Source organism: Camponotus vicinus, unplaced genomic scaffold (genome assembly GCF_025532165.1).
Source record: "Camponotus vicinus isolate PSW18456_S1 unplaced genomic scaffold, iyCamVici1.0 SCAF_6, whole genome shotgun sequence".
Taxonomy (NCBI): Eukaryota; Metazoa; Arthropoda; class Insecta; order Hymenoptera; family Formicidae; genus Camponotus; species Camponotus vicinus.
In genome coordinates, this window is record NW_028141978.1 from 993,512 (window position 1) to 1,210,400 (window position 216,889).

General features: G+C 35.2%; 25 protein-coding genes and 5 long non-coding RNA genes across 63 annotated transcripts; 19 read left to right on the forward strand and 11 right to left on the reverse strand.

The window, feature by feature from the left end:
* Positions 1-2,129: 2,129 nt before the first annotated feature.
* LOC145973001 (uncharacterized) lies at positions 2,130-2,935 on the reverse strand. The gene is made up of 3 exons (XR_014439329.1): positions 2,870-2,935; positions 2,499-2,588; positions 2,130-2,210 (listed from the first exon to the last, which is right to left on the reverse strand). It is a non-coding gene; the product is annotated as an uncharacterized LOC145973001 (long non-coding RNA).
* Positions 2,936-8,625: 5,690 nt separating this feature from the next.
* Positions 8,626-16,173, forward strand: Pi3k92e (phosphatidylinositol 3-kinase 92E). Its single transcript, XM_083101412.1, has 10 exons — positions 8,626-9,377; positions 9,823-10,281; positions 10,361-10,798; positions 10,885-11,315; positions 11,397-11,684; positions 11,758-12,036; positions 12,117-12,386; positions 12,472-12,786; positions 12,864-13,326; positions 13,415-16,173. Exons 1-10 carry the CDS (start codon positions 9,219-9,221, stop codon positions 13,544-13,546), a joined length of 3,234 nt encoding a protein of 1,077 aa, XP_082957538.1. The 5' UTR covers positions 8,626-9,218; the 3' UTR covers positions 13,547-16,173.
* A 143-nt stretch (positions 16,174-16,316) lies between these two features.
* On the forward strand, positions 16,317-27,773 carry LOC145973172 (ABC transporter G family member 16). Its single transcript, XM_083102410.1, has 25 exons — positions 16,317-16,445; positions 17,206-17,440; positions 18,165-18,475; positions 18,865-19,063; positions 19,139-19,277; positions 19,366-19,696; positions 20,098-20,229; positions 20,326-20,554; positions 20,916-21,021; positions 21,098-21,360; positions 22,011-22,111; positions 23,217-23,307; positions 23,377-23,425; positions 23,514-23,563; positions 23,714-23,889; positions 23,956-24,126; positions 24,188-24,426; positions 24,895-25,090; positions 25,181-25,212; positions 25,332-25,437; positions 26,047-26,274; positions 26,350-26,485; positions 26,558-26,663; positions 26,992-27,092; positions 27,180-27,773. The coding sequence occupies exons 1-25, from the start codon at positions 16,350-16,352 to the stop codon at positions 27,347-27,349; spliced, it is 3,993 nt and encodes a 1,330-aa protein (XP_082958536.1). The 5' UTR covers positions 16,317-16,349; the 3' UTR covers positions 27,350-27,773.
* A 787-nt stretch (positions 27,774-28,560) lies between these two features.
* Rhogap19d (Rho GTPase activating protein at 19D) lies at positions 28,561-61,344 on the forward strand. 6 transcript variants are annotated; one of them, XM_083102146.1, is made up of 22 exons: positions 28,561-29,070; positions 34,740-34,804; positions 43,937-44,128; positions 44,213-44,452; positions 44,697-46,380; positions 46,760-46,846; positions 47,582-47,782; positions 47,923-48,000; positions 48,473-48,590; positions 48,864-48,974; positions 50,399-50,510; positions 50,592-50,675; positions 50,788-51,003; positions 51,129-51,665; positions 51,739-52,119; positions 52,199-52,337; positions 52,550-52,674; positions 52,739-53,551; positions 53,769-53,907; positions 56,133-56,417; positions 57,724-57,965; positions 58,204-61,344. In XM_083102146.1, exons 2-22 carry the CDS (start codon positions 34,751-34,753, stop codon positions 59,185-59,187), a joined length of 6,822 nt encoding a protein of 2,273 aa, XP_082958272.1. In that variant the 5' UTR covers positions 28,561-29,070; positions 34,740-34,750; the 3' UTR covers positions 59,188-61,344. The 6 variants fall into 6 exon arrangements, with proteins under 6 accessions (XP_082958272.1, XP_082958276.1, XP_082958274.1 ...); XM_083102150.1 differs by lacking the exon at positions 56,133-56,417; XM_083102148.1 differs by lacking the exon at positions 48,864-48,974.
* A 188-nt stretch (positions 61,345-61,532) lies between these two features.
* LOC145973031 (mutS protein homolog 4) lies at positions 61,533-69,797 on the forward strand. The gene is given in 17 exon segments (XM_083102159.1): positions 61,533-61,644; positions 61,918-62,050; positions 62,333-62,397; positions 62,468-62,616; positions 63,174-63,367; positions 63,479-63,600; positions 63,804-64,021; positions 64,111-64,305; positions 64,525-64,711; positions 64,800-64,939; positions 65,045-65,148; positions 65,226-65,466; positions 65,468-65,617; positions 66,351-66,464; positions 66,716-66,924; positions 68,487-68,676; positions 68,742-69,797. Coding segments are annotated over 17 exon segments (3,456 nt in total). The 5' UTR covers positions 61,533-61,541; the 3' UTR covers positions 69,684-69,797.
* On the reverse strand, positions 63,602-92,465 carry LOC145973032 (uncharacterized). Of its 3 annotated transcripts, XR_014439334.1 has the most exons (5): positions 92,310-92,465; positions 91,923-92,098; positions 90,364-90,591; positions 65,497-65,581; positions 63,602-64,033 (listed from the first exon to the last, which is right to left on the reverse strand). It is a non-coding gene; the product is annotated as an uncharacterized LOC145973032 (long non-coding RNA). The 3 variants fall into 3 exon arrangements; XR_014439335.1 differs by lacking the exon at positions 91,923-92,098 and having other exon boundaries at positions 92,310-92,460; XR_014439333.1 differs by lacking the exons at positions 91,923-92,098; positions 92,310-92,465 and having other exon boundaries at positions 90,364-91,306.
* Positions 69,968-70,890, forward strand: LOC145973030 (uncharacterized). Its single transcript, XM_083102157.1, has 2 exons — positions 69,968-70,414; positions 70,706-70,890. The coding sequence occupies exons 1-2, from the start codon at positions 70,192-70,194 to the stop codon at positions 70,831-70,833; spliced, it is 351 nt and encodes a 116-aa protein (XP_082958283.1). The 5' UTR covers positions 69,968-70,191; the 3' UTR covers positions 70,834-70,890.
* Positions 92,466-93,468: 1,003 nt separating the features above from the next.
* LOC145973028 (MAP kinase-interacting serine/threonine-protein kinase 1) lies at positions 93,469-111,009 on the forward strand. The gene is made up of 5 exons (XM_083102155.1): positions 93,469-94,509; positions 103,439-103,573; positions 106,263-106,619; positions 106,716-107,283; positions 107,375-111,009. The coding sequence occupies exons 1-5, from the start codon at positions 94,455-94,457 to the stop codon at positions 107,826-107,828; spliced, it is 1,569 nt and encodes a 522-aa protein (XP_082958281.1). The 5' UTR covers positions 93,469-94,454; the 3' UTR covers positions 107,829-111,009.
* On the forward strand, positions 99,900-102,129 carry LOC145973034 (uncharacterized). Its single transcript, XR_014439337.1, has 2 exons — positions 99,900-100,371; positions 100,435-102,129. It is a non-coding gene; the product is annotated as an uncharacterized LOC145973034 (long non-coding RNA).
* On the reverse strand, positions 108,836-119,330 carry LOC145973033 (uncharacterized). Its single transcript, XR_014439336.1, has 5 exons — positions 119,199-119,330; positions 118,352-119,109; positions 117,492-117,686; positions 116,304-116,677; positions 108,836-114,069 (listed from the first exon to the last, which is right to left on the reverse strand). It is a non-coding gene; the product is annotated as an uncharacterized LOC145973033 (long non-coding RNA).
* On the forward strand, positions 113,269-117,782 carry LOC145973029 (uncharacterized). The gene is made up of 4 exons (XM_083102156.1): positions 113,269-116,108; positions 116,196-116,607; positions 117,336-117,480; positions 117,563-117,782. Exons 2-4 carry the CDS (start codon positions 116,475-116,477, stop codon positions 117,696-117,698), a joined length of 414 nt encoding a protein of 137 aa, XP_082958282.1. The 5' UTR covers positions 113,269-116,108; positions 116,196-116,474; the 3' UTR covers positions 117,699-117,782.
* Positions 118,543-122,168, forward strand: Skp2 (S-phase kinase-associated protein 2). 3 transcript variants are annotated; one of them, XM_083102154.1, is made up of 8 exons: positions 118,738-119,166; positions 119,269-119,371; positions 119,657-119,800; positions 119,883-120,185; positions 120,252-120,540; positions 120,619-121,055; positions 121,132-121,259; positions 121,348-122,168. In XM_083102154.1, exons 3-8 carry the CDS (start codon positions 119,745-119,747, stop codon positions 121,695-121,697), a joined length of 1,563 nt encoding a protein of 520 aa, XP_082958280.1. In that variant the 5' UTR covers positions 118,738-119,166; positions 119,269-119,371; positions 119,657-119,744; the 3' UTR covers positions 121,698-122,168. The 3 variants fall into 3 exon arrangements, with proteins under 3 accessions (XP_082958278.1, XP_082958280.1, XP_082958279.1); XM_083102153.1 differs by having other exon boundaries at positions 118,738-119,371; XM_083102152.1 differs by lacking the exons at positions 118,738-119,166; positions 119,269-119,371; positions 119,657-119,800 and adding an exon at positions 118,543-118,725.
* Positions 122,169-123,236: 1,068 nt separating this feature from the next.
* Positions 123,237-133,201, forward strand: LOC145972686 (GIGYF family protein Gyf). 4 transcript variants are annotated; one of them, XM_083101461.1, is made up of 16 exons: positions 123,237-123,345; positions 124,260-124,304; positions 124,395-124,611; positions 125,220-125,393; positions 125,621-125,822; positions 125,943-126,156; positions 126,233-127,220; positions 127,553-127,915; positions 127,997-128,308; positions 128,413-128,505; positions 128,571-129,004; positions 129,091-129,292; positions 129,362-129,568; positions 129,663-130,089; positions 130,154-130,383; positions 130,626-133,201. In XM_083101461.1, the coding sequence occupies exons 2-16, from the start codon at positions 124,273-124,275 to the stop codon at positions 130,749-130,751; spliced, it is 4,221 nt and encodes a 1,406-aa protein (XP_082957587.1). In that variant the 5' UTR covers positions 123,237-123,345; positions 124,260-124,272; the 3' UTR covers positions 130,752-133,201. The 4 variants fall into 4 exon arrangements, with proteins under 4 accessions (XP_082957587.1, XP_082957589.1, XP_082957590.1 ...); XM_083101463.1 differs by having other exon boundaries at positions 129,362-129,562; XM_083101464.1 differs by having other exon boundaries at positions 129,362-129,562; positions 129,669-130,089.
* Pig-a (phosphatidylinositol glycan anchor biosynthesis class A) lies at positions 133,106-136,012 on the reverse strand. Its single transcript, XM_083101465.1, has 7 exons — positions 135,516-136,012; positions 135,210-135,366; positions 134,950-135,129; positions 134,649-134,883; positions 134,266-134,563; positions 133,742-134,102; positions 133,106-133,544 (listed from the first exon to the last, which is right to left on the reverse strand). The coding sequence occupies exons 1-7, from the start codon at positions 135,629-135,631 to the stop codon at positions 133,473-133,475; spliced, it is 1,419 nt and encodes a 472-aa protein (XP_082957591.1). The 5' UTR covers positions 135,632-136,012; the 3' UTR covers positions 133,106-133,472.
* Positions 136,013-136,696: 684 nt separating this feature from the next.
* Positions 136,697-139,123, forward strand: LOC145972918 (U5 small nuclear ribonucleoprotein 40 kDa protein). Its single transcript, XM_083101962.1, has 6 exons — positions 136,697-136,901; positions 137,031-137,160; positions 137,245-137,558; positions 137,661-137,933; positions 138,016-138,181; positions 138,748-139,123. The coding sequence occupies exons 1-6, from the start codon at positions 136,788-136,790 to the stop codon at positions 138,798-138,800; spliced, it is 1,050 nt and encodes a 349-aa protein (XP_082958088.1). The 5' UTR covers positions 136,697-136,787; the 3' UTR covers positions 138,801-139,123.
* Positions 139,124-139,406: 283 nt separating this feature from the next.
* Positions 139,407-144,467, forward strand: Pat1 (Protein interacting with APP tail-1). The gene is made up of 9 exons (XM_083101961.1): positions 139,407-139,686; positions 140,069-140,182; positions 140,291-140,541; positions 140,753-140,932; positions 141,014-141,269; positions 141,343-141,467; positions 141,557-141,836; positions 141,935-142,100; positions 142,200-144,467. The coding sequence occupies exons 1-9, from the start codon at positions 139,543-139,545 to the stop codon at positions 142,427-142,429; spliced, it is 1,746 nt and encodes a 581-aa protein (XP_082958087.1). The 5' UTR covers positions 139,407-139,542; the 3' UTR covers positions 142,430-144,467.
* Positions 144,468-146,114: 1,647 nt separating this feature from the next.
* Rbpn-5 (Rab GTPase-binding effector protein rabaptin-5) lies at positions 146,115-149,719 on the reverse strand. 2 transcript variants are annotated; one of them, XM_083102178.1, is made up of 9 exons: positions 149,208-149,719; positions 148,849-148,956; positions 148,324-148,757; positions 147,658-148,154; positions 147,255-147,536; positions 146,930-147,149; positions 146,650-146,760; positions 146,356-146,580; positions 146,115-146,266 (listed from the first exon to the last, which is right to left on the reverse strand). In XM_083102178.1, exons 1-8 carry the CDS (start codon positions 149,251-149,253, stop codon positions 146,413-146,415), a joined length of 1,866 nt encoding a protein of 621 aa, XP_082958304.1. In that variant the 5' UTR covers positions 149,254-149,719; the 3' UTR covers positions 146,115-146,266; positions 146,356-146,412. The 2 variants fall into 2 exon arrangements, with proteins under 2 accessions (XP_082958304.1, XP_082958303.1); XM_083102177.1 differs by having other exon boundaries at positions 148,312-148,757.
* Positions 149,720-150,861: 1,142 nt separating this feature from the next.
* Positions 150,862-155,573, forward strand: LOC145972996 (zinc finger FYVE domain-containing protein 1). 4 transcript variants are annotated; one of them, XM_083102097.1, is made up of 8 exons: positions 150,864-151,016; positions 151,799-151,844; positions 151,964-152,445; positions 152,526-152,792; positions 152,901-153,273; positions 153,355-153,613; positions 153,685-154,135; positions 154,229-155,573. In XM_083102097.1, exons 3-8 carry the CDS (start codon positions 151,992-151,994, stop codon positions 154,441-154,443), a joined length of 2,019 nt encoding a protein of 672 aa, XP_082958223.1. In that variant the 5' UTR covers positions 150,864-151,016; positions 151,799-151,844; positions 151,964-151,991; the 3' UTR covers positions 154,444-155,573. The 4 variants fall into 4 exon arrangements, with proteins under 4 accessions (XP_082958225.1, XP_082958223.1, XP_082958224.1 ...); XM_083102098.1 differs by lacking the exon at positions 150,864-151,016 and having other exon boundaries at positions 151,276-151,844; positions 151,964-152,058; positions 152,125-152,445; XM_083102099.1 differs by lacking the exon at positions 151,799-151,844 and having other exon boundaries at positions 150,862-151,016; positions 152,125-152,445.
* Positions 155,574-155,911: 338 nt separating this feature from the next.
* On the forward strand, positions 155,912-165,397 carry LOC145972723 (uncharacterized). 5 transcript variants are annotated; one of them, XM_083101553.1, is made up of 6 exons: positions 155,912-156,033; positions 158,654-159,075; positions 159,188-159,621; positions 159,703-160,021; positions 160,208-160,313; positions 160,392-165,397. In XM_083101553.1, exons 2-6 carry the CDS (start codon positions 158,676-158,678, stop codon positions 160,681-160,683), a joined length of 1,551 nt encoding a protein of 516 aa, XP_082957679.1. In that variant the 5' UTR covers positions 155,912-156,033; positions 158,654-158,675; the 3' UTR covers positions 160,684-165,397. The 5 variants fall into 5 exon arrangements, with proteins under 5 accessions (XP_082957679.1, XP_082957680.1, XP_082957681.1 ...); XM_083101554.1 differs by lacking the exon at positions 155,912-156,033 and adding an exon at positions 156,040-156,219; XM_083101555.1 differs by lacking the exon at positions 155,912-156,033 and adding an exon at positions 156,239-156,577.
* A 209-nt stretch (positions 165,398-165,606) lies between these two features.
* On the reverse strand, positions 165,607-168,779 carry Bora (aurora kinase A activator-like protein bora). Its single transcript, XM_083101551.1, has 7 exons — positions 168,612-168,779; positions 168,093-168,537; positions 167,696-167,984; positions 167,539-167,624; positions 167,268-167,459; positions 166,917-167,124; positions 165,607-166,419 (listed from the first exon to the last, which is right to left on the reverse strand). The coding sequence occupies exons 2-7, from the start codon at positions 168,378-168,380 to the stop codon at positions 165,926-165,928; spliced, it is 1,557 nt and encodes a 518-aa protein (XP_082957677.1). The 5' UTR covers positions 168,381-168,537; positions 168,612-168,779; the 3' UTR covers positions 165,607-165,925.
* A 440-nt stretch (positions 168,780-169,219) lies between these two features.
* LOC145973326 (RCC1 and BTB domain-containing protein 1-like) lies at positions 169,220-173,275 on the reverse strand. Of its 2 annotated transcripts, XM_083102605.1 has the most exons (12): positions 173,105-173,275; positions 172,921-173,022; positions 172,314-172,453; positions 172,056-172,246; positions 171,326-171,478; positions 170,909-171,254; positions 170,743-170,831; positions 170,194-170,469; positions 169,947-170,068; positions 169,753-169,856; positions 169,553-169,683; positions 169,220-169,460 (listed from the first exon to the last, which is right to left on the reverse strand). In XM_083102605.1, the coding sequence occupies exons 2-12, from the start codon at positions 172,995-172,997 to the stop codon at positions 169,317-169,319; spliced, it is 1,773 nt and encodes a 590-aa protein (XP_082958731.1). In that variant the 5' UTR covers positions 172,998-173,022; positions 173,105-173,275; the 3' UTR covers positions 169,220-169,316. The 2 variants fall into 2 exon arrangements, with proteins under 2 accessions (XP_082958731.1, XP_082958732.1); XM_083102606.1 differs by lacking the exon at positions 173,105-173,275 and having other exon boundaries at positions 172,921-173,093.
* Positions 173,276-174,388: 1,113 nt separating this feature from the next.
* LOC145972966 (RCC1 and BTB domain-containing protein 1-like) lies at positions 174,389-178,532 on the reverse strand. Its single transcript, XM_083102019.1, has 12 exons — positions 178,286-178,532; positions 177,943-178,033; positions 177,580-177,737; positions 177,316-177,506; positions 176,476-176,652; positions 176,134-176,404; positions 175,912-176,045; positions 175,562-175,834; positions 175,068-175,216; positions 174,901-174,998; positions 174,680-174,810; positions 174,389-174,572 (listed from the first exon to the last, which is right to left on the reverse strand). The coding sequence occupies exons 2-12, from the start codon at positions 178,011-178,013 to the stop codon at positions 174,426-174,428; spliced, it is 1,800 nt and encodes a 599-aa protein (XP_082958145.1). The 5' UTR covers positions 178,014-178,033; positions 178,286-178,532; the 3' UTR covers positions 174,389-174,425.
* LOC145972964 (uncharacterized) lies at positions 178,487-183,671 on the forward strand. Of its 8 annotated transcripts, none has more exons than XR_014439324.1 (7): positions 178,655-179,030; positions 179,523-181,065; positions 181,177-181,621; positions 181,767-181,982; positions 182,069-182,295; positions 182,380-182,852; positions 182,935-183,671. XR_014439324.1 is itself a non-coding variant. In XM_083102015.1 (7 exons), exons 3-7 carry the CDS (start codon positions 179,534-179,536, stop codon positions 182,507-182,509), a joined length of 2,550 nt encoding a protein of 849 aa, XP_082958141.1. In that variant the 5' UTR covers positions 178,655-178,909; positions 178,998-179,162; positions 179,523-179,533; the 3' UTR covers positions 182,510-183,671. The 8 variants fall into 8 exon arrangements, 6 of the variants coding, with proteins under 6 accessions (XP_082958143.1, XP_082958141.1, XP_082958142.1 ...); XR_014439325.1 differs by having other exon boundaries at positions 182,380-182,820; XM_083102015.1 differs by having other exon boundaries at positions 178,655-178,909; positions 178,998-179,162; positions 182,380-183,671.
* Pole4 (DNA polymerase epsilon subunit 4) lies at positions 183,382-185,120 on the reverse strand. The gene is made up of 2 exons (XM_083102020.1): positions 184,625-185,120; positions 183,382-184,557 (listed from the first exon to the last, which is right to left on the reverse strand). Exons 1-2 carry the CDS (start codon positions 184,862-184,864, stop codon positions 184,417-184,419), a joined length of 381 nt encoding a protein of 126 aa, XP_082958146.1. The 5' UTR covers positions 184,865-185,120; the 3' UTR covers positions 183,382-184,416.
* A 342-nt stretch (positions 185,121-185,462) lies between these two features.
* On the forward strand, positions 185,463-186,338 carry Mrpl20 (mitochondrial ribosomal protein L20). The gene is made up of 3 exons (XM_083102032.1): positions 185,463-185,752; positions 185,886-185,996; positions 186,066-186,338. The coding sequence occupies exons 1-3, from the start codon at positions 185,666-185,668 to the stop codon at positions 186,312-186,314; spliced, it is 447 nt and encodes a 148-aa protein (XP_082958158.1). The 5' UTR covers positions 185,463-185,665; the 3' UTR covers positions 186,315-186,338.
* A 2-nt stretch (positions 186,339-186,340) lies between these two features.
* Tpi (triose phosphate isomerase) lies at positions 186,341-188,185 on the reverse strand. The gene is made up of 3 exons (XM_083102027.1): positions 187,912-188,185; positions 187,213-187,466; positions 186,341-187,120 (listed from the first exon to the last, which is right to left on the reverse strand). The coding sequence occupies exons 1-3, from the start codon at positions 188,018-188,020 to the stop codon at positions 186,740-186,742; spliced, it is 744 nt and encodes a 247-aa protein (XP_082958153.1). The 5' UTR covers positions 188,021-188,185; the 3' UTR covers positions 186,341-186,739.
* Positions 188,186-189,412: 1,227 nt separating this feature from the next.
* On the forward strand, positions 189,413-193,707 carry LOC145972974 (INO80 complex subunit C). Of its 3 annotated transcripts, none has more exons than XM_083102035.1 (4): positions 189,413-189,524; positions 192,799-192,989; positions 193,183-193,250; positions 193,343-193,707. In XM_083102035.1, the coding sequence occupies exons 2-4, from the start codon at positions 192,812-192,814 to the stop codon at positions 193,472-193,474; spliced, it is 378 nt and encodes a 125-aa protein (XP_082958161.1). In that variant the 5' UTR covers positions 189,413-189,524; positions 192,799-192,811; the 3' UTR covers positions 193,475-193,707. The 3 variants fall into 3 exon arrangements, with proteins under 3 accessions (XP_082958161.1, XP_082958160.1, XP_082958159.1); XM_083102034.1 differs by having other exon boundaries at positions 189,444-189,599; XM_083102033.1 differs by lacking the exon at positions 189,413-189,524 and adding an exon at positions 191,228-191,350.
* Positions 189,611-192,697, forward strand: LOC145972977 (uncharacterized). Its single transcript, XM_083102036.1, has 3 exons — positions 189,611-190,464; positions 192,125-192,331; positions 192,390-192,697. Exons 1-3 carry the CDS (start codon positions 190,003-190,005, stop codon positions 192,552-192,554), a joined length of 834 nt encoding a protein of 277 aa, XP_082958162.1. The 5' UTR covers positions 189,611-190,002; the 3' UTR covers positions 192,555-192,697.
* On the reverse strand, positions 193,605-196,604 carry P23 (cytosolic prostaglandin E synthase). Of its 4 annotated transcripts, none has more exons than XM_083102029.1 (3): positions 196,451-196,604; positions 195,037-195,406; positions 193,605-194,193 (listed from the first exon to the last, which is right to left on the reverse strand). In XM_083102029.1, exons 1-3 carry the CDS (start codon positions 196,465-196,467, stop codon positions 194,068-194,070), a joined length of 513 nt encoding a protein of 170 aa, XP_082958155.1. In that variant the 5' UTR covers positions 196,468-196,604; the 3' UTR covers positions 193,605-194,067. The 4 variants fall into 4 exon arrangements, with proteins under 4 accessions (XP_082958155.1, XP_082958157.1, XP_082958154.1 ...); XM_083102031.1 differs by lacking the exon at positions 196,451-196,604 and adding an exon at positions 196,261-196,422; XM_083102028.1 differs by lacking the exon at positions 196,451-196,604 and adding an exon at positions 195,773-195,985.
* LOC145972976 (uncharacterized) lies at positions 195,928-200,330 on the forward strand. Its single transcript, XR_014439327.1, has 5 exons — positions 195,928-196,529; positions 196,697-196,762; positions 197,277-197,374; positions 198,701-198,872; positions 199,415-200,330. It is a non-coding gene; the product is annotated as an uncharacterized LOC145972976 (long non-coding RNA).
* Positions 200,331-216,889: the final 16,559 nt, after the last annotated feature.

The window sequence follows — 216,889 nt, forward strand, 5'->3', positions numbered from 1 at the left end:
TAATAAAATACATGCATCATTGGAGTATGTGTTAAATGTGCGAACTCATAATTTGGGGTACCGTTTGCGCGCGCGAGACGAATCGAACCCGATAACAGCAAGATTTAAAAAATTTCAATTCGAATAGTGTGCAAAATAAAATAAATGAAATAGTTTTAAATATATAATTAATTCTAGATTAATTCTCTAGATTCTTATTCTTATAACGTTTAAATTAATAATTTTTTTTTCTTTTAATCAATGTCTTACTGATATAGGGGTACCCATTCGATTCGTCTCTAAATTTTTAAGTATTCGCACATTTTATGTAACATTCATATATAATTTCGCGTATATATAATATATCATATTAATAAAAATTATAAAAATATTTTGGATACGTTAATTTGTGCATGTATTTTATTATACATATATATAAAATGGTATATATCTAAAAACTAATATTCTAAAATGGCGATGGATGTCCAATACCTGCAAATAGTTTCTTAAAAGAAACTAAAAACTAATATTAATATCCCCAGTACCTAGAAATAATTTTTCAAATGATAATTAATTAATAATTAATAAAATATATTCGTTCGTAATCATTTTTATCCAAAAAGTTAATAAAAACTAATTATAATATGAAATTTCTTGAAAAATAGAAATTTATACACAACGCTATATCCATATTTAATCTACTATTAAATATTTCCAGCATTAGGCAATAATAATACCAATCCTAATAATGACAGAACATTTTTAACGAAGAAAAGAATAGATGCATTTCTCTCACACCTAAATATATATTATTTAAATTAATTCGACTTTAAAGAAGCGTATGGCGTTCGTCGTTGAATGACTACCGAAATCATTGCTGTCGGAAATTGCCAGGAAAACCTGGGATTAGTTCCATTCCTACAATAAAAATCCTCAATTTTCAACAGGGCACCGAACTAAACGTCGCGAATGGATCTTACAAAAACCGATGAGAAATAATTCTCCATAATGAAAATCGTTTCGACTCCTCGGCAGCACGAGTCACGCAACTTTCATTAACGTTTATCTAACGAAAGGAACAACGATAACTCTTTTACTAATCTCGTATAAGAACATGAAAAGAACGCGGGAAAAACATGGTGTTTTCGCAACCGTAATTCATTAATTTATTTATGAATATTTTCCGATACGAATTTCGTAAATACACAAATATAACCGAAGAAACAAATTATTAAATTGATAATAATTAACTCGCGATTCTATAATATCGAAAGTGATCGTTTAATTTCATAAAGCTAATATTTAATCGTTGACTTAACACATTGAATCTTCACACTCTTATTCCATATTTCTTTAAATTTAATTAGCGCAATATTCAGGAATATTATTTCACGAGAGGGACAGCGGTAGGATCCTTTATTACAATGGCAATTTCGTCTAAGAATAGGGGAAGAATGCGGAAATAAATATGATATGTTTCCGTAATTTATTAATTTTACGAATATTTATTTCGGATACGAAATTCGTAAATACATAAATCGAATTAAAAGTATCACTAAATCCGTTTAATAATTGACTCGCAACTTCATAACATCGAAGGCGATCGTTAAATTTTGTGAAGCTAATACTTAATCGCTAACTTAACATCGACTCTTTATACTCTTATTTGATATTTTTTTACTTTTAATTAGCAATATTTAAAAATATTATTTGAGAGGGACGGCAATAAGATCCTTTATTAAAACGGCAATCTTATCTAAGAACGCGAAAAAAACGCGGAAAGAGCACGATATTTTCGCAATCATAATTTATTTCATGAATATTTAGTTCCGCGCGATATAGAATTCATAAATAGATTGCGAATTTATTTTTTATTAATGACTCTTTGATATGATAATACAAACAATTATTTTTTTATGAAAATTTCAAAAATATATACTATAGAATTAAATATGTTAATTTAATGAATTATTATTATGTAATCATTATACGTATACTTCGGATAATTTTTCGTGTAATTTACATAAGAATGTATTCATGTAATTTACAATCGTAAAATACAATTTCATGTAATATAATTAGAATTAAATTAATTATAGTTTATAATTATATTGTATTTTACAATTATAATATCAATATTGTAATTAAAATATAATTATAAATATTTACAATGTAAATATGTTAAGATATTTCTTAAACATTAATAATTATGTACAATTTTCTTAATATTCCTGAAAAAATAATAAATAAAAATAATTTTAATAATTTAGAATTTATTTTTAATGTTCTTTTCAATAAATTAGGTAAAATTTACACAAAAATAATTTTTTCTCTATGTTCTTTCTTTATAATTAAAATACTGCAATATATTTTCGCGATGGATGCAATACATTTCGAACGAGAGAATTTATTAAAAGTTATTTAATTTAATCTATCCTAGCTCGTCCATTTTAAGTTAACGGATTTATCTACAATCTCTACAGTTACCTTAAAATTAAATAAAAGTTTTTGTCACTCACCGAGACATTGATGTGCAGCAGCAGAGTTGTCGTTATCGAAACTACGGAATTGTTGTTATCGAAACTACGTTGTCGTTATTAAAACTACGTCTGTAACATACAAATATAAAATTCATATATAACAAAGCTCAAAATACATTCAATATTTCAAAAAATTATTATTGGCATTTCATATCCAGTGTGCAAAAGTAATAAGCAGATATAAGCACGTATGGGAAGATTTTATGAATTTTGAAATTATTTTTAAATAGAAATTTTTATATTTATAAAAATCTTTCTCTCTAATTTTCTCTTTAATTCCTTTAAATTATAAGAACGAATTATTATGCGTACGATTTATAACAATTGATATATAAATAATAAATATTCACCATCAGGTTGCTTCGCCGATGCAAGATGCCTCTCCCAGGCCTCCTCCTCCTCTCACAATAGTTTTTATTGGTCTGTAACATACAAAGGAGATTCAAATTGTAGTCACGGTCAAAAAATTATTATTATATGCATTTAATTTTATATCCGACGCACATAAATAATAAGCAGATAAACAATTTTATAAATTTTGAAAAAAATTCTACTGATAAGTAATAATTTAATAATTCTATCAAAAGCTATTCGAACGTAGAAACTTTTAAATTACAGTTTTTATGTAAAAATTTCTCTCTTTTTCTCTTGTTTAAGTCATGTAAATAAAAAATCAAATTACGCGATTAATTACTCAATTTAAATCGCGCGTACGCAATTAATAAATAATTATATATAAGCAATAATTTATTTACCATAGAGTTGCTTCACAGGTGCCTGATGCCTCTCCCAGGCCTCCTTCTCCTCTCATGTTGTTGACGCGCGAACGACTTTCAACGGCACTCCCGCACTCACGAGCGATATTTTTATATCACTATTATCGCTATTTTACGCGCGAATACTTAACGATTTTCGCACTATTTCGATGCGATTAAAAATTTTATATTTGATCGCGCGATGTATATACTTAATATGTATATACTTTAAACGGCACTCCCGGTTTCGGTACGAGCGAAAATCCCATTTCACTTACAACAATCAGCTTCGAGTCAACATGTCGGGAATGCAACGATACAACGAGCAAGGATTAAGCTCAAACCGGAAAGAAGACGAAACGATTGACGGAAATAGAGGAAAATGAAATTCACCAGCTCTTTTTCGCGCATAATTATCTTATCTCGTATCGAACCTGGGCCCACTAAGCACGATTTCAGGTGCTCCGCCCGGACATATTATGCCTCTCGCGGTTGCTATATGCTACACCAGGCTAGTAGACGGCAAAAGAAGAGGATACCCACATTTTTTAAATGCTAACATTCAGCAATTTAGAAAATGGGGAGGCAACCCCTTTTACCGAGCGAAAATTGTGCCTAGGGGAATCCACTCGACTCCTCGACAGAGTTAACACACGCAGTGCGTGTGGCTGTAGACGAGCAAAGAGAAGGGACCCATTGACGACCATTCCGAGCAATCGATCGAGTTCTAACTAATTCGGGCCGAATCACTTGACGAAGCACGAAGCAAGAGTGTACGTTGCAGAGCAACGTGTGCAAACTCGAACATCCCAGTTAATTGGCATCGGAAGTAGAGACTCGTGACAATAAATGAAATTGGGATTTTATATGAAAAAGTCCAAAAGTTCCGCGAAAACGCGACGACGCGAGAATACTACAACGCGAAAACGCGGTAACGAAGCGCTTGCCGTCCACGGCACGTTGACGGCACCGACGACGCGAAAGGGTACTTAGCTTCCCATTCAAGCACCTTAAGATTTATCATAAATTGAAAAATTTAAGATAAACCTCAAGGCACCATCCAAGTACTAAGCCCTCCCACCGCGACAAGGTGTACCCCATGGGAGGGTTATATTATATATAATTTTATATAATATATAATTTATTTTGTAATATACTATATAAATTTGTAATATATTATATAATATAATATATAATTTATTTTGTAATATATTATATAAATTTTAATTCGCAAATATAAACGATAAATAAAAATATTAAAGATAAGAGAAAATCTATTATATAAAGCAATGTTCAAAATAATTGATTTTAAAACTAATTATTGCGCGGAATTAATTTTTACATTTTTACTTTTAAATGGATATATTTTAATGTTATAAATTGCGTAATTATAAAATAATTTATATTTCTTAAATATAAACTTTTAAAAATATGATAAATAAAAAATTTCTATTTTTTAATATATAAAGTATTTAATATAATAAATATATTAATATGAAATATTTTCTAAAATATAAGAAGTATCTGAAAATATTAATTAATAAACAATTTATAAATGTTTTAATTATTTTAAAATAAAATAGAATATTTTTTAGAAGTATATGTATTATATATGTTACACAATCAAAGAAATAAAACGAAACGAGAAATACGTATATTTTGAATATATTGTTACGTCCGCGGCGGCGACTTCGAGATATCGAAGCGCGTTCAACACAATGGGGCACTCGCGGACCGCGTAAAATAAGACACTCGTAACGGAAATTAAGAACTTTAATTAGAAACACAGAATACACAAACAACAAATAATAACAGGGGAAATCTCGCGATAACGATCCGTAATGTAAAACGCGTCCGAAAAGCTTGACAGCTATTCTTCGACTCAGCTGACCATCGTTGTTATACAACAATATATACTATTATATAATATATACTATTGATAAATAATTTATATATTGTTGCGTTCGCGGAACGATATATATCGAACGCGCGCGACACAATCGATCGGCACACGCTGACGTTCGCGCAGTAAATAATAACGCGGTTTAAGATATAAGAACTTTAATAAACCACGAGTAACATACAAGAATTCTGAATAATCGTAAAACGGATCACAGATAGACGCGCGTCCGCACAGCTTAACAGCTGTGCTCAGACTCTCTGACAGTTGTTGTTTATAACAACATCTTGACAACGCGCGCGGAAATGATCTTCTTCCGTCGACGTACTTCCCGCCGAAAGAATTCAACAAGGGGCGAATACATCCAGGGGGATGGGACGCGGGGACGTAACAATATAATAAATAATGAATGTGATAAATAATTAAAATTTTAATGACTTACATCATATCTTATTGATCCATCCATTTCCAAGACCTCCTTTTTTTCTTTTGTTTTCTTCATTTTTTCCTCGTGGCACTCCAATCCTCGTTGCACTCATTTGAATTCCTCGTTGCACTTACACTTGTTCACAAAAAGTTCCTCGTTGTACTTGCAATTGTGTTTAGAGAAAGAATTTGATAATATATGGAACGTCTCACATCACTACTTCACTGCTCAAGAGCCACTGAGCGAATGATCGTAAGTCAGAAACATTACCGTGGTACTGTTTGTATCGCCAAGGTTGACTATATAAAGAAAGAATTTGATAATATATGAAACGTCACTACTTTACTGCTTAAGGTTACTGTGCGAATGATCGTAAATCAAAACCTTTACCGCGATACTGTTTATATCGCCAAGGTTGACTATGTAAAGAAAGAATTTGATAATATATGAAACGTCACTACTTCACTGCTCAAGGTTACTGTGCGAATGATCGTAAATCAAAACCTTTACCGCGATACTGTTTATATCGCCAAGATCGACTTATACTATGTTATTGTTATAATTCGTCGTTGAAATATTCTACGAGTGATTGCCGATTAAGAAAATTTAAAGTATTGGTCGAAATTTATTTAATTCTAATAAGTATCGTTAGGGAAATTATTATAATAAGCATCAATAATCGAAAGATCATAATAAAATTAATTTCTTTATCCCCTTTTATGTATCCCCTTTTTTAATTTTTATTCGCAGTAATTAATGATTGCGATTTGATAAAGATTTATCGTTTGCGATACATTTTCATGACGTTTACCATAAGTTAATTTATTTTTAATTATTAGTAATTATATCAAATTGTTTCGATATTAATCGTAATCGTGTTTAGAAAAAAAATTCGACAATATGCGAAGCGTTTCGCACCACTACTTTATCGCTCGCGTGTCACCGTGCGAATGATAATAAAGCCGTAACATATTAACAATAGCGCGCTATTGTTTATATTGCCAAAATCGAACACCGTGTTATCGATAATTCGTTGTCGAAATATTTTACGTACTATAACATATACTGTTATACATGAAAATATTAAATTGTAGAAGTTTTTCAATTTATAGATTAATTAAACGATTATTTATTAAACAATTAATTAACATACGAAGCATTTCCCATCGTTACTTTACTACTCGAATGTCACCGAACAAATGAAAGCAAAACCGTAACGTACAAACAATAGCACGCTATTGTTAACGTCATCAAAGTCGAACATAATGTTATTGATAATTCGTTGTCGAAATATTTTATATATTATAAAACAATTTATTGATTAAAATTGATTATTTATTAAACAATTTATCACGGAGCCTTTCGTTATGCTAATTATTTGCATCTATAATTCGATTGTTTTACTTCGTGTTCTCTCACAATCCAAATTATATTTACATTGTCAAGTAGAACGATAAAGTAACACGGATGAAATATATTTGTAACTCTAAATATTAAAATAATAATTATTGTCCGTAAAAATCGCAACGATTAAAGCGATTATTTAATATTTTGGATTCCTATAATTTAATCGATTCTCGATTAAATTGTATATTGTTTAATTAACAAAGATTGAGAAAATTTAAAGCATTGTTCGAAATATATTTAATTTTAATATTGTTAAAGAAATATTGTAATTAACAGCAATGATCGAAAGATCATTACATAATTAATTCTCTTATCCCCTTTTATAATATATCCCCTGTTTCAATTTTTAATCGCGATAATGAAGCATTACGATTCGATAAAGATTTATGGTTGCGATACAGTTTTATATTGTTAATTATTTTTTAATTATTTAATTTTTATTAATATTTAAAGCAAATTATGTTTCGATACTAATCGTAATCGTGTTTAGTAAGAAAATTACAATATTTGAAGCGTTTCTCACTACTTTATTATTCAAGAGTCACCGTGCGAATGATGACAAAGCGGTAATGTATAGCGTGCTACTGTTTATATTTTATATTGCTAAAGTCGAACGCCGTGTTATCGATAATTTGTTGCCGAAATACTTTATATATTATAAAATATACATTAACGTGGAATATTAAATTATGAAAGTATTTTAATTTATTGATTAAAATTGATTATTTATTAAACAATTTATCACGGATCTAATTATTTGAATTTATTCGATTATTTTACCGCGCTTTTCCGAAGTCAAATTCTATAATATTTTGTTTTGCATTTTAAAAGACTGACTTATAGCAAACTAAATAAATCAATAAATAAATTATGTTGAAAAGAAAAAGAAGACACATAAATAAATAAATAAAAAGTAGCGCGGAAAGAGAGAACATACTAATATTTTTATATAATAAATTATTATTAATTAAATTATTTATATTTTTATTTATATTATTTATATTATCAGAGACACATATATGTTACCCTCTGAGAACATTCGTGGACATTGGCTTTGTAGTTCATGTTCACGTTTTTAATGTCCACAGAGGGAGTATCGCTTCCAAGGATCACATCATAAAAGCGGGCCATGACATCTCTCAGTCTTCTCTCTGGTTGCACTCACATGACAAACGAAGCGTTTGGCCTCCAATCGGGATAAGGAAACTTCGTCCTAAATATTCTGATTGGTGAAAAAAAATAAATAATGTAAAATATAATAAATATATAACAAATAAATGTAGATAAAAAATGAGGAAATAGATATATTAAAAAAAAAATGTATAAACAAATAATCAATATAAAAGATGTATTATATATTGATTATTTGTTTATACATTTTTTTTAAATATCTCCATTTCCTCATTTTTTATCTAAATTTATTTGTTATATATTTATTATATTTATTTTTTTATTACGTTACGAACGCTTCGATTGACCAATCAGAATATTTAGGACGATATATTTAATGTTAGAAGGATTCTCTTTTCTGGAATATATGAGAAATTATCCGACTGAGAGAGCCAATCGGAGCGCGGCTCGAGCTGCGCGAAGGATGTTTAAGCGCATCTCACAGGACATCCGCTCGCAGCAGCTGCTGCTGGTTGAACGCGAGGTAAATAATAGCGGAACCATGTTTTGTTATTACGTGTGGATAATGGTTATTTGTATCTTGGCACGCGTACGAGATATCGGTTCTGTTTGAAGAAAGCAAGAAAAAAAAAAGAAGAGGTCCGTTGCATCGCGGATGCGAAGCGAATCCGTCTGCGATTGCATCGCGAACAGACGCGAAGTATCTCGCAGCGAGAAGTAGATAGCGATACATGTATATATATAAATATATATACATATATATTTATATATATACATATATGCACACATATATATCTTTCCACTGTACCGCGAATTCTTGGACGTTACGAAACTATCTCGCGCCACAAGCAGCCAGCAGCTTTCCCACCGCAAATGGGAAAGATGAACCAGAGATTTATCAGACGGCACAGACGATAGTCGGGGAGTTATTTTTGATTGACGCCTCACCCGTCTCCTCGACGTCTTTCCGTGATGTGAAAGTGGATCGACGTATGTACGTGGTGCTCGCCCACCGTACGTGCGTGCGATTCGTTTAACTTGTGCCTGATAAAGAGTCGTTCCGAGTTTTCCTATTCATCATGGTGCACGGTGCCATACCGAGCTCATACAAATACAACTTTTGGGCGGAGAGGCCCGGGGATGAGCCCTTGGTGGTGGAACTCACGTGCCTCATGCCAAACGGTGTTGTCATACCGTTTGAGATCAATCGCAATATTACCTTGGATCAGATCAAGGAGGTAAGCGTCTTGTTGAGTGTACATACAATGCAGACATCTCTTCTGTCATTCTGTCATTGCGCGATTCGTCGTCTTTTCCCTTTAATTCGCCTCAAATGTATATATATTCTCGTACTCTGATTACATTGCATATCGCAAAAACACCTACAGTACCTAAAAATAAAGAATAAAACTAGATTCTAGCAGCTTGGAACATGTATGTATTTAGTCGAAAGGAAAAATTTATTTCAAGATGTAATTATAATAACATGTGTTATTATTAGTTTGAGAAAATATTAATATATATGAGAAGAATGTATACGCATGTTGTACTTATTTGAATGCAACTGCTGGGCAAGTACACATGTATACGAGGGAAAAATATATATGCGTGTTCAATGCGAGAGATTCAAAACATTAAAATGGTCAACATGATGCACAAAAATACGTTTCAAACATTTGACAGGATCTGTGGGATGAGGCTAGTAAGTACCCTCTTCATGGAACGTTGAAAGATGCACCATCCTATGTATTTTCGTGCATCAATTCAAATGCAGAGATAGAAGAGTTGCGAGATGAAACGAGACGTCTCTGTGATATAAAGCCGTTTTGTTCGGTGTTAAGAGTTATAGAACGCGAAGGTATAAAAAGCGATAGGAATTTAGATTCACAAATTGGTGTCTTAATCGGTAAAGGTCTGCATGAATTTGCTGCCCTGAAAAATTCCGAGGTCAATGACTTTAGATGGAAAATGCGTCTCTTGGGGGATGACGTAGCTTTAGGTAGACAAAAGAAAAGCTGGACGGAAAAGGTGTATTATCAGTTTCCATCGAGAGTAGCACCAGCGCCGACTGTACCTAAAAATATTGAAACTCGTTTGAAGGATGGAAATATCGTTTTAGTTACTAAGTTCGAAAACTCAGAGGTAAGATAAAATAATTTTCACATTTTCTTTTGCTCTTCTCCAACAAATCTTGCTAAAATGGCAAATTATATTATTCCAGACAGCATTTACCTTTCAAATAGCACATACCACTACGCCACCTGAATTGCTCGAGATAATCTTGAACAAGAGAGCAAACACTCTTAATACTCGGGGTGAACAACCAAACGACTTTACGCTTAAGATTTGTGGACAGGAGGAGTACTTGATCGGCGACAATATTCCGCTCATACAGTTTAACTATATTCAAGATTGCCTAGCGAAAGACATCATACCAACGCTGGTTACGCTCAGCAAACAGAGCGTACCTGTGGACCAAGATAACGCAATCGACAATCCGGAAGTGGACACGTTGCAGCGTACGAAACCATCGTCTTCCACGTTAACGTTGCGCAAAAAGGGCAAGCATATTTCGGCGTGGAAACTCGAGGAGCCATTCGTTTTCACTGTGAATAAAATTTCCCGACTTAATTGCGACGCCGCTCAACGTACTGTAGAGGTATATTACAATCTATTTAAAAATTTTTTAAGAAACAGATCCATCAAAAACTATCGTATGAATCTGATTCTTTTTTTAATACATAGATTGGACTGCAAGCTGGCCTTTTTCACGGTGGAAAATCGCTCTGCGAAAGTCAAAAAACCAAAGAAATTATTGTAAATCCCGATGGTAGTTGCGAATGGGAAGAAACTCTCAAGTTTGATATCAAAGTCAGAGATATACCGCGAATGGCACGGCTGTGTTTTGTATTGTATGAAATCAGCAAGACTGCAAAAGGTTTAAAGAGCAGAAAACTGGTCAGGGATTCGAAACAGGAGTTCTTTATAAATCCTTTATGTTGGGCAAATACAACGATATATGATTTTAAATCCCAGTTGAAAACTGGTGCTATGACATTGTATACATGGACTTATGCGGAAGATATACAAAACGACGATTTACTTCATCCTCTTGGAACAGTGGTCTCGAATCCTCATATAGACAGAGCAGCTGCTCTTATGTTAACGTTTCCAAAGTAATTACATATTTTGTAATTTACATAATGTGAGAAATAGTATTTGTGTTACGTATCTATTTTATCTAATTATTATTTCAGTTATGGAAAGGATCAATGTGTCCTTTATCCTACACCTGAAAAAATGGTCGAATATGCCCAAACATTGCGAGAACAATCAAATGAACGTTCAGTTAAGGACGAATTGAATCAAGAATCTGATGTTAGTCAACAATTGGAACAATTAAGATTATTAGCTGACCGGGATCCGTTGCACGAATTACACGAGCAAGAAAAGAAGACAATGTGGATGTTGAGGCATCATTGTCTTCGTGAAATTCCAACGCTTTTAGCTAAATTATTACAATGTGTAGAATGGAATGATCATAGGTTAGATATTGATTAATATTAATTGAATTCTTATAAACGATATAAATAAATCGAAAATTGCGAATATTTGCAGGGAAGTCGCGGAAGCTACGGCACTTATACAACAATGGCCGAAATTGCCGGCGGAAAAAGCTTTAGAATTATTAGATTATGCTTATGCCGATCAAAACGTTCGAAATTTTGCAGTCCATTGTTTAAAGGATGTCACCGATGATGATCTCAGTCTTTATTTGCTGCAGCTCGCTCAAGCTTTAAAACATGAAAATTATCTGGCGTGCCCGTTGACGGAATTTTTATTGAAACGGGCACTGAATAATCGAAGAATAGGACACTATTTATTTTGGCATCTCAGGTTAGTTGCAGTTTCATATGCACTATTCAGATTTATCTATTATATTCTCGTCTCTTGTTTGCTCAATTTATAAAAATTAGGTCAGAGATGCAAGTCGGTTCGGTGTCAGTTCGTTTCGGTCTCATATTAGAAGCATACTGTAGAGGAAGCCAACAGCATATGCGATCGCTATTCAAGCAGCTCAAGTGCTTGGATAAATTGAGAAGCGTCTCGGAACAAGTAAAACAGAAAAAAGATCGTAAAACGGCCCTCCAGGGCTTTCAGGATTTTATTCAGGAACCGCACTGCCAAGAGGCGATATCCAATGTTTTTAATCCTCTCGATCCACGTTTCAGGTGGAATCGCATCAAGTGAGCTATTTTTAAAACTTATGAAAATGCGGGTCCCATTTTAAATCTTCTAATCTTCTTGATTGCTTTTCTCTCTTTGTTCTAGAATTGAAAAGTGTCGGGTGATGGACAGTAAGATGCGACCACTCTGGCTAGTTTTCGAAAATAGCGATCCTTTCGGTGAAGATATTTACTTAATCCTCAAACATGGAGATGACTTGAGACAAGACATGTTGACACTTCAAATGCTACGTATTATGGATAAGCTCTGGAAAAAGGAAGGCTTGGATTTGCGTATGAATCCATATGGTTGCATATCCACAGAGAATAGAGTCGGAATGATAGAGGTAGTGTTGAATGCAGAAACGATCGCGAATATCCAGAAAGAAAAAGGCACGTTTTCTGCGACAGCAGCCTTCAGGTGAGTAAAACACCTGACACATCATGCGGCATCGGAAATACGAACGACAAAAATTCTTTTTTTGCTTTTTTTTATAGGAGAGGTTCTTTGCTAGCTTGGCTAAAGGACCACAATCATACGGAAACGGCATTGAACAAAGCGATCGAAGAATTTACCTTGAGTTGTGCAGGTTACTCCGTCGCGACTTACGTTCTTGGAATAGCCGATAGACATTCTGACAATATAATGGTCAAGAAGACTGGACAGTTGTTTCACGTCGATTTCGGTCATATCTTGGGTCACTTTAAAGAGAAGTTTGGATTCAGACGCGAACGCGTGCCCTTTGTTTTAACCAACGACTTTGTACACGTTATAAATAAGGGCCAAACGAAAAAGGGTCACGCCGCTGAATTTCAAAGATTTCAGAGTTATTGCGAGCAAGCTTTTTTGATATTGCGTCAACACGGGGGTCTTATATTGTCCCTATTCGCTATGATGATATCTACTGGATTGCCTGAACTCTCATCAGAGAAAGATCTGAATTATCTTAGAGATACTTTGGTATGTATGGTCGCCAAGATACAATCGTTAATATACTACAACAATAAAGACAATACATTTAAATGATATCATTTAAATATCTTTCTAGGTCCTAGAAATGTCCGAAAACGAAGCACAAAAGCACTTTAGGAGTAAATTCGATGAGGCTCTTTGCAATTCGTGGAAAACGTCGTTAAATTGGGCGTCGCATAATATGTCTAAGAATAATAAGACTACGTGAAGGACGACGATCGCACTTTGCGCGATAAGTCTTGAAAACTTAAGAATGCAATTACGACATCATTGAATAGTGCGCGTTATCAATGTTAAGATGTACGTTCTGACACATTTGTGTACGTCGCGATTGGTTGCCTGTTTGAGACACTTGTGAACTAGTAAAGACTGTCGTTTCCATAACTCCAATACTGTTGTTAGGATTAAAAAATTGGCGATCGTGACCAGTATACAATTGAGACTGTTTAAAATCGATTGTTGCTGCTGCTAGCGTCAGTGAACGTCGTACTATCCGAAAATTGTCTCTCCAGACTCGAAAATATGTTAGGCTCGTACATTTTTTCAGAGCCTTATTACTCTACGCAGCATGAACAGTCGGTGCCGTATATATATGCCTACGTTCGGTATAGTAAAATACGTTCTTCAATGACGGACGTACGGTACATATCACTGAACAGAATACTTTTTAAGTTTCGCTCAGCTAAAGTCTAGTTTAAGTTTCCGCCGAGCGATCTTAAATTTGAAGTCGTGTAAAATTAGAAACTGATTTTATTTCATTAAAAAATTGGGTATTGCATCCAAAATACTTATAGTGAAACGCCAAGAGGTCTATGTGATGGTTGATACACGAACTCTTTACTCGTAACGAAATAAATCATAAAAGTCTTACATTATTTTCGTCAACGATAAAGATATGCCGATTTTGATTATACAAAAATATGTGACAAAATAAAGACTTTCGTTTTGTCAAATGTGATACAGAAAAATGTAACACGCGTCGCAACGTTTTTTATAATTCGAAAAGAAGCTTGGTGATTGTTTCAATAATGGACGATACGGTTTCTTCCGCATCGTCCATTGGCAATGACAGTGTGTGATAACCCAAAGCAATATCTATTTTGCGAAACTGTGACCGGACGAAGCAGTATCGATGAAAATATCATGATTAATCTCGGGCAATCATAATCTTGATCCTGGGATAATCAAATATTTCTTCTTTGAATATCAATTAAGCGCGAAATTAACTGCAGTGATTTGCGTAACTGCCGACTGAAAATATTCTTTTCCGTGTCGAAGATTTATTTTTTATTTGAGAGCAAGAAGAAATGATATTTCATGTCGATGACAAGTGAAATCTTTCCTATTATTATATCATGCGTGTGATATCGTGTTTGAGATACATGCATATATAGATATATGAAAACACGAAACCACATTACATATACATATAAAATTTTGATAAATATACCGCAATTCACACATATAGCGATGTAATTGAATCAGTAAGGCCACATTCATACTTCAGCGCTGTCCTACATAATAGATTGCTACGCTTTCTTGAAAAATAGCTCTAAAACGACGACGCCACCGTACCGCGCGCTCTTCTCTCCCACAAACACATAATGTAAGATAAGATAATGATCTCTAATACACTCTAGGAAAGAAACAAATAATGTTGCAGACTGCGTCAAACAATGTCGCATATCCATATTATCATCATCATCATCATCATCATCATCCTCTTAATTAATACATTATTTAAATTGTTTAAAGTAATTCTTTATATACAGAGTGTCAGGGCAATCTATTCCCAAAAAAAAGCTTACCTCGAGAGCTTTTCAAAACACTATAATAAAGTATTTTTTTCATCGAGTACTTTTAGAATTATGAGGCTTAAAATAATTTCTTAATTTTTACATAAACCATAAAATATTTAGTAAAATATTCATTTTTCGATTTTTTTGCCTTAATACTTTTATGTACAAAATAATGAGAGGAATCAATTGGTGTAAAGAAAACACATAATTGTTTCGAAAAAAAAAAAAATATGTAATTAATTGCAAATTACATATTTTTTTCTTTGAAACAATTATGTGTTTTCTTTACACCAATTGATTCCTCTCATTATTTTGTACGTAAAAGTGTAAGGTAAGATCGAAAAATGAATATTTTACTAGATATATATATTTTATGGTTTATGTAAAATTAAGAGATTATGTCAAGCCTCATAACTGGAAAAGTACTCAATGAAAAAATACTTTATTATAGTGTTTTGAAAAGCTCTTGAGGTAAGCTACAAAAGCTTTTTTAGGGGGAAAAATTGCCCTGACACCCTGTTACACACACGCATAATATACATATAGCGTTAGATATATTTACGTGTGTACATCTTGAAATCCCTCGACCGAGTTTGATTTCGATACCGCGTGCTCTTAATTTTTACGGAAGGATTTGTCCGAAAATAAGCCCGACTAGAGGGACTGTAAAAAGAGAGATAGGGTGACTGTGCACGCGATGGGAACCGACGGAGAGGGGCGTTCCTCACGACCGATTCGCGCGCGATATATATCGTCGTTCTCGCCTAGTACACGCAGGTGGTGCGTACACGCATCCGCGATACCGCGAGAAAAAGAAGCCGGGCTCTCTCGTTCTTCTGGGGGCTCTACACCGGACTGTCTCGTGCGCGGTGTGTTTTCCAACACATACACGCGACCACATTTCACTCTCGCAATTTTTTTCTTTTTCATCGTCTCGCAACGATATTGGAATATTGTAATTTTGTACAACGTACGCATAGAGAGAGATCTGTATATATTGATCGGTGTCTACTGTAAATAAAACCGATTTCGAAACCGTTGCGTTCCTTCCATTACAAAAATTATCATCATAAGTTACATCATGCGAGTATAAACATGTTCTACTACTATCTGTAATTAATATCCCGTCGTACAATTTTTTTTCTTAATCGAGTGTACTTGTCAGTGGGAAAAGAGAAAAGAGCAAGATTAAACAAGCATAGTCACAGAAAAATGACTGCTACCGAGGAAACGGAGCCGTTGATATCCACAACACCGACAACTTCCGCCGGTAAAAGTCAAAGGGTCACTTATCATGCAATCTCCTTTGTAAGTACGATAAGCAGAATATGATCCAATTATTTATTTTACAAACGACGACAAATCAATTAAATCGAAATCATTTTCTCTTAGATTGTTTTCGGTTCTTCGAGCTTATCTTTTATCTTTACATATCTCATTCTCATGCATATGCATCGTGTAATGTCATTTTTAAACCCCAGCATCGACGACATTTACGTCTTAATATGGCTTCGTGCCAGTCTTCGATTCTACCAAGAGCGATTGCGTGTCAATCAAAGTTATAATTCAAGCAAAATCGGTCAATTTAATCGCAAATTAGCCGATTAAATATCAAATTTTTGTTTAAAATTGATTTATTAATTCTTTCTTTATTTCTACCAAATATATCATCGAAAGAATTCAAATTTGAGAGAGAGAGAGAATAATCAATGATAAATAATTACTCCAAAAATGATTTTGATAAGTGGAGAAAAAATAGTCATTCTTATGCAATTATGCGCAAAAATTTTAATACATAATTTAACATATTTATAATTTTTTATTCGAAGCTTTTTTATTACACTTAGAAAGATGTTAAGAATTTGAAAGACGCAGTAAAAAATTTGTTTCGAAAGTTTTTATCAGAAAAAAATCTCAAAATTAGTGAAAGAAATATTAAAAAAATATAGTAGATTGAAACAATTTATCTCAAGCAATGAAGAGTAATTAATAAAAGCATGCATTTTTACAATACGTTATTATTTACACTAAAATATGTAGAAAGAAAATAGAAGCTCTATTGTTACAGGAAATAAACGAAAGGGATAGATTGCACGACGGAAGCCCCGAGAATTCCTTTAGTCTAAAACCGATTTCGAATGCGCCGACAGGCGTGAATTTTAACAGCGAAATCTCCACCGACAGAATCACGTACACGTGGAGCGACGTGAATGTCTATTATAGCACGAAAACCGACAGGATCTGGGATCGATTGATGTTCAGACCTAGTAGGTCCATCGCCCAAAAGCACATATTAAAAGATGGTAAAAAGAAACGAGAAACAAAAAGAACGATTGTATTTCTTTTTTCTATATTCGCGACAGTTTCCCGATAAAAAAGTCCATATGTAATCATGTATAAATGTATGAATAAGTCCATATATGTTTTCTTTCTCTTATATTATACTCTATCTGTTTATAAAAAAAAAGAATAATTAAAAAATAATTTTTGCATTGTTTTTCTTAAGGTTTACAATTAAATGTTCTACATATAATTACATATAAAATATTATAATTTAGTCGCAAAATTTTAGTTGTTCTAAACAAATTAAGCGAAAATTATTCTTTTAATTATTTTTCAATTATTCTTATATATATATCATTATGTGTGTGTATAGAATTATACGTATACATATAATTTATACATATAGAATATTATATAATTTAATCGCAATTTTTATTTTTATTATTTATTTTATTATTAAATTTTATCTTTATTATTATTCTAATTATATTTTCTATAGAAACCGACAAAAAATATATAAAAGAGGAAATAATTATATATATTCTATAATTATATACATATATTTAATCAAATATATATTCTATAATTATATGTATTTAATTAGATATATATTCTATAATTAGATATATATATTTATGTATGATTATCCCATATGGACTGTTTTTAGGCTTGTAAAATGTATATGTGTGTGCATATATACGGAGTTCTTCCGTATTTCAGAAAATAAATCGACATTCTTTTTAGTGTGCGGAGTGGCCTATCCTGGCGAATTGCTCGTAATCATGGGCGCATCAGGTGCAGGTAAAACGACCTTACTAAACGCATTGACGTTTCGCACGACGCGCGGAGTTTCCGCGTCCGGTTTAATGGCCGCCAACGGTCGGAGGATATCGCCGGGCGTCCTCACCTCGAGGATGGCTTACGTACAGCAAGATGATTTGTTTATCGGCACATTGACAGTGACAGAACACCTAATGTTTCAGGCGGCGGTGCGGATGGATCGGCACGTACCTTGTCACCAGAGGATCAAGCGGGTCAATGAGGTCATCGACGAGGTAACGCGATGCAGGATGCTCATATACGTATATTCCATTTTTCCCTTCACGATTATACATTTTATACATTAAAAATTTATTTAAAAAATCAATTATATATATTATAATATATATTGTAGTATATTATTTATAGTATAATATAATATATATTATATTATATTTTGTTTAATATACCTTATATATTGTATTATACATACTATTATATTATAAAATTAATTATTATTAAAAATTATTAAATTTTATAAACATATTTAAACTTATTAAAAATTTAAAATATTTAAAACTTATTAAAAATTAACTTCATTATAAGATAAGTCTTTTAATTCATTCAGTATCAATTATTACAAATACTTAGAATAAGTACCGTCAATTGTTTCTTTCATAAGCAGCTCGCCCTTTCGAAATGTCGAAACACCACGATAGGGATACCCGGTAAAATAAAGGGTCTTTCGGGCGGTGAGATGAAGAGATTATCCTTCGCTTCCGAGGTACTGACCGATCCGCCGCTTATGTTCTGCGACGAGCCGACATCCGGCTTAGATTCCTTCATGGCTCATCAGGTTGTTTCTATCTTGAAGGCTTTGGCGGGTGAGTGAGCCGCGATAAGAGCTGCGAGCAAGTTATATCTCGCGGTATAAAGATATAATAAACAAATTCTAACAGCAAGTGGTAAAACGATTGTCGCCACTTTACATCAACCTTCGTCGGAGCTGTTCGCTCTATTTGATAAAATTCTGTTGATGGCCGAAGGAAGAGTCGCCTTCATGGGTACCACCGCGCAAGCTTGTTTCTTCTTCAAGACGTAAGCTTAAATGTAAAGTAAATAAAACTATCAGATTCGTATTTTTAAAAATGAAAGCTCATCCGTTACGATGTATAATATCTCCCAGGCTTGGCGCGGCTTGTCCCAACAATTACAACCCTGCCGATTACTTCGTGCAAATGTTGGCCGTGGTACCAGGACGCGAGTTAGCCTGCAGACACGCGATCAAAACGACGTGTGATACCTTCCGGAATAGCGAATACGGCAAAAAGATCGTCACAGAGGCAGAAACAGTCCATGGCGAATTCGAGAGTTCCCTCAAGTACTACGCCAAAGATCCCGGTCGCTCGCCTTACAAGGCGAGCTGGTGCGAGCAGTTTCGCGCAGTCCTATGGCGATCCTGGCTGTCAGTGATCAAGGAACCGATCCTCATCAAAGTTCGCCTCCTACAGACTGTCGTGCGTTTTCCTCCCATGCAAGCACAAATATTGACGGCATAACTATTTTCTTAAATGGAATCAATATATTGTCATTATAGTAGCAGAGGCTTTAATTATAATTATAATAGTAATGAAATCTTACTGAGAAGAATCAAATAATAATAATTGCCGATTTTTCGATGAAATTTTACTAACATAATCAGTCAAACATGGAAGAGGTTTTTCATTTAAGATCAGTCATTAATCAGTGATATTTTTATCGATTCATTTTAAGAGAGTATCACCTCGTCCTTCCAGTCTTTATGTGAAATGATGAAAGATACTTTTTCTTCGCTCTATTTATAAAATTAAAAATGACAAATTATATCAACAGATTTCACGAAAATTAGAAAGGAACAAATTTCAATTTTTTGCCACAGATGATCTCGCTATTGATCGGTGTCACTTACTTCGGCCAGCATATCGATCTGGATGGCGTGATGAACATTAACGGCGCTCTGTTCGTTTTCCTTAACTGCATGACTTTCCAGAATGTCTTTGCAGTTATTAATGTGAGATTTCGAGATATAAGTCAAGTTGCGTTTACAATTTTTATTTCAAGTCAGGGAAAATGCTTAATAAAGATCGAAACGAATCCATATCCACAGGTATTTTGCGCCGAATTACCGATATTTCTTCGCGAGCACAAAAATGGCATGTATCGCACCGACGTCTACTTCATCTGTAAAACACTGGCGGAAGCACCGATATTCTTAGCGATACCGCTGATGTTTACCATCGTCGTTTATCCCATGATCGGCCTCTATCCCGACGTGAGGCATTTCTTTATTACCGCTGCCGTATTAACTCTTGTAGCCAACGTGTCGACTTCGTTCGGTAAAAAAATTTACCCGGAAAAAAAGTCCATAAATAATCAAATATAACTATAATAAATATAAAATGTTTTCTTTTTCTTATATAAGCTCTCTGTACAGCTCTGTAAAAATAACAAGAATAATTTTTTACATTCTTTTTTTTTTAGAAAAAGTAAAATATTTTTAAACTTCTTCAAATATCAATATTTGTAAAAAAAAATATAAAAATTATTCTTCTATATAATTATTTTTAATTATTCTTATATTTATCTCATATATTTTATATATAATTATATTTATATTTGATTATATATAGACTTGTTTTCCTAAACAAGATAGCTTTAAACAGTCTCGCGTGCTCAATCTCTTCATTTCATTCCCAGGCTACCTGATATCCTGCATCAGCAACAACGTGACTACGGCTCTCTCCGTTGGTCCTCCGGTAATAATACCGTTCTTGCTGTTTGGTGGCTTCTTTCTAAATACGGCGTGAGTATCGGCGAGAATTATTTTCGACATTACACTAATATTTAAGATACAACTGATTGACATATTCGTGTGACAGATCCGTGCCGTCCTATTTTCTCTGGTTCTCGTATCTGTCCTGGTACCGTTACGGCAACGAGGCTCTTTTGGTCAACCAGTGGTCAGACATCGACTCTATAGCGTGCACCACAAACAACATCACGTGTCCGAAATCGGGACGCACCGTTCTCGAAACTTATAATTTCAGGGAGGAGGACTTCTCGATGGACATTCTCTGCTTGTTCGCGCTTATCGTGGCATTCCGTCTTCTGGCGTTTTTCGCCCTATTGTCAAAAACTCGTCGTTCGAAATAACGCATATCATCATCGTTGTTTTATGGAACGAACAGTTTTGCTCTTATTGCGCTTGTAACATACTTTTATAATAAGTATTTTTAACAAAATCCGAATGTTTATTGTCAGAATCCTCCCATTGTCAAAAAATATTCGAAATAAAAGAGAACGAGTCGGGCATGTAGATTTTTTAAATTTGCAAATATGAGAGCCATTAAACATACTTTTCACGAGTCTCATTCAGGCTATCGATGTTGACACACGCCGACCGCAAAAAGACGACGTAATAGGAACTGGAAGAAACGCACCTCCCTCGACTGCTACCATACGTGTCGGCGTTTCCTGTATCGGGATTGACCACTCTCTCGTTCGCGTCTAGATACTATTACAAACCGGTTGCTATGTATACCGTGCGACCGCATGTACGAAGGAGAGATATATAGGACGTAAGAGATAATATTAGGAGACCTTCGAGAGAGTGCATCGTAAAAAAATCTGATGCATTCATATGTTTGCCGATCCTGCGATATTGTTCGCGGTCTACTGATTACGCCGAGATTGTCATTCGGATGGAAATAGGCAACGCGATACGAAAAATACGCAGTTGTTGTCTCAACTATAACGCCAATCGTTGAAAACAATGCGTAACAATTCCAATAGAGGATTGGCTGCGTCTCGTTCAACTACGTGTAGGGTTTCGGTTTTTGATTACAGTAAAGCCTGAGTCACGAACGAAAGGGACAATTTCCGGAAGCCTCGGGGTAGGTGTCCTACGCGAATAAGCTATATTGATTTGCAAGAGTCGTCGGTGTCAGATTACACCGGTCATTAATCTGTCTCAATTTCGATATCGATTAGGAAAACATGATGTTATAATTTTGCGTTCTAAAAAAATTTAATAGAGAAAGGATATAGTTTGTTAAAACTCAATCTAATTGATACTTAAAGCGTTATATGTAAGAAAAAGCAAGATACGTTCTTTTTATAAATTCTAGACGAATTTTTGATATTGATAACCGTTGATCGCATCGATGATATTCAACAGGAAGAGAGTTAAAAAAGGGAAGCGAAGTGCATCAAGTGCATCGAGTGGTGGTAGCAAATATGACGCGAAACCTGCAAGTCTCGCTTGCTTTTAGTTGCCAATCTCCGTCTCGTGTCTCGTTGTCGGTTTCCCGTCCTTCGCATTACTCGTCAAAGTTTTCAAGATTAGTGCATCAAACAACTCTGTGTGTATTGCATAACTATTTCGTTCAATTTGTCTTTATAATTGTCTTTTAATTGTTTGTCGGGATATAATTGATGTGACCTGTACCATTCTCATATTGTAAAAATATTTAAGGAATAAGCAATAGAAGATAGAGAGAGAGAAAATGGTGAAGTAATCGATGAATTTTTTGATGTAAATAAACACGATAAATTTATTCATACATTTTATGGTATACCAATTTCTTTTAACGAATTAATTATAAAATCTTCAATTAATTTGGCCAGATAACATGTCAATTACAATATCTGTTTTAATCTTTTTAATAAAAAAAAAACAGTTAAAAATATTTGACATATCATCTGATCGATTTAATTAAACACTTATTCACTGAAAAAATCATCATACCAAATAAATTTGTCACTTATTTGGATCGGAAAAATTGTCATCATTTCTTCTTCACTACTTTTCTCGGTTAAAATGATTTTTTTTTTCTAAAAAAGACAGAGAAAAAAAGAAATGTTAATATTTCTCTCTCTTTCTTTGCGTGCAAGAGATACTTGGAAAATTATCTTTTTAAAAAAATTATTTATCATTTTCAAACTATGCTTTCTTCTAATATTTCTCTCTCTTTTTCCCTCATATCAAGGGCAACGTAGGAGAAGTGCAAAATGCTTTCTTGGCAAAATTTGTCCGTTTACGCGATGGATCGAAACCGACGCACCGTAAGCAAGCAGCTCATCAATAACGGTAATTCAACACACGTGTATTAGATCAAATAAACATGATGTGATATTTGATTATCATCCTCTTTTTCAGTCCGAGGTGTCGTACGACCCGGCGAGCTAACCGCGATTTTAGGAGGCAGGTAAATTATTTACACTCATCAACGTAATTGTGATCAACTGGCGTATCATTCCTAATTGAAATCCTCTCTCCTTCTCTTGATAACGCAGCGGTGCTGGAAAGAGCTCGTTGATGACGGCGCTGGCATTTCGCACAGGATGTAAGTATTTATTTAAATTATTTTCTCTCTTTAAAAGAATCTCATAGAATTTTATATTTTAATGATATATTGAAAGCATTCTTAGAATTCTTCAATTCAAATATCAAGTTAAAATTGTTTAAATATTCTCTGAATATTTTTAAACGAAAGATTTGAAGAACTCGTCTCTTGCTTGCAAATTGACAGCCGACATCGTCGTGCACGGCGATATTCGCGTCGACGGTGCATTGGCTACCTCGTCATACATGAGACGTCACAGTGGCTTTATGCATCAGGAAGACATGTTTATCGACACAATGACGGTGCTCGAGCACATTTGGTTTATGGTAAGCTTCAGTTTTTTCCTTTTCCCCTCAAGCGTCTCACATTTTCAACGTGTATCTCCTCATCAGGCTAGAATGAAACTAGACGGAAGAGTCCACGTGTCTAGCATTCGGCTGAAGATCGATCGTTTGCTGAGGGACCTGGGTCTAAAGGAGAGACGCGATGTTCGCATCGGCGGCGGTGATGATGGCAAAGTCCTCTCGGGTGGGGAAAGGAAGAGATTGGCCTTCGCTACTGAAGTACATACATATCTATTTTATCTCCATCTAATCGAATTTTGTACAAAATCTCTCCTCGCAGTTGTTGACAGACCCTGAAGTACTGTTCCTGGACGAACCGACGACGGGACAGGACGCGCATTCGGCCGGCGTCCTCGTCTCGCACATGGTGTCCTTCGCGTCGAGAAATCGCACGATCCTATGCACCATTCATCAACCAAGTTCCGTTATCTTTGACAGCTTTCATCGTATAATCCTTCTAGCCGGAGGTAGAGTGGCATTCGCTGGTACCGCCACGCAAGCGATACGATTTTTCTCCAGGTATGTCCTCTCTTGAATCAGTGAAAGTAGTCACTGATTGAAGCAGGAGCAAAAAGTACTCATACTTTGCTTCTCTGTCTCATGTTTCATTGATTAGCAGCAAGATTTCATTAAAAAATCAGCCAGTACTATCAACTGATTTTTCTCAATGAGATATATTTCATGGTTTAAAAAATATAAAATATAAAATTTATATAAAAATTAAAATTTATAAAATATAAAATTTAAATTAAAATTTATAAAATATGAAATTAAAATTAAAATTTATAAAATGTAAAATTAAAATTAAAATTTATAAAATATAAAATTTCAAATTTACATAAAAATTTAAAAATATAAAAATGTAAAAATATAAAATATAAAGAAATCATGATGACTATCTGTGCTTTCTTCTTTCTTTTTAATCTAAATTAGAGAGATGCTGTCTTAGAAAATGTTAAAATAAAACATTGTCATTGCTATTCGTAGCCAAGGCTACGAGTGTCCGTGCAATTATAACCCGGCCGATTTCCTGGTAGCAACTTTAGCGATCGCTTCCGGCGACGCGGACGGTAGCGGAAGAATCGCGCAGAAGATTTGCGACGCGTATCTCACGAGCGAAGCGTGCAACGAGATTGACGTTACGCTGCAACAGAAAATCGATAACATTCGATTGCAACGCGTTGTAAGTAAACTAATTAAGAAAATAATTAATAGTAATTTAAAAAAAGAAATAATTAAAAAGATTTTATTATACCTTATTTCTTTGTTTTAGGTCAAGGGAAATACTTGCGAATTACGCTCCTTGTAAGTACCTTTTTTTTGCAAAAAAAGTATGTCAAAAATTATATTGAAAATCTCAAGGATGATTTGGTGACTTAATTGCGTTCTTTTCATTTAATTCGTATAAACGCAATTTATCGCAGCAAAGAACCGCACTGCTGGCTTCGACTTTACTGGCTAATTCATCGCGGATTTCTGCAAGTTCTGCGGGATCCTTCGGTACAATTTATTAGGATACTGCAGAAGATCGTAAGTAATCGCAAAAATATTTTAGATTAGTATTTAATAATAAAATTATAATTTTTATAATTATTAAAACTATATGTATGTATGTGTGTGTGTAATTTTTTCTAAAATACTGCTCTATAAATATAAAGTGTCCAAGAACCACCGAAAGTCTTTTTAATATCAAATTCTCTGGCCAATTTCTCTTAAGCAAAAATGTCGATAATTTCTTAGTTATTAGCGATTAAAAAAAGAGCTATTTGCAAACTAAACTTTCTGCAACTAATAAAATGCATTCTTCAGTTAATTTCCGATTAAGTTTACCTAATAAAATTTTAATATAAGATTTAATTAGATTTACAAAAATATGATAGTAAAAATTAGAAGCTTATAAAAATAATGATCTTGCTCAATATTTTTTTTATTAGCTAAGGAAAAATCTAAATTGGCCAAAGAATCTATCATTACGAAAATATCCGATGATTTTGAAACACTTTATATATATCCATAATTCATTAAAAAATATATACATGTAATTAAAATCCATTATAAAATCCTAATCTAAGATACGTACAAAAGAAACTTTACTATGGCCCAAAAAAAATTAACGACGAGTCGCATAATTGATTGCAGAGCGTCGCGATGATCGCCGGTCTGTGCTTCATGGGTGCCATCAACCTCGATCAATTGGGCATCCAAGCTGTGGAGGGTGTCATATTTCTCCTGGTAAGCGAGAACACGTTCTTTCCCATGTACGCGACCTTGGCGTTGATTCCGCAGGATTTGCCGCTTCTGTTTCGCGAGTACAAGGCGGGCATGTATCCCGTTCATCTTTACTACGCGGCGCGAATGATATCACTGGTGAGATCATCATCATCATCATCATCCGTCATTTCCCCCGAAAATCGTGCGCATTACGCATTTTGAAATTTTCAGATACCGGGTCTGCTGGTGGAGCCGATGCTATTCGCCGCGATTATCTACTGGATCGCAGGATTACGTCCTACGATGGGCGCTTTCGGCTCGACTATCCTGATAGTTGTACTCACGATGAACGTATCCACCGCTTGCGGTAAGCAAAGGTGACATCAGCTGATCGTTCTAATCATCTAGATTTATTCATGGAACTTTTTGTTTTTCTCAGGATGCTTCTTCTCGGCCGTCTACAAAAGCGTGCCACTGGCAATGGCATATCTGGTACCTTTCGATTATATTTTCATGCTAACTATGGGTCCTTTTATCAAACTTAGGTATTTATCATCGTTAGATAAAATTATAACATATATATTTCCGTTATAATAAAATATTTAATATATTTCTGTCAATTTTTAAAGGAGTTATTAAAAAGAAGATGAACGTTTAGGGAAAGGATATGAAGATCTTCTTTTTCTAAACGAGAAATTTATTAATTAAATCGTGTGGCAACAATTTTATCACGATTTTAATTATAATTTTATTTTCAATTATTTTGAAAAATTTTTGCACAATCCTAATATAAGTAACTTCTCTCTTCTTATTCCGCGATTTTATATCATAGAATCTTTCCTTTAATCGTTCTCTTTATTCGATAATTGACAGCTCATTACCCGTATACATACGATGGGTAAGATATTTTTCCTGGTTGCTGCACTCAACGGAAACTCTCACTATTGTCCAATGGGAAGGCGTACATAACATATGTAAGTTACATCGGGCATTACACATGTATATACATGTATATGTATGTTTTCCCACGAGATGTATAATGATCTGTTTGCTGTAAACAGCTTGCGAAACGGTCGAACTACCCTGCCTCACCGAAGGAACCGAGGTGCTGGATCGCTACGATTTCGACGAGCACAACTTTTGGCCCGACATCATCCTTATGGCTGTCATTTACATCACCTTCCATCTGTTGGCTTACATCTTTCTATGGAAGCGGTGCAGGTCGAGATAAATGGACCGCGAGCAAACATTAGAAACAAAATGATTGAAAAGCAAAGGGTATTGACACTTTATAATTGATCTCTGGTTTCTTCCCTTGATCAAGATTTAAGAAGTGTGTCCTAATCAGGATATTTTTCGCGTGATTTTTCGATCCAAAATTATAAGAAAAAGTTGAGAAAAAGTACATCGAAATTTGTATCGAAAGTTAATTGCTCTATTATATAATCTCTATCAAAAGAACTATCATTATGTATTGCGAATGTATGATATGATTGTAAAACTATGTACTATATTTAGTGATTATTATTAGCTATAAACTGAGAATCCCACAATAATAAATTTTTGTTTTATTTTATTTTTATTTTCTTTTCATATAAGTTTTTCCAAAGAGTAATACAATTTTTAAATAAAGGCATCGCAAGATATAGTTTCAATGTTTCGACCTTTATTCAAAAAAAGATATTCCATCATGACATTCTAAATAATTTTTATAACTTTTATTAAAATTTTTATAATAAGTTCATAATAATTAGATATATGATATTCTAGAAAACTTGATGCATGATATTTTATTTTAGATTAAAGATATTTTCCTCGAAATAGAATACAATATATTAGTGTTAAAAAATATAAATATAATTATAAAATTAATATAATAGTAAATATAAATTAATATAATAGTACAATCAAATTGAAAAAATATATAATATATAATACATAATAATACATAATATGTATATGGTAATAAATAATACATAAAATTGTTTAGATCTACTATTCGATTGATTTACTGCGCATTCTCAATCTGAATTATATTTAAATGATCGAGAAAAAAAAAAAATAAAACGATCGAAAGTATCGCGATCGAATTATATATTTAACTTTATAAATATCATTAAAAACATTCTTTCAGTCGATGATCAAATTAAATTTCCTCAAATTAAATACAAAATAAATATCAGAGTTCGAGATCGTGCGCGTTTCGCGCGATTATATCGGCAGTGCACGAGAAATTTTACCGACGCGAAACGTTCTTGTAGAGAATAAATCATCTCGCGATTTCGCCGACAGATGGCGCGACCGACCCGTCCGTTTCCACGAATACAACCAGCGGTCGGGCATTCTCCATCTGGTGGAAAGCGGCGTTTTCGCGGCGAGAGCAGCGCCCTCTCGATTTCTCTCCGTCTCTCTCTCTCTCTCTCTCTCTTCCCCGGAGCGAGTCTGGCCATGTTACTGACACGGCACGAACGTCGTTCACCGTCATCGCGCGAGGTAGTAGCGTAGTAGGTACTCTTTGTAGTTCCGCGGCAACAACGACGAGGACGACGACGTAGCTTCCAAGTACTCGAATTCGCGAGAGCCGACGTATCACGCGTAGCGCGACCCTCGCTCCCAGTAGCCGCGTCATGTGCGTGTCCCTAGTGCCGCGGGATTGAGACCCCCTTCGTGTGTCAGAAGGAAGAGCCGGGAGGAGGGAAGAAAGGATCGAGAGGAGAGGCTCGACGGACCCTCGGCGAGTATAATGCATCCCGGGACGGCGGCCGCAGCTCGCCGCCGACGCGACCGCGGGCTCCGGAAGAGGCGCCAGGCCAGGTCGTGCCCCCGACCGCGCAGCAACGACTCCGACATCGCCGTCGGACGTGGATGAGAGGAGGCGTCTCGCGTCTTCGTGTGCCAGCGGAGGCGCTGCGAACGGCCGCGAACCGCGCGCGTAATATTTTTCTCTACGAGGTACGTATACGTTTTACTACACGTCGCGTATCGTACTCCGATACTCCGATTTTCCCGCCGACCTCTTTCCGACCCTCGCTTCCCCTCCCCCTCCCCCTCCCCTCCCCCCGCGATTAATAGGGATGCCAGTGAATCTCGCATTTTCGTTTCTCTTCTCTTTTTCCTTTGTTTTTCCTTCACGCTCGACGCTCGCGATACAGATGTGGGGCACAGACGTATATACACATGTGCGATATCTCCCCGCGACTCCGAAGGATCCTCTCGTGACATCGTTATCTTTCGGCGATCTCGCGACTTTACTCGTCTTTTACGTCTGTCAGTCGGGAAGAGATAAAGAAATCGTCGCTCAAACGTGCTTTCTCTGTCGAACAATTTTGTGTTTATTTTATTTTATTTCGCCGAGATTAATTTTAATAATAGAATAATATTAGGATATCGGAGAGTGAAAATTTTTTAATCAAGGTCTCATGGTCTATTTTATTTCGCCGAGATTAATTTTAATAATATTAGAATAATATTAGAATAATATTAGGATATCGGAGAGAGAAAATTTTTTAATCAAGATCTCAGGCTCTATTTTATTTCGCCGAGATTAATTTTAATAATATTAGAATAATATTAGAATAATATTAGGATATCGGAGAGAGAAAATTTTTTAATCAAGATCTCAGGTTCTATTTTATTTCGCCGAGATTAATTTTAATAATATTAGAATAATATTAGAATAATATTAGGATGTCGGAGAGAGAAAATTTTTTAATCAAGATCTCAGGTTCTATTTTATTTCGCCGAGATTAATTTTAATAATATTAGAATAATATTAGAATAATATTAGAATATCGGAGAGAGAAAATTTTTTAATCAAGGTCTCGTTTATACAAGATCTCGTTGATATAAAATGTTCCAAGATGCGGAACATGGCGTATAAAATGTATACATGTATGCATATTGTATAAGTATCGTGGAAAGGCATAATTTCCACTCGGCGCTCCCGGAAATGCAAACAATGTGAAGCGCGATTTTCGGCAGAAGACGAGAGCTGTTTATCGGAAGCGGATCACGATGACGGATGTCGCTCCATAATAATAAACGAATACGTGCATGCACGTATTACACGTACGTAAAAGCGCATCGAGGGTACGTGCGTGGCTCGTTGTTGCACAAGCTCGATTTCGCGAAATAATATCGCATATTCGAACGAAACAACGGTAACGAGACATAAAGATCGCTGATAATTTTATCACGTTTCAGCTGCTATTAAAATCGTGTAACATTGTATTCTAGTTATTAATATTTTTTTCTTTAAAAATGTAGTCGATAGATGATAGATAGAGCATGTATTTCTCACTTGAATGCCTTTGTTGCTTTCGACGATGCAGAAAATGAGAGCAAAAAAATTCGCGTTGTCAAAATTTTAATCATTTATTCATGGAATCATATGTGTAATTTTTCTGGAAATTCTGAAAATATCAAGACGCGAAAATTCGCGATAACTTGCGAGATAAATCACGTTTTCTATTTTTTTCTTTTTTTTCCGATATGTACATATTTGAATATAAAATATACAGAATATCTCGTAAAGAGTATCAAATTCGCAATCGAGTTAAATAAAACTTGGGTATACATCGGAGAGCGCAAATTTCATTTATATATTCGTTCCGTTCAACGGCAGTTTCCCCTCTGATCGCATCGATCGAAATTATCACTCGATGGGTGTGGCGTGTGTATGTGTGTATATATTTGTGCTTTTCCACATTCAAAATTAGAGATAACAGCTCGTTGACGCGATTAATTATCTATCCGATATGCCATTTTTATCGAAATGGCAACCTGGGGTACCTGTAGATAAATTCGTAATTATAAATTTTTTCGGGATCTCATTTTTATTTCATTCGGAAATTAAAGTAAAAGATTCCGAAAAAAAAAATTATAATAACGAAACGCTTTTTTGCGAGTTTCGCTCTCCAATCGGATGTAGCCGTAGCGCATTAAATGGCTTCGTCGATGGATATGCGTGTCTACACGCGACCATTGCGTTGCTCCATTGCGGTTTCCACATGTTTTTTTTCTTTTCTTTTTTTTTTTTCGTTCCCGTAAGAAACGCGACTACCCGACTATCTCGAGGAGAAAAGTCGACCGCAGTTTTACGGCAATTACGACCAGTCGAGTTATTCGTGCAACCGTATTTTTAATCGATATGCAAATTCAGCAGGGTGTACACTACCGGGAAAAACCTGGAAAACCTGGAATTCTCAGGGATTTTTGTTTTAACCTGAAAATCAGGAAATTCTCATGGAATTTTATTAAGACTCGGAGAATTTTTTAAAAATTACTTTGATCATTTTTTTATATTATAAATGTAAACATTCGCTCTGTGTAGAATATCTTGAGCGACATCGAGCATCTATTGCAGAGCAAGAAGCACTTAAAAAAGGGAAGAACACTTTAGAGGTGAAAAAATTAGAAAAAAGCATTAAAAAATAGATTATATTATAAAAATATATATATATATATATATATATATATATGTATTTGAATAAATTTTTGCGTTGTCCAAATTTTATTAAAATATATTTAAGTTTTTTTTTTTTTTTTACGTACGATAAATAAACTTATTTTACAATTATATTTATACAAATATTTTAATTATACCTGGAATTTCAACAAAAATACCTGAAAAAATCATGGAATTTTCAGGGAATTTATTTTCAAGATTCGAGTGTCCACCCTGTTCAAGAAATATACGGAGTCTCAATTTTAGGCGGAAAGGCAAAAACTTAGTCTAAACTCCACGAGCCAAGCTCTATTCCTGACGCTTCCCTCGAGGCTTCATCAATCTCGTTCCGGTGACAAATGCGCAAAATGAAAATATCATTACGCTGGTGGCACTATTGATAGATAAAGCGAAGTGAATAATGCACGCTCTCGTCTGTCCTTCGCTCGCTTTCTCGCTCCATGCACGACGACGTGGTAAATGTGAAGGGTAAGGGAGCGGCGCAAGGAAAAGATACAGAGGTTGATATAAAAGCGCTAAGAATAGGGATGTTAAGAGTACAGGGGATACTCGACTATATCTTCGCTTTTCAGCGATTTAATGCTGTACTTTATCGGAGCCGATATTACTCGGAGATCGATTTAGCCAACTTACTCATCGAGAGTTCGCGCGTTTACATGTTACTTCCACACTCGCGATCCCCGCAAAAGTTTCTCCCCCGTGATTTTCTTGGACGGTTTACGTAATGTAATTGTATAAATAGCGTAAGGAAAAAATGAATACTTTTCCCCGACTACGTCGTTGGGCGTTATTAAATTTGTTTCACTTTTCATTCGATTATTGCAGTTTCTTTCGCAGCGCGAGATTATCGTTATTGCTTTTCTCACGGCGCAATTACGTTCTGCTATTGTGCATATGCTCCGAAGTTATTAAATCCGTTTCACTTCGGTGTTTTCATCTTTATTACTTCTCTTTTACGCGCTGCGGTTGAAGGAAATTAGATTAAGATGCTGCCATAAACACGACATCTCGTGGTCTGTTGATATCGACATAGTTTAACATTTTGCTTCCAAGTGTCAATTCAACTTATATACACGTGAGTAAATAACTTGAGTTTACATTTTTATATAGATACTTTGCACGAAAATACCTCGCGTTAAATAGTTGAGTTTTATAATATAAGAATAGAGAGGGAGCGGAGAATATTCTAAACAATGTCTACACAGAAAAAAAATAAGTGTCAAATCAAAACTTATATACTTAAATTAACGCTTTCATTGTTTCGTATATATGCAATAATTTATAATCTTCTTGAAAGAATTTAATTATTTTAAATTTCAACAATATTTTAGTTTTATTTCGATATAATAATTGTCATCTCAAGAATATACAATTATATAATTATATAATATTTAATATATATTAAATATATATTTAATATATTATATTATTTAATTCTACTTTAAGAAAATTATAATCTTTGATTTAAAAATGTTATTTTCTATCTAACATTGTTTCCTTTCCATTCAAGAAAATTAAATCTTAAATGATAAGAATGTATTTTTCTTGATTGAATTACATAAAATGATTTCATTCAAGCAAGCAATTATTCAAGCAATTATATTTTTCTTTAATTAACGCGATATAATCTCAAGATATAATTTCAAGATTTCCATGTTAAAACTAAAGATATTTTCAAAACAAGAATGTCCTTTTTTTCTGTGTATTTTTATAAATAAATAAGAAAGAAATTAATCTCTTTACATTTTAAACTTGTATCAATATATAATTTCTAATTTTTCTTCCATATTTTCATATGATTTTTAACGCATGTGTTTTGAAAATCAATTTCTCAATTTGTAAGCGCTTTTAAAAAAAACATAAAAAAGTTATTATATAATCTAATAGAGTATTGTATTACAATCTAGCTGATTACGTTTTAATCAAGAAAACTATCTCGTCGAAGGAATATTGATAATTATTAATCAATTCTTTTGTGAGTTATTTAAAATTAAGAAGTCCAAAAAAAGAAATAATTTCACCTAATATTCAATTTTTACATTAAATTCTTGCTCGAAAAATTCGATTAAATCTGATAAAAGAATCGTGATTTTCATTTATAATTTAAGATTTTTTTAGAGGAAACTATCTGTGATAAATTTTTATTCTAAACTTTAATTTTTCAAGTAGGGACTCTAAAGTCGGTAAATAAAATGTCATGCCGGCTTGTATTTTGATTCTTTTACTTTTACGCTTATATTTACGTTGCGTGTTATATGCAATATCGAATAACATTTCACGTTATGTTCAGGCTGACTTGTCTTGCGATACATCGTCAGCAGATCGCCCTTAACGCGGTACTACGACTCGCGTAAATCGACTCAACAATATTCGACCTCTGTCTGTGATAAGCACGTTCTACGTGCGTGCGTGCGTATGTACGTGCGTGCGTGCGTGCGCGCGCGCGCGCAAGATGCCTTTCGTTTCTCGCGTGAAACCACGTCAATTCGCTTAATGACGTTAATTCTACGGATGCCAAGATGTCGTTCAAGAGAGAACTGCTAGCGTGGATTCTCGATCATACGAGGTCGAAGTAAATAGCCGGTCGCGATTCCATCGAGAAAATCGTCCAAAGAAATATCGCAATTATTAATCAATTTTTTGTGAGCGATCTAAAATTAGGAAGCCTAGAGGAGAGATGGATTTTACGCGATATTTCTATATTTTAGATTCTTGTTCGAGAAGCTCGATCAAATCAGATGAAAAGGATTTAATCATGATTTTCATTTATAATTATCAATATTTCCTTATCCGATATATTTTATCTGATACATTTATCTCCTCCCTCTTTTATATCTCTTATTTAATTTTCTTTTATCACATTATTGTACATAACATTCATAAAAATTATTCACCGATAAAGTAATTTACTCCTTGAGACACTATCTATATCTCAATATTTTTAAAATATGATATTTTCACTTTATTAAACACAATATGAAATAATTTATACAAATATATAAGAATATTTTCGAGTAAAGAACGCGAGACTTATCTCGTAATTTGTCAATCGAATCGAAAATCTCGATCGTAATTAAAAAGACAAGCATTTTATCAAACATTTTTTCCTCCCCGGCAATATTAGCGTTAAAAATTGCAATTTGGTCGGTTTCAGGACAAGGTGCAATGGCTGACGACCGAAATAACCACCGGGGCTTCGTCACACGGCAGTCACACGTGGTAAGTAACGTTCCGCCGCATTAATCGCCAATAGATAGAGTCGCCGATTAGCGGCCGCGTACTTTCCCGCTCGCTCTCCCTCGCTCTCGCGATCCTCGCAACGCGGAATTCGGTAATTTTAGAAGAGTCGCGAGAGGAGAGGAGCGTACCCAGGACGGGGAAAACGCGGTCTCGTCGTTCAATCGACCGCGTCTCTTCTGCGGAAAGCGCGAATTTTTGGATTCTTGTCGGGAATGTGTTCCAACGTCACTCATCTCGAGCTTGCAACGGTTCTCATTCTCGCGATATCTCGCGCGTGTGCGATAAGATTCGCGAGGTTCGGTCTTGGAGACGTTTTCGAAAACGCGTTTGAGAGAGGGAGACCCACCGATGATTTATCGCGAGCCCGTTGACGTAAGAGACGTCGTCGAGAGACATTCGAGGGACGAACCGGTTCGAAAATTGGATTCACCGAGAAGCGCGAATCCACTCGCGTGATCCGACATGCTCGCTTATTCCCCGCTCGAGGAAAATAAATCAACGGCGCGCCGAGAATCTCCCGAAAAGATTTTCGGTAAACCATCGGGCGCGGGAGAGCGAGTGCTCCGGGAGGCGGTGCGCGCGGAGGAAGTTTGCGTAAATAAGCAGCTTAAAAATAGTCCGCCGCCTGTTGTGCCGGAGAGCAAATAAAGCCTACTCTCGCGAATTTAAAGAGACTTCATAAGAGTAATGTTATACAAATTTCCTAATTTCCCTGTAAACCTTCCCACATTCATCGACATTAATTCTCGAGGGATTCTTTGAAGCGCGAAAAATTTTGCAAAGAGATCCTTATTTACTTGATTATTGGAAAGGATATTTATAGCAAAATTTATGTTTCGTCCGAGACTTTTGACATTCGACGTTTCATACGTAACGAGACTTTATAAGAGTAATGTTATATAAATTTCCCAATTTCCCTGTAAACCTTCCCACATTCATCGACATTAACTCTCGAGGGATTCTTTGAAGCGCGGAGAATTTTGCAAAGAGATCCTTATTTACTTGATTATTGGAATACTTGATTATTGGAAAGGATATTTATAGCAAAATTTATGTTTCGTCCGAGACTTTTGACATTCGACGTTTAAACGTAACGAAATTTTATAAGAGTAATGTTATATAAATTTCCCAATTTCCCTGTAAACCTTCCCACATTCATCGACATTAACTCTCGAGGGATTCTTTGAAGCGCGGAGAATTTTGCAAAGAGATCCTTATTTACTTGATTATTGAAAAGGATATTTATAGCAAGATTTATGTTTCGTCCGAGACTTTTGACATTCGACGTTTCATACGTAACGAAATTTTATAAGAGCAATGTTATACAAATTTCCCAATTTCCCTGTAAACCTTCTCACATTCATCGACATTAACTCTCGAGGGATCCTTTGAAGCGCGGAGAATTTTGCAAAGAGATCGCCTCGCTTTAATATTGATTGTAAACTTGATTATTGGAAAGGATATTTATAGCAAGATTTATGTTTCGTCCGAGACTTTTGACATTCGACGTTTCATACGTAACGAGACTTTATAAGAGAAATGTTATACAAATTTCCCTGTAAACCTTCCCACATTCATCGACATTAACTCTCGAAGAATCCTTTGAAGCGCGGAAAATTTTGCAAAAAATTCGCGTTGCTTTAATATTAATTGTAAACTTGATTATTGGAAAGGATGTTTATAACAAGATTTATGTTTCGTCCGAGACTTTTGACATTTGACGTTTCATACGTAACGAGACTTTATAAGAGCAATGTTATACAAATTTCCCAATTCCCTGTAAACCTTCCCACATTCATCGATATTAACTCTCGAGGGATCCTTTGAAGCGCGGAAAATTTTGCAAAAAATTCGCGTTGCTTTAATATTAATTGTAAACTTGATTATTGGAAAGGATGTTTATAACAAGATTTATGTTTCGTCCGAGACTTTTGACATTTGACGTTTCATACGTAACGAGACTTTATAAGAGCAATGTTATACAAATTTCCCAATTTCCCTGTAAACCTTCCCACATTCATCGATATTAACTCTCGAGGAATCCTTTGAAGCGCGGAGAATTTTGCAAAGTATTCGCGTCATTTTAATATAATTGCACACTTGATTATAAAACAAGGAGAAGGATATTTATAACAAAATTTATGTTTCGTCCGAGACTTTTGAAATTCGATGTTTCTTCTTCAGTACTGAGTTTAATTTCGTAGCCTACGTAGTAACGCGATTTGCATTTTATGGATAATCTCTTCGAAGCGCTTATTTAAGTTTGTGTCGCGTTGACCCATGGCATAATCACATACAACATACCATTACGCGCCATCTCTCTCTCTCTCTTTCTCTTTCACCACAATGCTTGCTCATCGATTACTCGTCCGATTAGTCCACCCACCGTGTGTGCCTGAATCTGCCTACGATGACGCAAATGCGGCCGAGGAGCGCCATGCGTGCGTGGTCTTATTGGATAAAAAAAAGCTGGGGTTTTGCCTTCCCCAAGAGGAGGGAGTATGTATTTCAAAGGGCGATCTCGATTAGCAAAATTGACGGGAATTAATCATCGTTTGTAGAATCGAACGGCGCATAAGGTTCGCGTCTATTAAATAAACTCGCGAGAATCGTGAGATATAGTACCTCGGCAAATATTATCCTACGTCTCTCCAGTACTTATCGGACTAGACTAATCGTCGTAATCGTGTCGTCGAGTGGAACGAGCGCGGTAAATTGCGAGCGCTCGGAAGTCACGATCTTTATTAATGGAAAAAGTGACATTCCCGTCGCGGACAAGAGCCACGCAACCGATCGCTCGTTTTCCGCTCTCCCGCGTCAATCCGGACAGCCTGCTCTCTTCTGACAATTAGCCGCGTTTCTCTCGCACGCTCTTCCTCCCATCCGTCTTTCTCCCGAGCACGAGTGCGTTACGTCTGTTTTATTTCGAAAATGTGGAAAAGCAACCGCGTGTGAAATGTCACACGCTCTGTCGCAACGTTTGCGCCGCGAAAGCGACCGCCCCTTCGATCGAGAAAAACGGAGCGAGAAACGCAAAGTCAAAGACTGCACTCGCGATTCCGTTTGTTTCTAGGTTCGCGTTTTAACGCGATCATTCACTCGATTTTTTAATTATTTATTTTTAATTTTAATTGATTTTAATTATTTATTTTTAATTTTAATTTATTTTAATTATTTATTTTTTATTTTATTTTATTTTAATTATTTATTTTTAATTTTAATTTACTTTAATTATTTATTTTTAATTTTAATTTATTTGATTATTTATTTTGAAATGTCTTCAAAATTTCTATATTAAAAATGAGTACGAGAAAATTTCTAATCGAAAACTTGTATTTTCTCTTTGCACGAGAATGCATTCCCGAGCGCATTCCTGCATAAGCAGACCTTGCGTCTCTACAAAATCGTATAGGAAAAGAAAGAGGAAGGAGCGATTAGAAAAGGTACGACGTTCTACAAGGGAGAGAGACGAAAGGCGGGAGCATCGTTGACGGAGACGTCATATCGAGATGTATCGAAACGTCAGGCTACAACGGATTGCGCGTGCCGCGACTATCGGCGATTGTTTTGCAGGAGGTGACGATAACGATGACGCGGGAGGAGGGGGACAAAATGCGCATTCGTGCTCTCGCGAATTCCCATGTCGGCCGACGCAATTGGTCGTCGTTGGTCGTGGTTGGCAGTATCGCCGTGACCATCGTGCCGGTTATGGCACCATCGCGCGCGTCATTCCTCTCCGCCCCCTGCGATTCTTTTTCCGTCTCGCCTCGGGGCCCGAACTGACGTTCCGATGAGCGATCGCGTCGCGAGCCGGATTTTCGGCCGTTGACATCCAGCTCGGCAATCGCGACCATCAATCGTCCATTAGTGCGTCATATTAAATAGGGAATCAATCCGCGAGTGTCGTCCTTTGTCGCCGAAACAATCTACGGTAAGTCAAGGTAGCGCACGGTGTCAAACCTGTCCGATTTATTTGTGAAAATCATCAGCAAAATGAACGTGTATCTGTCCTCGAGAATCTGTAATTTACTCGGATAAAATATCTAAATTTCCAGTTTAACGCTGTAAATGGATACAAAATTACATGGACAAGATCGCGCGATAAATGCTGAAAATATTGTACTACCTTTCTGTTATTTATTCCATGTAATTTTACCTACTTTTTACATGCTTTTTGCACGCGACAAAATAAATCTCTCTCGCGAGAGACGCGAGTTTTTCTTTTTTCTTCCACCCTTTTCCTTCGCCCCTCACGCTCTTCATTCATTCTGGGAGGACCTTGGCTACTCTTCCTTTATCGGCATACAATCCCCATTTTTTATTTTCTTTCGGCGACATATCGCGCGGCGAGGTCACATCATTGCGAGGAGAAGCATTGTGTTTTTTAAACGAGACGCATTTAAGGCTCGTGCTCGCCTCGATTCGAGGCACGTCCGCGTCGACGACGAAAAGGAAGCTAGCGGCGTGTCCAACATTTCTTTTTTTCATTTCAAGATCGCAGCAATTATTTATTCCATCTGGATCGACCGACAGTATATGTATCATTTATTTTATACACGTATATGTATAAAATAAATTAACTCAAATCATATTTCTGTCATGATGATATAACAGAAATAAATATTCTATGATTATTGTTGTTATGATGTATATGTCATAACATAAATAATAATCTACGATATTTGATAATTTATTTTGACATTTTGCAACATAAAATGCAATATCCTCCAAGCTACTGTTCACAATCATTTTAATTTAATATTATTACACGAAGAGTAATAAAATAAATTATTTGATGTAAAAAATACGTAATTGAATTTAAAAAAAGTATATAAAGGATCGATATGTATAAAGGATCCGTGTCGCGAATGACGGAGCGTCTTTATTATTGGATACATATTTTAAGAACATTTTGCCAAGGATATAATTAAATAAAAAACGTACAGAATGTCTGAATATTTTACAAATTTTCTACTGTGTCGTGTCTTCTCGGAGATCAATCCATTATTTAATAAGCTTTAAAAAATCAATTTGTTTGTTACATATTTGGATCTGGAAACCTTGCAACATGTGATCATTTGTCTCGCTGCAACACATGTTTGGATCCTTTTTCACGGTATTACTGCCTTCAATGTCCCGAGCGTTATTTTTCGAATCATCGATTTTTCGTTCTGCTTTAGCTGCCCTAGTGTCTGGAATTTGTTAGCATACTCCTTTCCTTTGAGATAAAAGCAATCCTCGAGAAGAAAGAGGTCTATAGAAGAAGACACTACCCTTCGTCAAATATCTTTTGCGATATATTGTGCGGAAATTTTCGTCGCGCGAGTTCTTTCATACAAGAATTAATTCGTTAGAAAGTCGTTTATATTAAAAAAAAAATTGTCACGATCACATCATTTTGCATTTTTTGAGATGCATATCGATTCGACACCGAATTTCTGCACACCTGTCAACACAAAGCAACGACAGAAGCCGTATACACAAGCCAAAATGGCGGCCTCTTGCAACGGCGTCTAGGTAATTTATTTTTCCGTCCTCTCTGTCTATAAACTTTCGTTATTGCTTTTACGCGATAGATTCACTCCCAGGTTACGCGCACCAGGAAGCGCACTCTCTGCAGCAAGAGTAAATAATCGTTTAAACGAGATTTCCCGGTCCTCCTCTCCGATAGGATCCGACTTTATTCGCAGCTTTAGCATTTTCAATGCCCCTGAAAAAGTTGGGAACCGACTATCGGTCGTCGATCGGAGTCGCTTCTTACGTAAGACTCGTCGGTAGAGTGAAATTATATAAGCTACTCGTAGACGGGAGAGGCGAGAGGGAGGTGGACGTGCTGAACCGCATTACCGCTGATACGAGAGAAACGCTCGCAAAACTGTTGGCGTAAAACGCGACGGCAGTTGTCGTGATATGAAAAGGAAGGAGGCTCATTTTGTCGCGCATATGTTAATACGTTCCGTTTATCCTTCCTCTTCTTCTTCTTTAAAGTATCTCTTGGATTTTACTTCATTTAACGTCTCATGTGTCTATTATTATTCCTTAAAATTATTGCAATTATTCCAAGTACATCGTCTCTGCATTTCTTTTATATATCTTGTCAAAAATATATTTCTTCCCTTGGCAGAATTTTCAAAATTGCATTGTTTTGCAAAAAAAAATAGACTTTTTTAACGTGCATTTATTGTTTTTTTTTTTTTTATTCTCGTATAAATGATTTTTCGGATTTTTAAAAACTTTAGCAATTTTGCTACAATTAAATCTAATATTTTTATAACGATATACATAGAAAAATTTTTTACTTGTATAGGAACATTCTGTCATAATCATCTATAATCAGTCGGAAGAAATCTTATCTTGAAGCATAATAAATTATCGCAAAGGCCAATTTGCAAAAAGATTACTTTTTTTTTCAACGAAGATGTCTATCAGCTTTATCGCGCGAATCTTTCCGCAATTTTTAACATTACGCATTTTTATTGGTAGGTTTTTTAAATTACAAAAAATAAATTACACGCGCGCTTTGTCAGTCATTCGATTTAAATGTAACTGCGGAGGGAGGGATCGTCGACGGTATTTCGCTCAAGTGGCGAACATTAACCGGAACTCGACGCTATCGACGTCGGAACTGCGCACCGCGTGTTCGTCGGCGACAAAAGGCGGAAACGCGGCGCGGTCAACGGAGAGGATAACGGACGTTAAATCGAAGATCGGAACACTTTGCACGAGCGTTGGCGTGAACCGGTTTCGCGATCGGTTAACGGCTGATTAAAACTTTAGACGAGATCGACGAGATCGAAGAAAGGATTATCTCCAAAGAATACAATGTCTCCTCCTTTTCCCCTCCCCTCCCCCTCATTATTTTATGCGTTTACGTAAAGTTTCATAAATACCTGAAATTGGAAAAGTATCTATTAATTATTATTTAATTAATAGATACTTTTCCAATTTCAGGTATTTAAACACTCTATTAATTATATAATTAATTATTATTGAAATATATTTAGGATTCATAATAATATTAATTATTTTCATTTAACAGATATTGTAATAAAATGATTAACGTTTAAAATTAATTCAATTAATGAATAATTACTATATTAATATATTACTATAATTGCTATATTAATTGAATTAATAATTAATTAATATATTAATTTTTAATATATTAATTTTGTTAATTAATATTAGTTTACATCTATTTATATAATGTTGATCGAATGTCAAGTTTGCTTGTCGGAATTGTATTTCTAATTTTACCCATAATTATAATAAGAGGTAAACGATGATTATATATTCATCAAGGAGAATCGCTTGTAAATTGACAGTTCTATCGCAGCGGCTAATTGAAGTGACGGTTAAAACGACATTCGCTGGTACAATGTCCATGAATAGCTAAATATTTGACGAGAGATTCTCAAGAGAGTATAGGATCGGAAATAACGTCCCGTCAACCGCAGACGGGCGCTAAACGTTAAATCGTTATAAAAACATCCGCGACAAAGATAAAGCCCTTATAATCCCGTAAACGTCGATTCGAGGGAATGGATTCATTAACGTCCTGGCGACCTTGCGTAGTTCTCTCTCTCTCTCTTCCCCTCTCTTTGTCTCTGTCCTCCTCGTCGCTCTTCCTGTCGAGGACCGAGATATCGCGTGTCGTTTTATTACAATACAGTGACACGCGCGTGTCCGAAGACGTCGTCGCGCGAATGTATAATTATCGAACGGAGCTGCCGCACGGTTTGGTGACCCACTTATCATTGACAACGCCTATTCTCTTTTGACCTACATCGTCAGAGCTCGCTCGTCCGCACGATCCCGTTTCCCCACGCACAGGAGCACATCCGATCTATCGGCCGATTTCGCCCACGCGCGGAATACATACCGGAAAATTCCGCGAAATAAGATCCCGAGGAGAGAGAGAGAGAGAGAGAGAGCACCTTGCTCGGAAAATCCAGATGTAATCGACCCCCTCTGCGTCCTACTCCCTAGATATTCGATTAAACTCGCGTTTTATCGAAAGTTTAAATTAGATAACGCGGAAAACCGCGAGATCGCCGCGTCTGGAGATCTGCGGTCCGGCTCCTGGTTTCACCTTATCCGCTCTCCTTCCGCAGACTTCGCATGGACGTTACACATATTTTATTCCCCCCGGTTTATTATATCGCTCGACGAATCGAGAAGAAATGGTCAGGGACATTTTCGTCCCGAAAAATTCTTTGGCTTAAATCCGGTTCCTTCCTCGATTTTTGCGCGACGAATATTCCCTCCGCGAGCGAGCGCACGCAAATTCCGCTCGCGATCTTAGGTTGCGCATTACGGCAAATTCGAGCCGCGTGTTCCCTGGCGGCTCGCCAAATTTTACTCAATTCGCTCCGCGAGAGAGAACGTCTCAGACGTCTCTCCAGCTACGCCGCCTCCGCCTCCGCCTCGGAATCGGCGCTTGGAATAATTCTTGGCGAGCATCCACGAGTCTGTCTGCCGCACCGCGTTGCACCGACTCTCTCTAGTATTAGCCAGCCTACCCAGACGGTACAAATCTAAAGAAAGAGAGGGAACTTGTGATCGACGTTCTGCAAATACTCCGAGTCCGCGAGCGTAAATTCGGGATTCTATTTCGGCAATTCGAACCTATTCCGGCCTTCGATATTTCACGATTATGTTATGTTCGACGCGAAAAGCTATTAACATACGCGTACATTGGACCCTCGCGAGACGCGTGTGTATTTTCGTGATTTGTTCAAGTGTGCTTATCATCGACTGATTGAATAATCGAGGACTAGATAATTATTAAATCTCATCTGCCGATTGGAAAAAGCGTAAACAGCAAACAAAATACATCTGCGTTTTGGAAGGGAAAAAAACAATCTCTCTCTCTCGTCACAAAATACGTGGACCAACGTGTGTGTTGGCTGATCGATCCTTTCAATTTCAAGACACTTAACCTTTCGAGAATCATCATCCGCATATCGGAAGTCTGCGTGAAAGAAAATTAAAAGAAACCTAAAAGAATTAACCTTTTTCTAAAGTTTCCAGATAAAAATAATTCTCCTCTTAGGAGATCATATCGAGTTAATGGAATCAATTGATTGGGATTCGTGTCGATTATCGTAGGTCGGGCACTCGTCCCCCCCGCCGCCTGCCCCCGCGTCGGTCCCTGGTCCAGGTGGTCCGGTATCCCCTCGATCCGTTCAGAAGGAGAATTCTCCGCCCCGTGGTCCACGAACCCTCCTGCTCAGGCGCAGCGAAAATGGATACGGATTCACGCTCCGGCACTTCATCGTCTACCCGCCCGAGTCCTGCTGCGTGAGTATCTCATCTCGGCGAGGCCGAGAAAAAACCCTGGGGAAATGCAATAATTTGACATCTCTGACGTGGGACCATCGCCAGATGCTGCCGGGACACGAGCGGACCAAGATCGACGAGCCCATGGACACGATCTTCGTGAAGCAAGTGCGGCCGAATTCGCCGGCAGCCGAGGCGGGGTTGCGCACCGGTGATCGCGTCGTCTCCGTCGACGGGACGCCTACCCGGGGCGAGCAGTACGCCAGCGTGGTGCAACGCATTCAGCAAGCGGGACCGTGGTTGCGTCTTCTCGTGGTCTCCAAGGAGGACGACATTCTGCAAAAGGTAAGACTTTCCGATCTCTCTTACAATCGGCTTGTGGAAATTGTATTTTCGTCAACATTATCGATTTTACTGATTTCATTTCATTTTTAATGCGATTTAATAACGTGACCGAGCAGAAGGCTACTGATACATGTAATCTTTAAATAGTTAGAGCAACGATTCCTGGTTTCCATCTGCGGTGTCATTTTTTCTTGTATAACTTGTAATAAAAATAATAATTCATCTCAGCTCGAACTCTTTCTAGTATTTCGGCGAGACGGCGCATAATCCCGAGACGAATCAACGACCACGGCTGCGTTCTCCGGAGAGGCTATCGCAGAAGCAACGCAGATCAATCAGCAGCATGATCCCAGGTTCATCGCCGGGAACGCGGCAGTCCTGGGTCTGTTCTTTACCGTCGTCCGAGAGTCCGAGTCATCTCGAGGAGGCAGTGTGCAGGAACCAGCGGGCTGCTTACGCGGACGGCAGGATGCCGCCAACAATATCTCAGATTCAACCGATCGCAGAATCTCAGATGACGAAGGTGTTGCAGCAACAACGGAGGGGTATGCCGGATGTAATGTACGATTCTTCGGAGGATTCCAGAATTCCGGGAAGGAAGCTGCAATTGCTACACGAGGATAACTCGCAGTCGAGCGGTCGCTCGTCTCAGGATTCAAAGTACGATCTGTACGACAGAACACGGTCCGAGTCAGTGTACTCGCGGCCGAGCAACGAGCAGCTCTACGACAGGATCAACGATCCAATTTACGAGCGTGTACGCGTCAGCGAGCATTATCCGCAGCATCATTACTATCAACAGCCGTCTCTACCACGTTATCCGATGTCGCAGGCGGAGCCGCAGGTGCCAATCTACCGACCAGTCAAGCGAATGGTGGCGCGACGCGCCAGCGAGGGCAGCGGGACCACTAATGATTCTGAAACGGCGAGCTACGGCAGCATCGACGCCTTGAGATCGAGCGAATCTAGTAGATTGAGCATCGAATCGAGACGGGACTCCTCGCCTGTTGCCAGCAAAGACAGCAGCACGTCACCCTACGATTCTAATTCGACTCTGACCGGGAACGAGTGCTCCGACGATTCCGTCATTATGAATAGACTACGTAAGAGCTTCGAGCAGAAGGCGGAATTTCTGCGGCGACCGAGTCATCCGATCGGCTGGTCTTCCGAGCCGCTGCCATCGCTGCAAAACTTCAACCAAGCCGCGGTGATTCAGAGAGAATTTTACGCGAGGCCGCAGAAACTGCAAAGACCGATCTGGCCACCCGGCCAGAACGAACAGAGACAGCAGTCCCCCACGAGAAGAGCCTCTATGGAGAGAAACGTTGCTGCCAAGTCCATTGTGAATCTAATGAATAAGCCGTCAAATCAGAGCGTGCAGAGAATAAAGGATGTAGACTCCAACTCCGAGTATTCCAAGTCGCGAAACGATCAACAGATCGGGGACAATCAATCCGTCGTTGAAGATCATTCTTATTCGCCTCTCTACGATAACGAGCTCACTATGAAGGAACAGCAATACCGAGGCACGGGCAAGGGTAATTTTGTCAGCATCCTATCTAGAATACACGAGAACGTTAGTACGAATCAGCAACAGACATCTCAAGAAGCGAGAAACGGTTCTTCTTCGCTACCATCTTCACCGGGGCCGGACAAGAAGCCCGGCAACGACACCAAGTTTCCGATACCGCCACAAGGTCTACAGATCGTATCGAGACGCGCCAAGCAATTCGAGTCCGGTCGTTTGTTGAGCGACGAGGACGAGCCTGCTGGCGATCGGACGAATCTTTACAAGAGCGAGTTGTCTCGATTATCCAACAAGAGAAGTGTACCGAATGTGGCTGTGCGGAAACGTGAATTTGAGTCCAAAGCTGAGAGTCAGGAAACAAGAAGAATACCGGCCAGAGAAACCAAGTCTCTCGATACTGGTAAGCGTCGATTAAGTATGATATAAATAATTATTCTCTTGTTTTTCTGTTAAAGTGGCGCACAAGATTTGTCATAATTGCTAAATAAAATTGAATTTACAGCGCAAAATCGAAATGTAAAATTGTCACCATTGATATATTCTTTGTTTACTTGAAAAACAATTTTATCTAGCTTTTTTTTTAAACAAATTCTTCAACTTGATTTCATATCAAACGGAAAAGCAAATTTTTTGCGCCAATCCAATATCACGTTGCAAATTATGATGGATCGATGCTGCGATGGTAATCGGATTGTGAATATATCTCGCGCGATTAATTATAAATCAATCAAATCACGTATTCTTAAATCAATGCTCAGTAAACAAGTGTCGTCGTTTAGGTCCAGTATTGACAGGCAACAGAATAATTCCTATAGGCAGCAAACATATCCATTGCGAGCCACCGGCCGACTATAGAGAGAGTAAAGGTAGATAGAATTAAGAGACTGTGTCGAGTTGTCTGTGCATTGTCGTCTTGTGCCGCTATTGTGTTGTCGATGATTCGTTATGCATTCTATGTGAGCGCAATGTCGCGACATAGCGTTTATAACTCGTCATACGCACTATATACACACACTAATATAATATACTATATTATATATAGTATAATAATTTTTACACGCAGACACGCATACACATATATGATAAATGATAAAATAATATTAATGTACGTTTCTTCCCATTTTCTCGCTGTTCGCGACCCAACTAAAACGTAGAAGCATAGATTTTTTTATCTTTAGTAAGTAAGAGAATTAGATGAATAATTTTGAAATTAATCTTGGAGTGGATATTCACTTTAAATCAATCACGTCTACAAGGGACGCGCGATTTGCTCGGCTTGCTTCCAAGCGAGAGTAACCGGATAAAGCTATGGTATACCGGAATTTGTCGACAGCACAAAGGGGATATTAACTGCCCTCATGCACCCGTTGTTTTTGTTCGTGAGCTTCTTACGACATGTCGCGGTAATTCAAAATAGCAACGACACATCTGCCGACGCTTTTTGTGTAACGACAACAACAGCATATACATGCTACATGTATATATTCTATTTTCGCTAATTATTTTAACAAGGCCGGATTAGTCGGTTCGTCAAATATAATAAATATAATAATATCCCGGCGAGAGAGAACTGTAATAATGTTGGTCGCGTGATCATCCAGACATGCCTTCCATGGAGGCAGAATCAGTGCGATTGAGGGCACGCAGCAACAGCGCGGAGTCTTGGGAAGCTACGAACGGTCCGGCACGAGGCAGCTGCGCCAGGCACACGTGGCAGACCGCCGATGAGGAAGGTAGCATCGAGGACGACGCCTATCGCAAGCAAGATAGTTATTTGCAGCCAGCCAAATTGCTGCAAGTCGGTTAGTTTGCTTTCTCCTCTACTGTTTGTATTTACAAATATTCACACACACACACATACACATACACATACACACATATTTACGTCGCATAAAGGTCGAGCATAAAGCGTTAATAATTGTCCCATTGATTTCTCTTTCAGCGCCGGTCAATGGTTCTTCGCCCAACGGCTCGACCAATAACGCCGTAGTGCTTAGGCGACAGAAGAATGCACAGATCAGTGAGTTTCAACGCGATGAAGATATTTTTAACATTACGTACACACAATTATTGCGACGCACGCGTCTCTAGTACGATGAAATTATAAGGGCATTTCTATAACAGAATCTTCTTTCGATATTTCTTTCTACGTGGGTTTTAATGCGCTTTATTACTAACTATAATGATATTGTACACAGCTAGTGTTATCTTTTTTTTTAAATTAATTTACAACTCCAATTTGAAAAGATAATCTTGATCCTAAAAGTATATAATATATTGTATATATAAATTTTTAAAATTAAAATATATAAAAACTTTCTTGCAAACAACTTTCTTCTAAAATATATAATAAAACTTGTATACACTGGTAGAATTTAACGAAGCAAAACAGGAGAGGAAAAAAGAAAATTAATTTTTTTCATTTATGATGTTTGTAACTAGCTGACGATAATTGAATTATGATCGGTGATAACAAATAAATTGTTCGACAGCTGACGAGGACCGTGCCACCAGACGAGTCTCGTATCTGAAGGCGACATGGGGCGAACGAATGCACGTTGACAGCGATCTGGAGCTCAGCGACTCGGAACCTGTTCACATTCACAGAAGGTACGTAATCCCTCGATACGTGCATCTCGAGTCTGACATGTTCGAGGTGTGACGTTAGAGCGTGCGGATGTCAAAGTCACCGATATTTATTTATCTCTTCTCGGGACGCATCAGCAAGATATTATCACGATGACACGTTTATTTCTCTTCGCATTTTATCTCTCGTTCGCTCGTGAAAATAACGAGCAGTCGCGGCAATTTCGTCGTTGAAGGTGTTTACACGCTGTAAGTATAACCACGAAACTGCACCCGTATTCGTGTACATGTTTCCAGCGCGCATAGACGATGGCGGCCGCCGTTATTTCCGAGCGACATTACGCCTCTGCGACGCATCTTTGAGGATATGACGCAGGCCGCGTCCTTACATCGAAACTCTCATCATCGGTGAGGGCGAAAGAGTTCCTTTTTGAGAAGCACGGGAAAGAATGCATTGTCTATACTTTCCGCGTCTCTTCCTCCAAGCTAATGTATATTCGCTCTTCGTTTCTGTATTTACGTTTGTGCTACTTATCTGCCTATAAACGACGACGTATAATCGCGATTGGAATGGTGATTAAGAAGCATGAGAGTTGTTACGCATTTTGTGTATCGCCTCTCGACGGTACGAAATTTTCAATTTAAAAATAAAACACGATTGCGCACTGTTTTCTATATAAATAAAAATCAAGAAATACAAAAACAATATTAAAAAGATTACGCGATGCAAAATAAAACAAAACTTGCAATAGAATATTTGCGTTTACAGCTAATATAATTATAAATATAAATATTAAGTGAAACGAGTTATTTGAGAGAAATATAAATATTCCCGACTATTCTCTAGCAAATTAAAAATAATAAAAATATTAAAAAATAAATGTTACTTGCAAAAGGATAAATTCAAACTAGATGTGCAATTAAATAAACAAAAAAGTTTAAACAGTTATATTAAATATATTTTAACAAAGAATTAAGAAAAATATATGGCGAAAAATATAGCGAGATAGGAGAATTGATAATTGTTTCCCCAATGATGATGCAAATCGAATATATCACAACTTTGTCAATCCCTACTGCGTTAGCTGCTCGAATGATATTAGATAAGGACATCCTTCTTTGTTTATTATTCCTATAGCGATAAGAGATGTACATCCGTGATGCCGAGGACACATAGAATGTAACACATCCCTGTTTGTGATTCCGATATTAAAACTAGTTACTGTGATCGTCTATGTTGTGCTACTCTAGACTCTTTCTGACGCTATAAATAGATATGTGTTAGTATATCTTAGTATCCTTTCGGGTATTTATTGGCTGATTGTTACTAACGGAATGAGACTAATACCAGCCGACGATCGATGTGACCGCTATTTTCAGTGTCATTCTTGATTTAGGAGGGGGCCGAGAATATAGAAATGTAGTTGTAAATAATATACGGTACAGTTTTTCGCTTACAGTTTTTCGTTATTCCTGAAATCATAGATGATATCGCTATTGTTCTGTATACAAGATTTATATATACAGGATGGAGTTTGAATGGAGTTATCATCTTATTACATCAATGTTATTTTCTGTAGAGGAAAATGAATTATTAAAATTGAATAGTTAATTTTAAGGGAATATAAAATGTATTAAATAATATATTTTTAAGTGAAGGCAGATTAATTAATTTATTTATTTACATATTATTTATTTTTTCTCAAATTTTGCAAATTTTTTCTGATATCAATAAATCAAGGTGATAATTTCAATTATTCTATTCTGTGTAGTTATATGTATGTAAAGTTTGCAAACAACACAGATTTGAACACAGTTCTATTTTTTTCCAGCAACAGTATCGTTGTACCACTTAATACATCAAACAGCTACGACGCAAAGGACGCCGAACAGGTGGAACGGGAGGGAACCCTTCACGTGAAATTTACAGTACTCGATGGCAAGGTCAGAACATGAATCAAATAATAAAGTTAAATGCACCTGGAGTTCGTCTTTCAATTTTTTTAACGTTTATCATAATTTCAGCGATCTACCGATCGTTCCTGGAAGCAGGTCTGGGGTGTCCTCCGTGGTCCTATAATATATTTTTACAAGGATCGTCATAGTCAGGTGAGAAGAGCACTTAAAGATTATTGTGTGTCACTTGCGATCAGTGACAATGTGATAATGTGATGTGAAAGACGAATATTTTATCTACATGATATATTAATCTTTGTTACAGAGTCCTTCGTTGAGCACCGAAAACGAGGGAAGTGCGGGACAAAGCGTCGACGTTAGATGTTCCGTCGTCGATGTTGCCGAGGACTACACGAAGCGGAAACATGTGTTGCGAGTGGCAAATCCTACAGCGGAGGTGCTTTTGCAAACCGAGGACGCAGCATCCATGGCGCTCTGGTTAAGGTCGCTTCATTCTCACGCCGCCGCGGAAAGATCATCGGTGAGTGTTAATTGTGGGATAATTTTTTATCGGAAAAGTGCTATTGTCTTCGTCACTCTTCTTTCACAAATTTTGTAATAGTTTTCTACGTGTATTTCTCATGAAAAATCCGTTTGTTAAAACAGGATGCCGTATCCTGCACGTCGAAACAACAGGCCGTACCACAGACACCAACAGGACCGACGACTCCAAGCGGTAGTGTTTCTCCGAGCAACGGCCAAAAATTGAGCCCTTTGCCGAATCACAAGGGCATCAAGAAGCTAACGTCGTTCAGGAACCGATCGCCAACGGGACAATCGCCCGTGAACAAAACGCGCAAGCCGAGTAATCAGATGTTGGAACCCTTACCGTCGCCCAAATCAAAGACTTGGAAGGGGAGGATGGCAAAACAATTCAAAAAGATGCATAGTCAAGCCGGAGGCGCGCCTTCCTCACCTACGGCGCAAATGCCGCCTGAAGGGGCTACCTTCAAGGTACCACTCGAACTCTGTCCGCAGTCGTCATTCTCCGAATACGTACCGCTGATTGTCGAGATGTGCACGAGTATTGTTGAAGCGAGAGGTCTCGAGGTCGTAGGGATCTACAGAGTGCCCGGAAACACGGCCGCGATCTCCCAGCTTACGGACAGCGTCAACAAAGGATTCGAGAATATCAACTTTCAGGTAATATTCCATTCGATAATATTGAGGCGCCTATTTTGCGAAGATTCTGTTCATAATTTGTTTTCTTTTGCAGGATCCAAGATGGAGCGACGTCAACGTAATATCATCATTGTTGAAGTCATTCTTCCGTCAACTTCCCGATTCTTTGCTTACCGCAGAATTGTATCCCATGTTTATCGATGCCGATAAGATAGAGGATCCGCAGAGACGAATGACCACGATACGGAAATTATTGCGAGATCTTCCAGAACATCATTTTGAGACGCTAAAGTATTTGATGCAACATCTGAAGAAAATAGTCGATCATAGCGAGATCAATAAAATGGAAGCCAAGAATCTAGCCATAGTTTTCGGACCAACGTTGGTGCGAGCGAGCGGTTCTAGAGACAATATGGTTACCATGGTTACCGATATGTCGCATCAATGTAGAATAGTCGAGAGTTTGTTGAATAACGTAAGTTTTTTCTGCGCTAAAAAAAGAAGACGCCACTTTCTTTACAAGATATCTACGGTCTCGAATCGATATGTTTCAGGTCGATTGGTTCTTCTCGGAGGACGATCTGGACGACTTGAGCAGATTGAGCGTAAATTTAAGCCTTCCAACAGATAGTTGCGAAGTCGAGCCAACATCCAATCACAATCTTCTATTAAACAATATTCAGAAAGTCGAAGGTTATTATATTTATAAGCATTATTTCATATCCAATCATTCCTTTTCATCTTTTATTGTTCTTTACATAGTTTAAGCACAAACTTTATCTCATTCTTCTTATTTTATTTATCACTCTAATTTTTGTTGGCGCTTTTAACAGATAATAGTCAAAGCTATATACTATATATTTTATTTGCAACAGCAATGCATTTATATTTCCTTTATAAAACAGGCATACGCGACATGGCATCCGCTAGGGACATTGTATCATCAATCATATCTGCGGCTAACAAAAAGATTCAAAGAAGACGAAAAAATCAAGACGAAATCGATAACAGTGAACATGAGAACGATAAGGTTAGTTACTGATTCTAACTTTTTCATCAAATGAGAAATTAAAATCAAACTTGTAATAATTTAGGCCAAAACGAAGCAAGAGTTGGAGAATTCGCCGACAATTCGACAGAGCATGGCTTTAAACGAACGGCAGTGTTCCGTCAGCGAAATCGTACAGATGCATGAAAACAAGACTCATCAATCGAATCATTCTACGGATCGTTCCGATCGGTCCCTGTCGGTCGATTCTAATAATATCAGTGGTACGTCGAGTAACGGAGCATCCCCATCGAATCGTTCCAAGTACGCGAATCAGTCTGCACCGCCATCTGTGGACTCTTCAAGACTATCGAGCGAGACTGGTCCAAGTTCGACGGAAACTAGCTCCACTGCATCCGGCGGATCTAACCAGACGAGGCAGAGCAACGACGAAATAGCGATACTGACGTACACCGGTTTGAGCGCGACCACACAGGAGAGAGTGCGGAAATTTGAGGAAGAGACGAAGGCGATGTTGCAGAGGGATCAACATCGACAGCGGCTTGAAGCAGAAAAGCGAGAGGAGGAGAAACGAAGAATCGAAATAGAATGGCAATTGGCGAAACGAGAGATGGAGAACGACGATCTGCTCGATAGTATAGTCGACACGACGGTATCGCCGAGTTTGCTGTCGGAACGTCTGTCCAGTTTGAACGAAAGACTCGCCGATGAATCATTGCTAGACCTATCAGAAAGATCGCAAGTCAGATCGCGATCGACCACGAGACCACCACTGTCAATAGCCGTGCAACAGCAATCCGCGACGCACCAGAAAGCGCAAGCAACCAATCAACTGACTAGCGTGTTAGGGGAGAAGATGAATAACGGCGTCATCAAGAAGTTCAAGACGGACAAGGACGTAAGCTGATTCAAATTTATGTTTGATTAACGATTAGATAGTACGATTAGATACGATTAGATACATAATAATACGTAATAATGCGTATTAGATAGTAATTCGATAGTAAACTAAGTTTTATTCCAAAGATTATACTTGAATGTTATTTTGTCACTTATTTAAAAAGGTTGTTCTTTAATCGATTTTGTTTGTTTATATGGATTTATTGGCGTCGCAGCCGTCAACAGAGTCGATCTGTTTACCGCCAGTTCGATACGGCAGTCTGGATTCCTTGCACGAGGTTCACAATCTCTCGCAGTCCTCTCCATCACCATCGCAGCAGCAACGAGGCATTTCTGGCGATGGCTCAGACGATGGTTAGTATTCCATTCCTTCCATCTTCGCGATGTTATTCCGAGCCTTCGTCATATGCACTCGGTATCAAAGCAAATCTTTTGTGTTATCAATATATCCCAATCGTACATTGCGTAAAAACGATGAAGCATTATACGATACGCGATTCTCTTGTACACGCTATTTGGCATAAATAGATAATTGACGCGTATGCTTGAAATAATGCTGATAACCGCAGAGTTCAAGGGATCAAGATCTACATGTATAAATATATGTCGTATATCATGTACGTATCACGTATACAAGAATTGTCTGAAAAATAGCGATATATCAAGGCAAACTCGATTGCAACTCTTTTAGCATTTCTCGCGTGAATTTGTTCGTCAATTTCTGAAAATGTTTTCCGACTCCTATCTCTCGTCGTGAGTCTACGTGTACAATTACAACGTGTATTATGTATCTGCCTCTATTCATATTCTCTCTTATATCTTTTCTCTGTGTAATATCGCTTCTGACGATCGGTGAGTGTAGCAGGATCTTGTTTTCTGCAGTGGACACAGAAGATACTCACTATTAACAAAAAGCTTTCTAGGTACATTCCTCCTTCTTATTTTTGCTTCAAGCCATTTCTTTTTTTTTCTTTTTTCAAATTACGATACGATCTTTAATTACATGTTATAAGTTACATCGTCATTGCTCGGAACGTTCCATTTTTTTCTCTCATTGCGTTCGCAACATTACGCGGAGCGTAGTCGATTTTAGTGCAAACACGTCCACGAGACACACGAAGGCTTCTTGCAATGAAAACAGATTTAATTTTAGAAGATACTATATCTCGTATTTGCGATCAAGGAGGATCGGCCACAAAAAGAGAGAGAATAAAATAAAAATTAAGAAAGTGTATATATATATCTCAGAATTATACACATGACGCGCGTCTTTTGGGGCCGATCCTTTATTTTTACATTGTTTTCGTGTACTGCATGCGCCAATCTTCGGCTTTCGGCATTAAGAAAAGCACATATATCTCACACAGATTGGCTGCTTCTTCAGCGACTTTTCCTCGTAAACGTACAGTCGGTGTAAAAAAGGTCCAGACGCTTTTTCTTTTAATGCATCCGATATCTATAAGAGAATGTGCTTTCCGAGGATAACGATATTCCCGGGGAAACAAAATCTCTTACTGTATATCTCCGATGCTTCGCAAATATCACTTAAAAAAAAAAAGAAATTAAAGTGTGTCTTTAACGCCGACTATCGGATAAATCTCTATCTTCGCATGCATGTTCTTTGAGGATCTATCGAGATATCTTCGAATGGATTCTTCGATCACTGCTTGCTTTTACGAAAATGATGTGAATTTTCTTAAAGGAGTCACGTTTACACACAAATTATAACGTTATCTCTTGTCACGATTTTGTTGATAATAAGTTTGAAGGCATTTTTCTTTTTTTTTCTTCATTTTTCACAACCATCGTAAGCAATGTTTCGATGGGGCTCTTGCTATTAGTCTGACAGTACGTCTAGTTTTCGCACCTTCTTGTCACACATATGTGCATCGCCGAATTACGTTTGTCTGATTGCTCGTCTGCCTGCCTGTTCTTTAATCGTTATAACGATCGCCTCTATTGCTGATTAATCTTGTGGCCTTTTTTAATTATATAAAACTGATTGCTCTGCCGCCTCAGTCTACGTCTTTGCGATCAGACACGCCCGAAAGGAATACGAATATAGTCGGCTCGATAGTTTTCTTCCGAGGATCTTCGGACAAGATCGATCGATCTGTCGCGCGTTCTCGATCACGGCTGAAAAATATTGATCTTGAAAATTTGATTCTCCTCGCTCTCAATCCTTTTTTTCTCTTCTTCTTTCATTCTTTTTTCTTTGGTTACATTTTCCTTCCTTTTGTTACGTCCGTTCAGTTTCTCTGTCGGGCGATGTATTTTAATTTCCGTCGAGCAAACTGAATTCGCGCGGCGATCAATCGGTGGCTAATCGGTTCGAAAGAATATAAAGACCCGAATAAAGAGAAAGAAAGAAAAAAAGAGACGGAAAGAGATACGGTGGGTCCAGACGCAAAGGAGGAAGACGTGAGGAAGACGAGAGAGTTGCTCCGTCGCGCCGGCCGCATCACGAACAGTGATGAATGAATGACGGTAAAAATGGAAATGGTTGAACACCACGTGTAGGCACACAGCGAGCCCGGGTTTTTGGTGGTACATATCGTCCCACCTATACGGTACCGCAGGTCCCGGTAGTCCCGCCGCCCCGAAGACACCGGCCCAGTCGCCAATGTCAATGCCAGTGCCGGTCGCAGCGGTCCCGATGCCAATGTCCATGCCCGTGTCAATGCCAACAGCAGCAACCACAGCAGCAGCAGCAACAGCAGCATCATCAGCCGCCGCACCGTTGGCAACTGCTGTCGCGTCTACAGCAACAGCTGCCCCATCATCATCGTCATCGTGCGCAGGAGACGACGCGCGATCGTCAGACGAATCAGCCACCGCCAAGACTCTAAACCGATTCCTCCGAGGTAAATCCCAGGCTCTCTCGCCAGACCAGAAATCTGGCGGATCCGCCTCCAGCATCCGAGATGCCCGACGAGCTGACTCAGCTGGCTGGCTCAAACCGAATGGCTTTTATATACACGCTCTTTTATTTTACATACATGCCACCACTAAGCACGCCACGTGTTGTATTTGTTGTTACTTTTTCCGACTAACATTCGTCCCCGTGCGTGTCACGTATGCATCTTTCGCGCCCAGCGATTGCGCGATCCACTCTGTTAATATCTCACACGTTTCGCGACCGTCATCTTCGAGGAGAATCTTGACTGGCTTTTACGCGCGTAAATAACGCTGCAGGCAATTTTTTTTTCTTTTTTTAGCTCGTCCCACTGGTAGACAATGTCGTTTCTTCTTCTTGTTATTTTTCTCGCAACTTCCCGCTCGGATGTTTGTGAGCGTAGATCGATAAATCTTCTAATGTCGTCTACGTCACTAATTGCGAAATTCTTATATGCGATAGTATTTCTGGAATGAAGAATATTTTCACAAAAATGTGTCATCTCTTCTGCTTTAAAACAGCATTAATAGATCAGTTACTCGGCGATTTTAACTTTAGTTTTTCAAAAGTATTAGCTTCACTAGCTTTTTTTGAGTAATTTTTTAGATATATGTTTAAGGATATATTTTTAGTAATATTATTTATGTACTGTGTTTTTGTCGTGATTTTTGCCGCATCTTGTTTTATTTTTTTTCTCGTTCAAGAATAGGATGTTATTTTTTCTACCACGCTTCAACGCAAGAACGAAGATATGCTGATTATGTTGTTATTGCAATTGTCGTAATGTATACAGCTGGCGAAACAATGACAACTTTTGATTAACAATGACGATAGTAAAACCGAGTGATACGAACCGACGATAGCGATAGCGACGATGCTCTCTGATAAGAACGAAGATACAATAACATTAATTAATTCTCTTGCGATAATCGTGCTCGCTTTACGTCGGCAGAATGCATTTCAACGCTCATCATTATTGTTGCGGATTATTTCCAACTATAATCTGATTTCGCGACGATTTTATTTTGCAGGAATGCACTCACGCAAGATACATCATCAGCTGATAAGCGATAAACGAAAAGAAAAATCGTACACTTTTCATTTTGTTTAGCGATCGTGTATATCACAAGTTACTAAAATGACGACCAGATAACACAATTCGCGATGCTTTGAGTGTTTTTCTTTTTTTCCCTTGTATTCATACAAGTTTGTGCGTCTCGTGTGTGGTTTCATGCGCGTATCTCGCGTTATCATTAACACGATGAATCTTACAGGTAGCGACCTTCTAACCAGCCTCACCACCACGTTCGATCGCAAATGGAGGTCTCTCGTCAATCAATCGTCGACTCAAGCGCAGTCTCCTCCGGAATCCGCGTCCCATAATAAGGATGGCATCTCCGCGGAGCGGGAACAAAAGCCGAGCGCGTCCCCGAAATTCCGATATCCATCTACGGAAGCCTATCGTAATCCCAGCCTTCATAAATCGCTCGAGTGCCACATCTCCCGCCCAAAGGACGTAAGTATTTTAATATCACGGTCACATGTTGTATCGATAAAATCTCTCTCATACATTTGAAGTTAATGTTATCAGAGAGAATATATGAATATGAAGTATCTCGGATAATAAACTTTCATCTAGACTGCGTCGCATTTGAATATAAATTAAAATGTCTTGATATAGATAAAAAAAAAACACCGATATGATTATTGAATAATTCCTTCAAAAATTTCATCATTTTCCTCTTGATTTGCAGAACGCTCCCGAGAAGGATACCGATTCTACGGTAACCGACAATACTCCGCATTCTTCGGAGTCAATCATGCCGAATAACGATAAGCAGAGGCCGGACACGAATCACGCCACGGAGAAGACAATGACGGAGAAGACTCCGGATTCGAGCGAGAAGGACGAGGACGATCGGAGGGATGCAGACGAAGAGGGAGATTATCCCCGCGCGGGAAACCCAAGACATTACGAATCGACGAGCGAGAAGAGTAGTAGATGTTCGGAGAACGATGTCGATGCAAAATTGGACGCCAAGGTTCATCATTACGAGACCGGAGATTCCAGTTATTCCAACAAGCTGAAAAAATTTGAAAGCCTGACGAGCTCCGAGGTAAGATCCCGCCTGAAACGATCGGAATCATTGAACAAGAGAACGTCCGAAAATACTTGCTCCCGATTAAAAAGATCGGAAAGCTTGAATAAGCACTCAACCGAGAGGCCGTTGCTGCTTAAACGGTCCGAGAGTTTGAACAAACATTCCGGTGACAGATCGGAGTCGCCAGGCAGCAGGCTGAAACGTTCCGAATCGCTGACCAAGACTGAGAAGACCGAGTGTAACATCAGCAAGCGGCGACAATCGGTACGGAAGGAAAGCGCCACGAAGCTAAAGCGGAAGAATGGAATGTCGGAACGGTCGATCAAACGGAGACATACGGTCGGCGGTACCAAGGATTTTGACAAGGTGCATTGGCTCGATAATAAATTACAATCCGAGGCCGAGAGGATCATCAGAAGCGATTACAGACCGAAGAAGAGCCAGCTTAGAACCAGCTCGCCTGATCTGAGCGCTAATCGCGTTGGCATGGCTGACACGAGCTTCTTAATCGAGGTGAGCTTTCGTGGACCCAGCAACGTTGTCTTCAACGTAACCAACGCCGCGAGGCCGCAGTCATTGCCGGATGCGAATATCGCGTCCAAGGTCTTTAAGGTGCCCCTCGAGAGCCACGTATAATATATGCTCGAATAAATTACTCGACATTTTCTATTCATTTTTGAATAATACATGCAACATTGTTGCTGTACCTGCCGTCATTTTTAATATCTCTGTACCGGTTTATATCTTTGAATCATATCAACTTTATATATATCTCATATGATAAAAATATCTTGATAATAATCGTTTAAATTCTCGTTTGCCGACATGATTCATCGATTGTCACTCGCCAACGTGCCAAAGAACCATCACTCTATGAATCGTTATCGATAATTCATTTCATGATAATTATAATAAATTGAATATGAAAGAGAATTTAGACACTATCATCTTCTACACAGTTTTGACCATCGAGTTAGATTAATGTACAATGCGAAGATCGTTGCAACGCGAAAATTGCTTTGTATTAGACTCTATTTTAGAGAAAAAGACAAGGACACTCTCTTTACCGATCTAACGAAAATAGCAAACGCCAAGTGGCATTGGAGAAACGTAAGAAAGTTATTTTAGCAGTTTTAATTGCATGTAGTATTTGCATCGTGTCAATTATATACGTATTATCATACTTGTGATTTGTGATTGTGACATCTTTTGTACATAAGATATATGTATAATGCGGGATATATTATATATGAGCCGATTGAATATTATTATATATTCAATCGGTATAAGGTAACTATATATATATATTGTCTGTCTTTAAATTTATATTTTAATAATCACTTTATATATATCGCGTCGCGTGAATATTTTTTGCACGCGTGCGATACTGCTCGATCCTCGTGCGCGCGAGAAATGTATTATTTTTAACAGGCATGCGATAGAGATAGAAAAGAATCATTAAGATAAAAATTGTGCATTTTAACGTGCGTTTATCATTGTTGTCGTCGCGAGCGATCGGCGCAATTTGAAAGTTCTTTGAAAGCTAGCATTCGTAGCGTTAAGAAATTTTTTACCGCAAAGTCTCCGATAAAAAGTCCACGATGTGATAAACCTTGATCGATCTCGCGTCTATCGATGTACACATATCGCGTGCTACGGATGTGCGTGTGTGCGTGCACGTACACGTATATGTTTATACGCGCGCACGTACGCGCATTTTTTATGTGCATTGTGATCAATATTACATTAACGATCATCGTTTTAAGACCACTATTGCGACATTGTAAATTTTATCGCGATAAGTCCAGAACAAGACGTGGTGCCGTTAATTAATAATGTATGTGTATTCGGTGCCTCTCGTATAATGAGAAATTTGTCCGTTCTAAGATAAATGAAACGATATTGCGAGAGAGGAAGGATAGAGATCCTGTTTTCTTTCTAGACTGGCCAAATTTCCCACGTGCCTCATTACGAGAATGATACATCGAGCGGTGCGAAAAACGTATATTCCCCTTTTGTGTATCGCTGTAAAATGATATACTTGAAGGTATTCTGTCAAACGCTGTGGGTCTCTTGTGTATCATTAATATTATTTGTATTCGCCAAACTTTCTCCTTGCTTCTGTTTATTCTTGTAATTTGCGTAGCGGTTAGTGCGGTTACGTTAAAACTACTGATAAGCGAGAATATCAGGCACCACAGAGGTGTGTGATCAAGGAAATTAATACTTGCGATTACAAAAATATACGATACATCTACGAATGATGTAAAAAATCGTTATATGTATCGACATATATATGTACACATATTAATTTGCAATTAATTTACTATTAATATAAAGATTGATATTCTCTCTCGCGGGATTGGCGCAATATTCACGTTGATTTTTTACGTGTTTTGGAAGATTAATGTGTAAATATATATTGTATGCGGTAAAATTTGCCGCGCGAATTGTCGTATGTATTGTATGTATATCGCGCGTTATTCTATTTCGCGAGGTGCGGTTCTACATAGATAATAAATAAATTTTACACAAACTTTACATATATATATATAGTTGCTGTGTGGCGCGAATGGAAGAGTTTAAGTAGCAGAGACAATCGATTTCATTACTGAGATGCTTGTAAATACAAATGTAACTAAATTCTAATGAACGACGAGAACGAAAGAGCGATATTTATTTCGGAAGGAATAGTGATTGTGATCGTGTTATTTATTATTAATCCCAAGCAAATGTGCGTAAGAGAATACACACATTGACAAGAATTGTAAATAAATATATTACTACGAGAAATGTTGTAAAACGTGTGTTTAATCCCAGTCTGACTTGATTTAAAAATCGAACGTGGCTTGCTTCATCAGTCGAATTTGTCACGTGACGTTCGATCCGAATCAGCGAACAAATTCAGGCGATACTGTTGCATTTAAACGCAAGATTGTCGTAAAGTCGGAAGTACTTTTTTAAACCTGTCTCTGAGCGTTCATATCAAAATGAATGTAATACAGGCTGCTCCACCGAGAGGACGACGTTCTTACATGAGAGGAAGATTCCTACCGAACGCGCAACGCGTGACAAATATCTTTCCGAGATATCGTAAGTGATACATAAGAGTTAACACTGGTTGCCGATAAAGAGTTCAAACTTTGCGCAACATATTTTGACGAGATTATATTTTTTGAATATACACATTTGTGAGATAAAATCTCTTGTTCGGTTCCAAGATAAAAAAAGAATTATTGCCGCACGTTTAACAATGAATTTATTCGATTAAAGTCGATTTTAGCCGCGATTTTCACTCATTCTTGGTAACGAAAATACTCAATTTTTGGTTGCGTCTTTTGTTCCACGCACCATTCTCGAATGTAGAATTCAATTCTGGCTTTCCGAGAGTCTCGACGAGCTCTGGAGCCGCGAACTCAAAAACGCCAAGACACGTTCGCAGAGAGAATTATGTCTCTACGTCATCACACCTGCCTAGCACGTCTCGTTGTAGTGTAGGGTGAGTATCTGCGAATCTCTTGCAAGATAATTTTAGAATCTTGTTGGAATAAAATATATTTGATATCTCGCTACATCTCAGCTATTGCTTTTTTTCGTATAAATTCATTTTAAAAAATTCAATTTTATCGTCATAAAAAGTTGGACATTATTAATTATATTATTTTTTTAGAACATTGGTTTAAAAAATATTATCCTAGTCCAGTTTCTAAAAGCAATTTCAGTTTTATTTCTGATTCCCGTGCGCTTGTATAAAAAAATTTAATTTCTCGCTATCTATTAGGTCGATTAATCCGAAATCAACGCCGTATGGCACATCCAGCAATGCGGATTCTTGTGTGATGATCGGTGAGCAAAAATTAAATCATAAAATTAGAAAGACATACTTTGTCTTATTCACGAACGATATTTCTGATAGCGTTAACAGCTGGCCGAGGAGACGCCAGGAACGAAATCGGTTTGGCAGCGATTGATCTACAATATCCGTACTTGATTCTCTGTCAAATCAGCGATTGTCAAACATACGTGAATACTTTGACGAAAATTAACATGCTCGATCCGATAGAAGTAGGCATTATTATTATTATTATTTAAATAAATTATTTTATTATATCATATTGATCCTATATGTATCAAGAAAAATATTATATAATATAAAAAATTTAAAAAGGTTTTTTAAGATAATAATGAAAATCAAAATTATTATAGTAAAATCATGAGAAACATTATGTATCAATTTTTAAAAAGCATTAGAATTTTGCAATATATAATAAGAATTAAATATATATATTTTTAAATAGAAATGAGTAAAAGTTCTTTTGAAAAAATTTAATTCTGTTCCACCAGAGTATTTTGAGTATGAAAAATTAAATTGTAATAATTTCATTAAATTTGATATATAATAGAAAGACATAATCTCTTAATCACTTTATCAATGAATTTATAATTATGTTATTTGTTTATATTAAAATTCTTTTATAAAAAAATAAAAAAATTTAACTAAAAAGGAAGAGGTAGGGATATATATTTTGCTATAATAATTTTGATTTTTTAATAAAATTGATCCGATGGAACAAGAATATTCGATGAAAAATGGTCGTCTCGCAATTTTTTTATTTTTAAAGATATTGATGCCAGAAACGATGTGCGAGCGTCGCGATCAAGAGAATAAACTGTACAAATCGATCAAAGAAAAATTCAATGCTCTCAACATCACGCCGATTTCACGAATACACTTCAACGAGTCTACCGGCATGGAACGTGTGCGAACTCTATGTGCCAGAGAGTATTCGACCGTGGAATTGATAGTGAAACAAAAGTAACGTTATAAAAATTGATCATATACACATAAAATGAAACAATTAGAAAGAGAAAGGAAGAGAAAACTATTTTATTCGTTTATTATTTTATGTTTTCCGTCCCCTTTCAGATATTACGCTTTGGCTGCGGCCGCAGCATTGTTAAAATACGTAGAATACGTCCAGCACATGGTTTACGCTCCAAAGTCGATGCGAATAGAGTTTCAAGGATCACCGAATACTACAATGATTGGTTATTTAAAAATATACATATATATTTTTCTAAATAATTTTAAATATTATTTCAATTATTTAAAATTTAATTAATTAAAATTATTTAAAATATTAATATATTGTAAATAATTTAATTAATTTTTATCATGTATCATAATATATATTGCGACGAGAAAGACGATCTTTCTTGCGGTAAATACATCATGGAAGATATTTGTGTAGATATCGAGACCGCGCGGAGTCTGGAACTGGTCGTCTCGCAGTCCAAGCATACCATCGTCAGTCTGCTGGGCACGATGGATCGCTGTCTTACTCCGATGGGTAGGAGACTCTTGCGCGCCTCTATCCTCCAGCCCAGCTGCGACGAACGTCTAATCCTGGATCGGCAATCCTGCGTAGCAGAATTGGTGGCCAATCGTTCTCTATGCATCAGTCTTCAGGTATAACGGATTCTAAAAATATTTAAAAAGAAAGTTCAACGGACACAATTTTTGCGCACCGCGCGTTATACGAGATCTATGCTTTACAGCCAGTAGTGCAACGCCTTTTTGGCACGGATCGCTTGCTGACGTTGGCGATTAAACCTTTACACGTCAACGATATACAAAACGCAGAGCGAAATCTAAACTACGCATTGCTCTTGAAGAGCTGTCTGGACACCGTCCCAGAACTGGAAGCAATCCTCGCGAACGGTATTCATCCGTTTTTCGTGAAAATGCGAAAGGTGCTACATTCTTATTCGAGACTTATTATTATTATCTTAACAATTTTCTTCTAATCATATTAATCTGAAATAATTTTATAATTGAAATTTATATTTATTACAAAATTAAATTAAATTGTAATTTTATAAAAAATTTATATAATAATATTATTTATTTTCACGATTGTTTATGTTCTTATCTTCTTGCCGATACGATAATTTTTTTTCTCGAATTTGCAGAATTTAAAAAATTCGGAATTTCAAGTTATGAAGGATAAGATTTTGACATTGATACACGCGGATGCGAAATTTGTGAAGGGATGTATTTCCCTGAGTATGCAGAGATGCTTCGCTATAAAAGCTGATATCAATGAATTGTTGGATGTAGCTCGGCAAATTTACTGCGAATTAATCAGCGACATGAAAAGTATATATAGAGTCTCTCCCTCCGTAACATTTAAATATATTAAAATTATTTGAAAATTAATTCTCATTTGACGGATTCGTTTAAGTAGATATGGTAGAGCAATTAGCCATAAAATACAAGCTTCCATTATCCTTGGAATACAACGCGAACTTGGGCTATCATATAAATGTTGTGATACCGCAAAATATGAACATGATAATCTCAAACTTGCCGGCGGAATTTATTCAGGTAATATAGTGCTATAGATATCGTTTATGGAATTTAATTTTAATTATATCGAATTAATTTTAATTATATCTAATCAATTATGTCTAACATCCTATTTATGCGTAGGCGCGAAAGAACAGGAGATCCTTTACGATGACCACAACAGCATTATTGACGTTAAATAAACAGTGCAAGAAAGCTTGCGAGGAGGTTTACGTAATGAGCAACACGTGAGTTAATCGTCGAAAAGCTCCCCGTATTATTTTATAAATAATAACAATTATTAATAAATAATAACAATTTATAGATTGTTGACTTATTTACTGGAAGATATAAGACAGCATGTCGGCTGCTTGTTTCAATTGAGCGCTGACGTGGCGGAATTAGACTTGATACTATCGTTGGCGCAAATCAGCAGTAATCCGGAATACGTGAGACCGTCGTTCGGGACCAAATTAGAACTGGTAAACTCGTTTCATCCCATTATGGAGTTATTTAACAGGGATTTACCCGTAGCCAACGATGTGGTGAGTGTTGAAATGAGCGATCCGCGTGATAAATTTACGATATTTTCTCACCTCATTCTCTGGCACACAGAACGCCTCGATTCCGTACAATTTTCATCTGATAACTGGACCAAACATGAGCGGCAAGTCCACGTACCTAAAACAGATCGTTCTACTTCAAATCATGGCGCAGGTAATAATTTCGCTTCCCGATTGATTGGATGCGCTTATCGGATCGCTAATATCTATTTTTACGTAACTTTGTAAACTAGATTTTTTCTTTTTAAATAAAAAAAATTATGTTAATTTAAATACTCGTAATTACGTAGTTCGATATAAAAAATGCAAAACAAAAAAAGTAATTATTTCCACAGTTTTTTTTAGAAAATTTTTTAAGGGAATACGATTTTGGTCTCTAAAATGTTCTGTCGTAGCACAATTTTCATCTATTTAATTTTAATCGTATAATATTTAATTATGAATATCTCTTCTTATACAATAAATGCAACAAATTCATTTTGAGGATTTAAAGTTCAACAGATATTAATTTTAATTGCAATGAAACTTCTCCAACATGTCAAATAACTATAACACGGTAAAATATATTAAAAAACATTTTTTTTACGATTTACTCGAATTTCTCAACATTGTGATACGATAGAAGAATTCAAAGAGCAAAATTGCACCAAAAAAATTATGGCAAAGGCTCATTTTCTTTCGTGTATTAAAAAAATATTTTTTATCGAATGTTGAATATTTAATATTTTAGTAAACGTCAAATTTCATCGAATCTCTCTCTTAATAAAAAGTTATTTTTTATTAAATTTATTATTATTAATTACATTCTCTCTGCTTCTCTCTGTTTATTATAAACTGACATATTTCATCCGACATAGTTCCCAACTCATTATACGTGTTTATTTCAGATCGGTTCTTATGTGCCGGCGACGAAGGCGACGTTTCGCATTGCGAACCGCATACTTTGTAGAATGAGCTCTCGCGACGACGCCGAGCTAAATGCGTCCGCCTTCGTCCTCGAGGTAGTCGCCCGATAAATGTATAATTACTCTTTCACGAATATACCCGTCTCTTCGAAACATGAAAGTGTCACTTTACATGCGATATTTTTTCTAATTTTTCCATTAAAAGTGTGTCTACGACCCGCATAGTATTTTCAGGCGACCCGAGCACCAATCGTGTTCAATGTTACTCGACTCCTATCAATGAGAAAACTAGCGCTCTCGATGCAAAGATCAAATTGCAAAGCAATTTTATATTCGCTCATTTTTAGATGAAGGAGGCGCAATACATTCTGCAATCCGTCACGCCTAGGTCTCTCGTGGTTCTAGACGAGCTCTGCAGACATACCACTGTCGAGGAAGGTTCGTCCATCGCTTGGTCGATATGCGAGAAATTATTGCTGACGACAGCGTTCACGTTTGCCGCGACGCATTTTTTGCATCTCACCGCGCTGAGAAACATGTATCACAACGTGACAACGTACGTGAAAATCTTGCATAAATATAATCCGCATAGCAAAGAGGAAAAATCCATCCACGTTTTTATCTACTTATCTATATGTACATCTTATCTATATATATCATATATATCATATATATATATATATACACAGGGTGTTCTAAAAAGTATGTCAAAAATTTAAAGAGATATTCCTCACACCTGAAGGATGAAAAAAATGTTATATGGACATAGGTGCGGAAATGCTTATTTCAGGAGTTATGTTGAAAATACTGTTAGCTGTATTACTTACACAAGGAAAAATTTAGGATTAATTATTGTAGACGACAATCGTTTAATTAGGCTTATTTACATTTATTTATTTACATTCACGGATACGTTCAAAAATGCCTGGCGTACAGCGGATTGTCTCGCAACGAGGGGTAAACCGCTGAGGGCATTGCGGTGTACAGATTTGAGGCATTACTGGGCATTGCTTGGGCATTACTTGGACATTATTAGGTTTTATTGAAGTATTAATGCGTATTATGGACGTTATTAAAGTATTATTAAGTCTTTTCTTTCAAATAATAATTTTAAATTTATTAAAATTTAAATTATTAAATTTTAAAAATTTAGCAGTAATGTCCAGGAATTGGGCATTAGTAGGCATTAGTGTACATAATTTTGATCAGCGGTTTACCCCTCGTCTCGCAACCTGCAGTGATACGGTCACGAAGATCTTGAATATCACGCACTGGTGGCATTTTTGAACGTGACCGTGAATCGATGCGTCGACGTGTCATTGCTTGTATTCAGGAAAATGGTGAACATTTTCAACATTTATTGTAACATACTCAAGGTCACATTAAAACCAAATGTAAATAAGCCTAATTAAACGATTGTCGTCTACAATAATTAATCCTAAATTTTTCCTTGTGTAAGTAATACAGCTAACAGTATTTTCAACATAACTCCTGAAATAAGCATTTCCGCACCTATGTCCATATAACATTTTTTCATCCTTCAGGTGTGAGGAATATCTCCTTAAATTTTTGACATACCTTTTTAGAACACCCTGTATAGTTTGAAAATTAAGATTATATAGAGTATCTCAAAATCACTGTGTATCTCTTAATAGAAGATTCTCTGAAGGTGAAAATATTAAAGCATTGATAATTTTTGAATTATAAATGAAAGAGGAGGCTTTTCATAAATTAAACTTTGTAGAATCAAAGGTTTAACAAAATTATATTGTTCCGTTAATTTCATAGAATTTCATTTATCTTTATAAAATTTCAATTCGAGACTTAGTTATATATAATGATAAAATTTAAAAATTGGCGAAAAAGTGATTTTTCTCAAGATTTTCGCTAAGAAAAAATCAATTCCAAATTTGGCCAGAGAATCTGATATTAAACAGACATCCTATAATTTCTTTAGATATTCTATATATACTTATTTTTAAGATGTGATAAAAACGGATTCTTCTCCTACTCCTCATACTTTCTTAAAGAGAACAAGATAAAAATCCATTATCTAGCAAATATAATTCGTTTGGCAAAAAGGAAAATTCATTCATAATATTGCTGCTACGATTTCAGTCATTGCTTCGAGACAAAAACCGCAGAATCGGAAGAATCGAACGAGTTACATCTGATATACACTCACAAGTTGAACCCCGGAGTAGGACCTACCGATCACTATGGCATTTCTCTAGCGGAAGTCTCTTCTTTGCCGAAATGCGTTACGATTAAAGCGCGAGAATTCGCGTCCCAACAATCTACCGCACAGGTACGCGAACTGCGAACTCACAAATGTTTGTAATTTTTCGCTTAAACATTTTATTCTTTTTCCAGAGTAATCTCGGATCAGTTGCGAGCTTCCCATCGTGGGAGAAATCGTGTTACGACGCGATCGTTCAGTTGGGCGCACTATTGAAGAACAATCGTTTCACTTTCGCAAATATCATAAATATCATGAGTCAACTGGATCTGGACGAGCAACGTAAAAAGCAACTGCTTACAGAAGGAGCACAAATTCTCGTAAGACCCACGAGTGTCACTCGAGAACGTGAGAAACGCGAGAAGACCCTTGCTTTGAACGATAATCCAACGACGGCGACCAACGCAATGTCGTTAACCGAATTAGCGGAACGAAATAGAGGTCAACGAGGACACGAAGTAGATGAACCGATGAAAATTGTGGAAACTGATCGGAATCGAAAGACAGATTTGTCGATCCACGGGGCTGTTGTAAATCGGGCGACACTCTTGTCACAGCCAAAGAGAATCGATAAAGATTCGAGAATCGTTAATTCGCCTTTAATTCCTAGCTCGTCGCAATTATCCGATTCAAATTTGACAAAGACCAAGTCGCTCGAACCACCGATCCCTGACGAAAGTCCTATCCCCATCGATCCGCGATTTTACGTTTGCACGTCTTTCGAGGCAACAATCAGCCAGAAGACAACGTTAGTAGTCGAAGAACCGGAAGGGCAGACGGAGATAATATTACCCCATGGCAGCTTAAGATCGAATGTCGCTTTAAACTCAATAGCGCCTTCTTCGTCAGCATCTTCTAGATCCTCTCAATATTACGATTATTGTTTATCCGAAGGAGAATTCGACGTTGCTCTGCCGTCTTCTGATACAAATTCGAGTAATATAGCGAAAATGAAACGATTTAAAGAGACCTCGCGAATCGAAACTGATTCGTCCCTCAACGAAAGAGCTTTCTTGAATGTGCAAGAATCATTGAGCCTTACTCCGGACGATGACATAGTGATGTCACCGGCATAATTTGTTTCATCATCTATCTCGCAGTATAAAAAAATATATTTTATCATTATTTTCTATTTATATAAGAGAAAAATCAAACAATGCTTTTTTTGTTTTGTCAAGTACTTCTCGTTCTTATCTTTCTTATCGTTATTGTATTTAAATAAAAAAAACATATTGAATCATTTTAATTATTTTTTCCTTGCCATTTTATTCTTGTTATTTTCTTCTAATTATTTTCGCTTGCAAATGCAAGAGTGCAAGACGCGAGCTTCACACGAGCTATAAACATATGAATATCTCTTTTCTTCAAAACGAAATTGACAAGATATATTGGCTCCATTTTCGCGAGCAAAGACATATAAAATTGTAAGATTGGATAGCTTCGCGTGAAATAAAGATGATGAGGCGATGATGATCGCCTCGAACACGAAATTGCTTCGATAATTGTTTCGAACATCGCAAAAAAAAAAAAGAAAAAAGTCAAAGCAAATTAACCTAGAGAACGAGACTCATCCAAGCGAAGAGAATGTCTACCGATCTGCTACCGGACTCGGTAAATTTGTTCCTAGACGACTTCGAGACCAGTCTTTGTCTACCCATCCTCGTGGTTATAGTGCTCTGCACCGCTCAGTTTGTATTCAATCACGTCTTCGGTATTGGATACACAATTTATCAGAGCGTAAGGAAGCCGATAGTGGAGGGCGAGGCGCAAGATACAGAAGCCACAGATATAGTGGGAAAACTAAAAGGTCAGCACGCCCCTTGTAATGGAGATTGTTACATATGAGAACTATTTCACTCGGGGTTCGTCCAGAAAGAGAGTTCTCGTAAATATAGAGACTTAATTATATACATATATATTATAAAGAGTATAAAAAAACTCATTAAAAAATATAATACAAGCACAACGTTTTAAGTATATACTCGACATAGGTATAATAGATCGAAGCTTTCTTACTGTCATTAATAAATTTGCAATTTCTATTTAGAGCCATTGGAGTCGATTGATTAATGAAAAATCTCTGTTCTAAACTCGCTAGGAATGTTAACCACTTTGGGTATCGGAAAACCCGATACGGCGAATATGACTGCGATTAGAAATCCGCTATCATCCGCGACTCAATCTCGAGACGAAGAGTGGGACTATTGTGAAGATGATGTTGAATAAGATAATAAAACTGTTCTATGTATTCCCTGTGTTGTAAATAAAACAATAAATAAATAATATTCTTTCACTCTTATTTTCACTGTTAAAAATCAGTTAAAAATATTTACTTGAAAAATACATTGAGAATACTTGAAAGACAAGGTCTATACTCTTTAAGATTTTACAATCGATCGTTAACAGTAAAATGTCAGAGATAATCGAATAACCGATTAGATGCGAGCGATATCGCGTATCTTCGATAAAAAACGACCGCTTAACGAAACCGCTTCGTCTAAGGCCAAGTTTTGAGACGCATGGAAGCAGGGAACACTTGGGAGGAGTCGAGGACATTTGGAAGTGGGTCAAGGCTGACAACTCTTCAAGCTCTCAGCTTCCACGTACGCCGCGAGTAAAGCTCAATCGATCGGTTCGACCATATCATAACTATGGAAAAATATGGAGAAATGTCAAATTCCATTATCCGATGGAAGACACATAAATTCAATCGTTATTAGTCTCTTAAGAAAAACTGGAAAAGTCGTGAAAGATGCTCGGGTAAAGTAGAAGAACTATGTCTATACAAACACAAGAATACATACATGTTGGAAGAGAGATCCGTTTATATTGCATATTTATTGAATGTAATGCGATATGCAAATATGAAAATTTTATACATATATATATATTCAAAATTAAAATTTTTTTTAAGTTTTAATTATATTTATTTATAATTATTTTTTTTGATCAGTAACAAATCAGTACTTTACAAGTCTACTCTTTATGAGTTTTCCCACATGTTTTCAACAAGATTTTTACACGAATTTTTGATTTCTTATCTAATGTCAAACATTGATAAGTGATAATCAGTTGCACGTTCGTTATTTATTTTCTTCAGTCTTCTTTTAATAATTCTCCATAAATTCTCAATTGGATTCACGCTTGGCTTATTGTTTGGCCATAGAATGTTTTAATATTATTATATAATATTATTTATATAATAATATTATTATATTTTTAATATTTATTTTTTTCTAGAAATTGTATAATACAAATTTTTATTTTTTATAAAAATATTACATCCTATTATCACGCAAAAAACTTATTAATTAAAAAAGTATGATGATAAATAATTTACAACTTTTATAATTGTAACAATTTATAACTTTTTATAGAACAGTTTACGAAAAAAATAGGAAGCTTTTTTTATTTCAGTCTAATAAATCTTTTCTCATCTCTGTATTCTTGAGAGAGACGGCAGAGCTTAAGCTCGCTAAGCCTGGCAATCTTGGTGTTTTGCGAAGCCTTGCAAGTAAGGCGCGTATGTGAAAAATGTGTTACGTATAAAATATCGTCTTGTTATTGAGGCAAGAATGATTTGCTGCACATTGACACAACGTCCTCGGGAAAATTACGTTTACGCGCGACTGACGGATTATTTATTATTCAAACGCGATTTACATCAACCGACACAATCAGTTGCGTTCATTCGCATTCACTCGGGCAAATATATATCGTGTATGTGTGTGATATGTGCGCGCGCGCGCGCATAGAGATCCGCCGTTAATTCTTCTTGGGATTCCTTCGAGGCCAAAGCGTGTTACGCTTGTATAACTGACTTATTACGAGCATCGAGCAGGAAAGATACTCGCACAATAGAACGATATCTTATTTTAATGCGCCCGCATTCTTTCCAACATAGTCATAGATGCACTAAAATAGTTATAATAAATATATATAATTACATATAATTGATCGTACTAAAGAGACGTGCAAAAATTAAATTTAAAAAAAACGAACGTAAAAAAGTACAAGAAAAAAATTACTAAATAAAAATGAAAATGATATAAATATATATAATGCATAAAAATGAGGTAATTCAAAAAATAAAATAACATTTATATTTTCCTTAGATTTCTAAAAGGAAACAGTGCAAAAACATATAGAAAATGCGTATTCTGCTGCTTTAACGTGCAATAATCGTATCGGCCACTGAGTACTTCTGAAAAACAATTTTATTTAAGAGACAGTTCGACAGAATTAAAGTAAATTAAGTAAAAGGAAATATAATCGAATCGTGTTTTTCGTTTAATAATAAATGTCAGACTTTTATCTGGTTCAGTGCGGATAAAATTTTCTATCATTTCTTATTTTGCTCTCTTGTCGCTGCATGAACTTCTTTGATAGCGATTTTCTCCTTGACTTAAATTTCAGAAAGAGAGAGAGAGATTCTATCTTCAAGTGCGATAAAATGCGAGATTTTATATACTTCCGATATATAGTTTATACATTCGAATCATACATTTTTCAAAGAAAACACGTATACGCGAAAATTAAAATGGGAAAAAAATCTTGGAAAAATAAAGACTTAATTTTTTTGAAATTTCTTTTTGATCCAGTAAATTCTCTCATCGATTTAAGCAAATTAAAAAATTTTGACAGCAACGAAAATGACTCTAGCAAAACATCAAGTAATAAATCTGATAATGGAGATGCATCTGCACATCTCGATTATACGTCGAATCCAATCGGAAAAAATCAGCTTCTTTCGCATTTGCAATTTTACTTTTCTCGAATTACAACATCGATTTATATATACGAAAATTAAATATTCGCTTGCGCGAGTTTGCTAAGCGTTAGAGAGGACGCCAGCCGTGTGTGTAGAAAGTCGAACAATAGTCGATAGAGCGTTAGAATGAAGTAAAGCAGCGCGCGAGTTTATGACGATACCGTTATTTACCGTAATTACCTACCTACGGAGTAGATCTACACTACACGATCTACGCGCGCGCCAGTTTATGCGCGCTGCACAAAAGTGCATCGCCTTCTCTCGATTCAGATACGCGCCACAGGTGCAATTATGATTATATTGCGTATACAGTCCCAGCAAAAAGTAACCGAATATTAATAATCATTTATATTTTGAGATAAATATAAATGATGAATACTCGAGAAAAAACATATTTTTCATTATATTATATTATTTTCTATTATATTAAACTACTTTTAATTCAATAATACATTTTTATAATTTATTTACATTTGACTCGCTGTCATTTCCGATTCTTATAATATTCTCTATGGAAGGTAAAATTATGATATCCTTGAAATTTTTGAAAAATGTTGAACATGAATATAATATAATACGTAATATATAAAATATGTTCCCTAAAGAACATGTGAAAAAATTTCTATTTGTTATTGGAATAATTTTTATGGATCTCTCTCAAATTTATCGCTTTTAAATATGATAAAAAAAACAATTTATAATTCTTTCATTATTTCAATTTTACGGTATAACTTAGGTTGGCACATGCAATAAACGAAAAATCTGCCGGTCGTGCTACGAGTCGGGAAAGCAAACCATCGATGTCGCTGATCGATACGATGACGTTTGTACTCGCGAGGTACGAGAAAAAGCGCGCCCATCCATGTGTATGTATACTTACTTATTTACGCATGTATATATAATGTAATATATGCAGGGCGTGTGATTTATGTGCCGTACATGTTTATGCGAAGCGCGTACATGAGTAGTCTTATCGTGCGATATCGCGATGGTTAGTCGCAGGAAGTTAAAAGGAAGAGAGAGAGAGATCCTTGAAAGCTAAAAGCGCGATCTGAAATAAACTCTATCCTATCCAACCGTTCCTTCTGGCGAATGTTTGCTTTTTTGCGAATTGATAATAATAGAGCGCGGATGGCTTGGTGCCATTTTTGCGAAAAAACCTGTCGTATATCGGTGGCCATTATGAATCTTTTTTTTTTATCTCATCTCTTATATATAGCTGCTCGTTGCGCAACAGCATAGTTATTATATATTCTGATATTTCCAATAATGAGTGTCCGAATCTTCTTTTTGAAAATTTTAAACAATTTAGCGATTTGAATATTATATTTAAAAAAGGAAATTCTTGTATGAAAAATTCTAAATGTCTTGAAAATATATCTTGAATGTCTGGAAATTTTCTTTAATTATATAATATTTAAATACAATCAATATATAAAATGTTTAAATTTACAATATACAATGAAAGTTTGAAATAATAATGCAAATTATTCCGTAAAAAAAAAAAAATAAATATATCTCTTTCTAAAGGAATTTTTTTATATAACGCAAATATTGCAAGACAACTGAAAGTACTTATTGCCAATTTTTGCACACAATAAGAGAGAAAAGAATATTAATTTTTTTAATTTCCCAATCTAAAGGAGATTCTCATTCTTATTTACATAAATTTTTGTAACATAAGTAATAAAATCGTAGTAGAATCAGACAGAATCATAGAAATTTTCATCAAACATTTTTTTAGACAAAAATATGAATTTATCACACTAACCCACGCAGAAGTAATGACCTCTTTTTTTTCTCCCTCTCCCTTCTTCGCGTCGTAAAGTATCTTTTTGCAATTTCATTGTCGCGATCAAATCAAATCGGTATAGCTTGATTAAACAACGACGTTGCAAATGCGTGAGAACACGCATTAAAATAAAATTTCAATCACGCGGACGCAAATCAACCGTCGATGTCGCTAGTCAATTACCTTTCAACTGCCATTAGCGGCTTATGACCAATGTTCGATAATGATAGTCGCCAAGAAAGCGCGGCTTGCATACCTCGTGGATTTCACCGGACGGTCGTCGACCCTAACGAACGATGAAATGACACGTCGTTCGATTCGACTCGATCGTGTTTGAAAAATACATACAAACTAACGATAGTCTTTTCCATTTTTTTCGCAACAACAGATGATTAACTCTCGCGTTACGCTTTCCGCATCACAGTCTTATCGACGCAAAAGATAGTCGCCCCTTATGTCATTGATCCGATGTTATAACCGATGCATATGTAATGACTTATTACGAATAAATATCAGGAGAAAGAGAGAGAAAAGTGGAAAGAGAAAGAGAGAGAGGTGGGTTGCACAAACGGGATTTTCGGGCGATCGATGAAGACCCTCGCGCAATTTAATCTGATCTTACATGTATATGTGACAAGAACGCGATAAGATGCAACATTATGCTATAAAATTAAATCGCTTTAATGTTATATGTAATTTTTAAAGAGCATATTGTAGCATGGAACTGGAGAAACGTTCTTTTCCAGCTTTTTTCTCACCCAGTTTTCATGGCAGAATTCTGTTTATTCATTCTTCGCGATGCTCTCTATCTCCGATTCTTTCTCTTCGTTCACGTCCCGTAAAAAAACATCGTGCAACGATGAAAAACTGAGAAATTGTATGACATTGTTACAGGAACAACTCGCTGTATTAATTTAGAACGCACACTTTTTTAAAATTTTTGATTCTTTACTCTTCCCCCAGCTTCAAACTTTTCATATCTGAGAATTAAAAGATTATAAAAATTTCCCATTTCGAAATATGCGAAAAGTATCACTGAATTCTTTCATTATCCGAGAGGGTCATTGATATCAAATTGACATTTTGCAATATAAATATATACATGATTTAATATACACATTATTTATAATATATTATAATATATTATATATATTATAAAATTATAATATTTTTTTTAGATTCTCATCGTTATTAAAATAAAGACAGCAACAGCTATTCTGCTACGGGAGAAAAATGTCACGAAATATTTCGATGAAGAAGCTAGGAAAGTCAGTTACGGGTTCTGTTTACTTGAAAACCGATTACATAATCGCTACATGTTACTCTTGGCGTGGTAAGTTATTGAAATAAACTCGTCCCGATATATCGAACGGCGGATATTGAATCTAAGAAAGGTCTCGTCGCGAAACCTAATCGTCGCGAGACAAATCGTCGCGCATCTCTTTCTTCGACCCGTGATTCGCCTCGAGTATTTATATTGATGGCGACTGTTGAACACGTGAATCGCATGTGGACGATCTTGGCAAACGTAATGCCAGCCACATGATTGCGATCGAGATACTATTCGCGTCGCGCGACGCCAGGCGTTCTGTTACATTGTATAAGTTAAATTCGTATATATGTACATATGACTCGCGCGAGGGAAAAGTGCGTGTGAGACTTGGCGCCGCCGATGATTGAAATGTTGATTGACGACGGCGAAAATGACTTTATTACAATGTTACTCGTACACGCATACTTTTCGGAGAACTTGACCGTAATATTGATTAGTCTAAAGGGAATCGAAAAATATTTCTGCTATTTTTTTACTCGACTAAATTGAATTTAATTGAATAATATTTTCTTTTCATTTTTCTATCATACTATTAAAAAAATTAAATTAAGATGACAAATTGCAAAGAATATTTGGAAATGGGACAACAATGTAATGGCATTCTGAATAATCGTGCGCACCTGCATCAATGATCTCAAAATTCAACCTAAATAAATTAGATGAAAAAATTTTTTTATTATATTTGTCGTTTTCAACTTACAGTTTTCTTTTCGAATTTTTATTTTTCCCTCGAATTATAAAATAAAAAGGAAATTTTTCGTAAAAGATTAATTTTAAATTTAAATGTACTTAATTTTAGAGAAAATAATTTTTTCTTAAATCCACTCCACGAATCAAAAGTGAAAAATATAAACATAAAATAAATGTCATTTTTTTTACTGTAGATAATTCATCGAGACTGAATCTTAATCATTATGCACGATTTATTTAGAATGCTTATTACATTATTTAGAATGCTATTACGTTTTAAAACATCTTTTATAATTTTTTATTTAAATTTTTTTATTAAGATATATATATTTTTTACAAAAAACAATTTATCAATTTTTTATAAAGGTTTTACACGATGTTAAAAAATATCCTATTTTTCGATTCGCCAGATTCCTCTTAATGCATGTTATTTTGCGACGCTCATAAATACTTTATAAAAGATTGAGTGTAATTGTAGTAACGACCAGAAATAGTAATAATGCTCTACTAATTGACACTGATTTTAGTTATTTTATAGACGATGGTAAATCTGTCTGATGTATGTCATATGTTAGCTGCATTATTGTTCGGCGTTGCTCGTCACAAAAATATCACAATTATCTGAACATGTAATAATTTTTTTCTGAAGAATAGAATGCATCTCTTGGAAAAGATACCTCTAATAAAGGTTGAAATATTCACGAGACGTACTACGTAGTGCGCGTATAATATAATCGACAAGGCTCATTGACCATTCGTAAGATTTTCGTTATGTCACGATTGTTGGTGCAATTTGCTCGACGCGAAACAAGACAACAGTTTTGTCTATTCATAGTTTCCGTGCGCTTTGCCAATGTAAATTATATGCTGCAAGAACTAGTATTCATAACCTCGGGTTTAAAGCCTACCTCGATTTAAAAATATTTCGATATTATTCAAAATGTTTCTACGGATTAAGAAATTTTTGCAAATATCGCTTAACACTGGCACAATTCCCAATTTAATATATCGTTAAATATTTGTATTGCTGTATATCTCCTTCTCCTCCTTTTTCTTACACTAAACTATACGATATGTACTGATTCGTGTAAACTTCGGTCAATTTTGCATCATCCCATTTACATAAATATATACGAGGAATCCAAGTCTCTAGATTAGATCACGCACTCGGCGACATATGTTTAATTGTAAAATATTGTCGTCCTCGTGTAAAACTTTTATATAAAAAAATTGACAAATTTTACTTTTTGTAAAAAATATACATATCTTAATAAATAAAAAAAATTTAAATAAAAAATTACAAAAGATGTTTTAAAACGTAATAATAGCATTCTAAATAATGTAATAAGCATTCTAAATAAATCGTGCATATCTGCATAATGATTAAGATTCAGCCTCGATAAATTATCTACAGTAAAAAAATGACATTTATTTTATCTATAAAGATAATTGATAAGAAAAATATAAATTTTTCACTTTTGATTCGTGGAGCAGATTTAAGAAAAAATTATTTTTTTCTAAAATTAAGTACATTTGAATTTAAAATTAACCTTTTACGAAAAATTTCGTTTTTATTTTATAACTCGAGAGAAAAATAAATATTATTATAATTGTAAAAGTATTAAGAAGAGTATCATCGTTTTATTTTCTCGTAACGACAAAAAAAGACAAAATTTTCCTATATTCGGATCATATCAGAGAAAGACAGAGTGTAAGAGTAAGAAAAAGATTAATGATGTTATTCGTGTCGTTTAACGATGACTCATTCGATTCACCAAGTCTGTAAAATTTGTTTACAGTAATATGTAAACACACGATGCGATAACACGAAGCGGATTTTTCTATGCAACATGTAAAAAGTTGAAGAAATTTTTCGCGTACAGATCATTCTCTTTCGGATTCTTTCAATTTAATTTTAACAGAGAAAAATATCGCTACTAAATGTATTTATCAGAATATATCGTTTCCATTTGTATCATAATATATTAACAAATTGAATATATTGATGACATAATCATTGCAATATTGATATGATATAATGTCTATAACAATATATATTCTCTCATAATTAAAATTAATATAAAAAAGTTAAGAAGAAAAGTATTATATATCTTTTATTTATTGTACTATTTGAAAATTATTATTTTCTAAGCATTTTTATTCATTAACGATTTTCGAGAAGTACATTTTTGCCGCTACTTTCCTCTGCAAGAGCCATCTCGAATAATTATCATCGAATTACATTTTTCTCGAACGAATTATCACTCTCGTGAGAACTTGTGTAATTAGCAGCAGAAACATTCCTCGGAGTACACAAGAGTGTAGTTATTTAATAGTAATTAGTTGAGACATCTGCAGTATGTTTGGTTCAATGTTAACACATAATTATTTTTTTAACCAGAGTATAAACGATTTTTTAAAAATATATTTTTAATAAAAACTGTTTGAAACAATCTATATAATGACTTGAATGGAAATTTTTAATTATTTATTTTTTAAGTATTCTATTTTTGTTATTATTTTGTTTTTAGCTTTATGAAGCATTTTATAATAAATTCAATAATGTGCAATAAAATATCATTTTAAATAGTTGTTTATGAAATATTGCTTTTAGATTGAAAATGAAGTAAAAGAACAATTAAAAAATTTTTTTTAATTGAAATGTTTTATTAAAATAATTTTTAATAGTATTTTAAATAAAAAAATTAATAAACATGTTTTTATTAGAGATATTTCGTGTTTTTCTACTCATATCTGACACTATTTCATGAACGATCATCAAATTGAATATTATTGAATCAGTCATAAAATATTCAAAATAATGTGTAATAAAATATATTATTCCATTAAAAAATAATAAAACTAACATTAAAAATATTATGAAGAAAAAAAATAATTTAAAAAATTTCCGTTTAAATCATTATATAGATCTTTTGAAGCAAAACAATTTTTATTCGAAAATATTTTTATAACTCTATTAGTTCAAAAAAATTAATTGCGTGTTAACGCTTAAACCAAATATGTATCTGAAATATTTCCATTCTTGTTTGAAAACACATTAGCACAAATATTACATGACTAAAGGAAGATTTATGAAGCGTCTGTAATTGTTCCTCATCGTGAATGATCCAAAATCGGATTCTCTATCGAGTAATTTGTAAAATTTCGAGTCAAGTAAACACGACCGATGAAATGGATAGAAATGAACGTACTTGTGCCACGATATCTATTACGACGTCAATTATTCAATATATTGTGCGCATTATATCTTGATTTAATAATCCATACATTATCATATAAATATAGCGATCCTGTCGCCGATTGATATAATTCACTTTCTCGAACATACGAAATTGCAGTATTATCAGTTATTGCGGTTACGTGAACAGCAAGGTCAATAAGATAACACGGCATACTTATCTATATGTATGTAAGTGTATTTTTGGTCAAACACAGAAAGAAAAAGAGAAAGACGTGTAAATTTTATAATTAAAAAATCTGGTTGATAGACATCTCTAAAAATGTCATTATAGATAATAAATTCACGTACATACGTTTTATTCGTCTGATTAAAGATGGAAATTTTTGTTGAAGTATAAAATTTCGCGAAGCAGAAAAATAATCTGTCGTTTAAAAATTAAATCGAAAATATATCAGAATAATTGCATTTCTCTAAATTTCACAGATAAATATCTCTACAATTATTATTATACATAATAAATCTCATACATACATTTTATTCTTTTGATTAAAAATGGAAATCTTTGTCGAAGTATAAAGTTTCACGAAGCAGAAAAAAACCGAGTCGAAAATACGTCAGAACAATTGCGTTTCTCTAAATTTCACGATTTAAAAATTTGGCAGATATATAAACATATCTAGAATTATTATTATTATACGTAATAAACTTCGCGTACATTTTTTATGCTCCTCATTAAAAAAAGTGGAGAAATATATTTTGTTGAAATATAAAGTTTCACGGAGCGGAAAACATATGTCGGGATAATTGCGATGTATTTCTTGCTCGAGATTCGCGAGTTGCCATATTAAGCGCGTGAATAATAATCGTTGCGATTTGTCACGTCGATTATACGCGATCGTACGCACTCTCGCGCACATTCCGAGAGAATTTTAATGTTTCCGATAAATATCACGCGGTAGACACCGTGTTTCGACCTCGGCTAAAAACGACCTGTTACGCGTAGGCACCGTTTATAATCGTACAATCGTGTTGTCATTATGTCTCAAAGCGTTTCGCTTAACTCGCTAGCAGAAATAGCGATAATAGCCGAGGCAAAATATTCAAAAAATGCAGAATCGGAATCTAGTTTGACCGCAAAAACGAGATTAATTTCGACAATATAATGCGACGCAGTCTCATTATTTTTATCTTAGGCTAATTTCTGCATTCTACGGCAGAATGAACCGGTATCTCCGACTTATTCTCGAGCCACGTTACGCGAGAGAAGGCTTTCTGCGCATTTTCGCGAATCGAGAAACGGGAGGACGATTGAAGGCCACCGGCGACTGAATAGTTTGCCAGGACGCGTGGGAGGGGAGAGGGACATATCCGCACCAACACGCATCCGGAGAATATGAATTCGATTAGGATTTCCGGTTCATGAATGCTCGTCCATAAATTCGCGATCGAGCCGGAAACGTGTTTCGGAGACCTTGAACTTTGCGAAATTTACGACTCCTCGATGACAGGCGGGGTTGCGTTTTAATAAAACGATATCACTGCCGGGGCACGTTCGTCCGAGTCTTTAACCTTTGCCTCGAGAAATTAAATTGTTCGCCAAGACTTATTCTCGTATGTGTGTTTATTTGCGTCACGGAATACTACGCGAGATGCAAATTGCGCTATTCCTGTGGAATTTATGTGGAATACATCCTGTGCGAATCCGCTCTTCTGATCCAAAATCTTACATTCTTCCGGTTTACGTCACGTTTTTAATCGATGCAGGAAAATTTTTTAAATATAAATTATAAAAATAGTTGTTTCTATATATAAGACAAATTTATTTCGTTCTCTCGCATGTCACGCGTATTTTTTAATTTATGCCGATTATACTAAATGTTGTATAATTTTTATTTATTTTATAGTATAACTTATTTTTAATATATTTTCTGTTATGATTGTTTTATATCTCGGATATGTACACGCGAAAAAAATGCCTCAAAAACAAGAGGAGTATATAAGAAGATGTAAATGATATCAAACAATGCTCAATAATTCTCGAAAATAAGACGGATATGTGAGAATCTTAATTAAGCTTTACAGAGCGTGAAATTGCTTCTTCGCCGAAATTTCGAAACGCGTAATACACGATGAGTAATTGACTGATTTTATCTTATCTTTATCTGCACTAATGAAAAATATTTACGCAAATTTTGATACAAAATGTGACGGACGAGCACAATCAAGTGATGTAGTTAACGAGCAGCCAGGGATGTGGTTGCATAATATACCAAACATATACAAATGTATGTGCTATACTATGTGTAATATCTAATCGCGGTCGACGATACTTGCCGAGAAATTTATGAGTAATTGTAAGAATGATAAACTTAGAATTGTTTTTTGTGCACGAAGAAAAATGCCTATATCATGCTTTACTTTTAATACTTTAATTTTTCAATTTAATCGTAGAATTGTAGAATTTTTTGCTTTTTAAAAAAATATTATATTTTTAATGACACGTCTCCAGAAATTCATTTTTCAAACTTTTATTTTACAACGTTACATCTTCTATTTTTAACAGCCTATTTCTTCGTTAAATCAATCACACTTAATTCGAATTATACCGTATTTAATTTGCAAATTAAACTCAATTATTAAGAATAATAAAAATATTAAAAATATTGAGTAATTAAAAAATAAAATAAAAAAATCCCAACCGCGTCGCGACGCTCGCCGAAGCCAGTAATAACGCTCGCCATCTTGTTTCGATGAAAAAAGCATTCGTTTGCAAAAAGTGGACAGAAAAAAAACCCGGCACAAGCGCAACGAACGGCAACGCGCGCCGTAAAAAGGGAAAGGAGTTGGCGTGTTGTCGCGCGGCGTGCAATAAAGTCAAGGCTTTCCGCGTGGCGTAACACAGTGCGAGGTACCTACCTCGGCGCGCAGGTTGATTGCACCCTGAGAATTCCTCTCTCGTATATATAAATCTCGCGGATTCATTTTTACACGCCCGATTGTGCGCGACGCTACCTTTGACCTAAAGCCTCCGCCGTCGCGCGCTTTTTTCTCCTCCCCCTCTCCCCCCTCGCGAATCGATACCGCGCGGAGGAAACGGGAATGACGACGCGCACGGTCTCTCTTATGAGTAGCGATAAAAATAATAACGTCGCACGCGCAATTTCCCTCATCTCCATCTTCGGAAATTAATTTTCTCCGCTGATGACAGTCGCGTTTCGACAAGCCTCGAATCAGCTGATCGTCCGTTATCTGTCTTGGAAAAAAGATATATTTCGTGCGAAATCCAAGAAATTGAGATTATCAAGTTATCTTGGGGGAAATAATGAAAATTGATATGACCTTTACGAGGATAAAAAGAGGAATTTATATAAAAGTTTCTGCATTAAATCGACGCGTTATCGTCTCGCGGATATAATTTTATTTCGGGACTAATCGAGACAGAGAGAGGAAGAGAGAAGGCGACAGAAAAAAACGATCTTGGGTCAGGCGAGTTCATCGCCTCTCTTTCGCGAGTCCTTTGGCTGGTCGAAACGAATGGTTGAGAAATCATACTTGTAGTATGATTTACATACGCGTAATTAAAATAACACACCGCTCCTATTATTTCACGTCGGATATTATCCATCGTCATCCATTTAATTCATATACTTCTCGTCCATTCTGTATAAAACGTTTACAACTGATAGGGAGTTAAAAATAGGGTATGTAAAAAAAAACGGAAATCAAGCTACCTCGCTTTTGATCGAGGTGGTCCATTATCGTGTTTACTTAGCTTTCGATAAGTGAACACGATAACGGACCACCTCGAACGGAGCATCTCTGCAAGTGTTTCGATAAGAGGACGATCGCAAACAATACTCTTAATCGATCAGTAATATCTTTGCGCACTTCACTTTCCACAGCATCGTGGAAAACTTGCAGCAACTACTCTCTAAAAGTGAATCAGGGAAAATATCACTAATTTAAACAGTAAAATGAGATTTCACTGAGAATCAGTGAGTATTTTACTGATCTTCAGTGGGATTTTATCTTATATCTCACTGATTATGGTCAGTTAAAATGAAATTCACTGTAAAACCAGTAAATTTCACTATAAAATCAGTAATCGCTAGTTCGTTCGTTTACTGCTACGATCGCTATCTCTCTCGTATTTAGTTTTAGTCATAAGAAGTATATAAAGTTTACAAAGAGCAACAGATAAAGTTAGAAATATTACTTCGATTTAATTTCTGATACAATCTCAATAGAGAGGCTTCAGATATTAAATCGATCTGAGTCGGACAAATAAATGTCTGGCGACTTAATGAAAGTTATTCGTTCGTTATCTGTTTAAAATAACAAGTTCAATATGCATGTAATATATATAAATAAAATAAAATTTTTAATATAATAAATATTTAGTAAATATAAATAAAATTTTTAATTTTATATGAAATAGATAGAGAGATGAATTGTAGTTTAATATTACTGACAATAACGAAAGAAATATTACTAATACTGAGAAATATTACTGATTTAAACAGTCAAAATTATTAACTGATTCTTTCAATAAAATATCACTGATTTACAGTGCTGTACTTATAACTGCTGTAATCAGTGACTATTTACTGTTTTTCAGATAATACACTGATTCACTTTTAGAGAGTATCTATTCTAGTCCGCATGTTAATGCAGACTTGTCCGCTAATAGCGACGATCCTATTGTGAGCGCCGAGCGTAAAAAAGCTCTAGCGAGCGAGTAATCCTTTCTCCTCAGGCGATTTTCCTCTTTGTGACTCATTCATTCGCTTCTCAATAAAGGAAGAAAAGAACTCTGTATCGCTCGCGGGGAATAAAGAAAGAAGGTAAGAAAAAGGAAGCGCATATTGTCATCATTGGTGGTTTCAAACCGGTTTTTTGTGCCAACGCAGCCAAGCTACCTGCGACGCTGTTTTTGCGCCGTGAATGATTATTTAATAAAGTTTCGTCATTTTTGCTATTATCCTCTCAGCTGTTACGTCAATTCGCCCAAGAGTGCCAAACATTGCTCTACAATATCCGCGTAATCTATTGTCGAAGTATCAGTGGCTCCAGTATCTACCGACAGAATTCTTCGCATGACCTCCCCTCTCCCTCTCTCCCCTCTTCCCACGAATAGAATTGCAACAATTCGCTCGTGTACATGTCGCACGACTACAAAGTTCGCGGTCGATATATGCGCACGTGCAATCGGGAAATTCATCGGTATTCGGTACCAAGTGCGTAATTTAACCACCTCCATTTAATTAATTCCCGCGTTACGCAAACCACCGGTGTTTATCGCGACACCGCCCGGTCTTGGAGTTATATTCACGTCTGCCGAGCGTTACGATTCACGTGAATGTTGCTCCAATTATTATTCATTATGCATTATCTGGACAATCTGAAGCTTGACAATTGCACGCGCGCGAACGAAAATAAATATTCCGACACGCCACGTACCACACACATATCCACGCTCTGTTTCTCTCTCGATAACGCGTATGTCACACTGAGAAAAATCGTTTGATTGTACCAACAAGACGTATATGATTGAAGGCATTTTGGTTAAATCAAACAAGAATTTCTAGTTATCATGATAAGACTTGATTTTTTATAACTAGAACGTTTAATAGATTTTACTATAAGGATCTGGTTAATATTTTCTGGTTGAATCTATAAAATATCTTGTTACATTAACTTTTTTGCTTGCCGTTAGGCGGCGAGCCATTCTTAACTTAACTCGTATTCAACATTTGCCATGAAATGTATATAAAGAACTAGTATTAACATTAAATCCAAGGTATGTTTTTTTTCTCTTACGAGCAGTAGTGCCAGAAAGAGGGCGCTAGCTCTCTGATTGTGTGTTTGAGCTGCATCCTCTTCTTGCATCACTGTTTTATCAGTTTAATTTCTAACAAACTGAATTAAAAATAATTTATTCAATAATCTGGATTGAATTTATCCAATAATCTTGTTGGAATTCAGAATATTAAACAGACTTTTGAAATTAGATGGAAAAAATTTTAGACGACTTGGTGCTGGTGAGTTTAGTATTATTAACGAGAAAATTTGGTAAATTTAACAGGAAGAAATTAATCAGAATCATCTGGTAATTCCTACAAGAATTCTGGTTCGTCCATTTTCCAACAGACATACTGGTTGAATCTACCAGAATTCTAATTAATGCAACCAGATTTTTTCTCAGTGCACGTATTAAAAATGTATTTGCGCGCTCGGGTCGGTGATGTTTAATCGGCGGAGACGTGAAAATGTGTGTTTTGCTTCGCGGCTGGCTGGAATATCGACGCGAAGATCGGAGCCAAAGGCTGTCGGCGCGATTTTACGACGCGTGAAATAAAAAAAAAAAAATCTCTCTCGCTGCGTCTGCCGAATATTTCTCCCGTCTCCCCTCTTCCTCTTTATCGCCGCCGTCTCGCGATTAAATAAGTCCGCCGCGATTCTTGCTAGAGCGTATTTTCGACGCGCGAGAAAGTCGGAAGGTCGCCGGGTTCTTAAAACTCGAGGGGAAGACGAAGGGGGAGAAGGGGGGGGGGGGGGCGAGAGGTTGCCTGGAAGGGAAGGATCGAAGGGGAGGAAAGGACGCGAGAGGGAGAAGCGTTTTTCTTTTTCGCTCGTGGCCAAACTCGTAAAGAATTCTCTTCGATGTGTTTATCTTTCCCGGTCACGCGCGCAGAAAGTTACGTCTAATTTCGAATTCGTTAACGCAATTCGTATTAATCTGCCCGAGAAGGCGGGGGATATAACTTTGATGAAGGTACGACCGGATACTTTCCAAATACACGCTTTTCCCCTCCACCTGTCCCTTAATATGTAGTCCGAAGAATGTAAATTGACTACTTATTCACATCGACTTGTAAAAGAAGGTCATCAAGGAAGGATCATGCGATTCGTTCTTGAAAAAATTTAGATACTCGATGATACATTCAAACTTCGTTAACACACTATTGTAAGAAATGTTGTTTTCTCCTCAACCGATGTTTCCTCTTGCGCTTATTATTAGACTCGTTATTATCTCGCCAAATGCGTCTTGTTTGTAAGCGCTCTAATCGTCCTTACAAAGGCATTCTTTATTGCCTTTATAGCTTGCTGCGAAACGAATGTTGTTTCCGTCGAGCGTCTTCATCGATGTCGACGATTCGCACAAATCGCCATAGTTCCTTTCAAGAGTGTGAATCATCTCCCGGGTAAATATTGCCTTATACTCGGATCGTACGCGGATGATCACAGGTACAAGCGTGAATTGAGGGAGACAAATAAACGGCTACCTGCGAGATTCCTTCATCGGACGAATCATCTCGGATCGTATACGGATGATCACAGGTACAAGCGTGAATTGAGGGAGACAAATAAACGGCTACCTGCGAGATTCCTTCGTCGGACGAATCATTAGGCCTGTACGAATGCGTGTCGAAATACGTGGCCGAGAAACACCGGCCTGGTGCTCGCTCGTTTTGCCGGCCGGCCGGCCGGCGTGTCTCGGCTCCCCTCGGTTACGTAACCCCCTCTCGTCGCGTTGCGATCGTTCTCCTTTAAGCTCATCCGCGACTCGTGTTCGTTCCACATGATGCGCAAAAAATCCACGGCTTCGTCCGAAATTCATCCCGACCCGCGTCCGCGGGTATCCGGTCTTTGAGAAAAAAAAAAAATAAAAAAAGAAAAACGCGCGTGTCTGCAAAAACTTTTGCAGAAATACTTGCACCTGTGATACACAAGTGGGGTGACATCTGCGCAGTATCGCCCGAGAATTGTATTCTTCAAGTCGCACACAAGAATCGAAAAAGAAATGCGCATACTTAATTTTTTTTTTTATAAATTTTATTAATCAGATATCAATCGTTACATTGGCTTTAATTTATCTATCGTGCAATCTCGATATCGAGCGATATCTCTTTAGGAAAAGACCATTCAATTTTATCTTTGATACGTTTTAATCAATGGATATATCAGTTGAATGGCTAGTTCGATAAAATTATTTCAAACAGCTGAGTAAAATGCCAAACGTGTGTGAGCGGAGATGATTTAAAAGGAGGTGATATTTATTCGAATGAATAAAAAATTGAGGAATAAATTTGAGTGTTGAGACGCATAATCGTCGCAATATTTGTGAGTCACAGGAATAGCGCGATAAACGCGCTTCCTTGTTAAAATGAATGGGAGTTTAGCTCTTTAACTGTTGCGGGTTGAAACGAGCGATTATTATTTAGCATCGTTGTAATCGGCGTAATCGGCGCGAATTTATAACGACGATCATTTCAGTCGGGAATTGTATTTTACGCCGCACTTTTAGGATTCGCACTCGCTCCGCTATTTATGAAATACATCGATCATTTACGCGCACGTGCGTTAATCTCGAGAACGATTACCTTTATCGCGGTAAATGTGTCTTATTAAAGTACATTGGAACGCGAAGAGGCGAGCGGATAAGCGCCCGAGATAAAACGTGTCTTATGAAATAACGAACGCTTATTTCGCGATGCTCTACGCAGTTTGAAAAATGAAATCACCTCGATTAGATTCGCATTAATTAAACTCGAGTGCTGTTTCAAGCTTATCACAGTCGAAAATATCGTCACCGTAAAAAAAAAAAGAATCGCATATAATTATGATAATTTACATCGAGCTCTGTTTTTGGAGTAGTTGATTTTTCAACGAATGTGTTAATGATTCCTCATTTTTCTAATCTTTCGCCTGAGAGGAATAATTTCCAATATTTTACTTGACACATGTGCTCTTTATTTTTATAAAAAAGAAATTTGCGCGGGAAAAGAAGGCTGTAATTTCGATAAGCGTAATTTCCGGTTGAGCCGAGAGAGCAGCTTCATTCATTCGCGCTCGATCGAGATGTCTGAAAAAGAAAGTAACGTGAAGGAATGTCGCGTCCATGTTGCCGGGTCTGCTGCCGATTTTGACCGGACACGTTCACGAGGACTCGTGCCACGTGCAGAAACCGGTTCGCGTGATTATTATTAGGGACGACGAGAGAAAGAATCGTCTCGATCAGAGAGAGGCAGTCTTTTAAATTTTCAGTCGCCGATGAGACTTTTCTCACGTATGATTTTTCTAAATCTGTCCAAGCGAGACGTTATCTCGTATAAACAAGGTCATCGGATTCATGACGGCCCTTTCAACGCGCGTATATATTTTTTAGCTAAGAGATACATGTTGAGTTTTTGGTCGATATTGTCGTTGTATAGGAAATATATTTAATTTTTAATATTTATTTATGTAGTTGTCATTATTTATTTATATTTGTTAATTATTAATATTATTATATTCTGCAAAAAAAATTTATTTATCTATTTATTTTGTTAAATTTGTTATTTAGTTATTTATTCGGCGGCAAACGGTTATCGGTTGTTGAATAAATAACTAAATAAATAATAATTTTAGTAAGCGCTAAATTTAACAAAGCTTGTCGCAGAACAAGCAAAATTTTATACAAATAAATTTGTAAAAAATATCGCACATCATAGGGAAAAGAGATTGCATACACACACATGTATGTAATATTTAATTAATTAAGCAATTAAAATTGTAATAAAAACATGAAGAAAGGAAGAATTGACAAAAATATCGGATTTAAAAAACATTATTTTTATAACATTATTTTTATAACATATTATTACGCGCGATTCTGCTAATAAACGATAAAATTTTGATCCCGTCAAACAGTTTTAATTCTCCAATAATGAAATTTATTTACATATTATGACTATATAAATGAATATATTTGTCATCAAACACACAATCGAACTTTAAATGAAAGAACTTTTTTGCAGATTATTAAAAACGATATTTTTTATCATCAATTTATAATTAGCGGATGTTGACGATAAAGCAACATCATCATCAATTTACGATTAACGGATATTAATGATAGCAATAAAGAAAAGTCATCGCGTGCAACATCGCAAAAGATCAAAATAACAGAAAAAAATAATACTCACTCGAGATCCAGAAGATAAGTTTCTCTACCAGAAAATTCCTCGATTGTTAGTCGATCATTTCCGATGTGAATGCAAACGGGATTACGCAACTTTGCTGGCGCGACCGACGAATATCCTCAAAGTCGATAGTAAATATTCCAAAGGCGAAACGGGAGAGAGAGAGAGAGAGAGAGAGACGGAGAGAGAGAGACGGAGAGAGCCGACGTCGTTTCCCCTCTCTTCCTCGACCTTGAAAACGGACGTCCGAAACGTCAACGAGGCCAAACATTCAAACTATCGCGATGCGCGTTTTCGTTCCTGCTTCTTTCTCCCCCTTCCTCTTTCTCTCGCGAATTAATCGGTCGCCTGATATTTTTTAGATAACATGACGCAAACGCTAATCTCACGTTGCGTAAACGCGCCGGCGATATCCGCGCTGGCGCTTAACGCGATAGCGCGCAACTATTTTTATTCGCATTCGCGAGCGCGAGTAAATCGAACGAGCGACTTATCTCCGCTCGCGCCATGTTAGACGTATTAGATCTGTCATGTGTTGGCACACTGTCGCGTGTTTACGCGAGCAAGTGCGCGCGCGCGCGCGCGCGCTGCGTGCCTCGGGACGATAAGCGAAATTCGGTGAACTAACAACAGTGCGTCGTTGTACGACCGCTCTTGTTGACCAACAAGGGATTACGTAACGACGCGAGACGCTTCTTCTGGGCGTGCGCGAGAAAAAAAATCCCTTTGCAAAAATAGATGGTCGACAATCTTCACCGCGCGTATCTCTATTTTTTTGTATTAATAAAATTCATCCCGCATATTTATTTATCTTTGTAAGGTTGTATTGTGTCTGCGCAAAGTGACTGTATTGAAAATATTTATATTTATATTTTTCAGCTGGAAATAAATAGAATATGTATGTACAAGTAAGGCAATTGAATAACAACGTATTTTTAATTTAATAATACGTTTTAATTAGTGAAAAAATCAAGATTAATAAAGCAATTGTTTGAATAATATAATAAGTATATAAAGCAAATGGAAAATTTATTTCTATAAAAAATCATATTAAATTTAATCAGATTAAATCATAGAAGAAAATAATTGCGAATACAATTTAACTTGTTTGCTGTCATTTCCAATTTTTCCAATATCCTCGAGGAAGGATAAAATTGTCGAAATCTTGAAACTTTCAAAGATGTATAACTTTAATTATTTACAAAAAAAAAACAGAGAGATACAATCTTGAGAGATCAGCGATTCTATCGTTGTGTGGGTGTGTACGTCATCGTACAGCTGTCATTGAACTTGAGAAAACGCGCGTAACGAATCGAATGGACTCGAGGAATGTTCCTCGAAGAACGAGATGGAGAGAGAGGAGCGAATATTTACAACCGGTAGTTTTCTTCCGGAAACGAAAGCCAGAAGTGGCGGCACAAACGGAGATTGCGGCGTAGCAAGAAGAAAGGGAAGGAGACGAGAGAGAAAAAAAGCGCCTGGGTTATTGAATCGCTGATAGCGATTGTGCAATGGGACGTATGCGGCGCTCGCTTAAATAAATTGGCGCGATCGTATCTTACCTTGTCAACAAATCGCGCGTTCGATAAGACCACATTGTATACTACTCCGTTTGTCGCATGCAATCGTAGATGCGAATGGCGGATAGCGTACTTTTACGAACGAACCCGCGGCTAACTTCACGCAGCTCGAGCAAGTTTACCAAACCATCCGGTGACAATCGTCAAAAACATCGAACCTTAGAAATTTCGAAATTTGTTTACATCGTAATCGAACGATATCAGAATATTGCAGTAATATTGCGGCAATATTGCAATGTTACAATATCAATAATATCGCTGCAATATTCCGTATTGTATGGGATTACGCGATCGAGATAATTAAAAATCGCGCGAGTGCAAAATGTTTTCCAAATACGTCCTCGCGTGCTTATCGATTCGTATATTTACCTGTCGCGTAAAAACGGTCGCTAGAGAAAAACCCTAGGAGCTAACTAACGTTCGATCTTTATACGTGTATTATTTCGGATTCGACGCGCGACCGTCGTCTCCCTCCATCCGAGACGTCTCGCTCTCTCGGTGTTCTCGGTTGTTCTACCACGTTCCACGTGCCCCCCACCAGGGGGGATCGCGCGTTCGCTCCCCCCACCACGCCGCCGCGCGATACGTGTCGATCACGGCGTACGTGACCGGAGAGGCGGCTGCGCGCGCATCCGCGCTGCCGAAAACGCAGCCGGCATCCGCCGTCCTTATCTCGATTCGGCGGCCGAAAACACCGGCGACGAGAAACAAGGGCGAGAACGTCGAGCGCGAGAAGGCCGTCCGCGCGGCAGCGAAGGCGATCGTCTTTCCCTTTTCAGATGCCGCCGCGAATATACGCGTACATGGTACATACACGGCGTTATTACGCGCAAAATGGCGCGGTCGAAGCCGGCGAGAGAGTCAGCGACTCTCACTCGCTTATCGGATAATTTTAGCGAGAGATAAAATTGAGATCCGACCTGTCAGATTTATCTCGGCAGGTGCGAAGCTAGTCTTATCGTCTCTGGAAACTTATCGATGTAAAAGGGTGACGTTGATCGGAATTCGTGACGAATTTGTCGGGCCAAGGGGCCAATCGGTTACCCCCACTCCCATAAGACACCTGCCGGACAAATCTTGTAATCGGCGTATTTTACACGTATCGATAAGTCGAGAGGCAACAAACAATGTTCGGCAAACTCGTCACGAAATTATTAAAAAATAAAACAGAAAAAATATTACAATCGGGTGACAAGGGGGACGATTTCGAGCGGCGGAAATAAAGATATTCCGAGAGCCGAGAATCGCGAGTAACGCAGGCTGGGGCAGCAAAATCGCAATCTTCGAATTTACGTCGCATCGTCGGGGCTCAACAAGCGTCACGGTTTGCATCATTCCATGCATCATTCCGGAGCCGCGATCTGAGAGCCACGTTGCCTACGTGACTCGCAGGGCGTCGACGGAGCCTCGTGATTCGCGGGTCGACGGTGGCGAGAGAGAAGCCGAGGCGCGCTTTCGCGGACGCGGCGCGGTGCGGCGAGAGGGGGAAGTGGGGAGCGGGGAGGGGGGGGCCTCGGAGTGTTAGTAAGCAGAGCGGCCATCTTGTCGAGCTCAGTCGGGAACCAACTGCCGAGCAACGAGGGACGGTGATGCGGAAGAGAGGCCAGATGTGTTAGACGAAGGGTTTTTAATGCGCTTCCGAACTCGATTACCGCTACGTGCGAGAGGCTGTGCGATAGCGACGACGGAGCAACGACGACCATCGCGGGACTTTCGCGTGCGAAAAGGCCCGGTACATTCGATTAAAAACCTTCAGCAGAGGGGAAGCTGCGGAGGAGCGGATAGAAGAAGAGGAGGCGGCGAAGGAGGAGGAGGAGGTGGTAGCAGCAGCAGCAGCAGCAGCAGCAGAAGCAGCGGAGAAGGTTCTGGCGAGAGGCTGACGACGACTTAGCTTCTCATCGACGGAAAGGCTTGGCCGTTTCTCGGCTATAAGAGAAGAATCGCGACGCCGAGAGGCGGAGAGAGAGAGAGAGAGAAAGAGGGAGAAGAGTCAGCGCGCGGAGGATGACCGACCGAGAGAAAGTGCAGTGTCAAAGTCTGTGATAGTATTTATAAAAAAAGAAGAAAAATCTGACAACATCGGCACCTGTGGACGTGTCATCGTCGTTCTCGAAAAAGGAAGGACGAACAACCCGCGCGGAGGAAGGATATATATATATATAAATATATATATATAGAAAGATAGGCTTTATATATTTATTTATATCTGTGATATCGACGCTGATATACATCGACTTTCTTCGAGAGAAATAAGAAGAGACGAAGAAGAGAGTAAGAGAAAGAAAGAGAGAGAGAAATCGCTCCGAAGGGAGATTATATCAGTATCTTAGTGGATAGGCTTTTTTGTATATATACGACTGACTCTTTTTTATAATTATTGCCACCGGTGCGAATCACGAGAGAGCACGTACGCTCGGACAAATCTCTCGATAGTGCGAACCCACCGCGATATTCTCGGCTCTCCTTCCCGGACGTCATCGTTGGACGAGAACGAAGAGCGAGCAAAGAGGAAACATGGTGGAGAAGATTCTGGAGGAGAGAGAGGACGGCAGTCAGGAGGCCGGACGAGGTGAGAATATTAATTAATGATAATTTTCCCCTCGTCGAATATTCGACGCATAATCCTCGCGACCTTTCATTTTCTCTTAACAATTTTCCTCTCGAGGTTGTTTTCGTTTCGCGAGAATTTTTCGCTTTTTTTTTTTTATCACTTTTATAGTTGAACGCTCTCGATGTCCGATTAAGTTTCAACAGATTCATCCGATACTTTGAGAGTACGATTTTGATGTTTGTTTTGTATTTGTTTTGAAAGCCAAGTTTTTCTCTCGCTCTTTTTCTATCCGCGTCAATGTTCCTGACTCTTGGCGCGGAGAAAAAGAAGAAGGTCTCGACTCGCGCCGGAGAATCCGTCGTTAAAGTTATGACCGGCAGTTACGAAACACCTCGTATACATCGTATGTTTGTTTTGCGAGCCGGCTAACTCTGGAGTCGGCGGCGGCGGCCATTTTCACCGGTCGATGTGTAACGACCCGGGTGCAAAGGGGGGGAGGGCGAATGCTTCGCGATTTGCGTTTTCGTTAAGAGGCCGAAACTTTGGACAAGTTCAAAGAGAGAGACAGAGAGGGAGAGAGAAAGGAGGAAGATAAAAAGTTTGACGCTCGGGAATCGTCGATGGAAAAATCGAGACGCGACGAGAATACCTTGGACACAAGTACTCGCGTCGACTTGACGATTCCCTCGTCGTCGCGGAAATCGCGTCGTGAATACGAAGCGTGGCATCGACGACGGGGAGAGAACTTTCTCGACATCGACGAGTGACACTCGCGTGTCGACCGGCGATTAAACGACTAGTTGTCCCTTCCTTGTCTCTCCCTCTCTCTGAAAAGCGAGAAGAAAATTAACAAGAAATTAAATTAAATTCGTCGATCAGGAATTTGGTTCGTTGATCCTCTCGGGCGATGCAATAGCGGCAATTTTGGCGTAAACATGAGAACAGATTTCATCATGCGACCTGAGGTGGTGACGTGAACGAACCTCCCATTTATACCTCGATGATTATTATTGTAATTAATATTGCAATATTATTGTAATATTATTGTAATATTACGTATGTGCATTGATCTTTTTTATTATCATGAATGAAAATAATCTTCGCGCTCGAGATGCCTCGATGCGATTTATTGCAACGGGATGCCCGCGACTGGTTGAAAATTCGCTCGGTCCCTTCGTGCGTCGCCCGAGCGACAAGTAACGACGGTCAAGTATTCCGCAACGTCGTTCTAATAATACACGCGTTCTCTCGCGTGTGTTTACATAAACACTTTCATATCCTGCCGAGCTCTCCTTTAATCGCTTGTCAATCGAGCGAGCCGATCGCTAATTATACCGCACCGGTCTTCATTACTCCTAAAAGCGGAAACTCGGGCAGAGAGGGAAAAAATATTCCTAGCGTTTAAATTATGCAACACTTTACGCGGGCTGTTTTATGGCAAGAAATAAAAGCGCGAGCGATATCCGTAATGAAACGACGAAACGAAAAAAGTATAATCGTTCCAACACGTAATTTCTGTCGCTCGTTGACAATCCGGTTCCTTATTCGTGTTCTTATCAAAGGCTCGTCCGTTTGACGGGCACGAAAATTCTTTGGTAAATTCTTGTTGCTTGAAAGGAAAAAAAAAAAGAATTTAGAGACGAGGAAATAGGATATCGCGCCCGAATAAATATGAGAATATTTAATTCCCCCTTTTGAATTCTCCTTCTTTTTTCGGTGGCGTCGGCAAAATTATTTCGCCTTGGGATCGAATCTCGCTGACGAGAGATTTTGCGCCTCGATGCAAATCGTGCTCGAGGGGTATATTTTCGGGGCGGGAGAGACGCGCGGGTTTTAGGTTTTGCAACGTCGCTGCCGAGCTACGCGTCGTTGGCACGGTGGATTATTTTTTCGGGGGGGGGGAAAGGAAGGACGAGGGGAAGCGGGAGGGACGGAGGGGGGAAGGAGAGCGAAGTGGGTTAGTAGTGGGTATACGTGGCGATGCGATTCGGGAGTTTCGGCGCCGCGACGTGGATCCACAACACGTAGGGGAGAGACGCGGGATCGGTTGTAGGGCGATCCAACAAAGAACGTAGGGAGAGAAAGGGTCCCGGCGCGCATGTCAGCTCGGAGCGCTTTTAAAGGGAAACGCGCACGATGCTCGACGAACAAAGGGCCTCTCGCGTGACGGCCACGTCCGCTCGATCAAAACTAAGATTAGTTAAATGTTGAATTAAGAGCCCAGTCCACTCTAGCGGTATGAACAAGTGATTTTTGAGAATTAATTTTTTCAAGGATATTAGAAATCTTTTTTGGCACTTTTTATGCTTTTATTGACGTTTAAATAGTACGTCAGAATTTTTTAATCTCGGATATTTAGGTTTTTTTTTAATGCATGGTTCGACAGTGTATGATGTAATTGTCTGAAAAAACTCGGTCTAATTTTATAAGATATTTTTGGGATACCTGAACCTAATTAATTAGAGAATTTTAAAAAAATTAATAAATTTTTCTGATTTTAAGAAATAAAAAATTTTTCGAAATAAAAATTACTTTTTTTTTTTCATTTTTTTTCTAAGGATTCAATATTTAAAAAATATTTTAGGAAATCACCCTAGATCGAGTTTTTTTCATTACAAATAATTACGCGAAGAGCGACATATCGAATGTCATATGGAATCATGCATTTTTAACACGCTATGCACGGACGTTCGTATCGAACAAAAAAAAAGCTCAGTCAAAGCCAATCCAAGATTTAAAAAAAATTCTGACGTACTGTTTAAACATCAATAAAAATATATGTGAAACGTCAAAACGATCAATTTTTAATATTCCTCGAAAAAATTTCTAAAAATAAATTTTTCATACTGTTAGAATAGATATTGGTTCCTTAAGCTTTAAACCATATGTGATGACTTTGAAAATATTAGGCGCTCTTTCGATAAAAGAAATAAATGGATAGAGATATTCATCTGAATAAAAAGAAATTATCAAGTAGAAAAGAGAGGATATATATTCATAAAAAAATAAGAAGGACAATAAGATGACAATCCGAATATACGCGACCGATGACATCGCAAAAATAAGAGCGCAACTAAAGTCTTTACAAACTCTCTTGCTCTCGGATCGGGCGAATCTAGCGCGGACGGTTATACCAGCTGGAAAATGCCAAACTGTTCGGCGAGCTGATTTTCCGGAATGGAAAAGTTGGGACTCGATCGCGTGAATTTCCGCGTCACATATGCGCAGCCTCACGTAACCATAACGGCTGGAAAAAAAACCGAAAGTCACGCTCCGGCACGTCGCGTGATTATGCATACTCCCTTTTCCGCCTGACCCTCTAATTGGGCGACGACGTTCGTGTAGCGTCGCGCTTTATTCGCTTAATTTGTGTGCAATTATTAATAATACATTATTAGGCACAGTCGTGTACCTTCGTCGCGGGCCTCGAGGCTAATTGTAAGACACTCGTTTCATGCACGCTTCGTGTTTCGGGTCACTGCGAGACTTCCGAAACCGCGAAATAGTTAAGTCACTTTATTGACATTTATTCATTTATTTATTTATTAGTACATTTATTCATGTATTTATTACCTATATTTATTCATTTATTTATTAGTAGATTTATTTAGTTTATTTATTTATTCATTTATTTAGAATACGGAAGAATCCATTAATAGGAAAAAAAATATTACATTAGCGAAAATATAAATTAGAATTAAAATTAAAATTAAAATATAATAAAATTAAAATAAACATTTTTCGACAAGCATTGCTCTTCTCTAACATTCTCTTATCTCCACCGGGCGTTCACTTACCTGGGAAATTTAATTACAATTTTCAATCGCGAGCATGTTATTTACGGCTTTCACGCAAAGGAAATCCTACGGTGACGATTTTCGCGTAATCACCAGCATGTGCGCGCGGATGAATCATTATCGTGTGCGTATATCTCGCGTAAGATGGCGGCGTTCCTTTTCTGTGCCAGTCATTGAACTCTGGTGGATTCGATGTGTATGTGTCGCGCGCTGCAAGTCGTCGTCGACGGTGACGACGTCGCGTTCGCGAGGCGCACGAAAATACATTCGCCGAAATTATATGATGACGCGCGAAAATCGAGGAGAAGCGGCGCTTCCCGAAAATTGACGACTGTAAAGAGATACGAGATCGAGGAGAGCGAGTTGGACTCGAAAATCCCGAATATTTCCAGAGAGAGAGACGGAGGGATTTGTGGGAGAATTTTCGGAGACAGACGGACGGACGGACGTTTCGTGCTATTATCGCTGTCTTTACGCTTATTTTTGGATCCGCGTGAAACCCGAGTTCCTCTTTCTCTTCTCGTTTCGAGGGGCTGTTGGCTATTGTCTCGGCGCGAACACGCGTCGAATGACAATTAAACGATCCTCGAACCTTCTCATCGTGACTGTCGATGAACACTCGACGGACACGATCATCGAGTGACTTTTTTGTTTCGTTGAACTTCTCGGCTAAATGTTATCGCGAATTAAATTAATATAACTAGCTTTGACATTTTTGAAATTTCACTTCTTTTATTCCCTCTCTCTCAAACGCTTTGACTTGACCGTAACCGAGGGCCCGGTGATCGGTCATCGCGATTATCATGGACAATAAGAGAAGAGTCCCGAGACCGGCTTACAGTTACGCGTCGGGAGAAGGGGGAGGGGGGAAGCTCGTTCTCGATTCGGCTCTGATTTCTCCTCGACCCACGCGAGCGAGCGACCCGAGTGTGTCCGCTCTCGAAGGAGTGGCAGAGAGTAGAGTCTCGGCCTCGCACTCTCGGCGGGTGTATTTTATTATTCATCGCCGTTTATATATCGCGCGGCGGTCTCCGCCCACACAATCGGCACGCATCCTTTCCGCATCGTTCGAGAGACACCGCGAGTTATTAATACACGCGCGCTGCAGTTATCTCGACAAACCGCTCGAACCTCGCCTTATTATCGTGTACCTATATAACAGACTTTCGCAGGCATCTCGATCATTTTCAATTGAAACGTACACTGAGAAAAAAATCTGGTTGCATTAATTAGAATTCTGGTAGATTCAACCAGTATGTCTGTTGGAAAATGGACGAACCAGAATTCTTGTAGGAATTACCAGATGAATCTGATTAATTTCTTCCTGTTAAATTTACCAAATTTTCTCGTTAATAATACTAAACTCACCAGCACCAAGTCGTCTAAAATTTTTTCCATCTAATCTCAAAAGTCTGTTTAATATTCTGAATTCCAATAAGATTATTGGATAAATTCAATCCAGATTATTGAATAAATTATTTTAAATTTAGTTTGCTGAAAATTAAACTGATAAACAGTGATGCAAGAAGAGGATGCAGCTCAAACACACACAATCAGAGAGCTAGCGTCCTCTTTCTGGCACTACTGCTCGTAAGAGAAAAAAAATATACTTTAGATTTAATGTTAATACTAGTTCTTTATATACATTTCATGGCAAATATTGAGTACGAGTTAAGTTAAGAGTGGCTCGCCGCCTAACGGCAAGCAAAGAAGTTAATGTATTGCAAGAAATTTTATAGATTCAACCAGAAAATACTAACCAAATCCTTATAGTAAAATCTATTAAACGTTCTAGTTATAAAAAATCGAGTCTTATCATGATAACTAGAAATTATTGTTTGATTTAACCAAAATTCCTTCAATCATATACGTCTTGTTGATACAATCAAACGATTTATCTCAGTGTACGACTCCGTTTCTCCCTCGTAGCCGTAATTAGGCTTCTCTCTCGAATCGAGGATCGACCCGACGAAAGTCTCAACGAGAACGGAAATGGAAAAACTTGCCTCGGATAAGATTTTACTAAATACAGTTCACGTCCGCGATCATGTATAATTTATAATTCGAAAAGTCCTTATGATTGGTACAAATCTATTTAATACGCACACATACACTGTCTGTGAGATGATTGATGTTTATTTTTTAGATTTCCCCTCCGGTTGGCGATACAAATATCCGCTGTATATCCCCGTTAATACGAGGATCGTGAATCGCGTGCCGGTCACCCAGGTCTCGCCTTGGCGCGAATGAACTTTCCCAGCAAGAGAGCGAGAGAGAGAGAGAAAGAAAGACTAGAGAGGGAAACGCCAAACTCTCCGCACGAGCTCGTATCGGCGACCGACAGTCGTCCATTTTTAGTAGCTGAATTAGAAAGTGCGAAGAGACAGAATCTACCTATATGTGGCGTTTGTAAGGAACGATAATCGCGCGAAATCGCTGGCTTCGAATTTGACGATTCCAAGGATGGATTTTCGGGCAATTTTAATCGTTCGACCGAATTGTCAAAGGGACAAATAGTCGCCTCTGATAGATAAAATAACCAAGTATCTTTTTCATACTATCATCGTGCTTTATTTGAATTCCAAGATCGAAGCGGATAACGGGAGAGACGCGCCGAAGGTTTGGAGAAGCCGGCATTGTTGTAGCCGGAGCGGCTACAGGGAATTGTTCCCATCTTCATTTACCCGGGCTGAATCGATTACGCGCTTTCCAACCAGGGGCACAAAAGTACAGCCTCCTCTATATATACGTATATATATAATCGAGGCACCCCCTTCCATTCGGGCAATCTCCCCCCGGGCCTTCTCCCTTCCGGGCGTTTCATTACACGGGAAATATTGTCCCCGCAAAATATCCGGGAAATCCCCGAGATATTCGCGATCGGGGAAAAAATAAAAAAAATAGCAATCTTCAGCGCGACATCTCCCCCTTTTAATCGTTACTCCGTTATTTATACACTGAGAAAAAAATCTGGTTGCATTAATTAGAATTCTGGTAGATTCAACCAGTATGTCTGTTGGAAAATGGACGAAAGGACAGATTTCTTGTAGGAATTACCAGATGATTCTGATTAATTTCTTCCTGTTAAATTTACCAAATTTTCTTGTTAATAATACTAAACTCACCAGCACCAAGTCGTCTAAAATTTTTTCCATCTAATCTCAAAAGTCTATTTAATATTCTGAATTCCAACAAGATTATTGGATAAATTCAATCCAGATTATTGAATAAATTATTTTTAATTCAGTTTGTTAGAAATTAAACTGATAAAACAGTGATGCAAGAAGAGAGAGGATGCAGCTCAAACACACACAATCAGAGAGTTAGCGCCCTCTTTCTGGCACTACTGCTCGTAAAAGAAAAAAAATATACCTTGGATTTAATGTTAATACTACTTCTTTATATACATTTCATGGCAAATATTGAATGCAAGTTAAGTTAAGAGTGACTCGCCGCCTAGCGGCAAGCAAAGAAGTTAATGTAACAAGATATATTTTATAGATTCAACCAGAAAATATTAACCAGATCCTTATAGTAAAATCTATTAAACGTTCAAGTTATAAAAAATCAAGTCTTATCATGATAAGTAGAAATTCTTGTTTGATTCAACCAAAATGCCTTCAATCATATACGTCTTATTGGTACAATCAAACGATTTTTCTCAGTGTACAACTTCTTGCAATTTATTCTGGCGATTTATTTAAATCTTTTTCTCCTTCTCGTCGCGGAAAATAACGAGACGCATGCACGAGTTACGTAATCGACGTATGACATGTCGCATTATTCTACGATAAGCGTTGCAAATAGCCGGAGACGCGTCAACGTCATCTATTGGGGCGATATAATTATAACGGCGCGCGAGAGCATTATTTTAAACCTCTCTTGGAGACCAATGAGAGAGTGCGGTTATTCATAAAGACAGCGGCGTGTCGATGAATGCAAGGTTCCCCCGTGACGTGCGCGATAATCCTTTCTCTCGTAATAGTTGGAGCATCTCTTTTTTTGCCTTATCAATGGACCGATTGATTTTTCTTGCGCGGGACGCGAATAATGTTGGCTCTTAAACAGCCCGTACTCGTATGTGGCAACGGGAAGTTATCGCGGAACGAGGCGGGGATGAGAGAAAAGAATGACTAAGAATCGCGCGATGATAAGCTCACAATAATAAACGATAACGCGCGAGCCTTCGTCACGTGTGGCGGGCCGCGAGCGACTTTGTTTTCGCAAAAATAAACACACCCATGTTGCGCAACCGCGTCTTCAAACACACGTCATTACGATGCACACTTGCGTTGAGAAAGGAATGCTTTTCTTAACCGTTACTCTTAAATTAGATTTGTTTCGACGAATTGTGCACGTGGAATCTCTATTTATATTAGTTGCATAGCGAACTTGGTGGAAAATTTTCATCTTTACAATCTTGAGCTTCCTTGAGTTCATTCTTTTTTCATTAAATATTTTATATAAAAATGAATTATATCTATCATGTATTTTTCACCATCATATGTGTATTTCTATTTTTGAATAGAGGTAGTGATTTAATAGAGAAATTGCCATTTTTAAATATTTATATATTTTTCTCTACTAAATATTTCTGTTTAATAATGGAAATATGTGCGTTATAGTTAATAGTGAGAAATATATAGAAAATAAAAAATTTGAATAAAATTTATCCAATAATAAGTGTAACTCTAACTTTATATATCCAATAGAGAGAGGAAGTTGATAAAGAAAAATATATAAAATAATAAGAGCGATTCGATGAAAAAAAGAAGAAATGTTTAAAAGCCATATGTAGGTCATTTTGATTCTATCGATATTTTAATAATAGAATCTCAAAGGCTTTCATCGATAAAAAAAATGTTTAAAATTAATTTCTTAACTTTTGCTGTACACGATCATTTTCTATAGAGGTCAAGGAAAATATACATGTATACATTTTTGTTGATTTTTTCAAGCACTTTGAAGGAGATTTTAAAACTCTCAACAAGATATTATGATCCATATGCGACCAAAAACAGAGTAAAAAAATGTATTATTTACAAAGATCAGTAACATGTATAAGGAATTTTAATTTATAACATGATAGTACGCGAGAGAGAGATAATATATATCGAATTTCAGACTAACGATAAGCCTTTGTGTTTCAGGCGATGGCACCTGCCGGGATGTAGCTTCGACGGGGGAGTCCATGAGCGCGGTGCAAGCTCGTCAGGAAGAGGCAAGACGCAAGAGGCGCAGGAAGAGACGCTCCGGCTCGTCCGTGGTGTCCTCCTGCTTCCAAGGTAAATTCGCGCAGATCGACGCCGAGCAAGAAAGAAAAGGAGAGAGAGAGAGAGAGAACTTTTAGCGCTTCCTCGTCTATAGAAATTTGCGCAATCGTCCAGATCCTATCGTAAGAGAGGGAGAGGGAGAGAGGGAGGGGAGGGAGAGAGACAGAGAGAGATCGGAAGTCTCGTTAAAACGGTCGTCCTCTACTCTTCGATAACTAATTCGCACGCACCCCCCTCCTCCGTGCGTAGCGCTCCCTCCTCGCAACGATGACTTTGCTGTAGTCTTCTAGGTATGTGTGACCTTGGACAAGTGTTCGGAACGTTCGAGAAACTCGCGCAGGACGGCGATAATCGATCGCGCAGGCGGCCTGGAATTTTGCGCGACTCGCCGGCTTGTTTATAAACACCGGAAATTCGGTCCCTCTTCCATCGCCCGAGAGCGTCCCCGGCCCGAGAGTTATACTTTTCGCTTCCCTCGGGAAGCGACTTAATCATAATAATAGCGGAAAATTATCGCTTTTATTTTTGTTCAATTTGGAATTTTTAGTGGTTTTAATTCGGAGAGAAAAAATGTCAATGTCTGTACGCGAAATCGGTGGTGTTTTACACCTCTAAAACTCTAAACTGATTGTATGTACGTCTCGCAAAGAACGCGGGACAGGAATTTAATCCGAGTTGTGCGCAGCTGGCAAATACGGTTATTCGGCCACGGAGTCGCTCGCACGATCGATACACGGCTGGCCCACCGGAGAGAGAGCCACGAATTCGCTCTCCGCACGAGTTTTCGCTCTTACGAGCGTTGCCAATTTATTCGATTCCCGAGCGTTAGGATGATTTGCGAGTCGTGACACGCCGATTGTAAATTAATTGTAAATAATTTATGTATTTAATACACGTAATTCGAGCGCTTAAATTATTCATGGAGTTATTAATATTGATGCGTGCTGGTAATAAACGGAATAATTAATTAAAATAATTGAGGAGAAAGAGATAATCATCGTTTTCGATTTCATTCAATTGTAATAGCGGGGATAAAAAAGAATGGTCTTACGAAAACTTTCGACAAGTATGTTAAAACTAAATAATTGTCGAGGAAATATTAAGGTTCAAGTCGCGTGTTTTTGGATATTATTCCAGGAATAAAAGGATTTAAATAATTCAAGTTATAAAAATTAATTCTAGAAAGCAAGTGTGTGTAAATTTGTTTGATTTGAAGAATTAATTTTAGTCGTTTGAAACTAAAATAAGGGAGACTTGTAATTAGAGACATTGAATTACTACAAAATATTAATTTTGAAGTCACGCGTCAAATTTATAATTTCTCGACCGATTGCATCATCTTTTACGATCGATTCGAGAAACTTCCAACCCCTGTTGGAACTATATACGGTGTACACTATTCCTAAGGTCGATAGAAAGAGAGAGAAGGAGAGATTTGTCGAAATTTATATATTCCGCCTCGCGGATCACTGGGTCGTTAAACCATCAAAGACAATTTTCCTCAAGGATTATACCATTAGCGGCATACAATGATCGTGTCATTAAACCGAGCGATCGATTTTTCGCCGTAACGTAATTATCTCTAGATGAATCGCGGAAAGCCATTAATTGCGCGCATGCGTGGGTCGACGAACGCGCAATTTTCGCCTTCGACGCTATATTTGTTCCGCCGTTGAAATTGATGTTACGGAAAACACGAAACGTAAAGACTCGCGGAGGCATATTATCGGCTTCTGGTTGCTAGGCGCTAGCGACGCTGCCATGCGCGTGTACCCTGACGTGTATAATCGGAGCGAGAAGTGGTTGTAGGGTAGAGGGAGAGGGTGAGGGGAGAGGAGAACGGGACAACGCGGAGACGCGGCAACGTAGGCCTCGACCGGGGGTGGGGATGGGGCGCGGACGCAGCGACGCGCGGAGGGTCCCTCCGAGAGGAAGAGGAGGAAAGGAGCCGCGCCATAGCTCCGGTCGCGGACTTCCGAGAGAGAGGGAAAATTCGGTGTATGTGCGTCGTAGTTCCACGCTCCGATCTCGGCCACCCCCTCTCGACCTTGACATTGACTGCCCGTCGGAGCAGGACAACATCGCGCTGTCACGCGCGTTGCGCGTTTACGAGAGACGCAGCCCATCTGAATCAGAGGATAATTGGGCATAACAATGCCGATAGCAGCGCGTAATCGACAAAAATCGATCGATTTCTTCTTTCATTTTCCCTCCTCTCCTCTCTCGACAACACTCGGAATTTATTCCGGTCGAAGAAAAACAGATGCTCCGTCGTTGGATGCGTTTAAAAAAAGAAAAGAACCGTCGTGAAAGGAAAGAGTCGCCGATGGACGTTTCGATCGATTCAATGTATTCTTTCTCTTGCCGAGTGACAATATGACGTAGCACGTAATTACCGTCGATCGCGTGCTCGTACAATCGTATTCCACGCCAAATGAATATCGCATTGATTCATCGCGATGAATCTATTGCGTTTGCGGAATCGAAAGGTTGCAATGTTTCTCGTTCTAATAATTTTTATGAATGCGACTTGCGAAACTTGTCGTCGAGTATACATGACAAAAATTGCCGCAATAGTAGAATAGATATATTAAAATACGTACAACATGAAATCATCTAACAAAAGCGCTTATTTTTTTTAATTTTCTCCTTTTTTTCCTTTAATAAAACCGATTTGATTCAACTTGTATGGTTATTACAGAATTGTACAAGCTGACCGGAGAAGTTCTCGGGGAGGGTGCTTACGCTTCGGTCCAGACCTGTACGTCCCTCTATACGGATCTCGAGTACGCCGTAAAGATCATCGATAAGATTCCCGGACACGCGCGTGCTAGAGTGTTTAAGGAAGTCGAAACGTTCCATCATTGCCAGGGCCATCCAAACATCATACAGCTGATCGAGTTCTTTGAAGACGAGGAGAAGTTCTACCTCGTATTCGAAAAGATCAACGGTGGCCAATTACTGAATAGAATTCAGGAACGGGTTCACTTCACCGAGAGAGAAGCGAGTCAAATCGTCAAAGAGATTGCGAGCGCGCTAAACTTTCTTCATAAGAAAGGTAATTTTAAATAATGAAGACGAAGCGATTTAATGAGTAAGATTTAAATTGTCGGACAAAATATTGATTCACGTTTTCTTCTGTATGCGTATTCAGGGATCGCTCATAGAGATCTCAAGCCCGAGAACCTCTTGTGCGTGTATCCGGACAAGTTGACGCCAATCAAGGTATGCGACTTTGATCTTGGATCAGGTATCAAGTTCAACTCGCTGTCTAGTCCTGTGGCAACGCCGCAACTTTTGACGCCAGTGGGCAGCGCCGAGTTTATGGCGCCGGAAGTAGTCGAGGCATTCATCGGCGAGGCCAATTATTACGACAAACGTTGCGATCTCTGGAGCCTTGGTGTCATCATGTATATTCTGCTCTGCGGCTATCCGCCCTTTTACGGCAACTGCGGCACTGACTGCGGTTGGGGCAGAGGGGAAAATTGTCAGGCCTGTCAGGAATTGCTGTTCACCAGTATTCAGGAGGGCAGATACGAGTTTCCCGATAAGGAGTGGAGATGCATCTCCGAGGACGCGAAAGATTTGATTAGAGGCTTGCTCGTCAAGGAAGCACATCAGAGGTTCAGCGCCGATAGTATTTTGAAACATCCTTGGATTAATCCCGGGCCGATTTCCGTTGAAACTGGTGATCGATCGCTCACCACACCTCATATCATAAGGTAAGTTTACCTAGAGTCGAGTTTGTCTCTCATTCTTCACTTCCATTAATCGTTCTATTCTTAAGTGTAACGCATTTGCATTCGTCTTTAGGAGGAACAACTCCGCTAGAGAACTTTCAGCGTTCGCTGAGTCCGCAATGGCTGTGAATCGTGTGGTACTTCAGCATTTCTCTCTAAATCTCGAGGAGCTGGCGGAGAACCGGGAACCTAGACTGTCTACGTCGTCGACCGACGACGACAATCATCCGTACGGTCACATATCCGACTCGAGCAGCGAGTTATCCGAGAACAGCAAGCACTTGACGCATTCTTCTAGCGAATTTGACGGTATGCGACAAAAGTCGTGTTCCGTGCGCTCCAGCGTCGATTTGAACGAGTCCAAGATCATCGGCAAGAATCGCATCATAGGTAAAGACTCGCTGCAAAATTTGTTTGGGCTGTCACCGCCAACCGAGAGTCGTCTGATGCAGCGCCGTTTGAAGGCACGCTCCGATCTACTCGAACGTCAGACTGGCAAAGCGGTAATTGCGTCTCCGAGTGGCTGAGAGAGCGCAGTAGTACCGCCCGCTCTTTCTCATTACAGTATCACTTGTCTCTTTGTAGCTACGTGAGAACGATGTACAATACTTTTTTCCAAGGCTTAGGAAGCTAATGTGTAGCGTAAGTCGAGTCTCTGATTCTACGCGGATATAACGAGAACAGGCTCAATCCATTTACGGTAGTGACGACAGCGATAATAATCGAATAAAAAGTATTTTCGCCGCGAAAAATGATCGAAAAGAATATCTCACCGTTATCTTTTCTTTCTTTTCAATAAGCTTCTTTTGTTTTAAACCTTTGTTTTTTTAGCAGACAATTTGATGACAAACAGATTGTTTTTCTTTCCAAGATAAAATTTCAGATATCCCCTATTAATTGCAAATTGATTAATAACATGACATATACATACAGTTGTAACATTGCATAGTATAGCTATTATTAAAATAATGAATAAAAAATATAAAATAAGAAATTTTCGGTTAGAATGTAAATCTTGATTATAATATAATATGCACTTGTAAGTGTGCATTAAAAGCGTGCACCTTGCGATACGTAAGAAAAACATTTAACATTATCGATAAAAAAAAAAATGAAGATATTGCAGTGTGACTTGACATTGCGCGTCAATAGATCTTGGAAATAAAAACAAATCTGATTTCATCATCATCGCCTAATCTTCGTGTAAAGCTGCGTGTTGCTCGTTACTCACGCAGTTACATATTATTATATATTGCACAGAGCTATCTACACGACACGCGCATCTAACATTATATCACTCATGGATGGAAAATCGACTTTATATTTTATTCATCCATATGTCAACATTTATATGCAAACGAGTCAACATTGCAAAGCATTCTGAGGAAGTAAATTAGTTCGAAAGTACATTGATGCGTCGATTCTGACGCAATCTTAAGCCGGGAGCACAGGTTTTTCCATAGGCGCATAACCATAAGCGTAAGGAAATTGATTGGTCCACAAGTATATATGCATAAGAAAATGAACCAATCAATTTTCTTATGCTTATGGTTATGCGCTTATGCAAAAATCTGTGCTCCCCGCTTTATTCTTTCGTTACGTATCAGAAACGTACGTTGAAACAAAAATACGCGCGTTCACGTGTAGACAGATTAACAAAAAAAAAAAAAAAAAAGAGGAGAAAAGTGAAGACCGTCGTGATCGTGATAGTTCGTGTGTTATTCTAACGCACGCGAATACTTTATTACGTAAATATTCTTTTTTTTTTATTTGTTTGCGAAATCCCCTTCAGTTAAAAAGAACAAAAAAAAAACAAAAAAAAATCGACGAACATAATTGACGCAAGGCGAAAAAGATGTTCCTTTTATTGCTTTTTTGATATTGTTTCAAGTATATTCGAGCCATAATATACACATACATACATATATATTATATATATATTCTCGAACGAAATAAACGAGTGAATGTCTCAGCCCACAGGTGCAGATTATAGTTTGCTCATATATAGAGATAAATAGAAACGCGATAGATCGTAAGTCAATGCAAGATTTCAAAGCGACATTCAAAGGGTGGAATCACGAAAGTGGATGAAAAGAGAGAATGAACTGCTCTAGCTTCGTTTGCAATTTCGCATTTTTGTGTATTAAATCACGAGATAATGTTTATCGATATAATGATGTTATATATTTTCGTAGAGTTTTATTGACCCTAAATTTGTTTTATATATAACACTAGTCCAACCCGCGATAATGCTTTGTATTCTGTTTTTACAAATTATTTGCATTCTTCTAAATTTTTCCCGCTATAATTATGCACGAATTCGTGAAACAAAAAATTGTGAGAAATTTCACTTTGATTTTTATAAAGATAAATCATCGATACTTTTTTTTCTCTTGATTTAGAGGAAAAAAAATACATATACAAAGAATTGCTCTTATTCACTTCTTGCTGATGCGGTGGACCGATTTTACTCAGGGCAGCTGGGAGACCGCTGCGTACGTTATTCTACATAAACATACAATTTGAAAACTGGGAGAAAATGTTAAGAGCTATTTGTGTGTGTAAAATTTACAAAATGCAGTCCCTCCATAAAGCTAATATCAGCAATTGCGTCAGCATTCGCTTCAAGATTTCAGGAAGGATCTTGTAATTTTGAAAGAGAACAGATGAAAGATTGGGAGGGCTGCAAATGTGTAATATGCGTTTGTACATTATAATTGCATCATTGGAAACTTTCTTAGAAAGTCATTCGCTTGCTGTAGGCAGGTACGGCTTTTGTCAACTTCTGTCTTCTTTGTACTTTGTAAGTACCAGTAAGATAAAGATTAGTGTTTATAGCGCGCGCGCAGATAGAAATGAGATTTTATATACATATGTGTATATGTATATATATACATGTATATATACACATATATATTTGAAAATTTCCGTGTAAATAGAAGAGCTACGATATAGAGGTACGGAAAGCAATATACAATGCGGGCTCTCTTATATAAGGGAGAATGTTGAAAGATTATAATATATATATTTATCGGCCTCTTTGCGCAAAGCCAAAAAAAAAAAAACACTTTGTTCCTTAATCAGCCGTAGTGTGTCAGAAATTATCGTAAAAATTAATTTCTCCCGCTTGTCTTTTTCCTACTTTGTCTTGCGCAAAGTTCTATACGATATACAACTCATGTCAAGCAATTAAGCGTACGCTCGAAAATCTCCAAAATTATTATCTTTTTCCTATCGGATCGCAAAAGAAAGAGAAAAATATTTTTTTCTTGTATCGAGCGTGCGTATAAAATATCAATATAAGCTCGAATGTATAAGTGAATGCTCTTTAATAAAAGGACGAAACAGGAAAGAGGTAATATATATATATATATAAATATATAAGAAGGTATATAAAAAAAAGCGTGTGGAGTAAATGTCGGAGTGTGCAGAGCGTAAGGAAAAAAATATAAAAGGAAAAGAAAAAAATATACAAATGGCCATAATACGCAGATCTGTAAGCGTAACGAGTTTAAGATTGTATAATAAAATGCGAGAGTACACTAGATGTGTGTGTATGTATGCGCGGATGTGTGTAAGGTTACGAATGAAGAGATAAGAAACGTGTGAAAAAACTAAAACTAATTACTAGCCTTTAAGAAGAAAAAAAGCACCTTGTCATAAGTTTATATAGCATAAAGGTTCCGCTGAGTCATACCGACCAGAGTATCAGATTGTTGTTTACTTTGATCCCTTTACATCTTCACGCATCTATCTCGATACAAACGAATCGATTTGTAATAGATTTTTGTTCGCCCACATACACATGCACGCATCATGAGAGTTGAAAAAAAAAAACAATGATGTAACGTATCGAAGATTGAAATTGTGATAATGCTTTTCGCGCGCCGTGGCTGGACCATATATAATGTTTGAATACTCGGTATAGCGCAGCGGTCGGCCAGCTACATACACGCAAAATGCGAACGCTATCATTCTCATTTTTCTTCCCTGTAATACGCAGAGCGAATGCTGTATAAGTTGTTTGCGGAGCGGCGATTATAGGATGTAACCCATGGTTCGTGTCGTGTTCGCGTCATGCCCGTCACACATCCATGTAGCGCGAAAGATTCTGGAGCGAGGAAGAACGGAACCGCGATGCGAGGGAAGGAGTTTTCATACAGTTTTTTTTCCAAAAAAGGAACAAAAATAATGATCACGTCATACATCTCGAACGATACGCATCGCATCCCGTTCCTCTCATCTTCTTCTGCCCGCAAACTCTTTGTCGAGTCTTTTTCCCGCGAGATTCGCGCGATCGACACATATCTTTACGAAAAAGAGAGCGCATTTTTTCTCTCTATGAAGGGAAAAAAATACATATTATCATGCACGGGCTATTTGTACGCGCAAGATCATCGCCCGATGATCTTTGCTTTCAGATGAATATTCAATCTGTCGGAGAACAAAAAAAAAAAAATGCGGCGACTCGACACGAACAGATTTCGATCGCACTTTTCATATTCTTGTAATCATAGTCGATATATATATATCGATCGAAAAGTGGGATAGTAAGAGAAAAAAAAACTTGCAGAATGTAAATAAGATTTATCTAGTAGCTATAGTGCCTATATCCTAAAAAAGAGTAGATCGATAGCGCTCCCCGAATTTTACCCTACTCCCTTCATCTCCCTCCTCCCCCCGCATCTTTCCACACTTGTCCTTCCATCCCTCGAACACAAGACATCCCCTTTTCGCGATCTTATCTAAAATTGATTTTCCACTTCCCGGGTCCTTGTATAATCGAAGCATTCATCCTCCGCATCCCCTTCTCCCACGTCACACGCTCCCTTCTTCCACGCGTCCCAAGAAAAAAAATTGTTATAAAACGGAAAATGGCCAAAAAATATTTTTTATTTTTCATACCCACTTGTATGTAGGATATATAACGATATATTTTTTTGACACGGTTGAGGAGACATGGAGATTGCGAAGAAAGGGAAGCGGCCGTATCGCATTCTCGAGCTCTCTCTCGACATTTCGTTGGAAATTATTCCGAGAGAGATATCGGGGAGTGCGATAGCTTCCCTTTCGTTTCTTGCGTTTGGTGCGATATCTTACTGCTTAGTATTAGATGTTTTTGTAAACCAGAGTCGCTCTTCAGTTCAGCGAAAGAGAGTGAGAGAGAGAGAGAGAGAGAAAGAGAAAACGTTCAAGGGCTAAAATCCACTTGATAACGAGCTCACGTACAATTTTCTATTATGTTACAGAAAAATATTCAACACGCATGTTTTCCCGTCCTCTTTTTTTCTGTAAAGGAAATTAACGAATCGAAATTCTTTTCAATTTTACCGTAAGATTTGACCGATAAAATGAAATGTTTGCCATGCCACCGGTATCTTCTTCAAGCATATAAAACAAGAGCGATTGTCGAATTCTAAATGTTACATCGCAAGTCACATCGTGAGCAGGAGGCGCTAATTTTTCGACGTACTTTTATTCGTATTTAAGTGGCACGCGTTTTAGCCTAGCGAAACATGTAAATGTTGAGACTGGATATTACGAACGTACAAAAGAACCTTTATTATATCTATAAACTATGTAAAACATGTTGATCGCTCCACGATTCACAATCATCGCGTCCAAGAAAAAAAAAAAATGCTCGCGTGAGACGAGTTGGTTTCGATTTCCGAGCAACAATTCCTACGACCCGAATTATTTATAAATCTGATTGCGAACAACTAGGCAATGGCGTGATTCGAAAAAAAAAAAAACTTTGTCATTAATCCCTCATGATTGATCATTAAAATGTATATTTTTTAAGTGAAATATTAAAAAAAATTTACTTTATTACATAATCTCTTTGACACATACACATGCACAGGCATCCCTCGATATTGCACTTTATTTTTATTTTCTCGATTTATTTAGCGTACGATAAAGCCATTGTTTTGTGATCGAGACGCTCATGTCAGTCGAATTAATCTCAGAGAGATCACGATATATAAGCGATACATAAGCGAGTACGTGAGAAAGAATGTTAAATTTCTTTCGCGATTAATTCTCGGAAAGTCAATGTTATCGATAAACGAAATGCAAAACAAAGATAAAAATTAGCCAAAAATAAAATAAAATATATCCTATTGGAATTTGAAAATTTCGCTCTCGAGACTCCGAGGATTAACGCCTCACAATCTCGTAAAGTTATGTACGATAACTTAGAGAGGTCTTAGCTCAAGGCATAGATAGATTTGTGTAAAATCGTGTCCATGTCGAAAGAATTCGTTAAAAGTAGAATGTAGACGCGAAAGTGAGAAATTTATAATTGGATTAAATTAAGATAATATGTCGGGACAGATCGACTCGAGTGTGATTTCTGACGCATTTCTATTCCGGCAGGGACAACGTGAATTCGACATGGTCGCGGTTCCAGAGCACACTGACGTGAGAGATGACCGAGAGATCGTCAGATTTAATTTCGTACGTACACGCCGTCCTTGCGCGTCGATATTCCAGTCGGCCACAAGCGTATATACGAGTACAAATCCTTAAACTTTCGTGTTAACATCCATATACGCGGGATGTCTCCTAACGAGCGTAACAAATTTTCGTCGGGAAGGTCATTTCGAGTAAAAGAAGAAGTAAAAGTGAAATGTCGTATTCCTACTCTAAATAGTCGTGATATCTTTTCCCCGCGAGATACAGTCGAACCTCTATATTCTTAACTCTTGTCCTTCGTCTGAATGCCTTCTCCTACGATCTTCCCCCGTTTCTTTGCGATCTGGCTACCTGGAATGAAAATGTGCGCGTGATTAAAAAAAAAAAAAGACATTTTCACGGACACTCGCATGGACTACATTGGAACAAAAGTGGGGAGGGAATAAGAGTGAAACAGTGAGAGAGTGTATTGAGAATAGTGGGAAGTGTTTGGGCCTCGATGGGCCAAAAATACAGAGGTACGACTATAACTATTCCGAGAAATTATATCGATGCTTTTTACACTTTTTATAAGACACTCTGTACATCGGTGAAAACGATCGGGCGGATATATACGATCGACGTATCTTGAACTCTATTCTTGACACATCTATCTATTTTTAATTATTCGAAAGTCCGCAAGTTTAATTTCCTTTATTTTTTCTCTATCGATCAATTTTAATCATGGAGATAATGATACTCTTTCTTTTTTATATTTTAAATTGATCGCTTCATTTCACGCCAATCATTAGAAAGAATAGAGAGATATCGCCTAGTCTCCCGACTTGCTAAAGATATAAAGATTCGATTATATATCCGACCGATTTCTAGTTATTGATCCATCGGATCGTTTCTTTTTCAAAGGAAATGATACCGATTTATTCTCCCCTTGGACTAAATGAAAAGTCGCATTTCACTAGCCTCAGTCAACAACGAAAAGCTCCACTGAAAGCTGAAGGATATTTTCGGATCAGTTAAAATCCTATAGAAAAATATTGTAGCTTTGGGGATACTTTCACCGGAATTAAATTGGATACGCAATTTAAATACGGCCAATTATAAGGAACCAAAAAAAAAAAGGAGGAATCGGTGAGGGAAGATACCTAATATCCTCCTATCCGGAAGAAACACTGCCGATCGCGCAAAACGCTTCCCATCGTCCCACGTCAAAACGATCGGGAAGCGAACCATAAATCCTTCTCCGGTATCCTTGACAAGATCTCAAGTATTTTTCTATAAGGACTCGAGATGCTCTTCGTGATAAAATCGTAAGGAAATTCGTCCTCGATATCAATCAGCAACCAGCGATCGCGTGATAAGAATCTACCTTGTTGACCTTTTTCGATATTTAATTGCAGTTACACAGTTTCGAGATTAACGAGATCCGTTGTTGATAAATCTTGAAACTATTCTATGAGAGAGAGAGAGAGAGAGAGAGAGAGAGAGAGAAAGATTGAGAGAATGTCATCAGAGTGATCCTCTAATTGCTACGTACTCTTCGATTACGCAACAACCGAGTTATTGTCATATATCAATAGTATGTCCGTAGTAACAGCGACTCATACGTCACCATATAATGATATCGCGAGCTTTCTCGTATCACTATACCATCTCTCGTTGCTACCAAGGTGGTGATGCAACCGAGTTCTTAGAACCTTAGTTCTTCGATACTGTACAAAGTACTGAGAAACTTGAGAGAAACGATCGTGATATTTGATGTGTGTGAGTTAACGTTATATCAATGGCCGATCTTGGAGAATTTACAAAGCGTTACAAAGTTGCGAAGCGAGTTTACTTAGACGTGATTACCGCGTATAAGTTGTACGTAAGGAAACGTAACGACTGTAACGTCCTGTAATCCTACGATAATTGCGAGTCAATAAGAGGATGCTGAGAGAAATACTTCTTTTGTATTATACGAGAAAACACGAACGACAAGTACAAGAGAGACTGAGAGTATGTGTGTGAGATAGAGAGAGAGAGAGAGAGAGAGAGCACGTGAGTAAGACCAAAACTTTATCGAGAAAGAGAAAGAGAGGGAGAGAAAGAGATATTTTTGTTTTCTTGTGCGAAAAAGAAAAACATAAAAACAGTCGCCTTTTCTCTTCTCGAGAACTTTATTCATTGAGACGTAGACGTTTAATCGGTAAATAGAGGCATGAGCAGAGATAACGCGCGGATGTTAACAACGATAAGAGGTGAGAACAGGTATTAAGATCGATAAGAGGAAAACGCGAAAGAGAATCGAAAGATTTGTAATATCGGTGCGTCAGATTTAATCATTATTAGCCACATACTTTACTGGAATATATGAATTATGGAAAAAAAATTGAAAAAAAATAAAGAGAGAGGCAAGTATGAAAAATTGTTACGTTCCTCGAAATCTCCCTGATCTAGAATAGACAAATTTCATTTTCATTCATTTCCTTTCTTTGCAGAGAATTTTATTTACAGCTGTCAGAAATAGCGCGATAACGACTGTAACCTTGTGCAAAATAATAAGCATGCAACGCGATTCTTCGAGACGAGGACGCTTTGTCACTCACGTTTCCTTATTTCCAACAATGTTATTTCGCAGGCAATATCGATCAAATAGGTGACTCCCATACGTCGCAGCACGCACGTCCTCGACGGCCTTAATCCTAGGCGGAGACACTCAGTCGTGGATCGTCAGGGCGGACAATCGGGGCGGAAGTTTGTCGTCGTATTTTCAAAATATGTCCGATCAACAAACGGATTCGTACGATTCGAGACCAGTAACATCCAAAAAGGAGAGACCACCTTTCAAGTTGTGTTTCTCGAGAAGGCAACAAACCGGAAGATCCAACACTTGCGTATCGAAAACGAATGGTACGTCTTCATCTCTTGAAGTCGTTGAAGATACGTCAAGTATGCAAAAGTGAAATCAAATTGGGAGAATCTGCAATTAGAAAGACATTCGGTGACTTTGTGATTGTTGATTTCAAATAATGATAAATGTCAATGACAGAAATTTGCACAACTTTTTTGAAGCTTTCATATTAAAATTAACGAAAGTTGTTTATTAATAATTAATGAAACCCAATAAAGGAGTTTTCATTATAAAGTTAATTTACAACGAGTCTTCTTAAATAAGATTGCGCGATTTTTATTAATTTATAGATCAAAAAAGAAAGATACATTTTTAGAAAAAGCATACATTTTCACGAAGAAGAAACTTTAAATTGATTATGCATATTTGCGAATAAGTTATCAATAATTTTTTCATATGGTTAAAAAAAAAAGCGTAAATTAATTTATAGTTTTCGATAATTAAATTTTTCTTTTGATTAATAATTTTCCTTTTTGCGCATGCAACGATATTTAATCTTTATATTCTTTATTTAGTTTGTCCACATATTGTGTACAAAGAAAGCTGGAAGATGCTAAAGGAATTGCCCCTTTATATGTAAATTACAAATATATTTATCCGTCACAAAATTCCCTCGAATGATATCTGTTTATATATCTGTAATAAAGTCGCATTTTGCTTTCGATTCCCGTGAATTCTCGTAATACAACCTGAATAAATGCGCACGCGAGGTACAAATAAATTACAGCGGACTTCGTCACGCCGAAATTCTACTCGAGGGAACTCGAGGACGCGCGGAATGCAGACGTAAGCGATACGCTCGAAAGAATCGCTGCGGAAGAGGATAGAAATCCGAGGAATCTTTATCAATTACCACTGTTGACCAGTCACACGTAATTCTTACTTTTTCCGCAATTTAGCCCGTCAATTTCTTCATTATTTGTCGCTCCAACGATGAATTCTAACAATTTCCAGTTATGGTTGGTGGCACGACAAGGGGATACAGCCGAAGGACACGCGATTCAATTTTCATAAAAGAACGTCGGACCTGGTGAGTTTCCAGATGAAAATTTACGCCGAGGATCGAAATTTGAAGGGTCTTAAACAATAAACGGAAGATATAATCAATACTCTTATCAAATATTCATTATGATATTGTCGTGCAATAATTGTAGTTCAGTGATAATAATCTAATAAATCAAAATGTGTACCAATTAATAGTGTAATTTTTAAAGCCAATGAATTACATTAGTTGTTATTATATTAGAATTATACATTTTGATTTTGCATCATCTGTGTCGATAGAATAAAGAGGGACTGACTGAGAAGCAACTTTATAATAAGGACATTGACCAAAATGTTACAAAAAAATATTTGATAAATATTTTGCAGTCAGATCTCTGTATTGTTTGTCCTTAGCCATTTATTTCCTCTTCTCTATCTCTTATATCTTATATCTATTATATCTTCTCTTCTCTATCTTTTCTTTTACCACTTCACATTTCATATATATGAAAAATAAAGAATAAAAACCGATAATGTAAAAGAAGAGAAAAAAAGAAAACATTGTTGAAGTCGGATTAATACACGCTCGAAATGTGCTGAGAAAACAGCTGATGGGAAAACTCAACTAAATTATGGTTAGAACAGGTACTTTTTCCCTTCAAATAAGCGCGCGTCAACAAATTGATAAAATATCGTAATAAGATATTAATCTCTAACAATAATAATAATAATAATAATAATGTTAAATAGTATATTTACCCGGGATAAGGGGACGTAAAGTCGCAAACCACGAAGGAAAGAGCGCGAAATCACGGCCGTCTCGCGGCGACGAGCGCGTCCTGTCGCGCATCGCGCAAGCGCGAGCGCGCGTTTTCGCCGCTTCGATAGATCGCTGCGTTCCCGCCGTTTCGCGGCCGACCAATCAGCGGCCGCGACTCGCCGCGCCGGCTCGCCAACCTGCCAGTCGTGTCCCGCTCGTCGCTGCCGGCAGCCGTTAGTGAGCGATCGTCTCGTAGGTGGTTCGCTGGATACAAACTGAGGAAGAGGATGATGAACTCGGCCGTGGTTGAGCACGTGCGACTTCACGAGGAGGCCAGTTTGTCGAAAGCGGAGGAATTCTCGCCGCCCGAGAGGTGAGGGAAATTTTGATCCCCCGAGGTTATATATTTCGATCGTACTTTATGGTGATCTCTCACACCCTGTTGCTTTTCGTGAGAAAGAGGGGGAGGAGGGAGGGAGAAAAGGGAAATCTCAGGTGTACACCCGCGCGTGCTCGGTCGTTCGTTGCCGCAGGTAAAATTGAAAGCATCAGAGTTCCCTTTTTTTCCTTTCGCTCTCTCTCTCTCTCTCTCTCCCTCTTTCTCCTCCAGATGTGCATTCGTATTTTCTTGACCTGAACTGGCCTGACCTTTAAGGGACGCCGTGAACGGCATCAAAAGCACGATCGACCGTTGCTGCTTTGTTGTCTTTCCGAGCGAAATACTCGATATAACGATATTATTGGCCGAGAGTTGACGCTAAAGAAAAATTTCCAAGCCTTCAGTTGTCGCAAGTTCCCTCCTGTGTTTTTATCAGTAATTAATTTCAGTTATTCGGGCAAACTTACAGTTCGAGAGAACCAACGATCTGGGGATCCTGCTGGAGAAATATTTTCAGTCTTCTGATTTTTTTTCTAGTTATCGCTCCTGCGAGATTTGATACCTCGAGCAAACAAAAGTTCTACGAAAATAAATAACACGTATTCGGTAGATGTGAACTTTGGAGCAAACATTAATCTATGTAGGAAATCATTTTTTTGTTGTTGTTTGTGCTCCTCCTTTGCTCATAATTCTATAAATTATACCATGTTTATATGTTTATTTGCTGTTTTATATGGATGTTATTTTTATTAAAAAAAGATGGATTCACATATATAAAAAAAAAGTACAATTGAGTTAAATAAATTGTGAAAAGTGTAGAAGATTGAAAGTAATTGATGAATATATCATGTTGTATGACCTTTATGATTAATACACCTAATATAACTTGCAAAACCCAAGCATTATCTCCTCTTTTCATCTGCAGTGTATTTGTCCAGTTTGTTAAAAGTCTGCTGTGAGAATTTAATATTAGAATTCGGAAAATATAAGAACTCACATATATATACATATATATGTATAAAATAATAATGAACAAAGATTCTTCTTTGTCATCACCCTGGTGGAGCAGGTTCATATAATTTATTTTTAATCAATTTATAAATAAGGGGAAACGCATATGTTGCACTGAAAAGAATCCTTTGTGTTTGCAGCAAACGATTACGTTTGGACGATGGCTGCAATAACAATCTCAACAGTACTGTTAACAGCGAGTCTCAAAGTAGTGCAGGATGGTCATATTCTGGAAATGCCAGTCTCATAGAACCTGAAATCTTAGAGGATATGGGAGTTAGTATGTTGGAAGATGGTATAGTGAACTGTGAAAAAACATCTGGAGACTGCATAATTTTACCAGCAAATTTAGTTAATAACAAAAAATTATCAGTAAGTGAAGTTGATGGCTTTGAATATGAAGAGAAAGTTTATACAACTTCTAGTTTGGAAAATACAGAGAGGTGAGAAAAGGAAATTTATTTTAAATCGTATCTGTTTATTTATTTCTCACTTGGATTATTATTCAGGATACATCAAGAGTCATACGATTTGGATGAGCTAGCTGCTTTTAGTGGTGTAGAAAATGAGTCTGGCTATTCATCAAAGATGGAAGCTGATTATTTTGGGGATTTAAAAGCAAATTTTACTAAAGAGAAGATGAATGCTTCTGTTGATAAGAATGAGCCAACTTCTTTAGATCATTTTTGTCTATTTAGGAGAAAAAGAATACCTTCCATCGAAGGTGAAGATAAGTTTAACAAGCTATCGGATGAAATAATTTTGATGATATTAAAGTGGCTACCTAAAAAATGTTTGGTAAGAAAATATTTATATTCTAGAATATTGCAGATATAACTGTTTAACTCATAATTGTTATTTATTTCTTACATATAGGTACGTTCCATGTTTGTATGTAAACGTTGGTGCCAGATAGCTCGCGATGAAGCATTATGGACTAGATTAGATTTAGGTAGCAAAGTTTTAAGCGAGGGTACATTAGGTTATATATTGCCTCGAGGGGTACAAATTCTAAGACTAGCACAAGCGGAGATCGCGGATCCCATCTTTTGCGAGGGCAGCGAAGTTCTCAATGACTCATATATTAGTAAATTACAATATTTGGATCTATCCATGGCAGTTATTTCGCCAACCGGTTTAGCCGCGTTATTATCTAAATGTAAATACTTGAAAAAATTGTCACTGGAAAATTGCATAATGAACAAAGACTGTTGTAAAGCCATTAGTCAAAACATTGAATTAGAAGTTTTGAATCTTACAATGTGCAAAAATATGAACATTGGATGTATTTTGGATTTAATGAAACTCAAAAAGTAAGATTATCTATCTCTGTATACATATGCCTTATGTTTCAGTCAATTTGTACACATTTGATGAATTATATTTTAGCTTAACTACCCTCAATATGGCATGGTGTTCTTTGGATAGCGAGTGTATGACACTACTTTGTAAAACACTGCCATCATCTATTATACGCTTAAATATAGCAGGCTGTAGAAAAACATTGACTGATGATAGTAAGTATATAAATGAATTGTGTTATTTAGTCCCTTTCACTTACATGTATATATTTAAAAAATATATTATTTTTCTTTCTAATTTCAGATGTAAAAGACTTGTCAAGAAGATGTTCTGATATTATAGAATTAGACTTGAGCGATTGTGCTATGCTTACAATCCATACTGTTCATAATTTATTAAATTTTTCAAGACTAGAACACTTATCGTTAAGCCGTTGCTACAGCATTCCGCAATCTGCATACATAAGATTAGCTCATATGCCATGTTTATTATATTTAGATGTTTTCGGCTTGATGTCGGACTCTGTGCTCAAGTCATTACAAGCCAGCTGTCGTGAAGTGCCAGAAATTAACAAATACCTTTATAGCTCCGTCGCACGACCAACAGTTGGTATTCGAAGAACCAGTATTTGGGGCCTCCGAGTTAGAGATTAAATTTAAATATAGACAATATTTTTTCATCAATTTATAATAAATCAAGGGACAGATTTTACCAAAGGGATCCGATCTGTATGTAATACTGTATTTTTTTACAAACAGACTGAATATTATATTGATAAAATTAACTTTATTGGGGAAAGCGAGGGTATTTTTTCTATTGTTTTTTTTTAAGTAAGATATACATAAACATTTAAAGTGTTAATAATGTGTTCTTTTCTAAAAGTTTATAATATTGAATTGTTGCTCAGGTATTTTTAGAAGCTTTGTATAAATATTTATATTATTTTTACCAGAATCAGGTGTGTATTTTTAATACTTAAGATATAGAATTATCACGGCTGTGCGAGACCGTCTTACAGATAGCTTCTGATCGTGATGTATCAAAGATTGTCAATAATTATTGTTTTGCTACCGATTTTTATCAGTAAAGATCTCAGAAAACTATTAAATGTAGCTGGATAAATATGTGTAAGAGATATTTTTAATTTACATAATTTAACATTTTCAAATAATTGTGTAATTTTTTTCTTTTTGATTATAAAGAGTTCAATTCATTTGTACTTTTGCTTTGTTCAAAGAGATGAGCACAATATGAGCGATCATTTTCATCCCTTTTACCTATGTATATCCTTGTATTTAAAATATTTTACGTATCAATTATTTTTTCACGGTTACATATTCCGGAAGCATGCAGCGTATTCACGTTGAGATTATCCAACCAATTACAGCGATTGATGCTTGAGATTTCTTACTAGATTGACCAATCAGGAAGTTCCAGTTAAATGTCATCCCCTCCTTTCTAAATACACGTGCGCGATTGTCACAACAAAAAGCATGTATTAAACAAGCCAGACATAATAATGTAATAAAAAAATTATTTTTTCTGTTTCTATCAGAAATAAAAGGAACAAATTAGATAAGAATAGAATGAGATTAAATTAAATATATTTATCCTCGTCACTCGAACGGTAATTTCCACTTACGTCGCAGATTGAAGCAGTCTACTTTTTATAGTTACGTCTGTGCTCTCATCATTAGATGCGCGATAACCACCCAATAAAAATTGCCCACAAATATAGAAAACAATATGGCTATTAGGCTATAAGGTCACATAAAAGATATTGAGAAAAATACGTATCGATTTGAAAATATTGAATATGCGTGTATTAATTATATAAAAAATTATGGAAATCGTTCAAGTTATACACAAATATTAAATCTTACAAATTTTCAAAAGAGATTGACATTTGTCATTAATACGATGCTTGTCAAAGAAATGAAATTAATTATTCATATATAATGTTTTTTAAAACTTATGTATAAAGTTTTTATAATATTTTATGATTGATATATATCTGTATTTTTTAAAATCTAAATTTGTATCTCAAAAAATCATTTTTATATTAATAATTAATTTTATATTTGAATTTTGTACGGCTGTAAAAGTGGATTGGTTACTGCTGCCATGCAACCATGCTGCCATTTTTAGTTTTTTCATCTGGTGACTTTTCGCGACCTCCCTTGCAAGCGTGTCATCACTACCACCACGCAAAACTCTCGCATGCGCTCCATTCTAAAAAAAAAATTCAGCCATATTGGTGTGTTGTATCGCTGTTCTCAGTGATTTCGAAGCTCAGCTAAGGTATTTTTCCCGAAGATCCGGACGCCGTTTTCGTGCCCATCCGCGATCGTCCGAGGCCCGAGATCGGCGGTCATTTTTTTTCCACTTTCTCGTCCCGATCGCGATTCACCGCGCGCGTCGATCTTCCTGGTGCTCGCACGATCAAAAAAAAGTTGGGTTAATGTTGCCACCTTGGATCGCGGATATCGTTCTCGCTCGTTCTCTGCGCCTGCGAAAAGCGTGTCGCGATGATGAGATCGCGTGCTGTTTCACGACGCGCCTCTCTCGCGACCAGCGAGGAGATACATCGCGAGAGTCTCCGAGGATCCTCCGAAGCCGCGCATAATTGACGAGCTCCGCGCGCTGCTGTACCTTGTGTTACTCTACGGAACTTTCTTTGCTCCTCGAAAGCCCGTCGCTCTTTCATCCGTCTTTTTTTATCGAAATTCGCGACCGCTGATCACGATATCCCGATATCGAGCAACAGGTACGAGCTGATCGGTACACTCTGGTTTATATACGCGAGATCGCTACGGCTATCTCTTTTTATGTCGATCTGCATCGTGTGTACACTGGGATGTAACAGATGACAAAGCCCCCCTTCGTGATGGATGGCAAATTTCTTCTACCCATCTTCGAGCCTTCGAGGAAAATCGCATTACTACGATTTTATTTGCCTCGTGTTCTGTTAGAATCGATCTGGCCCTACAAATATTTATATAAACTTCGCGATATCGAATATCATTCGATAAAAAAATTAAAAAAAAAAAAAAACATCTTGAAGTTATGTTATGCAACAGAACTTGTCTTGTGTACTCTATATTTTTGTAAGATGCTTTTTATAATACTCAGCTTCATAGAATAATGTGTGTATTGCAATTAGATATGCTTTATTACAAGTTACTGGTCTTATTTTGCATTTTTTTCTTTTTTAGAAGATAGTACATCATGACGGATTCCATGAAATTTGGTCCAGAATGGTACGTAATTGCAGTGCATTGCTAGTGAAAGTTAACTCGTCATTTATATTTGTGTTTATATTAATGTAGTTATATTTACGTCATATGCAGGTTGCGCACTGGTGGTAGTGGTGGAGGTGGTGGAGGAACCACAACATTGAGTACACCTCGGTATCAATTGGCAGAGCATAGATACGGTCGAGAGGAGATGCTGGCTTTGTTTGATCGCAATTATAAACCTCCAGAGCCTCTAACAACTTTTCCAGCATTGTATGTAGAGAAAACTCAACCTCCATTGGCTCTTGTACAGATGACAGAGGATGAAACGGTAATTAGATATACATATTGTACATTAATATCATGATCCACTTTATATTATATGATTTATATTTTTATCACAAGGGAAAATAGCCTAATTTTAATTATTATTGATAATAATAGAAAGACAAGAAAGCTCAAGTTATTTAATTTGTGTTATTTTTTTTTTGTTTCTCATTCCTTCTCTCCTTTTTAATCTCTATTGATATTAGGAACTATCTAAAAATATAACATTGGAGTTTTTTTACCTTAATTTTTCTTTTCATCACACAAACAACTTGCTTTTTTTAAAAAATAATTTTTAATAAATTTTTCAATTTTCTCTTTTACTCAAATTATCTTTTGAAGTTATATATAAACGCATGTATATGCATACACACACACACATTCAATATTTATATTTGAATTCAAATGCAGTAAAACTATCAATAAGAAACAGAACACAGATTTTTTTAAATATATATTCTATTTTTATATAAGGCTTGTTGTATTCACAGCTATCTTCTTTTGAGTTACTATCTTAAAATTGTAAAAAATGAAAATAAGTTTATTTGAAAAAAAAATTTGTCTCTTTTTGCTCTTTATAATATAACGCTCAAATATATGTGCACCTTTTAGCGTATGTGGAATGGGGGGATAACTAATATCGGTAGTCGTGGAAGAGGCAGCAGTGTGGATCGTGGACGTGGTAGAACTGGAAGAGGAGGCTTATATTCATCTCATTATTCACGCGGAGTTGGTTTCGGAGACGATTCTGGTGATGGGATACGAATTGAGGGCCAATCATTCCAGGTACGTGGTTCCAGGTTTCTGTTCTTTTTTTCTAAAAAATTTCTTCTTTGATATATATTTACTTTTTTTCTTAATTTAATTTGTCTTTTATATCTATTGCTTTTTTTCGAATATCATAAAATTTACAAAAATAGAGATAATACACTTGCTGATTAAAAAAGAATAATTAGAAAAAAAAATTAACATAGGAACACATGATGGAGGAAGCTGAAAGATTTTATTTATAGGGAAGAAATAGGCCATTCGATAGATCTCAAAGCGAACGCGGTTGGCCGGAGAGAAATGGTGCTCCAGATCCAGGAGAATGGAACGGTTCCACTAGTCCGAGAAAAGAACTAAGTCGTGGAACTAGCGGTAGCTCGCTTATGGAAAGTAATTGGAGACGTCATCGCGGAGGGGGAGAAGACGATGACGGTTGGCGTAAGTGGGGTAAGTACAGACACATCGTTTCGTACATTTAAAAGGAGATATCATTATTATTATACATATATGTATGTGCGTATGCACATACACATATATGTTTATATGTAATAAAGATATTTATGTTAGGAAGGAGTAGTTGGCGCGAGGGTGGCAGTATAGATCGGGATAGGCTGGACCGAAATGATGGTGATGGGGAAGAAAGCAGAGGTGGTGGATCGGGAAGATGGGAACATCGGGGAAACCACAGACCTTCCCATGATTCAAGTCACCATCCACCACCTCGTACTGCTCGCGCTTGGGAATCAAATCATCATGATAATCACGACAATCTGCCAGAATGGTTAATATTAAATTTCATTATGGCATCTCTTTTTTTTTTTTATTTTTTATTTCATCTCTTAATCTTGATATTTCAGGGCGACGGAAAATCCGAGTGAAAGCGGCGGCAGTTTCGATGCTTCAGGCGCGTTTCATGGTGGAATGTATTCAGACGACGATGAAGACGGTGTAGCGGGTGCTTCCCAACAAGGCAGAACTCGACGCGTCTCGGAAGGAAGTGCTTCTAATATAGTGAAATCTAATAACAAGACATTGACTTTCGGAACAGGTTCTGTCCAATCATTGAATCGCCATACAAATAATACAGTCGGTACTACATTAAGTAAGGAACGATCGAAACCGTTAGATTCAGTCGAAGATAAGGATAATTCTATAGGAAAAGAGAGAAAATGTAATTCGCCCTCCGCCAAACCTCCAGTTGCATCGACGACTGAAGACATTCCCGCGAAGATCTTAACGACACCTTCGGATCTTTTGCAGAAGAAGACTGTCATCGGATCTGCAAATGTGAATAAAGTCGAGACTAGTGAAAAACCTGATGAACCTCCAAGTGGAACTCACGATAAAGAAAACATACAGCCCCAAGAAGTTAAAAAAGAGTCCCAAATAACTGTTACCACAACTAATCGACAGATTCAAGCAATTTTGGAACAATCGAAGCTCGTGCATAATTCAGGAATTGCCAGCATCAGGCAGAGATCAGAGGACGACTATGATAGAATGAAAGAAGAGGCTGATGCATTGGTAGCCAAATTAATGGCAGATGAAGAGAGTCACAAAGAGAAAACGATTGCTACTGGTGTCCCGTCCGCGATTGGCAGTAATCAACCTTCCGCAGTTTCCTCCACGAGTAATCAGGAAAAATGGTATTATCGTGATCCACAGGGTGAAGTTCAGGGACCGTTTTTAGCTAGTGAAATGGCCGAGTGGTGCAAGGCCGGTTATTTCACTACGGGCTTATTGGTGAGAAGAACTTGCGACGAAAGGTACGCTACACTCGGTGATCTGATTAAGATGTACGGAAGAGTGCCCTTCACGCCTGGTCTGCCAATACCTCCTTTGAAGGTACACTATACTCATATTTATTTTACATTATTTTATGCATTCTTTTTAAATTCTTATATATTTTTACTAAATTATTTTATTAATCGAGGATTTGGATGTGTATCCAAATATAGTGTATAAATAGCTTTGAATTGAATAATTTAAAAGGAAGCAGGATAAAAGGAAAATGAATTTTATTTGTAATCATCTATAATATTCAGTTTGCGATGTAAAGAAATATCCAAAGATTTCTAAAATAAAAAATTACATATTTTTATCTTGCATTCAATTCCTCTCGCAATTGCTATTGAATATATTATATTTAATAATATCAAATAAATTTTTATTCATAGCTATCGGAACAAATGATTCCGCCTGTTCCTACTACTATACCAGCTGGACTAGCCGCTAGTGCTATACCGAAGACCGGAATAGAGGATCCGATATTGTTGATGACATATCAGCAAATGCAGATGATGCACAATCAGCAAATGCTACTTAGACAGATGAGAACATCGGCGATAGCGAAGTTGTCTCAATCGGAACACTGGACAACGTTGAGTCCAGTAGAGCAGAACCAATTGATTCTACAATATGTCATACAGGACGGAATGCAAGAGATTCCGGAAGTTCCGATAGCAACAAACCCATTTGTACCTCACCTTGCGTCTCAGACAGCTAATCCTGTTATGCAACTTTTCACTCAGATGCAGCAGGTAATGTATCAGTAAGCTAATTCAATGTTAGCTTTAAATTGATATTAAGCAAAATACTATGAACGTATATTCTTCACACAGGCAAAAACGCAGCCCGAGACACACCTACCGACAAATCCGCATGCAACCGCATCGTCTCATCCAGCTACAGTAGATCCATTACAACAGTTGATCCAACAGATGGGTAATATACAAAATTTGCCTACCATACAACAACCAAATATCGCTCCGACTCCCGCGCCGACGCAAGAAGACAATCCAATTAAATCTCTGCTACGTCAACTTAATGTCAACACAAATGGCCATCCGCAAGCACCTCATATGGATACTGTCTGGCCGCAACCTCCGCCGCAAATAGCTCCCCAGTTTAATGCGCAGAATTGGTTAGCGCAGGTGCGTTGCGTCGTGTAAAGTTCAAGTTTTTACAGAGATGCAAAAATTATGTTTGAAAAATCGATTCAATATCGTTTATTCATCAGCATTATATTATTTTCCAGGTTGGGCCCATCCCCGCAATGCCACCTGGACAATTACCCGGTTCTCTGTGGGATTTACATGCTAAAGATATGAAAACTGAACAGCAAATACTGGTAATTTAATTTTGTTCGATTTTTAATGTTATAAAAAAATCTAATGTATTATTTTCTCTTTTTAGGAAGAACAGAATCTAAAGTTACAAGAGGATAGGAAAAAAGAAGAGTTAAAGAAGCAAGAAGAATTGCAACGTCAAGCGGAGGAAGAGAATGCAAAGAGAAAGCAAAAGGAGGAGGAACAAGCTAGACAAGTGGAAGAGGCGAAGCGTAAAGACGAGGAGAGAAAGAAAAAGGAAGAAGAGAAGAAACGAAAAGAGGAAGAGAAACGCAAGCAAGAAGAAGAGCAGAAAAAGAGGGAGGAGAAAAAACGTAAAGAAGAGGAGAAAAGGCGCGAGGAGAAGAGAAAACAAGAAGAAGAGAATTTGAAGAGAAAACAGGAAGAGGAAAGAAGAAAGCGGGAAGAACTTAAAAAACAAGAAGAGAAACTGAAGAAGGAGGAAGAGAAGAGAAAAAAAATGATGGAGGAAGAGCAAAAGAAGGAAGAAGAGAGACTTAGGTATGTCGATGTAGAATTTATACAAAGCTTAAACAAACGAAATGAATTGAATATTTGAATGAAACTTTTATCTGTAAACTTTACAGAAAAGAAGTGGAAGTACGACGACAAGTAGAAGCGGAAGAACAGGCGCGTCGCACGGAACAACGGCGAAGAGAAGCCGAAGCACTACGTAAACTTCAGGAACGAAATAAAGCTCCATGGGCTCAGACTCCACGCGCGATGGCTCCTGCCGCTCATACAGCTTCGCTCGCTGAGATTCAAAGATTCGAGAGAGAGAAGAAAGCGGTAAATACATTTTACGTTTGTTACATACATAATTTATGCATATCTACTAATATCTTTGTTATCTTACAGGAAGAGCAACGGCTTCAACAAATGATGCAGCAACAATTAGCGCAGCAAAAGGCGATAGAAGCGGCACAAGAAGCATCGGCAACCGATTCGTCGAAGCGATTACAGTTTAAATGGGCGGAAAAGGCTACCGCTTCCAATAAACCGCTCCAAGTGAAAAGTCTCGCGCAAATCCAGCAGGAAGAACAAGAACACATCGCTAAGGTAAAGGTACTTATTGTTTCCTGAGTATACTAGCGACGATAAAATATTGTTTCCGTAAAAAGAGATCGTGCGATAAGAAATTGAAATATTTCTTCCCTAGCAACAGGAAAGGGAACGGCAGGAAAAAGCCGGTCAAAAGGAATCGGCAAGTATGCTGCAGAATGCTGGAATATGGGGTACAGCATCACAATGCTTGAATTGGGCCAATTCGAGTACGAATAGCCAAGCGTGGTCCATTAATGCTGGTAACAGTGGCTTCTGGGATGATCCCGCGCCCGTTAAGTCATCCGCGACTGTAAAGCAACCGGCTACCAAACAAACTGCGACCGCGAAATCCAGCACTTCTAACCAGCAACAGCAGCAGCAACAACAACCTCAACAGAATAGTAACAATAAGGCATCCAAGAGCAAAAACAAGAGGGAGGAAGAACTGGTGAAGAAACTATTTGAACAGAACACTGCCAAGCCCGATGATTTTACGCAATGGTGTAATAAAACGTTGAGCGGTATACAAGCGTCTGTGGACAGTAAGTATAACGCGTCGAGTTTATCATTCACATCGATTTTCTACTACACCACGTGCATTCGCAGTCCCTACATTCGTTGGATTCCTGCGGGACATAGAGTCAGCTTACGAGGTGAAAGAGTACGTTCGCGTTTACCTTGGCGATACCAAACAGAGCACAGAATTTGCCAAGCAATTCTTAGAGAAGCGAAGTAAATGGCGATCTGCGCAGCGTCCTCAAGCACAAGCGGACGATCTGTGCAAGCCAGCGCCAGCCGTTAATCCGAATGCATCTGCAGAATTTCAAGAAGTGAAGGTAAGCGAAGTGAATTATCCTTGTTACACGGTCCCATTTTCATTCGATCCGTGGAAATATATTAAAATATTATTAAATCATTTAAATAGAGTAAATATTTTTGTAATAGGTTACTATCTCTTTTCACATTATTTATATGATAAGACAAAGTTAATATCTCAAATATAAAGGTAGAATCATATTATGTAAGTCGTGCCTCGAATTGTGCAAAACACATTAGATATATCCCCTTTTTTGTTCAGGGAAAATCCAAGAAACCAAAGAAAGGAAAGATGTTCAAAGTGGACAACAGGATTCTTGGCTTTAGCGTAACCGCGGCCCCTGATCGTATCAACGTAGGTGATCGCGATTATGGTGAAGGAGTCTGAGCTGTTTCGCCAATTTACCTCACGGAAATGATGCGACGCTCTCGATTTACACATTGCAAATGGTTCGTTATTTATTTATTGTATATGCCAAACGGGTGCTGCTGAGAAGAATCACCCACCACGGGTAATCTCTTGAAGCATACAAATACTTTACGATCCAAGGAAGAATTCGATCGTTCTTCAATCGTCGATGACAGGACCGTGGCTGAGCGTGGCGTTATTTTCTTATTACATTAAATGGAAAAAACTCCATTGTACATATTACTCAAAGATGAATATTTCAGAAAGAAAGAGGACGGACTTACTTTTTCCTATGTATGTACGCGCGACAATTAAAGTTGGAAACTTTTATAACATTTCATCATTATCATCACCATCATCATTTAAATCCCTAAGCCAAGACGATAAAAGAAAAAGGGAGAGAAAAGATATACAGAGATAAAATAAGCTCTGGCAGTCAATAGCAATATGTGTATGTAAAGGTGTTCGACGAAAAAAGAATATATATATACATACACACACATGTATTAGAACGTGCTCATGTTGTGAGATCGCGAAAAACACTGTCTCAAGTACTGAATATATATGCGGTGCGTCAGTATTTGCCCTCACTGAATCCTATGGATTTTTCGCTTTGTCGCAGATATATTCATCGAGAAGAAAAGATTCGCGCACTTTGTATTATTTATACAACAGATTTTATGAATGATTTAATCCATGCATTTCGAGCACGGAAAAATCTCTTCCTTTACTTTTTTAATATTTTTTCCGCCGTCATAATATACTGCAATCATAATAACGATACTCTAAGCAGAATTTCATGTACACACAACAGTAGTTGCATACGCAAATATTAATAATAGAACTCGCGTTACTCTTTGCAACAACGAATGAGCAGTGAAAAAGGAAGAAACAGAGAGATTCAAGATACTCTTTCCTGACAGTAGGAGTAATTATGAAATAAAACTAGCAATTCAGCATAGCACTCTTGATTAGAAACTTTTGGTTCTGCAGTAGAAATGAAGCAATAGCGATTTAAAAGCGATATTTGTATTATTAATTCCACACAATCTCGACAGCGTAGATAAAATCGTGACATCACTGATAACCGCATGTGTGGATCTCACTCGTCGTAGTCTTCTTGTAGTCGATCTAATAAGAAAAACTTGAAAAGACTCGAAAAACTTACACGGGGAGACTTAAATGACATAATACGTGATCAGAGACATAATACGTGAGCGGAGTACTTTTTTGTAAAGTTTTATTTTATAACTCTCTTGTAAGTGTCGTAGTTAAAGATCCGTAAAGGGGAATCTTTTTAGCACTTTTTAAAGACATTCGTTTCATTATATCTTAAATGGACTAATATGCATCAAGAGATGCGATATTGAATAAGCGTGTAATGTTGTGACACAGATCTGACCACTCGTAATATTATGATGCTTGTTAACTAAGGTTCATTGATTTTCTCTTATATAAGAACATACAACATAAGAGAAAATGATAGATCCTTACACGTGAAAGATTTATGTATAAATAGATTAATGTACAGAGTATACGCGCGGCGATTAAACAAACAGACGAAAGCGATAATTAAAAAATTATTAACACATTGTATCAATTCTATAATTGTATTTAACATACAACTAATTGAAATAAATATTTTTAACTTTACTTTCTTATCGTTTTGTATAAATTTTAATTATACATAATTTTAATTTTGTTATAAATCGCGGACCTGATAAAATACTCCACAATATACAACAACGCGTATCAAATTTTTATTTAAAAGTACAAATGTAACTTTTTTTTCTCATATAAGTCGATATAATATATATTTCGTACACTTGTATACTCTGTATGCGCAGATGATAACTGATAGTCGAACGAAAGTATGGCAGATTTTTGATCGCAGCGTTCAAAAAAGAGAGAAAAAAATGAAATTACTTTATCGCTTCTTATAAAAAGAGTAAAAAAATACTCGCGAAAAATATCGATTATATTAACACGCGGTTGGTGAATTACATGAATACGAATTAACCTTTCTACTCCACACATATTGCTACAAATAACTGCTTAAAGATTAGCGCGAATTGTTTTAAAACGTAAGCACGAACTATCCGTAATACACACACGACGATATTTTGTAATGCTAATGACGCAATAAATATCTTTCTTAAGCATATGTAACTATATGTGTATGCGGGGTACGAGCGGCGTTGGATATCGTTACAAATTGTTATACGTGTTACGCATTGATTCATACGAGATGTCACATGTATCATAATAAAAAAAAGAAATCCACACATTTAACGGATAAAGTATTATTTTCATAAACAAACTAACGTCGGATGTTGAACATCATGCGCTATTATATTTGTTTTGGAATGATACACAGAGATTACAAAAAGCAGCAGGAAATATAATAAATAAAATTGTTATAAACAGTCCTGTCAGTTGTAATAATTTTACATACAAGTCACGATATTTGTACTTTCTCCTTGTTTTGCGTATCATTATTTTGTGCATAACATTTTTATATAGATATATAGTTGTATTTCTTTAAAAATTTATCGATAAATGCAACAGACCATGATTATTTTTCTTAACGATAACTTTTGCGGAGAATGTGAAATTTTTTCTGGAATGTTTTCAAAGTATATAGACTATATAAAATACTTGAACACATTGAGAAGTTTACATTTCACGCTTCTATGACAGTTAATCGGGTTTTCCTTTCCCGTTGGATGGCATAACGTGAATGTCGTTGTAGTCCCGCGCAATATCGATGTACTGAAAATTTTATTTATAATTATAAATGTAAAGAGGAATCTCTTCTTTTGATACATTGATATAATACATATACAAGAACAGATGATATAAAGACCAAAAACTAAACATATAAGCCAACAATAAAGCGAAAAATGTATATAAGTTAACAAAATATGCATATATTGTGTATGTTATACATGTAATTTCAAATATTTTACCTTTCTAGGAACGAAAAATTCCAAGACTTGTAGTATTATATAGCACAGGGACAACACAAGTAAATAGGCCAATACACCACTTTGCAACTGACTCGCCAATTGTTGTCCTAGATTTCTCTTTGCTTCGCGCTTCACCAAATTATATACTATCTCAGTACGTTTCGTGATGTTGAACCAGTTGTAATATAAGCCTATTCTCCTATGCATCTCGAAGGGACATTTGATGTCACCTCTTTTGTAATCAGCTATAGCCATCTCCAACCCTTCGATTAACGCTGGTACAGTGGGTTCGACAAGATAAATCAGATCCGGTGGCAAAACTTCCGGAATCCCTCCGACTTTCGTCGATACTACTTGCAAACTGCAAAACAATATTAATCATATTTGTCGCTCGATAAAATTCTGTTGGCAGAGAGAAGAATAGAATGAGAAAATTATTAGAAAAACTCAGAGTCAAAAAAGAATAAATAAAATAAATGTTTCACAGATTAAATGTAATAAGAAAGGAAGAAAGGAATGTTTACCCGCAAGAAGCTGCTTCTACAATAGCCATGCAATAAGCCTCTGTCAAACTCGTGTTAAGAAAGATGTGACCTTTGTTTAAAACGTGTTTGACTTGGGAGTGTTCCAGACTGCCCAGCAAAGTGACTCGGTGCTGTAGCAGATTCCTCTCCCTTACTTCCTCTATCAACCACCTTTTCGGTCCATCCCCGCCGATTAGAAATTGTACATTTTTATGACGTAAACAAATCTCGGGTATTATGTGGGCTAGAAGGTCGACGCCCTTCCTATACACTAATCGCGATACTATTACTATGGTAACTGAAATTGACAGTTACATAATAATTAGAGAATAATGCGTTTCTAATGTAATGTGTAAAACAGAATCTCGAGTTATTAAGCTTACTAAAATCGTTGCTCCGTTTACTGGTGGCAGGCGTAAACAGCACGGTATCAACGGCATTTGGAATAACGGATACTTTCTCCTTTTTCACTTTGGCTCGTAATACTGTATTCTCTTTTCCGATATGAGACACACATATGCAATGATCACAATCGACTAACGATATTTCGAGAAATTTGTTTGTCAGAATAGCTGACGCGTCCGCAAAACCGAAAAGCGAATGATCTGTGAAAACTGTCTGCAAATATAGCGTTAGTAGCCATCCTTGAAAGCTTGCTACTTTAATACAGTCACCAAAACTTACTTTTAATCCCATTAATCTACCGATCAACATTCCCTCATGTGCTAAAGTAGAGAATGCAGAATGTCCATGTATAATCTGTATCTCTTCCCTTAGAAAAATGTACCTAATAAGTGGGAGAGAGCATATCATCGTTGGAAGAACGCACTGATTGTAGAAAACCTTGACTGGAATGTAATATACCTTAAATAAAACAAACGTGAAAGGTACAAACGATCAAAACAAGGACAACTAATGGAACAAGAAAAATACAACGCACATACTTTCAATCCGTTTGTCATGTATCGTACGCCTACTCTTTCCCCATAAGAGTGTGTGAGTATCACTACTTTGTGTCCGTGTTCCAACAGACATTGGGACAAATTGAAGATGTGCTCCTCGACACCGCCCATATTCGGATAAAAGAAATCCGAGACCATACTAGAAAAAAATTAATATACATTAAATTAATATACATTGTCACAAATTTAAAATGTATTTTTATAAGTGACACAGAACTAATAAAACTATAGCGTGTGTCTTATTATTTTATTATTTATGTATCGTAAAGAGATCACATCTTCAATTACCATATTTTATGTCTTACACCACTCATCTTCACGCCCATACATGATTCATACTGATTTAATCTGGCGATTGGAAATTCCCGATGATGCAAACTCCCGTTTGACAGCTCTCTCTCCATCTCATTATTATCTAATTATAGTCGGTTTACTTTTGCGTATCACGTTAATCATACTATACATTTCTATTTTAATTTTTGATTAGATTCGCTAATAATGATAACAGAGGCATTTCGCGGCGTTCTTAACGAGAAGCATTCTAACCCCTTCGACACAAGGGATACTCGAATTTAATTCGCGCGAGATCCGATGCGTCAGATACGACGGAAGAATCCAACTGTCGAGTTTTTCTTCAGAGCATTTTTATGAAAAATCAGAATCGTCTTCAATATTATATATTTTTACTATAAATTCATCAGATGTGTGTATGTACAGGAATGACAATGACAATGCAATTGTAAAATCGAGAATATTTAATTAATTGCCACACGTGTCTTTGCATGACTTTCCCTATCGACGTTTTTTTAAAGCGCGTTCCGTTTGTCGCTTTTGAAAGATTCGAAGCGATAGATTGCTCAATCGGAACAAAGAGATCCTTATTCTCCTCGTCCTGATTGGACGATCAAACGATTCGAAACTTTCACAGCGTCAAACGGACCGTAAAATTAAAAATATTTTTAATGCGTAAAAAAAATGCTCTTGAGTCTTTTACTGCAAGAAGTGATCTGAAAATCAATAGAAAAATCGAGATTTTTATATTAGATAACTGCAACATTATTTTAGATTTACAATTAAGAGAGATATGTCATTTTCTACATTAAATTAAATCGACAGTTAAAAAATAAAATTTTCGCGCTTATTTGTTGCATCAATGGCTGCGTTCAGCAGGAAAAGCTGCTTTGCAACTGTTGTAAAATTCGTGAATCTGATTGGTGTATGCTCTTAATTTTGACTGAATCTAAGAGCATACACCAATCAGATTCATGAATTTTACAACAGTTGCAAAGCAGCTTTTTCTGCTGAACGCAGCCATTGGCCGCATTCAGCGGACTCAACAGTTGGGCAACATTATTAGACTTTCCGATGCAACTCGACGCTGATTGGTCGGACCTGAAAGTAGAAACCAATCATATTCGATTGCTACTTAGCGGTTGAGTCCGCTGAATGCGGCCATTGTCTGCGCATGCGCAAAGAAAGCGTCTTCAAGAATGACAGAAAGATATGATAGACGCGTAGATTTGTGTTTATGAAATTGAATTGAATTGATATTTTAATAATATGCCGATTCTGGATAAAAGAAAGGGAGATGATATCTTGGCATTGGTCCCTGCTTCGAAAAGAACCAAGAATGAAATCGTTTTCAGCAGCAGAGAAAAGGCGGTTGTGCAAAGCGTAAGTCATAACCTTGCATTTATTTTGCGTTATTTTCAACAACGTTTTAGCATTAATCCAAGAAAGTAGAGTGCTGTGTTATAATTTTTTTTCTAGAAAATGTAAAATTTATATGATAAAATTTTCCAGGGTCCACCGCGAACATCCTCCTTAATGTCGATGATAATGTTGCTCGAGGGACATCAAGGAGACATCTTTTCTCTGGAATTTCATCCGGAAGGACAGTATCTGGCATCCACAGGATTCGATCGACAAATCTGTAGGTCTTCTCGAGTCGAATCGCTCGTTAACTCTATAAATTCTGCTTGCTTTGTTTAATAAAATGATTGTTAATCATTTGTAGTCATCTGGAATGTTTACGGAGAATGCGAGAATATTGGCATCATGACCGGACACAGTGGTGCCGTGATGGAATTACACTTCAGTCCAGACGGCAATCACTTGTACACAGCTAGCACAGATATGACACTGGGTTTGTGGGACATAGTAGCTGGAACACGGATCAAAAAGTTGAAGGGCCATACTTCGTTTGTAAATTCTGTGTCAGGTGCGCGAAGAGGACCCACGCTACTTTGCTCGGGCAGTGATGATAGCACGATACGTATCTGGGATCCCAGGAAACGGGGTCAATGCCACACATTAAATAATACATATCAGGTTTCGTATTTAGATCTTAATAATTATATTATAGTGGATATGGATAACAAATATAATACAATTATAATATTTATAAACAAAATTTTGTTGATACAATTATAGGTAACTGCGGTAACGTTCAACGATACAGCGGAGCAAGTAATCAGCGGCGGTATCGATAATGATGTAAAAGTATGGGATCTTCGAAAAAATGCCGTGCTTTACAAATTGAAAGGACATACTGATACCATTACTGGATTGAGTCTCAGTCCCGACGGATCGTACATACTTTCCAATGCTATGGATAACACATTGAAGATATGGGACGTACGGCCATTTGCACCTTATGAACGCTGCGTAAAAATACTGTCTGGACATCAGCATAATTTTGAAAAGGTGTTTTTTTTTTCTAATATAAAGAAGAAAAACATTCATGCTATAAATGTCAGTAAATCAATTAAAATTATCACATTTTTAGAATCTTCTGAGATGTGCTTGGTCACCGGATGGCAGCAAAGTCTCGGCTGGCTCCTCGGACCGATTTCATTATATTTGGGATACCACAAGTCGTAGAATATTATACAAATTGCCGGGACACAACGGATCTGTGAATGACATTGATTTCCATCCAAAAGAACCTATAGGTATGAGATAATTTGTAATAAGTGATCTCTTATTTTTATACGGAGAAAAATTTTCGTAGGAAAATGTGGAAAATATATACAGGATGTCCGAAAAATCGCCCGCTTCGAGAATTAGATTTAAATTTGAATTTTTTAAATTTAAATTTTTAAATTTAAATTAAAATTTTTCAATTTAAAAATTCAAATTTAAATTTAAAATTTAAATTTTTAAATTTAAAAATTCAAATTTAAATTTAAAAATTCAAATTTAAATTTAAAATTTAAATTTTTAAATTTAAAAATTCAAATTTAAATTTAAATTTAAAATTTAAATATTTAAAAATTTAAATATAAAAAAAATTTTTAAAAGAGGGATGCCAAGCAGAGTATAAATTATGATTTTTTTAAACATAAAAGTGGCTATAACTCGGAAACGACTTATTTCCGAACCTATGTTTATATAATTTTTTTTCCTTCTTTTTGGGTCCCGAATCACTTCTTGAAGTACTGCGAGCGATTTTCCGGACACCTTGTGTATTTTAATCAATTTGCATATACATATAATATGACAATTGTATTTTTTTCAGTGTGCTCGGGATCTAGCGACAAGCAAATATATATGGGCGAGATTGAAACCTAATAATACTAGAATTATTGATTACTAAATTGCAATCCTTTCCTCGCTTATAGATTTTTTTTTTAGTACACATGTCCTATTTTATCTGAAATGAAGAATTCGCTTTAATATATATAAGTGTATAAACGAATATGTACTGTATATGCGACGTTCACACCTGAAGCAGTGATGTCATACGAATTTTTTCGCGCATGTGCAGTAACATAAAGGTATTTAATTAGCAATATACTTGTCCGATGAAGATATAAAACCAATCATGAATTTGGAAAAGAATAGAAAGTGTAAATCATTGATTGATAATACAATTCATAGAGAACTGTAGCAAAGTTTACTAATTTTTTACAGCCGATTAGTTACATAGATATATAGATTTCAACATTTATAAGACAAGATTATATGGATCAACATTTGTTATAAGATGACACTAAGTGCAGAAAAGGTAATGTTTTTTAGCACGAATACAAATTATAATTATAAACGCATATTATATGGTAAGTAAAATTTAAGCATTCTCTTTTCATCTCTATTTTATTAATACAAATGAAGAAAAGACATCAAAAAGATCGTATACGTTTTAAAAGCATCATAGACATCGCACTAGCTCGAAAACAGCTGGGCGACATCTCTGATCCAGCGAGATACGCGCGCGTGCGCTCGGTAGGCAAAAACGTATCACAAAATTGCACATACGTCACATGCATGCAGCGCGATTGTGTTGGTGATTAATCAAAGGCCATTCGCGAAAATGGCCGATGGACGCGAGTCACAGTTGTTTTCCTCCAAGAGCCTGTACGAATTGTGCGTGTCCGCAGTAGCGGACAGGTTTCGCAGTTACAAGCCGCATCTCGCCGATCTGCCCAAGAACGTGCGATTCGATCTCTACTATCAGGTAAACGTCAAGCTGTCAGCGTGACAGCGACGGCACCGACCCACCGTACGTCCAGTATGTATATACATCGTCATCGCGCGCGCGATGCGGTTTGTTTTTGCGCGCTCCTCGCCCTCCCCGAGGAAACGACGATTCCTCGCCTCCGAGATATCCGCGTCGCGTGTGCTCGTCTACGCTGGTGGTCGACGCGCGATCACTTGGCGTTCGCGTGACGAATCGTCCTCGAGCTCTCAGCTGTTGAGTTTGATTTGACATTTGCGACGCGTGAAAGACGCGTCTTCTCCGAAAACGAGAAATGCCGTTTCATATCATCTAATCGGTCGACTGATCGTCGATTCGTACTCTCCCTCGTTGTCTCTGATGGGTTCGATTTGTGTTTCAGTTGTACAGAGAGAGGAGATTATGCATATTGGGGGCGGAATTGAGCGATCTGGAGACTTTCTCCAAGATGCTCAAGGTCACCAATCGTCGAATACATCTTCTGCAAATCTTTCAGGTGATTTTCATCGTATCAGAGTACTGACTTTCCAGAATAATTGCTATCTGTCATATTTTTTTTTAATTTTTAAAGATGTTTTATGTGCTTATGTTTTTCCGATTAAAGGCTCCGATGTATCATGGAATAAGGGTAGGAAAGAATCTGGCTGTCAGTTACAACATGCACTGTTTTCAAGTAAGGGAGAATCCTACTGCACAGGATAAGACTATAAATCTAGGTTTGAGATTGGGCGGATTTCTCAGCGATGCTGGCTGGTATTCAGAAAGTGAAGAAGTACTGTCGGCGTGCAAGGAATTGTGTATTGCCAATAATCAAACTCCTGAGGATTGGTGTAGAACATTAGATTGTTGTCACAAGTAAGAGAGAATTAATTCTGTTGCATATGATATATATATATATATAAAATATACACATATGTTATATTATTAGTATATTATATATATATATATATATAATTATATATTATATATGTGTATAATAATATAAATTTATATTTAGAATGTATTTTTAGAATATATATAATAATTTTTACAATTATATAACAATTATCTTTGATATTTTATCTAGATTGTTACATGCACAAGCAGCATATTGTGCTTTTGATGGAGCTGCAGAAACTCATCAACTTGCCATAGAAATGATAGAACAATTAAAAAACGCGCAGTACAATAACAGTAATCATGCTGCGCTCTTTGCAGAATTCAGTGTATTATTCTTCATACGCAGTGAATATGATCAAGCTTATAGGTACATTCTTAATTCAGTATTTCGTTCTTGCCTAACTTTTTCCCTTTTGACACATTTTATTGACAATTATTATTTTTTTAGGTGGAGCATAGAAGCGTTAAAGCACTTAAAACCGTCGCTTCCCGCACGAGTCATCATCGATGTTTTAAGACAGGCGGCAAAATCGTGCGTAGTGAAACGCGAATTCCAGAAGGCTGGTTTACTGATCAGAGAAGCTGTATATCTCGCCAGAGAGATATTCGATACGGACCATCCAAAGTATAGCGACGTTCTCATCGATTATGGATTCTACTTACTAAATTACGATAGCATCATCAATAGTGTATCCGTCTACAAGGTATTTATTTCTGAATACATCTTTCATATAAATCTTCGTAATCGAAAATTTCTGAAAAAAAAACTTCTTCCAGACTGCGTTAGATATTAGAAGAGCGATTTTCGGCAAGACTAATCTCCATGTCGCTTTGGCGCACGAAGATTTAGCTTATGCTCTTTATGTATACGAATATAGTTCTGGCAAGTTTGATGAAGCAAGGTAGTACTTAATTAAAATTATTGTTTAATTTACATGTTAATTTACACTTGATAATGCAATATTTAATTTTACTCAATTTTATTTCATAGTGATCATGCTGGAATAGCTATAGATATTATGGAAAAACTCTTACCCCCCTATCATTTGATGCTCGCGAGTGCTAAACGAGTGAAAGCGCTTATTCTCGAAGAAATCGCTATAGATAACGCATCTACGCCATTATCCGAACAAAATCTGTTACTCAAATCCGAGTGTCTTCATTTATCTGCTTTACATTTAGCCAAAACGGCATTTGGCGAGAGAAATGTACAAACGGCAAAGCATTACGGAAACCTGGGACGTTTGTATCAAAGTATGAGAAAGTTCGAGGTATTTTGATAATATTTAATATTTTTATAAAAAAATATAAAAACATATGCAGATATGTGCATGTATATTTAATTATTTTGTGTTCAATAATGCTGTAGGAAGCAGAAGCAATGCATCTGAAAGCAATTCGTATCAAAGAAGAGTTATTAGGTCCTGAAGATTATGAAGTAGGTTTGAGCATAGGGCATTTAGCTTCGTTGTATAATTTCCATATGAACCGGTACAGAGATGCCGAAAAACTTTATTATCGTAGCATTGCAATCAGTAAGTATATGCAATTTAAATCTTAAATAGACTTTTAAATTAAAAATGCAAAATGCTGTATATTATATTTTATGCAATACATCATGTTTTGATCCACAGGTTTAAAGTTATTCGGAAAAAGTTACAGTGGCTTAGAATACGATTATCGAGGACTCTTACATGTGTATAATAAATTAGATGAATATGAGAAAATATTGGAATACACGGATACTTTAAATCATTGGAAGGAACTTAGAGACAAACACGCTCAATCTGAAGATCCACCGATCGATGTACAGAAACGTCCACAGCCGATCGCAAACATAATCAATGTGTTCTTTTCTATGTGATATATCAATAAGTGTGTCTAATTCAAATCTTATGTCATTGTACGTCATCGAGCGAATTGTTGGTCTTTGTTGCGTTTACAAGACATTGGGCCAAAGTAGAAATTATATAACTCACATTAGGGAGATTAATCACCGATCTGGTCGTACGATTAAATTAACTGTCTGTCTTGTGTCGATATTTTATAATACACATGCATATAGTCGATATCGCATTATTGACACGATATTAAATTTAATTGATACAACATTGAAAAATTGTTAATTTATGTAAATTTGTTTGTATAAATTATTTGTATTAATGATGATCGCGATGTGGATCTTATTTTATAAATTTAATTATCTCTGGCTTCATTAGATTCAATGTTTATCTATGTTTATTTCGATGTATTGAAGATTCTTGTACATTAAAATATGTACATCCTTTTTAAATATTTTATATATATATTTATATCAATTTAATATAAAATTTTCAATCTTTATTATAATCTTATTCATATGTTTTTATGTATATGTACAGGGAGTTCCACGAAAATCTGACGGACTTGCACAGTTGAAATGGTTTGAGATGTAGGGAAAAAATATAAAATTATATATTTTTAGTTACTCCTACTTTATGCATCACTATTATATGCATGTATTTGCAAAGTGCAATTGCATCTTTTTCTTAAATGGAATGTTTTTTAAATAATTCAATGCAGTTTTTTGTTATGTATCAAAAAATATTGAGATTTTAATTTTATAACTTAGTTATTTTAACATTGCAAAATTTTTATCTTTTAGAAGTTGATGCTCAAAAAAACGTTCTTCAATCTGGATTTAAAAATTTATTCGATTCCTAGATCATCTATTAACTTTTCAAGAATTATAAGAAATTTGTTAACATGCCTGAATTTGTTTCAATTTATTTGTAATAATAAATTCTTGTTAAGAAATTTAATTTTTTAAATAAAATAATTCAATAAGATTACTCTAAGAAACTATTGAATAGTAAATTAATAATGTAATAAAAAAAACATTAATATAAGATGCTGAAAATCAATGAGTCATTTGTGTTAATTTTCTACACACATGAATAAGATTATAAGATAGATTGAAAAATTTATATAGAATTGATATACTTATATGCGTGCGTGCGTTGTGTGTGTGTGCGTATATTATATCTTAAATTTGCTATTTTTGTTGATAATTCTATTTTTAAAGTTTTTTTACTCAGGTTTTTCATATAAAATATCTTTTTTCGTTACAATCGCTTATAGAACGCATTTATAATTTGTTTAACTCATTGGTTATTTCAAGAATAATTGTAAACTTTCATGCATTGCATAAATTTTAAATAATAATGATAATTAACACATACATGCGCTTGTGTTAATTGTAACATGTAATTAAAAAAATAGGTATTAAAGCTCTTAAAATTCTTGATAAATAATTTGATGAACGAATGTTTTGTTGTTTGTAATGTTACTTTCTTCGTGTATAATTTGATATATGAATTTAAAAATACACATTCTATATACATATACATCCTATAATTTTTGTATCAAACATATTTTCTGTTCCTAAATATTATAAGAAATTTAAATAAAAATTACATGCGCGTGTTTCCCGAATTGTATAAAAATATCTTGAAATGTGAAGAAGTCCCCTCTCGAGTTTACGTCAATTAATATCTACAAATACTTTTACAGATTTATATTATGTTGAAAGTTCATTCAGATACTTTAGAGGTGTATGTATTGAACATTGCGTAAAACTTTTATATAATTAGATAGGGCATACTATAAAGATGCTCCGAGATCATCTTCGAGTTTAATCAATGATTCAATATACATATAAGGGCTTAAAAGGCGCAGTTATGTAATCTGCTTGGCACTATATAAATTCAGATTACTTTCTCAATGTTACGCGCCTCAGGCTTTTACTTATATGTTGTTAGTAATTATAATTAGAGTTAGCAATGTGTGACTCGATTACTTGATGCAAGAAAAAACAAATGTACGAATAAAATTACGAGAGTACGAATAAATATACCAGAAAATTTTTTTCTATAAATGATTAAAAAAATAATTCTATAAAATATATGAGAATAAAATGAAAACATTGTATCAAATATATCATGTATGATATAAATTATATAGTTATTACTTACCAATATTGTTTGCTGTATTAATATAAGTTTCTTTGCGTAATACATTTCTTAGATTTTGCATCGATTAGCAGTTTGATATAACATTTAACATAAAATAATTCTTTGTAAAAGAATAGGCAAAATTTTATCAAACAGCACAATCTGCACATTCACTGGATTTTGATGTTTTTCACATAATTATGAAGAAAAATTATACAATACTATTTCAAATAGTGAAAATGATTGAGACTTTGTATTAAAAATTTTACGTTTTTTTAACGTTTATTATTAACAGTTGTCTCTCTATTAATTTTTTCCTTATAAGTTTTTTATCAAACTATTAGAAGCGATTCTAAGGTTTTGGCGATTGTTAATATAAGTAACTCTGCATATATTATTTTCATAATATTTTTCAATCTGTTAATCTCTCATTATAAGTTTTATGATAAGTTTCTATTTTCAAAGAGAATTGCTTAGGTTTCTTATATAAAACATATTTCTTCTATATTTGTTTACCGAATGCATATATAATTTGTTTAATTCATTATTCACTTCAAAAGATTACAATGTTTGTAGATTCTTATGCACATCTTTAAATAATGAATATACACATCTATGTGTTAATGACAATATAATAAAAAGATATTAAAGCTTGAAACTCTCGATGAACAATTTGATGAGCAAATATTTTTTTGTCATTTTAAGTGTTACTTTTTTACTTTGTGTATCTAAAATTTAAAAATATCCTATGTACATCATATATCTTTTTATATATATCAAACATTATGCTCCCTTAAACATATAATAATAAATATGATTAATTAAAAACTATGGACGCGCGCGCGTCCTTAGATTAACTAAAGATATCTCGAAAAAAAGATTTTTCCGAGTTTGCACAAAAAATTACCCACAAGTATTTTTTTTAAAACGAATTATATCTTGAAAATTCCTAGGCACATTTGGTACATATCAAGCAACGAGACAATTTGCCCATTAAATTTATAATTAGATAAAGTTGATAAAAGTTTTCTGTTCAATAGATAACAACAATAGGATTAATAAGAATTTAAGATGCATTTGATAGCGCGTAATTTATTGTATGTATCTCAAATTTAGATTGATCTTTCAGCATTTAAGTAGATGTGCAAATGCGCCTTAAGTTCTCACAGCATCTATATTGTTGTTAGTGAAATTATTTAATTAGTTAAAAATTATAAAGTAATAAATTAAGTAATTTGTAAATACTGATTTGCAATTATTATTTCATCAATCATTAAATTCAATCAAACATTTCATTTTAACGATTATAAAATTATAAATTTTATTGTTACATTAAAAGAAGAAAAACGAATAATAAAAATAAATATATTAAAAATTAAGTAAAAAACCAGAACTTTTTATACCAAATTTAAAAAAATTTGAAATGAAAAATAAAACATAATTATCTATTTTGAAAAGAGACTTGCCAATTATACAAATCTGAGATATTTAGAATTGAAATAAATACAAACTAATGTAATATATAAATATTCACGATATTTTTCTGGATAACTCACATACATTCAAAAGCTTTAATTTGTTTAAATTACAGTAACTATTTAGTACATAACTTTTTATATTTACACGATATTTCTTGTATCACTTCGGTTCTCAGGTAATAGGAATTCTTATCTAAACCTCATATTTTTGTTATGAATCTTTCTAATTCTCTACAAAAACAAAAGAAAGTTATTGTTAGGCGGTATTTAAATAATCGGTATATTTTTAAATATATCAATTTCAATGAATGCTAAATTACCAGACTGATATTGCACGTCTCGTTGAATTTTGTTAACATCCCGTAGTTTCAGAACATTTAATCAGGTGTATGCGGAGCTTCTTGACTGAAGTATGGTGCGGTATCTTGCACTAATAAAGTATGACAAACATCACAGACTCTGGATGGTCTTTGTTGCGGCCCGCTGTTCACGACGTGCGAGAGGCAAGAATGACAAAATATATGGCCACAGTGACGGCAATGTATCTACGGATGGCGTTAAATTTTCTCAATTCTGTTATAAAAATTAAGCGACATCTAATTTTTATAATTTACCTTCTTTCTGGTGACTGAAAATGTTATATGACAAGTAGGACATTCTTCAACATCCTCTTCATGTTGCCATCGTACTTCGCTACCTGCCTGTCTAATCCTTTCCAGTTGTACCTATGTGTGATTTGTCAATATATTATATTACTTATACTTGCAGTCTCTCTTTCTCTATTTTACACATATAATACAGTTGTAAAGAGTTTGAAATAAAGGAAAGCTTATTACAACTCTTCTTTGTCAATTTTGAATGCCTCTTATTTCTTTGTTTATATTTCTTGTTTACCTGCAATGACTGTGATAATCTCACAAAATCTTTTTGCACAGCCTCACTAGTATCCAATTCTTGCTGCAGGCTCTTAACTCTCTGTTGTAGTTCAGTTACAGCCGATTCTGCATCTTTCTTTTCTTTCTCAACTTCCTGTAGCTGTTTTTCAAGCTGATCAAATTTCTTTTCTCTATCAGCAAGTATACGATGATCTCTTATATATTTATCTAATTGCACTCTATAAATCATTCAAAATAAAATATTATATTGATTATATTGACGATTGTATAATATTAAGTAATTGTAATTAATACTTTTATTGTCATTCAACAGACAATCTTACCTTAATCCACTTATTTCATTCTTTAACATAGAATTATCTTGTTCTTTAACTCTACTCTCTTGCTCCATTTGTTCTCTCAGAAGAGTAACTTCATATCGCAGTGTTTCTTCCTTCTCTTGTGCCACTTCTTGAGCTACTTTGGCTGTAATTAAATCTTCACGCATTCTTAAAAGGCTAAATTGCAATTCCTCAACAGTATTTGGCATGTTGATACTTTCACTTTGGAGCTGTTGCGAATGTTTGCTTTGTTTACCTACCAGATTCTCGTTCTCTGCTTGAAGTCTGCAAATATGCGGTCAGATTTAGAAAGCTCTATCAATAGTATACACTTATTTTTATAAATCTTAATTTAGTCATAAAATATTACTAAAAAATTAAATTTATCACAAAGAAATTATCTTACGCAGTGAGATGTCTCTGTACTTCTTCTCTACCTCGTGTCAATTTACAAAGCTCCTCTGATACACTCCTCTGAATTTGTTCGAAAGTTTTCTTTAACTCTAATAAATTTTGTTGCGTCGTCTGCGAGGTAACCGTGAGCTCTGCAACTTTGATTTTATGCTCCTCCTTCTTCTCATTCCACTTTCCCTCCATTTCTTTTCGAAATTCGACTTCCTTAGCTAAGTCCTCCTTTTGAGCTTGTAACATACGTTGAGAATCTAACAACTGCTTCTCTAAATTCTCGGCAGTCGCTTCTACTTTGACTAATTGTACTTCATAATTTACACACATATCACATGATGGCTCAAAGGAACCAGATTTCTGTTGCCGTTTTTTCAATAAAATTTCTTTAGACTTTTGCAATTCGTCGTCGGTTGACCTTAATTTTTCTTTTAAAGCTTTTATTTCTTCTTCGAGTGGTACAACCAATGAACGTAAAACTTCTGCATCTTCTTGTGCCTATAAAATCATACAATTTTTATTTATTTTAATGTAAATATTATTTCTAAAAATGTAAGTGATAATGTTGATATTTAATGCAATGTATTTCTTTATATATGTGAATTTGATTACATGAAGAGTTTAATGTGTTTCATGCTGTTTTAGATTTACGTACATATTTTTTTACCTTCCGCATGCTTTCTTCTAAATTATCAGGACCTAGAGATAAAGAATCCGCACCTAACTGTGAAGCCACTTTTCTAGCTAATGTTTTAGTTACTGTAGATAATGAGATTTGTGGTCCATCTGTTGGCGGATCGCGCGGTAAATGTGTTTTCAATAGCATATTCTCATCTTGAAGCTTGGAAAGAGCTATTTGTAACTTAGATACTTCACTGACAAGTTGCTTCCTTGAACAAGAAGACTCTTCCACTGTTTCATGTATAACTTGTTGTAGAGATGCTATCTCTTCTTCAGCTTTTCTCTTCTCCACTAATATATCATTTTGTATTTTAAGATCTGCAACGACTAGTTGACTTTTAGTTTCGTCCAGTTCATTTTTTAGTCTCTGATTCTCCTTTTGCAAGCCCATATTCTCCTCTAATCTTCGCTTTAATTCCTCTACAAAATTTATGGATTGTTATGCAACTCTTGGCATTTAATTATTGCAAAACTAATTGTCTAGTATTTAAGTTGTACACGTATTATATACCTTCTTTCTGAAGGAACAATTCCTTCATCTTAGCCCTTTGTACATTAAATTCCTCTCGCATTTTAATATTTTCCGATTCCAATCTATTAATCTTCATCTGTAGATCCTCTAAATCATAACAGATAATACTTTTAATAAAAAGTTGTGTCTTAAAATGTCTGATTATTAACAAACAAATAATAATATTGAGAAATCTTTATCATATTAATACAGTCTCTTCTTATCGCATACCAAACGCGATTTACCTCTTTGTCTCTATACTTTTTTTTTTGTACATGAGCGAGATATACATTGATTAGAACAACAATCTATAAACAACGGGTCAAACAAATCCAAACAAAAGCAATCGCGTGACTTACCATCCCCGTTCGCTTTGACCGTTTGATCCTGGTCCTGGTGCTCCATCGTTCGATCACTCAGCACCGAGTAGACGCAATCTTGTCAGGATAGGTCACTGCCGCGAATTCGTCGAGAAGCATATCTCGGAACCCCGCCAGGATGACTGGTGATCCTTCAACGACGGCGCCGACATGCCGCTGAGGAACCGGATTCGTCGAGAATTCTACTGGCTCATTAGCGACCTTGTTAAGTTACCGAGCAGACTGGTTTAATGCCAAGACGTAGCGGAGTCTCGGAATTACGTGTCGAATTTGTGCGTGCGAGAGAATCGCGAAGCAAAATCAACCTCGCCCGATTTGACGATTCGTTCTAGCGATGTATCACACAAAGTGATTATACCGCTTATAAGTCGGTAGACTTGCTCCTTTCAAGTTGCACTTTCGCTATTCCTGATTCTCCGTCCTCTCCCTTCACGAAGCGCGAATACGGTATACTCGTCTTCCTTTGCACACGAAAGACGCGAGAAAGTGCAGAATGGATCTCGCCATTACTCGTTCATCGATTAATATCGATCGTTTGAATCGATTCTTGCTATACAGTGCCAAATAATTACGCATCATTCATAAGTGTGACATTTGGTTTCTTCTTTTTTCAAGATCTATCTTTAATAAATATTTTATTTTATGTAAGTGATAATATAATTATATAAACTGGACTATCTAGAATACTTGCCGAAATTAATTAATCAATCCTATCACGAAAAATGTGATATAATAGGTCTGTTCTTTATAGCTGAACTGGCTGCACTTGGCTGCACTAGTTCAGAGGTTATCTCTTTCCTCCCAATGTAGAGTAAAAAGGATAACCTCTGAACTAGTGCAGCCCAGTGTAGCCAGTTCAGCTATAAAGAACAGACCTAATATTCTTCAAATTGGATAAGAGAGACTCATGCATAGCGCATATCAGAGACTGCGCATTGAAGATAAAGAACTTGACTGGAATTGGACCAATCAGAACAAAAAATACTAAAATCTCTTTGTCCTGATGAACAGCAACGATTGACCAATCAGAGAGTCCTATTTTGAATTGGCCAATAGGCGATGTGGTCAATCGGGTGCCACCCGATGGAATTGGGCCAATCAGAACAAAAAGTACTAAAATCTCTTTGTCCTGATTGGTCAAATTTCAATCTCAAGATTGACCAATCAGAGCAAAGCTATTTATAGATCAGCTACTCTGATTCGTCAATTCCAACCGCAATCTATAGTGTAATACAGACTTAAATGATTTAACAATCGCTTATCAAGATTGTATTCTCGTAAATAATTATTGTTAACAACAATGCTTATTGTGCCACGTGGCATCAACAACATTAAAGTTGAGGTAAATATTTTTAATCAACAGTAGTATATGTTATAACAAGAAAAGCATGACCCAACGCTATGGCCAGTATTCATAGTCCGTTTTTATTTCAAGACCGTTTTAAGTAATGTCTTAAGGTATTAACTCGGCTCTGTGATTGGTTTAATAATTTAAGATTGTACTTAAGATTATCTTAAATATAAGCACAGATTGTGCATATCAGCTTATCTGTGTTTTTTTCTCCAATCTGTGCCGCTCCCCACTATGCCTAAACAAAGGCTTGCTCCAGGTTCCAGTATGCAGAGTTCGACAGTATTCCCGACATGGCGTAACCAATCAGACATCTCTCTTTGCATTCCAGATCCTTCCCTCCTTCTTTTCCTTCCTTTTATAAAATATTCTCCAATAGTTCTAATTTTTTCTCATTCCACGTGCTGTGTTTGGCTTTACATCTTATATATATATATGTGGGTATATTCTCGTCTATCATATATATATCTGTACTATAATATTATTTTGCACTTTATATAGATAAGATTACGAATTTCCGATATCTTCCAATGTCAAGATAATCGCATTTCATTGTTGTTGTTATTTTATACATTTAATACATACATTTTTATAAAATCGATGTTTTTTTTTCTTTTCTTTTATGAAAATTTAAAATTGTAATTGTACAATTTTTTAAAAACAAATTCGATTATCTTGCTTTGAGAAAAATATTTTTTATTGAATTTTTTATTTTTTATTGATTTTTAAAAAAATAATTTAGATAATAATAATGGAGATAAATTCCACGTGTAAATCACAGTCTTATTCCTTTTTCAAATGAGAATATTCAAATTTGTACGATTTTCGGACACCCTATATATACAGCCGAGTAATATATATAATTGTTATTCGTACATAAAAAACATGGACATTTAATTTTTTTTCGGGAAAAGCGCTGTGATGCGACAGCTACGACCGACGATATATTTCGGGAGCGTTTCGCGTTTCGAAATTGAATCGTCAAGTTGAAACGTCAATGCGTATCGCATCGTCACGTTTAATTATTCAGGTGGATCGCTCGATGTTGACGAGATCTAAATTCGACGACTCGAATGTAGTAGATATATACGATCCTATAATGGCGATATGATCAACGCGCGCCGATTTTCCTGAGTCACGACTCGAAATTTCCGTGAATTCTTCGCGAATCTTTCGCGAGTTTAGGTATCCTACTAATGCACCTGCTCGTCGTTTCTAGCGACGATGCTTGATGCTCGCTGAATTGTCAAGTCTAGCGCATGCAGGTGAGAGAAAAAGCATCGTGTGTATTTACGTCGTATTGCGCGATTTCGCTCAATTCGATTGTAAAAATTATTTCGATTGTAATAAGACGAATGGATTCAAGATTTAATTTATTTTCAAGGGACAATATTTTTGTTTGTACAAACACTATGAGTACATTGTGGAAACCTTGGCAACCCCTCACGACAGAATCGACAGCTCCCGCTATAATGAAGAGTCTAGACAACAGTTTAGATGACTTTGATAAGTTGCCTGAATTTAATCCCAAGCTATTTCTTGTAGACAAAAATCCCCTGATGAGCTCTTGCACGATGTGTCGTAATAATAATGACAAGAGTTTCTTGCTATTGGATGGATACGAGAATCTACAAGTCTCCGATGCTGAAGAGTTCCTGAAAAAATTGAATTGTGTCAAGGAGAACACTAAAGTGAAAGTGGTTTCGATATTTGGAAAAACAGGTGATGGCAAAAGCTACAGTATGAACCAAGTATTTTTCAAGGGCGAGGAGGTATTTCAAACATCAAACGAGCAGGATTGTTGTACATTAGGTGTTTGGGCGGCGTTTGATCCAATTTTGAATGTTATTTGCTTAGATACAGAAGGTATATACATCTTATGTATAATTATTCAGGCATAAACTTAATCTTCTGTATTAAATTCAACAAACATTGTTCATATTTAGGTGTTACAAATTGTGAAAACAAGCATACAAGATTGTTACTCAAAGTACTTGCAATATCTGATATTGTGATTTATGGAATCTACTCGGAAAGATTGAATAGAGACTTGTTCACATTTCTGGGTGCTGCATCCCGTGCTTACAGTTATCACTTCAAAGCTGCTTTACAAGCGATAGGCCAACAAGAGGGGATTTCAAACTCACTGAGCACACTTGGACCAAGTATTATAGTGCTGCATGAAACTAGACACACCATACCTTTGACCAACAGTACATATTGCTACTCTCTCAAAATTACAGTAATTTCAAACTGAGAATTTCATAAATATAATTTGTGTCACCATTTATAATATAATATATCTATCGATTTCTTTGTAGTTGGATCAGAAAATGCAGAAGATATCTTGAAAGCTAAATTTGCACAAATGAACCTTGAAATTGATGCCTTCAACTCTATTAAATATGTTGGGCTGCAGATGGTAAACAATACAACAAATTATGAACAACTGCGATCCGCGATCGAAGCCGAATTGAAAAATACGACGGTCCGTTCAGCCAGAAAGCCGCAGCTAGTATATAGTACGCTTAAAAATTTGAACGATCAATTTTCTAGTGAAATAGAAAATTTGTCCAATACTTTATTTCCATATCAGTACTTTACTTGCCCTGTTAAGTGTCTGAGTTGTGATAATGGATGCAACAATAGTATGGGACACCTTCGTGAAGGAAAATCGCACAGTAGTAATGCCAGGTTGATTTTCTCAGATACTAATGTTTTGTTTTGTTATGTTCAATTACTGTATAATTATATTAATTTTGATGTTTATAATAGGTGCAAATTCCAATGTCAGTATGAAAATTCGATATACATATGCAAGAGATGTTATAGGAATGGGAATGAAGTTGAAGTAACTCGACAGTATGAAGAAGAAGAGCAATATAGTTGGTATAGCTTAGCGAAAAGTGCCTGGTCAGGATATATTATAAATTGTCCACATTGTGGAGAAATATATAGAAGCAGACAATATTGGTATGGCAATAACTCAGAGGATATTGCTATACGCAAAAGAATCACACACGTGTGGAATTTGGTAAATATCGAAAAAGGATTTTTATATTTTTGGCATTTATCTTTTCAAAATAATCTCATCTTCTTTTTCAGCCAAATCGTTCTATAATATCGCCAAATACAGCGCAACGGGTTATCGATAGCGTTTCGTACATTACCGAAGCGGTTGCGAATGTTTCTCTACAGCCTGCAAAAGCGCTGAAAGCTTGGGCCGCGGATCAAGTGGCACCGTCATATTGGCGGCCAAACAGCGAGATAAAATATTGCTATCAGTGCAGAAACTTGTTTAGTCCGACAGACGATAAACATCATTGTCGCGATTGCGGAGAAGGTTTCTGCGCGCACTGTTCGTCAAAGACGAAGTGCGTGCCTAACAGAAATTGGTTTTCGCCCGTTCGAGTCTGCGACAAGTGCTATGAGAAGGAAACTAATTCCAGCGACGATTCCCTCGAGCCTCCTGTAGAGGATGTTGGCGTGCGAAAGGTCACGGAACACGTAGTGTCAACGCTCAATGTCGTCGGAACTGTCTTGAATTATTCTAAATGTAAGTAAAAAATGTTTTGTTTTATGAATATTTGTATCTATATAATTCTTCTCACACTATGGAATAAACTGATAAATTTTTCCATTTATATAGCGTTTATAAAAGATTCCGTTCGACCATCTTATTGGATACCTGATTCGGAGGTTGTCAGTTGCTGCGTATGCGACCGAAAGTTTTCCGATACGCTTCTTTTACATCACTGCAGGGCTTGTGGACGCGGGGTGTGTCAAGAATGTTCGCAACATCGTAAACCTGTACCTCACAGAGGCTGGGAACATCCCGTTAGGGTGTGCAATGCTTGCGTTTGAAATTGACTGAAAGTATACTTCTTAGAGGATAAGATCCCAAAATATAGATCTCACAATCAGAAAAACTCTGGAGATTTGCGAAATGAAATAAACGCTTATTTCATATACATAATCGCTTTTGTAATATGTACAAAAGCTATGTATTGAATTAATTATTGAATGCATCTTAGATTTATTTGACTAAAGATTTACAATCAGCCATAGATTTTTGGACACATCTTTTTGACATGTAATAAAAATTTGATTTTTTTATATAAACATTTCTTTAACACCTTGACTTGAAACATTAAGTATTTTTACCTGATATATAATATATAAATTATTTTAGTTTTTTAATATTAAATATTATATAAAATTTTTTCTGAGAGAATAGTTTTCTTATTATTTATATATTTATATATGACATATATTAGAAAGAGAAAAAGAGAAATATATAAGAGATATATAGAGATATTTAAAATTTCGAAAGATATAATTTAAGAGATTGGTACTAGAATTTTTAAAAGCAAGGGAAATCTTAGAGAAAAGCTGAAACCTTTACTTAGTTTAGCATCTCTGTATAATTAAAGCATAATACCAAGAATTATATACAGAATTATATGATTGTGCCATGATGATTGTTATTGTATTTAAAAAGTTATTTCCCGTAGCTCTTATTGAACATGTACACTACGTTTTTTTAATACAATTTTATATCTGTGAAAAAAAAGAGAAAAGATTAGAAAATGATAGATTAACATTATATTTATGAAAATGTTCTATAAAGTTGTATTATTAAAAATTTATATGGTAAGATATATAAAAAAAGAATTTTATATACACACATATAAAGCGCATGCGACATTATACTAACGATTGTACATATGTGCAACATCTGATCTTCTGATAAAAGTAACAAGTAGCTTTAAGAAAATATTGTCTATGAAAAATGTAAATTTTGTGGCTGTGACAATTGTTGAATATCGATAAAGCATTTGAAGACGTATTTATGTGGAATCGCGTGTAACGCGCAAATCATGCGAATTTTTTTCAGAAGTGGATTACTAATTTTATTTTATTCTGTACGATGCAATAAACAGTTAAAAATAAAGCGTGAAAAAATTTTCGAAATAAATTACTAATTTATCTTTTCTCGACTATTTTTATTCAGAAACATATATATATATAATGATAATTTTATGTATTTTATACGAGAGAGTTAAAAAATTCTACAAAATAAAATTTTGACAAGAGAAAGCAGGGAGAAAAGTTATTAATATTTAATTTATTGATATTTAAAATATTTTATACATGTAAAAAATCTCGAACTGACGATGTTTAGGAGCTAATGACTCATCTCGACTCGAAATCGGATTCTCCTCCGAGGACAGCAAGGACGATCCACATAACGCAGGACACGTTTGTGTATTCGCGGGTGACACGTGAAATCGCGATGATATCGAATCGCGATACGCGTGACGCGTGATACTTGGCGAGCACGTGATGACGTCAGAACATGGCGTCTCAATCAGCTGGATGTTGTGTAGAGTGTGCCCTGCGATGCCCGTCTTTAGAAAACTAACGGAGACCGCCGTCTGTCCGTCGAGATACGTGAGTTCAGTTTCTCCCGAGATCGCCGCGCGTACCGATCGATCGTTACGATCCTCTCGGCGAGGGTTGCATCATAAGGAATAAGGTGGAGAGCCCTAGCGAGGATCGCGGAGCGGCGGCGAGAAACGGCGAACGGTGACGCGGTGACGCGAAATGTCGCGTCTAGCCGACGACGACGACGTGACGGTGAGGTTTCTCTCGCACGTGAAGAGAGCTCGTTGGACGGGGCCGTCCGAGGACGGGTCCACCTCCGAGGACGACGCGACGCCTCGCCGTGAACGGGCCAGGAGGACGGGTCGCCCGAAATCGGCGAAAATCGAGATCCCGAGACGCTGCGAATCCGCGATTCTCCTCTCTCGCCGATCCGATTTATTATCTTATGTAATTTTCTCCGCGAGTGCATCCACGCGTCGCCGTATTGCGGACACGCATGTTGATATCGCGCGTGTGTATGTGTGGCAGCGAGTGATGCCGTGGCCATTTTCGCGTGTTTGCCCCTCGCGAGTTTCGTAATCATTATCAGCTCCATATTTGAATTCAACAAGTAATGCAGGTCGCCACGCTGCTGGCTGCTCGCTGAGCGAGGTCTCGGTGTTGACGTCGCGATCGACAACCGCGCGTTAATTTCGATCGAATCGTGGGCCCAACCCGGGGGGGAGAAAAATTCCAATCTCCGCGTCGAAATTGCCGCGATCCCGGATCGAGTAGAAACGCGGAAATAATCGCTCGAGATCCGTGTCGTCGACTAAAATTATACCGGTTTCGATTTTTCCGAGGAGGAAAAAGGAGAGAAAGAGAGAGTGCGTGTGTGCGCGATGTTCGCGATTCGCTCTTTCGGCGATGTGAGATTTCAAGAAACCGAGCGAAGTGGCGCAGCGAAATCCCGGATGGATTTCGTTATCGCGATTCGCGAAGCGGCGATCGATCGGCGGCCGATTTATTCTTAATCTCGGCCGAGCAGGCGCGGCGGATGCCATTGGTCGTCCAAATTCCTCTCGGGGAAGAAAAAAAAAAATTCGAATTTCGCGAAAGACGCTCGCGAGGAGCCGCGCTGGCAGGAGCGACGTTTGTCTCCGCAGGAGCTAGATACCCGAGGAGAGGAAAAAATGGAAAATTCTCCGAGATGCGCGTTCCCCGCGTGATAGCTGCGCGTCCATTTTGTCGCTTACATACATACGTATGTATGTCGGAGGATAAACAATCGCCGCTGGCATCGAGGCTACGCGAGCGCGACAAACATGCGCGGAGATTTCAATTTCGAAGCACCAGATGCGCCATGCTCCTTTATAATGTCCTCTCTCTCTCTCTCTATCTCTCGCTCTCGTTCTCTCTTTCTCTTTCTCTCTCGCTCCTCTTGCGCGTTTCTCGCGCGCCGCGCTCCGAAAATAGAAAAGCGGCCAGACCCTTATTTCTTGCCGTTTTCGCGGGGATTTTTTTGACGCCGTAACACGATATATTGTAACGCGCGGCGGTCGCGTCCTCTCTCTCTCTCTCTCTCTCTCTCTCTTTTTCTCTTCTTCTTTCTCTCTCTTCTCTTCTCTCTCGCGCGCTCATCAAGTTCAGCACAATCATTCTGCAGAATGATTAGCGATTTATGTATGAATCGTTCCTTAAGATTGTTAAGTTTCTTGAAGGTAGTGCAAAAATTAAAGATTGTTCTAAATTGTATTTAAAAGTGAAAAATTTGATGACAATTTGCAACGTGATACAAAAATTTTAGTAAAAAGTAGAACCTTTTATATGATGTGTGATTGTGGAAACATAATTTTGTTATGTATAGCAAAGAAACAATCGTCAAAATCTCACTTTCTTTTTATAAAAGATGCTTCAACATTTGTACAATTATTATGATCCATAGATTAGTTTTTTTTAAATAAATAATTAAATAATTAAAGTTTACTGGAATTTTGCGTATTTTTACTATAAAAATATTCATATTTTTTTCAAGTTACATATAACACATATCCATGCCAAAAATTTTCACAATTTTACTCTTTATCGAAGCTATTATAAGAATAGGAAATAAACTGTAGAAATATATTATTGAATTAAAAATATATTATTTAATTTGTTTATATATTGTATATATTTATTTTTATCCGAAAATATATTAATATTTTCAGTCACTTTTTGCAGGAACTGTACAATTAATGTAACCTTAAAGCAAACAGCGAGAGAGAGAGAAAGAGAGAGAGAGAGAGAGAAATTATTCTTTTATAAATAAGTTCAAAACCATAAGGTTTTTTAATGATTGTAGATATTGATAAATTTCTCTTAACAGTAAATTTTGTATTGTAAAGTATTGCAATCATTTTAATTAGCAATCCATTTTTCTTGGAACTTTATTCTATAATACTTTGCATATAATTAATATATATTTAGTACATACATATCATAAAATAGAATTTAATTAGTTTAGAATTTATAATTTGATAGTTATATTTATTTCTGATATGATATTTAATTTATGTCTCATACATAGAGAGACACAATCTAAAAAAGATTATAATTAATAAATTAGAAATAATTTGAATGATTTTTTACACATGTATCATATTTTTCTATATGATGATAATGATTTAATAGATATTTAAACAAAAATAAAAAAATATGTTTGCAGTGACCAAAAGACTCCATGCAACATGCCACCAGATAGGCCAGATGCATCAGGTATTGAAACTGACATAGAATTGAACTCTACTCAGAGTTATAATTTTGGAGAAACAGGTTACACAATGAATGACAAGGAGAAAGAAAACGCCAGCGTGCTGGTCGACTCGAATTCAACAAATAAATGTCAGAGCGAAATTTCTAGATGTGAAAAAACTGAAAAAAACATCGAAAAAAATAATCAGTCAGATGATGAGTTAACATCTCTCAGTTGGCTGCATCAACAAAATTTACTTAAGGGTTTAGATATTTCAAACCCATCCAAAGACATGAAGCACGAAAATATGCTAAATAATAATATCTGCGATGATATGGCGGATTTTTCTGAAAACACAAATTCTATATCAAGCTTAGATGATAGTTTCTGTCCAGGTAGAAATATATATTTATTATATATTTATTATTTGCTTCAAATATTTTCTTACAATTTGTTCTCTCTTTTCTTTTCTCATCAACTGTGTCTCTTTTTACAATGTTACAATAGAAAGTAATGGAAAAACCAACGCTGTAACGCTGAACGGAGGCGGACAAAACTATCAACACTCTACCAAGAATTGTCAAAAATCGATGCAAGTATATCAGGAATCCGCGAAAAGTCACTGCAATACTTCGCCAAGTAATCAAACGAAGATTTCTTTGAGCAACAATAATTTGCCAATGTCTAATCGCAACAAGCATCCTACCCATATACCATATGATCCTCATTTACACAGAAATAGTAAACCGCCGTATTCATTTTCCTGCCTTATATTTATGGCCATCGAAGATAGTCCTGTAAAGGCGCTACCCGTCAAGGAAGTTTATGCATGGATTCTGGATCACTTTCCATACTTTAGGAACGCTCCTACTGGATGGAAGAATTCCGTTAGACATAATCTCAGCCTTAATAAGTGCTTTCGGAAAGTGGAGAAAGCTCCGGTAAGCAAGCCTTATAGATATCTTTTTTTGAAAAAAAAAATAGTAGAATAAAATAAAATTATATTGTATCGCTGATTGTAGTTTTCTATTCTTCAGAATTTAGGCAAAGGATCATTGTGGATGGTAGATGCACAGTATCGCCCGAATCTGATACAAGCGTTGTCTCGCGCTCCTTTCCCTCCACCTACGACTCAAAATCTGTCTTCATCGGAAAAGCCTCCAAGAAAGTGCGCAAATACGCGTCTCCCGGATCCGGTTCTCTTCCCATATTTATCCAAAAGACTGGCGTCCAGCAATATCAGCGATAACGCAGAAACTGAGATAGATAGTGAGGTTGATGCAGCTGCAGCTGCTATGCTTTCTTTTAAACATGGACCCATCATTTTAAATCATAATAAAGGTATTAAATATATTGAAAATATGTATACACGAAATAATAGAATCACTATCTACATTTTATTAGTTGGACAAAAAAGATAGTAAAGACGTAGAGATGTAGTATTGAAAAGAGAAAGAGAGAGGGAAAGAAGATATTTATTAATTTATATGTTCTCCTATGTGCGTGTTAATGTATACTTCAATGCAGATCGTAAACGAAAATTACCGGAATCCGAAAAATTGGTGCCTGTGATCACCAGGAGTTCCAGCGAAGATCATACTTATAGTTGTATTACCTCGATAAAATTGGGAAGGTAAAGATATATTAATTTTGCGTATGATCGATGCAAAATTTACATAAACAAATAAATTCTACCGTTTTACCTCTACAGCAAACATTCGAGCGAGGAAGAACTGAATGTAGATTTTGATGAACAGAGAAAAATTGCGGAAGGTGCGGATGCGCTTCTGAATTTGGCCGGTGTTAATACAGCACTAAATCACAATAGAACACAGCATCACACGGTAACACAAGACATTAATCCGGCGCCAAAACCAGAAGGTAATTCAAAACCAAAAAGACGCTCTGCTACGAGTGATTATTCAAGCACTTCTGAGAAAAGGCGTAAAAGATGGCGAGAATGGGGAGAGGGAAATCGATGTGTAAAGCAGATTAGGGGTTAACATCAACAAATTTTGTTACATTTAAAATATATCGCATCGAGAGCTTTCCATTTCCATTTGCACGCGCGACAAATGGAAACATTTGAAAATTCTAGTAACAAGTCTAGTAACAAAAGGAGCGCTTTCGTTTTATAGTATTGTCTGTAAATTCTTCATTTACCCACATTTCTAAACGTGGCAACAATTTTTATGGAAATATCTTTGTGTGACCGAGTCGATTTCTCATCGCGTAAATATACAGAATTGCGCATGTAAATTCTTCCATAATTTCTAGTTTTTGCTAGAAAGAAGAGGGTTGTTGAATGCATTTTGAAATGATCGGTGTGGTTGCTCAGGGTTTACAACATGCTATATGCCAAAATACATTCGGTAGCACTAAACAACAAGCAATAATAGAGATGTAGCGTTAAAGAGATACTTTTTAAACACACTGTTGAAACATGATACGATTGAATAGCTTGTCAAGTATCAATGAAAGAAATTATTATTACATACTGAAGAGAATAACGGTAATCACATTTTAAAACTGTTGCGAGACGATTATACATATTAAGTCATAGAGAGTTTAATTAATGATAAAGTCCTATATCGGTTTTTCTTTTTTGTAGATATGTATAGAAGCGTAATTAGCACATACTGTCGAGAATAACAAGACTAATCTTTTTTCAAATCGCGACGTGGTAAAATACGAAAATAGTGAATCACTTTACATCAATCATCCGATGTATTACCATATTTCATTCAAAATAAGAAAAAATTAGTCTGGTTATTTCTGTGACAAATCGTGTATTCGAGAGAGATAGAAAAATTGATAATATATATGAAAACACACATATACACATTTTTATGTATATGTGTATATATACATATACATATATATATATATAAAGTGTATGTATATGTGCATGTATATGCAGATGTGTACACATAGCACACATTAAACCGATACAAACTTATTCACTATATACAATCGAACTTTTTTATTCTCAACTTATCAGACTCAAACATCCTCTTTATTCGCGATTTTTCCCTCGTTTTCCATTCGTTGATTGCATACGCGTAGAATAAAAATGTACAATCGCGTTCAAATATGTGTCCATAATTTCACTAGTCACTTTTGTTTTACGCGTTTATTATTAAACGTGAAGAAATAACGGGAAGACATCGCGGATATAGAATATAGATAGTTTATGGAAGTTTAGCTGATTGAGAATAAAGGAATTCTGTATATACGTATATACAAGATACTCCTCAATTTACTCGTAGAAATAACGTAAAAGTACGTGCAAAAATGAACGACGGAAAAGTTCACGTTTTTTATTCCCAATACTTTGCTAGACAAAAGACACAAATGTATACGCCATTTACATAAATGCAAAACTATTTATCTAGATCTAGGATCTAGCAAAATCTTTCCAAAATGTTTACCTCCGATAATTTTAATTAATCTTTACACGTTTTTTACTGACGATTATAGCCTTCAACTTTAAACATTATAAAGAAAAATATACATGTAATTAATCTTTCTTCTCTATGAATTTTTTATTCTTCGGCTTCTACACTGTCAAAATTATCGGGATTCTGTCATAATTATCGTAGATCTCTTACCACGAAATTTATACTCCTGTAGATAAAAAATTATCGTTTATAAGAAGCATACACATTTTCGTGGTTCAGTTTTTCCGTCACGATGTTCTTTCACGAGAAATTGGGAGAACCCGGTATATAAACAAATCATGTGCACTGTTGCACATGTATGACATATGTGCCACACACAGACGCATTATCAAAAAATAAAAAATAGAAAAAATAAAAGAAAAAAGTCAGAAAAATTATTGAATACGCGTTCAACGTGGTTTTGAAACGAGAAGGAAACTTTATCATTTCACATCTTTTTCTATACTCTCTTTGTGGCTTTCAAGATGATTTTTTGAACATTGTTGTACATATGTAGACCTTCTAATGTATCCACAGACCAGTTTTGGTATTCAGTTAGAAATTGAATATATATATATATAGCGATTGAATATATGATCGATGATAATAATATTGATCGAATAAGGATGAAAAAAAAATAGCGGTACACGGAAATACAACCTATTTTTATAAAAAACTATAACATGATAAGAAGAGTGTGAGAGAGAGAAAGAGAGAGAGAGAGAGAATAAGAAAAAAAGAGATACGATATATAATACCATGTAAATTGTAAGATATGTACTTGTGGTAAAATATGTACTTGCTACAAAGAAAGCGCGAACGAGAGAGAGAAAGTAATTAGGCAAACTGGTCTTGTATACATTAATATGTAGTTCTATATAGAGAGAACATATATTTTTACAGGGCGCTGCCCGCGTGATAAAGGCTCTTCCTACTAATTCGCTGGTACGCAATTTATTAGCTTAAAAATATCACTACAAAGTATAAATATTAGTAATTTGAAATGAAAACACACTATTGTGTTGTAGCGCAACCTGATCGATTTCTACATATCACGATGTGGTGACGAAGCGTGTCTTAGAAATTTTTTTCTTTTTTATAGCTGCATCTTATTTGTGTCGCTTCGAAACACGCGCAGAATTACTTATGACGATCTTGCAATTGAATATTACCATTATCATTATGCAATTGAATATCATAGACTATTATTAGTCTCGTTTGCACATTACATATACATAATATAGAATTCAGAATAATATTTAGTAGAAAGCGCTATTACAATAATAATATATAAATTAACACTTTCGCAAATCACATTCAGCACAGTACATTTTTATTTTATAAAAATATATCTATGATAAAGAAATCTTTATCTTGCAAATGCGAAATATTTTTTAAGGAGTCTGAAAAAAAAAACAAACACGCATAAAAATTGGACTTTGACAGGATGCGCTACATCAAATATCTAATGTGATTGTAGTTTATAACTACACACCGGAAAAATTTGATTCAAGGTGAAAGAAAGAATGCCATGTGTGCTCAATATATATATATATATGATATTATTGACAATTTACTTAAAAAAATAATTTTTTTTAAATTGAGGAAATGGCCAAAAAATTTATTTCTAAAACCTATGTATTTCCTGGCTTTTTAAATTATTCTATTTCATATCGTGTTTATATTATGCCATTATATTCAAAAATATTCTGCTCAATATTACGTATATACTTTACAAAGCTGCATTCAATCGCGCAAGCAATTTATTTTTTATTAAAACTTTATTTTATTGTTATTACCTGTGATAGTGTATATTGAAAAATCAATTATACGATCAATTATACGATTTTATTGTTATACTTAATTGTATATTTGAAGTTTTAGAAAATTCTATATATTATGTTGTTTAGCAAAAAAATATTATTAAATACGAATATTATTAATCAATTGGCATTCTTACTCACACCTTATACGAATATCTATCTCGATATCGATTAAAAAAAACAAGCTGGCATCTTTTCAAATGGATATTTGTATGGGAATTAACGTTATAGCCTCACGATTTGTTAATATTCTCTTAGTCTAGCTTGTTTGTTTGCTACGACTGAAGATCTGTTCTTCCACATAGAATTAATTCTAAATTAATCGGCCGTAGAAAGATTGAGGATGCCATTCATCGTCATCATGATACACAGTAGCTAATCGATAGATTTATAAAGTGTAGATTATAAATCGATTAGTCGTTATAATGTAAAGCAATACACCAGTTAATCCTGACATTGGGCGAAATACTCTAGTCAGCCGGTTTTCGTAGGTGGAATGGGCTTATGTGCAATGTGTCAATCACAGAGTCAAGACGAAGAATCGAAATGATAGACTGTTACTCTATAATTGCGTTATGTAAAAAGCAAGAGAGAGAAAAAGTATTAAGATCGCATATTAATGTGTGCATTAGTGTCGATTTAAACATCGCGATCATGCTGAAGATTCATAAACTGATTATTCATTTCGAGTTATCATTTTATTCGGAGTGTGCTATTATTACGACCGGCTGACAAATGAAATCAACATAATGACAGACACCAAAAGAACACTGATTATGGAGCAAAGCAGATTACGGGCGTGTCGTTGTAACTAGCCAGGGACAATCAAAAAGACATGATGTATTTGATTTGCCTCCATTACATGACATCGTGCCAAATGCAGAATACTTTGAGTTTGGAAGATCAGATATGTTAATTTATATATACACATATATATATCTACAGATTGTATATTATAAGAATTTTGTTGGCGTAATATATAATATTACATATATTATTATTATTATATTATTATTATTATTATTACTCATTTTAGAATCATGCTGTAAAATGTTTGTTAAGTTTTTGATCTTGCTTATATATATATATAAATATATATAAATATATATATATATATATATATATATATATATATATTTATATATATCTTGAGTATATTTAATATTTTAGGCTGTAACCGCAAGAAAATTTTATCTAATGAAACAAATGAAAACAATTACAAAATGTGTTGATTATTTTGTCTAATATCTCTTCTTTAATATGTGTGTATTATAGACATAGTCTAAATCCAACACCGAGGATTCCACAATGAGATGTTTACAATGCTTTATTAAGAAAGGAGACAAAGTACATCTAGCAGAGCGTTCTCTTTATCATTTTTATTCGCGTTTTGTGCATATTTCTATTCAATTACTTGGCTATTTTTTCAGAAAAAAAACAAATCCTCTAGTTTTGTCTCTTGATTTTCTAGATATTCTTTAGACCATGTCATTAATACTAATCAATATTCTATTTATCAATATAGTAATTAATATTCCACTTATACATTATGGTTATAATCTGTAAATATATTTTTTTTTAAATCGAAATATAATTTTTTTCTTATTAAAAATGCCAGATAATTAGTTTTATATTAATACTTTGTCAAAATAAAACAAAAATGTGATACATTAGTGTAAAAATATATTTGAAAAAAGAATTTAATATACAATATATGAGATAAAAAAATTATTGATAATTTAAAACATTTATGATAATATCATCTCATTTCGCTATTCAATTGTAAAATATCAAGTCAACAAGTAAAAAATTATTGAGTAAATTACGATCTTTATAAAATTATTTAATATAATTGACTTATACAAGACACAGATATAAGATTAACAATAAAAAAAGTCATATTTGTTACATTTGCTAAAATCAATTGTAAATTGAATATTGCAATCTAATTTTCGTTATATAAATTCGAATTATTCAATTATTCAATTCTTATTACATTTGGATGGTGTGGAACTAAATACACTTCCTATATTCTCTCTCCAAGATAGTTGAGTATTGTTATTTTTAGATGTTATTTGTTCGTTCCTACGAGTTTTGTAATTCACCGATATATTGCTATAATTGTCTACTGTATGCATTGTACTATTCATACTGTAAGTTTGATAACCAGTGTCTTGAACTGAATTTGAAATACTTTGCTGATCAAACGTGCCAAACATTGTATTATTTTGTCTGTGACTTTCCTGCATGGAATTTTTTATTTCAGTCTTAATCTTTAAATCTATATCATTATTGTCCTCTTTATCATTGAATAGGACGGCGTCGAAATACACAGTATCCATGTTAACTGAATTTATACATCTTGGCAATTCTTCCATATTAATAGAATCACATACATTTGTTTCATCATTATGTATACTTATTATTTCATGATTGTCCTCAGTATGTTTCATGTTATTCTTATCCAAGGATGTATCTAAAATAATTTAAAAATAATATTGTTATACAAGTATATCTGTATATTTAGAAAGAATAGTGTAATATGTGCCTAAGATTTATTTTCCTTTAAGAAAAGTTGTATTTTGATAATCCACTTTCTATGCTTATTTCATTGCTATTTTAAATGAAATCTAAATATACTTGAATAAAAGAACATTTTCTTATATCAAATATATTTTATAAAAAGTTTTCCACTATAAACTTGAATCAGAATTTCACAGAATTATTAATATATAACGTCATATAATAACAACATAATACACACACATATATTAAAATTTTTTTATTCTGAAGTTGAAGAAATAATTTTTTGTTCAAAGCTTTTTAAAGTATTTTTGTTCAGTGTTTTTCTAAAAATTAAATATAGGATATGTTATATTTTACTCCAAAACTGAGATTAGAAATAATTTTGGTTTAAATTGCAGTAATTCTGACTTAGAACTTTAAATTTGAGAAGTAAAAATAAATGATAACCATTAGTCGAATTTTCACTTTTGTCCATAACTACATTGTCTATACTCATATCCATTGCAAAGTCTAAACGAATAGCCGAACGAGAACTGCGTGCAATTTTCTCACACAACACATTGTTTTCAATAGTATGTATTGGTGACATGTCAGGTGGGGAAACACTTTTAGATTTTACTGCAGATGACTTGTTTTGTCTAGTTTGCAACAACCTCTGAAACATATCAACTTTAATAATAAATAACATATAAATTACAAGAAAAAGATTATATACTAATTAATCTTATTTGCAGAAATAAAAAAATAAACACTTTTATATATAAAAATAATTGTCCAAAATTACTATAATTCACATACCTTTAATGGTGTGCCATGGACAAACATACCACTTTGTGGAGGACTACAGGACAATGTCATGGAAGTACTTGTTTTGACTGGTGATAAAGATATAAAACTGTCATTATCAGTACATTCGTCATGATTAAAAAATAATTTTCTCCTCAGTGAATTATAACTTAAATTTACATCATCACCATCTGTGTTTTGTTCCTTTTGAATACATAAAAAGATTTCTGTTAACAATTTTATATAATCAATATCAAGTTACTTTTATCCATCAAAGACCAACCTGAGTAAATGTGAAGAAAGGTTTCAAGGCTTCTTCAACATTTTGCGGTAGATTAAAAGGTAAAGATAATACTGTCTGACTCCATGCTAAAAATAAAAAAATACTAATAAAATTAATCAATCTTAAGATATCAATTCCATATTATTTATTTTTTTACCCTCTTTTCTTGATTTTGAAGGATCTTTTATAGAATTTAAATCATCCAGAGGCCTATTAGGAGTATCCAAGGATGGTTTAGTCTCTTTTTGTCTGATATCCCAAGGACTTGGAATTATATGATTTTGCTTAAAGAACCGATCTATAGCTGCCTGGGCTTTTATCTCCAGTTCTGGGTCTGGAGTATGTACTTGATGCACAGGAAACTCTTCGATCTTTGCCGGCTTTATACGTGCTAATTCATCTATGTTCCATTTAAATCCTGGTGACTCTTGCATAGGGCTCGATACCTACGTATTGCAACAACAAACTCTCACATCACATTAACCATTAGAGCATTTTAATTATCAGCAGAATATAATTAAGTTAAAACATTCGGCTCTTGTAGATAGAATGACCTTAGTAAATATAGTCGGGCTGATGACAGGTAGATGCAGTCTATTAATCAAGTCAGGTTCAAATGGATTTCTAGTAATGAGCTTCCTAAGCTTGGATGGTGGAGTGATGTGAGTCGATAGACCAGTAAAAGGTAAAGATTGTGCATTATTTTGATTGTGAGATTCAAAAGGTCGTCTTAACCGCAATTCGTTCTGTTTCACCGGTGTCCTATGCATCCAGAGATTATTTATCAAAGGGCTATCGACTCTCCGCACTTTGCTAGGTGTACCCCATCTTGCTTGCTCCATTATATCCAGAGAATTTTTTGAGAATCGCACCGAAGTATGTAAACAAAGTTCATCGAAGTTTACGTTTCTTTTCGCCGATCTTGGCTATTATTTCAGTCCATATGTGTGACAGCGATATTTCTAGATCGCGTATTTGTGAATTATGAAAATCAGTTTTCTATAAAGAAATCATGAAATTAAAACTTGGTCTATCTTTCGAATATGTTTTGAATATTTGAATCTCATACTTACACATCACCATGCTTCGGTCAGTTTCGTGGATTCTTGAGTTGCGTTCGAAAATCTACTCGTAGAATAGCGTTCAACTGACCTATCAGGACGGAGAAATCTTTGCTCTTTTTCTTTCAATTGGATAATCATACATTACTCTAATCCCATTGGATTTTCGAACATAACCCAACGTGCTGATATGTGTTTGAATTTTTTGCGCATGCGCGGCATCAATAAAATATCTGTGAAATATTTGCGAAATTTCAATCGTTTGCTTTCTCTTTCTAGCCTGTAGCTCAAAGAAACTAAACTATTACTATTATACATGAAAAGATTCTCCTTTCCTTAAGAAAATTTATTTAATTTTTCGAATCATACAGGTTTTATTATTATTTATATTATATTATTTACGTTATATTATTTATATTATATTATTTATATTATATTATTTACAGTTTCTAAGAATCAAGCACTCAATTATTAATTACAATTTTTAATATTAGATAGACATAATTGATTAACATTTTTATTAGAGATAACAATAATTGAATTTTAAAAACAGAGATTTATTTAGCGTGCATTTTTATACAGAAATTATGAATATAAAATTTGATTATAATACTGTAATAATAAAGTAAAATTGTTCTTTATGAACATGTCACAGATATAAGAATAAGAATATTCTGGTTTCATTCTATTGCATTTAAATTCACAGGAACTCTTAACTTACAAATCAAGAAGCAATCTAGCATTTGCTACTTCCTTTTTAAAACTTTCTAAAATATTTTCGTCAATTTTTTTGTCAGATTCTATCTGTGTTGTAGGCAACATGTAATTCACAGCAAATTTGATTGAAAATTTCTTTAAATTCTGAAAAAATTCATGCATTATTTGTAATATATATACAAATAAATATAGCAATTAATTTAATTTTGATATTCAATTGTACATGTAATAATTACATCATTATTATATTCCATTGCAGTACTGTAAACAAAGATTACACTTGCTGGAGTGACTTTTCGTTTTATTTCTCGTATACAACTACTTATAAGCTTAGTGTCACACAACATCATAGCTAATTTGAACAACTCTATAAGCAAAAGTATTGTTTTAATTAAAAACATACAGCAAAAATACAGCACATTTAATTAAAGCTTACTTAATAATTTATGCATAGATAATAGGTCGATCGCTCCAGTATACAAGTATTTTAGAAAGGCTTTATACGCGGTATAGGAATATACGGAAGGCAGCGTCAAAATACTGTCGAGAGAAAATATCAAAGTATGATGAAATTAATTTAGTAAAGAAGTTTTTAATAAAAATAATATTCGTTCTTTTGTAAATATTTACCTCTGATCTTTTTCTTTAAAATTACGGAACATCGCCTCGAAATATTCACTACGACTACGCAGAATAGCTTTATGAACGTAAATAGAATGATTCTTCACCTGTATTGTAAAATCACTTGTCGACTATATGAAAGAAGAAACGAAAATTATTAAATACACTAACGCGTGAATACACATTATCTTGCATTAAAAACGCGAAAAAGGCATGCAGAAATGACAAACACCAAATATCATAGAACGAGACATACAGGATCGTCGAATAAAGTTTGAGAGCATTTCAGGATATCCGATTGTACATCTATGTATCCAAGTTCATTCATAGATAAAATTATCGGATATGTGTCAATATCGTGCATAAGCGCTTCTTGCACGGTCGAAAACTGAGTAACAATCGGAAATTCTATATCGCAGCCAAAGTAATTGCCCCATACATAGATATATCCATTATTTCCAAGAATGGCACTTCTGTCGCTGTGATATACTGCAGCAATGTCCAATACCTTTTGCAATTTCGGTATGTTCAACTGCAGATTACACAAAATTATTTTATTTCTACTTTTTTTATTGTGACAACTAAATAAAATAAAATAAAATAAATAATAAAATAAAATAATAAAATAAAATAAAATAAAACTAAATAAAATTAAATAAAATAATAAATACACAAAATTATTTGATTTTTGCTTTTTTTATTGTGACAACTAAATAAAATAAAATAAAACTAAATAATAAAATAAAATAATAAAATAAAATAAAATAAAACTAAATAAAACTAAATAAAATAATAAATGAATTACCAAGTTATAATAATAATTTTGTTTGAAGATATAGAGCTGTCCTTCATTCGAAAGTGCCAATGCATGTGCATACCCACAGACTACTTTAACTGAAAATCAATATCAGTTGTTCAGCAATATGTGTTATTAATATATTTTTGAAAACAAAATTTTAGTAACAAATTACCTATTACTACAGTTGAGAGCTCAGTGCGCTTTTCTGTAAATCGCTGATGTTCACAAAGATCATAATATATATTATTTAAATTGTCATTCAGCATATAATTACTACAAGGGGTCAAATGAAGACCCCTACTGTATATTTCACCCATATCAGTAACAGCCATAATGAAGGACGAGCCACAAGCGATGCAAACGATTTTATTTTTATCAAAATTTTCTTCCTGTATTATGTAAGGAATTTGTGTCTCTGAGGAAGAGGCTGACTTTATCGATTCTGATTCTGACTCTGAAGAAGATGCTAACCGTGATGGATGAAGGTACAAGATATCAAACCGACTATATATATATACCTGAAATAATCTAAGTTATTTAACTGATAATGATATAAATATTATTGTTAAATTTCACATAAAATATATACTTTTCCATCATCAGTAAGAACGAGAAAATCTGTTTCATTGCAAGCAATATCTATAATATGTTTCTTTTTTAATTCAAGTTTAATGGGTTCAGTTAGGATCGTATTATATCCTACTTTAAATGCAGACTCTGCCTTATAATTCCATGAATATACCTTTTAAAAGGATAATGTTGTCATTAATTTTAATACTTTATTTATACATTCTGACTTACTTTTGTAAACAGAAAATAAAAAAATTTGATTATAAAAATACATTAATAAAAAAATTTTAGAAAATAATAAATTTATATTATTTCAGCATGGATATTACATGTAATCTGATGAATTTATTATAAAACAGTCAATTCTCTATAAAATCACAACGATGTCAATGTAAAAACATAAAATTTTTATAACATAAAATCCATGTGATATTATAAAAGTAAACATATAAGAAAGAGATACATTAATTTTAAAATAGCTTCAAAGCTAGCAAAATGAATGTATTAAATATAAAAAAATTATATATTGTAATCTCTATTCTCTTTGTAGAATGAAGATATTAGAAAAACATCACAAAATTCTTCTTAAGTTTCAAATTCAAAGTTAATCTTTTTCTTTATCTGTATGCTTCATTTAAAAAGATAATAATTATAATATTTTTCAAACATTGTACTTAAAATTTTATGCTTATATATAATCTACTATAAAAACATTTATATAATTTTAACTTTATAATTTTTGAGCATACTTCTCCTTCTTCTGTAAGAGCAAACATATAATATCCATAAGTAAACTTCTTGATATTTTTATTACATAAGATTTCTACTTTTCTTGGCCATGATATTACATTATCTCTCTCTGGTATCCCTAATCGATGATTCTTATTATTACCTATGGCATATGTCATCTTATCTCTTGTTACAATTAAAGCTCCATCATCTGTTTGAAAATATAAATGTTATTGTCAAAGCAAAAAAAGATAACAAAAAGTAAGAAGAAATTTTACTATATATCAGAGCCAGATCAATTCGCAGAAGAATTTCCTCTTCTAGTAGAGTAAAGATTGGCCATTTCTTGAAATTCAATAAATATTTGTTCCCAACAAGATTATTTTGCAACTTTTTTGTCTTGTCACTCTGTATCTCTCTATTAATATTGATTTTTTAATTTATTTAATAACTTATTAATATAACAAATTTGATAAATTAATTGATAAATGTTTGATCTGCTTCAAATATTTGAAATTTTGATTTCAATTACTTTCAATACTTAAAGCATTAAAGATATTAATTTTATATTATACAATTCAAATCTCAAATGAAATGATTAAAGCACATATTCATATCATTGTATTTGGCCTAAGTATAAAATTTTTAATCTTTGCATATGTTACGTTAAACGGTTTAGAATATTTTTTAAGGCATGTATTGAGCGACGATTTTAAAATCTTTGTTTTTACACAAAAAAATTAAATGAGTTTTAATAAGTTCATTTTTTATAAAAATTTAAATAGAACAAGTCAAACATTTACACATTATTTCTACTATATCAAGTTTTATTTTGACTTTGTACGCAATTTGTGAGTAAGATATCCTTTGGTAATTTCAACATACTCTTCCTCACTTGTTGTTGACTCCTTTCTTTGACGGTTTACAGGAATATCTGTCTTTTCTGTTTCGATTTGACTCATTGCGTATGACCAAAAGAGATGACTTCTAGATGTAAAAATAAAAAAAATGCTCTCACCCTTTTGATGGCAATTAAATTCTTTGCCAATAGATTATAGATATTGGTTACCAATTACAAAGCACACGAGGAAAATATAATTCTTATTTTATAATATAACTAAAGATCCTCAAGCAAATGTGATATTCCTTTGTTCTTATATTGGAGTTTGAACACTAATATGCCAAATACTTTTAGTCAAAAATGGCGTTTAAATAGACAGAAAGAGATGTTCAATTTGTTCACAACCTCAACCATTAAACAGTATAGTCACCGATGAGATAAACATTTGTGGCAGAAATTATAATGTTATGATGATGTTTTCATACTGTCTATGAACGCTTACAACGCCAAAAGGAAAGGTGTAAACAATACTTATGTAAATATCACTTCAAAGTGTCCAAAAAAACGCATGTTATATAAAATCAAAACGTAACAAGCTGATAGCAAGCATCCGTTAGAAATGCATTTTATGGTAGTGTTTACGAAATGGTAGTGTTGACGAAAAAATAATGAAGTAATTTTTCCAATATAAAATGAATACACCTCCCTATTGAATTTTAATATATTTATCGATTATCTATAAAATTTTTAAATATCTATATAATTTCCATATATAATTTTTAAACTAATTGTGTTTATCTAACATAGTTCCTTTTTTTTTTCTTTAATCATTTTTTTATTTAGCGCATTTGTAAAGAAATAGAATTGCAATATATATTACATATCAGATTTAGGTATTGTATAAATATTATTCATGTATCTCTAACACATATTTCTATGTAGTTTTATTCATATAAATCGAATACACTTGATAATTTTCTTCAGTATTTCTTTTTTAAACATATATAACACTGATCAATATAAAAAATTATATACATATATATATATATATTTATTTATTTTTATATACTTATATTTTTATATATTTATATAAATTTATGTTATATTTATATATTTATATATTTATATAAATTTATGTTATATTTATATATTTATATATATTATATAAATGTATAAATATATATATATATATATATTTTTTTTATACTTTAAATTTTTATATACATAGTGAAACTAAATATTAAAACTATTTTTTATATTAGCGAAAAAATGATTGACCATAATTGCATTTGATAGATTAATTCAGAGATTTATTTTTTATTACTTTGTAACATATATATATATATATATATATATATATATATATATATATATATATACTATATATACTTATATATATATATATATATATATATATATATATATATATATATATATTTGTAACTATTATATGTATAATAATGATAAGAAATAATGAAAACTTTTCTTATTAACATACAGAATATACAAGAATCTAATAATTCTATTCAATTTGCATCTAAATGTACTCTTAAAATATAAATTTATTATATTTAAGTGTATCTATTTTAATTAAAAAGTCATCTCGAATTTCTTTATCTAATTGATCGAAAGATTCCGTCCGTATCACATCTGCTTCATGTTTCAGAGCAAAATTACAGCAAAATTCTAATAAATCCTGAAAATCATACAATATTTGTGACATGTACACACATATTGTATACGTATAAACAGAAATTAATAAAATTTAATATTTAACATTAACAATGACTTGCAAAGTGTTACCTTCTTATTATATTTTATTGTAGTGCTATAAATGAAGGCTACATTTGGTACGGTAGTTTTTCGCTTTATTTCCAGAATACAATATTTCTCAAGCTTGTTCTCACAATATGCAATAGCTAAATCCAACAGCTCTGTAGAAAGATATGATTTTAATTGCAAACATATATAAGAATATAAATACATATGTAATATATATTCTGATGTATTTAGTACAAGTTTACCTAGTAATTCCTTCAGAGATAGATCGACTATATCAGTATATAAGTATTTCAGGAAAGCTTTATATACAATATAAGAATATTCAAAATGCTCCATAACACTGTTAGAGAAGAACATAAAATAATATTGAAAAATTTCTTACTAAAAATAGTAATAGTTTTTTTCTTACTCTTCTTTTTCTTTTTTCTTTCTATTTATTTGATTTTTCACTGAGTCATCTTGGAATATGGTTCTGAAATATGAACTACGTCTCTTCAAAATAGCTTTATGAACATATATGGGTTGCCCTTTCACTTGTATTATGAGATCACTTGATGACTACATTTAAGAGGAGAAATAAAAATAATTGAAGACACAAATGTGTATGTACATATGTATGCAAGCACACATACATAAAAATATATAATAATATATAATTAGATTTAAAGTAAAATATAAAATGTATAATATGGAGCATAACAATACAAAGATCCCTTTAATCTAATACAGATTTATGTGTATAAATATTCACTAAAGTTAAAGAAACAGAGAGAGAATATATTATAGTTTCAGAAAAATTTTTGCTAATCAAAATATATTTATACGCATACACATATGCATACTTTTTATTTATTTTAAAAATATGAAAAAGTGCAGAAATAATAAATAGAAAACGAGACATACAGGATTGTCGAATAAAGTTTCCCAGCATTTTAATATGTCTATCTCTTCATCCATGTATTTAAAATCATCATCCGCAAATACAGTCAGCGGCATGTTAATAAACATTAAGGCTTCACTCATGTTCAAAAATGATGTAATAGTCGGACGAGAACACATCTGACCAAAATATAGCTTCATGCCCCATATATAGATACATCCACTTTTACCAAGGATAATACTACTTTTACTATCTTGTGCAATGGCAATATCCAATACTGTTTCTGGCATATCCAACTGTTAAATTACAAAATTTTTATATTTTCTATTTCTTAATTTCTTTATCATATTGATTACAATGATAAATTAATTACCAAGATAGGATATTTAAAATTCGAGTTCCTCTTATCTAAGCCTGATTGTATATAATCATTATTACCCCAGCCATAGATTTCCCCTTCGATTGTGAGTGCTAATGTATATGTATTTCCACAACAAACTAGTTTAACTGAAATATTCATATCAATTAGCAATGTGATTTACAAATACTCTCGATGTAAATTTTTAAAAACAAACTTTAGAAACAAACGAATTACTTGCTTTTTCCTCTGAGAGCTCAATTTGATGTGGATTTAATTCATGATCAGGTTGGTGCAATGTGATATTAGTTCCCAACACATCACCAGAGATATTCTTGCCCCAACTGTATACTTTATTTTCATCAGAGAGAGCCATACTGAAGAAACTGCCACAAGCAATTTGAACAATTTTCTTGCCATTAAAATCTACTTGCTTTGGTGTATCTCGAGAAGAATATAATCTTATGTTTTTATGGGGATTTGTGTTTGTAAGGCCCCAAATATATACCTAAAATAACATAAGTCATTAAACTCATAACGTATAATAAATAAATATTATTGTCATACTTTAAACAATACCTCTCCATCATTAGTAAGAGCAAGAGTATGATAATCACTGCATTTAATGTCTGTAATGCATTTTCTACTTAATAGACTTATTTGAGTAGGTATTGTCACACCACTCCAGACACGATCATCGTAAAAATTAAATGCGTGTCCCAATCCAGGTTTTTTAGCATTACCCCAGGAATACACCTTTCAAAGATGATTTAATATAATTTGAATATCTCATACAAAAATTATCTGTATGATTCATATATATTATTTTTTATTATGTTACTTAATTTGTATTTATAAAATTCATTTTATAAAAAATGGCTGTTATTAAATGCACAAAATTTAATAACAATAATTTAATTTGATATGTATTTATTAAGTAAAATACATGTGATTTTAAAAAGCTTAATACATAAAAATACATATTAACTGTTTTAAAATTAAAAAGAGAAAGAAACAGAAAATGAATGTATTAAATATAAAAAATTATATCAATTTCTAATTTCTGTACAATGGAGATAGAAAAAAATCATCTCAAAATGTATCTTGAAATTTATTTTAATTTTAAAATTTAAAGTGAAATTTTTTCATGTCTATATATTTTACTCTCTGATGTATATATAAAAATAATTTTTTTTTAATGTAATGTACTCTCTCTTGATTTTAAATTTATATTAAATGAATAAATTTATATTTTATAAGAAATTATAATTAGCAGCTCACTAAGATATAGTGTAATACATATATACATATATATATATATATATATATATATATATATATATATATAATTTAAATATGAAAACACATGAATTTTAGTTATTTTCACTATAAATAATTTTTCAGTATATGTAATTTTACTTCTCCCTCTTCTGTAAGTGCAAACATCTGAGATCCGTCCTTTCTAACAAATTTCTTTATATTTTTCCCACATAAGACTTGTACTTTTTCTGGCTGCAATGCAACAGTGTGTCCTATTCCTAAGCATTTATTTATATTATTACCAAAGCCATATACCATTTTATCTCTCGTTACAATTAAAATTGCCTGATCTGTTTTAAAATATATTAAAGTATAAATAATAATATATTGTCAAGTAAAAACAATAAAAAAGTGCTAGTTTACCATAGAATATCATAGCCATACGAATTTGTAAAATGAATTCCAGTTCTAAAAATTCAAAAATTGGCCATCTCTTGAAGTTTAACAGATATTTGTACTTTACATGATTAGTTTGAAATTTTCTTATTAATTTGTCATTTATCTCTTCTTGTATTTCTTCGCTAATAATTGAATTTTTTTAGTTTAGTAATATTAATTGCTCATTGATATAAATTTATTTGTAAAGAATTAATTCTATATTGTCATTTATTGTTCTAATTTTATGCGTAAAAAACATTTTTGTTTGCATTTATTTTAATGTTGTATTTGCGTGGCAGTGTTCTTTTCATGAAAGAAAAGAAAAATGAAAAAAGAATTTCAACTTACATTTCCTCGCTACTGGTTGATGACACTTCAAAGATTTCATCAGGAACATCCACCGTTTCGATTTGATCCATTTTGAGGAAGACTTATAGATCTAAAGATCAGAAAACATTTTCTCTTTTTGATGATTGATCTTCACCGATTACCAATATTTATAAAAAACAAATCAACTCTGAATTCGAATTGGTTCGAATGCCGAATTAGTGTTGTTATTTTGATTTTGTTTTTCGAAAAATATACGATGGATCAAAATATTTAACTAAGCTTTTTTACAAACTTAAATACCTTCATATATTGTATAAGTACAATTTATTAAAATTATAATAATATATATACGATAACTTACCTAAAATTTCTATCTTTATTTAACATGTCCTTATCGTCCGTTAAGAAATTTCCGCGCTAACTAGTTTTGTTCTCGCGGCCGCCTTTTCGCGCATGCGCATCGAATGGCCGCTGTCATTGGCCGCAGGGTATATTTACCCTGGATCCACCGTACTGAGATCTAGTAAGTTATTAAAAGCACTGTCTGCGCAGTAATTCACTAGATTACACGCAGTCTAGTGTGAAAAATCGCATCGTGTGTAGCGGGTGTCATTGTCGAAACAATGTTATTATCGCGATGTATTGTTGACAAAATTGACACATAGAAAATAATGAGAGGGAACAGAGAGATAAAATCAGTAATTATATGAAATCTCCATTGCATAATTTTTTTTTCTTAATTGGACAGCCGCCATCTAGACACACTTTCGTGTTACGTCAATCGTCGCGAAAAGAATGTATATTTATGTGTGATCTATATATGTGAGAATCTATACATATCTCCGAATTGGCGGACGGAAATGGACGGATAACCAATGAATATGATGTCAGATTTCGCGCTTACCGCGTGGTATATAACGTAAAGTCGAGTATTTCGCATCGAATATAGATTTTTTTTTATTGCCGATGCAAAGACGTCGAGGATGTAAGGAAGCATCGTGAAAAAGAATTTACCTATTGGTGAACGTGAGCGCAGCATCGACGTCTGCCGTCTGACATCCCATTTGTTTTAGGTTATAAAATCTGATCGAGATATTTCCTCGACGGTGATTACTTAACTTATCTCAAGAGTGCGAAAAAAAAGCTGTATACATGTTATCGAGTATTTCGAAATTGCAATGAAGTGATGGGCGTTGTTTACGTGTTATTTTCAACGCTACGATTATGATTAATGCAGTGTAGGGTGGACATTTTTAGAATACGTATTTATATCTTGCAATTTTCGGCCAACATCGTGTCATTAGCGTATATTTAGAGAAGATAAAATGTAATACTATTCATATAAAGTAATGTATTCATATAAAAATAAAATATCGCGACATATTGTGAATTCTGGATCAATATGATCCAAAATATCAGTTCTTACATATGCTTATATTAACGTACCATATTTATTGTACTTTACGTATTATACTTTTTAGTATAAAAATGATTAGTAAAAAGAAAGTGCGACGTTACTTCTTTTTAAATAAATTTCATACTTATAAGTATCAATGGAATGATTTAGTAATAACATACTCATTTTGTTTTTATTCTAGAGTAAAACAAAATGGCAGAACAACAACAAACACCTCCTGGTTTTAAACATATGTCATTGGATAAGATTATCGAAGCTATGACTGCTGATTTAGAAAGTTCAAGCGGTCATTATGTTCAGTTTGGCGTTACCCCGCAGCAAGCCACCTCTCATAATTGGAACGATTATACACCTGGACAAACCAGGCACCATATCTCCAGTCAACCAACACATCCTAATTCTTCTGGAATGCAACCGATCACTCCAATGACCACTTCTCTGTATATGCGAGATATGCCGGGTTATGAAGCCACAACCGCCGAATCGATTTACTTTCCGCCGCGGACAGTAAATCACTTGGGCATCACTGAGAATAATGATTTAATTGGTACTATCGATGTTGGAGGTGGAAATTATATCAATGTTATTTATGGAAATGCTTCCCAGATTATGGCTGAACAATGTCAGCTTCCAAACATGACACCATATGCTAATCAAGGTATTGTTGATCAAGAGTATGGTCTGTTTAATGAACAACATATGGCTATACCATCTGAATTACCGAGTCAAAATTTTAATGGAAAACAGTTAATTGACAATTTAGTTGGAAATTGGGTGCCAAATCAGTCTGGAACGTATAGTCCATTTGGCGGATCTCCCAATATCACACCTGTACCACAATCTGTACAAGATATAAGGGAAACTGAAGAATTACCTAGAAATATATCAGATTCTCAATATAAAAAACCAAGGATGGTGGCGGAAGTGAAACCTATGCGACCTTCTTACTCTGATGTTTTGACAAAATCTGCCCCAACACCGCCATCTCCGTTAACAGTCCAATCCATAAAGCCAAAAATTGAAATAGCAGGTAAGAAAGTGTCTAATAAAAATACAAAAAATAAGAACAAACCTGCATCATTGAAAAGACAGAATTCATCTGGCAGCGATGATCACAATTCTCCAAAGATGCAAATTCCTAGAAAAGTTTTAGAAAAAAATTCTTCTAATCTTCCAAGGCGATGGGTATCATTGGATAATCTTGGCTCGCCATCCGATTCTCGTCAGATAAATGCTTTTGACAGATCTGATCAATTTTGCTCAGAAAAAAAGAAACCTGTCAAACTGTCTAAGAAAACGGAAAAGAACGAGACTCTTAATAACACTAAAATACAAAACAATAATCCCAAAACTTCAGGAAATATTCCAAAACGTCCAATACAAATAAACAACAATTTAAACACGATTAATACATCCAGTCAGACGGTATCGTCCGAAAAAATTGAAAAGAATCAACAAGTTATTAACAAGAGTATCAGTAAAGAAGATAAAAAGGTTATCAAGGAGAAGAATCCTAAACGTCTTCAGGCTGAGAAGGCTCAACAGATTAAAAAGGGGCAAAGGAATAGAAAAAGAGAAAATCGAGAATCTTCTGTTAAGGATTTATGTAGAAATTTAAATAAATATGCAACTCGTTGGAGTAAAGTTGTATTGAAGATCTTTTATTGGTTACTACATTTGATTTCTGATGTAGTTAGTATGAGCGCAAACTTGGTTATTCAGCTGTAAGTATTACCATGATTAGCATTATTTCTTTGTTCTTTCTACATTAAAATATATTAGTTTATTATATCAGTATAAAAGTATCATTTAAACAAAATTTTATATTTTTTCAGTGGTAAATGTGCTTGGTATCATACTATACTTTATTTAAAATATTCGTGGATGTATATGGCTGTGACATTTTCTAAAATTCGTATTTTAAACGCTATCGGTAAACAATTAGATTATTGGTTTGGAAGTAGTAAATTTGCATTCTGGCGAAAGATAAATAATAAAAAAAATGAAGAAAAAGAGGATAATGGCAACTGGATTCATGGTGGCCTAGAAACCAATATTGCATTACCTAGTACTGGGGAGGAAGCCATGAAGAGATTACTAGCGTGCAAGGGAAAGGATCCTTACAGCATACTCGGCGTTACACCAACGTGTTCGGATGATGATATTAAAAAATATTACAAGAGACAAGCCGTTTTAGTCCACCCGGATAAAAATAATCAGCCAGGAGCAGAAGAAGCATTCAAAATTCTTGTACATGCCTTTGATATCATTGGAGAACCGGTAATGAAGTGTCTATTTTTTATTTATGTTAAAATAAAATACAAAATTGAGATTAATAAATGTATAAAGCTTTTTATATATTATTAACCTGCATTGTGTTTAAATAATTATGAAGTATATGTATTTACGATGAATGCTATTTTAGGAACGTAGGCAAGCATTTGATCAGACTAGGCAAGTTGAAGCAGCTTGGGGCGAACTAAGTGATTTGTTGTCTCAACTCCATCGGAAAATGGAGCAGGCAGCAAACACAATAAGATGTACGAATTGTGGTTTACGACACAAACGCATTCCTACGCAACGTCCCTGTTACGCTGCACGATTTTGTGCTCAGTGCAAGATACGTCACAGTGCGAAAGAAGTGAATATTTTAAAAGCTTATCTTTTATATGCTTATTGTCTAACGGGTCTGCAAATTAATCGTCCAAAATATCATTCATATCATAGGGTGATATTTGGGCAGAATCTCGTTTAATGGGTTTTCTATGGCACTATTATGCGTGCATGGAAGGGGCAGTGTATGACGTGACTGACTGGGCTGCTTGCCAAGCTGGTAATCTTAAGCATCTTAGAGCAAACACTCATAGTGTCCAGTATAGAATTGTCTTAGGACAAAGATTACCATCTCAAACGTCCAATACTGGTAAAAAACGGCAGCAAGATCCTAATACAAGGTATATCTTATTGTGCAATTTTATTATCTTTTGTTTTCCCTTTTCTTTTCTCAAATACAAATTCTTTTTCCTTTTCCATGATAGCGAAGCGGATTTCGAGGATTTTCTAAACAATCTCTACAATCATAGCAAATCTGCCGGTGCTAATACATCGGGGGATCAAAACTCTTTTAGAGGAGATTGCAGACGACGTAAAACTAAGCGTAAGAAGTAGATAAATAGCTGATGCAGTTGATGACAAACTTCTGAATATTTGATATTGACAATGTATAATTTACGAAGCGTGCATTATAAACGCATATTACACACACTCTTAAATTTATGTTATCTATAAACAATTAACTTTAGCATATAGATATTACAAATGTTCTCATGAAAACTCACTAATATTTGACTGATACACAATATGAGATTATGAAAGATTGTGTTCACAAGAATAATGCGTATAAACATCATCGTGTGCAGTAAATATTACATAACATAGAGTGTGGAATTATGATTGGCATAATTAAGAAATTCGAAAAGGTTAGAAGAAATCGCAAATAACATGATACAAAGTAATAAATGTTTAATGAGCAAAATATATATTCAGTGAATATTTTACCAGATTAAAATAATGATGATATGTTGACTTTCCAGGTTATAAAATAATGGATAAAGAGATGCCAAATAATCATTGTAGAAAAAAAACATTATATTGCAGTTATATCTGAACATTTGAAATGTTTTGATATATGCATTTAGACAGCTTACATAGCTATTTATAATATACAAAATTTTATGTTCTTCCAAAATTAAAAGAAAGGTAGTATATAGTATCAGATTATATTACAAAATATACATTTTCTTTAATTTCAGTTTTTCTTTAAATATTAATTTAATAACAGAAGTATATACATCTAATATAAATCATAATTTCTACAAAAAAAGTAACTCAGTTCAAATTCAAAAGAATCGGCAAGAAAAAGACTGATTTTTTCTCATTTTTTTTGTTACTTATATAAGTTAAATATAGTTAGAAACATTTCTGATGATATACTCTGCTATGTGTGGAAATAGTTGGAATTTTTCAGGTAAAAACTAATGCCCAATACCTTCTTTTTTTATTTAAATATATAGAGTTCTAGGATAGAAGAAACATTACATGATGCAATGTTATATTACAGAAGTTACACTTTCACATACATACATAATTGTAGCTCATAGGAAAGTATACAACTTATTGGTAGGAACAGAGAGATTATGACAATTTTATCCTGGCAAGTGTTTTATGCAAATAGTACAGGAAAAAAAATGTTATAAACATTATCCCTTTCATCAGTGATCAACATTGTGTCTGTATGCATTAAAATACAGTTAAACCTCTGTATTCTTAATTCATTGGGATCAACAATCTTTTTATATTTTGAACTTTTCTTATCAGCCTCCACTTTTATTCTAATAATACATGTAGAATGAAAATGTGACTTTAATCATGTACATCATGACATTCTACACCTATGAAGTAGTAGTACATACATGAAGTGTTTATGTATATTGAGTTTAAATATGGTTAAGATGTATAGATGCAGAATACAAAGGTTTGATTGTAAAGATACTTTTTATACATATAAATTTTAACATTTAAAAAATAATTTATCACTATAAGTTATTACAGTAACTTTTCTTTTGCAAAGTGTTATAAATATCTTACTATGTGAAACAATCTATTGTGTACCGATAAAAAAAACATAATAAATGAATTTAAAGTAAAGTGTGGCTTACACATTAACATATTAATTTAAAATAAAATGAATTATAAATTAAATCTTAGAGAGAAATTAGACTTGTTGCATCTATAAGATTTAAATTTCTTTATTATAAAAAAGAAATACATTAAAAAAACATTCTTATTGTTGAATAACATTCTTAGATGAATGAAATATGTCTAGTCTTTACATGTAAATTTATTATTTTAATACAATATATCAATTTTTCCTATTTTAATAAAAGTTGACAGAACTTAATGCTTACAAATATTAATATTATTTGCTGTTTTATTAATAGAGTAAAAAAATATATTTTTATGATACAATTTTTCCAACTTTATAACACAACAGATTTATAATTACATTATAAAGTTTAGTCGAGTATACCTTCTAGAAATACAAGCGCATCGACGTTATTAATCGCGCTTTCCACATCGCGTTTTTGTACAGTCCTTTTCTTTGCTTGCACGGTATATTTATAAGCTTCCTTCGCAAGCGAGTCGATAAATAATTCCTATTAAAAAAAATCGAATCAATACGTCGCAAAATTAATTATTTATTACTACGCAATATTAATTCACCACTGATTTCGCTGTCAGAAAGACAGCCTCCTGATTGACTAAAGTGACTTCGGGATCCATTTTGATGATCGTCTTTATCCTGCCCAGGGGCAGTCGCGATAATTTCTCTCGCTGCTCCTCGTCGCCCGCGGGCAGGGCATTATCGGTCTCCTGTAAATCTCCTCGCACATTCTCCTCATTAGTATGACTCTCGTTCAATTCGCCGGCTCCGCTCATGTCGTCGACTTCTAGATTATCCATTGTATATTTTAGGTTACACGACTAATTGCGAATATAAAAACGTCGACGGGATTGTAAAAGAAGCAGCTTATAAGTTTCTTAATCGTAATTCGGCACAAACGAGCGATGATCCAAATCTATATCGCAATAACAAGTGTTATGACGTATACGGGAACATCGCCGGTAAAAACAGCTGATTGCGGCGATAAGGGCCGTGTTCCGAATTTACTGCCAGTACTGAAAATCTATAGTTTACGTCACGTATACTATAGATTTTCAGCACTAGCAGTAAACTCGGAACACGGCCAAGGACGAGAACAAGTCCAACTACATCTGACAGATATATATACATATATACGTGATGTATATGTCATATACGTGATGTATATGTCATATACGTGATGGGATTGTTCGAAAATTTATTCCTTCGAACACAGTAGCGTTTGACCTAACCAAACAGGATAGAGGACACCAAAATTTCCTCGTCCTGATTGGTTGATTAAGCGTTATTCTCCCAACTCCCAAGAAGTTTGACACATGTGGATGGACTTTTATATATTATGGAAGTGTGAATGGAGAGTTAATCAAAGATCACATAAGGTCTGTTCTTTATAGCTGAACTGGCTACACTGGACTGCACTAGTTCAGAGGTTATCCTTTTTACTCTGTATTGGGAGGAAAAAGATAACACCTGAACTAGTGCAGCCAGTTCAGCTATAAAGAACAGACTTATATTATCCTGATAACCTACTCTGGATAAATTACACGGAATTTTTGGCGAATTAATTTGTAATTCGATCGATTTAATTAGAATAAAATATAATGGTTTTCTTATCTTTAAATCTATTAGTGAGAGCACGCGGTCCCGATGAATTTTGGCGCAAACGGAAAATATTTAAGCTCGCCGCGGTGAGTATATTATGCAATAGTATTTTTCAATATTTATCTGATACGTTATAATCGTTATGGCACAAAACGAAAAAAGTAAAATAAATCAGAAGGTTAATGCATTTTTCATATTATTTCTATCCACTATCCACAGCATTATATCGGTAGGAGAAGGAATTGCTACAGTATAACCATCAGAAACGTGCAGAGAGCTATGATATACGCTACTAAAGGCAGACAAGAGAAAAAAGAGGATATCAAAGAGGTATATATAAATTTATAGTCATATTTTGTTAGAAGAAACTCATAATTATTGGTCTTCTCCTATTGTTAGCTATGGGAACAGAGACTAGAAGCTGCTACAACCCAACATGGTATAAACTTTGCAACTTTTAAAGAGGGACTGGCTAGATGTAATATTTTATTGAATCGAAAGGTGCTAGCCGATTTATCAATTTGGGAACCTAGATCTTTCAAAGCTCTTACAGATATCGCTTGCACAAGAGCAAAACAAGATCATTTAAAGACTGTTGATAATATTGAAGTACCTAAGAATGTCTTCGTAAGAGATTTAATTAAATAAATTCGAAAAAATCGTATAGAATAACATTCTTTTCTTCTAACATTTATTTAGTAAGCTTTTACAATGTTTCTGAATTTTATTTCATTAATTGTATTGATGGTACTGCAGATACAAATTGATTTAAGATAATATGTACCTTGCAGTACTAGAAATACATTTAAAAAACTATGTGTACAATGGTAGTCAACAACAACAATGTAACATAGATCTTTCAAAATATTACATAGCTACATTGCAAGCAGATTAGAGGTTGCAAAATATTTGATGAAGTGGATATGAATCTTCTTTACAGCAATATTTTTTGTCAGAACAGACTTTATATATTTGACCAACAGAATATAACAATATGCAACTTTTTGCATATCCTTAATAGGAATAAAGTCTCATCTGATATAATTTTGTTAAAACAATGTCTCGTTGACCATTCAACAACGAGCGTTAATGATTTGTACAAAATCGGGTTTCAATGACGCACCACCGACCAAAAATCCATCAATATCCTTCTCTTTTGCCAGAACCTTGGCATTGTCTGCTGTCACAGAACCACCATAGATAATCCGCAAGTTTTGCGAGACATCAGGATTGACATTCTTGGACAACCATTCTCGTAACTTTTCGTGAACCTCTTGTGCCTGCTGCGGTGACGCAGTTTTACCCGTACCAATCGCCCATACAGGTTCATAGGCTAAGACCACGTTGTCCCAAGACTTAATTTTGTCAGCTATTGCTTTAGTTTGCTTATAAACTACTTCTTCTGTCTTTCCCGTTTCGCGCTCTTCCAATTTCTCACCTATACATGCAATCACCTGGAAAATACAAAAGTTGATTTCTTATTTTTGTCTTTTATTTGATTCAAAGATTTAACTGCACTTTTTGTAGGTGATACTTTATTACTTACTTTTAATCCCACCTCCAAAGCATGTGCAACTTTCTCTGCAATTAATTCGTCCGTTTCGCCAAACACATTTCTGCGCTCAGAGTGACCAAGAATTACCCAGGGAATACCATTGTCCAGAAGCATAGCTGGACTAATTTCACCAGTAAATGCTCCTTTAGGCACTTTATATGTATTCTGTGCACTGACGCTAACATTGCTGGGAACGATGGAGGTCACATATGTGAGATATATGGAAGGGACTCCCACTACAACATCTACAAACCATAAAAATTCCATCTTTTGAATTATAAAAAATCCTTATATTAAATGTTGAATGTAAAACATGAACAAACGTTATATAAGCATGTTTGCATCAGACATTACTGTCAGATTCTTGAGCAAATTTAAAGATCTTTTATAACATTAACACTAGAATTTTAAGTATCAAATAATTAATAATAATTAAAATTTTGTTCAAGAGAATCTGCGAAAATTCCTCGAAATTACTTATAGTATAAAATTGAATCTGTTTATATCATTAAAGTACAATATTAGCTCATTTCAATTTCTCAATTACAATCTAAAAATAAATTAATAAATTTATACGCAAAGAGTAAGTCCAAGTCCGAATTTATCGGAGACAAAAATACTTGCAAATAATGCATTCTACATCTTGTGAAGTGCCATTATATTATATAGAGTAACTGGCATCTCACGTACCGACATTCGGATCGAGTGGTCCAGTCTTCAGGAACGCGACGATGTCGTTGATCTCGCTCTTCGTGCCATTCATCTTCCAATTACCGCCAACGAAGAATTTGCGTCCCATTTTTCTCGTTTGTATATTTTGTGATGACAGATACACGGATGATAGACAAACTGTAACAGTTTTTTTCCTTCGAGCGATCTCCTCCTTCTGACCTTTACACGCGCGTCAAGGTGAACGAATACTGGCACGTTCCTCCTATTCCAATTCTACATCTCCCTCCCTACCCCCCCTACATTCCATACGATCCTTCCCTCACTTTGTTCATTACACAGATCTATCATTTTAATTGCATCTTCTTGTATTGATTTTTTCTCGTTCCAAGAGTTAAAAACTAAATCTACGTACTTTATTCACTCTACTTTAAATTTAAAAATTGCACTGAAATCAATTTAGGTAAAATGAAGTAAAGAGACAGCGATGTATAAATATACATGTTAAGTGTATGGGAATGTTAAAAATATAGGATATTAAAGATGAAATATAAAGAATAAGATCATACAATTAATTAATAAAAATGACAAAATTTTCATGCTTTGTATATAAGTGTAGTCATTTTTTTATAGTATATTAAAGCGATTAAAAATACTTTTTATATCTTTTAATAATGTTATGTATTAGATACAAGAAATGTTTTGAATCATTGCATGAGAAAAACTTTACGATTTTTCTTTCAAAAATTTCTTGTCGCGCTTTGTATAATCGATTTAAATAATGAATTTTGGATAGTAATACTATTTATTGTTTCTTCTTTAGTAAACAATTGAAATCTATAAATATCAATTTTATACGTAACAATTATATAATATATGTTTGTCTTTCTAAAAAAAGCAGATACAATGACTTACATCAGGGCAATCTTTTTATTACACCGTATATTATAATTTTACAAATACGGATTCAATGTAGTTTAATTATATCGAAATAATAAAAACTGTATGAGTAAATAGGTGCTACTTGGATTAGAAAAACAATCAGTACAAGGTGATATTTTTTGATAAAAAGATAACGTGTGCAGATAGCACGTCGTTGCAAAGAACAGATATTTTGTGCATCAAGTGCAGTATTTTAAGTGCAAAAAGTACAATGGAATAATTGGGCCTGTTCTTTTTAGTTGCACTGCTGCACTAGTGCAATTAGTTAGAGTGAAAGAAAGTATGTTTGTCTCTTTCCAACTTATTGCACTAGTACAGCAGTGCAGCTAAAAAGAACAGACCCATTGAGTTCAAAATATTTTTAAATGTGACATTTTAGAAAAACCTTCCTAAAAAGAAGAGATAAAAGAGATTTTCCAAATGTACCAATAAAAATGATTTAAAATTATATATAGATAAATTGAAAAAGAAAAAAAAGTTAAAAAAAAGAAATTGTTAAACATTTAAAAAATTAATTCTTTAAAAACCGCATATGATTGCGGATTTATTTTGTCAATCTCGATATTCTAAATCAATGCAAATATGACAATTCGAATAAATACATTCGTATCTTTTTTTGCCGCGCTTTATTAAAGTATAAAGGTTAAGTTTCTAACCTCGAGATTTATGAATTTAGGATTATTATCAGTGAGGTATGCTACTTACGACGTTTGACACTTATAGAATGTCGGAGTAACAAATGGTTACAAATTACATGTGTATTTAAGGTATTCGTCAATATCGTTTTTAGCAAAAACATCGCGAAGTTTGTTCAAGTTTTTAAACAAATGCTAAAACACACTAACCTCTGACACATTTGTAGATAAAATATTGATAGAGACAGTTTTATTAGGTTCTGCGTGCATTTGCGAGAATTTGCGTATGATTTTATCACCTAATAATTAATTTATTGATGTAAAATGGTAGAGTTATCAGCACTTGATGTAGAAAAATTGATTCACTTATTCGTTCAAAATTTGACTTTCAAAATATCATCGAACTGCAATAAAAAACTGGACAAAATAAATTTTATGCCTTGCATAGATGTGGCTTCTCAAACGAATCTAGAATTATTGAGAATCGGCGAGAAATCGAAAGATATTACGATAAATAACACTTTAGATATTGATAATGTGCAGAGTGTACGTTATTTTATCGAGACAGACAAAATTTCTCGACAAGTTTGTTTACCCGATTAATACCCTGTTATTGACATGTTATCTTGATAACATTAATAAAAAAATAGTTCAAAAGGTCAACGAGACAGATAAAAATATAATAGAACTCAATACAAGATGTTATAACAAATCTTCATATTTGAAGAAACAAAAATTGGAGCGAATAATTTCCAAAAATAATCAACAAATCTGTAACGCAAACGTAACTGAAACGATATTAGTACCACAATGGATACATGGAGATTTAGTATTTGTGAAAAGAACAAATACTTGTTTGAAAAAGAGTGATTTCATAGAGAGCATCGCTGAACACACATGGCAAGAGGCAATATTAAATGAAGAATATCTACAATTGTACATTAACAATGTGGAATTCATGAAAAATGTACATGTCACATTATACGTATCTAGCAAGGTGATTTAAATTGTATTCAATCCATGACGCACAAAACATTTCATCTTTGTTTTTGTTAACAATTTTAAAAACTAGAAAAGATTTTCAATATTAACAATTTTTTTAAAAAAATTAATAAATATAAGACTCGAAATATAAAATTAAACAAAACAGTTATAATGGCAATACGAGTCTAGTGTCGATGTTATAACACATTTATTTATAATACAATCAAATAAATATTGATATTAAAGTATACAAAGAGAGGATAGCGAACGTTTCGACCCTATTTTTGGGTCATCTTCAGCGCGAAAGTATATAATAAAAGATAATATAATGAAAAAATATAATAACAAAGTGTTTTATATCGGAGTCTGTTACAAAGGGTGCTGTCTAAAGCGATAATAAATGTCTCGGTATCTCATTATCTTGACGATGCCTATGTAAAAACAAAGGACAAAAGTAAAATAAGTTAAATAAATAATGTAATTAATATGAACAAAGAAAGAAAAAGTACTAAATTAAACATGAAATTATGAGATTGAAATGTTAATTTATTAAAAATGATCTAAATATAAACTGAACATAAAGTCAAAGAAATAAATAAATAAGTTATAAATAAGTTAAATAAATAAGAAAATGGTCTCAATTTGCAAACGGATACTGAACGTTTACCAGAAATTTATTTAAATATTGTCAACAACTTGCCAAAAATTTAACACAGTTTTTATCATAACAAATAGGTCTGCGACTTTGCGTATGTGTACATTTATACATTATTTGACTCTCTTTACCGTTTATATATAAGTCACATTTATCCGTTAAAGACGAGTCGATCTTTGTCTTCGGAGATGTTAAGTTGTCTCTATTCATCTCCTCGGCGCGTCATTATCTTCGATGCCTGGAAGTAAGTCTTATTTCCGTAGTTTTAACTTCTTATCTTTTTAACCTTTTAATTTTTATTTCTTGACTATATGTTCAGTTTATTTAGATCATTTTTAATAAATTGACATTAAAATAATTTCAATCTCGTAATTTTCATGTAATTCTTAGTACTTTTTTCTTTCTATGTTCATATTAGTCATATTATTTATTTAACTTATTTATAACTTATTTATTTATTTCTTTGACTTTATGTTCAGTTTATATTTAGATCATTTTTAATAAATTAACATTTCAATCTCATAATTTCATGTTTAATTTAGTACTTTTTCTTTCTTTGTTCATATTAATTACATTATTTATTTAACTTATTTTACTTTTGTCCTTTGTTTTTACATAGGCATCGTCAAGATAATGAGATACCGAGACATTTATTATCGCTTTAGACAGCACCCTTTGTAACAGACTCCGATATAAAACACTTTGTTATTATATTTTTTCATTATATTATCTTTTATTATATACTTTCGCGCTGAAGATGACCCAAAAATAGGGTCGAAACGTTCGCTATCCTCTCTTTGTATACTTTAATATCAATATTTATTTGATTGTATTATAAATAAATGTGTTATAAATCGACACTAGACTCGTATTGCCATTATAACTGTTTTGTTTAATTTTTTTAAATATGTTAACTACTTAGTAGTTATAAATTATTCATTAAAATTCTATGCATTAATCTTTCTTGTTGTAATTATACTCTCTCTCTCTCTCTCTTGTATATATATTTATTATATAGATATTGCATGATGTAAAGTACCATCCAAATATTCCTCGCAATGAAAGAACATTAGATTATCGGGATATCTTAATGTTATGTGAACATGCCATTCTGTGTTTAATTGATCCAAGTAAAAGGGCTTTTGTATACATTGAAGATAATCTGCCGATTATGATAGAAAAGCATTTGTTGCAAGGATACGTACATCACTTTGATTTTGAAAGATATTTTAGCAATATAAATATAATATATGTTTATTTATCTTTCCATGTGTGTTCATTTTAGCAATAAAGATTATTATTCTGCTTTACTGATTTTAAACAAATGGGCCAAAACATTAATCAGGCATTCAGATACAACAATACTGCAGGCGATTTCCTTTATATTAAGATGTAGCATCTATGATATTTTAATTTTATCCCATTGTTCAGATAACAATTTTCTGTAAAAAAAAGAATACATATATAACATTATAAATATGTGTATTTTCTATATCGAATTTTATTTATAATAAATAATTAACAGCTATATTTCTTGTATCTTCTTTGCAAATTGTGTATATAGATAGATAGTTTAAGCAATACATTCGTATTCATTACAATTCTATAGTTCGTAACAACTCAAAAAGTTTCAATCTCATTAATTAAAATTATTATAAGTTTTTATTTATTACACCAATCTTTTTGTTTTAGATAATATTAAAAAATGGCGAGCGAAGAAGTGATAGATGCTAACAAGAAACCGCAGCCCGTGTTTAAAAACCGTTCATTCCAACAGAAATTTCGACCGACTAGCACCAGCGGCAAAAAACGCACTTGGCGTTCGTTGAAGCAAGTGTTGGCTCAGGAACGTTCGTTGCCATGGCCGGCGACAGTAAAACATTGTATGTAATGTGACAGAATCTTCATTTTCTCCTCTTGTCGTTGTTTTGTATATCAGTTGAAAAGTATTAAAATTAAAAGATATTCAAGCTTACAAACGATGAAAAATGAAATCGAAAATCAAATATTGTAGAAGATAGACTGAAGAATATTCTATTGGTTTTTCTACATTACATAATTTTATTTAAATTTCAGATAGTTCCATTAATGCACCGCCGAGTTTTAAACCTGCTAAAAAGTATTCTGATATTTCCGGACTGCCAGTGAGTGCTTTCTCATAATTACCAATTAACATTTTTTTTATACGCTCTTCGGAGGTGCAATTAATGCTATAAACTATAAATTTCTTTTACAGGCACGATACACTGATCCACAGACTAAATTATATTATGCAACTGCCGAAGAATTTGCAACAGTTCGCAGTTTACCGATGGATATAACAGCTGGATATTTAGCTTTACGCGGAGCATCTAGTATTGTCGGTTAAATAATTTTATGTTCATGACCTATATAATCTGAAAACAAAACATTCGATGTCTTGTAATTTTTCGTCTTTACACAGAGAAGTGAAATGAAAAAATAAGACGGAACAATTTAATTCAATGAAAGATAGAGTATAAAGTATTGATATTTTTATTTCACAGACAACATTTATAACATTTTGTCATGCCTGTTAATAGTGCTTTGTAGGATTTCCCAAAATGAACAATTCCATATGTATTGTTTTGTCCTTTTTTTTATCTCCTTATTACTTTACAGAATACATTATTAAAAAAGCTTGTTCATTATAACTTAGTATATGAACTACAGGCTAAAAAGGGAGGCGGGTGAGATGTGGAGGATCCTCGAGAGCTGTGTATTACTGTTCGTCAATTGTGTTACCACACTGTTTCCTCTTTATAGTCCATTTTACGCGCCCAGTTTGCTACTTGCAACATGGCCATTTTATAACGAATTTGCAATTGAAGATACAAACAGCGAGACCTACTGAAATATTGCCCGATTGTGCATTATCCTTAGGTTGCCATTTGTTTTTAATGTAATTAATTAATCAGTTAATTGATGCGGTTATTCATCCTTTTAATCATATAAATCCGGAAGATCTTCATCATCGCTGTCGGCTTCGTTATCTCCTAATTCATCTAAATCATCAAAATTTGGCTTACTGTCACCAGAACCACTCAGACCACCCATTTGTCGCATCATCTGCAAAATTAAGTAAAAAAATTTATTAACTCTTCCTTTTTGTATTTTTTGTAAATATGTACTCTATCTTTTTGTAAATATGTGTTATACATTTAATTATATGCAGTTAAACTTTTCTAATATTAATTTAATAAGATTCAGCAATTTTTCATTTCTTTCTAAAACTCGATATTTATACTTTAATAGTATATATGCATAGAATAAAAATAATGCACATTTAATTATTATGTGTTCATATCTTTAATTATCATGTGCTCAATCTCATTAGTATTTTTTTATGCATGTGTAGCAAATATAAAAAGTCGCAAATGAATGAACGAAGAAAAGTCAATTCCCAAATAATACCAGTATCGATCTTATTAGTTTTGTTTTGTCTAATATCTTAAGATTTAGCTACAAATCCATCTCTATTTGCTCTTTAAGAAAAATTTGGGATTTAGAAAAGATATACAATTCAATGTTAATAATTATCTTATTTTTTAAGTAATGCTAATTGAAATTTATTTCCAAGGATACATGTGAGGCTCTATTTGACTATTGGCCATTTCTACCAACGCCGCTTAACTTTAATCTTAGCTTAACTCATTCTTTGTCTTTTTCTAAAGGAACAGTTAGAAGGAGACAAAGAGTGAGTTAAGCTAAGATTAAAGTTAAACGACGTTGGTAGAAACAAGCATATGAGGGGACTAAATTTTAGGGTTAAGGTCAAAATGTGTTTATAAATAAGAGAGTTCAACTATAAATTATTCAAACAATTTAAAATCTGTGAGAATTATTTTTTCGATTATATATATAACTGAAACCCTAATTATGATCGAGCCTTACCTTTATTAATTATCTTACCTCTTCTAAATCTGGTGGGCTGCTTTCGTCATCAGTATCATCTTCATCCTTCCATTTGTTGAAATCACTCTTTAACCAATGAGCCTTTGTTTTGTCCTTAATTAATCGTGGCCAATATGGTCCCTCCTCTTTTTTAGCAAGAATTAATTCGAAAGTTCTACCTTTCAAATTTTTTACAGTTTTACTGGGCTCAATTTCTTTATATAGATTAATTGTAACTTCATGCATTTTTTTATCTGTGCCACCCTCTCCTTTGAAATATATTTTCTCTGGTTCAATTTCGATAACAGGATCCTTACAGTCTTCTAAGCAGATTGTAACAAATAAGATATCTTTCCTTTGGGCCCACATAACGGGTGGAGGAGGTATCCTAAAAATCAGAACAAGATATGAAAATGTTAAATGATAAAAAATGATTGTAAAATTTGTTATTTTATTCTCTGAATAGAAAAAATTAAATTTTTAAATCTACCATTTCTATAATATTCTTTCACTATACAAATCTTTTCACTTGATATAGCAATAACTAAAGATTTTTTAATTCTCATTTTCTTCAATATATTAACAAGAAATTTGTTAATAGCTATTTAGAATATTATTTAGACTTATGGAGTAAAAAAATAATAAAAACTATAATATACATCTAGATTAAGCAAAATTTACATGAAGCTTTTAATCAAGGTTAATGATTTTTCTTTTTCGAATTTATACATTTACGATTTCCATCTCCTCTCACATGAATGAAATATTGTCCCCGAATTTTCGCCACGCGTGTCTAAAATGACTTCGTTTATTATCCACCGCGAAAAATTGCGTGACATTGCCATATTCCCACGTGCACGAAATAGCGGACTTATCGTGCATCTTATAGGTTAGAGTTGAGAGCTCGAGATGCGGCGGTTCCGCAGATTTTCGAATCGTTACGTTCGCGATGTCACACGTGACATTGTCAATATCGAACGTACGAAATAAATCACGTTAATCGCTTCGGAGATCAAATCGTATTTTGGAAAAAGTGAGAGTCATCGGAGCTCGATCGGTTCGGGGGAGTCTTCGAGGACGAGGGGACGCGGACGCGAAGGAGCGCGAATTCGAGGTTCCTCGTCGAGGATGAACATGGAGGATCTGCATTTTATTTATCAACTTATTTTTTCCCTCTCGATCGGCGAGAGGAGCATCGCACGTCGAGTCATCCCGCCTGGAAACTTCGAGAATCAATAATACCGTCATCTCCAACCAACATGGCGATGGTGGGTGAGAGCCACGGGGTGGTCACACGTACGCTCGCGACGTTTACCACGCGGTGCCGGTCGTCGCGTGGACGCGCGATCGCGCGACCCTATTGACGGAGCCGGGCCCTCGCGCCCGGTACTTGGCGCGCCGATTTTTCACCGCCGATCTCGCTTATACTTACTGGCTCTCTTGCGTCATGTTCCGACTTTGGCTTCGTACAACGGGAGGGAAACAAACACACAGCGTGCTCCACGAACGACGTAAGAAATCAGATAGCTAACTCCCGTATTTCCTTTTAAAGTGGCGCTTCAAGCGCCATCTGATCGAATATGTTTGAGTAAACTAATATTCAATATGGACGATTTACGATGTATATAAAAATGAAATCACGATGTGTTTGAATGCTTGACGATTTTTTTTCGATTAGTCGGTCTAATTGATTGCCAATTAAATTACAAGAAGATGAAGGTAGAAGAAGAAGAAGAAATCGAAGGTATGTAAAATCACATGCGATACAAAACTGAGATGTAAAAATGTCTATTTAAATACATACATATACACGTATCTATATGTCTACACTTATGTAAAATATTTTTAAACAATGTTAAAATATTCCTGCGACAAATATTGAAAAAGATTTTATTCATACATGTATGTAGACGTAAACTTTTGACAGATATCTTTAACGAATATCTACAAAGGTTCAAAAATTAATCTGAAATCAGCCAACAAAATAAAACAATTAAATAATTAAATTAAATTATAATTAAATTAAATTATATAATATAATTATATAAATTATAATAAATTATAATATAATTAAATTAAATTAAATATGCAATTAGTCATTTGTTTATATATTATTAATTTTATGTAATCGATCTCAGACTCTAAAGCAAGTTAAGTTTATTAATCTATATTTCGAACAAGAATTTATCATGTGAAATATCGTTTTTAAAATTTTAAAGAATACCAATCATTCAGTTTTTTAATTAATTTTCTTACAGAGGTCTCTCCACGCAATCGCCTAAAGTTTGCCGTGAACTTTGCAACTCGCTTCACTTCAAACGTAACGGCGTTCTTTTCCACGATGTTCTCTCGCGAGGTACGTATGCGTCTTTCTCTTTCAATAATTTATATAATTAATTACTTAAACAAATCATAGTATGATAGCGCTATGCAAATAGTTCCTTGCGTGAATATTTTATCCTTCCCGTTAAAGACGTTGAAATAATAATTCACGCCGCAAAAGCAAATCTTGCGCGTCTCGTCTTTTGATCGGAGCAGGCGGGCTGGAGGGGGGGGGGAGGCTTGCCGGGGTGATAGCGAGAAGGAAACGAAAAAAAAAAAAAGCGCCGATAGGATATCACGACGAATCGACGTACGCACGTATATATCGAGAGAGAGAGAGAGAGAGAGAGAGAGACGCAAACAAAGCGGAGTCCGGAGATTGTAGGTCATCGGGTGTGGGGAAGGGAACGTGGCCGGGGGGGGAGGGGGAAGGAGACATGTCTCGCGGTGGGGTGGGAGGGCCATCCTTGTGTGCCGCGAAGTAACTGGACACGCGGACGGGTATATCCAGCAGTCTCTTTCTCCCGCAGGTTCGATTCAGGTGCGATCTGCCGTTCGCTCGCTCTTCCGTTCTGCGTGCGTGCGTGCGTGCGTGCATGCGTGCGTGGGCGCGCGCGCGCGCGAGTTGCGTGACACCGAGGAGGAGGAGGAGGAGGAGGAGGCGTTCTCGTCCCTCGTCGTCCTGCGTCGATCGTTCGTTCGATCGATCGATCGCGGAGCAGTCGCGCGGCTTCTTTACGCCATATACGGCGCGCGTATTCCACGCACGTTTCTCCGCGCGAAAATTCGCCGAGAAGGTAGGAATACGAGAATGAGCGAGGGGATTGTGAGATAGAGGCGAGAAATTCCGAGAAATATCGGCCGGTGGAAACCGATATTCTTCCTCCCGCGAGAAGTGAAAACTTGGGTGCTCGTAAGTTGGATCTCGTAACGGGGAAATGTTTTAAAGATTTATGGTTACATATATTAGAGGAAATGGAGAATAAGTATTGCGAATTGCGAAAATATATATAACGATATATAACGGATATATAATGTGTCTTATATATCCCACACTATACACATTTCATAAATTACGGTTTACATAATTGGAGTAAAAACAACTTATTTAAATATTTTTCATTCGGCAAAATGCAAAGAGATAATTTCAGAAAGTTCTTTTGTAACATTAATGTGTTTTTTTATTTTTAAAAAAGAAACTCGAGATGTATTTTATATATCGCGCGACTACATGTGTGCGTGCAAAGTTGGAGAGATAAAGAGATATCAGACGCATTAAATTAAACCATTCTCGTATCCCTATCTTGCCATCTATACACATCGATATCAATATCGTTATCGGTATCATCTGTGTGTGCAGAGTGTGAGTGCGACGAACATTTCCGGAGCGGAAACGAGAGAAGGGGGCGATCGTAGAAGCGGACGACGATGATGACCAGGACGACGCGACCTTCGATTTGAGAAGCGGGCATCGCCACCGGTTTTGCGCCACCATGTCGACAAGTTCGCTCTTTTACAAGGACAAGTACGCGGTAAGAGTGCACATAAATATATATATGTATATGTGTATGTACATACACACACATACTCGTTTCTCCGCTTTCCCTGCCGTTCTTAACCTTCGTGTTTGATTTCCAGGATATTCACGTAATAAACTCATATTACTAATATGCAGAAAAATAATTCTTGCGTGATCATGAGATCTATAAATGACAATGATTGTGCGCCTCTGAGCTTGTCTGAAAGTCGAGTCGGAAGAGAAGTTACATCCTTCACAACTTTCCAATATTTTCATCATTTATAATTAAATCTCGAAACACGAAACTTTAATAAGATTCAGCTAAAATCTTATTTTATCGTCCAGTCATTCTTCTCTGCAACTCGCTAATATTTTTAACGAGTCAGTAATTTGTCATTAATATATTGCTATTGTAATTCGTGCTAATTGAAGTTCTCGGAAAAAAGTCAAACTCTACTTTTTATAAGTTAATCAGTTTAACTTCCGAGATACTCGGTTCGTAGAATCTCTCGACTCGTGAGATTAAGGGGACTAATAAGCGCTGTTATATTGTAGGGGAAAGAGCTTCGCGAGAAAGATGCGAAAGGTGAAATAACGTTTTAGCCTCGGAGGATATTAGAGAGCGGCCACGATATTCCGCTTTCCTCGGGTCACGACGGATATATTTCCAGTTGAAGAGTGTCTTCAACGCTGAGCGCTGTGTGATTACTAATCTCGGTTAACATTAGTTAACCGAGCTCGAGCCAGCCAATTTATGCGCGGTGGTTACGACTATTAACCGTCATCTTTATCGAATTTCTATAATTTCTATCGCTTTCCAAGTACAATCGGTTCTCTTCAACGGTAACGCGTGAGAACCTATTGTTTTAAGCGTCAGAGAAGGATCTCCAATTTACCCAATACAGAGATTAAAATCGGATATATCATTGTGGTTGCTACTCTATAATCGCCTTAATGAGCTCTGACAAATTTCTAATTTTATTTTCTCTGCGAACATTAGAATTGAATCTACGAATGTGCTAAGATTATTAAATATTATTTGCAATATATTGTACTTTTTATCGAGATATTATGAAAGTCAATCTCTCTCTCTCTCTGTCTCTAGAAAATGTGCGAGGAATGTTTCAGGGTTTATTCTGTTACACAACATATTTACTATTCATATTTGCAATAGACGTTAACTTAATCTTTATCTACACGGTCGAGTTATTGAGCAAAGCATTTTTATAAATGTTTATAAACGCGGATCATAGATACTTTGAATTTATATAAATTACTGTTCAAAAAAAATAAGATTAATTAATATAAATTATTATTTTTTTACATATTAGCGAATTTATACAGTTTATTTAACTCGTTCACTTAATACGTTCTTATCGCTGCGTAATTTTTTTTCTTTCTCAATATTGACAAGCTGATAAGATTGACTTTAATCCGCTTGATTCTATCCTCCCACGGATCTTTGCGCAATCGCTATGGGTTAAAGAAATGGTTAAAAGAAATTTTAAATAAAATAATTTATAGAAAAATAATTTACTTAATTTAAATAATTTAATTAAGATTCTCTTAAAACTATCAGGTGCTATTGTAAAATAATTGTTGCCATTTCGTGCTATTAAATTCTTCGTTTCGATGAAAAAAAATCACGAGGTATATCCTTTTAAAATCTCTGCTTTTGTGAGTCTTGCGAGAAAGTCGTCACAGGATCGTCGCATAAATAACCATCGATCAGACCGGAAGAATGCGACGAGAGTGTCATCCGTCGCGGTGCATTTACTCGGATGGGCCTCCACGGAATCGGGAAACTCGGCGAGTTAGCTGCGGTAAAAGCGGTATCCATAATGATGTGCTTTCACTCTTTGTGTCCGCATCAATCTAGCAAAATCGCGCGCGATGCACCAGTTCCGCGTCCAGGGTAATGATGATATCGCATCGGTGCATCGGTATTGCGAGATTTATACCGTGTGTGTAGGCGGCCGCGATCGATCATTATATCCGCTAAATGACTAACGCCGGATAATTATATCGCCGTGCAATCGTGACGGTTTCGATGCTGCGCAATACGTTTCAATATCGCGTTTTCCGCGAACGGAAATAAGCACGAAATGCATATAATGGCACCTGTCGACCGTGCATTTGGCGTACCTTTACTTTCGAATCTCTCTACGACAGCGATTCGCTAGTCGAGAAACGATACATCATTAAAACCGAAGTTGGAGCATTCCGCTTTTATTTTTCCTCTCTCTTTCTCTTCATCCTCTTTTTGTTTCTCTCCGCGCTTTTCTCTTTGGAAACACGATGCAATCTCGATCGGACGTGCTATCATTGTAACGCCTTGCGTAACCGTCAGAAATTCACGACGGGGCAAAAACGATACACTCGTCGTAGAAAAGTACAAAAGGCGATGTGTTACAAGGCCGAAAGTCGCATATCTCAGTTAATGCATCTGCCGAGTTTTACCGAGGATCGAACTGTTACGTATCGCGCTCTCTCACCTCCTTTCCTTTTTTTTAATTTTTTTCTTAATTAAGGCGAACGAAAATTCTATAATTGAGCGGTTCACCTTCGGCCGTCCAGAAAGCGTAAAGATTTCAGGTTCTCTTTTACATTTGCAACCGCATAAATAAATTAATTATTGCCTGGTCACATATCGCAATATGTTGATCCGCTTGTCAAAAAAGGTGAGCGACAGATACGCATTTTTTGCTTGATATTACTCGATCATATCATATAAAATTATCTGCATCGATTCGTTAGTAAAACTCTATTGATTTAATTAAAATTTTTATATATATTAATATTTAACAGAGATATAAAAGAAACACTATAATATATTATTATAGATTATTATTTAAATGTATTTTATTTGCATTACGATTGCAAATAAATAAGGAGTTAATAATAAATAGTATATAATATATGCATTATATACCACTACTATTATTTATAATAATTTATTTACTATAATTTATAATTTTATTTGTTTACTATATACACTTATGACATACATAAAATAATAATTCATTTAATATTTTTATTTTTAAAATTTTCAGCCAATTTTTCTCTTAATATTCAATCATTAAATTTACAATTAATATGTATATATATATTTTTTTATTTTTTAATCTAGCAAATCTACCTTTATCTTTCTTTTTATCAAATTATTAAGAATTTATATTCTTTTATTTAACTCTACTTTTTTTAAATTTTTATTATTATATTATTAAATTTTTTTATTTGAATGATAATTAAATTATTTACTTGAATAATAATTTAAACATTGAATAATATTTTATTATATTATAGTATATATATAAACTTTATATAAATTTATAATATAATATATATATATATATATATATAAATTTCCGCTTTAATGAGAAAAATTTTTTAAAGTTGTCATTACTTTCTTTTGAATGAGACTCAAATAAAAATCGAATACAAATTAGTAGAGAAAATTACTGTTAGTATTTAATACAAATAAAATGTTCTCTATTAAAATTAATAACAAAAATTTTAATTAAATCACAATGGAATGTAATAAAAAAAATTAGCTCGTGCTATAAGTCTTGTATCTTAATCTCTGCAAAGAATGTGAATCAAGTCTGTGATGGCTATCCTTATGAGAACCGTTCGAATCGCTTTCGAGAGCGTGCTCGCCGATCACAGGTGCATCCCTGTAGAGGTGAGCGAGCCGCGCGAAATTACAAGAGAGGATCTCTATTTTTCTCTCTCCTTCTCCCGTATAGTTAGGGATCGGAGAGGAGAGTAGGAGATACACTCTCGGACTTTCCGTGGGAGAACAGAATTCGTTCCGTTGCGTGGGTCCGTGCGCCAGTGTCCGGCATAATAAGACGTATGTCTCTCTGACATAAGACTTTCACCCCTGAGGGGCCCTCTGCCACGATCGACCCGGTTGCGATGGATCGGTTTACCGCACATTCAATACCGTTCATGAAGCTGCAGGAGTCTGGTGCAGTAAAATATATTATCCGGTGCTGCTTTCGATAAATTCAAATATTATTCCGGTAAAAAATAAAGATAAAATATAATTTCGAAAGATATGTCTCGGCGGGGGATGGGATCGAATTTATATAACATAATTGCTCTCTCTTTTTCAATTTAGACGAGGCGTTACAATTTTTTTTATAACAGAGAAAGAGGAACAATTGAAAAAGCATTGGTGAATAGGTAAAGCTTTTTTAAAAGATCAATCTCTTTTTTCAGCTATTTAAGTTCAAATAAACAAATTATAATTATTTTTATATAAGTAACGTAAAAACAATATTAACAAAATGTTACAAGAATAAGAATATTAAAAAAATCTAGAGGATTTTAAATCGAAAAGAATTATTCAAAATTTTGATACTAATGATATGTTAAATAAATACTTCTTTGGAATTTAAAAGACACTTCAACAATTAATTTAATAATAAATGCTTTTTAATATTTTTTTGATATAAATTTATTTTATATATTCAAAAAATAATTATTTATAATGTTATTAAAATTTTAGTTTATTTTTTATTGAAAATTGTTTTTAATTAGATATTTGAAACATAGTTTAATTCTTCATCAATCAATTTACTTTATATTGTACGATCTAGTTATAGAAAATTGATTAATTTTCTTGCTTATTATATGTTTATTTTTCATTTTCCTTTTTATTGATAAAAGAGTTTATATCACAAACGCACATGTAAAGAATATGTTAAATTAATATTTTACAAAGATATTTAATCTTATATATGTCAAAACATTTGTTTCTATTTTTTATGATTTTTTAAAAAATAATTAGTTTTTATCCATCTTCTAAAATTTAATTATATATATTAAATATAACGTGCATGCACAAAAAGAAAAGTTTATATATTTTTCGAAATTTTATAATATAAATATAATAATATATAAATGAAAGGGGGGCCGAGAGAGAGAGAGAGAGAGAGAGAGAGAAATATATTTTCATATTTCTTCGGGAGATTTCGACTTCTTGTCTCTTGTTGTTTATATCAAAAGAGCCTACTGATCTTAACATAATATGTGTGTGTATGTATGTGCGCGTAACGTCCATCCGTGTTTCTCAGCCTTTCTCGTCTCCGCCCGTCTCCGATATCTCTCTGGCGTCTTATTCAATAATTATGTAATCAAATAAAACTGCCAAGAGAACGCAATTCAGCCGCTGAACTTTACGTGCCGTGCAACTCGTTACCCGTCTGATCGACGGGCGAATGCGATTCTGCACTTAAGCATGGAAGATATCGACGAGAGATATCGGACGTTTAACGCGTCAAATCGCGAGCAGCAATCGTGAAGAAAATTCTTATTGCCTGCCTGTTTTCAACGGATGATATCTGCTTATCTTCGGCAAATGTTGTAAGATAATTTTAAATTAAAATTAAATAAAAAATATAGGAATGCAAAAATTAAATCGAAATAACAAGTAAATTTAGATTTCACGATTGACACACTTTTCGCGGATTAATTTTTCTTAGTGGTACGATTTAATGAATTAGAAATAAATCATGCTAGCTAAAAGAGAAACGTAATGTAACAGCGGAAGTGTGAATGGTGACATTTTTTATAAAATGTACAGTTAGATAAATATACCTCGTCCGGTATTTACTCAACTCGCTTGCTATATACTTGCTTGTATTATACAGGGATATGGTTTTTATTAATGAACAATGCTAATTGTTGCTCATTAATTATAAGATACGTATATTTTGTAGCAAACAAAATTTTCGCAAGATATGCCTCTTCTTTTGTTAGAGCTAATGCTCTCGAAAAACGTAAAAAAAAAAAAATAAACTGTTAGAAATTCTCAAGACTCAGCGATTGAAGTCATACGTCGGTGATACAGTTAACCGTCAGCATTAATTACCACGTACGGTGCACGTACCTGTACATTATAACATTGCAGCGAGCAAATGGCGAGCATTCCACTGACTTTGCCGCAGTAAAACGGTAAACTTACCGCGCGGGTCGAGCACGATGTGGAATAAAGGTGGAAAATCATAAAAGTTAATCATATAAAAAATTAATTAAGTTAATCTTTAGATTTTAGAATCGAGTAATCTCTTTTTCGCGTAACAATTTGAATAAACCTAATTTTAAACTTGCTTAATATCGAGATGTGATTTTAATCGCAATGTTATTCGATATTGAATGGCTCGATCTGAATTAGAAAATTATATCAGATCCAAAACCAAATATATACCATATTTAAAAATGAAGAAAAGAAAAAAGAAAAGGTATAACATTTTTGTCGACGAAAGAAATTTACCCCAGATTCATTTTTAGGCATGATTTATCTCCTTTATTTTTTCGGAGTCATCATCAAATGATATACTTGTTATTATTAGATGCATAATTGTAAAAAATAATTTTACAATGGAAAAAATATATCGACTATCACTCGATTTTTTTCTACCTTGCATCAACAAATCTCTTTCTCTCTTTATCAATTTACATCTCTAACGTTTTGTATCGCTTATCGTATGTATGCCATCTGACGATAGCGAACCTTTCTCTCCTCGATAAAATCCGAAATGCTGCATTTAGAAACGATTGTAATTCATGCTGGTAGCATATTTAAAATTATATGCGTGTTGTGTGCCCTCTCTCAGCTTCTTTTACTTATATTAACATCAAACATCAATCTCTTACATATTTTTCAATTTCTGTAATTTATATAAACTTATATAATTATTTTTTATTAAATATATAAATAAGCTGTGTCGTTGAAATTATTTTATAGAAATTATATATAGATTTATTATTATATATTTAATGTAAAAAAATTCTTTTTATATTTATAATGCATCTATTTTTTATTCGATATATGTATTTCTGTTGAAATATATTTTCAGTATCTCATTTCTAAAGCTTATATTCATGTCGGGTCTCTAACAGTTCATTTCAATTTAATTATATGGTACACACCGCTCTATCTGCGGTTTTCTTTATGCGCAACACTTACTTCTGCTGTACGGTAGCTACATCTCTGTGATGTACGATCACGAAAAAACGCGAGGAAAATAGTTTGATGGATCATACGTTGCATTATACCGAGGGCATCGGATCGAGCGCTCGATACGATTTTTATCAGCGCAGCCTCGTAAAGGTCGCCCATCGATTACACGCTTCCCCGCCGGCGCATACTTGTTACACGCATTGCGAAACTATGCTTTCGATTACGTGCGTTCAGCATTCCCATGCGAATTACATTCCAGGAATTCGGTGCGAAAATTCGGTTATGCAACGTCTATCCGATAACGTGAATCCGATAAATTCGCAGATCCATAGATTTTCGAGATCTCAAGATTTATTAATTTTCGAGGTCGCATAAATCGATTAATAAATAAAAAAATTATCGATATGAAAATGGGAACATTTACGAGATGTATTATTAATCATATGAAATCATATTGAAACATCGAGATTTTTACATCAATGTATTAATAGAATCACACACACATACACATAAGTTTATTAATATAGATTTATTTTATAAATAACAAACAATAAATTAAAAAAAAAATTATAAATTGCTCCTTCGTTGGCTGGTGCTATATCGGGCTTCGTCTTCTCTTCTTGTTGACGCTTGATTGCTCCTTCATGGCACTCACCCATAAAAAACACGGTAATTATGGTTAATCAGGCACGCGTGCTAATCAACCGAATATTACGATGTAGTACTTTATATGGCACTCTCGATCGCATGCAGCACGCACCTTATTATATCACTACGGAAGAACACATGCGAAAACTACGATTTACTCCAAAATTACGAAGCCAATTTCATGCGTCACTTGCAATGGCAATGTTATCTCTATAATTATATTGTTAATAAAATAGTATACGATCGCATCTTAGGAAAATTTTATTATTTCATTAATAAGATAAGTGAATAAATCCATTTAATTTATTTAAAATTAAAGATAAATATCCATAGATTATAATTTTTAAAAATATAATTAGATTTGCAGATTTTTTGATCGAATATGATTATTATTGATCGAAATATACGTTTCGATACTGACGTAAAAATGTTAAATTTACAATTAATAAATATCAAAGTATAGGATTAATAATTATTGTACTTAATTATTAAATATTTTTCAATGTTGCTCGCGCGATTCAGAATCGATAATATATGATTTTGCGAATGACAGATAAAATGACAGGTTTTCCGATACCGTCCAATATTATTCAAGTTAATTAACTCGATAAGCTGTCGAAAACTATATAATTTCAAATTTAATATTACAAACATAATAGATTTCTAACGCACGAATACCGCGAAATACGTGTACTATTAATTAACGATCGATTTATCATGCCATATCGTTGAATCAAATATGTGTTGTTTATCAGAGTTTATCAATCACGCGAGCTGATGATCGGTAATTATAATAAATTATAAATTATTATTTCATTGCAATATTCATTGGAATATAATTATTTTTTTAATACGAATTCAAAAATACTTTGCCGATTTAATTTGCTAATCATTTTCCGATTAAGAATCCACAATAATATGTATATAAACTGAGTGATTAAAGTAATTGGAAAATCAATACATCAACCGATTATTAACAATTGATTAAACATTCAAAAGACATACGTAGAATATTCCGTATGTGTATATTTTGGCGAGAGAAATAACGCGTACGGCGTATGTAGCGCGTTGTTGTTTACATGGCCTTTACCTGGCCTTGTCATTCGCACGGTAATACTCGAGAGTAGGTAGCGACGTGAGCTGTTCCGTGTCGTCATTTTTCTTTTCGAAACGCAATCATTGTCTATTAATATCACAATTATTCATTAGATCATTAGATCATTAGATCACGCAATTGATTAAATCTTGTGATAAACTAAACATATGTAAAAATATGTCGAAAATGGCTATTTAAAATTCGTGTAGCGAAACAGGAATATTAAATCGACTGTTTACTTATATAGTATACGCGCTTCGCGAAATTTATGCATTGAAATTATATTATGCTTGCAATATATGTTTTCGATTATATTTTGCTTTTGATAAAATTGATTTGCGTTTTAATTATCAATTAATTCAATAATATCGCGCAAATATATCAGGATAAAGCCGACGTTATTTTTATTTTTCGATCATTAGCAAAATGTCGCGCATATCGACTTCGAATGATGCGTTTAATTAGCAAGTCCGATGGTTATTAATTTCATATTTTGATATTTATTAATCGCATACCATAAATTTGGTGTTTTTACATCAATATCAAAGTACGCGAATTTTGTGAGTCATTTGATCTATTGATATAAATTTAACTATATTTTCAAAGATTGTAAAAAATTCACGAATATTTATATCTTTAATTTTAAATACATGAAGTATGTATTTATATTCCATTTATCCTCTTATTTTACGTGAAAAATGATAACATTGTTTTAAGATGCGAATCTCGTATATTATAAATATGTATATATTTATTTATTAGCAATAAAATTATAAGAGTAATTGCCATTGTAAGTTTGCAACGCATAAATATAATAAAATGCGCGTCGCATGAAATTAACGTTGTGAGTGGCGTGTAAAGTGCCACGCCATCATATTCTAATTAATGCGCACGATTAACCGTGTTTTTGCGAGTGAATGTCATGAAAGAACAACCAAAAAAGAAAGAGATTGCACGGGCGATGGAGCACTATCACGGTATGTAATTTTGTTAATTTATTGTTTGCTTATAAAATTCATTTTCGCTATATTGGCGATAATGATATGTTTTATATCATAATTGTATCATATAATATAAAGTATTCAAAATCTTATTTAAAAAAATATACTTTAAATATTTAATTTTATATATTTTTCAGCATTGTTTATGTAAGATATATAATTCTTTAAATATTATCATATATTATCAACTATTATTATATTATATATTATTCTATGAAATTTAGATATTGTAAACTTTTTGAACTACTTTACTATTATATGATTATATTATTTTGTCTTCTATAAAATATTTAATAATTTATTTGTGATATCTTTGAGCGATTAATTAGCAATTAATTCGATTATATTAGTTTTTTATTTACATTTCGGTTTAAATTTTTTTAGAAACTGCGTACTAACATGTTTTTAAATCAGATCTCATTGATATTTAATAAATTTAATATTTAATATCAATTATTTATTCATTAATAAATTCGAGATTAAAGCACTAAATTAACACATAGTTAATTTAGCATTCATGCTACATATTTGCATTCGATTTTTTTTGTGGAGTATCAAATTGACGGAAGTACGTTGATAAACATGTTCATACTGTGTACTTAGAGCGGCTCGTGTGTTCTTTTTATTGCGTTTGTTACGGCTCGAGCGGATCGTGAAAGAAATACCGGTTCCGGTGGACAACTCGCTTCCGCTTAGCTCTGGCGCAGCCACAGGGTACCGCTACGCGATACCGCTGTATCGATTACCTAACGATAAAAAATGTCTATCTGTCGTATAATGAAAAAACTGACCCATCCAAATTAATGAAGTCTTTTACATTTTTCATCCAAGGCTACTCTCATACCGTTCTCTATCATAGAATCCCCCTAATTATATCTTATACATAATGCGGCTTCCTTGAATAAACGATATATCTGAATCCTTAGAAAATGAGGCTAAATTTAAAAATCCATAAATTCCAAATATCATACAATTGAATCTAAAAATATTACTTAAATTAAAATGAAATTATGCTAAATTTAAAAAATTATAATTTTATATATTTTATAATTTCAGGTTTTTAGCTCTATTATATCTTATTTTTAATTTTTCTTCTTTTCTTCAAGAATACATTTTTTTTGCATTAGATCGAAAAGAAATGAATATAGAATTAACTACTCTGAGGAAACTTATTCTACTGACTACAAGTCATACCTATTGACATAATGAAGAGTTCAGGTCTCTGTTCATGGACAAGCTATTTCCAACGTGGCCTTGTCGCCATTCGATATCTAACGTAGCCGCGCGAATTACTATAAGTCAAGACTCATTGACACTTTTAGTCAACTTGTAATAGTTCATACACATGCGATTTTTGTCGTACGTGTCGGGATAAGAGAAGAATTACGCGTGCGCTTGAAAGCTTTTCAATGTTATCTATAATGACATTATCAATATGGGATGATCGATCGCAATTAAGTTCTCGCTCGAAGTCAGATTTCGATTAAATTTCATCATTTGATTTAATCCCACATTCATTATTTCTTGCGACATTTTTCTTTCAACTTTTTTAAATATTGCATCAGATATGATCAATTTCGTATTCGATTTTCGCGAGGTTGTCGTGGATTCTGTCAAGTGATCGAACGACAAGGACGGATGATGGAGCATATCTTGCGCAAAAAGAGCGAACACTTTACATCGAACAGCGGATAACGGGCTTTAATTCTTGCATATGTTTTTTTGCAAACGACGCGCTTACGCACTATTTCGCACGATGGCAGATTTACAACGAGCCTTTTATCCAAGTATAACGTTTTCTTTTTTTTCTCTCTGTCAAACGCTTCGACGAAACTAGATTATCGAGAGGAGAATACCTTGTTCAGCAGTTTTCTTATGCTGATCAATTAGCTACCATCTCTCGCTGGTTGCGTTCTCCATTTTACGGTCCACACAAAGGGGAAGGAAGCATCTGCCGCGAGAAATGAATGAAGAAAGTAGCGAGTAAGCACCGGTGTAAACGAATGTATTAAAAAAAAGACGGTCTTTAAACGCGCGCTCGATTTCTCGAACATTGATTCTTACTTACGAGGGAATGTCAGCAGCGAAATTTCTCTCGATTATTCTGTCTGATTTTATCAATCGATATCATGAATCTAAATGCGAAGTTTTTATCACAATTTTATCACTTTGAATAAATCGAATATAAATATAAGTATATCGTAAATATACAGAATGTTTTTTAATAAGTGTGAAAAATTTTAGATGATTCTTTGTTGAAAATTAAGGAGGGTTTTCCATATAAACATATATTCCTACATCTCTCCCTGTGAAGTTACATTCCTCCAAAAATGGGGGTAAAAATTAGGTCTTTAGGTTTTATTATAATTTTGTTTTTGTTCCAATTTTTCCAACATTTACTCCAATTTTATTTTTATTTTAAAATTTAACTTTTCGTAACTCGAAACCTATGCTATTTAGTATCGTGCTGTGCACGATAACGTATTTTATTTTTTTTTCGAAAACTACTGATTTTACGAAAAAAATAAAAGGAATAAAAAAGTTTCTAAATAAATCAAACTTTTTAATGTATATTTTTAGATGATCATATTCCAGCCCATTAAAAAGTTCTAATAAAAAATTGAATAGGAGGAATTGCTAGTTTCATTCCCTTATAACAATACGGAAGGCTGAAAAAAATAATAAATAACCTTTTTACTAGTAGAAAATATCCACCTAATTTCGTTTCTTTAACTTGTTCCAAATTTGAGAAAAAAATAAAAACCTAATTTTTATCCCCATTTTTGGAGGAGTGTAGGAGGAATGTAGGAGTATATGTTTATATGAAAAACCCCTCTTAATTTTCGACAAAGAATCATCTAAGATTTTTCGCACTTATTAAGAAACACCCTCTATAATCGAGAATATAAATATATAAATATAACATAAATATAAGAGCTAACTCTTTGAGTTTGGATTCTTAAATATATAGAATATAAATATATAGAACATATAAATTCGCATTTCTTAAATCGCTCTAAAATACAGGGTGTTCGGAAATTCAACCGCCAAATTCAGAGATTGTCGGGGGCACCATAAGAATCATTTTTTGCAAATGAACCTGGGGTCGGAAACGTGTCATTACGTCGCTACGGCATACGGAGTGTTCGAAAGAGTCGGGACCTCGAAATATCACAAAAAATAGAAGTTTTACAAAAAATTTTCAAACAAAAGTTGTAGGGTGTAAAAAGGTCTATTTACTGGCGCCATGTGTTTGACCTTGGATGGCGTCGCCAAGGTCACGACAAGGCCACCTTGAATTTTTGAAATGGAACCCTCCACTTTTTATTGCATATTCTTGTAGCCCTTCTCAAGACCTTTTCAAAGCACTAATTTTACCAACTTTAAGTAAGCCATTTCGAAGTTATTGAAGTTATAAAGTTTTTCCTGATAAGTCGACGACTGTAGCTATCGTATTATTATCCGCGAATGAAGGTAGAAGTGGTAAATGATGGTGGATCTACTTTTATCCGTATGCCGTAGCGATGTAATGACACGTTTCCGACCCCAGGTTCATTTGCAAAAAATGATTCTTATGGTGCCCCCGACAATCTCTGAAAATTTGTCGATTGAATTTCCGAACACCCTGTACACTCAACGATTAAGAGAGCGACCCCGACATCTTCGAACGATTCGAGATAACGCAATGATTAACGCGATAAGTGGCGACGGTTTTGTCGCGGACGTCGCAATTATCACTAGTCAGTTCTCATCTTTAACTCGTGTGGAAGAATGCCAAGGTTTCGGTGGCGATTCGCAATGTTTCTCCAACGATTGAAGGCGGTCAATAAAAAGATCATCGATCAGAAACGTTAATCATCGGGCTGATCTAACGAAATAATATCGACAATCAAATCTAGTTAAACGGATCTCGATAGAGTCGCGATCGGATCGAGAGTCGAGCAGGTCGCCCGAGCTTTGCCCTGCTACTCGGTACGATACAATCATCGACAAAGCCGTGTATGGACACGCGTTACATTGGCGCGACGCTAGAATGTTTCCGGTCTCACGTCACTGGCTCCCCGATTGGATTCGTCCCAAGTCCCCGCAAAACTCCCACGTGAGTACTTGAATATGCGGTCGACGAGAGAGGCGAACGCGCTCTGTTATTAGCGTGCGCTCTCTTCATATTCGGCCTCTCGTCTCGATATGCCGGATACGCGACACGTGTTCGAAATCCGCTACAAGCGCGTCACTCCGCATCTGTCAACGTACGTGCATGGGATCGTATCCAAAAAATTGCGCGTTGCCATTGAACCCGATAAGCGAGAAATATCAGAATCATTTGATTGAGATATTCATATTATTTTTATTTATATTTCATATTATGTATTATATAAATTAAGAAATAATTATATATTGAATTAAAATAATTTGAGACGTGGAAAAGTGTAATAATTTATTATTATTATGATTTCATAATTTTTTTATTATTTATTTTTTATACAGGGTGACCCATTTTAACTTAGGCAGCCAAATAACTCGAAAAATAAGCAAGATAGAGAAAAATGTTTTAGACAAAAGTTGTATGGTTTCGAGGGGGCCATAAGATGGTATCATTGGTTTGACCTTGAAGAGTCATTTGAAGGTCACGTGAAGGTTACTTCAATTTTTTTAAATGGAACATCCTATATATTTTTGTACATTCTTGTAGCTCATCTCGAGAGCTTTCCAAAACACTATAATTAAGTACATTTTCGTTAAGTACTTTTTGAGTTATGAGGCTTGAAATAATTTCTTAATTTTACATAAACCGTAAAATATCTTGTAAAATATTCATTTTTCGATTACCTTACCTTAATAGTTTTATGTACAAAATAATGAGAGGAATCAATTGGTGTAAAGAAAACACATAGTTGTTTCGAAGAAAAAATATGTAATTTGCAATTAACAATTCCATATTTTTTCTTAAAAACAACTATGTGTTTTCTTTACACCAATTGATTCCTCTCATTATTTTGTACATAAAAGTATTAAGGTAAGATAATCGAAAAATGAATATTTTACAAGATATTTTACGGTTTATGTAAAATTAAGAAATTATTTCAAGCATCATAACTCAAAAAGTACTTAACGGAAAGGTACTTAATTATAGTGTTTTGGAAAGCTCTCGAAATAAGCTACAAGAATGTACAAAAATATATAGGGTATTCCATTTAAAAAAATTGAAGTGACCTTCACGTGACCTTCAAATGACTCTTCAAGGTCAAACCAATGATACCATCTTATGGCCCCCTCGAAACCATACAACTTTTGTCTAAAACATTTTTCTCTATCTTGCTTATTTTTCGAGTTATTTGGCTGCCTAAGTTAAAATGGGTCACCCTGTATATGTGCATATATATAATTTTAATATTATATATTAATAATAACATTATAAATATTGTTATAATAAAAATTATTATAAAATTAAAATTATTATTATAAAATTGTATTACTATATTTTTCCGTTAATCTCAAATTTTCGATAGAGTTATTTCTTAATTTTGTTATTAGATTATTAATAAAAAGATTCTATATAGAAAGTTACAAAAATTATTTTCGAGAAATATTCTCGATAATTTTTTATACATGATTCGAATGTGCGAAACATTTTTTAATAAAATATTTTGCTCCCTTGAAGATAAATTTAAATAAAGTTTTCTTTATAATCAGGAATAGTTATTTTTTTAAACATTTTAATATTTGTAATGCATATTTTTTGAAAATTGCAACATGTTGCAATCTTCCAAGAATTTGCAATAAGTAAATATTGATAGACATGATGGAAAATCATTCGATATCTTGATAATGATATCAATTTCATGGTCGTGAATCATCAATTCGTGCTAATAATAACTCATCAAATAAGTCAATTGCTAGAAGTCAATTTCTTCGGACGAGAAACCGTATTGAGTACTGTATTGTCATAAGATATGGAATACTAAGATCTCGTAGGAAAGTAGCCCGCAAATAGTGGAAGAAACGTGGAAGGAGATCAGTAGGATGACTTGATGAATTTTCGCCCGAGTTTTATCTCCGTGCCACTTCCCTATGCGGAGAATTGTCTTGAATTTGCGGTTTCGCGTTAAATCTACACCGACAGCTTGCGATTCGAGCCGCACACTTTTGGTCGGCAAATTGCAAAAATTAATGCAAGATTGGATTTAGAATCCATTCGCCGAATAATCGCTATCATGACTACGTTTCTATCCATCATCAATAATTTTTTAGGTAGATTGATACATCGCAAATAATGGCAAATATCTTGAAACAAACGGTTTCCATGTCCTGTGTATCTTTAACCACTCATCTTTCGTAGAAATTGTCGAATCAAGTGATATTTTCTCGCCATGGATGTTGCTTGCGTCGAAAAACATTTTCCAGCACAAATTCAATTTTGTTACATAAAGAAAGAAAAATACGCGGCGACACGTGTGTGAGAATGCATGTGTCATGCAGGTGATAAGAAAAATCGACATTGTTGACACACGTTATCTCGACACAGTTCGTAATTCAAAGCAGCGTAAAATTTAACGAGAGCGATATGCGAAAAACGCATGATGAGGATCGCATTTATATTTTTCGCAAATTTTATTTTCCACGATATAAACTCGCATCGCAAACACACGATATTTAGGAAATCAATGACGGTGGCGATGCGCACTATTTTTTTTCCACAAGTTACGTGCAATACGTGTGTATGTGTGTGTTGCACGTAAAATGACTTTTCGTTATCACCTGACATTTCTTGCGACAAACTATTAGTCCGAGGTCTTTGCTGCAATTTCGAATATTTCTCTGTTGCTAAGTAAAATTAGGAAAAACTTGAAGAAAATTACAGTCATATGCGCGCTCTTCGCCTTAATTATTATAATTATGGATATATGTATTATAATGAAAAGCAATTTACATGAGATATATAGCCTAGTTATATAAAAAAAATTGCAGATTGTGCGCGGATCTAATCATTCATTAGCGAAAACGGAAAATAATGCGACGCGTAAGGAGCAGCACTTAAGAATAATATTAAAAATAATAGGGGGATGATTATCGGAGGAGAGGATAATTTTACGCGATATCTCATTACGAGGCTTTTAATGCTCACCAAGACGCCTGCGATATTTGCGATTCCATGAAAGCTAATTGCTCTATTAATTTCACGCGAATGATTTTCTTGGAGCGCGACGTTTTCCTGTAACGCCAACTTTCTCGGCGTGTTCTTTCGCGATATTTGTCGTCTCGCTATCTCCGACGCGGCTTTTTTCGCAAACGGGGTTCTTTCCTCTCCCGCTTATCGGATACACCTCTCGCAAATACACCTCTCGCGTTACGTGTGTAATCGTTGCACTTCCTATATCGGGCCCTGTCGTCGCTTGACATCGATAATGTCGTAACGCTATTCCCGGCGGTTTCCGTTACCGTTACTCCTCGCGGCGGACCCGTAATAAGGTACGCGTTTAGCGCCAATAAGAACAATGGTGCGCGAATACCACTTTTTATGCAATCGCAACCTTCGATCGCGGTTCTATCGTCGAGATCGTATACGATGCAAATGCACGAGTATCGGTCTAAAATTTCCCAAGGAATCTATAAAGCTGCAACTTCGCGTTCACTTGCATAGAATGGAAATTGCATGCGAGAGGCTCCGACTTTTTCCATCGTCGCGTTCTTATCGCGAGATATACATACCGTCCCGGTGTCTTGACGATAGCGTAATGCTTAGCATAAAAGGCTGCGCAATATTCGATTTATTCTGGCTATTTATGCTCTACATGTGTGATAAGGTTTTTACATAAGAATCAATTGGACACCGATGAATAACACGTGTAGACTTTATTTAATGATTCTCCTTTTTCCTGCATATCTTATATTTTTTTAATATTATTGTATTCAATCTAAATCTCTTCATCGGTTTATTAACGCATAAGCATTATTTTTTATTATTTTTATTATACTTATTCTCGATAATTATACTAATGAGTCATGTAATTTATTTTACTTCGAACACACTTGCCTTTGCTGAATATTTATGGTATCTTGCGAATATGCGAACAATTTTATACCTCAGTATTCGAATTTTTTAAAAATTAGACCTACTTTTTAATGCGAAAATTATTTTAGAAAATTTTTTACCAGAAAAACCCTAATTCTCTCTCTTTCTCTCTAAATAATTCTGCATGTGTGCTAGTCATATAGGATCTGACGCACGAGCGACACACGTGCGATTCTCGTTATTACGCAGCCAAACTGCGGGATAAGAGATCGGCTAAGGGCGGCGCGGGTTAAATATA

Coding starts and splice junctions, on each gene's coding strand:
- Pi3k92e (XM_083101412.1), top strand. CDS start 9,219: ATGGTGCACGGTGCCATACCGAGCTCATACAAATACAACTTTTGGGCG. Junction 10,282..10,360: donor CTAAGTTCGAAAACTCAGAG/GTAAGATAAAAT, acceptor ATATTATTCCAG/ACAGCATTTACCTTTCAAAT. Junction 12,037..12,116: donor TATTTATTTTGGCATCTCAG/GTTAGTTGCAGT, acceptor TATAAAAATTAG/GTCAGAGATGCAAGTCGGTT.
- LOC145973172 (XM_083102410.1), top strand. CDS start 16,350: ATGACTGCTACCGAGGAAACGGAGCCGTTGATATCCACAACACCGACA. Junction 20,230..20,325: donor ATGTCTTTGCAGTTATTAAT/GTGAGATTTCGA, acceptor CCATATCCACAG/GTATTTTGCGCCGAATTACC. Junction 26,664..26,991: donor GGTCCTTTTATCAAACTTAG/GTATTTATCATC, acceptor GATAATTGACAG/CTCATTACCCGTATACATAC.
- Rhogap19d (XM_083102146.1), top strand. CDS start 34,751: ATGGCTGACGACCGAAATAACCACCGGGGCTTCGTCACACGGCAGTCA. Junction 46,847..47,581: donor CGACTATAGAGAGAGTAAAG/GTAGATAGAATT, acceptor GTGATCATCCAG/ACATGCCTTCCATGGAGGCA. Junction 56,418..57,723: donor TCTAAACCGATTCCTCCGAG/GTAAATCCCAGG, acceptor TGAATCTTACAG/GTAGCGACCTTCTAACCAGC.
- LOC145973030 (XM_083102157.1), top strand. CDS start 70,192: ATGTCTACCGATCTGCTACCGGACTCGGTAAATTTGTTCCTAGACGAC. Junction 70,415..70,705: donor TATAGTGGGAAAACTAAAAG/GTCAGCACGCCC, acceptor TAAACTCGCTAG/GAATGTTAACCACTTTGGGT.
- LOC145973028 (XM_083102155.1), top strand. CDS start 94,455: ATGGTGGAGAAGATTCTGGAGGAGAGAGAGGACGGCAGTCAGGAGGCC. Junction 94,510..103,438: donor CAGTCAGGAGGCCGGACGAG/GTGAGAATATTA, acceptor TTTGTGTTTCAG/GCGATGGCACCTGCCGGGAT. Junction 103,574..106,262: donor GGTGTCCTCCTGCTTCCAAG/GTAAATTCGCGC, acceptor TGGTTATTACAG/AATTGTACAAGCTGACCGGA.
- LOC145973029 (XM_083102156.1), top strand. CDS start 116,475: ATGTCCGATCAACAAACGGATTCGTACGATTCGAGACCAGTAACATCC. Junction 116,608..117,335: donor TTGCGTATCGAAAACGAATG/GTACGTCTTCAT, acceptor AATAAATTACAG/CGGACTTCGTCACGCCGAAA. Junction 117,481..117,562: donor CCACTGTTGACCAGTCACAC/GTAATTCTTACT, acceptor AACAATTTCCAG/TTATGGTTGGTGGCACGACA.
- Skp2 (XM_083102152.1), top strand. CDS start 118,640: ATGATGAACTCGGCCGTGGTTGAGCACGTGCGACTTCACGAGGAGGCC. Junction 121,056..121,131: donor GATTTAATGAAACTCAAAAA/GTAAGATTATCT, acceptor ATTATATTTTAG/CTTAACTACCCTCAATATGG. Junction 121,260..121,347: donor AAAAACATTGACTGATGATA/GTAAGTATATAA, acceptor TTCTAATTTCAG/ATGTAAAAGACTTGTCAAGA.
- LOC145972686 (XM_083101461.1), top strand. CDS start 124,273: ATGACGGATTCCATGAAATTTGGTCCAGAATG. Junction 124,612..125,219: donor AGATGACAGAGGATGAAACG/GTAATTAGATAT, acceptor TGCACCTTTTAG/CGTATGTGGAATGGGGGGAT. Junction 129,569..129,662: donor AACACATCGCTAAGGTAAAG/GTACTTATTGTT, acceptor TTTCTTCCCTAG/CAACAGGAAAGGGAACGGCA.
- Pig-a (XM_083101465.1), bottom strand. CDS start 135,631: ATGGAGAGAGAGCTGTCAAACGGGAGTTTGCATCATCGGGAATTTCCA. Junction 135,367..135,515: donor GGTGTAAGACATAAAATATG/GTAATTGAAGAT, acceptor ATTTTTTTCTAG/TATGGTCTCGGATTTCTTTT. Junction 133,545..133,741: donor AATTTTTCGTTCCTAGAAAG/GTAAAATATTTG, acceptor TAAAATTTTCAG/TACATCGATATTGCGCGGGA.
- LOC145972918 (XM_083101962.1), top strand. CDS start 136,788: ATGCCGATTCTGGATAAAAGAAAGGGAGATGATATCTTGGCATTGGTC. Junction 136,902..137,030: donor AAAAGGCGGTTGTGCAAAGC/GTAAGTCATAAC, acceptor AAAATTTTCCAG/GGTCCACCGCGAACATCCTC. Junction 137,161..137,244: donor AGGATTCGATCGACAAATCT/GTAGGTCTTCTC, acceptor AATCATTTGTAG/TCATCTGGAATGTTTACGGA.
- Pat1 (XM_083101961.1), top strand. CDS start 139,543: ATGGCCGATGGACGCGAGTCACAGTTGTTTTCCTCCAAGAGCCTGTAC. Junction 139,687..140,068: donor GATTCGATCTCTACTATCAG/GTAAACGTCAAG, acceptor TTTGTGTTTCAG/TTGTACAGAGAGAGGAGATT. Junction 140,542..140,752: donor ACATTAGATTGTTGTCACAA/GTAAGAGAGAAT, acceptor TATTTTATCTAG/ATTGTTACATGCACAAGCAG.
- Rbpn-5 (XM_083102177.1), bottom strand. CDS start 149,253: ATGGAGCACCAGGACCAGGATCAAACGGTCAAAGCGAACGGGGATG. Junction 148,155..148,311: donor TGCGGAAGGTAAAAAAATAT/GTACGTAAATCT, acceptor ATGATTTTATAG/GCACAAGAAGATGCAGAAGT. Junction 147,150..147,254: donor AATGAAATAAGTGGATTAAG/GTAAGATTGTCT, acceptor AATGATTTATAG/AGTGCAATTAGATAAATATA.
- LOC145972996 (XM_083102097.1), top strand. CDS start 151,992: ATGAGTACATTGTGGAAACCTTGGCAACCCCTCACGACAGAATCGACA. Junction 152,446..152,525: donor TATTTGCTTAGATACAGAAG/GTATATACATCT, acceptor GTTCATATTTAG/GTGTTACAAATTGTGAAAAC. Junction 152,793..152,900: donor CACCATACCTTTGACCAACA/GTACATATTGCT, acceptor ATTTCTTTGTAG/TTGGATCAGAAAATGCAGAA.
- LOC145972723 (XM_083101553.1), top strand. CDS start 158,676: ATGCCACCAGATAGGCCAGATGCATCAGGTATTGAAACTGACATAGAA. Junction 159,622..159,702: donor GGAAAGTGGAGAAAGCTCCG/GTAAGCAAGCCT, acceptor CGCTGATTGTAG/TTTTCTATTCTTCAGAATTT. Junction 160,314..160,391: donor ACCTCGATAAAATTGGGAAG/GTAAAGATATAT, acceptor TTACCTCTACAG/CAAACATTCGAGCGAGGAAG.
- Bora (XM_083101551.1), bottom strand. CDS start 168,380: ATGGAGCAAGCAAGATGGGGTACACCTAGCAAAGTGCGGAGAGTCGAT. Junction 167,625..167,695: donor TTCAAAATCAAGAAAAGAGG/GTAAAAAAATAA, acceptor TTTTATTTTTAG/CATGGAGTCAGACAGTATTA. Junction 166,420..166,916: donor AAGTGAAAATTCGACTAATG/GTTATCATTTAT, acceptor AAATTATTTTAG/ATACATCCTTGGATAAGAAT.
- LOC145973326 (XM_083102605.1), bottom strand. CDS start 172,997: ATGAGTCAAATCGAAACAGAAAAGACAGATATTCCTGTAAACCGTCAA. Junction 172,247..172,313: donor TGATCTGGCTCTGATATATA/GTAAAATTTCTT, acceptor ATTTTCAAACAG/ATGATGGAGCTTTAATTGTA. Junction 169,684..169,752: donor ATCTATGCATAAATTATTAA/GTAAGCTTTAAT, acceptor TTTTGCTTATAG/AGTTGTTCAAATTAGCTATG.
- LOC145972966 (XM_083102019.1), bottom strand. CDS start 178,013: ATGGATCAAATCGAAACGGTGGATGTTCCTGATGAAATCTTTGAAGTG. Junction 177,507..177,579: donor TATGGCTATGATATTCTATG/GTAAACTAGCAC, acceptor ATTTTAAAACAG/ATCAGGCAATTTTAATTGTA. Junction 175,217..175,561: donor AAACTTTATTCGACAATCCT/GTATGTCTCGTT, acceptor TCTTAAATGTAG/TCATCAAGTGATCTCATAAT.
- LOC145972964 (XM_083102017.1), top strand. CDS start 179,534: ATGGCAGAACAACAACAAACACCTCCTGGTTTTAAACATATGTCATTG. Junction 181,983..182,068: donor TACGTCACAGTGCGAAAGAA/GTGAATATTTTA, acceptor TTCATATCATAG/GGTGATATTTGGGCAGAATC. Junction 182,296..182,379: donor CAGCAAGATCCTAATACAAG/GTATATCTTATT, acceptor TTTCCATGATAG/CGAAGCGGATTTCGAGGATT.
- Pole4 (XM_083102020.1), bottom strand. CDS start 184,864: ATGGATAATCTAGAAGTCGACGACATGAGCGGAGCCGGCGAATTGAAC. Junction 184,558..184,624: donor TTCTGACAGCGAAATCAGTG/GTGAATTAATAT, acceptor TTTTTTTAATAG/GAATTATTTATCGACTCGCT.
- Mrpl20 (XM_083102032.1), top strand. CDS start 185,666: ATGGTTTTCTTATCTTTAAATCTATTAGTGAGAGCACGCGGTCCCGAT. Junction 185,753..185,885: donor AAATATTTAAGCTCGCCGCG/GTGAGTATATTA, acceptor CACTATCCACAG/CATTATATCGGTAGGAGAAG. Junction 185,997..186,065: donor AAAAAGAGGATATCAAAGAG/GTATATATAAAT, acceptor TCCTATTGTTAG/CTATGGGAACAGAGACTAGA.
- Tpi (XM_083102027.1), bottom strand. CDS start 188,020: ATGGGACGCAAATTCTTCGTTGGCGGTAATTGGAAGATGAATGGCACG. Junction 187,467..187,911: donor ACCACTCGATCCGAATGTCG/GTACGTGAGATG, acceptor TATGGTTTGTAG/ATGTTGTAGTGGGAGTCCCT. Junction 187,121..187,212: donor CTTTGGAGGTGGGATTAAAA/GTAAGTAATAAA, acceptor TGTATTTTCCAG/GTGATTGCATGTATAGGTGA.
- LOC145972977 (XM_083102036.1), top strand. CDS start 190,003: ATGTGCAGAGTGTACGTTATTTTATCGAGACAGACAAAATTTCTCGAC. Junction 190,465..192,124: donor CATTATACGTATCTAGCAAG/GTGATTTAAATT, acceptor TTTATTATATAG/ATATTGCATGATGTAAAGTA. Junction 192,332..192,389: donor ATCACTTTGATTTTGAAAGA/TATTTTAGCAAT, acceptor TGTGTTCATTTT/AGCAATAAAGATTATTATTC.
- LOC145972974 (XM_083102035.1), top strand. CDS start 192,812: ATGGCGAGCGAAGAAGTGATAGATGCTAACAAGAAACCGCAGCCCGTG. Junction 192,990..193,182: donor GCCGGCGACAGTAAAACATT/GTATGTAATGTG, acceptor TTTAAATTTCAG/ATAGTTCCATTAATGCACCG. Junction 193,251..193,342: donor CTGATATTTCCGGACTGCCA/GTGAGTGCTTTC, acceptor TTTCTTTTACAG/GCACGATACACTGATCCACA.
- P23 (XM_083102028.1), bottom strand. CDS start 195,900: ATGCACGATAAGTCCGCTATTTCGTGCACGTGGGAATATGGCAATGTC. Junction 195,407..195,772: donor GGGGACAATATTTCATTCAT/GTGAGAGGAGAT, acceptor TCTGATTTTTAG/GATACCTCCTCCACCCGTTA. Junction 194,194..195,036: donor GCCCACCAGATTTAGAAGAG/GTAAGATAATTA, acceptor TTAATTTTGCAG/ATGATGCGACAAATGGGTGG.